We start from the raw sequence: 284,688 nt of genomic DNA, 5'->3' as shown, positions 1-284,688 counted from the left end.
GGGCCGGATATTATAGTTTTATATGCTGTTCAGAACAGGTAGTGGACCTAGTTGGATCTGCCTTCCCATCAGAACAAAATAAGAATAATTTCTAAGTTTTTAAAATTAGCTCCACACTTTTCATGAAGAAATAACAACACTAATTCCAAACTCCAGTGGGCAAAGAATTTGAAGTACAAGTTAACTCTCAATTTGCCCAACTTATATATTATAAAGATCAAAAAATAAATCAATCAGAAAAGAAAGAAACTTAAAGCAAGGTCCATTCTTTGCCACAGCTACTGTGAGAAAGACCACTGTCAGCAAAGCAATGAGACTGTCCGTGTTCCAGGAAATGTCTCCATGGCCCTAAAGGGACACACTCACGGTAACTGAGACTTCAGTCACATCCACGTAGGATCAGGCTCCTTGAAAAGAAAAAGAGGCTGCAGGCTGACGAGTGGCAGGCAAGGAGAAAGGCCCTGGCTACCTTGCGCGCTGTCTGGAGTCGAGGACCAAACACGATCAAGGGTGCTACACTGGCCTCTGTTACTGGATGAGGTCTGTGTGCACTCACTTCCCCCTCACTGCCTTCATCAGGAGAATGGGTCTCTTGCTGAAAGCCAGAATTTCTTGGGTGAAAAACGTATCTGCAAGGTTCGGTTGAGGCCAGGTGTTGGTTGTTCGGTATCTCAAGCTCAGAAAGATGAGCTAGCCCTTGAAGGGAATGACATTGACCTGGCTTCAAATTCAGCTGCATCGAAGCAGCAAGCCACAGAGCTTAGCAACAAGGATGTCAGCACGTGTGGATGGCACCTCTGGAGAAAGAACAGGTCAGCACGCTGACAAATGGAAGCTAAGCATTGTCCAGCTTCAGAAACCAGATCCCGGTAGGAGCTAAGCATTGTCCAGCTTCAGAAACCAGATCCCGGTAGGAGCTAAGCGTTGTCCAGCTACAGAAACCAGATCCCGGTAGGAGCTAAGCGTTGTCCAGCTACAGAAACCAGATCCCGGTAGGAGCCGATGTGTGGTATTACCATGATCCAATAAAAGACCTCTACTTTAAGAAAGAGAAACATCTGACGCCTCAAAAATAAAATGCTCATGGGCTGGTGTTGTGGCATAGTGTGTAAGGCCACTGCCTGTGACGACGGCATCCCTCATGGGCACCAGCTTAAGTCCTGGCTGTTCCTCTTCCCATCTAGCTCCCTGCTAATGGTCTGGGAAAAGCAGCGTAAGATGGTCCAAGTTCTTGGGTCCCTGTCACCCATATGGGAATACAGATGAAGCGCCTGGCTTCTGGCCCCTGGCTTCAGCCTGGCCCAGCCCTAGCCATGGCCATCTAGAGGATGAACCAGCCGATGGAAGATTCTGTGTGTGTGTGTGTGTGTGTGTGTGTGTTTCCCTCTCTGTCTGTAACTCTACCTCTCAAATAAATAAATTTTTCAGAGATTTCAGACAAATAAATAAACAAATGTTTAAGAGAGACAGAGAGAAAGACAGGGAGATCTTCCATCTGCTGGTTCACTCCCCAAATGGCCACAGTGGCCTCAGCTGGGCTGATCTGAAGCCAGGAGCCAGGAGCTTCTTCCAGGTCTCCCATGTGGGTACAGGGGCCCAAGCACATGGGCCATCTTCCATTGCTTTCCCAGGCCATAGCAAAGAACTGGATCAGAAGAGGAACAACCAGGACTTTAGCCAGCACTCGTATGTCATGCCAGTGCCACAGGCAAAAGCTTAACCTACTATGCCACAGTGCTGGTCCCAATAAATAAATATTTAAAAAATAAAAATAAAAAGCTCATATTTTACACCCCCAAAAACCCACATCCATGTGGATAAAGTTTAATGCCAAAGGCAAGCTAATAATGTCCCCAAATGGAAAAGAGAATTTATAGCTTAAAGACATCAGAGAGCTCCTAATGCATAGGTCTGTGGACTCAGTAGGCTGAACTTGGAAGAAATGGGCCGTTGTCCATCTTTACCATGAAAGAGACCATATCACTCCATTATTTGGCCCAATGCTTAGTCTACCTCCTTTTCCAATATTCTCCTCTTGGACATAGCAGGCAGGCTAAACACTAAATACAGCAACTGATCAGTTAGCTTTGAAGACTGCTTTTTTTTTTTTTTAAAGATTTATTTATTTGAAAGTCAGAGTTACAGAGAGGGGGAGAGAAAGAGAGAGAGGTCTTCCATCCACTGGTTCACTCCCCAAATGGCTGCAAAGGGCAGAGCTGATCCAAAGCCAGGAGCCAGGAGCTTCTTCCGGGTCTCCCATGCGGGTGCAGGAGCCCAAGCTCCTGGGCCATCTTCCACTGCTTTCCCAGGCCACAGCAGAGAGCTGGATGGGAATTCGAGCAGTTGGGACTCGAACCAGTGCTCATATGGGATGCCGGCATAGCAGGCAGCGGCTTTACACACTACACCACAGCGCTGGCCCCAAGGACTGCTGTTAAATCTTAGAGTCAGTCATTCAGTGACCTCCATATGGCAAGAAAACACCAGAGGGAAAAATCGCTAAAGGAAAATGAGGTAACGGCCGGCGCCACGGCTCACTAGGCTAATCCTCCGCCTAGCGGCGCCGGCACACCGGGTTCTAGTCCCGGTCAGGGCGCCGGATTCTGTCCCGGTTGCCCCTCTTCCAGGCCAGCCCTCTGCTGTGGCCAGGGAGTGCAGTGGAGGATGGCCCAAGTGCTTGGGCCCTGCACCCCATGGGAGACCAGGAAAAGCACCTGGCTCCTGGCTCCTGCCATCGGAACAGCGCGGTGCGCCGGCCGCAGCGCGCTGGCCGCGGCGGCCATTGGAGGGTGAACCAACGGCAAAGGAAGACCTTTCTCTCTGTCTCTCTCTCTCACTGTCCACTCTGCCTGTCCCAAAAAAAAAAAAAAGGAAAATGAGGTAACAAATAGTTGTGGCTGGCGCCACGGCTCACTAGGCTAATCCTCCGCCTTGCAGCGCCAGCACACGGGGTTCTAGTCCCGGTTGGGGCGCCAGATTCTGTCCTGGTTGTTCCTCTTCCAGGCCAGCTCTCTGCTGTGGCCAGGGAGTGCAGTGGAGGATGGCCCAAGTGCTTGGGCCCTGCACCTCATGGGAGACCAGGAGAAGCACCTGGCTCCTGGCTTCAGATCAGCGCAGTACCTGCCGTAGCAGCCGTTTGGGGGGTGAACCAACGGCAAAGGAAGACCTTTCTCTCTGTCTCTCTCTCTCTCTCTCTCACTGTCCACTCTGCCTGTCAAAAAAAAAAAAAAAAAAGTGAGTTGTGAAATTCTATGCAAGAAGTACAGCATCATCATTTAGGAAAAAAAAAGTAGGTTAAGGATATTTTAAGAAAGAATTTGATTTTAGTAACAGAATTTCCCCATCTTTCTTTCTGAAAATAGAAAGGAGTCTCACACTGAAATGGATATGTTCTTCCTCCAACATCAAGCTTTAGTCAAAATGTAAGTACCCTAACAAATTTGGAAGGTATATATTTAACTCACTGATTACGCAATTTTTAAAAAGATTTATTTCTTTGTATTATTTTGTATTTGAAACTCAGAGTTACAGAGAGGGTGAAGGGGGGAGGGAGGGGGTGAGAGCAGGAGGGGGTGAGGGGGAGAGGAGGAGAGGGAGAGGGAGGTCTTCCACTGCTCATTCACTCCCCAGGTGGCCACAAAGGCCAGCACTGGGCCAGGCTGAAGCTAGAAGCTTCTTTCAGATCTCCCATGTGGGTGCAGAGGCCCAAACACAGGCCAACTTCCACTGCTTTCCTAGGCTACTAGCAGGGAGCGGAATGGAAGTGGAGCAGCCATGGCACAAATCGGTGCCCATATGGGATGCCAATGTCACAGGTGGTGGCTTTACTCACTATGCCATAACGGCAGCCCCCGATTACACAATTCTCAAAGCTGTTGGCACTTTCAAAATACATGTTCCTGCCACAAGTAATATACCAGGGAACTTCAAAAAGCTTTTGCGAAATAAAATATAGGTTTATCTTTGGTGCAAAAATTTATGAAATCTATAAAGGCGTTTTTCATGATACACTTACTTTTAAATGGACTTTTGAAGACCCCTCATATGTATGGATTTCATGTTTTTGGCAAAAAAAAAAAAAAACCCTTTTCCTCTAATTCCATTTTTCGGTACTTTTTGAAATCCACTCATGCTAAACATAGTACTAGGTAGCAATAGGATCCCAAATAAAACTCCATTTCTCAATAACGTCATGATAAGCACATGAGCAATGAAACTGAGCAATAAACAGTGAACGGCTATCCAAAGAAGCTTACTGCTGAATTGATCTGACTTGCGCACCACTAAATGCAAGCAAGTCGGAAACATCTCTGAAACAGACGGGCCTTTTAATCAATGATCTTCCTCCCTCACTGGTAAACCTGGGGTTAAGACATTAGTGCAACTAATTGTTTCCATCTGTTTGACATTCTAATCTATTACAGCCCGTGAACCATCCCCACAGAAAACTGAACTCTGCAAGCTTCCTAGAACTTGTCAATAAGCACGTCATTAACTGGCTCATGTTTTAGCACATCCGAGCAGCCTAAAACACTGAGCGTATTCCTCAAGGAACTGCTAATCTCCAGGGGTCAAATAAACAATGGAAGAGGCTGGGCATGGTTATAAAAATAGATTCCTTTTCTCCAGAAGAAATGAGGAAAAAATAGAGAAGGAGGGAAAAGAAACCAAGAAACAGCCAAGAAAAACAAAAAATCGTTGCAAAAGAAATTACAATGTATAAAAGCATCATATTCTCTCCTCTCCTTCCTTCAGAATCATATCTTAAAACAACTAAATTAACATTTTAAAAATGAAGTCTTCATATTATTTTTAAGACTTTTATTTACTTGAAAGAGCTATAGAAAAAGAGTTCCCATCTGCTGGTTCATTTCCCAAACGCCAAAGCCAGGAGCTGAGACTCAATCCAGATCTCCCAGGTGTACGTCGGGGGTCCACCTACTCGAGCCATCACCTGCTGCCTCCCGGTATCTACACGAGCAGGAAGCTGAAAGTAACAGCAGAGCCTGGTGTTTAACCCAGACGCACTGCGTGGGACTCAGGCATCTTAACCACTAGGCCAGAGGCCAAGCCTGCATCTGATATTTTTTTTAATGGGCAGTCAAAATGGCATGCAGCACACAACGATTCTGCAGAGACATATTTCAGAATTATTTTTGAAAATTTTAATTTTAAATTAGCCACTTCTCTAAGTTAAATGTTCTCTAATAAATGACAATAAGATTATGATTGAAGAGATATCAAAAAAAAAAAAAAAACAAACAAACAAGAGTTCCAGCCTCACGAGTTTGTAAACAATTTGTCACAGTTCCACTATTCACAGAAACAGCTTCAATTTTTTTTAAACAAACTATTTGGAGCCTTTACAAAAAGTATGCTGGGAACTGACTACAAATACCCACACAGTGTGGTGTACACTGGCAAATGTTTAATAATCAGTTCTGATTCGCAGCACTGCCTGCTCCCATGGTGTGAATACTCGCACCATAGCCAAATTGGAACTGCCAACGTGAGGTCACTTGGCTCACACATTTCCTGAAAGTCAAGGACAGGTTCTGAAGTAAGCACTTGGCCTAGCAGTTAAGACGCTCACATTCCACACTGGAGGGCCTGGGTTCGAGTGCCTGCTCAGCTCCAGCGCTAATGCACGTCTTGGGAGGCAGCAGGTGTCGCCTGAAGTACTTGGGTGCTTGCCATCCATCCATGCTGGAGATCTGGAGTGAGCTCCCCGCGCCTGGCTTCGGCCTGGCTCAGCCCAGGCTGTTGTGGGCATCTGGGGAGTGAACCAGTGAATGGCAGCTTACTCTCCCTGTCTCTTTCTCTCTGTGTGTGTGTCTCTGCCTTTCAATTTAAATGAACAAACAAAAATAATTTAAAAGAAAAAATAGATTCTCACAAGCCAGCGCAAGTCTACTCCAACACACCACTGCACATGGAAACAATCTTTTGGGATAAATAGCTTTCAGTTTCACCACAGATTCTCCAAAAGGGGAAACTAAGTTCTCAAAAATCTGGGGAATTCTCAAACACAGAAATAGAGTTAGACTAGCCTTTACAATACCACTTTCTAAAAAATATTTCACTTGATGCTGAAAGAATTAAAAGAGGTTGGCTTGGTTGCGCTTTTACTTTTTTCTTGTGTAGTTATAAAGCTGTTTTTGTAGAGCATTGCACCATGATCAGTTCTACTGGGGGAAGCAAAGGTCAAAAGGACTTCAGAGATTTTTTTTGGTTTTAGCTAATTATTCTGGCAATTACTGATTTGCCAGATCATATCACCCTTTGCTCTAAAATCGGCTATAAAAATTCAATGAAGAAGTTTTACTTGAACCTATTAAGTGCTTTTTTCTGGAATGTTTATCAGCGATACTATCAGGTATTCAAAATTTCTTGTTTTCTCCACAATGTTGACCCAAAAGATCATCTTTGAGATGGAAAAGGCAATGTCATTTCTATGTCTATACACAAATTCATAATTAAAAATTCAAAGAAATTAGTTACTTAAGATTAGTAATGTGAAATGCATTGTTTTTACTATCCCAGGAGAAGCTGCCTATGAGCACCTTTAAATGCAAAAGAAAAATAAGATAAACTTTGACTTATTTAAGAAAATCTCAAGTGATCAGTTTTAATATATATATGTATTAGCTAAGATAGAGATTGTTTTAATAATAGTTTCATAACTTGAAATCTTTCTGTAGCTATTAGCCATCCAGAAAAACCAAGCATTATTTTTTTAAAAGTACTATAATAGCTACTGTCTACTTCAAATGCTTATCAGAACGCTTGCGGTAACAGAATATTTGTTTCTAGTTATTTTAGATAATTCTCTCAGCAGATTCTGCTGTCTTTAATTAATATTCTTATCGAGCAAAATAAGACAAAATGTAAAGATAGACTTATCTAAGGGGTGAAGAATAAGCAGAGCTAAATGAGCTGCCACTGGAAGGGGCGAAGGCAGCGTGAATGGACCCGGTTCATACACAGTGATTCCGGCTCGGGTCTCAGCTGATTCCGACATTAGCATATTTGGTTGTGAGTTGTGTTTCAGAGCCATTTCCATGAAGAGTTCATTGCACAGCTTGGGAAGGTTTGTGGGCAGCATCAAGCTCCTTAAGGTGGAAGGTTCTTCAGGTTGCTGAAGGTGGCTGTGCGGAAAAGGATTTGATTCATCCTGCAAAGCTCCAGAGGGCAAAACCAGCATCAGGAACTAGAAGGTCCAGAGAGGGAGCATGCAGGAGAGCCGAAGCACAGACTCTTTCAGTCAGAGCTGTTGAAGGACAGAGAGGCGGTGAGGGGGGCCAGCGCTGTGGCCTAGCAGGTAAAGCTGCCACATGCAGCAATGGCATCCCATATGGGCGCTGGTTCGAGTCCCGGCTGCTCCACTTCCAATCCAGCTCCCTGCTGTGGCCTGGGAAGGCAGTAGAAGATGGCCCTAGTCCTTGGGCCCCTGCACCCACGTGGGAGACCCGGAAGAAGCTCCTGGCTCCTGGCTCCTGGCTTTGGATCAGCCCAAGTCCAGCCACTGCAGCCATCTGGGGAGTGAACCAGCAGATGGAAGATCTCTCTTTCTCTCTCTCTCTCTGCTTCTGTCTCTCTGTAACTCTGCCTTTCAAATAAATAAATAAATAAATCCTTTAAAAAAAAAAAAAGAAGGAAAGAAAGACAGCTGCTGGGAAGCCTTTAGTTCCCCCACAAGCAGAAAGCTAAGAGGCACGCCCTAAAGTTGACAGGACAATCTCTGAAACATCTCATTAATTCTATCAGAACAGGGCCTACAACTCTTGTTTGACTGACTGTTGGAACTGAAGTTTCTAAGGTGGTCCTATATGTAATAGTTCTCAATAAAGGTCAGCTGACATTTTTTCCTTTTCTCTGAAACAGTGAGAAAACAGTTCATCAGTCACCTAAGACGTGATTACAAAAGTAGTGGAAAAACACTCGTCTATTGCTACCAACCAACTCTGTGCCCACGAATGAACAGCTCATCCATGCAAAACTAAGTACATAAGAGGATGAGTAAAAGTGATGTCATCAGAACCTGTGTGGGTGGAAAACGTCAGTTACAGCGTGGACAGATGCATTATAACAAGCAGATAAAGAGGTCACAGTGTTAACCACCTGCGACAAAACCAACAATGTAAACACTGTGAACCATCTCTTCCCAGCAGATCCTTGGAGCATTGTGTTTAAAGAGTTATTTGTTGGTTTGAAAGGTAGAGTTACAGAGAAGCAGAGAGAGAGAGAGAGAGAGAGAGAGAGAGAATATTACTCTTAAATAGATAGTAAAAAAAAAACACAAAGCCTTGAGTTCTTCTCCTATGGTTGGTTATTCCAACCAATTTAAGCACTCAGTGACACGGGATCATTTTCAGGGCAGTTAAATGGCCTCAGATCTGAGACTCATTCTGTGTGCCAAACTGCATGACCAAAACCAGTATCTGCTAATGCATATAAAATCCGAGGCAGGGAGAATATTATAGAGTTTCCTGAAATATAACCCTAAAATGCTCCAGACTATTCAGAATGCAGTGTTTTGCTCATCTCATTTCTAAATTCTATATTTAAATTTTAAATATACATTAAATAATTATGCATGGCTTTACATTTTAATGCACTTATGAATAAATTATGAGTAATCATGGATCCTCATAGAGTATCAGTATCATATTTTGTTTGTGGCTTCCTCATTAAAGTACTTTCAAGATTTTTACTGACTGCAATTATTCTAATTTTATCTGCCAATCAGTCTCATCCATTTTCTGCTACTCTTATTTATTTCTCTGGAGACTAAGATGAGACCTTTAGAGAAATTTGTTTCTATGAAGAGAAGAAAGTAGTAACGTGAAAGGCAAAATCTCCCACAAGGTCAAGTAGATAACTAAACAGATAAACTTAGCCCCTAACAAAGACCTGAGATTTCTGAACATACAATACTTTTTATTAGTTTCTACTGTGTTCCAACTGTCCCTCCCCTTAGGGGTCCACTAATGGATCTCTATTACTTAAACATTCTACAGCCATTCAAAATTTAAAATATTGAAATATTTTGCTAAATAAAATATAAGGCACCTGACTTCAATGAAGAAATAGAGAATTACGATATTACTAAATATTAACTAATATTTAATTTCATGTGCTTCCAAAGTAAACATTAACACCAACATAAAATTTTATGCTGAACATTGTCATTGTTTTTGCTAATAAGTTTGTGATTGTTTTTTAGAAAACTTTTATTTATTTATTTATTTTTGACAGGCAGAGTTAGACAGTGAGAGAGAGAGAAAGAGAGAGAAAGAAAGGTCTTCCTTTTTCCGTTGGTTCACCCCCCCAAATGGCTGCCATGGCCAGCACACTGCGCTGATCGGAAGCCAAGAGCCAGGTGCTTCTCCTGGTCTCCCATGTGGGTGCAGGGCCCAAGCACTTGGGCCATCCTCCACTGCACTCCAGGGCAACAACAGAGAGCTAGACTGGAAGAGGAGCAACTGGGACAGAATCCAGAGCCCCAACCGGGACTAGAACCTGGGGTGCTGGCACCGCAGGCAGAGGATTAGCCTAGTGAGCCTCGGCGCCAGCCTAGAAAACTTTTATTTAATGAATATAAATTTCATAGGTGCAGCTTTTGGATTATGGCGGTTGAGATTCTTTTAAAACCATATAAGATTCCAACCTGGATCGCTTAAGATACCTTGTCAAAAAGATCCTTACTGAAACATTTCTTTGTGAAAAAAACAAAAACAAAAACAAAACAAAACAAAACAAAAAAACAAAGAACTGTCTGCTTTCAAACTTGATGATAAAAATCATTGAAAATATCAGTCTTATTTGAAAAGATTTTCTAATGGCTTAACAACTCAGAAAAAGATAAATAACCATACCCAAAGCTTAGCAAGAGAAAAGAATTTATTTTCTGGGGAGGCCATTTGGTGCAGCAGGTAAGTCATCTCTTGGGACAGTCACAACTCATATCAGAGTACCAGGTTCATGTCCCACCCCCCTGCTGTCAATCTAACTTCCAGTTAATGTGAACTCTAGGAGGCAGTAGATGATGGTTTCGTTGGGTCCCTACTACCAACATAGGAAACCTGGATTGAGTTTTTGGCTCCTGGTTTCAGCCTGGCCCAGGCTGTTGCAGGCATTTGAGGAATGAACCAGCAGATGGAAGATCTCTCTCTCTCTCTGTTTATCTCTTTCTTTCAAATAAAATGGAGATAAATAAAACCTTTAAAAACAATGTATTTAAAATGATGAGAAAAATTCCACGTGAACTTGCATAAAGCCAAGCCAAACAAACATAAACAAAAGCCTATATAGTTCTATCTGTATAGATACTTTCACCATGTATTTCAATTTCAAGATTAAGAAATGCTGTATTTTCTTCCAACAATGTCCCTTCAAGAATTTCATGGAAAATTCATGTTATGAAAAATTATACAAGGATTTCAAAAATTTTTGCACCAAAATAATCTTTTTTTTTTTTTTTATTGACAGGCAGAGTTAGACAGTGAGAGAGAGAGACAGAGAGAAAGGTCTTCCTTCCATTGGTTCACCCCCCAAATGGCCGCCACGGCCAGCGCTGCACTGATCCAAAGCCAGGAGCCAGGTGCTTCTCCTGGTCTCCCTTGGGTGCAGGGCCCAAGCACTTGGGCCATCCTCCACTGCACTCCCTGGCCACAGCAGAGAGCTGGCCTGGAAGAGGGGCAACTGGGACAGAATCCGGCGCCCCAACCGGGACTAGAACCCAGGGTGCCAGCGCCGCAGGTGGAGGATTAGCCTAGTGAGCCGCGGCGCCGGCCTGACCCCCATCTCTTTCTATGTATAGTATATCCCATACTATAATCAACTCAAAATGAATCAAAGACTTAAATATCAGACCTGAAACTATGGAAATACTAGAAGAAAACAAGAGAAACATTTCAAAATGCCAAGCAATTTATTGAATGAGACCCCTAAAAGCAAAGGCAACAAAAGCGAAAAGTAGACAAACATGATTATATAAAACTAAGAAGTTGCACAGCAAGGTAAAAACAGACTGGGAGCCAGTGATGTGGCATAGCCAACAAAGCCTTTGCCTGCAATGCCGGCATCACATATGGGTACCAGTTCCTATCCCGGCTGCCTCCCTTCCAGTCCAGTTCCCTGCTAATGGCTTGGGAAAAGTAACAGAAGATGGCCCAAGTATTTGTGTTCCTGCCACCCAGGTGGGAGACCCTAAAGAAACTCCTGGCTCCTGAATTTGGTCTGGCTCAGTCCTGGCTGTTGCAGCCACCTGGGGAGTAAACCAGTGGATGGAAGATTTCTCTCTCTCTCTCTCTCTGTTCTCCCGTTCTATAATTCTTTCAAATAAATAAATAAATCTTTTTTAAAAATCAACAAAGAGACAACTGACAGAAAGAAAACAGTTGCAAATTAGTCATCTGACAAAGGATTGATATCCAGAATATATAATAAACTCAAATAACAACAAAAATAAAAAATCCAGTTCAGAAATGAGCAAAAGGAGACGGGCATTGAGAGCAGCAGGTTAAGCCATGGCTTGGGCCCTCTGAATCCCATATTGAGTGTCTGGGATGAAGTCGCACCTCTGCTTCCAATCCAGCTTCCTGACAATACTGTGCGCTGTGGGAGGCAGCAGGTAACGGTTCAAGTCCCTGCCACCCATGTGGGAGACCTGGATGGAGTTCCTGGGTCCTGGCTGTACCCTGCCCAGCCCTGGCTGTTGAAGACGATTGGGGAGGAGATTGAAGATCTATTTCCCTTCCTCTCTGTCTGCCATTCTGCCTTTCAAATAAATTTTAAAATAAGCAAATAAAATAAAAGAAGAAATGGGCAAAAGATATAAATATTTCCCAAAAGAAGAAATATCAGTGGCCTATAAATAGATGCAAAAATGCTTAATACCACTAGCCACAAGGAAATGCAGAACAAAGCTAGGTGTAATTTCGTTCCTGCTGGAATAGCTAATATCAGAAAAAGACAAAAACTAACAAGTGCTGGTGAGTGTGTGAGAAAAGTGGGCCTTTGTACACTGTGGGTAGGAATGTAAATTAGTAAATCATTATAGAAAACAGCATGGCATTCCCTAAAACAGCTTTACCTCTTCTGGTTATATATCTGAAGGAAATGAAGTTCGTGTAAGAAACAGGTACCAGCTGCAAACTGATGAAATCTTTGCTTAATATATACTGAATTGATCTTCTGTATATAAAGATAATTGAAAATGAATCTTGATGTGAATGGAATGGGAGAGGGAGTGAGAGATGGGAGGGGTGCGAGTGGGAGGGAAATTATGGGGGGGGAGCCAATGTAATCCATAAACTGTACTTTGGAAATTTATATTTACTAAATAAAAAAATAAATAAATAAATAGCCAAAAAAAAAAAAAAAGAAGAAGAAGAAGAAAGGAACCAGTACCAGCACAAGCACGTCCTCTGCAGTATGACTCACCACAGCCGAGATAAGGAGTCAACCTGGGTGTCTACCAGGGATGGGTGGGTAATGACAATGTGACAGACGCACACAGTAGAATATTGCTGAGCTATCAAAAAGAATGGGATTCTGACATCTGCAACAAAGTGGATGGAACTGGAGCTCACTGCATTAAGTGAAATAATACAGACACAGAAAGACAAGTACTGCATATTCGCCCTCCTATGCAGAAATCAAAACGTCAATCTGCACTTATTCTTTTAAGAAAGAGATATATTTATTTATTTGAAGGCAGAAATACACGGGGCGGGGCCGGGGTGGGGGTAGAATGAGTCTTCCATCTGCTGGTTCACTTCCCAAATGGCTACAATTGCAGGAGCTGGGCCAGTCCAAAGCCAGGAGCCAGGAGCTTCTTTGGGGTCTCCTACAGGGATGCAGGGGCCCAAGTGCTTGGGCCATCTTCCACTACTTTCCCAGGCACATTAGCAGGCAGCTGGATTAGAAGTGGAGCTGCTGGGACTTGAACCAACGCCTATATGGGATGCCAACAAGGCAGGTGGCAGCTTATTAACCTTCTACATCACAGCACCAGCCCTGAAATTAGATTTTCATAGCTGGTAGGACTAGTAATTCAATGTAAGAAATTTTTCTGTTATCTTCTCCATAATTCCTATATATTCGTTATTTCAAACAAAGATGAAATAATCTTTTTCATTTCAAAAACACATAAGCCTGTGGAATCTCATTAAATGAAAATATCAATTTTTGTAGAATTTCTGTTTTCACAAATTTTAAGTCTTCTGAATTCAATTTCCATTTATTCAAGTTCTCTCAATAACATACATCTTTCTTCACATAGGAGTTGCACCTTTTTTGTTAAGTCTATTTCTAGTTATACAATTGTGAAAGAACATTTTTCCACTTCTATATATAATTTATTGTTAGTACTATTTTTAAAAGCTGTTAACTTTTCTGTTGTGTCTTTTATTTTTTTCAAGTTCAAGGAAAATACCAAAATCAGCCAAAAGAAGATAGGAGCAAAGATTTAAAAAGCTAAAAGAAAAAAATTAATATTATTAAGAATTATGAAAAACAGTATAAAAGATAAATAACATCAATAATACAAAACAATAGAATAACTCTGTCATGCCTAAGAAAAAAAGAGAGAAATAAAATAAATTTATATACTATTAAAAAAGGAAACAGGACCATAGATACGGAAGTCAGGATACATTTTTCTTATCATTATTAAACAAGGACCCACAGTATGGAAAGCATTCAACTTTCAATTTTGAGGAATGCAGTTCTGCTACAAGAGAACCTCGCCACAGCACAGGATGCAGCCCCCCCTTGTGAGAAGTCTCCCTCTGCAGAGAAAACTGGGGGGACAAAGAGGCCAAGGAGAGAGGCTAAGCCTGGGGTAGCAGGAACTCTGAGGCTTAGGAGGGTCAAGTCCAAGGAAGGACAGTGGAACCAGGGGCAACAATGGCTGTCTCCATGCCCCATCTTGGCCATCGCCACCCCCAGTTTGCCACCTCAGTGTGGCTGTATCTGCTCCTAATTAGCTTCAAACCCAAAGGTGCTATCAACAGAAAGTCCAGTACCTCTCCTGGTGGTTAAAAATCCAAGTTCTGACATCAGGCAGGTCAGATTTCTAACTGCCTCCCAACACTTGCTGGCTGTGAGACTCTGGGCAAGCTATGCATCCTCAGCTTCTTCAACTCTAATGTGACTCAGGGTCATAGCTTCTTTACAGGTGTTATGAGTGGAGAGCCCACAGAATGTCCCAGCTGAAGACTCTCTGTGTCCAGCCAGGCTGCTATCACCATATACCATTTTTGGGGTAGCTTATAAACAGCACACATTCACTGCTCACGGCCCAGATCAAGGCACTAGCAGATTCGGTGTTGGCTGAGGGTCCCCCTTCTGGTTTACAATTGGTGCTCTCTAGCCATGTCACCACATCATGGTAGAGGCAAGGAAGCTCTCTGGGGTCTCCTTTGTAAGACCACTAACCCCACTCAAAAGGGCTCCACCCTCATGATCCAATCACTGCCCAAAGGTCCCTATGTTAGCAAGCTAGGTAATTAGCATGCTAATTTGTGTTGGGAGATGACAAGTGAGTATGATAGCAAAACCCTAACCCATAGTTCCTCAAAACGTGACTATATCCGGTGAGAAGGCTGTTAAAGATGTAATCAACATACAGTGATGCCATCCAGAGGGGTGTTAAACCAATCTGACTGGAGCTTTTAAAGGAGGAGGAAATTGGAACACAGAAAGTGATGCCCAGGCACAGAGAAAAGATGTAGGGACGCAGACAGAGGGCAGCTGTCCACAAACCAAAAAGAGAGTCCCCAGGAGAAACCAGACCTGCCAACTCCTTGACCTTAAACTCCAGAACTGTAAGAAAACAAACTCCTGTTGTTTAAGTCACCCAGTCAACAGCATTTCGTTATGGTAGCCTTAAGAAGTTAATAAAATAGAGTTTGGGGAAGATTTTTTTTAAACCTACTAAAAGAACTTAGAATAGTGGCTGGCATTTAATCAATCTTAAATTTATTTATTAAAGATTGAATTTTATTTACTAAATATTTATTGAAGTCATGTATTAAATAATAGATTTACTTAATAAATAAATGCCCAATAAAATTAGCTATTTGAAACGGCATTGGGATTGCAGGAGGGGAAGGGAGAGAAGAAGAGAGGAGCCACTGAGAATGGAATTTACTGTGTTCCTTGTGCCGGCTTTTCTGTTGACAACACCGCTAATTTCTATTGCTTGCTCCTTCTTATGATCCCCAAGGAGCCCCCAAAATGATCTAAACCCCAGGGATGTTCATGTTTTTCTAGCCAGGCCCTTTTAATTGGCCTTGAGTATCTTTGGTGGGCCAGGCCCCAGGGTTACAACAGGGCCAACCATGTCAACATAGACCTGGATCTTACTTTCTTGAAACAAAGCCTTCCAGTTCTTGGGCTCTGCATTCTGGGTTGGCTGCACAACTTCAAGGTTTCACTGTTCCTCCTCATGGTGACCCAAAGGACTCTCCCAGAGCTGTGATGACGATGACACAGCATCACAATTGGGGCACACTGAAGGTTGCCTCACTTGCATTTTCATCAGAATGATACAAGAATATTTTTACAAAGTCTGCCTGTTCTTCAACACTCATCACTGTCCATTAGAGCTTTGTTCAAGGGTGTCCATTTTCTGTATCTTTGACATTTGAGTACTTGCGATGCCGCCAGTGTGACCAAGGGACTGGATTTTTAGTTACATTTAACTTCAAGTAATTTAAACAGATGCATGTGGCTGCCGCAGTTCTAACCCTTTATGTTTATGCATTTTTTGGTTATAATCTGGAAATTTGGAATTTAGCACTTTTATACAAATTGTCTGTGTGAGAGTCAAGTTTGAGGAATTTCAGTAGGAAATTTGGAAGTAGCACTGTGGGCACACCAGCACGAGCTGCAATTACATTTTGGAAAGAAAACTCATTGTTTTGCTGTAAGAAACAACTTTCCTTAGGGGAAAAATCAGAAGAGACTGCCAAACTATAAATGCTATTTAATCAACAGGAATTACAAAATGAATGGTGTCTTTTATAGAAAATATGGAGTGCCTTCCTTACTCCCCATTATCAGTTGAAGAGATGACCAATTACGATGAGAAGCATTGACAGGGGTTACCTGAAAGGTATCTGCATTCACAATCTAGGGCCGCAACATTAAAACTGGAGCAACAGTGGTCATTTTGGTTTGGTCAAAATGCCCACACATCCTCAAACGATGGCCCAAAATTGTCAACGGCCTCAGAGAAAACGCAAAATAAGAGGAGTTATAAAGGAAAGCCCAGATATGATGGAATAAATCATTGGAAGAAACTCAAACTGAGATGGCATGGGAAAATGCCCCACTGTGAGAGTCATCATTATTGGTTCTAGAACACTACTAGGAAAATGGGTTACCTGGCCTACAGGCTGGCGTGAGAGAGTTCCAAAAACTCAAGGACTGCACCTGCTCCAGAGGCAGCTGCAGCAGAACATTCGATTCATGGCCCCCTCCTGTAGCAAAATGGAGCTACATCACAGGAGTGCCAAGGCCGCCAAGTGCTGCCAATCTGGCCTCTGCGTTAAGGAGATACATACGAGCCACCTCTTCTACATCCACAATCCCCAAAGTTTCTTTATGCTGAGTCATTGAAAACAACTTTACTATTCACCAGATTACCAAGCAAAGCAGGACTCTTGAGAGCATGAAGGGTCTCGGTGTTCTGAGATGCAGGAAATAGGTATAGCCTGGACCATCCTCTGCACAGAAGGACATGTGGTTACCTAGCAACACGGGGCATCTGGCAGCAAGGTTCAGGGGCACAGTCAGAGATGTCTCAGTCCCTTGTCCCCCTCTTTGTTACCCTTTGGATGTGTGTTTGCACTGATGAGTTCACCACCCAGTGACATCCTGCAGTAGCATTTTATTCTTTTATTATTGGAATGAGGTTGTCAGAGCTGAATGCATAAGATTTATGTCCTAATGAGATTTGCTGATGTCGTACATGAAAGAAGGAGCACACCCGTGTGTCCAGCCAACAGAGAAGGCCCAAGTCTTGGAGGGAACCTTCCAGTGCTCATCAGCCAGTGGCTGGCTGATGCCTCCCATCAGTGCCTCATATATCACGGAGGGAGACTCTGCAAGGAAAATATTTCCAGATCACAGACAGCAGCAGCAGTCGCATTTTCCAGCTGACTCCTTAGAGTTCTTGCAGCCTGGACGCTCACGTGTGGCTCAGCGGGGAGTGTATAGGGAGGAAGTCTTATGAAGTGGACACGGCTTAAAGACACACATTATTACAGGAGTTTACTCTTGTTTATTCCCACGATGCTCACAAGAATCATGACATCAAGTGGCATTTCTCCAAATCCTGAAAATCAGGACACTACTCTAGAAATCATAGCTTAAAAGTACGGATTGAATCATTGGGGGGATTCTGAAGCTTTTTTTTGGGTTAATTTCTGCTGCAAATGAATACCGCGTATACATTTCCACGTTGTGAACACCTATACTGATCTAACTTCTAGATTATTAAATAGACACAGTTATTTTCTGTGAAGATGAAGACAAACTTCAAAACCACCATTCTCCCTGCCTCCCAGTGATTCCCCACTGGCAGAACACTGGGAGCCTTTTGATTAAAGGCTTCACAGCATGTTGAAAACTTGGAGGAGATTCCTAGAGAGTGGAAACAGAAAACACACACACGTCCATGAGCAAGAATGGCTGGTATAAAAGTCTTATATGAAGCTGTGCAAGTATAACTGAATAACTGCATTATACAAATGACAGGCCTTGAGCAAGGTGTTAAAATTTTAAAAATCTGAAAATCAGAGAAGTAAACCCTATAAGCAAGTGACTTGCATTTTGCTCACTCGTTGGGTTAATGAGTTAATCTGGGGAGTGCTTTAGTCCCCCTCATATTTCCATAGGTTCCCCCATCACCTTCAACAATCTTTTATCTAGAAGATTTTCTTATTCTTTTTAAAAATGTTTGTTATTTGTTTTCATTTTATTTGAAAGGAAGAGAGACAGAGAGATCTTCCATCCTCTAGATCATTCCTCAAATGCAACAGTCAAGGCTCCGCCAGGCTGAAGACAGGAACCCAGAAGTCAGTTCAGCTCTCCCATGTGGATAGCAGAGACCCAAATACCCTGCTGCCTCCAAGGGCACACATTAGCAAGAAGCTGGAACCAAGCAGAGGAGCCAAGACCCAAACCAGGAACTTAGCTATGGGTTGTTGGTGTCCCAAGCAGCATATTAGTCACTGCACACAAAACATCTACCCCCTCTTACTCTTTCATCTATTGATACTACCTAGATTTGATGTCAGCCGCTCCTCTTTTCTGATCAAACTGCTGCCCCAATCTCAATCTTTTCAAATATAGAAATTTCTAGCAGCAATTGAAAACACACAGCATCTCCTTAGTAACGGTATCTTGCTTTTATCACTAGTCTTTCTGACATCTGATGTGTAAGAAACACAGAAAGAATCTCTTGTCACAGAGATGAAAGTTTGAAACTGCAGGAAATCTTTAAAGTGATATGAGTCACATTTTACAAAAATTGCTCCAACAGACTTCTGCCACAACATATTGTTTCTTTTATGTGGATAAATTAGCAGTAGAAAGCACAGATGGCTGTTCTATGAATAATTTATATCTAGCAATTTAACTAGGAAGTGAATTTCTGTTGATTTATAAGTCAAAATTATAAACAACCAAGACATGGTCTATTATCCGTCCCTCAGTTAATTCCACCCTTTGCCCCTCCTCTTCTACCTCCCATCTCCTTTCACATGAGCTTTTTGCTGCCTTACCAAATTTTACACTTGGTTCAACCTAAGGTCATTTTTTGGCAACTACCAAAAAATGTGGGGTTTGTTTGTTTGTACTATTGTTGTTGTTAATATTGGGTGGGTTGGTGGGTTGCCTGGTTGGTTTTTCCAAATAGGATGCTAGACCATTTATCCAAAAGCAACTTCAATGAGCAAAATCAAATATTTCTCATTATTCCCCTTTTTCTAAGTCAGAATTCTACGAGGCAGATTGTCTGAAGGCTTGAGCCTCTTCGTGACTACAAATCAGACACCTCTCAAAACAACACTTGGTTTTTGTTTTTTTAAGATTTATTTATGTGAAGGCAGAGTTAGAGAGAAAGAGAGAGAGAGCGCGCGTGCACTTCCATCCACTGCTTCACTCCCCAAATGACCTGCAACAGCCAGGTCTGGACCATGCTGAAGCCAGGAGTCAGGAGCTTCTTCTGGGTCTCCCACGTGGGTGCAGGGGCCCAAGCACTTGGGCCATTTCTGCTGCCTTCCCAGGCACATTAGCAGGGAGCTGGATGGGAAGTGGAGCAGCCGGGACTCAAACCAGTGCCCATGTGGGATGCCAGTACTGCAAAAAGCAGCTTAACCCACTACACCACAGCGTCTGTCCTAACACTCAGGCTTTTAAAATACAGGGGCCGGTGCTGTGACGCTGCAGGTTAACGCCCTGGCCTGAAGCGCCGGCATCCCATATGGGTGCCAGTTCTAGTCCCAGCTGATCCTCTTCTGATCCAGCTCTCTGCTATGGTCTGGGATAACAGTAGAAGATGGCCCAAGTCCTTGGGCCCCTGCACCCATGTGAGAGACCTGGAAGAAGCTCCTGGCTTCAGATTGGCGCAGCACCAGCTATTGCAGCCAATTGGGGAGTGAACCAGTAGATGGAAGACCTCTTTCTCTGTCTCTACTTCTCTCTCTGTAACTCTGTGTTTCAAATAATAAATAAATCTTTAAAAAAAAATACAAGGACTGGGAGATTGGATTAAGGTAGAGGAGTAAGGAGGGAGCCTACTGCTATAGTTTTTAAAAACATGGCGTGCAGTGTCAGGGAAAAGTTAGGGAGACAACAGGAGAGGAAATGACACAAATTGGAGTAACACAGTGGACCTACGTGGAGGGCATAGATACCCACAGCTCAGGACCCCAGCAGCCAAGAGCTTCCACACCAGCATTGGAAAGTGAGGTGAGACCAGACTGTAGCAGCCCAAACCACTGGCAATAAAGCTGCAGGAAGAGCATGGAGGGAATCCAGCTTGGAGCCCTGTGGGAGATAATGTAACTGCCAAACTAGAGGCGAAAAAAAGGGGGGACACGTTTCTCTCCACCTGATCACCCTGCAATGCTGTCCCCATAACAAGCTGATAGACAGTGGGTGCCATTTTGGACATACGTAACAGCTGTGCCAGCTTCTGTCTGTGCCCAGCAGCCAGACAAGTGGAAAACTCCTGAGTCTGGTGGGGCGAACTAACAAGGGACTGGGTGCTTGTGACTGTGGGAGGCTTGCGTGCCAGGACTGTGAAAACACTGAGGCTGCGTGGGAGGGCTCAGGGTGTGGCTGGGACTTTGGGCAGTCACTGTGGGAGGCTCCACATGCTCAGAGCTCCCTGGTTTCCTGGTGAGGGACATTGCTGCAGAATCTGTGCTCCCACCAAGGATTGCACAGCTCCTTTGTGTGGTCCTTGTGGCAGTGCAGATGAATATTCTACCCACTGGGGGTAGCATCCAGGCACTGGTCTCCTTTGAGGAGAGGCGGTGAGCAGAGTTTATGCCAACAGAGCAGAACAAACCTCCCCTCTGATAAAAGTTAGAAAAAAAGAGGAGATTTACCAGGCCCACTTGGGTGTGTCACCTTAGACACTGCCTTCACCCTGGAGCCCCAAACAGAGCTCCCTGGCCACACCCACCTCAAGCCTCTAGGTATTCACTATAAAAAAATAAAGAAAAACCACTCCACTAATTCACAGAGGCATAATCCAAAGATAAAACCTGTCACAGCGAAAAAAAAAAAAAAACAAAGAAGAAACCAACGAGTATCTCCACAAATGCCAAATAATAAATGCACCAATTCAAGAAACAAGAATATGGAAAACAACATGATGCCCCCAAAACAATACAACACTTCAATATCAGATTGTGAAGATGAAGATTGAAGAAACAGCAGCAATGGAATTCAAAACATTGATCATAGGATTACTTAGAAGTAATCAGAAGCAAATGCACAGACTAATGAAATCCTTACTTGATACGAAAGAAAATTTCTCCCACAAAATTCAGATTTTTTTAGACTGTGAGAGAGAGAGACAGAGGGAAAGGTCTTCCTTCCGTTGGTTCACCCCCCAAATGGCTGCTATGGCTGGCGCGCTGCTGCCGGAGTGCTGTGCCGATCCGAAGCCAGGAGCCAGGTACTTCTCCTGGTCTCCCATGCGGGTGCAGGGCCCAAGGACCTGGGCCATCCTCCACTGCCTTCCCAGGCCACAGCAGAGAGCTGGACTGGAAGAGGAGCAACCAGGACAGAATCCGGCGCCCCATCCAGGACTAGAACCTGGGGTGCCGGCACCACAGGCAGAGGATTAGCCTAGTGAGCCATGGCGCCAGCCCCAAAATTCAGATCTTTAAGAGAAATCAAGGGGCCGGAACCATGGCTCACTTGGTTAATCTTCTGCCTGCAGTGTTGGCATCCCATATGGGTGCCAGGTTCTAGTCAAGGTTGCTCCTCTTCCAGTCCAGCTCTCTGCTGTGGCACCGGGAGGGCAGGGGAGGATGGAGGGCAGTGGAGGATGGCCTAAGTGCTTGGGCCCCACACCCGCATGGGAGACCAGGAGGAAGCACCTGGCTCCTGGCTTTGGATCAGCACAGCTGCCACTTGGGGAGTGAACCAACGAAAGGAAGACCTTTCTCTCTGCCTCTCTCTTTCACTGTCTATAACTCTACCTGTCAAATAAATAAAAAGTTTTTTAAAAAAGGAGAAATCAAAATGAAATACTAGAAATGAAAAATTCAATAGAACCAATACAAAATGAAGTGGAAAGCCTTAACAACAGAATCAATGAAGCAGAAGAAAGAATTATCCAACACAGAAGACACACGCAGGAAATTATACAGTTACATGAAAAACATGAAGAAGAAACTAGAAAATAAACAACACTGTAGGAATCTAGAGGATACTATCAAATGACCCAATATACGGGTCCTAGGAGTTCCTGAAGGTGTAGAAAGTGAGAAATGATTAGAAGGCCTTTTTAGTGAAATAATAACAGAAAACTTCCCTAATTTGGAGAAATAAAGGGCATCCAAGTAAAGGAAGCACATAGAACTCCTAATAGACATGACCAGAAAAGATCTTCACCATGACACACTGTAATCAAACTCCCCACAGTAAAACAAATAAAAGATTCTAAAATGTGCACAAGAAAAATGCCATTCAACATGGATTAAAGATATAAATCTATGACCCGACACCATCAAATTATTAGAGAACATCAGAGAAACCCTGCAAGATATTGGCACAGGCAAAACACTTCTTGGAAAAGACCCCAGAGGCACAAGCAATCAAAGCCAAAATTAATAAATGGGATCATATCAATTTGAAAAGCTTCTGTATGCAAAAGAAACACTGAGGAGAGTGAAGAGGCAACCAAAAGATCGAGAGAAATTATTTGCAAACTATGCAGCTGATAAAGGATTAATAACCAGAATATATAAAGAGATCAAGAAACTCAACAACAATAAAACAAATAACCCAGTTAAGAAATGGGCAAAGGACTTAAACAGACAATTTTCAGAAGAGGAAATCCAAATGGCCAACAGACATATGAAGAGATCACTAGCCGTCAGGGAAATGCAAATCAAAACCACAATGAGGCTCACTAGGCTAATCCTCCGCCTTCCGGCGCCAGCACACCAGGTTCTAGTCCCGGTCAGGGCGCCGGATTCTGTCCCGGTTGCCCCTCTTCCAGGCCAGCTCTCTGCTGTGGCCAGGGAGTGCAGTGGAGGATGGCCCAAGTGCTTGGGCCCTGCACCCCATGGGAGACCAGGAGAAGCACCTGGCTCCTGCCATCGGATCAGCGCAGTGCGCCAGCCTCGGGGGCCATTGGAGGGTGAACCAACGGCAAAGGAAGACCTTTCTCTCTGTCTCTCTCTCTCTCACTGTCCACTCTGCCTGTCAAAAAAAAAAAATGAGGTTTCACATCACCCCAGTTAGAATGGCTCTCATACAGAAATCAACAAACAACAAATGCTCTCAAGGATGTGGGGAAAAAGGTACCCTAATCCACTGTTGGTGGGAATGTTAACTGGTAAAGCCATTGTGGAAGACAGTGTGGAGAAATACCTCAGAAATATGAATATAGACCTACCATATGACCCAGCCATCCATCTTCTTGGAATTTACCCAATGGAAATGAAATCGGCATATGAACAAGTTATCTGCACCCCCATGTTTATTGCAGCTCAATTTACAATAGCTAAGACATGGAATCAACCATAACGCCTGTCAACTGAAGACTAGATAAAGAAATTATGGAACAGGTACACCATAGAATACTACACAGTGGTAAAAAAAAAAAAAAAAAAAAGAAAAGAAATCCAGTCATTTGCAAAAAAAAAAAAAAAAAAAAGAATGAATCTGGAAAACATCATACTTAGTGATATAAGCCAGTCCCGAAGGGACAAATACCATATATTCTCCTTGACCTGTGATAACTAATAGAGCACTTAAAAGTCAATCTGTAGAAGTGAAACTGACACTTTGTAAAGCAGTAACTTGAACAGCCCTTGTTTTGACTGTTGATGAATAGTTTTTTTATACTATTTTTTGAACTATTTATTTAACATAGAGTTAAACATATATATATATATATATATATATAAAGTCAATTGAAAATAGATCTCAGTCAAAAATAAGAGTGGGAATAAGAGAGGGAGGAGGAAGAGAGGTGGGAATATGGGTGGAAGGGTGGGCAGAGTGGGAAGAATCACCATGTTCCTAAAGTTATGAGTATGAGGTTTATGAAGTTTGTAACTGTAAAGCTGTATAGTTCTGCATACATCCCTATGGACTTATTTCTAATGGTACAGTTTAAAAATTTGACCGAGACTCCAAATCCCCTTAAGCTGGGTAGTAAAAATACCATCCTAAGTTTTAAAGTTTTCATATTCATGGGATTAGGTGTTTAGTGATAATAACAGAATTAAAAAGGAGTGAATGCTCCAATGTGGAAGCAGTCCACACAGCATACTTATAGAATGACAATAGCTTTAAGTAGCACTCTGACCTCAGAATCGGCCCTTAAGGCATTCTGTTCTGGCTGAAAAGCCCATGAGAGCATTTCAGGAATGGAAAGCCAAGACAGTGTGGCAAAAAAAAATAAAATAAATAAAATAAAATAAAATCCTACATGAAGGATCTCTGTAAGTGAGACCCCAGTGGAAAGAAGTGGCCATCAAAGAAGAATGTACGTTTCTCTGAAGGGAGCAGAGAACTACCACTTTGCTTATGGCCCTGTCTAAATACTGATGGAGTTTGTGGATTCAAAAGGCTTCCATAGCCTAGGCAGCTCGTGTCAAAAGCCTCAGGTGATCACTGACATCATATGTGAAAGTGTCAATTGTTAAATTAACAACAAGACAAGTGCTTGGGCTCCTGCACCCTCATGGGAGACCAGGAGGAAGCACCTGGCTCCTGGCTTCGGATCATCGCAGTGCCGGCCGTAGTGGCCATTTGGGGGGTGAACCAACGGAAGAAAGACCTTTCTCTCTGTCTCTCTCTCACTGTCTAACTCTGCCTGTCAAATAAAAACTAATTTAAAAAATTAACAACAAGAGTCACTGTGCACTAACTTCCCATGTAGGACCTCTGTCCTCAAAGAGTTGTATTATAACTATGTCTAAGTGCTCCCAAAAGATGTATCATTCTTGGGTGCTTTGATAAAGTTAATTTTCTTAAAAAAAAAAAAAAAAAGAAGAAGAAGAAGAAGAACTGAAATTAACTTCAAGATACAATGACTTTGAACAGCCACTGTCTGGACTGTTGAGCAACAGTTTTTTTGTGTGTGTGTGCTAATTGTTGAACTCTTTACTTAGTGTAGAGTTGGTCTTCTGTGTACAAAGTTATACAAAAATGGATCTTAGTGGAGAATGGGACTGCAAATGGAAGAGGAAGAGGAAGGAGGAGGAGGGATGGGAGTGGGAGTGGGAGGGCGGCTCTGGTGGGAAGAATCACTCTATTCCTGAAGTTGTAGTCATGAAATGCATGAAGCTTGTATTCCTTAAATAAAAGGTTTATTGGAGGGGAAAACACACACAAGGACTCATCAGTCAGGATTGCTTTGCCTCATTCTGCATTTGCACCAGGCTGCTGGACTTCAACGACCAGCATTTACTAAGGATCTTTACCTCTGTTTTTGGCCACTGGTGCCCATCCTTTGAGAAAGCACTTCCTGAAAATCTCTCATAAACTCCACCATTCACGAATCCCAAGAAATCCAAAATCAATTCCACGTATTCTCCCAGTCACACATACTGGCATACACCTTAACAATTTTAATACATGTTACCCTTAAAGCCAGGATGAACCCACCGACCTCAATAGAATATACCATCTTTTTAAAACCAATTCCACAAGAGTACTTCCTGAGGAATCATGAGAAAATTCAATTAAAAAATAAGTTTATTTGGTGCAAAAATTTTGAAATCCCCAGATAGTTTTTTCATACTATGCATTTCCATGAACTGTCTGAAGATCCCTTTTATGTCTGGAGTTCAAAATTTTTGCACCAAAATCAGTATCTTTTAATTCAATTTTCTACAAGTTTTTTGAAATACCTTTTTATTTTAGCAATTTTGTGACACTTGCCATGTTTTAAATTACCCGTTTGACTTCCTCACCAATTTGCAGGCTCCATTGGCACAGGGGCTATAATTGCGTTGTTCATTATTAGTCTTGTTAGTCTCCTCACAGTGACAATGACACAGAAGACACTCAGTAAAAACCTACTGATGAACCGAATCGGTGGAAGGGGACATGATTCAGCATCATGGTGTCTCCAATGATGAACCGAATCAGTGGGAGGGGACATGATTCAGCACCATGGTGTCTCCAATGATGAACTGAATCGGTGGAAGGGGACATGATTCAGCATCATGGTGTCTCCAATGATGAACCGAATCAGTGGGAGGGGACATGATTCAGCACCATGGTGTCTCCAATGATGAACCAAATCAGTGGAAAGGGACATGATTCAGCACCATGGTGTCCCCAAGGAAGGACAAGTGTACAGTTATTTCCATGGCTCCTGCCTCAGAGGCTTCTTTGAACTCCCAATTAAACCTGTGCTTTTTCTAGGCCAAAACATGTGGGGTGGGGTATGGGAAGGGGTGAACAGGTATTTGTCACAGAGAGTAAGCCACCACTCAGGGACACCCACACTCCATTTCAGAGTGCCTGGGTTCGAGATCTGGTTCCACTCTCCATCCCAGCTTCCCACCAACGTGCACCCTGGGAGGCTTAAGTACGTAGGTCCCTGCCACCCACATGAGAGCCCTGGATTAAGTTCCTGGCCTCTGGATTTGGCTTTCCCTAGTAAACCAACAGGTGGGACATTTTCTCTCTCTCTCTCTCTCTCCTTCCCTCCCTCCCACTTTATCTCCCACCCCCAAACTGCAATAAGTATCTTAGAGTGATTCACAGCCCCCCAGCCTCTCCCTGGTTCACACTTCGCCCTCAAGCTGTAGCAAACCATTTGTCCCTTGTCATCCACACCTTGCTCTGTCTCACTTCCACTGCGCTGCATCATGTTCCTTCCCCGAGAGAGGCCCTGTTCCCCTTCTTCCCCCAGAAAAGGTTACTCGTCTTCCAGAGCTCAGCTCAGACATCAGCTCCTCCAGGAAACCTTCCCAGAATTCTCTCCATATTCCACTCTTTGCTCCCAGATGGTCCCATGTCTTTCCTCCACGATACCCAAGGCATGATGCTAACTATCATGGCAGATATTGGGTCGCTGTGAATCTGTATGTTGGCCTGTCCTTTTTCAGACAGAATGGCCTCATGAGTCAGAGCCATGCTCTCCCCTTTCATCTTTGTATCTCCAGGGTCCAACAGACAGCCTGAATTACTAACAAGTGCCTGGCCCGAAGGGTTTCTATTTAATGTTTTCCCTACCCCCAGGCCCTTAGAAAATTATAAACTCAGGTGAGATTCAGGACCTAGGTGCCAGCAGAATAGAGCTGACTCATCCAGGAGCCAGGTCCTAAATAAAGATGCCTGAAAATGGTACTTCAATGACATCTGAAGCAGACATGTGAAGCTTTTGCTGGACTGGAATCAATTTCCCCTTGTTGAGTGACTACATTGTGACTTCCTCACCCTTGGTCCATATGACCCAGGACTACCCGACCAATATTCTCCTCATCTCTGACCATAACAGCTGTTTCAGAACCAAGCATGTGATGCACACCACACCAATAAAACTCAACTAAGGATGTTCATGGGAACATATTCTTCTAGGAGAAATGCTTGCGTGAGAAAGGAGTTGGTAACACAGAGAACCGGAGTCCTCAAGGCCAAGGCCTTCAAGAACTCCACTCTGGATCTAGCCATGCCTTCAGCTAGTTCTTTCCCGGCAGTTTTCATTTCTGTAGAATGTCTGTCACTTGCTATAAGAATTCCAACACAATGTCCAACTTACATTATCACTTGAGCTATGAAACTCCATCACTAGTCCCACTTTGAACTCCAAAAGTAGTAGAGAGAGGCTGGCATTGTGGGCTAAGCCACCACTTGGATGCCCACATCCTGTATCAGAGTGCTGGTTCAAATCCTGTCTACCCACTCTGGAAAAAAAAAAAATCTAAATGAAAGATCTCTGTGAGTGACATCCCAGTGGAAAGAACAGGTCTTCAAAGAAGGAGGTACCTTTCTCTGAAGGGAGGAGAGAACTGCCACTTTGAATATGACCTTGTATAAATAAGATAAGAGTCAGTGAACTCAAAAGGCTTCCATAGCCTTGGAAACTCATGACTGGAGCACAGGGAGATTACTGATGCCATAAACAGGAGTGTCAATTTGTAAAGTCAACAACAGGAGTCACTGTGCACTTACTCCTCATGTAGGATCTCTGTCCTTAATGTGCTGTACATTGAGATTGAATGCTATAATGAGTACTCAAACAGTATTTTTCACTTTGTGTTTCTATGTGGGTGCAAACTGTTGAAATCTTTACTTAATGTATACTAAACTGATCTTCTGTATATAAAAAGAATTGAAAATGAATCTTGATAAGAATGGAAGGGGAGAGAGAGCGGGAAAGGGGAGGGTTGCAGGTGGGAGGGAAGTCATTGGTGGGGGGAGCCAATGTAATCCATAAGCTGTACTTTGGAAATCTATATTCATTAAATAAAAGTTAAAAAAAACCTATATGTATGAGATACATGATTTTGTTCCATTTATATAAATAAAAATTTGAATAAAAAAGTATGTATATTACAGTAAATAAATTTAAAAAGAAAAAAAAATCCTGTCTACTGATCTTCCAATACAGCTTCCTGCTAATGAACCTAGGAAAGCAGCAGAATATGGCCCAAGTACTTAGACCCCTGCCACCCACATGGGAGACCTGAATGAATTCTTGGTTCTTGGTTTCAGCCCAGCCCAGCCCTGGCTGTTGTAGCCATCTGTGGAGTGAACCAGCAGATGGAAGATCCCACTCTATCTCTCTCTATCACTCTGTCTTTCAAATAAATAAATGAATCTTATTTTTAAAAAGTAGTACTGAATAATAACTAGTGAAGGTTTCAATTTTTCCTGAAGTCTAAACAAACTGTATTTTTAATCCCTGAATTTCTCTAGAGAACTACTTCACTTGAAGTACAAAACAGGACCATTCTATAAATTTTTAAAATTATTTTACATTGGCAGTCTCTAAAACAGACTAAATAGGAAACTGGCCAGGCCCTGCACAAGTCTGGTCCAATACTACGTAATGTTATTCTCTAAACGTGTTATGATAAGAAACAGACGAAATGTCTGGGACATTTCAAGCAAAATAAAAGCATCAGACACTACCCTGAGGGATGAAGTTACAAAACTCCCAGATACAAGGTGGGACCTTTTGTGATGTGTGTAACTATAGGCACCTGTACCACAAAGTCTTCAGAACCCACTGGCTTAATATCTTTCCTCTTTGACATCCCTGTACAGAGGGATGGGGGCCTAGACTAGGGGCAGAGCAGGGTCTCTCATCTCAGGTTAGGAAAGCAGTCAGTAGTTGAATTGGTTTACTCAGAAAACAAGCTGGTAATGCTTAGGCTACTGGTAAACTGTAGAGAAATAAAGATAGTAATTCTGGTACACCACGCCTATAGCACACACAGGTTAAGGAAATCAAGTAGAAAAAATAACATATTTATATCGTGCTTTTCAAGTGTTTTCAATATGTTATTTTCTTATTTGATCATCACCGTCCTTCCACAGGCCTGTGATGGTACAGACCTGGAATTAATAATCGGACCAGAGAGACAAGAAAGGTAAAACCAAGGGGCATGACTTGTTCAAGATCACTTTGCTGGCAAGCTGCAGTACCAGAATCCAGATTTTGATCTTCCTGTCCCCAAAATAGATACTCTTGCTGTACCAGGTTGTTGTTCTGAAAATGCCAAGTGTCCACACAACTGGAAAGCAATTACTTTGGCTCTACACAAAGTGTCCTGTTTACTTGTGAGATACAAATACTAACTTCTACCATATGTTGCACTACATAACCAAGGCTACAAAACCAAAGAACACAGTGGAAACTTAGGTTTCAGAAAAAGTCACAGAGCTCATTTCACTTTGGAAGAAAGAATATCACATGAGAGAACACAACTGTTTTCTTTCGAGGACAAAAGCCAGGTGGCCAGCTTAATTCTTACGACAATTGGGGAAAAAAAAAAAAAAAAAACACGAAGTAGGTGATAAATAGATCTCTTCTGGACACACTGAAAGGGACAAAAAGAAGTGGGATGTTTTGTACTTGTGGATATAGGTTAGCAGTGTAGATAACCATAGGGCTTGCAAAATTAGGACAGATGGTCTGAAGCAGATTATTAAAGCTTTCTCTTTAGTCCAAAGATTTATTTGAAAACAGAGTTTTCTGTGTCTAAAATGATTCTGCAAACCACGGTCCATGGTTCAACCATCTGCTTTTCTGAATAAAGTTTTATTGGGTCACAACTACACCAGTACATAAGTTCTTAAGGTTTGAACAAAAAATTTAACAATCATAACTTTTCCCATTGATTATTAAGGTTACTCTGCACAGTTCCTATGTGACAAAGTTGTTTCTACGGTCGCACATTGTCATGCAGAGCAGAATTTGCTTATATAAATATATATAAGCATAAATCTGGCTTCTAAACCACTTACAAAAATGTTTTTTCAATTGCAATTGTGACCCACTAAGTGGATGAGGAAATCAATTTAGTGATGCAAAGAGGAATTTTTTAAAATAAATTAGGAAAAATAAGGAAAGGGGAGGGAAGGAGGAGAAGTAGAAGAAAAAAGAGACAAAGGGAAAGATCAAAGTGCAGCTTTGTGAGGACTTGTACCCAGTGTGTGTGTGTGTGTGTGTGTGTGTGTTGGGGAATGCTGTGAAATAAAATGTATTTTTTGCACAAAGGCACCAAAGTAAGTTTGAAAGTCACTGAGCTAAGAATTGTGTACACACAAAGAGGCTCAAGGACTGAGCCCTAGAGTCCCTAAAATCTTGAGTTTGGGTGGTGAGGAGAAACTATCAGAGAAAGCAGAGAACCAGCCAAGAGGTAGGAAGAGAACCTGGAAACCAAGTGAACCCCTGTTTCAAGAAGGAAGAATGACCAACAGGGTCCATTAGAACCCAGGTACTGTAGTGAGAACTGTAAGCACTCTCTTAGAATGACGATGATGCTAGTGATAAAAAAAGAAACCTGTAATATCCTAAATTCAATTATAACAGCAGGAGGACAGAGGAAGAAGAGTTAAGAGAGCACCTCTGGGCAATCCGGAAGGATGTATGAGTAAGCTGAAACCTTGATTTAAGTTCATCTGGGCCAACCAATGTCAATCTCAAGAGTTCTGGTTTAACAACACTCTTTAATGGAATAGTAAGAGCAAAAGCCCTGTTGGGATTGATTCAAGTCAGGAAGGAAAGTGCAAACTCAGAAACAAAGGATGCAGTAGTATAATGACACATCAGTACTTCACATGTATAAGATATATAACAAATTAAATAAATGTCAGAACACTTAGTGTAATTGGGCAGAAAACCTGAGGGTTCTTGTCTAGCAAAATATGTTACTATTACAAAATATGTTACTATTAAGGTGTAAATTATGTTCTGCTTCCTTTCTATACCTTTTTATGGAATCCCAGAACTAAAATGGTGCATAAGAGGTCACACAATTTATATCTAAGAATCACACTCAGTTACTATATGGAAACTTTTTCTATTTTCCAGAATTTTAGTACTGTTTTAAATCGTGTTTATAATGATTTTCCAATGTTTAAGTAACCTAGAACATGCTCCATTAATAAATTAATTTCACATCTGCTCTTATAAACCCCATTTCAAGCTTTCATTCTTTCCCCTGCTGCTTCTCTACACTCTTGTCCAAGATCTGCTTTCTTTTGCAGCCTGAGAGACATTAGTATTTCAACTCTCTCAAAAAAGCCACCATGTGCAAAATCATGATTCCCTTTCATTTCATTGAAGCTATAAAATTTACTGAAACTATTGCTTTTCTGCCTTTTTCCTATAGTTTTGGCGACCACCTGTGAAGATCCTTTGTTATCACACACTCAGCTACCAGGTGCTAATGCAGCTCCTGTTTCTGCTGATGGCCTGGCTCCTGGCTGATTCTCTCTTCCTTGCTTCCAGGATCTCACCTCCATTAAGAGTTTATTGAATGCAGTGTTGCACACAACATGTCCCAGGTGTCTGCTGTGTCCCATATTAGTGTTCAGCATTCCATCGAGCTGTTTGGATGCTAGAAGTCAGACAGCAAAAGGAAGAGATAACCTGACATTTGGTATTAGAATGAGGCACATGAAATGTGTAGGTCATGACGCATGGTCAAACACAAGGTGGTTTTCAAAAGACTCATGGAAAATGCATATTATGAAAAAAACTATACAAGGATCTCATTTTTTTTCAGCATCAAAATAAACATATATTTAAATTCCATTTTCCACGACCTTTTTGGAGTCCCTCATACAGGCAGTTTCATGTGGTTCAGCCATAAGTTCTTGAAAAATCTGCATGTCCTCCATGGCTGTTCATTGAACACTTTCTGTAATTCACCTCGATTTGCGAACTTCCAACAAACTGTTTCTTTAATACTGCCTTTCACATCACACATAAAATTTATAGCTTAAATGTGTGCTAAATGCTTACTATACAAGGCACTGGATTCAATATTGAAAATTCACAGTTGGAAACTCGGATGTGACCTTGGATCTTTACTACCTGGCAAGGGACTAAATGTTAGAACAATCCCAAAAATATTTATTTAATTAAAATTGAAATAAAAGTTATGAAAAACCATATGGAAGTACTGCAAAGAGTTTATGGAAAATGAAATTAGAAGAAATGCTTATTTTGATTCAAAATAATTTTGAGGGGCTGGCACTGTGGCATAATAGCTTAAGCCTCCTATTATGCCAGTATCCCATATTGGCGCCAGTTCAAGTCCTGGCTTCTCCATTTCCAATCCAGTTCCCTGTTGATGGCCTAGGAAAGCAGTGGAATATGGCCCAAGTGCTTGGGCCCTGTACCCATGTGGGAGACCTGGAAGAAGCTCCTGGCTCCTGGCTTCGAATCAGCCCAGCTCCTGTGTTACAGCCATTTGGGCAGTGAACCATCGGATGGAAGACCTCTCTCTCTGTCTCTGCCCCCTCCCCATAACTCTGCCTCACAAATAAAAAAATAAACCTTTAAAAAATAGTTTTTAAATCCACACATAGCTCTATCATAATTCATATTTTCCATGAACTTTTTGAAAACTTCTCATAAGCACGGATTTCAAAAAAATTTTGCACCCAAATAAGCTTATCTTTTAATACCATTTCTATGAACTTTTAAAAGTACCCTCACAACAGAAAGAACCTAAGTCAGTCTAAAAGGGTGGGGAAGGTTTCCCTAAGAAAGTGACTTTTAAGTTGAGAACAGAAGGTTGAGTGGGAGTTCAGAAAAGGAAATTTTCAGGAAGAAGAAAAAACAGCCGCAAGTCAGGTAGGAACTCTCGAAGAACTGAAGCACACAAGGCCACCAGGACAAGCGCAAAGTGAACAAGAAAGGAGGGCTCAAGAGAAGCAGGATGAGGGAGGCAGCCCTTACCAGTGTATGCCCTGCAGCCGTGAGAAGGAGCCACACAATTCGGCTTGAAGTAACAGCCTGATGGACTCACTGGCGTTTCGGAAGGTTCACTACCTACAATGCAGAGCAAGGACCCCCAGCAAACTATGGCCAGGGCAACAAACGCCTCTTTGGAAAATCAAGTTTCTCTGAAACCGCACCACACCTGTTTGTGAGACATTGGCCATGGCTGCTGTCTCCAGGTGGCAGGACTGTGTAGTTGATACTTACACAGCTAGAAGGATGGGGAGCCTTTAAAAAAAAATCAAGGGAATGCATATTATGAGAAAAGCACACATGGATTTCACACATTTTTGCACCACAGTGAGCTTGGCTTTTAATTCTATTTTCCATGAATGTGTTGAAGTCCCCTCGTGTCTGTGATTTGTTCCTTCACAGAAAATGTTTGGTGACCGCTGGTGAGGATAATGACTCAGAGAGCCCAACAAGGTGAGGAGGGGAAGTAGAGACATCTTGGGAGTCCAAGCAGGAAACACTGTCAGGAGAAGCAGCAGGCAGATGTGAGAAAATGCATGACATACAAGAGGACTTTTTAAAGTCCATAAGAAAAGAATGGAATGAAAGGGTGCAAAAACAATGAAAACCCATGCATGGTTTTTTTCATAACAACCGTTTTTCCATAAACATTTTAAAGAACCCTGTGGACTTGCCAGGCCTTGGTGATGGCTGGTGTGAGAAAGATGCGCCCAGAATAATGATCTGATGTTTTGGGAGAAGCATCTGGAGTTTTGGGGGGGACTTCTTAGGCAGTACAGAACCAAAGAATGAACAGGTTTAGGAGGACAGAGCAGGAACTGGTAATGAACTTTAGAAAAAGCCACCTGGAACATATTTATTACAAGGAGGCATAACTCGAATTCACATTCCATTCTCCAAAATTTGCCTATTGAAATTATTTTATTAAAAGGTTTTCCAAAATTTCTGCAGTTCATTTCAGCTCCTCCTGCTGTGTTTTCTTGCCCACACATCTGTTATCTAAGCCCAGCACAAATGGCCGGGCACATAGCTATGCTCACAAAACATTCCAAGGGTCAGAAGAGACCACACAAATCTTCCTCCACCACTCAGCTTTTTGGGTTTTCAGTACTTAAAGTATGTTTCGGGGGCAGACATGTGACCTAACAGGATGCCAGTTAGGGTGCCTGAACCTCATATAAAAGTGCCTGAGTTTGGAGCCAGCGATGTGGCACAGTGAGTTAGGCTGCCTCCTGCCACACCAACACCCTGCATGGGCCCCAGTTCGAGTCTCTGCTGTTCCATTTCCAGGTCAGCTGCCCGCTAACATGCCTGGGAAAGAAGCAGAGGATGGCCCAAGTGCTTGGGGCCCTACACTCACTCGGGTGACCTGGATGAAGCTCCTGGGACCTGGCTTCTGCTGGCACAGCCCTAACAACTGCAGACATTTAAGGAGTGAACCACGGGATGCTAGACCCCCCCATAACTCTCATTTTTAAATAAATTAAGTAAGTCTTTAAAAAAGTAAAAGTTCTTGAGTTTGAGTCCTGGTTCTAATCCCTGATTCCAGCCAGTGCAGGCCCTAGGAGGCAGGCTCATGAGGTACACAGAATCCTGGATAAGATGATCATAGATTTATCATCAAAAACTTTGGAGGACATAGGGGATGATGCATTTAAAGCAGGAGAAGAAAAAACTGTTAATCAAGAATCCTATAGACAGCAAAAAATACAACTTCCTCACCCTAAATTTCCCTCATAGTATGTACAGGTTAAGCATCCCTCAAAAATCTGAAAAATCCAAAATCCAGAATGCTCCAAAATCTAAAACATTCTGAGGCTAACATGACATCATAAGTGGAAAATTCCACACCGGACCGCATGTGACGGGTCACAGTTAAAAATGCAAGCCCAGGGCCCTGCATTGTGGTGCGGTGGGGTCAGGTGTTGTCTGTGATGCCAGTTCCCATCCTGGAGCGCCAGTTCAAGTGCCAGGTGTTCTGCTTCCAGTCCAGGTCCCTGCTAAGGCACCGTGGAAGGCAGCAGAAAATGGCCCAAGTGTTGGGCGCCTGCCACCCACATGGGAGACCCAGATGGGGCTCCTGGCTCCTGGCTTCAGCCTAGCCCAGCTCCGACCTTTGCAAGCAGTTAGGGTTGAACTAGAAGAAGGAAGATCTCTCTCTCTCTCTCCCCCTCTCTCTGTCACTCTGCTTTTCAAATAAATAAATAAATAAATATTTCTTAAATGCAAGTGCACCAAAAATATTATATCAAATTACCATTAGGCTATTTGTATAAGATGTAAATGAAGAATAAATGGATTTAGTGTTTAGATTTGGGTCCCATCCCTAAGATATCTCATTAGGTATACGCAAATATTCCAAAAGCAAAATTCCAAAATATTCTGGTCCTCAATATTTTTAAAAAGTGATACTCAACTTGTATCCTTAAATAACTTTTTTTACATTTCTTTTAAAGCATATTTCATAATAAATAAAAATCACATTCATATAGATTTACATTTTTTTTTAAATTCCAACACAGGATGAAAACTGTGTATTTTACTACCACACAGTTCCAACCATCAATCATATAATAAATTCCAGAAAGCCCTTCTCATCTTCCTTTTGGGATTTGTGCCAGAAAGAGTGAGGCTTAAATTTTAGCTGACAACACTTTGAGTGTGTTACCTTCAAAGTGTCACAGGATCCCGTGGAGTACATCCATGAACATCATTCTGAAATCCCACACAAGCATTTACATTTGGAAAATCAAGCCAAAAACACATTTTTATGTTACTTTGTCACATGTTGTTTGGCACAACTTTAAAAAAAAATGTGTGCGTACTCCCCAAAGTGACATTTTCCTCAGGGAACAAGAAGGTCTTGTAGTAAGTATGACTAACATTACTTCTTCCAAAAACAGTCGACACATGCTATCCATTTGGCCACATATGGTTACTTGCAAGAAGTGATTTAAAAAAAAAAAAAAATGAAAACTGCCTTCAGGCTACGTGATTTCTATAGCCATTAAAATTGGCCAAAAATAAACAAGATTACAATCAATCCACTTCACAGCACAGTAACAATAATGGCATTATTTTTATGTTTCTCAATATTTCCGTTCAGTTTTCAAACAATCAGACATTCTCTAGGTACATGGACATTACCTGCAAAAAAGACTCCCAACACCTTCATGGCTAGGCTCATGCCAACAGAGGACATGACACACCTGAGGATTACGCATTCATCATAAAGTTCTTCTTACCTAACAGTTAGTCATGTATACAGCATGGAAAAGTAGTCCAAACACACAGGAAAAACAAGCAGGACTTAAGATGTCTCCTGGCTAGGTGTGCTTGCTTGATATTCTGTATAGGTGCATTTAATCTTTCCTATAAATTTGAAGTATTTGCAACATGAAAGAAGCTTAATAATTCTGAGAACACTAGAGGTCTTCAAAAAGTTCATGAAAAATGCATTTGATAAAAAGAAAAAAAAAACTAAGCACAGATTTCAAAATGGGTTGTAACAAAATAAAGTGATCTTTTACTCCCACTTTCCTAGAACTCTTTGGACGCCCTTTCATATATTTAAAGAACGTGGGGAGAGTGCTGGTCTCGCAGGTAAGCTGCCAGCTGGCATCCCCACACCCTATGTCACCGTACCTAGGTTCAATACCCAGCCCCACTCCTGCCTCCAGCTTCCTGCTCATGCACACCCTGGGAGGCAGCCATGATGGCTCAAGTACTTGGGTCTCTGATGCACATGTTCGAGACCTGGATTGAGTTCTGGGCTCCTGGCTTTGGCATGGCCTAGCCTTGGCTGTTGAAGGCATTTGGAGAATGAACCAGCAGATGGGAGTTCCATCCCCCCATCCCAATAAATACATTAAAAATGTTAAAAGTATCTTCCTAATATACTTTCTCTGAAAATGCTGTTGTATAAACTTGGATTTCCAAAAATATTACAATAAGCGATTCTAGAAGTTATTAAACTAATTGCTCCCAAGGAACCATAACTCCCTGAGTGCACATCCTTGTGTAGTCCCCTCTGGCCCACTGGTAAGGCCACTAGCATCAACAGTGAAGCCCCCAAATCAGCCAGCTTCCAAATGAACTCAGGCAAGATTAGCAGAACTGGCCAGCTGAGCCAAGCCCAAATTGCTGACCAATGAATTATGACAAAAAAAATCAAAGTATTGTTCTTTTAAGCCACTGAGTATTTGGGGTTAATTTATTATGTAGCAATAGACAACTAATGCCTGATACAGGACAGAAGAGGTACAGGATTGGCTAGAAGAAAGAGTAAAGATTGATGTGATAGGCTGAGAAATGGCTCCTCGGCAGGTATCCACAGCCTCATCCTGAATACAGTGAACATTACACAGCAAAAACAAAAGGGTCTTCACAGATGTAATGAAGTTAAAGACCTTGAGATGAGGGGCTCTCCTGGGTTATCTGAGTGTGCCCTAACTAAACACATGTATCTGTTAAGAGGGAGATCACACAGGCAGAGAAGGCAACAGGACACAAAGACAAGAAATGACAGCAGCCACCAGCAGCTGGAAGAGCCGAGGGAGGAGCAGCCTTGACAACATCTGTAGAAGAGGACTTCAGGAAGTTTTGGAAAGTGGGATTAAGCCGGCGCCATGGCTCACTAGGCTAATCCTCCACCTGCAACGCCGCCACACCGGGTTCTAGTCCCAGTTGGGGCACTGGATTCTGTCCCGGTTGCCCCTCTTCCAGGCCAGCTCTCTGCTGTGGCCCGGGAGTGCAGTGGAGGATGGCCCAAGTCCTTGGGCCCTGCACCCCATGGAGACCAGGAGAAGCACCTGGCTCCTGCCATTGGATCAGCGCGGTGTGCCGGCCGCGGCAGCCATTGGAGCGTGAACCAACGGCAAAAGGAAGACCTTTCTCTCTGTCTCTCTCTCTCTCCCTGTCCACTCCGCCTGTCAAAAAAAAAAAAAAAAAAAAAAGAATAAGAAAAAAGACAAGTTAGAAACTCTCATTCTTAGTCGTGCCTACGTGGAGTAAGTGTTTATCATAAAATTCATTGGTATTTAATGATTCTGTGAATTTCATTAAATGCTGTTACTTGAAGTAAATATTACTTTATATTTTCAAAAATTACAACTTAAATCTGGAGGTGAACTAAGAAAAGAAGAAACTGTCAATAATAATCCTACTAAAGAGAAGGAGGCTTTATTACAGGCAAAATGTAAGAGTTTAAATGAAGATGGCGGCAGTGATAATGTGTAAGAGAGTGAATGTCATTAAAATTTCAGAAGAGATGATGGTGTTCATAATAAGGTGATGACAAAGATGGAGGTAAAAGAAGAAAGGGAATGATGGCAGTATTTTGATGTCATTAATAAAAATCACATTGAAAGAGAGAAGTCCAAAAACAGCCAATGATATTGAAGGAGAAGAACAAAGTCAGAGGACTGACTTTAAGGTTTACTGTAAGGATACAGTTGTAATTATAGCACGGTGTGAATGAACAAATAAGAAATAAATGAGTGGAAAAGAATGGACAACTCAGAAATACACACATGAAAACAATCAACTCATTTTCGGCCAAAGAGCAAAGGAATAGAGTGCAGGAAGCATAATATTTTCGATAAATTTGCTGCAACAACTGGAAATCTACATGTGAAAAAGTTAGTCTAGATACAGACCTTATAGCTTCCACAAAAATGGATCATAGATTAAAACATGAAATGCAAAACCCATTAATTTCTTCAGGATAATATGGGAAAAATTTATGCAATCTTGGGTTTGGCAATGACTATATAGATACAATACCAAATGCATGGCCCATGAGAAAAGAATCCGTAAGTTGAAATTCATTAGTTTTGCTCTGCATAAAGACACAGTTGAGAGAAAGAAAAGACAAACTAGCTACTGGAAGAAAATAATTGCAAAATATATATCTGATAAAAAAAACTACTATACAAAATACACAAAGAGTTCTTAACACCTAATAATAAAAAAGCAAAAAATATAATTTTAAAAATATGAAGATATGAACAGACAACTCCCGATATATATATATATATATATATATATATATATATAGCACATAAGCATGTGAAAAGATGTTTAATGTGCTATTTCATTAGGGAATTACAAATTAAAAAACAAAATACCACCACACACCTATTAGAATTACAAAACTAGAAAACAAAGACATCACCCAGTGCTATTAAGGATGTGGAGCAATAGTGACTCTCATTCATTGTTGGTGGGAATGTCAAATGGTTACAGTATGATGATTTCTTACAAAATAAATATAGTATACTATCCAGCAATCACTGCCATGGTATTACCAAAGTGGGCACCCAAAAACCTGCACACACATGTTTGTAGACGTGTTATACATAATTACAAAAACCTGAAACCAGCCAAAAAAGGCATTGAATAGGTGAATAGAAAAACAAACTATGGAACATGCAAATGACAGAGTCTTACTGTGTAGTAAAGAGAAATGAACCATCTACAAAAGACATGGATGAGATATTTATATATGTGTGTGTGTGTATACATATATATATATATAGTAAGATTCTCTCTCCCTCCAAATGAAAGAAATGATGTAAAAAGTCTACAGACTGTATGATTCCAACTATATGACATTCTGAAAAGGCAAAACTATGAAGACGGCAAAAAGATCAGTGATTGCTAGGGATTAATAGAAAGAGCACAGAGCATTTTGGGGGTGTGAAATTCTTTCATAATTCTCTAATGGTGTGTGTGTGCTGCTGTATACTTGTCCAGTCCATAAAAGGCACAACATAAAGAATTCTAATGTAAACCACAGACCCCAGTCAGTAGTATATCAATATTGTCTCATCAATTTTAACAAATGTAGTACATGAAGGCAAGATGTTAGTTGTAGGGGAAATCAGGGAGAGTTGAGAGGGAATATATAACTTTCTGCTCAACTTTTCTGTAAATGTAAAACTCCTAAAAAATAAAGTCATTAATTTCAGAGAAAAATTTTCAAGTATAACATAATGATCTTAGTGTGACATAAGTTGTGTAGGTACATGTGTTTTACTTGGAGGAAATATAGGATTGGTAGATATGTCTAAGAAACACAAGAAATGGATGTACCTGTAGAAGAAGAAAAATAGCAGTCTTTGTCAGGAGTCTAAGAAGCATCAGCAGTTAGGAACAGGTGGAGGAGCCAGCAAAGAAGCAAGGGGTGGGGATGAAGTTTAGTGGAAGTCAAGAAGAAACAGAACAGGTTGCTTTATAAAGCAACTTTCAATTCTGTTCTGTTCAAATGCTGCATAAATATAAATTAGTTTGTGACTATTGGGAAACAATGTGAAACACAGGCTATTTTTAGGAAAGCAGAAAGGATGTAAGCCAATTTTTAATTAGTTGAATAAAGCAAAGGGTTTGAGAAATAAAATTGCAAGTGCGGGATCATAATTGGAAATTATGATTAAGAGACAGAGGAAGGCCAATCACTGTTCTGTTGACTCATTCTGAAAATTGCAAGGCAACTTTTGCTTTGCAGGACCTAAAAGAGGGGATTCAGATTTTGAGATGAGCTTTGCTGTTTTTGTTGCTTTTGTTGACATACCATATATCTAGCTGATGGTATTCTGGGGAATGTTGAGATGGCCAATGTAATACTCCCCTTGCCGTGGAGATTTATCAGAAAGCAAACAGCGACAAAGGATATACTCTTTAAGAGGTAAGATGACCTGCTTACAATGTACCCATCCCCTCATATACTGAGATTTTCCTGCGGTGAGAACATTTGAAATTTACTCTTGAAGCAATTTTGAATTTATAATACTGTTATTAGTTCTATTCACCACATTGTACTATAGTCTCAAAAAATCTTCCCCTTGTCTAAGCCTTGGTTTTTCAGTCACAGTTGGAGACTTTATCAATACAAGAAAGCACACAATGTTTGGGTTAACAAATATTCAAACATGGACATATAGAATACAACTACATACATTTACATATATCTAGTAATTAATATTAAGGAAATATGTATTATATTCAAATACATATTGAACACCCACAAAATTTGATCTTATAGTAGGCCATAAAAAATCACCCCCAGTCATAATCTATGTAATATGAACCAAAGCTTTTTAAAAAGGGAAACTAAATATAAAAATAAATTCTCCATTTGCATGTTAAAAAGAAAATATTCAAATAACTCATTAAGTTAATAGAGAACTAATACAGAACTTAACATGACTGAGGGACAGGTAATTGGGGCAGTGGTGAAGACGCTCTGTGGGACACCAGCACCCCGTATCTGAGGGCCTGGGTTTAAGTTCCAGCTTCACCTCCAGTTCCAGCTTCCTGAATGCACACTCAGGGAAGCAGGGGGACAGGGCTCCAGTACGTGGGTCCCTGCTACATGAGAGAGCTGTGTGAGTTCTTTGCTGGGCTTTGGCCCAGCCTAGCTTCAGCTGTTGCGGGTATCTGTGGAGTGAACCAGCATACGGGCAATCTCTATGTCTCTCACTCTTCGCTCTATCTCTTTTACTTTATCTCTCCCACTTCCTATATTTTAAATGAATAAGAATAACTAAATAAAATATGTGTATATTTATGGAGCACATTGTGATTTTTATATATGTATGAATTAAGAAAAGAGTCATTCAGACTAATTAGCATATCCATTCATTGCATTTTGTGGTGAGAAGGTTAAAAACCTATTTTAGGAATTTTGGAACCTGCATCAGGTTATTATTAGCTGTGGTCACCAGACAGTGCAATAGATCACTAAAACTTCCTCCTCTAGGCTACCCTTTGGTCAGTATCTTCCCTTTTCTCACTCCCATTCCCAGCACCAGGAAACCATCAGCCTCCTTTCCACTCTCCGCTTCTAGGTATTTAGCTTTTCTAGATTCTATGTGTAAGTGAAATCATACAGTAATTTTTCAATTCAGATCATGTAAACATTTTATCCTTTTTGGTCAAATACTTATTTTCATTCCCTATAGTTGAGATAAACATATTTGTATTATTAACATGATTCTTTCAACAGGTCTTCAAAGAAGGAGGTATCTTTCTCTGAAGGGAGGAAAGAACTTCCACTTTGACTATGACCTCATCTAAATAAGATAAGAGTCAGTGAACTCAAAAGGCTTCCATAGCCTTGGAAACTCATGACTGGAGCATAGGGAGATTACTGATGCCATAAACAGGAGTGTCAATTTGTAAAGTCAACAACAGGAGTCACTGTGCACTTACTCCTCATGTAGGATCTCTGTCCTTAATGTCCTGTACATTGAGATTTACTGCTATAATGAGTACTCAAACAGTATTTTTCACTTTGTGTTTCTATGTGGGTGCAAACTGTTGAAATCTTTACTTAATGTATACTAAACTGATCTTCTGTATATAAAAAGAATTGAAAATGAATCTTGATAAGAATGGAAGGGGAGAGAGAGTGGGAAAGGGGAGGGTTGTGGGTGGGAGGGAAGTCATCAGGGGTGGGGGGAAGCCAATGTAGTCCATAAGCTGTACTTTGGAAATCTATATTCATTAAATAAAAGTTAAAAAAATGGTTCTTTCAAAATATGCAGTTATTTGTCTGATCATGGTCAAATTCGGGACATTCTTCTTTTTTTGTTTGTTTTTCTTAATTAGTTTACCTTGTAGTTCTTCATTTTATCTAAGCATATGTTAAAGCTACTTATCAGTTCCTTTCTTTCAAAATTAATATTTTTGGATTTTTCTGAATTGTTTCGGTGGGTTTTTGTTTCATTTTATTTTTAAATAATTTTTTCAAGATAAATCTTCAATGATTATAAACCATGTTTCACAAAGATATCTATTAAGATCAAGTGCCTCTCTCTCTTTCTTCTTTTTAAATATGTATTGAACAACTGCCCATTCTCTCCTCCCCAGCCCTCTAGAAACCATTAAGAAAGTCTCCACCTCCATGAATGTGACATGATAGATAACTCACATATAGTGGAGTCAAAGTAATTTATTCTGTTATTGGCTTATTTTGTTTTTCCTAATATCCTCCAGGTTCATGCACCATGTCATGAATGGTCAGATAACTTTTCTGTTTAAAAGCTGAATACCATTCTACTGTATATACACTATATGCATTTTTCAAAATTCACTTATCTGTCAATGGACATTTGCTTTTTTCCATATCTTGGCTCTCATGAATAATGCTATCAGGAGCAGAGGAGTCCAGATCTCTCTGTGAGATCCTGATTTCAATTCTTTTGGATGTGTGTCCAGTGAAAATATATTTCAACTTTGAATTTTCTTGAGGTATGTTCCATACCTGATGAATCATTTTGCATCTCTTTCAAGATTTATTTTTTATCTATCTCTCTATCTATGTATTTATGTATTTAAAAGGCAGAGTTACAGAGAGAAAGGGAGAGACAGAAATTTTCCATCCACTGGTTCTTACCCCAAAGAGCAACAATATCCGCAGCTGGGTTTGGCCAAAGCCAAGACCCAGGGACACCATCCGGACCTTCCCTATCAGTGGAAGGGCCTCAAGTACTTTAGTCACAGGTAACTTAGCAGGAAACTGCATTGGAAAGAGAGTAGCCAAGAAATGAATCAGTGCACTGATATGGGATGCCGGCACTGCAAGCTGCAGCTTAATCCACCAAGCCACAAGACTGGCTGGCCCTCCACCCCCCACCCATTGTACATCCACACCAACAATGTATAATGGTAAGGATTCCAATTTCTCCACATCCTTGTTAATACTTACTATTATTTTTCTTTTATAGTAGCCATAATAGATAGTGAACTATTAATTCATAGATGTTAATAGATGTGAGGTACTATCCCACTTTTTTTTTAATTTGAATTTCTCTGGTAATTAATAGTGTTGCGCACTTTTTCATATAACTGTTGGCCATTTATGTGTTCCAATCTTTCGTCCATTGTTAAAAGGGTTAGTTGTTTGGCTATTGAGTTGTGGGAGAAACAATATTTTAGAAATTAACTCTTTATCAGATAAATGATTTGCGAACATTCCAAGTTACCTTTTCATTTTGTTGATTGTTTTGTTTGTTGTACAATTTTGAATATGGGAAAACATAGATAGCCCAGAAATAAGCCTATGCATGTACAACCAACTGATCTTTGACAAGAGTTCCAAGAATATGCAACAGAGAAAGGATAGTTTCTTCAATAATGGTTTAGGAAAACTGTTAAACATGTTTTTAAAAAAGTAAATTGGGGCCCCAGCATCACACCAGGCACAGAAATCAACTCAAGATGGATCAAGGACTTAACTAAGAATTTAAAAGCCTGAAACTATAAAACTCTTAAAGGAAAACATTGGGGAAAACTTCTTGACATTGGTCTTGGAAATGATTTCTTGGATATGACATTAAAAGCACAGGTGATAAAAGCGAAAATTGACATGTGGGACTACCTCAAACTAAAAAGCTTTAGCACTGTGATAGATCTCTTCCTTTGACATACATTTTTACTTAGCTCTAAACATTTTGCAGATAGTTTAACAGCTTTGTGGACTTTGTTTGACAATCTAATTTTACTGAGATTCTAGTAATAGGGGAACCTCACAGATTTAAAAAGCTGGGAACCTCTAGTCCACAAAATGAAGTAATTACAAACTGCAATGCAGCTTCAGCCTTAGCAAAACTATGAACCATAACTCCATATGTTTATAAACTTTCTGGTAACAGTTCTCTGTCTATTTTTTTAAGATTTATTTATTTATTTGACAGGTAGAGTTACAGACAGTGAGAGAGAGAGAGACAGAGAGAAAGATCTTCCTTCCATTAGTTCACTCCCCAAATAGCCACTATGGCTGGCGCTGCACCGATCCGAAGCCAGGAGCCAGGAGCTTCTTTCTGGTCTCCCATGTGGGTGCAGGGGCCCAAGGACTTGGCCCATCCTCCACTGCCATCCTGGGTCACAGCAGAGAGCTGGACTGGAAGAGGAGCAACCAGGACTAGAACCCAGCGCCCATATGGGATGCCATGCCACAGGCGGAGGATTAACCAAGTGAGCCACGGCGCCGGCCCTCTCTGTCAATTGTAGGATCAAGCTGTTCTTGGAAGTTGTTGTGGCAGATGGTCTCAAGGTGCTGACCAATACTTGAAATAATAGGTAATAGGATACAAAAAAAAGCAATAAGTAATCAGAATTTTTAGGTTTCAGAGGAGGGGGATGGACAATAAACTGCTTGGCAGAGGAAAGCAACTTGGAGGATAATAAACAAGCCATTTTCTCCAAGGGAGAAGACAGTACTAGTCATCCTGACTAATGCAACCCTTCAGTCCTCTGGGGAAGAACTGGAGTGCTGGAATTCCTGATGGATGCATGCTGTTAAGCAGTAACCACTGTGTTTCCCTTTTGCAACTGGGAATTTGTATATATTCTGTTCCTCATTCATGACTGTAGACTGGATGTATTGAAGGCGGGCACAACATTTGCTAATTGATAGGCTATGAGCAACTATAAATAAGCTTGATGGAAATGATAGTGCATCACCCATAAAATGCAACTTAAAGTTGATGGAGCAAAAGGTGGGCTCATTTTTGAAGGGTTGTGTATTTTCTAAGCACGGAGAAACACACAACCAAGCGGGTACCCAGGGAATAATGGGTCATCAATCATACATACTGGTCAATATCCATTCTCACTATCTTCCTTCGTCAAAAATTATTAAGGACATGGTTAAAATTAAAGGAACACAATCCTGAGTTCTCCATACAGCTGAATGTGAGCACATGTCTAAATGTTGCCCAGTGACAGCTAACAAGAAATTTGAAGTGCAACTCCTAGGAAGGCGGGGTTTTGTGTTTGTTGTTTCAGAGTGAGAGGGAACGCCTGTCTTTGTTCTTCCCTCATTTCTATTGTTTGTCTATGGTGTCTGCAACTCCAACAGTCATCTTAGATATCACAAGAACCACTTCCTTGGAATGACTGAGAGAGCAGAAGGAAATTCAAGTTTCTGATTTATAAGGACCTCCTTAACAGACATGAGTATATCTGGTATCTATTATGTACTATTAAACCAGTTAGAAAAAGATGCTGTTACATTGATGTATATTGATATATGCTAACATTGATGTATGCTTAGTCAATTGTTTTAACTTTTGTTTTTGAACTGTTTCAGATTCTTTATTTGACCTCCTTGATTCACCATCAGCCAAGAAATATGAGCTAATACTTGAATATTATTAAAATAGTACTAATCTCCTATATACCGACTTTACTATTTAGTTTACAAGCTATTTCAATATTATATGATTTGATAAGATCATGCATATATTTATGGAAATAATTTTGATAATATTAAATATTGCCATCATCTTGATATGTGAACACTTTTAGCTTTATGTAAATGTTAAAAGCAAACACCCCATTGAATTTAATCTTATTTGATATTCGTATTTCATGCTTTCTTCTCTTTGGGTTTACCCAGTCTTAGTTCACATTTTAATTTCAACCTTTTTGAATCTCTTTCTTTTTGAAAGAGTTGATAATTTGGTCTAATTTATTGCTCAAATCTGAAGATATGTTCAAAGATGAGTTGATTCAATTTACAAGTATTTTATTTTGTATCCAATTTACTTGACATGTTATATAATTTCAGTAATATATTGTTTTATTTTCAAAACTTACTGGATTCTTCATTCCGTTTCTAAGTAATGATATAAAGAAAATCCCATTTTGAATTTTGCAGTCAGCAGGTTCAGTTGTCCTCCTACAGTTCAGATGAGACAGTCACAGTCAGGACAGGTGTGTCAGGATCCAGACACACCCTGATGCAACTGACGTCACTACTGAGGTAGGAATGAGGGATAGGGGCTTAAAACTATGCGTGACTCTCTCAGTCTTGATGTTATGCAGGGAATGACCGGGAGTAAGGGAGTAAGGGAAGGGGAGAGAGAGAGAAAGAGAGAGAGAGGTCTCCCAAATACTGGTTTGCTCCCCTACATGCCCACAAAAGCCAGAGCTGTGCCAACCCAAATCCAGGAGCCTGGAATTCAATTCAGGTCTTCCACATGGGTGGCAGGGGCCAAGTACTTGAGCATTCACTTGCTGCTTTTGAAAGAAATTAAATAAATAAAATTCTGAAATGTTTACATATGTGATATGTGGGTTCATCTGCCTCTGACCCCACAATTAGGGTCAAGTCTAAATTTTAAAAACCACCACAGAAAAATACAATTATGATGAAATATTTGGAGAGATGTTGAATATGTTCCAAAGCTTCCTCCACTCATAAATATTGAGATTATGTCAGCATATTCACTGTAACTGTGATCACTAATAAAATGACCATGAAAGTCACATGGTCTCTCTGTATCAGAAGCACAAAATCCCAAACCCCTACCATCATAGAGGCCTTCCATCTGAATCTACTAATTGGTTAAGTAATATTCACTTCACCATTTGAATATGTAAAATATTTTACATTTTCTTCACTTATTATAAATTCTTATGTAACTTGTATGTGTTGTTCTGGCTTTGGAAATATAATTGTGTATATACAGCTGCCAAAGTCATTGCTGATTGTTCTTCTACTCCTTTTATTCCAAGCAACAAATGTAATTTGCCCTCTTCTTCCATGAGTCCAGCATATGCTGATGCAGCCAACTGCACATAAAAAATATTCTTCTCCAAATTCCAGAAATTTCTGAAAAGCAGCAATTGAATGTGTCTCCCGCTGAGTGGTACACAGAATCTACATCAATGAAGTGCTGGGTAGGCACACCAGAGTGCAATCGTGCCCCTGTGCAGGCCCTTATTCTGTCTCCAGCACTTGCCACTTCAGCACTGTCTGCTTTGCATCTCATTTGTGTATTCTGGTTATACTGAGGATGGCTTGGTCTGTACTGAGCAGGTACAGAAGGTACAGAGTTTGTTTTTTTTTCTTCACATTATCCTTGAACAATACCATACAACAACTGTTCACATAGAATTCATATTGTATTAGATTTTGTAAGCAATCTGGAGATGAGTCAAAAAATACAGGAGTATATGCATGAGTTATATGAAAATACTATTTTATGTAAGCAACCTCAGGAATAAGTCTGGTGTCCATGGGAGGTCCTAGAACCAACCCCTGTGGATACTGAGACTTTCTTTTGTTTTGTTTTGATGTTTAGGGAAGAGAGACACAGAGTGAGAGAGACAGAGACAGACAAAAATGGATCTTCCATTTTCTGGTTCACTCTTCAAAAGACCATAACATCCAGGGCTGGGCAGGCCAGAAGCCAGAAGCCAAGAAGTCGATTCAGGTCTCCCATGTTGGTGACAGTGATTCAACTAACTGACCCATAAGTTGCTGCCTCCCAGGGTGCTTGTTAACAGGAAGTTGGTGTACCCTGTTTGAGACAGGACCCAAACCCTAGCACTTGGATGTGAGATGTGAGCATTCAAGAGGTATTTTAATCACTGCCCCAAATGCCCACTCCTTGTTTTAATTTAATGAACTATTTTGTTTTCTTGACCAACATGTGTGAACTCAAAGGACTCCCTGGATTTAATTGCTTTCTAGACCATTGTAGGAAAGAATCACAATGCCACAATGACAAAGAGCAGAAGAGTTATTTGTGAGAATGACAAAAATATTACAGAGCTCACCAGACAGTATCAGTAGGAAACAATATCTGCCCTGAGGTCTCACAAAGGGAACTTTTCTATTTCCTTACCTTATAGTTATAATGCTATTCAATGTTAATTGATCATTCATCTTTTCAACATGTCATAGTAAGGTATAAGGAGTTGTACAACGAATTTCAAAGGAGATGATTCTCCTTAATAGGAACAGATTTTTCCATTACATGTTTTGGGAAGACTTGTTTTACCACTGAAATAGTAATAAAAAGAGTTTGTCTTGCTCAATTGGCCCTGATGGACTATGGTGGTCTTGCCTTCCTCCCACATTGTGGTGGAAGTGCATTGACCCTAATTTTTTTTTTTTTTTTGACAGGCAGAGTGGACAGTGAGAGAGAGAGAGAGACAGGGAGAAAGGTCTTCCTTTACCATTGGCCGCTCCCATGGCCGCTGTGGCCGGTGCACCATGCTGATCCGAAGGCAGGAGCCAGGTGCTTCCTCCTGGTCTCCCATGTGGGTGCAGGGTCCAAGGACCTGGGCCATCCTCCACTGCACTCTCGGGCCACAGCAGAGAGCTGGCCTGGAAGAGGGGCAACCGGGACAGAATCTGGCACCCCAACCAGGACTAGAACCCCGTGTGCCGGTGCCACAGGCAGAGGATTAAGCCTACTGAGCTGCAGCACTGCCAGACTCTAATTTTTAAACGCAAACTTGAGATTACATTTTCAGTGTTGACAATTTGAAATACCAATCATATGAGAAGTATTTGTAAAGAATTGATACATCTTCTTCTCATAAGCAAATGCATGTTTGGAAACTAACCTAAAAATAGAGATGAGGTCCAAACCCAAAACTCTCCTACTGATTTATCTTATTAGATAAAGAGAAAATTTTATATTAAGAGAAAATTTCAGAAAAGATTATACATGGGATACACAAAGGAATTTTCACCTTATCTTGAAACCACGATAAAGATAAAGGGATTTTTAATGATACATCAACCAGCACAGGAAGACCAGGATGGATGACCTCAGCTACAAATACTAATGATGAAAGACTGTTAGGGAAAGGAATATGACTCTCAAGAATATAGAAACCAAAGAAGGTAAATAGGAAAGAGAAATTAACCATAATCACATTTTTAAAAGTCTCCAGAAGACTCTGAAATGATTGGTACCAGTTATGACTTCATGTGTAGGTCAAGAGAAGAAAATTAAAACAGAACTGGCTGAAAATCTACTAAGAATCAGCAAACTGGATACAGTCTTTCCTCTATTACAATTACTCACCTCTCACTCCTGCAAGAGGCAGTGTTCTGTTTTCTGGAGAGGATAAAACAGGTGCTCTCTGGAGGAGACATCACCCATCATAGATGAGGACAAGGTTGCCTTGCACATCCACGGTCCCACAGAAATGTGTGCCTACAGAGCTAACACCTTGCCTGCCACCACAGTCCCTCTCCCAGTGCGGCAAATAAGGCTTTCACTTTCCGTGCTTCCTGGGCAAACACCCTCATCAGAGTCTGAGCATTTGCAGAGGAAGTCCCAAAGACGATCACACAGTAAATGTCCAAGTCAAATGTGATCCCTCTGGACAGAGGAGGGGATAGGTAAGCCCAGGATACACACTCAGAATGCTCAGCTAGCATGTGAACAAAAAGTGTCACCTGACACATGACAAAGCATCCAATGTGAAAGGTCAAGAGTAAGAAAAATAGACAGAAGAAAGCTAACAGGGGCTAACAAAGTCTGTGCAAATACACAAAAAATTCCAAAACTATAACTAGCATCCTTGGATATATAGGGGAAAATATTGCAAAAGCATCAGTCCAGAACAGGGTATAATACAGTTTGGGACTGTAAGAAGAAACAGAGAGTTCTTGAAAACTATGTGAGTATAGCCAAAAGGAAAATGTCAACATAATGCTTGAACATCGACTTCTCAGAAAGAAAAGGAATTGCTTCCTCTGGGAATAGCGTAAAGATGCAGAGACCAATACAAACTGTCCAAAGACTTTAAAAAGGCTCAGGATGTTACAGACACAAATGAGCAGTTCTAGAAAGAATGAAGGAAGAGCGAGAAGTCGCTCAGGAAATACTGAAGATTGTTTACTTCCTTTGCACACTCATCAGGAAAGCTACAGGATGGTGTATTCCACCAAACACGGTAAGAAAAAGGAAGCCATGAGGTTTGCAACTTAAGCTGCATACTTAAGATACTTAAGCTGGCATAATGGGAGTGTGGTAAGAGAAGACAGAGAGTGGAGGCAGGACACACACAAAAAAAGAGCAGAAAGCAAAGGGAATCTATAAGAAATACCCACTGCTGGGAGATAAAAAGTAGTGACAGACATATAATGTAGAGACATGGAAGTGAGAAGCAAAATTTTAAAAAGGCAGAAAGAGACAAAATGAAAAACAGGTGCATTAGCAGGGAGCTGGATTAGAACTGGAGCAGCAGGGACTTGAACTGGCACCCACATGGGATACTGGCATTGCAGGCGGCAGCTTTACCTGCCGAGCCACAGCACTGGCCCCCTGTGGCATCTTTTGAACAAACTTCTGTTGGAGGGACTTTCTTGGGAGCCCTGTCTATCCAAAACAGAAGCCAGAGGCACACTTTCTAGCCTCCTTGAACTTGACTTTCCCTGTCAGACAGGTCTACTTCCACAATGTCACGCACCATGAAAGACTCCGAGTGTGTTTTTCGGATAAGGAAAATAAATGTGACAAGAGTGATCAAACCTCACAGGGCAGTCCTGGGTGGATCTATGTTTTGGGAAGCTGAGCATTTAAGGTAGATTTTCTGGCTCTTCTGGATACTTGCTCATTCTCTAAAATGTTTAAATAAAGTTCTGTCCTTTTCAATCTCACTTTTGTCGGAACCTGTTGTTTGCTACCCGCATGGGAGACCAGGAGAAGCACCTGGCTCCTGGCTTCGGATCAGCACAGTGCACCAGCCACAGCGGCCATTGGAGGGTGAACCAACGGTAAAGGAAGACCTTTCTCCCTGTCTCTCTCTCTCACTGTCCACTCTGCCTGTCAAAAAAAAAAAAAAATACTGGGAAAAGAGCCTCTGTAAAGGACAAAAGCGGGACTGCTGTTCTTTTCTATGTATGTTTCCCAAGTGTTCTTATGACACCATGACAAGCGGTCTGGAGCAAGACATCTGACAAGAAGGAAAGGGAAAGTCGACAGGAGCCAGAGCGCCAGGTGGGAGCACTGCTTTTTATTCTCCAGCCTCGGAAGTCACGTAGCTTTATTCCCGCCATATTCTATTTATAAGACATGAGTCACTCAATCCAAAGCATTTGCAGGTATATTTTAAAACCATCCCTCTTATATAAGTTTATTTCTTTCTAAGGGAAACAAGTGTACAATGTCATCAGGGACTCAGGTTGCTGTCTTGCTGTGCAGATCACAGGGGCTGCTGGAGCTCGAGCCTTGGAGGCCTTTATCCCCACAGCAGAGAGGAAGATACTTGGTGGAATTGTATGCCCCTTGGCTTTTAGACAAATTTCAAGGAAGTCTCAGTGAATGCTTCTATTTAAACTTCACTGGTTAGACCCATGTTGTCCCCTTAGCTACACAGGAGGCTGAGAAATAATGTCTTGTATTACTTGTGAAAATATACCCAGCTTAAACTTGGTAGTTCTATTTCAGATGGGGATGGCAAAAGAGGATTTTAGGTTAGGCACTCAGCATCCTCTTCCAAGACATAATTAGTTAATTCTTAAAATCAGTCAAGGTTCTTTCGGTTTTGGTAAACTTGGAGTAGGCCCATTCCTTCTTATTTCTCCCTCTTAAGACTGAAAAAACTCTAAATCTAATTTTAAAAATAAGCATATGAAGACTCAGAAACACAGAGAGAAGGAGCTAAACCCTCTTGGACCCTTAACCCTTGAAAATCAACATGAAGGTGAGTTTCCTGGGCTCCCAAGCATTGCTTATATATCTCAGAAAGGGCATTGCAGAAGAGTCCAACCAGCAGTGTTATCAGGAACAGGTAAAAGTCCCTAAACTGCATCTTGTTCTTTCCATCCAGAAGATCTAGAAAAACGGTCTAGGAAAAAAAAAAAAAAAAAATGCCTTAACAACGGAACATGTTTTAGCCAAAAACACCATACTCCAGTCCAGCAGTGGATAATGTGCAACCAATTGTCTCTTCCAATGTAAATCTGAACCTCCGCTCCACCAGACATCAGGAGATTGAACAAGGGGTGTGAGTCTGGATGAATCAGCACTCCAGTTTCTCTCCATCCCTGGTAAAAGTGGAGTCCAGTGACCGGGCATTAACAAAGATGACTGGGATACTGCGGGGAGAAGCTAGGTACCACTGCTGTCTCCACCTCCTCCCTTGTTTCAGAGATCTTTAGGGTATCTAAACTTTCTCCATAGGATTCAGCAACAAAGGATTGTAATCAGCCTTCCATTTCTCCCTTCCCCTAGATGCCACAGAAGAGCTTAGCTGCTGTGTTTGCAAGATAGTTGTTAGCAGTAGCTGAACTTAGATCTCTACAGTCTTCGTTAAGGTAGTGCAGATAATTTTCAAATTATGATGGCTTGATTTACTGTGACAGGTTTAGGATGACATAAAAGTCAGAGGCATTCAGTAAAAGCCATACTTTAAATTTTACTCTTTTCTCAGGCTAGTGATTTGCCATATAATACTCTCCTTTAGTACTGGGCAGCAGCAGTGAACTATGGCTCCAGTCAGCCAGGTAAGCACACAGATAAATAACTAATAAATGTTTGGTTGGTTAAGTGTATTATTAGGTGAATTTTTGAATTACAATATTCTCAGTTTATTATGATATACCTAGAAGTAATACCATCATAAACGAAGGAGCATAAGTATATGCATAAATAAATGCTCCACTTTTGCCAGCAAGGGGTTGGCAATACCAACTTGGGAAGTTGAACTCATACACTTGGCATTATAGATAATTCAATGAGGGGCCTACTTAAGAAAAGAAGAAAAAGAAGACTAAATAGGAACCAGTCAAATACAGAATGAGAAATGCAACCCACATCAATACCAAAATAAAGTGGTTGTTTTAATGAGCTGACAGAAATAATTAAAAGCATTAAAATATTTCAACAAGCAGTTACAAATTCTCTTGAAATAAAAGGAAAAATATAACATCTTAGCAAAGAAATAGGGGTTGTCAAAAGAATTAGATGAAAATGTGAATATTATAAATCCAAAAAACATAAGAACTTAAATAATAATTATTTAAAATTCACTGGATGGGTCCAGGAGTAAAGTGAAGATGGCAGAGGGTAGGTTCAGTGAAACTAAGAATTACAGAGAGAAGATAAATTGAAGAGTTTATGTTCATATTATTGGAATCAAAAGAAGAACTAAAAAGAACATGCTGACAGCTGAAGAGAATAAGGGATGAAAACTTCCCAAATAAGGTGAAAAGAAAACACTCCCCCAGAAGTCAGAGACTGAACTGACATCAGACAGACTGTATCCAAAGAAATCCACCCTATACACATTCTAAACTTCAGAAAAGTACAAAGAACAACAACAACAAAAAAATCTTCAACTTAACCAGGTAGAAGCCACATCCATGGCAATGGATTTCATATCTGAAGCCATGCAGGACACAAAGAAAGAGTACATCAGTTTTCAGCTACTAAATTGGCTGTCAACAACAAATTATACATCTGCTAAATGGCCCTTTAGAATGAAAAAGAAATAAAGGCATTCTAAGGGAAGCTAAAAAAGCAAAGATCACTGGCCAACTTGCCTTTGAAATCTGACTAAGGGAAGGTTTTCTAAAGATAAAGCAAATGATAGAAAAAGAAATCTTGGAACTTCAGAAATGAAATAAGAACATCAGAATGTGAAAGGAGAAGGATATAAAAAATAAAATATTCTCATGAATTTCTTAAATCACATTCAACAATTGAAACAAAAATTATAACATCATTTAACTTGGTGCCACATTAGACAGAGGAAATATTTAAGACATTATTTTTATAATGAACCTAAGTGGAAGTAACATAACCACATGTTGCTCAAAGAGAGAGCTTCAGCATTAATAGACTAAGTGTGTTTATTTTGGTATCTAAAGCAAGAAAAATAGATCATATCTTTGGTCATAAGATAAAGCTCAAAAAACTAAAAGGATCTGAAATCATCAAGAGTATATGCCCTGGCCATATGGAATAAGATCAAAATTAGTAACAGAAAAATGTAGGAAAATGTCCAAACATTTGGACTGACAAACATGCAGAGAAGATACAAATCAGCAGCATCAGGAATAAAACAGGAGCTGTTACTGTGGATCCTGCAGCCACTCAGAGGATAATAAGGGAGTATAACAATTAACTCCACACTCAGGAGTAAAAACTTAGAATACATGAATCAATTCCTTGAAAACCACCAACTGCCAATACTCAACCAAGATGAAATATACTTCCTGAGTAGTCCTATATCAAGTAAAGAAATTAAATTTGTTCTTACAAACCTCAACCCTCTCAAAAAAATGTTTAAAAAGAATCTGAATTCAGAGTAGAATCTGAGTTAAAGTGAGCTTTCAATGTTGATTGCAACTAGCACTTGATTAGTACAGTAAATCTTTTAAATTACTGTGGCTCATTTAAAAAGAGCAAAAGTAGTCTCTATACCAAAAAAAAAAAAAGTTTTCATTATTAATCTGTGTTACCCTTTATGTCTTTACGTTCTAAAAGTTGAGAAAGAGTCTGCTTGATTTACAGGGGAAAGCGAGCCCTGGAAAACATTTTACAGAGAAGAGTGAGGCATGTTAGGTTGAACTATGCTAAAAATAGATTTTAAGGGGCCAGTGTCTTGGCATAACAGGTTAAGCCCGTGCCTATGATGTTGGCAACACATATGGGTGCCGGTTGGAATCCCAACTGCTCCACTTCCAATCCAGCTCCTTGCTCAAACACCTGGGAAAGCAGTAGAAGTTGGCCTAATGTGAGAGACCCTGAAGAAGCTCCTGGCTCCTCCCTTTGGATGGGCCCAACTCCTGCCATTATGACCATCTGGGGAGTGAACCAGTGGATGGAAGATCTCTCTGTCTCTCTTTCTCCCCTTTCTCTCTGTAACTCTACCTTTCAAATAATTAAAATAAATCTTTTTAAAAAGAAGAGTATGTTTTAAGAGAAATGTGTCTTATTTTTCCCCCTGATACCGTTGTTCACTTTATTTATGTCTCCATATTGGTGAAGTCTGGATGACAGAAAATAGCTACATTATGTGTAGGAAGGGCAATGTGGTGTAGTGGTGAAAATATCTTTTGGGATCTCTGCATCCCAGATCAGCTCCCAGTTCCTGCTGCCTGCTAATGCATACTCTGGGAGACAGCAGGTGATAGCTCAACAACTTGGATCCCTGCCAACCGTGTGGGAGCCCCAGATAGAATGCTGGGCTCCTGGCTTCAGTCTGACCCAACCCTTGCTACTGCAAGCATCTGGGGAGCAAAACAACAGATGAAAGGTCTATCTGTTGCTCTGCCTTTAACAAATTAATATAATAAAGCCATTTAAAAATATTTGAACAACACTTTATTTCACAGCTTTCACATCACATCTATGCTCTTCCCTCTACAAGACATGCTACCCCTACCACATTCTTTATACTTCCCTGGTTAATAATTCTTCAAGGGCCACAGGCCATGTCTCTTTAATGACCTATTCCTTTGTTCATACAGATTCTGCTGCCTGTGTTTGGTGGGAATCTCTTTCATTTGCCAAGGGTAAAACAAGGCTCTGAGCTTCTGTCCTTCGGGAAGCAAGTTCCTCCCCCATATCAAATCCAAAGATTTGATCGGGGCTGCTGCCATCAGAGCTGCAGTGTTGGGTTATCACTGTCTGCTTATTTATGAAAGACTGGGGCTACAACCACATTAAAACCAGTGCGCTTCAGCAACAGAACAGCTGGAGCTTCTAGGGCAGAGGAAATCCCCTTTTTCTTGGGGGTGTGTGATAAGAAAAGAATCCCTGTCTGTTCCTGGATGTGAGATCTGTGAGTGCCGGGGCATTGTTTCAGGCACAACAGCTCATGGACTTCCTGGGGTGGAGCTTCATGTTGTAAAACTCTTTGAGTTGGCCAAGTGTTTGGCCCAGTGGTTAGGACACAGATGGAGACAGCTGTGTCCCATATAAGAGCTCCTGGGTTCAAAGCCCACCTCTTATTCCCGATTCCAGCTTCCCCTTGGAGCAGACCCTGGAAGGCAATACTGATGATTCAACTAGTTGGGTTGCCACCCCAACATGGGAGACCAGAATTCAGTTCCTGGCTCCTGCCTTAGGACAGGATTCATGGGTGTTTGGGGAGTAGGTTGGCACAAGGGTTCTCTCTTTGTATCTTAAATGTTTTTAAAATTGTGGTAAAAATGGATTAAAAATACATTTATTTTAATGAAATAAAAAACTGACTAAATGGGCTCATGATGGAGACATCCCTCAGCTTTGTTTGAGGTTTTTGTCTGAGGTCAACTTTTAGTTTACATATGTCAACTTACATTTTAATGTTCTTGCATTGGTTCATGAAGAAGCTTGCTCCATATGATTTCACCTTCATTCATTGTATTTTAATTATTAATTTATAGAATTGACAGAAACAAATGTCAGTTACTCTGATTTGATCAGTGCACGTTATATACATTTGTATTGAAATGTCACACAGTGCCCCATAATATAATCAATTAAAGGACAGATAAGTAAAATAGTTTAAATGTTTAAAATAATAAGAAATGCAAGAATGCTTCTTTCTGACTGCAACTGCCTCATGTGTAAGAAGCTCCACATTACCCAGGAGTATAGAAGTCAGAGAAAAAATTTCAGTGTCACTTGGGATAGCTTTTGCCCACTGAAAAACAACATTTCATAATTTCATAGAGAACCTCACATGAAGTCTGGGGACTCAGACAAAAATAAGCAAATAACAATTTTCAGAGATAAACAAAAATTTCTCTGTAGATCTTGATTTGGAAACTCTATTGCCATTTTAGAACATAACCATGCCAACCAGCATTCTGAGTAGAAGAATAAACTCATTCCACACACATTCTTAACAGAAGGAGGAGTGAGGAGTAAACTTTATGAGATTATGGAAAACCCCTCTGGTATTTAAAAAGCCATTTTAATATGCAGATTTTTTCAATAGTTTTTTGATATCAACTCTTCCAATCCATGAACATGGAAGGTGTTTTCATTTTTTGTGTCTTCTCTTTCTTTAATGTTTTATAAATTTCATTGTAGAGATCATTCACCTCCTTCATTAAATTTATTCCAGGGAATTTCAATTTTGTAGTTATTGTGAATGGTATTGATCTTAGAAGTTATTTCTCCACCATGGTATTGTCTGTCTACACAAAGTCTAGTGATTTTTGTGTGTTAATTTTATATCCTGCCACTTTATCAAACTCTTTTATGAGTTTCAGTAGTCTCTTAGTGGAGTGTTTTGGTTTCCCAATTTATAGAATCTTGTCACATGCATATAGGAATATTTTGATTTTTTTCCTTTCTAATCTGTACCCCTTTGATTTCTTTTTCTTGCCTAATGTTCTGGTAAAACTTCCAGGTCTATATTAAATAGCAATGGTGAAAAAGGGCATCCTTGTCTAGTTCCAGATACTAGTGAGAATGCTTCCAACTTTTCCCCACTCAATAAAATGTTGGTTGTAGATTTGTCATAAATTGCTTTGATTGTGTTGAGGAATGTTCCTTCTATATTCAATTTGCTTAAAGTTTTCATCATGGAAGGATGCATTTTATCAAATGCTTTCTGTGCATCTATTGAGATAATCATATGATTTTTATTCTTTAGTTTGTTAATGTGATGTATCACATGGACTGACTGGCGAATGTTGAAACATACATATATACCAGGGATAATCTCTACTTTGTTGCAGGTAAATTATCTTTCTGATGTGTTGTCTGATTGGATTAGCTAGTATTTCATTGAGGGTTTTTGCATCTATGTTCATCAAGGACATTGATCTATAGTTGTCTTTCTCTGTTGTATCTTTTTCTGGTTTAGGAATTAAGGTAATACTGTCCTCATAGAAAGAGTTTGTGAGGATTCCTGCCATTTTAATTGTCTTCAATAGCTTGAGAACTAACCCTAACCCTAACCTTAACCCTAACCCTGACCCTAACTGCGTAGGCAACAGTTGCTATAAACTTCCTTCTTAATACTGCCTTTGCTGTGTCCCATAATTTTTTTTTGTATTGTCATCCTCATTCACTTCCAGAAATTTTTTTATTTCTCTTTTGGTTTCTTCAATGACCCACTGTTCATTCAGGAGCTTGTTGTTCAGTCTCTATGTGTTTGCACGTGTTCTAGAGATTCTTGACTTGTTGATTATATCATAAAAGACGTGTAGTGTGATTTTGATTTTTTTTAATTTGATGAGATTTGCTTTATGGCCTAGCATATGGTCTATCTTAGAGAAAGTTCCATGCACTGATGGAAATAGTGTGTATTCTGCAACTGTGAGGTGAAAAGTTCTGTAGATATCAGTTGGGTCCATTTGGCCCATAGCGTTGACTAGCTCTGTTGTTTCTTTGTTGATTTTCTTTCTGGTTGATCTGTCCATTGATAAAAGTGGTTGATGAAGTCCCCCATTACTATATTGGAATCTATGTCTTATTTTAGGTCCATTAACATTTCTTTTAAATAGCCAGGCACCCTCACAGTAGGTGCATATATATTTACTATAATCACATTTTCCTGTTTAATTGTTCCCTTAATAATTACATAGTGCCCTTCTTTGTCTCTTTTAACACTTTTACATTAAATAACCTTAGTAAAAGTTTGTATATCTCTGAATAAAATTATTTTTAAAATATTCTTCAATTTTTTTGCCTTTTTCTAATCAGTACTTTTCACTCCTCAAGAAAATCTGCATAGTTATAATTGATGCTCATTATATTAAAAAGATTTTCCTTAAAAATATCTCAATTTAAAAAAATTAATTTGCTTATTGGCCACTGTCCACTATTTCTTAGTAACAATTAATTAGCCCTCTGGTTTAAATGTTAAGAATTACAGTAATTGAACTCATTGATGAAATTCTCATATTTCCTACAGCTTTTAGAGTCTGTTTACCAACTGGATGCTTTTGATGAAGCTAAATCACAGGAAGGCTAAATCAAATTAGGTATTTAACATCTTTTGAGTTTAAGTGGGGTCATTTGTAAAAATCAAAGATACATTAACACCACAAACAAAAGCATGTTAACATCCTATTCCAGTGATTCCTGTACGGTTTTTCGTTTGTATGTTTTTAAATTCTCCCAACATAAGTCTTAGTGATTACTGCTGCTTTCTACTAAGTTAAGAACAGATGACCTGTAAAACTTAAATGGGGGACAGCATTGTTACATAGCGTTAAAGCCGCCACCTGCAGTGCCAGCATCCATTATGCTCTCTCTGTGTAACCTTGCCTTTCAAATAAGTAAATAAATAAATATTTTATTTGAAAGGCAGGGTTACACAGAGAGAGAGGAGAGGCAGAGAGAGAGAGAAAGAGGGAGAGCGAGAGAGAGGGCTTTCATCTGCTGGTTCACTCCCCAGTTGGCTGCAAAGGCCAGAGCTGCATAGCTGTGGGTGTAGGAGCCCAAGAACTTGGGTCATTTTCTACTGCTTTCCCAGGCCATAGCAGAGAGGTGGATTAAAGTAGAGCAGCCAGGACTCAAGCGGGTGCCCATATGAGATGCTGGCACTGCAGGCGGCAGCTTTACCCGCTACACCACAGCACCGGCCCTTAAATAAATAAATCTTTAAAAAAAAAAAAAAAAAACTTAAATGATTTCAGCAAATTAAATTTCCAAATGAGGACACAGAATGTTCCTTCTTGATAGGTTTTTATGATGGGACTAGCAAATCTTTAATTTGATCCTGGATTTTTAATACTTGGTATTTTGCTTTATTTTTCCCTTTGTTTCATATGCTTAATTTAAGCTCATAGATGGAGTCTGTGTAAGACAACACTCTGGATAATTGACTTTTACAGATCAGATAATGTAAGTCTAGCCTTATAACAAAATGTTTCAAGTAGTGTTATTAATAAAGCTTATTTATCAAGTAGTGATGTTAGGACCCCTTATTTAGTATTAAACCACAGCTTGTGGTGATGTCAGACTCTCTGGAAGCCCCTTACTGTCCACCTCCCTTTACCTTCCAGGAGCTGGATGAAATGGGAAGATGGACATTTGCTTAACTAGCAAACATTTTTGCATGAGAATGAGGCAGCTTTAGTCAATTCCCTTCTCACAGGGCTCCTGGCTTGCTTCTGCTGACCTGGAAGGGCCTAGGGGACAGGATCATCAGTTGAGACAGGGACTAAACTGCTCAGCGTGGAAGTGGAGTGACTTCTGTTGTAGCTTAGGAAGCTCCCTGAATTGCCCACTTGCTCTTTTCCTGATTTTAATCATAGAATGGTTCTAGCCTTTACTGAAATAAAGACAAATAAACATGCAACAGGTGAGGAAAGAAAGATACAAGAACAGCAGAACTGAAGAATGTAAGCAGGGATTGATCCACAGCTTACAGGGTGAGAGAGAGGGAAAATCAAGAAGCAGTGTGGTATGGTCATTCTCAAGAACCCTACAGAGACTCAAAGCCACCCCTGTACTCTTACCAGCCATGGGATCATGGTGGAGACTAAAATAGGCCCTGTGTGCAAAGATCCCAGCTCTGCGCTGGTCCATAGGAGCTGCAGAACCACCTGGGTTTTTCCTACATATCCTCCTGGGAGCCGGGAAACACAAGACTAGTATGCTTTTACACTGGTGGAGAAGGTAATCTGGGAAAAACAGCTAAGTGTGTGTATGTGTGTGTGCATGTGCACATATGAATTTAAAGAAATGAAATTCTATTAAAATCTTCATAAATCCAATCTCAAGGGAATTATAAATGGACCCCATGCCATTATATGCTTAGTATTTCTCTTTTTAGAATTGTGGCAAGTCTGGGCCCGGCGCCAAGGCTCGCTTGGTTGATCCTCGGCCTGCGGCACCGGCATCCCATTTGTGCGCAGGTTCTAGTCCCAGTTGCTCCTCTTCCAGTCCAGCTCTCTGCTGTGGCCCGGGAAGGCAGTGGAGGATGGCCCAAGTCCTTGGGCCTCTGCACCCATATGAGAGACCAGGAAGAGTCTCCTGGCTCCTGACTTCGGATCAGTGCAACACCGGCCATGGCGGCCATTTGACGAGTGAACCAACGGAAGTAAGACCTTTCTCTTTGTCTCTCTTACTGTCTATAATTCTACCTGTCAAAAGAAAAAAAAAAAAAAGAATTGTGGCAAATCTGAAAATGAAGAGATGAAGAGCAAAAAATCTAGAGAAGAAATGGACTTAATTAAAAAGTTCCTACCAAAAGTGACTTGCACATATTCAAGAATAGATAGTTATGGACTGCCTAAATGTTTACCAGATTAAGAGTTAAAAGGATAAAGAAATAAATACAGAGGTAGAGTTCAAGCTCACAGTGGCCCCAGTATCCACTAGTTAAAATGTATACAAACCATGATTTCTGCATAAGATGATAGAAGTGACAGAGACGGGGCTGGGAACCTGAAGACTTGTGTCCTGCGGTGAGTTCTAATTTTGCTAAGCATGACAGGTACACAAGATCAAGGTCTAGACCCGCCACTTACTTTTATGGTGTCAGGATCTTAATCTACCCCCTTCCCCTGACATACCACATTCTACTTTCTGGGACTTTTTTTCTTACTATTTCTTTTCTTTTTACATTTTTTACATCTCCAGTTTCCTATAGGCTGCAAGTACAACTGGGAAGCACCTACAGAGATAACATTTCTAACCCTGCCAAGTTCTACCTCTCATGTTATTCCTCTCCTCCTATTGTGCCTTGCTGTGTTTTGCTGCTAGTAAGCTTTCAATCGATTCCCACAGAAGTGTTAACTCATAACCAAGGTGTTAACTATCCCAAGTGTCCATTATCTGAGCACCATTTAAATGTTCAAGACGGGGTCTTTGAAGACCCATTAGGTCACACAGAGAAACATGCAGAGAAGATTTCCCCATGATCAGTAGCATCCCAACACTACACTTCAGACTTTCACTCTCTACCCACATTCCCAGTCACTTTGCCTAGACAGCGGCAATGGCTTTGGTAGGAGAGGCCTGAGGATCAGTGGAGGATGACCTGGACCATCCCAGAGCCACAAAAACTCGAAGGAAATAGGCCCAGCCTACCTCTTATTGCTTCAGAATTTCATATTTGTGATTTGCTTGTACATCTTATCTACTACCAGATCTGGAGTTTAATGCTCTATGAGATGCTTCCCCACCCCCACAAGATTCAGAAAATAATTGTTATTTGTTCTTCAAAAACAAGTTTTTACACTTATCAGCAGTCCTCATGGAGCTGCCTTGTTGGAAGTTGTTAGCGAAAGTCAGATGTGAAAAGATTCAGAGAAAGCAATGAAATAAGAAGGGTCTTCTAAAAGCTTATGGAAAGTGCATAATGGAAAAACTATGCATCCTTCCAAAAAATTCTGCCTCCAAATAATTTGCATTTTCCATAAATTTTGGAAGTAAGCACATCAACGATTTGGTGGAGGAGAATATAAACATAAATATATGTGCTTCCATAATTCTCAAAGTGAATGTTAGTCTTAGATGGCATCATATATTTATGCTAAAATACATAATGGATGCTGAAGAGGGTGTGTGTGAAAGCATCGTTCCTCATCAAATATTTCATGGCAAATAGCATACCTCTTCTCGAAAGGTAGGTTATACAAGGTAGAGGCTTATTTTTAATTGAAGAAGTACTGACTTCCTCCATGCAGTAGGGCTTCACCTAAGGAACAATGTCTACGTTTTCCATGTTGGCTTCAAATGATAAAATAATAAGATTTTAAAATACAACGAACTATTCTTATTGAATTGAGAACAAAGGACTTTGTCAAATATTGGGGTGGAGAAGCAAGAGTGGGCTAAACAGGTAGGGCCAGGGCAGCAGTAGCAGTGATGGTGGAGGATGAACCTATTATTATCTTAATGAGGCACAAAGCAAGATCTCAAAGATGCTAACATACACAGCACAGCTCTGTGACCAAGCTAATATAAATGTCCTTGGAGAATTTACACATTAGTGTCCTGACAGTTATCTTGTGTGTATTTCTATCAACCAGGGATTCTGTGGGTTTCTGCTATAGATTGTGTGTGTGTGTGTGTGTGTGTGTGTTTTTCTTTCTCTAATTCATCAGAAGAGAAATAGGAAAGTTGAGGAAAACACTTCTTTTCTGAGTTGAATAGCCATTTCTTTCCTATCATGTATGCTACATTTTTAAACATCCTGGATGCGAAACTTGAAATTACTATTACTCATTGTGTTTGCTATTTTAACATATTTTGACAAATGTCACCTCACAGAACACGGGAGTAGATGGTATTGGTGCCATCCAAGTAGCTCCTGAAGTTGGGAAGCTACAGGAAACCTGTGCGGTTCTTAGCTTTGGGAGATGTAGTTTTGCCTGAAAAACCTATTAAGTCCACTCGAGATTCATAACATTATTGCAGTGTTTCAGCTTCCAGAAACCTCTGGATTTACATGGGCTATTCACTTTGCCCTAAAACTCTAAGTACCGGGAGAGTCTTGGTCGCGCTCCCCTTGCAGGGAACTGATGACTGGTTTCCTTCTGGCTTACTGGGAGATGTAGAGAAGGCAGGGAAAACTAATATGTTGTCAAAGATGGTGGTGGTGGTGGGGGGTCGTGTCGTGTCAAATGCGCGTTCAAGGGCTGCAAATGGTCTGCTTACCTCTCCCAGGGGGGACACGGGAGGCTTGTTCAGCCTTGAGTCAGGTTCTAGAACGTCCAACGCACTCGCCAAGGAACAAGAAAAAACAGCCAAACCCTAAAATCCCTCCAACCGTCTAGGCTCGTGCTCAGCCAGCTAGAAGTTCACGGCCAACTTTGTATTTCCTGAAATGAAGCAGGGCTCCCAAGCGCCTACATGTGGCCTAGCTTTCAGGGGCAGAGTCTGCCCAGGCTGGCAGGAGAGCGAGTCGCGGGGATCCTGGCTCGGCGATGCCAAGTTCGCCTCCGCTTTCCCACTCCCTGCCTTTTCTCGCTCGCACCTGCACGGTAGGGGCAACCATGGGGCGACGGGGCGCGCTCGGGGCGCCGCCGAGGACTCCGGAGCGGGAGCTCCCGCACCCGCGCGCGCCCGGCGCCGCCCGCCCGCCCGGAGGCCGGGGCTGCTGCGGGCGGGCGGGGAGGCGGGGGAGGGCGCGGGGGAAGCGCGGGGAGTCGGCGCGCGCGAGCGCGGCGCGCGGGGGGAGGCGGCTGCGGAGCGCGCGGGGCGCAGGGCGCGGAGTGGCCGGCAGGAGACGGCGGCGCGTGAGGCGGCTCCGGCAGCAGCGCCCGCCTGCATTTCCAGCGGGAGGCTGCGAGCGCAGTCCCGGCTCTCCGCAAGGTGAGGTGCGGGGAGGCGGCCGCCTGCCGGCGCGGGGCTGCTGCCCCCCGACCCCTGCGTGCTCGCGCGTGGGTGTGCGGTCTGCGGGGAGGGAGCCCCCCATGCCCCCCGCTCACCCCCAGACCCCGCTCGTCTCCTCCGCCGCGGCGCCCGCACCCCTCCGCTGACCCCGGCCCCCGCCCCCGGTTGTGTCTCCTCTCCCAGATGCTCAAGGTGTCCGCCGTGCTGTGCGTGTGTGCAGCGGCTTGGTGCAGTCAGGCTGCGGCCGGGGGGCGTTCGGACGGCGGTAATTTTCTGGATGATAAACAATGGCTCACCACCATCTCTCAGTATGACAAGGAAGTCGGACAGTGGAACAAATTCCGAGACGTGAGTGCTGCGCGCCCCCCTCACCCCACCGCCACGACCCCCGTCCCCGGGCACGGCTGGGGTGGGGGAGTGGGCTCGGGCGGAGCGGGGCCGCTCTCCGCCGCCCCGCCGGGGAGAACTTGGCGGCGCCGGGCCGGGCCGGGCCGGCTGGGAGGGTGGGTGGGCGCCCAGCGCCCCCGCAGCCCCCCGAGGCTTGCAAAGTGCGGGCTGCACCTTCCCAACTTTTGAGTGCGATTCCGGGGCCCGGCAAATGCAGCGGATGCGCCGAAAGTCACCGGGGTCCATCCCCGCCGTGCACTGAGTGGTTCAGTGAGGAATCCGCTGGGAGAGGGACAGATGTAGGGGTTGACGGACGCCCGGCTCCCCGGGGGTGGGAAGGTGGTCAGTCCGCACCGGTCGGTCGGCAGAAGTTGAACTGCCCCCTCACGCCGTAAAAATCGCCGATCCGGTCCGAGTGTCATCCAGAACCCGTTCGCCAGGCTCTGGAACCCGGGCTCATTCCGAAGGGGAAGCTGGCAGGTGGGGCGGGGGTCGGCCAGGAAAGGGTTAAACGGTGGGCTCCCCCCCCCCAGCCCCAGCACCGGGGCGCTCCGTCCGTCCGAGGTTGTGCGGACCCCTCCGGGAGGCCCGCGGTGCGAACCCGAGACCGCGACGTCGCAGCCCCTCGGTCTGCCCCTCAGCTTGGAGCCTGGCGGCCGGGGCGGGCGGCGCGGGTCCCCTGGACGCGCCCGGCTCCGAGGTCCCAGCCCCTCCGAGGGACACCCGCAGGCCCGACCCGGAGTCGGCCCGCGCCGCGGCACTGGGCACTGGCGGGGGTCTCCCGCGGGGTCCCGCTGCGGAGCCCCGCGCGCCTTAACTTCTCTCCTCCGCCCCGGCTCCCCCGCGACTTGGGGTCCCCCGGCCCCCCAGCCCTGCACTGGGCCAGGAAGTAGCCGACGAGCCCAGCCTGGGAGAGGGAATCCGCAGAAAATGGTCATTTTGACTTTAAGTGTAGGTGCAGCTGGTTGGTGCGTGGGCACCCAGGAGGAACAATGATGAAATACTGAATGAGGGCTCTGTCTTAGAAACAAAGCAGAGCCTAGTTTTATTGCTAACTGGATGCTCTTATAAAGAAAAAAAAACTCTTAGGCGTTTGTTTTGAATGTATATTAATATATATATTAGATATATGTATATATTTACAAAAAAGCTAGAGAGTGAGATATGTATAAACCTGGAGAGAATGTGTTCAGCATGCTCTCAGTGGGGGGAACATTGAAAATTTTGTCAGTATTAGAACAATATTTCAAATTTCAAGTTTTTTTTTTATTTCTTGGCTGTTGAAATGTTTTTTAAAAGGGAACTTTGGGCTTTCATCTTGAAAACATACTTTAAGATTTTAATGTGTTAGTGTTCTCTTACGTTGCTTCAGTTACTTTGTTGAATTATTAAGAGTGACCGGTCCACACTTGGGCAGTTTGTGAATTTGTTTGGTTTAAAGTATTGAGAAAAGTTGAGTTGTTTACTGCAGAACTTAGTACTCTACAGTTTGTGCAGCCAAACTGTATAGAGACAGACTAGTGGGTTGTTACAGCACTCATATTTTCAGATCTTCTTAAGTGATCTCTGGGGAAAATGGTATGCAAATGTAAATAAAGGACTTAGGAGATACTTGAAGCAAATACGTTTTGAAATATCTGCAATATATGTGACTATAAAAATGATTTATCTGAAACGCTTATCTCGGTTCTCAGCGTTGCCGTTTCAGTAAGACAATTTCATTTTTATGAAGATGACTTTGGAGGTGGTGGAGAAATGAAGTGCTATCATTTTCCCCCTTGAGCCACCTGTTGCTTATTATTAATATGATAGAAGGCATGCTGAGAGCCTGGCTTCTCAAATACCAACACCGAGTAATTGATACAGAATCTATCCCAGAGTCATTAGCTTCATAATTTTTTGTGTACCTTCCAGGATGTTGTTTATCTTTTAGTTCCTTTTTAGATCAAACCAAATGATTGAAAATAGACTGCATTGCCTGTGAAACTACCTTGAAATGTTAAACCTGAGCATTTACCTAAAATAATGGATTTATGTACTCCGTCTGTATAAAGGCAAAGAAACAAGGAAATCTGAACCTCTCTGAGAAACAGTTTAGCTGAAGTACTTTTGCTTGGTCTTGTTCCATTAAAAAAGAATAGCTACTTTCATTTAGCAATAAAAGCTTCGGAAGATGCTTCAGCATAATTAATTCTGAAATTAGTACTTACCTTTTGTTTTTTGATTACATGCAAGTTTGAGTTGTCCCTTCTTCTGAATTCTATTTGAAAAGTCTCTTGAATGTTACTTGTTAATGCAACTCATTCTTATTTTGATAGAATGATTTTTAAAAATATGGTATAATTTATATGTGATATAGATATATAAATCTGTTTATTTATAAGAAATCTTTAGGAACAAAGATAGAAAGTGTTAGGTGAGACATGGTGGATTTAGAAATTACTGCTGCTAATGTCTTATTTCTTCAGTTTCCTCAGAACAAATCACAGAGAAATAGTAAAATCAAACACAAGTCTACAATAAGTGTTGACATAGAAGAAACTTCAAACAATTTTCACCACTCCATACTAGAACCGTTCCTTGAATAAAAAGTTAACTTTAGTTTTTCTTCAAAATGCACAGTGTATAACTATATATATTACATAGACATAGTTTTTATCCTTAGGAAAATTACTAACATTCTTGGTTATTTGTGTAAAGATTGTAGTAAAGCTTTTCATCTCCCAAATTCTAGTTGAGATTTTAATCTCCATGTTTTAATAGAATTTGACTTAATCTAAAAATATAGAGAAATCAGCACATTGAAAAAGAAGTGCAGGAGGTAGAACCAGCATGGTATTTTCAAGCTATAAAGATATGATTTTTAAGATAAATCCAAAAAAGCCTTGTCAACAATTGGGATCTGTTGAGCAGATAACACTCGTTGTGTGCTACTTTCAATGATTCTAGCTCTTGTTAAGTTGTCTTAAAACCAAGAATTTGTGATTCCTCAGTGGGAGAAGTATGAGAGTACTACCGCCTTCTCCAAGGATAGGAGTGAAGGACTGTCTCGTCACATTCCTGCATACGTCTTAGAATTGGAAACCATCATCATTTTGAGGAACCTGATCATTACCTCAGACGGCTCATATATTACATATTTCCAACATTTATATTTTATAAAATCTATTAAACCATGTCCTTTATCATGTAATAAATGAGTAGAAAATTTGGAAGTCAGTGAATTAATTGGCACTGTCTGATGTAATGCTGTCATCAGTCTTATTCTTATATATTTTTTACTTTCCTGAGGTACAAGTAGTAATTAAGAGTAGCAGAATAAGTAGAACAGGAGACACCCTTAAACACTGTGTGTTGGAAGCAATACTGTCACATAAAATGCTAGCAAAAGGAGCGATGATGGTCAGGCTTATTTTTAATAAATCATGTAATAAAATCAGGATTGTGGCAGTAAGTTGAAATTCAAGTAGTTCTGCATTAGATTTTTTTTTTTCAATTAAAGTACCTGGCGCTCATTTGAACTTGGTTTTAAAAAATGGTTGCCATTATTGTTGCAAAACCCGCAATCAGCTTCAATTTACATTTATTCCCTAAGTGATTTTTAGTGCTCTTTAGATATATTGAAAGCACTAATAAAGCCCTACAATTTAACTTGCAAAATTTAACCTTAATGTAAGCTAAAGAATGTGTATAACATTGTAAAACTGAAAAAATACTGGTTGGCGTGTCTCAGAGAAAGTCAAGTTACTAGAGGCCTTTTCAAAAATCCTTGATTTGAGCAGTAGTGAGTAAACCTTTTTTAAACTGAATTGAATAGAAGTAAACCTTTCTTAACTTCCTTTTTTCGTTCTCTGTGCTGTTTTCATCTGAATTCAGGTTCCTGAGGGTACAGGTCATTTAAGGGATAATAATGGCTGATAGAGAGGGACATTACCCGTCACTCCACAGAGGGCTGAAGGCTGCTGAGAGTCTATTAACTTTTACTGTTGTTGGAAAGTAAATAAAACAATTGGTTTCCATGCCTACTGCAAGGACAGCACTCTACTGCTTCCTAAGACATTAAAATTCAAACCAGGAGAATCTTCAAAGAATGTCCTCAGTATTGTTTAAGGTTGATGATGCAGCCTGATCATGTTTCTTGAGTAGTAGGCATACCCTGAGCACTGTAGAATTCTCCCTTACGCTACCTCAACAGGTGGCAGCACAGTTCACTCTTCTACTTTGCAAAGAATATGTGCCAAATATAAAATTAGAGGATTATTAATAATTTGGATAAGTTTAACAAAGTAACTGCTATTTTCTATAGCAGTTTCTATTTTCTAATCCTAATAATGGATACTCGATTCTTAAGAAAATGCACACTATCAGCGTTTCTTGTCATGGAACTTTGCTAACCGTCGTAATTATGTTTTATCATAGTTGAGATCATAGGCTTTTCTTGTAAATTCTTAATATTTAATTCACTGCCTTAACATCAGTGTTTTTCTTTCTTTCTGTTGCTTTATTTATTTGTGAAACAGGGAGCTCCCATCTGCTGGTTCAGTTTTCAGATACCCACAAGGGCTGGGGCTGAGCTGAGGTTGAAGGTAGTAGCCACCAACTGAATCCAGGTCTCCTCTGTGGTTGATAGGAAGCCAGTTATTTGAGCTGTCATCTGCCTGCCAGGATCCGAAATGACAGGAAGCTGGAGTTGGGAGCCAGAGCCTGGAATTAAACCCAGACACTCTGATGTGGGCTGCCTGTGTCTAGGTGCTAGGGCAAATGCCTATTCCTCTTTTGCTTCGTTGATGATAATATACCATGTGCCTAGTACTTAACAAGCTGTTGACTATCCCAAGGTGCTTCAAAAAATTCATGGAAAAAAGAATTAGAAGATACATTGATTTTTGTGCAAAAATTGAAATCCATGCATACCATTTTCTTAATATTCATTTTACCTGAATAATTGAAAGTCCTTGATACTGTTTGTATTTGCAGGTCACAGCAAGTGAGAATATAGAATGAAATAGCATTTATATGGGACTGCTATTCATATTGTTTAAATCAGGACATTTAATCAAGTGAGAGACAGTTGACTTCTGAACTCAAGTAATAGTCTGACAGTTGTGGGACCAGTGAGTACCCACAGTGCCAAGGGCTAGCCATTTGCAGCAACCTGAAGCATACCTTGTTGTCTGGGTCCTACTTTAGCTCTGATTGCCATATAACTTCTGCATTCCTATTTCTTTACGCTGCCATTGTCACCACTGCCATGCTCACTTGTCAGAGTGAAGATTGGCTTTGTCACGTCAGGTATCACATCACAAAGGAAGCCAGGTCAGAGGATGTACCCTTATTTGATCGTTTCTGGAGAGGGAACCTTGAAAGTGGTGGTATCACATTATGAGACTCCACTAGGGTGTTTGAACTGAATACAAAGTGTAGGAAATTTGCTGTGGGCTCAGTATCACTGAAATGATAGGGAAGTAGACAATCTTTTTAACTCCCCAGCTCTCATAACTTCTAGTGAATTAGTAGAAAAGTGCAGTGAAGTATGTTATATATTAATGTTAGCCGTCGCAAAACACACCAGACACCGGAGTAAGGGAAAGGGTTTATTGGGGAATACCCTACAGACCAGAGTGAAGGGGCAGCAAAGGAAAAAGAAAGAGAATATAAGAGAGAAACAGAGAGGAGAGGAGCTAGCAAGGAGAGAAGATAGAGCAGAGAAGAGGAGAGAGGAGAGCAGAGCCAAGAGAGAAGAACCAAGAGCCTAGAGACCAGAGGAGGAGGCTAGAGAGAGGAACCCAGAGAGAAGAGTCAAGAGATCCCGTGTGCAGGAACAGACCCTTTTAAACTTTGCCTGAGGGCGGGCAGGGAAGCAGGAGCAGCAAATCCCATTAGGATGGGGGTGGAGCCTGGCTCAGGTAGCTGGGCCATGCGGCACCTGGCTACAACTGCGCCAGTTTCCTAACAAAGTATATTGAGAAATAAATTATTCTCTGCATGTTTATGTCATATATATGTACATTTCTGTATTTGTAGGTGTATGCATAAATGTATTTGCATGGGGATATTTTGAAATTCAGGAAAGATAAGTTTATTTTGGTAGAAAGAAATTGAGATCAACATATAGGTTTTTCATAGTAGGCAATTTCCATGAACTTCTTGAAGATCCCATAGATGCCTGTGTTTTAGAAGTTTTTGCACCAAAATAAACTTTTCAATTCATTTTCCATGAACATTCTGAAGTATGCTTGTATACATGTGTGTGTCTTCCAATAGCTAACAGGTGAAATAATCTGAATATCAAGACATGCATATGTTATACTAAAGATACTATATACCAGGGGCTTCAAAAGGGGTGTGAAAAATCTGACCAAAAATGATAAAGATTTTGCATCAACTTTCGAAAGTACCGCCCTTGTAATATGCTCCTATGTGTATTATAGTTATTAGACTTAATATACTAAGTAGAAAGCAAGTGCCGCACCATCACCTAGAACGTTATGATGTGTTAGGGTTCCCTCCCGCATCCCTCGTTGGGTTTTCTGCATCCTACTTTCTGTGAGTGTGGCCTGTGTGCTTTCCTGCTTCTTACAGGAAATCAGCTTGTCTGGGATTGGATTATATCCTTAAACTTTGCAGTTGGATGTTCAAAAGGAACACTGTGTACTGTGGTAAAGCATTTATGTTCCTACTCTGACTGCTGGGTAAGACTACTGGGTTGGAAGCTTTTAGATCTCATGGTTCTGACTCGGAGTGACATTTTACCTCTTATTTTTTCATGATTGCATACTCTGGGTCAGAACTGTATTGTGTGTACTTATTTTTATAGGCTCATCATTGAATCTTCAACACATACCATCTGACCCTTCTGAGTTCCTATAGTATTTACATGTCTTTTCCTGTTTATGAAATTCCTTTCATCTTTCTGTCTGCCGGTTTTTAGAGTTGGAGACCCCCATGCAACTGTGAGCTCGCTACAGCTATAGGTTGGCTATAGGTTGGCTATAGGTTGTGGTCTCCCTTTGCTCCATACGACAGTTTAGCTAGCATTAGCACAATAACTAGCTGGGAACTTGTATTAGAAAATAGGGGCCGGTGCTGTGGCGCAGCAGATTAAAGCACTGACCTGAAGTGCTGTCATCCATCCCATATGAGTGCCGGTTCGAGACCTGGCTGCTCCTCTTCTGACCCAGCTCTCTGCTATGGCATGGGAAAGCAGTAGAAGTCCTTGGGCCCCTGCACCCGCATGGGAGACCTGGAAGAAGCTTCTGGCTCCTGGCTTCGGATCGATGCAACTCCGGCTGTTGTGGCCATTTGGGGAGTGATCCAGTGGATGGAAGACCTCTCTGTCTCTATCTCTCTCTGTAACTCTTTCAAATAAATAAAATAAATCATTTTAAAAAATGAAAATATATGTATTAAATGAAGGAACGTGATATTCAGTGCTGCCTCTCCTGTTGTCAATATATTAGAGATAGAGGAAGATCCTGCAAAAGGGAGGCCTTGAACCAGAGTGCCTTCGTTAAGATAGAGGTCATTTCCCAACCATGCAACCGACAAGAGATGGCTGTCCAGGCCTGGGCTTTGAATGACTCCCTCAGCAGGGTTGTGCCTATATGGCCTTTCTATGAACAAGAAACATTTAAGAGAAAGTCCGGAGCAGGCAGCTCACCCTACAAGTGCCCTTGAACTGGTCACACAGGACTTCTACTTGTATCCCCCAGTCCTCAATTTAGTTCCATGTCTACACTTAACCACAAGGGGAAATAACAAAATTTAATCCCTGGTGGAGAAGGATTAATTTCTAAAGAAAGAAGTCAATACCTGGTACTGGGAAAGAAATATAAAGAATATATTATATTGTATATTATATATAGAGAGAGAGAATATAGAGAACTATAATGTAGTAGACAACTACTACTTTACAGGGGAACTTTAAAACATTTGCAGAAAAATGGAATTAAAAGAAAATTTTTGTGCAAATTGTTTTTGACATCCATGAAAATTTTTTTTGATAATACATATTTCCCAAAGACTTTCTGAAGACCGCCTTGTGCATATAGATTTCAAAATTTTGTATCAAAATGAATTTATCCTTTAATTCAGTTTTCTACACACATTTTAAAGTTCTGTCATATTTGATCGTGCTCCATCAGTCATCTAAATATCTCTTGAAGATGTTCTCAACCTCCATCCTGTGCCTACTGATAAAATTTTTTGTAGTCAGCAAATTGCCTTGCCTTCAGTTTTTTCCTCTTAATTTCATGTGAGCCCTCTGTCCTCAGCCCATGAGAGAGGCTGAACAGGCAGGCAGCCTGCATAAAATTGGAGTGCCTGGTACCTAAGGGGGTGAGTCTAGGGGTTCAGTATGGGTGCAAGTGGTGGTGTGCTGGTTTCTAAGAGGAAGTGTTGGTCAGAACCCAGAGGTATCCAACAGGTTATCACAGGAGAGAGCCTGCCTCTGCTGACCAGCCCTGTTTTCCTCCAGGGAAAGCATTTAGCGTATCTTCTGTGAAAGTTTTTTCAGCTTTCAATGTGGGGGTCAGAGTTTCCGAATGCCCTTGTGTGTCAGTAGTGATGCGTCGGGGGGAAGTAGAATTTACTTTTTACTTCCCTGAGGTGAAGGGACAGGATGCTGTCTTGCAGCCCAGGTTGTACTTCCTCTGAGAAAAGGAAAAGGGACAAATGTGCCAATTCCCATTCACTGAAATATTGCTAGAGATCATGCCATTGCCAGGTTCATGCAGCTCCTGGTATGGAAGCAAAGCAAACAGTCTGTTTAGCAGTCCCATCTCTGGGGCAGTTAGACTTGCTGAGTGGCCCTTGTGCTTTCTGTTTGTTTCTTGACATCAGAGACGGATGGCAGCTTGAATGCCGAGTCTCTGGCCTGGATCCCAGGCAGCGCTGGGGGATGACACTGGTTGACTCTTGTTGTTTTGGAGAGATCCTTGATTCCTTCCTCCTTCATACGTGTCAAAACTTTACTAATGAGCCGAGGTGCCGGCCCATTTGTGTTTTCTTACTCATTAACAGCTGTTAGGTTAGTCATTAACAGCTGTTAGGTTAGTCATTACTGGCCACTCAGAACGGTTTTCTATCTTTTGAAATGTGACATTTGGTCTTTCAAAATCATCACTTTGACTGTCTTTGTTATTTTTGAGACCAAGAGGTGGATAATGCTTTGGGATGTTTATTAGGATTTATTGTCTTTAATACAGAATCCCAGTAATTTGATGAGTTTATCTTGAAGTCAGAATAAAAGGCCTCCAGTTGACTGTCCTGGTTGACTGCCTTACTGGCCAGTAGTCACGAGGCACACTCTGCTCAAAGGGTAATGTTTGTTGTTGTAGGGACACCACTACTGGTAATAGCATGTTACTGCTATTTATACTAGTGAGCTTTCTGTGACATCTCAGCACAGTGCTAAATATCTTAGTTGGGCAGGAATGGCTGTTAGAAGGAATGTTAAAATATCCTTACACTAGCTATTGTTTGGTCAGGTGTCAGTGTGCCCATCTACAGTTGTGGTTGATTTCTTTTCTTTTTTTTTTTTCTTGATAGATTAAGCCCCTTCCACCCCCGCCCCAACTCACATGTGCACACATATTTTCAAAGCATGTAAAACCTGGAAATGGAAAAGAAATTATTTGCTTCAAATAAACATTAGGAATTCATAAATTATTATTGTATAGAATCACATGCACCTGTAATGTAAGTGAAATCCATGTGGAATGGGTTCTGAGAGTCTTCCAGTCTGTATCTAGCAGATCACTTACTCTTTCATGTTGAATATCAAAGCATGATATAATGCTATTGACTTAGAAAAATGAAGCCCTGTCATATATAAAGTAGGTTGGAATATAGCTAATGTTTTATATTTGGAAGGCCTTTCTATTCAGAATTTCATTTAAGAGATTAAATAGCATAATCATTGAACATGGATTCACTGCTTTGGAGTTTTGTAGCAAAAGAGCAAAACTAATTAGCTGCCAGACTAAGGAAAACACAGAATAAATTAAAATTCAATGATTTCTATATTTTATTCTTAGTGAAGCTAAATCATTTTGAACTTTTTAATGCTAAATTTTAAACTAAGTGCGATATGAAATAAGTGGGTATATGAAATATTCTCTGACAAAAATGAAAACCAGCATTTATATTGAGCGTTCCAGATGAATTTTGTGAGTTGATTCTCAGCATAAGGACAAACTTATTTAGCTGGACTGAAAGAAGAGGGAGCAAAAATGTAACAACTTAATCTCATTTTCTGCAAATACATAAAACGTTACTGGGCATGTCTTCCTGAATATGGTGATATACTTACTATAGAGAACTCCTAAAAATAGTAATTTGATGGCGCCTTAATCATAGCTCACTTTTATTTTCCGATCACCAAGCTACTTTGTGACTTTCAAAATATTTACACAGGGTGCTCTAGGCAGGGTATTCTGAAATATGAGCTCGCTAATTGCCTTGGCACATGGTATTAGCATCTGCTGAAGGATCCGTTTTGGAATATCAGGAGAATATTTATAGTCCTTTCATGGCATAGAGTAGGGAATTATAGGAAACCTTCTAGTCTTTAGCAAGGCTGTCTGAGGTGCCCTTGGCAACATCTGATATTCTCCTCAAATGTCCCTCAGGCAGCCAGAGTCATCTAAAGTGAACATTCCCTGAGGCAAAGCTTTCTAGAACATTGTTTCAACAGCATTCACCTAGTGTTACCTGAGAAACCTTTCTTGGACATAAAAATATAGGGCTGAGATCTTATACTCTTTATTGTTTTTGAAGAACTATTGTATTTACTGAAATTGAGTGAATTAAAAGCCCACTCCATGCTGATAACTTGGGAAGGTTCATTTGGAAGATGTAAAATTTGAAAGCAGTCCTAGGCAAAGGTACACATTTGTTTGTAGATCAATACATTGGTCATTTTGTCCCCAGAACTCCATGTTGATGAAAATGCTAACCCAGGACTGGAGTTTGGTGTAGCAGTGAAGTCACCTCTTGGGACGCCTACATCCCATTGTGGAGTGTCGGGTTTGTGTCCCAGCTACTCTGCTTCCCATCCAGTTTCCAGCTAATGTGTGCCCTGGGAGGCAGCAGATGATGTCTCAAAGTATTTGGATCTCTGTCATCCATATGTTAGCCCCAGATGTAGGTCCTGGTTCCTGGCTCAGCCCTGGCTGAGCCCAGACATTTGGGGACTGAACCAGGGAAATCTGTTTCTTTGCATTTTTTTTAAAGATTGATTTATTTGAAAGTCAGAGTTACACAGAGAGAGGAAAGGCAGATAAAGAGAGGTCTTCCATCCACTGTTCACTTCACAATTGGCCACAATGGCCTGAGCTGCACCGATCCGAGGCCAGGAGCCAGGAGCTTCCTCCAGGTCTCCCACACAGGTGCAGGGGCCCAAGGACTTGGGCCATTTTCCACTGCCTTTCCAGGCCACAGTAGAGAGCTGGGTCAGAAGTGGAGCAGCTGGGTCTTGAACTGGTGCCGATATGGGATGCAGGCACTACAGGTGGTGTCTTTACCTTCTATGCCACAGTGCCAGGCCCTCTGCATTTCAAATAAGATGAAAATGAATAAGCAAAAATGCTAATCCTACTTGTTAGTGTTATTGTTATTTATAATCAGAATCAAAAGAGTTCTCTTTTTAATCTACGCATTTCCTATGTAAAAGTTTTGAAAACATGTGAAAAATGCCAATAGAGAATGACATATTTAACTTACACAGCATATCAATATTGTAGGAGAAGACATCCCACCTAGTCTTTGGAGATTAAAATGTATTTGAGAAAAAGAAGTTATTGGATGCATACAGTGCTTCAAATCTTTAAAGTGACTGACAACCACAAGTAGTTTATAGGGCAATGAATGAGATCTGGAAATCTAATTGAGAACTGTTTTGTTTGCTCTGAGTATCTGGAAGCCGCCTGGCTTTTGCTGCCGGAAGTCTTGCATTTGTTCTTGGAAGGAGGCCCGTTTATTTACATGCACTGTGTGCACTGATGTTTGGCTCAGGAAAAAGATTTGCATCAGCCTCAGTGGTGACAAAAGCACCCATGGCCCAGGTGTCTTGTGTGGCTACTGCTCTGGTCCTGCAAGGAAAGTAGCATAAAGTGTCAGAACTGCACTGAAGGTTGCGTGTATTTGGCCTTGAACACAGGATCATTTTTGAGCTAACAGCGGTCCCTTGATCTCAGCTTCCTCTGCTCTGGGCTCCTGAATGACTTTCGAGTGTCCTTTGAACTCTAGTCTTGAATTCTCACAATAGGTTTTTTGTGTACAGTGCTCTTAATACGTGGTAAGTAGTTTATGATTTCTAAATGTACTTAAAATTGCTTTTAATTATTGGTCTTGGATGAAATCATTTCATTTTAACTTCTGTGCTGCACTTTTTATTTTACTTAAACAAAGTTGTATAAATACCTTTCTCCTAGATAGTGCAATAAAAATCTCAGCATCTCACTTTTCCAGAAATACAGCAATATTTGTATCACATTATAGGTCTGGAGTATGTGAAAATACCTATTTAGGACAGGCTTCTGAACTGGGCTTAAATTATCTTCATTCCCACATCCTTTCTTAAATAAACATTGGCTAAGCACTTAGAAGTCAAAATAAACTGTGTAAAGAACATATGCTAATAGAATGTGTATTATGCAAATTTGAAATAGCATGTTTTCCAAATTTTGTAATATTTTAATATATTACAATTTTTCTGAAATAGCTTTGTAAATTAAAGGAATGGCTAGTTTAGAAGTTTCAAATAGTCTCTCTCTTTTTTTTTTTTTTTTTTTTTTTTTTTTTTTTTTTGACAGGCAGAGTGGACAGAGAGAGAAAGAGACAGAGAGAAAGGTCTTCCTTTACCGTTGGTTCACCCTCCAATGGCTGCCACGGCTGGCGCATCGTGCTGATCCAAAGCCAGGAGCCAGGTGCTTTTCCTGGTCTTCCATGGGGTGCAGAGCCCAAGCACTTGGGCCATCCTCCACTGCACTCCCAGGCCATAGCAGAGAGCTGGCCTGGAATAGGGGCAACTGGGACAGAATCCGGTGCCCGACTGGGACTAGGACCCGGTGTGCCAGCGCCGCAGGTGGAGGATTAGCCTAGTGAGCCGCGGCGCCGGCCTCAAATAGTCTCTTTAAAAAATTTTATTTTCTTTTTGGAATTCAAATGCATTAATACAGTGCAAATAAAAACCAACATTAATTTCATCTTACATTGTTTAGTCAAGTTTTAAAAATACCGACACTGGAGTAAGGCAATTTGTATGTGTATGTTTAGTTTGACAAAATGTTTATTTCTACTCTCTGATCCTATTTAAATTTACTTTTAAGTTACCCCTAATGTTGTCATTCAATCAGGAGTATTAACTTCTGCAATATAATTAATAAAAAAGTTTCTATATTTATAAAACTGACTCTTTTCCAAAGCTAATCTTCTGAGCCAAAAGTCTTTAACATTGTGGGGTACAGAAACTCAGAACTCAAGGACAGCTACGATCACTTTATCCAGAAAATGTTTAGATACACAAAACATGTTTTAAAATTCAGGTGACTCAAGGCCGGCGCTGTGGCAAAGCGGGAAAAGCCGTCACCTGCAATGCCTGCATCTTCACTTCCCATCCAGCTTTCTGCTATGGCGTGGGAAAGCAGTGGAAGATGGTCCAGCTTCTTGGGTCCCTGCTCCCCTGTGGGAGACCTGGAGGACACTCTAGGCTACTGGCAGCCATTTGGGGGAGTGAACTAGTGGAAGGAAGACCTCTCTCTCTCTCTCTGCCTCTGTAACTCTGCCTTTCAAATAAAATAAATAAATCTTAAAAAAAAAAAAAACACATTCAGATGACTCATTGCTTCGCTGTGATAATCTGAAACATGGATATAGGTGCCTCTGCAAGGCAGCGATCACTGTGGAACAGAGGCTGTAGCTTGGAGCTGTGGGGATTTTTTGATGCTCTTGGGATTTTAGGAAATTTCTAATGGAAGTTGTCTTAGAGCCTTGCGTGCCTCCATTGTTCCCAGTCCAGGCCCTTGCCATTCTTGTCAGGATCTCCTCTGCAGTATGTTTCAAAGCAAGACCCTTTGCTCTTCCGAGCCGCTCACTTAGACTGTGAGAAGTTACCCTCATGCTCCTGGTGACCTTCATGTTTCTAGACGATCTTCCCGTTTTTCTGTGAGCGTCGTGCTTTCAGACTTTTACCTGCCAGTGAGATCTATAGTGCTTATTGATCAAGTACGTTCTCCTACAGTGTAGCTCTCCTGTGTTGCTCCTCTGTTCAAGGCTTCCCATTCAGCATTTAATTTATTACGGAGTAGTACTGATCCCATTGCTACTGTAAGCTGCCATCCAAAAATTCCAGAGTAGAATTGCCTTGAGTGGGATAAATTGTAACCTGCACATAGTGGGACTGTTCTTATATTTTGTATAGGCATACTGGAGGGAGATTATATTCTCCTAAATATGTTAGAGTTAGTGTAAGCCCCAAGGATATTGTAACACCTACTGGGAGGAGGGCTGTCAGAGGAGTCTGAAATGAGTCAGAGAAAATAGTTCTCAGAAAACTCTGATGGTGCCCCGGAAGGAGAATAATTCCTTCCAAGTTTGGTCTAGTGCTCTGTAACATGTAGAAGAAAAAAAATCCCTGTCTCCGAGTCTGTGTTCATGCAGCAAACATCTGATTTCCATGTAGCTCAGACTCGGGGAGATCATGCACCGGGCTTTCTGACATGCTGTTTCTGCTGTCAGAACCAGGTTTCTTCCTCAGGCTTCGGGGCCGGAGGCCAGGTCCTAGGTGGTGGTAAATTTATCAAGGTAACGCCACGGTGTGAGCTCCTTGGTTGGTAGCCAGGATCTTTCTGGTGCAGACAGAGATCTCCAGGAGATTTCTGTTCAAATGTCAGCACCAAATAGCATTCGGTTTTCCTGTCCTCAAATCCAAAACCCCTTATCTACCTCCTCCAAACCATATTTACTTCCCTCTGTCCTGCATTCTTTGCCAATCAAATTGAATTCTTACCTGTATTTTTGCTACATTTTCTGCTTTCTGTGTGTGGCTTACTCACTATGAGCCCTTCATCCAGAAGGGAAGAGACCAAGGCCCTACTATTTATAACTTCCCTAATATTTCTCATTTTTGATGGCCCATTTCATATTCTTTTTTTCCCAAGACTCCTGCCATGATTTCCATGGTCAAATGCAACATTTCTTTTCCTTGAACCCCTGAAGCTTTTTTGAAACATTTGTGTTTGCTCAGAGGATTATGCTCCTTTTTTTCTTCATCTTCTTTCTTTTCCCCAAGAAATCTTTTATCTACAGAATACACTTCATGCTTTTCATAATGTAACATTAGGAATTGAATGGATGTTACCACCATACCTGCCCTTCCACCCATACTCCCAGCCCTCTTCCTCTTCCCTCTGCTATTCCCATTCTTATTTTTTAATAAAACCTATTTTCAATTAACTTTATACACATATGATTAACTCTATACTAAGTAAAGAGTTCAACAAATTTTATGGAAAAAAAGCTATTCCTCAATTGTCAAGACATTTGCATCTTGAAGTGTTAATTTCACTTCTATAGATTATCTTTAAGGTGCATTATTAGTTATCACAGATGAGGGGGAGCATATGGTATTTGTGGTGTCTTTTGGATCCCCTATATATAGAATCATGTTACCAGCAAATAGGGATAGTTTGGCTTCCTCCTTTCCAATTTGTATCCCTTTGATTTCTTTTCTTGCCTAACGGCTCTGGCTAAAATTTCCAGGACTATATTGAGTAGCAGTGGTAAGAGTGGGCATCTTTGTCTGATTCCAGAAGTCAGTGGGGATGCTCCAACTTTTCCCCATTCAATAGGACTCTGGCTGTGGGTTTATCATAAATTGCCTTGATTCTATTTAGGATTGTTCCTTCTATACCCAATTTGCTTAGAGTTTTCATCATGAAAGGGTATTGTATTTTGTCAAATGCTTTCTCTGCATCTATTGGGATGATAATACATTTTTTTGTTCCTTAGTTAGTTCATGTGATGTATCATATTGATTGAGTTTTGAATGCTGAACCATCTCTTGCATACCAGAGATAAATCCAACTTGGTCCAGGTAAATGATCTTTCTGATATGTTGCTGGATTCGATTGGCTAGTATTTTGTTAAGGGCTTTTGCATCTATGTATTGCATCTAAGTATTCCCTCCCTTTCAATTGTTTTGAATAACTTGAGAAGAATTGGGATGGTGAGGCCATCTGGTCCTGGACTTTTCTTTGCTAGGAGGGTCTTTATTACTGATTCAATTTCTGTCTTTGTTATTGATCTGTTTTGGTTTTCTTTGTCTTCATGACTCAATTTAGGTGCGTTGTATGTGTCTGGGAATCTATCTATTTCTTCTAGGTTTCCTGATTTGTAGCATGCAGCTCTTTGTAGTAATTTCTAATGATTCTTTTTATTTCTGTGGTGTCTGTTGTTACATTTCCTTTTTCATCTTTAATTTTATTGATTTGGGTCTTTACCCTCTTTTTTTGGTTAGTTGGGACAATGGTGTGTCAATTTGTTTATTTTTTCAAAAAAATAGCTATTCATTTGGCTGATGTTTTGTATTTTTTTGTTTCAATTTTGTTTATTTCTTCTCTAATTTAATTATTTATTTTCTCCTACTAGTTATAGGTTTGGTTTTCTGTTGTTTTTCTAGGTCCTTGAGATGCATTGATAGCTTATTTATTTGGGTACCTTTCCGATTTCTTGATGTAGGCACCAGTTTCTATAAACTTCCCTCTTATTACTGCTTTTGCTGTATCCTGTAAGTTTTGATATGTTATATTGTCATCTTCATTTGTTTCCAGTAATTTTTTGTTTTCTCTTTTGATTTCTTCTATAATGCACTGTTCATTCAGGAGCATGTAGTTCAGTCTCCATGTGTTTGCATATGTTCTGGGGTTACTGAGTTGTTTCTAGCGTCTGAGTGCAGCAGGAACACCTACCAAGCAAGTTCATGTACAGATGAGTGAACAGGGATGTGACTGGTTCTTTTCTGATTACATGTGGCATAATTTTCCTGTTGCTTATTTTCATTTTATTTGAATGCTGGAGGAGGGAGGAAGAGACAGACTCACACACACACACACACACACACACTGCTTGACTCCCCAAATGCCCACATCAGCTAGGGTTGTGTCAGGTGGAAGGCAGGAGCCTAGAACTCAGTCTGAGTTTTTCAGGTGGGTACAGGGATCCCAGTACTTGAGCCATCACCTGTTGTCTCCCAAAGTGCACATGAGCAGGGAACTGGAATTGGGAAACAGAGGCCCTCCAGTGTGGGATGAAGGCTACGCAAGCAGCATCTAAACCACCAAGCCAAATGTCTATCCCTGGTGTTGACAGAGATATCAAAACTCTGGTTAACACTATTAGCTGATTGCACAACATTTAATCTTATTTTCCCTTAGGGTTTTCATTGAGCCTGTCAGTTAAGGAACATATGTTCATTTCCAATTTCAGACCATCTTTCTGAGATACCTGATTTTGCAATTAAATGCTCAGCTAATATACAAGAACATTGTTTCTTTTGCCACCAAGTTTGAACTGTACTGTGGGGTTAATATAAAAGAAAAAATATTAACAAAAATTTGCCATGTCATATGTGACACATTTTTGCTCTTCCAAGCAGCCAACTCCTGATCTATAATTACTATAAAAATGTCAACGGTAGGCTGCTGGATTTCTGCCACAAGTCATCACAGACATTAGCCACCCCCAGGCAATCTTTCACAGGCAGAGAAAGGGTTGTCACTGCCTGTCTTCTTCTACCTTCAAACTTTCTAAAAATGAGAGTCTTAAGTAAGAAGCACCATTGATGACCTACTGTTAAAACTCAAAAATGATTTATTTATTCTCTGATAATATTAGAGAAAAATGAAATTTATAGACTTTCTGAAAGATGATCTGCTGAAAGGTAACTCTTTAACTTGATTTCATAATAAAACATATTTAATGTCAAGAATAATCATTTGGGAAACACCTATTAAAAAGACACAGTTTGGGGCCAGCGTAGTGGCGCAGTAGGTTAATCCTCCGTCTGGAGTGCAGGCATCCCATATGGGTGCCGGTTCTAATCCCAGCTGCTCCACTTCAAATCCAGCTCCCTGTTGTGGCCTGGGAAAGCAGCAGAATATGGTCCAAGTCCTTGGGTCCCTGCGCCCATGTGGGAGACTGGAAAGAAGCACCTGGCTCCTGGCTTTCGGTTGGCACAGCTCCAGCCATTGCAGCCATTTGGGGAGTGAACCAAAGGAAGGAAGACCTTTCTCTCTGTCCTTCCCTCTCACTGTAACTCTACCTCTCAAATAAAATAAATAAAATCTTTCAATAAAGACACAGTTTATCCGAGATATATTACATAGCTTGAAGTTTTACCATATGAATTAAGCAAAATACAGGTTTTGATTACTACAAATGCCATTGAATTCATAATTCGCCACAAAACCTTTTTCTTCTTTTTTCCTTGTAATCTTATATTGTTATACACTCAGTTTGGAGAACTTGGAGTACTAGAGTCAGACAGATGGACTTATAATCCATGATATGGACTGAACTTATTTTTAAAGGGTAATGACAACTACTATTTGTTGACATTTTATTCAACTGTATAATGCAGTAGGAACAACAAATACAATACCAGAAATCTGCTATATATTGGATGATTTCATCCTGTTATACTTTCTATTTCTTAAGACATTTTCTAAAGTTACTTCTTGGAAGGGAGCCTTAGCCAATTTAATGGACGGTACATCTATACTCATAAAATCAAAAGCAGAAATGAGGCCTTTGAGAACATAATTTGAGATCAAATCATATACTCCAATTGCTTGAATTTTACCATAGCATTTTACAAGTGTAAGATTAGAGTGTTTCAATTTTCATCATAGTGAAAAATTAAGATATTTAAATCATACCATCTTGTTACAATGCAGAAGATGACCAAATCTACCATGGAATGCTACCTTGAAGTTTACCAATTTTTACAGTGACTGCTTATGAACATTGTCATATGACATTTTATACTTACTGCTCTTTTGTAGTACTTCAAAGATTCAAGAATTAAATGCATCATTTCTTATGATTTACGAATCTGACCTTAATAATGTAAGGTAGCTGAATTTAGTTATATGAAAGCAGTTATGTTTTGATTGTTACTGAAATTGATCATGAGGAAAACGAGATTTCTGTTCTTTCATTATGCTTAAATAAATATTTCTGGCAATAGTGTTTGCATTTCAAACTACAGCTCCGTTTTTTTGTTCAACACTTAGTATCAACTGATACTATAAAAAAGTCACAATAAAATAGAGATGTTCTGCTTAATATTTAATGTTTCTATGTTTTTGAGAGAGTTATTTAATAGTGTAACTTAGAATTTTTTTTCACAGCCTACCTTTAATGAACATGAATGAAACAGAATAAATATTTAATATCCTCATATAAATGACAGAAAATTTTATTAACATAATTACAATGCTTGAATAAATTATGGTAGGTCTTTATGACAATGACTCCGTATAACACAGAACTGCATTTAATTAATTTCACAAATGCAGTAATAAATCTAAGTTGTAAACTGATTTTTTTAAAAAAGATTTATTATTTATTTGAAAGTCAGAATTATAGAGAGAAATGGAGAGACAGACAGAGAAACCATCCATCCACTGGTTCACTCCCCAGATGCCCACAATGGCCAGGGTTGAGCCAGGGAAAAGCCAGGGGCCTCGGGTTTCTTCCAGGTATTCCATGTGGGCGGAAGACCCAAACACTGGCCCATCTTCTGCTGCTTTTTCAGGCACATTAGCAGGGAGCTAGATCGGAAGTGGAGCATCTGGACGTGAACCAGTGTCCCCATGGGATGCCAGAGTCCCAGGTGGCATCTTTACCTACTACTATGCCACAACATTTGCCCCCAAACAGTGAATTTTATGTCAAGGGTAAACTAAAGTATTGTCATGTTTTAGTGGCTGAGTATATTTTAAACCACTATAGGAGGACAGCACTATTTCCCGAGCAAGGAGCTGAGACCTGTGGGAGCAGCATCACTACTTACTTTGCCATCAGTGAGCACAGACTGACGCCAGGCCATCTATGCAAACACCTGAGTGACTGAAGTGCGTGCCGCTGAGAGCACTGAAGTGGTTGTTCTAGAACAGCTGAAAATGCTCAGGTATAGATTAGGCTGCGGCATCATTGCTTGTAGGCAGTGGTGATAGCCAAACCAAGCATTTTAAGATGGTTCTTGGATTTATCTGGGCTAATGCTCTGTGTTTTAATTTGTGTTGCATGTTGTCACATGTCTTAAAAATAAGTTACTCGTGTCATTAAATATCTTGAGTTTCTCAAGATTTCTATTACTCTAAAGATTTCTAATGAGTTTATGTAAACAAATGGGAAAAAGGTGTTTTATCAGTTTTGAAATGACTCTAGATGGATTTTGACTTGAGAGAGTTTGCTATTTTATACTGTGATCTGTTGCGTGAAGAAAGGAGTCCTTTGGTTGTTGACTGATTTACATCAAATAGTTTTCTAGGCAATGGTTGCTCTTTGTGGAAGCAATTGGGAGAGAAGAATGATTAGTTTAAGTTGAGATGGTTAAAGCTGCTTTAATACAGTTATATATCCATAGTTAAGAGGTAGTAGACTGTCTAGCTTTATTTTAAGTTAGATAAACAAAATAACAGCTTTAGTAAAAACTGGAAATAAGGATTACTCAGATTATAGTGCCTAGAAAAGGAGCAGAAAACACTTTGAACTTGCTTTTGTTGTGCATCACCAGTTTTTAAAAATGCTGTAATGTAGTATCATTGTCATTGCTTAACAAAGAAGGCAGAGTAACAGAAAATGGTGGTTGTAGATTAGTCTGATACTAGAGTAAGTGTGTTTATATTGGCTATTGTGTGGCAGCTTTAAGAACCTGTAAATAGTAATGAAACTATATGTTGAAGTCTCTGTGTTACAGAATGATCTGCATAGCCTAGCATGAGAAAGTTGTTTAATTAAACCACTGAGTCCAAGTATGCTATTGCCTGTTGTCAAAATGAAAAGGATTATATTTATTACATTTTAATGTGCGTATTTCATAATTTTATAAAGGTCATTTTTAAAATGAAATATGTTTTTTAAATGTTAGATAGACAATATGGTTTTTTGTTTGTTTTGTTTTCTGCAAACTGTCAATAAATAATTATAAAGATAAGAACAATCCTAATACGCTTTACAGAAGACAGAGCATTTAATCTATCTTAACTGTATGAAAAGCTGATTTGATTGACTGTACTAAGTTGCTTGTTAAGACTTAGTGTTAAACCTCTATTCATTAGTGGTCCATTAAAAATCCATTCAAAGCAGTCTCAAAATGCAGAGCGTATACTTGGTCTTTGACAAAAATCTAAGACAATATTAGTGGTTGGCTCATTAGATTAGATGAACAAATATTTACATTTATTTAGAGAAACATGATTTAAAATTAATTTAATTAAAAATTAAAGATAGAATTGGTCTCATTTCCTAAGATCATTATCCACATCAGACGAAGAGATGCTAAGCATCAAAGTATGGTGTCTTCATTATTGGAGGGGTTATATGTGAGGCCTGGCATGGCTCTTTAGCTCCTGAGCTACAAATAATGCTTACGTAAGAAAAACCTTCTTTTCATATAGTTTTAGAAAGAGAAACATAATAATTTCTAAGAAGCAGCAGTTTTACAGTTTGTACTATTTTCTGAGATACTGATCAAACATGAATGAATCTGGTTTTTTTTGGAGATTCTTAGAATCCGTTATTCCTGAAGAGATAGGTGCCTGGTTTTGAAAGTTCTTTTTTAAGTTCTGCATCATTAGCATCTTAAGAAAGTCAAAGCCTGAAGTTATTGATCTGATTGACTGCTGCGCTGGATTCCGTCAGCCCAAGTAAAACCAGAAAACGCTTCAACACACAGTAACAGCAAGGAACCCTATTACAGTTCATAAACATAGTGAGATGTCATTTATTTGGTTCAATACACTGTAATCTTCTGTTGAATATTGGGAGCTTAGATCTGGATGCTATAAAGAATGGCTTTTATGGTGTTATATTATCTTGGTGTAAGACCTCCTGAGTTTGAACACTGAAGAGATACTGCTGAATGAACCTGGGTGAGTTATAGTCTGTCCTAATTGTCTGACTTTGTAAAAGGGAGATGATGTTAACACCCCCGTCCTAGTATGCAGGAGTGTGATGTCTTAGTACATATGACGTTCCTAGTTCATGTTGTCATATATTAAGTGTATAATATATGTTAATAATATTTTGTTCAGATCATTACCCATAACTTATTATTTTGATTTATAATCTGTTGACCTTTTACAAAAATAATTGTTTTTTTGACAACTAAACCAAACTTAGATTAAGCATGTTGTCTGAAATTTGAAGATCTGGAATTTTTTTTAATACATTAGAAGTATATATTCAATGACTGAGAAGTATGATCAGATGTTAAGTTAAAGTAAATATATCTAAAAAAAACATTCTTTTTTATTTTTATTTTTTTTTGACAGGCAGAGTGGACAGTGAGAGAGAGAGACAGAGAGAAAGGTCTTCCTTTGCTGTTGGTTCACCCTCCAATGGCCGGCATGGCCGGCGCGCTGCAGCCAGTGCCCTGCACTGATCCGAAGCCAGGAGCCAGGGGCTTCCTCCTGGTCTCCCATGGAGGTGCCTGGAACCCGGTGTGCTGGCGCCGCTAGGCGGAGGATTAGCCTAGTGAGCCACGCCGCCGACTAAAAGAAGCATTCTTTACTAACCTATTTGCTTGGGAGATAATTACATAACTATAATACTCAGTTATTTAGCCATTAAAAGAGAACAATACTTGTTCTTTCTAAAAATGAGAGGCCATTTGGGGGGTGAACCAATGGAAGGAAGACCTTTCTCTCTGACTCTCTCTCACTGTCTAACTCTGCTTGTCAAAAATAAAATAAAATAAAAATGAGAGAATTATTATAAACTTCAGATGATTAGATGTACCTGAAAACTGGAAGATAAATTGTTAAAATATTGTATCTTTTCAAAAACAGATGTTCATTTGTTTATAAATCTGATCTCTTTGCTAAATACAAACATTTCTATTTATAAAATCTATAGTAATCATTTTCACTAAAATACATATCAAAATGAAGGATAAATGATGTTTTATCTTAATCACATGCACTATTTATTACCTTTGCCCAAGACATACCATCTTCTCTCTGAAGAATCCTTGGAATAGTTGTAAAGGTTGACATGATGACGAATGATGAGACTGCAATGTGACAAGGGAAGCAGATAAGTACATGCAAATTACATCTGCAGGGGGAGGTGATTCAGGGAAGGCCTGGCAGAGTCCATGACACTTAATCTGAGTTTTGATGGATGAGTAGAGTGTGCTGTTTGGACAACTGGAAGAAAGCAAACCTGAGAGGGATTTCCATGTGTGAAGGTAAGAGAAGTGTGCAAGGACACGGCGTGTTGAATAGCTGTACAGAAATTAAGTGTGGCATAAATGAAGATTAGATGATAGGGACTCATGGGAGATGGGACTGTAAAGTATAAGGTCTGGAATGGGAGGGCATCCTGATGCTCTCATTTGAAGGCTACAACCTGCTAAGCAGATTGTCCTTTGTAAACAGTGAAAGGTTCTTAGGATTACCGCTCATGACAGCTGCCCGAATAATTTTGATGGATGTCCATGAAATCAGAGGAGGCTCTCCCGTTCAGAACAGCTTGTGATTCCTGCTCCACTGCTCCATATGCAATATGAAATAAAAATAAGAGTGTGAAACTCCTATGAGGGATTTCAGCAAAGTTCTGTCTCCCTCCACCATGATGTCTGCTTTGCTTTGATTCTTCCAAAGTATAGAAAGTCTAAAAATCTCTATAATTTTTGTTTTCTTCTTTTAAAAAAAGATCCACTTACAAAGGGAGAAGCAGAGAAAGCTATCTTCCATCCACTGCTTCACTTCCTAGTTGGCAGATCAGACCAAAGTCAGCAGCTTCATCCAAGTCTCCCACATGGGCGGCAGGGGCCCAAGCACTTGGGCCATCTTCCACTGCTCTCCCAGGCCATTAGCAGGCAGCTGGATCAGAAGAGGAACAGCTGGGACATGAACTGGTGCCTCTGTGGGATATTGGCATCATAGGTGGTGACTTTATCCAGTGTGCCACAACACCACCTCCCTGTTTTCTTTTTTAAAAACTGTTTGGGGGTTTTTAGTTTGCTAGACTTCTCAGTTAATGTGCCATCTCAGGCCATTTGTTTCTAAATGATTGGTTTCCCAAGTAATGACTTGGGAACACATTCACATTTTGTACTCTGTCTACTTAAGGGAGAGAATGAGGACTGGAATGATGTCTTAATCCAGATAGCATTAACAGGAAATCTGCAAGAACACTGGGGTATTTTGAACATAAGGACTTGTAAAGACGTGAGAGTGTTCCTGCTAGCATCCAAAAAGAGATAACAAGATTAATTTCTATACTTAAGATTGCAAAACTTTTCAGTGTGTACACTGTGCAGTATCTTGGAAATATCATTTTTCTTTAAAATTCATAAGCCTTTTGTACAAATGCAAAGTCTACTCATCCATCAGACCCAGATTAAGCATAATAAAACTGTCTGCTTCTATGTAAAAGTTATATTTTCAAACAGTACATGGAGAACTGATGAGTTGGAAGTTTAGAAGATACTGCTACTTTTCCGGGGACATGAACTTTCCATGACTTGTCATCTGATGTGTGTTCCCCAGTCTGAGAGGCATGCTGTCAACACTAGCTGCTTCACCTTCCTCTTCGGTTATTGAAACTAAAGTGCTGACCTTCTTCTGGCTTCAGCTGTGACTGTGCTGTTTTATGGGAAGTGAGACAGTGATTAGGACACCTGTATAGCGCTTTCACTCATCCAGTTTCATCTGTATATTAAAATGTTAAAGGAGAAAGTTAACTTCTAGTAGTCTATATGCAGAATACAAATAAATAGTTAACTAGCATATTTAATTTTTGAAAGGAATTATTGCAAACTAATATAATGTGCAGACTATTGTGTTTGACAATAAGATTGTGATGTTTTCCTTGCTAGAATACTTTGAATCTTTTTAGTTATAGCCTCTCTGGGAAAGGAGAATTTTCTGTCAATATATAAATAAAAAATAATCACTTAATTTTAATAGATAGAAGTGTGTTAAATTTAGAAGAAATTTTTCTTGTATTTTCAGAAAGACCTACTTGTATAAACAGAATGTTAAATTGGAGGCAGGCAGGCATTTGGCACAGCCGTTGTTAAGTTGCCGATTTTGCTGTCCACATCCCTTATTGGGGTGCCTGGCTACAGTCCTGGCTGCTCTGCTTCCAACCCAGCTTCCTGCCAATGCACATGCTAGGAGGCAGTGGGTGATGATTCAAGTAATTGGATCCTTGCCATCTGCATGGGAGACCTTAACTGAGTTCCAGGCTCCTTGTTCCGGCCTGGCCAAGCTCTGGCTGTTGTGTGCATTTGGAGAATGAAACAGTGGATGGACGATCTTTCTCCATCTGTTTCTTTGCCTTTCAAATAAAATGAAAATAAATTTTAAAAAACTAAGAAAATATTGAATCTCACTCAGTTGCTACTGCTACGTGTAAATACATGCTTGCATTGCCAAAAATGTACTTGATTAAAAAATGTATAAGATTTAAAAAAAAGAAAAAATATATAAATACCAGTAAGTATGAGAATTTATTTGCCCAAGATGACTTAACCAGTAGTTCTGAGAGATGTCCTGTTTCACTCTGAAGCCCAACTTCTTACTCATGTTCTTCACTGATAACTCAAATCAGGATGGATTTTCAAGTCTACAGATCCTAAAAGTAAATGACCAGAGTCTAGTACCATTTGGAGTGAAATGATAGCTCTAAAAGACAACACCTACATTTCTTGTTGTACCTCATAGAGACAAAGAACTATAAATAACAAACTGCAAGAATTGAAAAAAAAAATGTTTCCTTAGTTTTGGTTGGTTGGACATTTTCATTCCACTTATGAATCAACCGATCTCTTTGAAACTGCCCCTTCATTGTTCTCCCTCACTGTGCCAGGCAGTGGTTATTCAAAGACAAATACCTCAAGAATCCTACCTTTTTTTTTTTTACCCTGGGTCAGGAAATTTCTCATAGAAGAGGATTCCTTGAAGCGAGTATTGAGGAATAAGTATTTGCCAAAGCTTAGCAACTGGGGAGTAGAGAAGTGTTGAGTCCTAGGGAGCCCTGAATAAGAGCTTGGAAGTAGGAAAGCTTGGGAGGCCATTCACAAATCAGGCTTCCTTCCTGAATGGGTTTTCAATTCTTGGGCACACACAGAATGAAAGCAGCATGACCCAATTTTGCTAGAGGCAATTTGGAATTTAATTTTTGTTGGATAATTAAAATATGAATAATCTAAAATTTACAATTAACTGTAGGAATACATTTACTTTTATGTTAACCATTACTCAGAACATGTGTAGTATGCTTCACAACATTTAAAATAACATGTTAAAATAAATATTTTAGACAGCACTCCAGTGGGTTTGTATAGAATAATAGAGTACTCAATAAGGTTTTACATTATGCTCATCATTGATTAAAATACTTAACTTTGACATTTAAAAATTATGTATAGCTGCGTGATTTTACATACTATATGGTATAGTAGTTAGAAAATATTATTTTAAAGGTATTTCCTACATTAATTTTATAGTCTTTATTAGAAGGTCAGTGTTCTGTTAACATACATTTCTACAACCCTTTCACAATGCTATGAATTTGATGATATCAGTATTTAAATGTTTACAGTTCTTAACTTCTTTTGAGAGAGTAGAAGTTGATTGTTTGAAGTTGTAAATAAATTACTATACAAGTATAAATAGTAAATCAACAAATCTGCTGAGCCTTATTACCCATGCATTCTTGTGTAGTTTTATATCAGACAAATAAAACAGCTTGAACACGAAATCCATGAAATATTTGCACAATGACAGCTGGCCTCCCAGTTATTTAAATTTGATAATTTTTAGTCATACAGCTTGCTTGTTAGACTAAAAAACCCACCAAGAAATCAAACACAAGGACAAAACAAAAGAAATTGTGACTCAAAAGAGAAAGTTGGTATTTGTTCATAAAAATGTTTGAATTTTAAGCTTCTTACTATGTTCAGTTTATATAATATTTTATGTATGTATATGCTTATTTACTTGAAAGGAAGAGAAAGAGAGTGAGAGAAGGAGAGACAGAATATGAATGAATATGAGATAGAGATCTATCCTCTGGCTTATTCCCCAAATGGCCACAGCAGCCAGGGCCTGGCTGAAGGTAGAAAGCCATAACTCCATCCTGGTGTCCCACACAGGTGGCAAGGGCCCTAGTACTTGGAGGCCACCTTCTGTTGCTTCCCAGGTGCATAGCAGGGAGGTGGATTGTAAGTAGAGCAGCTAGGACTCAATGCAACACTCATCCATTGTGTCACTGCCAGCACTCCATGCATGTCTATTTGTTGAAGAATAGCTACATCTCCTTCTCATTGATGAACGCTTTAAACAACATAGTAATTTATTATTTTATGTTATTATGTATTGTGATAAAAATAATACATTAAATTGTTTGCAGATACTTTTATCTATTAATGATTTATACATTCAATCTGCATATGTGACACATGTAAACATACTTCTAAAAAGTCTTTCCATAATAAGTGTGCTAATTACTCTGGCTTAGTCTAATCCAGATATACATACATGAATCAAAACATCACCTTCTACTTCATGGTATGTACAATTACAGGGTGTCAATCAAAAATATAAATTTCATAAAAAGCTTTCTAGAATCATATGTAATTAATGTAAATTTTTGATGGGTAATTACCTTGAACAAATTGAAAAATCAAGAAGTTCTTCTACAGCATTTAAACTCATCTAAACTGAAATAAATCATTTTCCCTATTGGGGAACATTTTTCTTTCAAGATTTGTTTATTTGAATAGCAGATTCACAGAGAGGGAGAAAAAGAGACACAGAAAGAGATAGAGAGATCATGGGTAAATTTTTTCATTAGGGTAAAGGCTAAGCTAATATTAAAATAAAAAAACTCTCAAAAATAACAGTGACAAAATTTTTCAAAGATGAATTCTCTATCATATAACAGTTCAAGCATAGTCAACCAAGGACAGTTGCAGCACAGAACGCAGGAGTCATGCCTTTCTTTCTTGCTCTGTTCTACTTCGTGGCTCCAGATGGTTGTTGTAACTCTGCCAGCACATCTGGATTCCAGCTCCTGGGAAGGGGAGGGAGGGACAGTGGAGGGCAGGATTTCTCTCTAGGCCTGGTTCCATTGGGGAAATCCTACACACCAATCTCACTGGTACCTGTTTGGCAAGGATTTCTTGGCATGCATTCACTCAGAGGGGCAGGGAGATGTATGTGTCTCTACAGCTAAAATCAGAAGTTCTGTTGCTAACACAAATGAAAAATGGATATTAGTTGAAAACAAGTAGTTTCTGCTATAGGAATGTCAGAATGTAGTTTAGAAGTCTTAGACAAAGATGTTTGCCTAAAATGTTAGTGCATCATTTAGAATAGTTTCTTTGAAAAAAAAAAAGATTTATTTATTTGAAAGTCAGAGTTACAGAGAGAGAAAGGAGAAAAGGAGATACAGAGATCCTCCATCCAGTGGTTTGCTCTCCAGATGGCTACAACAGCTGGAGCTGGGCCAGGCTGAGGCCAGGAGCAAAAACTCTGTCCAGGTCTCCCCTATAGGTTCAGGTGCCAAAGCACTTGAACCATCTGTGGCTGCTTTCCCAGGTGCATTTGCAGGTAGCTGGATGGGAAGTAGGAAGCAGAGCAGCTGGAACTCCAAACCATGTGGGATGCCCACAGTGCAGATGGCGGCTTTACCCGCTATGCCACAGTGCCAGCCCCAATTTAGAATTTTTTATACTGAAAACACCAAGTGATGTAATTGAAAGTGGTGTATACTGTAAGAACCTTTTTTTAGCTGAAACAAGGAGAGCTATGACATGATCAGTTATTAAAAATATTTATTTGTTTATTTGATAGGCAAAATGACAGAAAGGAAGATGGTAGGAGAAAGAGGGAGAGAGAAGAGAGAGGCAGGCGGTAGGGAGAGATCCATCTTCTCTATCTTCTATCTGTTGGTTCACTCCCCAAATAGTCACAACAGCCAGGGTTTGTCAAGGCCAAAGCCAGCAGCCAGAACTTCAACCAGGTCCCCCATGTGGGTGGAGGGTCTCAAGCACTTGGGCCACCATCTGCTGCCTTCCGAGGCGTAGTAAGAAGTTGGGTGGGAAGTGGAGCAAACTGGCTCTCCAGTGTGGGATGATGGAATTGAAAGTGGTGGCTTAACCCACTGCACCACTATGTCAACCCCCAAGATTGGCTACTTTGACTCAGGAATTTTATCAAGGATATACAGTTTTCCTTGATCTCCACTTGACATCCTCAGCAAGATTGTCACTTATAATTTTGTCTTCATGGTTACAAATGGCTACTGTAGCTCCAGGCAACACCTTTTCAGAAAGCCATGCCCAAATGTAGGAAGCCCATTCTTTATTTATTTACCTTTCTTTGCTCCCTTATTTTAAAATCAGATAGAAAAAATTGTTTCTGTTGTCTCCCAGATTCCTTATAGGACTGAATGAAAAACTATGAGTCACACATTTTTTGTCTTGGTTGCAGAAAGTGTTAATATATTCTAGAAAAGAAAATATTTAGGAAATTATGCTTGAATAACATTAAAAATCTCAACCACAATTAGGTTATGTAATTCATAAGCATATATATATAGAAATGCATTTGATGTTTACTTACATTTCAAAAACAGTTCTAATGTGGAAGCTATTATTAAAAAGAGAAATATTTTATTTCTTTTTTTTAAAGATTTGTTTATTTGAAAGGCAGAATTACAGAGAGAGAGAGAGAGAGAGAGATCTTCCACGTACTGATTCACTCCCTAAATGGTCACAACAGGCAAGGCTGGGCCAAGCTGAAGCCAGGAGTTAGGAGCCAGGAGCTTCACCCCGCTTTCCCAGGTGGATGCAAGGGTCCAAACAGCTGGGCCATCTTCTGTTGCTTTTTCCAGACCATTGGCAGAGAGCTATATTGAAAATAGAGCAACCAACAATTGAACTGGCACCTAGATGAGATTTTGATACTGCAGGTTAATGTCTTAACTCGCTGTGAGAGTCAAACATATGTTTATTAATTACCACAAATCAGGGAGAACATTGCATTTTGGGGACTGGCTTATTTCACTAAGTATAATGTTTTCAGTTGGATCCATGTTGTTGTAAATGACAGGATTTCATTTTTTTAAGCACTGTGTATAATTCCATGGCTTACATATACCATAATTTCTTTATCCAGTCTTAAGTTGACAGGTATCTGGGTTGATTCTGTACCTTAGCTATTGTGAATTGAGCTGCAGTAAATGGCCCCCAATTTGCTGCTTTAACATTGAATTCATTTTTTCAAAAACATTTTTATCTTTATTTCTATAGGGAACAAATTTCATGTTTTTCATAAAATTTTAAAATTTTCAGTTTTGATTTTCATTTTTAAGAGTGTAATGACTATTCCCACCCTAAACTCCCTCTCTCACTCTTTCCTTTCTTGTTTTTCATTTAAGTTTTACAATGACCTACTTTCTTTCCTTTTTTTTGAATAAAATAATGAATCTTATTTTGGTGCAGAAAAACTTTTGGAATCTATATAGCTTTTTTTTTTTTTTTTTTTTTTTTTTACCTAGAAACCTTTTATTTAAAGTATATAAACTTCATGCATTTCAGATATACAAATTTAGGAACATAGTGATTCTTCCCACCCTACCCTCTCTCCCACCCCACTGCCACCCTTCTTCCTCCTCCCTCTCCTATTCCCATTCTTACTATCTGCTACAATTCACTTTCGATTAACTTTATCCACTAAGATAAACCCTATACTAAGTAAAGAGTTCAATGAATAGTATGAAAAAAAAAAAAACTGTTCCTCAACAGTTGAGACTAGGGCTGTTCAAAGTCATTGCATCTCAACGTGTCAATTTCACTTCTCTAAATTGCCTTTTAGGTTGTTTATTAATTACCACAAATCAGGGAGAACATAATAAACATATATTTATTAATTACCACAAATCAGGGAGAACATTGCATTTTGGGGACTGGCTTATTTCACTAAGTATAATGTTTTCAGTTGGATCCATGTTGTTGTAAATGACAGGATTTCATTTTTTTAAGCACTGTGTATAATTCCATGGCTTACATATACCATAATTTCTTTATCCAGTCTTAAGTTGACAGGTATCTGGGTTGATTCTGTACCTTAGCTATTGTGAATTGAGCTGCAGTAAACATGGATGTACAGAGATCTCCTTCATATGCTGGTTTCATTTCCTTTGGGCATATTCCCAGGAGAGGGATGTCTGGGTCATATGGTAGGTCTGTATTCAGATTTCTAAGGTATCTCCATACTGACAATGACTTACTTTCAATTTACTTCATAATTAGAAGTTTACTACTACATTAAATAAAAAATTCAACAAAGAGTAAATAGAGAAACCACTGTTATTCAAATAGTATAGACAGGCACTATAAACAATAATCAAATCTCAAAATGTCACTTTTGCTATATACATCACTTCTTTTGTATTCTGTGTATTAGTAACCATAAGTCAGGGAAAATATATATTTGTCTTTTGGGGACAGGCTTCCAGTTGCAACCATTTTGTTACAAAAGGCAGGATTTCATTCTTTTTTATGACTGAGTAGAATTCCATCATGTATATATACCACATTTTTGTTATTCAGTAATCAGCTGCTGCTATAAACATAGGGGTATAGACAGCTCTTTCATATGCTGATTTCATCTCCTTTGATTCCCTCCAACAGTGTATTAGGGTACCTTTTTCATATATCCTCACCAGTATTTGTTATTTTTTGATTTTGTATGATAGTCATTCCAGCTGGGGTGAGGTGAAACCTCATTGTGGTTTTGATTTGCGTTTCCCTGATGGCTAGTGATCCTGAGCATATTTGTGTGTTTGTTGGACTCAGGCCCCTGAACCCAGAGTGCAGCACCGGATACAGTCCCCGGCTTCTGCTTGGGCCCGGCCTGGCCCCGGCCTTAGTAGCCACCTGGGGGTTGAACCCCCAGAGGGACGATCCGTGAGAGAGAGCAAGAGGCAAGAGGGCTCGCGATGCCCGGTGCTCTGCTTCTCTCCCCAAGCGGCTCCAACGGCCAGCGCCGGGCCAGGCAGAAGCCAGGAGGCTTGACCTCCATTCAGGGCGCCCAGGAGGCCGGGAGGCGTGGTCCCTGGGTCACAGCCTGGAGAGGCCGCCCCGCCTGCAGCCCTGGGGCTTCGGACGCTGGACGCGGCAGGCAGCGCGGAGGTGCGTCCCGCGGTGCCATGGCGGCCGCCCATGGGGAGTGCGCCTGCGCCCGGCGCTGTGACCCGGAAGTGGCCCCTTGTGCCCCGGAAGTGGCCCCTCGTGGCCCGCGGCGCTCAGGTAGGAGTCCTCGCGGGTCCCGTCCGCTGCTGCCGGAGAGCCCGCGCGAGCCGTCGGGAGCCGGGAGCCGTCCTGGACGCTGCCGGCGGAGCCTGCGGGAGACCCAGCGCCCCCCGGGGTCAGGCCGGGCTCAGAGAGGCTGCGGCCCGAGGCTGCCGCGCCGTTTCCCGGGCGCGGTTCTCTTCTTCGGCCCTTCGTGGAAGCAGCGGCCTTCGCGGGCCCCTGTGCCGCCAGCAGACCGGGCCCCCTTGGCGGTGAGTGATGCGGGGGCTGTTGGGGTTTCCCGCTGCGAGTCTTCGCTGCCGGCGTGCCTGTTGCTCTCGGGTCCCGAAGGCGCGGGTGGAGTCGTGGTCTTGCTGTGCGGACGGTCGGTCTGCAACTTTCCCCAGTGTGCGAGCAGCTGTGCCAGAGCAGAGGGGCTCCGTCTCCTCCTGGAGCGGCCCCGCGTTCCCGTCTGTTTGCGTTTTGATGGCCCAGCCGCCCTGCTCGAGACCCCCGAGACTGCTGACGGGGAGGAATAAGAGCGAAAATGCTCGTCTGTTTCCTGGTCTAGGAGGACAGTTTCCGGTTAACTGGCATTTGGTGTGATGTTAGCGCTCTGTGGGTTTTCAGTGAGAGGCCATTGTCAAGCCGAGGTTTACCTTCTGTTCCTGATTTGATGATTCCTTTTTTTTTTTTTTTTTTTTAATATCGCCAAAGCGGTGGGAGTTTTTGTGAAATAGGTTTTCTGTGTCTATAGGGATACTTTGTGGGCTTTCCCCATGTTTATTCTGTTCTGTGATATATTGATTGTGTATGGTAGCCATCCTTGCATTCCTGGAGTTGCACCCAGCGTGCTAAGCTTTGGTTGTGCTTCAGGAGCGCGTTTGGTAATATTTTGTTAAGGAATGTGACAGCGCAGTCATGACAGATACGTATGTGCCGTGTTCTTTATGATGCATTTGTTTTGGATGTTGGGAAAATGTTGGTCCGAAGGGATGAGATGGAAGATTTTTCCCCTTCGTCTCCTTTTTGGAAGGGTTTGCAAATCACGGGTTTTAACTATCCTTCCCACAGGAGTTCTGTGTTAATAGGCCAGGTGATGCATATAGTATCAAGTTCGATATAAACTCTAGTAGTTGGCCGTGATGTAGTATTTTATTTATAGCTATGTCTTCCCCCCCTTTTTTTTATATAAAGTTCTTATTTGTTTATTTGAAATTCAGAGTTATATGCAGAGTGAGAGAGAGAGAAAGAGAAAGTAAGTCTTCCATCTGCTGGTCCTCTGCAAATTGGCTCAATGATTGGGGCTGAGCAGATCCGGAGCCAGTATTCAGGAGCCAGGGGCCTGGTGGCAGGTTCTCAGAATGGGGCACCAGATAAAGTCCCTGGCTTCTGTTTCAGCCTGGCCCAGCCCTGGCCTTTGTAGCCACCTGGGAGGGGGGCGAACCACCAGATGGGCAATCACTGAGAGAGAGCAAGAGTGCTTGCGATGCCCCATGCACTGCTTCTCTCCCCAGGCGGCTTCAAAGGCCAGCGCCGGGCCAGGCAGAAGCCAGGAGGCAAGGACTCCATTCAGGACTCCCAGGAGGGAAGGAGGCAGGATCCAAGTACCTGGGCCATCAGCGGCTGCCTCCCTGGTTCCCAACCTGGAGTAGCGGGATTGGAATCGGCTCTTGGGCACCCCACACTGGACGTAGCAGCATGCAGATGTGTCCCATGGCGCCATGGCAGCTGCCTGTGGGGAGTGAATTTGCGCCCTGCGCTGTGACCAGGAATTGTACCCGTAGGTACATCTCCTGCTCAGCCATCCTCAGATGGAAGTCTGCTCCTCATCTGTTCCTGCCCAAAAGCCTGTTCAAGTCTTGAGGAGCCGTCCTCGATGCTGCTGGCGGAGCCTGAGTGAGACCCAGTGCCTCCGGGGTCAGGCCTGAATCAGAGACACTGCAGCCCGGGACAGCCGCATCAGTTACCTTGCCCTTCTGGAAATGTGTAGGCGCGGTCCTCTTCTTCGGCAGCTTCCGGAAGTCTACCCCTCGGGCCTCGGCTCCTGTTCCAGAGGAGCAGAAACGCTCTTTGGTGAGTTGGGCGCGATGGCCTTGCTGTCGTCACGGGGTAGGTGGGGCCTGGGGTGCAGATAGCAGGCAAGGGGTGTGCATGTGAGGGGTGGAGGGGAGAGGAGGAGGAGAGAGGCGGCCAAGGGAGATTCGGGAGGAGAGAGGAAGGGGGGAGAAGGAAAAGGTGGCGTGAAGGTGGGGTGGCGTGGAAGGAAGGGGAAGGAAGGCGTGTGGGGCAGCGTCGAGGGAGGGCGAGTGTGACAGGAGTGCTGGTTGGCTGGTGGAGGCGGGGGTTGGGAGAGGAAGAACTTTTCCCACGGCCCGGGTTCCGTTTTGGAGGTTTCCTGGCCCTGGCTGGAATCAGTCTTGGCCACGTCCGTGAGAAGCGGCCTTGACTCCCGGCCTCTCTTCTCTGGGTGGTTCTGAACTGTAATGTGTGTGCGGGAAAACTGGCCTGGGGCACTCGAATTAACTTGCACGTAATCCGGTGAATTTTCACAGACTGCACACAAGGACTAGAAAGCAGAAGCTTTGAGAAACCCCAGGAATCCCTTTGTGCTCTGTTCCAGCCTGTCCAAGGTTCTGACACCTCATGGTAAGTACTGGATTGTTTTTTCTTTTTAAAGACTGGTGTGAAAGGCAGAGTTACTGATGAGGCAGTGGTGGAGAGAGAGTCAGTGTATGGGTTCACACCCCAGGTGGCTACCATGTCCTGGGGCTGCGCCAGGCTGAAGCAGAAGCCAGGTACTTTATCCAGGACTCCAGTGTGGGTTCGGGTGCCCAAGTCCTTGGGCCTCTTGCTCTGCTTTCCTGGGCTTGTTAGCAGCCAGCTGGATCACGAGTGCAACAACCTGGGCATTTGGGGGTGGGGGCGGGCCGAGCCGTGGCAGAGTGGATGAAGCTGCTGCCTGAAGTAGCAGCATCCCATATGGGTGGTGGTTCAAGTCCCAGCACCTCCACTTCCGTCCCAGCACCTCCGCTTCCATTCCAGCTCTGCTGTGGCCCGGCCCAGCAGTAGAAGAGTACCCAAGTCCTTGGTCTCCTGCAACTGTTTGGGAATCCTGGAGGAAGCTGCAGGCTCCTGCTTCAAATCTGCTCAGGCTGAAAATGGAGAGAAGTGGAGAAAGTTTACAGGTGGCACTGATGGCTTGATGGAAATGAAGGCGTGAGAATGATGCTAGGGTTTGACTTGAGCTGCTGGTGAAATGGTGGGTCAGTTATTGCAGGGGAAGATAGGGGGCCAGAGCAAGAGGTTTCATGGGGAAATCAGCAGTTTGGTTTTGATACATTGAGTTTCCTGTGTGTGTGGTTGTGGTTGTGTAAGGACAGATGTTGATGGAATGGTATGACTTTTTATTTTAGACGATTGGGATAGATTTAAATCCAGAGTGAATTTCTGGGAGCAGCTATTGCAGTTATGTAGGTGACACGATGAGACTCTGAACTGGGACAGTGGCTGTGCAGGGGGAGGATGTGCAAGGTCTGTGTGAAATAGGACCAGTTGGCCTTAGTGACAGTTCAGTTGTAGCTACTGGTACAACTTAACCAATTGAACTTAGGTAACATTGGTGGTTCAGGATAACTCTTAGTTCTAATGCTTGGTGATTAGTGGTGCCGGCCTGTCAGGAGAAGGAAGAAGGGAGTGAGTGAGCTCAGCCCAGGAGGTGTGGAGTTTTCCGCCTGTGGGCTCTCGCAGGGAAGACACCTGGCAGCCTGCCTGGGCTGTGAGCATGGAAAGGGAGACTCACTGCTCCTAGGATGTCAGATGTGTGTATGATTGCTTTGGAACCTTAAGAGTTGCTGCTTTAGCTTCAGACTTAGTAATCTGGGGTTGCATTGAGAAAAACAGCATTGAAAGAAATGCTCCCAAAGGAAATTAGATATTGCATTCTAGGATCACAAAACAGTTAGTGCTTTATGATCCACTTGTTCTGCAATCTTCTACTCTAAAGAAATAAAAATGCAAACAAACATTCACGTGCAAAGATGTTTAAAGTCACCTTAGTTGTAATGAAGAATGGGATAAATGCACAGAAGGTAATCCTCCATGTTAGCATGGTCATTCTAGTGAAGGGGTTGTGGTGGCTTTTATCCTCTCCTTTTTGAATGATTGTGATTTACAGTTTTTCAAAACTGAGCATGTCTTCCTTTCTGATGAGGGAGGAAAAATGAAGTTAGGAATAATATATACATGGAAAAGAATAATATATAAGTAAGTAGCAAATTCTGCTGCATCCATAGAGTAAAATGTTAGAAAGCTATTTAGTTTTTTAAGATTGTATGGATGTAAGTAGGTATGTATGTATTTGAGAGGCAGAGTTACAGACAGTGAGAGGGAGAGACAGGGAGAAAGGCCTTCCGTCTGGTGGTTCACTCCCCAAATGGCCACAACGGCTGGAGCTGTGCCGATCCGAAGCCAGGAGCCAGGAGCTTCTTCCTGTCTCCGGCATGACTGCAGGGGCCCAAGGACTTGAGCCATCTTCCCCTGCTTTCCCAGGCCATAGCAGAGAGCTGGATTGGAAGAGGAGCAGCTGGGACTAGAACCGGCGCCCACATGGGATGCAGGCGCTGCAGGCAGAGGATTAACCCACCCACCCACAACGGCAGCCCCGAAAGCTATTTCTTTTGTTATGAAAAGTTTTTAAGTAGGTGGGTAAATGCTTATAAAGTGTTAAGGATCACCTCTTAGTTGAGCCTGTGATTATATGAGCATATACGTCTTCTGTTGGCAAGCTGGCATCAAAAGGGGTTTTCGTGGGATTGATTTTGAATACTTGTTTTCTTATTTTCCAAAATAGTTTTAAATACATTTATTTTCCTTTTTCTTTTTTAATAGATTTTTTGACCTCTCTTTTAACTTGAAAAATTTTGTTCTATTCCTGTTGATGCTACCATTTGAGAAACTACACATATGCTCTACTGTACCAACATACACACATACTTTAGTTTTTCAACTTCTATTTAATAACTATAAATTTCCAAAGCACAATGTTTGGATTATAGCGGCTTTTCCCCCAGTAACATCCATCCCACCCGCAACCATCCCATCCCCCACTCCTTCTCCCATCCCATTCTTCATCAAAATTCATTTGCAATTCTCTTCATGTATAGAAGATCAAATTAGTATATACTAAGTAAAGATTCCAACAGACTGCACCCACACAGACACACAAAGTATAGAGTACTGTTTGAGTAGTAGTTTTAGCATTCATTCACAGAGTACAACACATTAAGGACAGAGATGTTACATGGGGAGTAAGTGCACAGTGACTCCTGTTGTTGATTTAACAATGGACACTCTTATTGATGACGTCAGTAATCACCAGAGGTTCTTGTCATGAGCTGCCAAGGCTATGGAAGTTCCTCTGGAGTTCACCAACTCTGATCTTATTTAGACAAGGCCAGAGTCAAAGTGGAAGTTCTCTCCTCCCTTCAGAGAAAAGTACCTCCTTCTTTGCTGGCCTGTTCTTTCCTCTGGGATCTCACTCACAGCGTTCTTAAATTTAGGTCATTTTTTTCTTTTGCCAGAGTGTCTTGACTTCCCATGCCTGAAATACTCTCATGGGCTTTTTAGCCAGATCCGAATGCCTTAGGGGCTGATTCGGAGGCCAGAGTGCTGTTTAGGGCTTTGGCCATTCTATGAGTCTGCTGTGTATCCTGCTTCCCATGTTGGATTGTTTTCTCCTTTTTAATTCTATCAGTTAGTAGAAGCAGACAGTAGACTTGTTTATGTGATCCCTATGACATTTAATCCTCTCATTATGATCAATTATGAACTGAAACTGATCACTTTAGACTAGTAAGATGGCATTGGTACATGCCACATTGATGGGATTGAATTGGAATCCCCTGGCACGTTTCTAGCTCTACCATTAAGGGTAAGTCTGAGTGAGCATGTGCCGAACTGTACATCTCCTCCCTCTCTTATTCCCACTCTTATATTTAACAGGGATCACTTTTCAGTTGAATTTAAACACCTAAGAATAATTGTGTGTAAATTAAAGAGTTCAGCCAATGGTAATAAGTAGAACAAACAAATACTAAAAGGAATAAAGTAGTAAGGTGTTCCTGGACAGTCAGGACAAGGGCTGATCAAGTCATTGTTTCTCATCTGAGATATTTCTATCACCAAACATTTTCTACCAGTGATATTCAACCTTTTTTTTTTTTAAGATGTATTTATTTATTCATGTGAAAGGCAGAATTACAGAGAGGCAGAGGCAGACAGAGAGGTCTTCCATCTGCTGGTTCACTCCCCAGATGGCCACAATGGTCAGAGCTATGCCGATTCAAAGGCGGGAGCCAGGACCTTCTGGGTCTCCCATGTGGGTGCAGGGGACCAAGGACTTGAGCCATCTTTTGCTGCTTTCCCAGGCCACAGTAGAGAGCTGGATCGGAAGTGGGGCATATGGGATTCGAACCGGCACCCATATGGGATGCCGATGCTGCAGGTGGCAGCTGTATCTGCTACGCCACAGCTCCAGCCCCTCAACCTCTATCGTTTTTACCTTCAGCTTTTGGAACGTTTTCGGCCGTCATTACTTCCAATATTGCCCCTGTTCCTTCCTTTCTTCTAGTATTCCTGCTTTGTGTGTGTCATACCTTTGTAATTGTCCCATAATCTTAGGCATTCCATTAGCGTTTTCCCCATTTCTTTCTTTGGCTTTTAGTTGAGGAAGTTTTTATTGATACACACCCGCTCACAGATTGTCTTCTCTCTAGTGTCTAGTCTGATAATGAGCCCCTCCAAGACATTCTTCGTTTCTGTCTCAGTGGTTGTTTTGATCTGGCGGCCCCTTTTGATTCTTTGAGAGTTTCCATCTATCTGTTTGCATTATTCATGTGGTTCTGTATATCGTCCAATTTTTCTATTACAGTTGTTTTAATAACCCAGTCAGACAGCTCCAGAATCTTTGCCATGGTAGGGCCTGGTTTTGATGCTTGCTTTGTCTCTTCAGACTGCATTTTTCTTGCTTTAACTTTTTTTTTTTTTTCTGAAAGCTGGACACAATGTATCAGGTAATAGAAAGCAAAGTAAGCAGGTCACTTAGTGTGAGGTTTATGTTCCTCTGGGTGGGAGTTAGGCTATTTAATGTTTGCTTTGCTGTAGGTATCAGAGGTTTCATTTTCCTTTGGGGCCTTTATTTTGGTGTCTCACACTCTTTTTTGGGGTTTCCCTAGAAATTCCTTCTTAAATAGAACCTGTGTCTGGTATAGATCTGGAGCCCGGGTGATGTGCTAAAGTATTGAAGGAAGAAAGCATGTATAATCTTAGGATTGAATATTTGGTTTCATTGGCCTACACCCCTAGCCTGTAGCTTTCACAATACTTTTCTAGCCTTTTTCTTTGCTCTTTTATCCCCTGTGTAAGACAGCAAGTCTTCCAGGGGCAGGAGTTGGTTAATTGCCCTTCCCCAAGGTCGATTAGGCTCTAAGGTAGAGTGGTCTCCTTGTTCTCAAGTGGAGAACATATAGGCAGGGCTATTTCAAAATGATGGCCTTTCCTCTCCCCTGCGGTCTGTATATGTATGTGTGGTGTACATGGCCCGTAATTTCTTTCTTCAGTCTTCAGGAGAGCGGCATTTTGGTTGATTGCCTATCTTTGCTGTTGTGAAATGAGCTGCAGTAAATATGACTCTTCCATATGCTGATTTCCTTTCCCTTGCGTATATTCCCCGGGGTGGAACGGCTGGTTTGTCTATATTCAGGTTTCTGAGGTTTCTCATACTGTCTCCCACAGTGGCTATACCAGTTTACATTCCCACCAACAGCGGAGCAGGCCGCCTTTCCCCCCCTGACATCCTCAAGGCTGTTGTAGTATTGCTGTGCATTTCCATGATGGCTAGTGACCCTGAGCATTTTTGCATGTGTTTGTTGGCCATTTGGATTTCCTTTCTTGAACCATGCCTGCGGAAGTCCTTGGCCCGTTTCTTGAGTGGGTGGTTTGTTTTGCTGCTGTTGAGTTTCTTGAAAACCTCTGGTAGTGAATCCTTTACCAGCTGCATACTTTGCAGATAATTTCTCCCATTCTGTTAGTTGCCTCTGCGCTTTGCCGAGTGTTTTGCTTGCAGTGCAGAAGCTTCTCAATTTGGTTTTTTGCTTTTTGTCCTCTTCTATTCCTTTCTTTAATCTGTTGTGATTCTCAGATAGTGGACATCCTTGGTTGAAATGGTCCCCAGAGCCTGTATTTTCTTTGTAGCTATGTGGACGGGATTGGTCCTAGACGTTCTTTCTGAGCCACGGCACTGTCTGCGTATACAAAGGCTGTTGATTTTCTATCCTGCCACTTTACCAAACTCTACTCTGAGTTTCGATAGTCTCTCAGTGGAGTCGTGTGGATCTCCTCTGTATGGAATCATGTCCTCTGCCAATAGTGATAGTTTGACTTCCTCCCTCCCAATTTGTATCTAACGTTGAGAAAGGAGAGAAAAAGTACCAACGTGATAACGTGCACGTAGAAAATGCCAAGAGGGACCTCAGACGCTACATTTACGTATTCTATGGTGCTTTGTGGAAGACACGGTTTGTCCTAGTTCAAGCATGCTCCATCCATTAAATGCAGGCCTAGACTGTGGAGGGCGGAGGTTGGGGAGCAGACCTGTGTTCAGTGGAGAACTCTGTAGATCACAGGTGTCTCAAGTCCCTGTGCGAGTGGGTACCCAAGTGTCTGAATAAATAAACTACATTGATTTCCTCATGCGTAAGTCATAGATAATACCACACGGAACGTTTCTAAGGTAGAAGAGAAAGAATGGGTACCAACACCTTTTTTTTTTTTTTTTTTTTTTTGACAGGCAGAGTGGACAGTGAGAGAGAGAGACAGAGAGAAAGGTCTTCCTTTGCCATTGGTTCACCCTCCAGTGGCCGCCGCTGATCCAAAGGCAGGAGCCAGGTACTTATCCTGGTCTCCCATGCGGGTACAGGGCCCAAGGACTCGGGCCATCCTCTACTGCACTCCTGGGCCATAGCAGAGAGCTGGCCTGGAAGAGGGAGCAACCGGGACAGAATCCGGCACCCCGACCGGGACTAGAACCTGGTGTGCTGGCGCCACTAGGTGGAGGATTAGCCTAGTGAGCTGCGTTGCCTGCCACCAACACCTTTTCTAAGAGTGAGTTAAATTCCTTTTCAAATTCTATGTTAATAGGGTAGGTAATGTATATAATATCAAATTGTAATGAACTGTAATAGTTGGCCTTGATGTAGTATTTTATTTAAAGCTATGTCTTCCTTTTCTTAATTTTTTTATTTTTTTTGAAGATCTTATTTATATGAAATTCAGGGAGGGCTGGAGGGAGGGAGAGAGAGGGGGAGAGAGAGAGAGAGAGAGAGAATCGCTATCGAGAGGTCTTCCATCTGCTGGTCTGCTACCCAATTGGCTGCAATGGGCAGGCCTGAGCGGATCTGAAGCCAGGAGCCAGGAGCCTCCCCGGGGTGTACTGCATGGGTGCAGGGGCCCAAGGATTTGGGCCCTCTTCTGCAGAGAGCTGCACCGGAAGTGGAGCAGCCGGGACTCGAACCTGCGCCCATGTGGATGCAGGCGCTGCGGGCGGTGGCTTTACCCGCTCCCCCACAGCGCCGGCCCCTCCTGGGAGCCTTTCCCCGTGGGATCCAGCTGTCTGCTGCCATGCCTGGGAAAGCAGAGGGAGACGGCCCAAGGACTCAGGCCCCTGAACCCAGAGTGGAGCACCGGATACAGTCCCGGGCTTCTGCTTCGGCCTGGCCCGGTCCCGGCCTTAGTAGCCACCTGGGGGTTGAACCCCCAGAGGGACGATCCGTGAGAGAGAGCAAGAGGCAAGAGGGCTCGCGATGCCCGGTGCTCTGCTTCTCTCCCCAAGCGGCTCCAACGGCCAGCGCCGGGCCAGGCAGAAGCCAGGAGGCTTGACCTCCATTCAGGGCGCCCAGGAGGCCGGGAGGCGTGGTCCCTGGGTCACAGCCTGGAGAGGCCGCCCCGCCTGCAGCCCTGGGGCTTCGGACGCTGGACGCGGCAGGCAGCGCGGAGGTGCGTCCCGCGGTGCCATGGCGGCCGCCCATGGGGAGTGCGCCTGCGCCCGGCGCTGTGACCCGGAAGTGGCCCCTTGTGCCCCGGAAGTGGCCCCTCGTGGCCTGCGGCGCTCAGGTAGGAGTCCTCGCGGGTCCCGTCCGCTGCTGCCGGAGAGCCCGCGCGAGCCGTCGGGAGCCGGGAGCCGTCCTGGACGCTGCCGGCGGAGCCTGCGGGAGACCCAGCGCCCCCCGGGGTCAGGCCGGGCTCAGAGAGGCTGCGGCCCGAGGCTGCCGCGCCGTTTCCCGGGCGCGGTTCTCTTCTTCGGCCCTTCGTGGAAGCAGCGGCCTTCGCGGGCCCCTGTGCCGCCAGCAGACCGGGCCCCCTTGGCGGTGAGTGATGCGGGGGCTGTTGGGGTTTCCCGCTGCGAGTCTTCGCTGCCGGCGTGCCTGTTGCTCTCGGGTCCCGAAGGCGCGGGTGGAGTCGTGGTCTTGCTGTGCGGACGGTCGGTCTGCAACTTTCCCCAGTGTGCGAGCAGCTGTGCCAGAGCAGAGGGGCTCCGTCTCCTCCCGGAGCGGCCCCGCGTTCCCGTCTGTTTGCGTTTTGATGGCCCAGCCGCCCTGCTCGAGACCCCCGAGACTGCTGACGGGGAGGAATAAGAGCGAAAATGCTCGTCTGTTTCCTGGTCTAGGAGGACAGTTTCCGGTTAACTGGCATTTGGTGTGATGTTAGCGCTCTGTGGGTTTTCAGTGAGAGGCCATTGTCAAGCCGAGGTTTACCTTCTGTTCCTGATTTGATGATTCCTTTTTTTTTTTTTTTTTTTTAATATCGCCAAAGCGGTGGGAGTTTTTGTGAAATAGGTTTTCTGTGTCTATAGGGATACTTTGTGGGCTTTCCCCATGTTTATTCTGTTCTGTGATATATTGATTGTGTATGGTAGCCATCCTTGCATTCCTGGAGTTGCACCCAGCGTGCTAAGCTTTGGTTGTGCTTCAGGAGCGCGTTTGGTAATATTTTGTTAAGGAATGTGACAGCGCAGTCATGACAGATACGTATGTGCCGTGTTCTTTATGATGCATTTGTTTTGGATGTTGGGAAAATGTTGGTCCGAAGGGATGAGATGGAAGATTTTTCCCCTTCGTCTCCTTTTTGGAAGGGTTTGCAAATCACGGGTTTTAACTATCCTTCCCACAGGAGTTCTGTGTTAATAGGCCAGGTGATGCATATAGTATCAAGTTCGATATAAACTCTAGTAGTTGGCCGTGATGTAGTATTTTATTTATAGCTATGTCTTCCCCCCCTTTTTTTTATATAAAGTTCTTATTTGTTTATTTGAAATTCAGAGTTATATGCAGAGTGAGAGAGAGAGAAAGAGAAAGTAAGTCTTCCATCTGCTGGTCCTCTGCAAATTGGCTCAATGATTGGGGCTGAGCAGATCCGGAGCCAGTATTCAGGAGCCAGGGGCCTGGTGGCAGGTTCTCAGAATGGGGCACCAGATAAAGTCCCTGGCTTCTGTTTCAGCCTGGCCCAGCCCTGGCCTTTGTAGCCACCTGGGAGGGGGGCGAACCACCAGATGGGCAATCACTGAGAGAGAGCAAGAGTGCTTGCGATGCCCCATGCACTGCTTCTCTCCCCAGGCGGCTTCAAAGGCCAGCGCCGGGCCAGGCAGAAGCCAGGAGGCAAGGACTCCATTCAGGACTCCCAGGAGGGAAGGAGGCAGGATCCAAGTACCTGGGCCATCAGCGGCTGCCTCCCTGGTTCCCAACCTGGAGTAGCGGGATTGGAATCGGCTCTTGGGCACCCCACACTGGACGTAGCAGCATGCAGATGTGTCCCATGGCGCCATGGCAGCTGCCTGTGGGGAGTGAATTTGCGCCCTGCGCTGTGACCAGGAATTGTACCCGTAGGTACATCTCCTGCTCAGCCATCCTCAGATGGAAGTCTGCTCCTCATCTGTTCCTGCCCAAAAGCCTGTTCAAGTCTTGAGGAGCCGTCCTCGATGCTGCTGGCGGAGCCTGAGTGAGACCCAGTGCCTCCGGGGTCAGGCCTGAATCAGAGACACTGCAGCCCGGGACAGCCGCATCAGTTACCTTGCCCTTCTGGAAATGTGTAGGCGCGGTCCTCTTCTTCGGCAGCTTCCGGAAGTCTACCCCTCGGGCCTCGGCTCCTGTTCCAGAGGAGCAGAAACGCTCTTTGGTGAGTTGGGCGCGATGGCCTTGCTGTCGTCACGGGGTAGGTGGGGCCTGGGGTGCAGATAGCAGGCAAGGGGTGTGCATGTGAGGGGTGGAGGGGAGAGGAGGAGGAGAGAGGCGGCCAAGGGAGATTCGGGAGGAGAGAGGAAGGGGGGAGAAGGAAAAGGTGGCGTGAAGGTGGGGTGGCGTGGAAGGAAGGGGAAGGAAGGCGTGTGGGGCAGCGTTGAGGGAGGGCGAGTGTGACAGGAGTGCTGGTGGGCGGGTGGAGGCGGGGGTTGGGAGAGGAAGAACTTTTCCCACGGCCCGGGTTCCGTTTTGGGGGTTTCCTGGCCCTGGCCGGAATCAGTCTTGGCCGCGTCCGTGAGAAGCGGCCTTGACTCCCGGCCTCTCTTCTCTGGGTGGTTCTGAACCGTAATGTGTGTGCGGGAACACTGGCCTGGGGCACTCGAATCAACTCGAGGTGATCATACTGCTGTGGCTTGAACCGACGTCTCTATGAGACTACCTGCCAAAGCAGTGTCTCCATCCTCAGCCTCTACCGTGGGATCTACATCTCCGTTTGCATTGCCTCTTAGACACACACTTGAGTGTCCTGCAGGTACCGCAGACTTCCTGTTCCATTCAAACCTGCTCCACACATTGCACTGATCTCTGTATTGGCGGCTCCATCTGACTTGCCTTCCAAGTTGGCAAGCTTGGCAGCACCCTCTTTACCAGCATCTGTCTCCTAGTAGTCACCGAATCTATGTCAGTGGTGGCTCAGGTCCTACACAAGCCCTCAGGCCGAGGCTGCCTGCTGCCAAGTCTCATTGCTCTCCGGATTCTTTCTTCCAGGCTTTTCTGCTTCAGGCCTGCATACCACCTGCATTTCCCTAGAAAGCACAGGGGACTGTCTGATCTTTTCTCATCTCCTCTTGCATACTTTCAAAAGCCCTAATCCCTTAGGGGGGCATTCCAAGGCCTTGTTCTCAGGTCTGTTCACAGCTTCCTTTTCCAAGCTGCACAGCCCCTGCTTCTGTCATGCCAGACTTGCCACTGCTCTGCAGATAGGCAGCCACTACTTGATGTTCCTCAGTATTTTCAGCTTGAGAAAGTCGTAGCCATGTTTCAAAATATCCAACTCAAGGGTCTTCCTTCTCTGTGATACTTTTCTCTCATCCTCCCAGGCAAGGATACGTTTCCAGAACTTGCATAACACACTGCTTATCTTCGTAAAGCGCTTAACCCATTTTATCAGCATGTATTTGCTAAATACCTGTATCTCATAGAAGACTGTGAGCTTGTCCAGGGCAGGCCTTTTCTCTCTGCTTTCATTCCTGTAGTCCCTGGTACACAGTTGGTATTCAGCCTATGCAGGACTAACAATACACTCACTGGTGGGTGTTGGGACAGGAACTGATGGTTTATGAAGGGTCTGGTCTCAAGAACAAGGGCACGAGGGCCAAGGAAGGAGACAGCAACAGAATCAGCATTCTTGAAGCACTTTCACTTGTCAGGGTTCTTAGTGTACCATCGTCTCATTTCTAAATAACAGCACAAGGAGGGAAAGCAAGAGTTTTATTTAATTATACCACATTGTACTGTTTAATCCTCTTCAAAGCTCTGTGAGGAAGGCACTGCTGATCCCCTTTGAAATAGGAGGCTAAAGGAGGTGGGGACCTGCCCTAGGCCATATATCAAAAACAGTAAAGCCCCAGTTTAAAACCTGCTCTGCTGTGTCCCTCCTGGTGTTGGAACCCCAGGTTCCAGTAGTTCTAGAGGTGGCGTATCAGAGAGGTGTAGCTCATAAAAACCAGTGGTACTTTTCTTTTGGGCTTGTCTTTGTATGGAGCAGAACCACAGGGACTTGTCCTATGTTACTAAGGACCCTTCTTAATAACTCTGTGGCCTCATGCTGTGATTTGTTAATATAGGTCCTGTGTCCTGGTTCCCACCAGTGGTCATCTTTCTTTGAGCTATCGGAGGAGTCTGAGGTGGGCATCTTGCCACCCGGGGACTGGAACTGACTTTTGAGAGGGACCCTTAGGTATGAAAGGAGATTTGCTGGTAGGGTTAAGACCAGAGGGTTTGAGGGGTCCACAAGGTCCCTGGCGATTAGTCTTTGTTTCTTATTTCTTTATTTCAAAGGAAGAGAGAAATATTTCATCCCTTAGTTTCCTTCCCTAGTGCCCACAACAGCTGGAACTGTATCTGAAGCCAGGGCCTGGGAACTCAATCCAAGTCTCCTATGTGAGTGGCAGGGATGTAAGTACTTGAGCCTTCACCTGCTGCCTCCCAGGGTGGATTAGCAGGAAGCTGGAATCAGGACTTCAGCCAGGACTTGATCCTGGGCACTCTAACATGGGCTGTGGGGATTCCAGCAGTGGCTTAGCCACTATACCAGAAGCCATTCCTTGATTAGTCTTCCGTTCCCTCCTTCACAGGGTGGCTGGCTGCTTGGGAGGGGTTTGCATCACCACTGCTAACAGGACCTGCTGCATAATTTTGTGAGCGCCTTGTTCCTAAGGCAGGGATAAAGTGCCACTAAAGGTACTAAGTCATAAAGCTCTTTCCTTTCTCCCGCATACCTCCTTGGCTCAGCCTCATGTTCTTTGGACTCGCTTACAAACCGCAAATTCAAAGATAAAATTTTGAGGATTTTGAGTCACCACCAGCAGAGGTTTACACCCAGTGAAGGCCCTTCTGAGTACCAGCGCTGTGTGATGGCTCCTTTGTGACCATGTAGGCTGCGCCCGTGAGGTTGGCCTTGGCTGCTGAGTATAACCCATTGGCTGTGACTGTATAAGATTACATTGTATTCCAACATAAGCGGTTGCTATTTTGTATGATAATTCTGATATTTCACCATTAAAGCAATGCTGCAGGGAGCAACGTGGATTATCCATACCAGAGCATTCCTGGAACTGTTTTGATGACTTGTGTTAGTTCAGAATCACTAGGTCTTTGCTAGCATTCTGCAGTAGGCAATGGCATTGCAGGCCAGCTCTCTCCCTAGCACAAGGCTGACCGCGTTGAAATTTACACAGGTGTTGAACAGATCTCCGCACCTGCAGTGTGGAAAAGACTAGAGCAGTGCCCTCTTGTGCCTGACTGCCCTTCTTTCTGCCTCTTTGCTTTGTACATTATTAAATGTGCTCTCAAACCTCTAGGACTCACAGCTGAAAATAAAGTAGGTTGGTGGACAGTCACAGACAGCACTGTCCACTCACCAGGCCCAGGTTGTTTCTCCTTAAGCACTGTACCAGATGCCCTACTCCACCCATTAATAACTCTTGTCCTTTCCGAGTTGTTAGCTGTGTCATAAAATTTCTAGATTTCTGAGGGGTTTTGTAAATCTTAAAGTAGAAGATAAGAACTTTTGCTGCCAGTGTTTTGGCTTAGCTGGTAAAGCCGCCCCCCATGATACCAGCGTCCCATATGGACGCTGATTCAGATTCCCAGATCCACTTCCAATCCAGCTCTCTGCTAATGCACTTGGGAGGGCAGCACAAGATAGCCCCAGTGCTTGGGCTCCTGCACCCACGTGGGAAAGCCAGAAGAGGCTCCTGGCCATTGTGGCCATCTGGGGAGTGAACTAGTGTATGGAAGACCTCTCTCTTTCTCTTTTCTCTTTCTCTTTCTCTCCCTCTCTTTCTGTAACTGTGCCTTTAAAATAAATAAAATGTTTTTTTTTTTTTTTTTTAAAAAGAACCTTTAACCATTCAAAGAAAGCCTCAAGTAGAAAGAAGAAGAATCTTGCAGACCCACAGTACTCACTGACCTAAAATCTTGCCTGAAATTCTTGTTGAAGTTTGCTGATATTTATAATTTCTGATGATTATAATTTCTGATGATCATCAGAAATGACACATACTGACTTGTGTGAAGTGAGCTAGTAGATATTCTTGGCCTGTGTAAAAGTCACGTCTGCTAGTTTTACAAGATGTAACTGCTACGCTCCTGAGCTACTCGAGAGCTGTTGGGTAGAGATGTTATTACTGGCAGAGTCGTCACACTGCACAGCCCCCGTGGGCATCGTTACGCCCTGTGACTGGCATTTCCAGGGCTAGTGCTGTGCACACTGGGGAGGCCTTACCCACAGGTGGTGTGGTGTCTGCACAATGTCTGCATGATGGTTCTCCCTTCATTTGGATGGCTGGTAGGGTTCTGTTAGTACACAGCCCCTCAACTTGTGACTTTTCAAAATTGCTCAAGCACGCGTTTTTGAGTCACCTCGGAGGGGAACAGTTGGGGCCCTGGGGGATTGATTGCCCACTGTTCTGGAGACTAGAACAGACCTACCCTTGCCTCCTGGAACTTTCTCTGAGTTAGAAACCTCTTAGAGTTATTATAAATCCTTGAAATATTTTATTTCATGGTGTATCTTTAAGCAGAGGTATCTTACAATTAGTGCAGCAATCATAGACTTATTTTTATTATATTTTTATTAAGTAGGAGGGAGGAAAGCATTGTTGGTCAGCGCACATGGTGCTTAACGTGGAATCTGGAGGTGGAGATGGTGTTTTCTTACTTCAGAGTTTGTGATTTCCAACTCTTGCCAAGGGTAAACACTAGAATTAGGTCTAGGCTGTGGTTCTAGCTGGTATGCCTCTGTTTCAAATTTCATCTCGCTTCTGCTTGGCATCAAGATTTCCAGCTTTCCAAGGCTGGCCACAAATTCAAATCAAGTGTTTAAACCAGTAGTTAGAGGAAAAGATCCCGCAGTGGTAATGGTACTGCTAAATGAATTATTTGTTGTATATCAGACTCCTCATCACCTAGTTGAAATATCTTTGTGTTTTCTTGTTTTCTGCAATAAAAGTCATTCAGACTTACCGAAACTATACATTTGCATTCCTTCCACATGTGAGACAGTCTTTTTCTAAATCATTGGGCTTCTAAATTCCTGTGGGTAGGGGCTAGTGTTGTGCAGTGGGTCAAGCCACCACCCGTAATGCCAGCATCCCATACTTGTTTTCTTTCTGTAATCCAGTCGTTGAAAAACAAAACCACTCCCAATGCATGAGTCCTATAAAAGCAGTTTCACTTTATTTGAACACTCTAGGGAGAAAATCAGAGGAGTATGTACTGTACCTAAAGAGAAAAACTGTCAAATTTTAAATCGAATGGTGGAATAAATTCCATGGCAAAAGTGAAGCAAACAGCTGACCCGCGGCCCCACCGCACTGGAGCCTGGCCTCGCTGTCTACTTGGTACAGACAGCAGGAGCTCCGGAGAAGCCTGGAGCCACATCCCGTGTGCAAGCCTGTGTGGGCTTGGTCTTTGTTTTCTGATTGGTTGGTGCCTGAAGGGAATCCAATCAGAATTGACGCATGCTGTCGAATACCGAGTTTATAAAAAGGGTGCTCAGTGTTGCTGTTTCCCTTTTCTCTTCTTAGCATCCAGCGTCGTGGAGTTCTTTGTTGGAACATGTGCTGAGCACTGGCGCCAAGCCTTCGAACAAGGAGGTGAGCAGCCAAGAGCAACACCTGCAGGAAGGGCCGGGCTGCTGGTGTCGGAGGAGTGGCAGTAGGTTCAACAGGACCCTCAGGTTTGTCCCTCCTCGCCTGGTGAGTCTTCTTGAAATGTTTGTGCGTATCATATGCCGGCCCTGGCCACAGGCAGGGGACACTCGGGCCTTCAGGAGCCAGGGGAAAGGAAGGATAAATTGTGTATTATATTGTATGTTATAAATTGAATGCTGTATATTCAATTTGTATTATATATTATAAATTTCATGTCACATGTTCTAAATAGGCTTTACATTGTATATCGTAAAATGTGTATGTGCTCGGAGGTATCACATACGGTTCCAGAAGGAATGGGCCTACCTGGCTGAATTGTCATGCCAGGATGGGTGAACCAGCAGGTGAGTCATCTTCTGTCGGGTGGGCACTTACGATGCCCAGCGACTGCGTTAATTTCCAGGTTTCTTGTGTTATTTTCTGGATTTATAGTTCTGCTTGGTGGATAGGAGCTGAGAAAACGGATCTAGTCATCCAGAAAGGAAGTTCCTGCTCACAGGCTTTGACTCCTGTTTTTCCTAATTTGCTAAGCTAGTTTATCTCAGTTTACATGGAAGGTTCTGCAACACAGCAGTGATAGCATTGACTGGGAAACCCCCCAAAATGGTTGTATATCGATGTCATTGCCCCACTGAATTCTAATTCTGCCTCTGTGATATCCAGTGTTGCCCTAATTTTATGAAAAAGTTCTTTAGCAAGATATTGTTAGATTGTCTTAACGAATGCGGCTATATGGGGAGACATACGATGTAAACTTCACATATCCCAGTCATATTATTACATTAGCTAGGACTGTGGGGACTCTGTTTATCATCAGAGGCAAGTAGATCAGAGGATGGAACCGAAAGTTTGAGAAGGAAGCATTATTCCCTAAGTATATTTGTTGCAGGTATAAAACTATAAGGTTCTGAATAACTCAATACTGGTTCTTTTTATTTCTAAGTTAGATTTTGAAATATTGAAATCACTTGGATTATGATATTTTTCGGTCGGAGAGGAGAGGGGTATTGTTTCTGCACAGTATCCACAATGGTTGCCATGCCATTGGTTGTGAAACTTTGGTTGACGAAATGAAATCCCTGTTAGTCCGTGTGTTTAAACAACACAGAATTTCAGAATCCCTAGGTATTGTGTTTTGTGGTTTGGTTCTTATAGTATGTGGAGAATCGAGTCTTCCTTCCTGCTGGTTAGCATTCACTAGTGTTGACATCCAAGGATCATTCCTTGATTTTCATTTTAGGAGATGCTGAGCAGGGACTAATCGGTAACAACCCCTTGAGGCGAGTCATCATGGATGTTCCAGTTTCCTCATTATCCACTCTTGGTGTTCCTCTTAGTCCTGATTATTCAAATCCAGATGTTGAAATGACCCCATGTTCATTCTAAGTGTTTGTTCTCACTGGTCTTCTCATCCTAGACAGCCTCATCTCTGTACCGTGTTTCAGGAGGGTCTTGGCTTTTTCTCCCATCATTAGCTAGACCTGTTTATGTTGCCCACGGTTTTCTCATTTTGGCTATTTTCAAACTTGATTCCTTGATTCCATAATTCTTTTCCCTCACACACAACAAACCAGGAAAAATCTGTTCTCTTGTTTTCTCATGCTCCCAGTCCACACATGTTCTCTGATAACATTCACCAGGCATCTCAAAGGCTGGCTGGTCCCCACACCCTTCTGGAAGCCACATGAATATGTGATTCTTTGGCTTTTCGCTTTTGTGTCTCAATTCCGTCACCTTTTCCACACCTCTGCTCCTGTGACCACCATAAAACTTTATCATCTCCCATAAGCCTAGCCTCTCCCTAGGCTAGCAACTACTAGTGTACTACTAACAGGAAGTTAAAATTTAGAAACTTTCTGGGGAAGTTCCAAAATTAAAGTGGTTTACGCCAAACGTCTTAAGATGCTTTCCCTGTGTTTGACTAGAATCGTATCTATGGGGGGGGGGGAAACTAGATGGAGTGTTCACCTCACACAATGCCTTTGTTTTGTTTGTGAGTTATGTACACCTCAGTAATTATGAATGGGAAAACTAAAACTGACTTGCAGTTCAATGTTGCAAATATTTGGGAGTTCTGTAGTGAGAGAACAGGCATGGAGTCCAGGAAATCCTTCAATGAATTGGTATATCTGTGGTTTTCAGAGTGCTACTTTAAAGACATTTAAATTATGTTAACATTTTCTTGCAGTGTCACTGGTCGCCTACTGATGAAGCAGGCCCTGCATTTTCCATTCCATAGTTTAATTGGGCTAATTCACAACCTGCCTATAATAGTAGCTATGTTAAATGCACATAGGAATGTGCACACATTGGTGGGAGAATAGCACATAGTAATTTAGGATTCTCGTTTCACTTTTCACTTTCCTGGTTTCCTTCAGATACATTTCCTTTCATGTTGTATTTCTGAGTTTTCAGTTTGAGGGAGGTGGGGTGGGGCGACAATGCATTATGTTACTTGGATATTGTCTTAAATATTCTCTTGATGGAATTCCCGAATCTTTATTTTCAAGATATAAATCTCCTGAAATTTAGTTTAGTCAAGTTGTGAATGTTCTTTTTAAGGATTTATGTATTTGAAAGTCAGACTTCCACAGAGATAGAAGGAGAGGCAGAGAGAGAGAGAGGTCTTCCACCTGCTGGTTCACTCCCCAGTTGGCTGCAAGGGCCGGAACTGTGCCAGTGTGAAGCCAGGAGCCAGGAACCTCTTCTGGGTCTCCCACGTGGGTTCAGGGGCCCAAGGACTTGGGCCATCTTTCACTGCTTTCCCAGGCCATAGCAGAGAGCTGGATTGGAAGTGGAGCAGCCGGGACTTGAACTGGTGCCCGTGTAGGATGCCAGCACTGCATTTGGTGGCCTCACCCGCTATGCCACAGTGCCAGCCCCAATCATGAATGTTTTAGCATCATTTCTGTCCCATGAAGCCTACCAAAACCCCACAATATTAACCTAAGTTCCTTAACTTTTATGATGCATTTTAAGTATAGGAACCTATTTTTGAATGCTTTATTTTTTCCAGCCTTTTCACAGTGTAACTGAGAAACAAAAATTCTATCTATTCAAGGCACGTTCTCTGTGTTTCGATGTGAGTCTGATCTGCATATTGCATTTTCACACAAACCGTTCGACTCTCCTGGTACTTACAGTACACTATGAAAGGATTAGTACAATGAGGCCACTTAACAAATTTATCACTTTTACCGTGTTTTGTAACTTTTTCAAATTTTATTTCTTTATGTATTTTCCCAGACAACTTTTATTTAAGGTATACATACTTTATGCATTCAATAATTGCAGCTTTAGCAGCTGTATTTATTGGTAGCAGTAATTCTTCTACCGTACCTGCCCTCTCATTGACACTCCTATGCTTTTTTTTTTTTGGACAGGCAGAGTGGACAGTGACAGAGAGAGAGAGAGAGAGAGAAAGGTCTTCCTTTTGCCGTTGGTTCACCCTCCAATGGCCGCCGCGGCTGGCGTGCTGCGCTGATCCAATGGCAGGAGCCAGGTACTTCTCCTGGTCTCCCGTGGGGTGCAGGGCCCAAGCACTTGGGCCATCCTCCACTGCACTCCCTGGCCACAGCAGAGAGCTGGACTGGAAGAGGGGCAACCGGGACTAGAACCGGTGCCCATATGGGATGCCGGGCGTCGCAGGTGGAGGATTAACCTAGTGAGCCACGGTGCCGACCCCTGTACATTTCTTTTGAAAGGCAGGAAACAGAGAAAAGGGGAGAGAGGGATAAAGAGAGTAAGGCAGAGACAGACAGGGTGAGCGAGAGGATGAGGGATATCTCATCTCATGCATTATTTCCCTCCTCAGATGTCCTCAGTGGCAGGGCTCTGCCCCAGGTCTCCCACTTTGGCACTGGGGCCCACGTCCTTGGGTCATCTTCTAGTGCTTTCCCAGGCACGTTAGCGGGGAGGGGAATGGTAAGTGGAGCACTTGGGACCTGGTCTGGTGCTTACACGCGATGCTGGCAGTGCCGGTGGAGGCTCAGGCTTTTTTTTACACCCCAGCTCCAGCCCCATCACCATATGTTTGTATCGTTTGACTGCCCTCTCTTCAGTTTCATGCTCCCAGTTCATCACAGACACCATCCTGCTCTCTGACTGTGTTAGTTGGACTTTGTATATTCCACATGGAAGTGTGATCGTGTCGTAGTGCTTATTTCTGTGTGTCTTGTTTCCCTCATGGTCATGTCCTATAGTTCCATACTTTTAGATCCATCTGTGACAAGTAGTAATATTTCCTTTCTTTTTAAGGTTTGGCGAGGATGCCACTGTGTGTGTATCCCATTTTTCCTTATGGGTCCATCAGCAAACATTTGGATTATTTCCATATCGTGGAATTGTGAATGATGCTGAAGTGATGTGGGGATGCGGACAGTTCATTGAGATGGTGATTTTCTTTTGGATTCATGGTCAATAAAGGTTGTTCCTTTTTAAATTGTATTTGAGGAACTTCCATATTGTTTTTCATAATGGACGGTACAGTGTACATTCCCTCCAATAATGTGTGTTCGTTTTCTCTATGTTGTGCCCAATACTTGTTATCTTTTAGCTTTTTAACAGTAGCCATTTAACAGATAGGAGATAATAACCATTGTCATCTTGGTTTGCATTTTGCTGATGTTAGCAATGTTCAGAACTTTTTCACATACCCACTGGGTACATTGTATGTCTTTGCTGGAAAACATTGATTCAGTCCTTTGTCCCTTTTTAATTGTATTCTTTGCTTCTTAGTGGTGCACATTCCTTGTATTACTCCCTTGATCGCACATCTGGTTTGCTAACATTCTCTCCTATTCATTGGTTTGCCTTTTCATTTCATTGATCCTTGCTTTACTAGTTTGTTGTAGTTTCATTTCCTTATATTTGCTCATGTGCTTAATTGTTAACACATGAGCAACCACTCTTGAGGCTAATGTCAAGGATTTTTCTATTTTATAAGTTGTAAGGGTTCAGATCTTCTGTGTGGACTCTCAGTTCATTTTGAGTTGATTTTAATATGTGGTGTGACAGTGCCGTGCCACAGTTTCAGTTTTGTACATGTGGATAGCTAGGTTGCTTCTGCCTCAGATGTGGGCCCTTACGTCCAGTGACTGCATGTTTGGCAGCCCTGGTGGGCCAGGGTTCCCAGTGTCTTCCGTTGGATCCGTTTAACCAGATGCTGTGGCTGGAGTTGAGCAGGAGCTTGGCAGAAGCTGGCAGAAGCCAGGTTGGCCCTTACTGCTGGCTCGTGGTCCGAGTCCCGTGCCTCCATCCTAGCTTCAGTGCTCTGATGTTCTGTTCTATCTGTGGTACTAGGTCCCCAGGTGACACTGGGCCTCATTGCACACTGGGGTTGTTAAGTGTACACTCAGCAGACCCAGGTACCCATATCTCAGGCAGAACCAAACTGAATATCCACATACAGATATCTGAAGCTGTATTATGATGTGGCCCTTATGCCAGAGAAGACAGTGGGCTGGTTGAAGTTAGGGAGGTTGTGGGAGGCACACATGGGGGCATGTGTGGTGATTGGGGAGTAGGAGACCATGCAGTGATGGGGTCAAGACAGGGGACTGTGGCCTCCTCCTCTGGAAGCCAGGGCTATATGAGGCTATGTCAGAGTTTTTTGAAGGATGGATGTTTGGCCTAGTGGGAAAGACAATGCTCAGGATACCAGTGGCAGCAGTGATCGTTTAAGTAGTGGGATTCTTGCTACCACATTGGAGACCATCTCCCAGCTCAGCCTGGGTCACATCAGCCCTTGTGGGCATTTGGGTAATGAACTGCTAGACGGGTGGGTATCTTTCTCTCTTTGTCTCTCCCCCTCTCCCCTTTATTGTTTCTCTGTGTTTTGCTTTTGAAACCAGTTGCGATATTAAAACGAGGTGGAAAAAATGGTTTATGGATGATGCTGTATCCTAGTGGCAGTAGATCATTGAGTCATTTCCTAAAGTCACACAGTGGGCTGTGTGTAGCTCACAGTAATCTCTGTTAGATCTTTTATTAGCAAACCAAGTACACGAGCTCAAGGCTCTAAGCGTAAAATAATGTCCAAAAAGAAATGTAGATTTGATCAGTACAAATTTTATATAAGTATTGAAATGTCACACTAGCCCATACATATGTACAACTCTTGTGGATTAAATGTAAGTAAAAATACCAACATGTTACTTGGTGTATAAGGTTAAGGGGTTTTAAATGATTAATGTCACAACTAATATTATGGTATTTGAAAATGGTTAATTAATACAAAAACATAGCCTGTAAATGACTGAATGGTTCTTTCTTGACGTGCTCAGTCAAAAGGCTATTATGCTGCATTTTAAGTTGGTGATGCATATTTATTTTAGATTGTTTCCTTTAATTAAGAAAATGGTAGTATGTTTTCACGTGTATGTGAAATTGGATAGCATCAGAGCAATACAATGAATACGAGATAAGCTTTTTTTCATAATTGAGATTTTATTGGATTTTGAGAATCACTACAGAGACATTTCAGTTTGTATACTATTCTTAACAAACCAAAAATTTAGAAAGTAAGGGCTTGTCATTCTCTTTAAATCTTTTATTATTTTTGAAATAGTGTATTTTTTTTAACTTGCCTCCTAAGAGCTTTATATTTCACTCATAAAGAGTTCAGCTAGTAAGGAAGAATATAGGCAAGGGCCATAAAAATTATCAAACAGACGAAGTCCCATCTTTAGGATCAGTTGTATACTCGAATTGATCACTTTAACTAGTAAGATGGCATTAAGTGTCAAAGGGATCACATAAATAAGACCAAGTGTCTGCTACTAGTAATAGAATTAAAAAGGAGAGAATGATCCAACATGGGAAGCAGGCCACACAGCAGACTCATAGAATGACAAATACCCTGAACAGCACTCTAGCTCAGAGTCAGCCGTTAAGGCATTCGGATCTGGCTAAAAAGCCCATGAGAGCATTCCAGGCATGGAAAGCTGAGACACTGTGGCAAAAAGTCACCCACATGAAAGATCTCTGGGAGTAAGATCCCAGGGGAAAGGAAGGGCTGTCAGAGAGGTCAGTACCTATCTCTGAAGGAAGGAGAGAACTTGCACTTTGATTATGGCCTTGTCTAAATCATGTTGGAGTTTGTGGACTCAAGAGGCTTCCATAGCCTTGGCAGCTCATGACCAAGAGCCTAGGGTGCTCACTGATGTCAAATATAAGAGTGTCAGTTGTTACATCAACAACAGGTGTCGCTGTGTACGTGCTCCCCATGTAGGACCTGTGTCCTTAAAGTGTTGTACTATGAGAATTAACGGTAAAACTAGTCCTCAAACAGTACTTTCAACTTTGTGTGTCTGTGTGGGTGCAGTCTGTTGAAATCTTTACTTTGTATAGAGTTGATCTTCTGTATGTAAAGATAATTAAAAATGAATCTCAATGAAGAATGGGATGGAAGAGGGAGTAGGAGTTGGGATGGTTTGTGGGTGGGAGGGAGGGTATGGGGGGAAGAATGACTATAATCCAAAAGGTGTCCTTACGAGATTTATATTTATTAAATCAGAGGTTTGTATAAAAATGTCAACTACACTCATACACAGTAAATTTTAAAATGATCATGAATTATTAAAATTATAGTAGCATATCATTCTTTTCTGTCTCTCTCTCTCTCTCTTTTTTTTTTTTTTTTGACAGGCAGAGTGGATAGAGAGAGAGGAGAGAGAAAGGTCTTCCTTTTTGCTGTTGGTTCACCCTCCAATGGCCGCCACTGCCGGCGCGCTGTGGCCGGTGCATCACGCTGATCCAAAGCCAGGAGCCAGGTGCTTCTCCTGGTCTCCCATGCAGGTGCAGGGCCCAAGCACCCGGGCCATCCTCCACTGCACTCCTGGGCCATAGCAGAGAGCTGGCCTGGAAGAGGGGCAACCGGGACAGAATCCGGCGCCTGGACCGGGACTAGAACCCATGGTGTGCTGGCGCCTCAGGTGGAGGATTAGCCTATTGAGCCACGGCACCGGCCAGCATATCATTCTTAAGAATTTGTTTGACAAAGATATGAAAGAAAGTGTGACAAAACTGTATTTGCAGCAATACTGATACACACAGGCATTATTTTCTTTTTTGTATTTTTTGTTGTTTTCTCATTTTTTAAAAGAAAATTTTAGCTCCCATATATAAAGGAGAACATCTAATATTTGTCTTTCTGTGTCTGGATAATTTCACTGAGCGTGAAGTCCTTCAGTTGCAATGATTTTGATAGAAATAACAGCGTTTTAATTTTTTTATGGTTCTGCAATATTCAGTTCTACATATATGCATCCAGTTTTGCCAGCACCATTTACTGAATAGATTGTACTTTTTTCCAATGTATAGTCTGGGCACTTTCATGAAAAATCAGTTGGCTCTCCCTGTGTGGATTAATTAATTAATTAATTTTCCATGATCATGCTGCTTTGATTGCTATAGCTTTGTAGTAAGCTTTGAAGTCTGGTATTCTGACGTGTCCAAGTTGATTTTTTTATTTTGCTAAGGATCATTTTGGCTGTTATTGATATTTTGTGATTTCTTATGGAATTTAGGATTATTTTCTCATTCTGTAAAAAAAATGTCATTGGTGTTTGATAGGAATTTCATTTAACTTGTAGGTTGCTTTATAGGTATTTTAATTATACTAATTCTTGCAATCCATGAGCAAGTTCTATTTTTTTCCATTTTGGGAGTCCTTGATGATTTATTTCTTCAATGTTTTAGAATTTTCTTTGTAGATATCTTTTTACTTATTTGGGTACATTTATTCCTAAATGTTTTATTTTTGTCCCTATTATGTATGGGATTAATGTTTAAATTTCATTTTTGGCAAGTTGGTTATTAGAATATAAAGAAGCTACTGTATTTTGTATGTTGATTATGTAACCTGTGACTTTACTGAATTGGTTTTTCATCTTGAAGCATTTTTTGGTGGAGTGTTTAGATTTTTCCATGCATAACATCATGTATTCTACAATGTTGTTGAATTCAGTTATTGTTAATAGTTGTGTTGAGGAATATTTCATGTTATGAATATAAGAGCATGTCATAGAGGCTTAAAAGTTTACCTGTGGAAAATTTCTCTGTTGTTTTCCATGGGGGAATTAGAGTAGTACCTGGCAGACTTGTGGACTGACATTGCTGATGAAGTGCATGGGTTCACCCATTGGTTTATCACTGCTTTCTGTGCCCCCCCCCCCGACTCCCGGTGAGACAGTGAGGCTTCTTACAAGGTTGTGTGCTGAGTGTTGCTGTCCGCAGCATATAAGTAACATGATCTCATGGGATCATTTCAGACATTTGTACCTGCACCTGGGTGATGCAGAGTCTTGTGTGCTGTGAGATGGTGAGTCTGGCTGCACCAGATGACTGCCGGCTGCCCCTCACATGCTGCCAGGCACCACCCAGGACATGTAAGAAAGTAGTTGCCTCCTCTGCAACTGTCTCAGATGGTGAAGTGCCGTATCTCAGACACCAAGGAAGTCCACATAGAGGTACACACCTTGCTGTGGATGGAGACACAAAGCCTGCTCAAAGACTGGACAGGGACGCATTGAGAAGGGCAACCTTGCCGTGTTCCTGACAGGAAGTAGTCTATAAATCACCGGGCAACAGAGTTGGCAGCTGGCAGCTCTCACGGAACTACATCAAGATCCTGTCCGACTTGTCTGGAAAGCACAAACAGATGGCGTCATGTTTGCACAGAGGGTGACCATAAACTGTCCCTTTTTCTACTGCAGTGGGTGTCCAGAGCATGTTAAACACCACACTACAGAAGGAGCCTCTATATTTCCGTGTATGGCGTATAATTAAGAAAAAAAGAGAGCTACTGAGGCTGTTAGGCATTCTTCAGCGACTATGTGCAGCCCCCACTCCTGAATGGCAAAGCTGCCCGTAGGACAGTCCCATACAAGGTACCTTGGACCCAGTGGAATTATTCATTCACTTGCTTAAGCGTTATTCATTGTTTCATTGAAAGACAAGAAGACAAATTTCCCATTGGCTGGATCACTCCACTTGAGTGGCAAGGGCCCAAATATCTGAGCCATCCTCTGTTGTTTCCCAGGGTATGCATAAGCAGGAACCTGGATTTGAATGCACGACCAGGTGTTGATCCTCTGTAATTACTCTGTAATGGGATGCTGGCACCAAAGATGATGTCTTTAATTGCCATGCCAAATACAATGTATTGATGCGTTTATATTCTAATTTATTAGAATGGCAGTGTGAGATAGAGAAAAATGTTTCCATCTGTTGGCCTCAACCCCGGAGCCTGCAAACATTATGGAAGGGCTAGGCCAAAGTCGGAAGCCAAGAACTCCATCCACTTCTCTCACGGGGGTGGAAGAGACCTAAGTATCTGACCCAATGCCTGCTACCCATCAGAGTGTATATTAGCAGGAAACTGGACTGCAAGAAGATTGTACGGAAATCCAGGCACTCTGATATGGGGCGTTGATAACCCAAATGGCATCTTAACAACTCTGTCTCAGTTCCTTGGCTATTGTTATATTGTAATGATTTTTTATTTGGAAAAAAAAAAAACATTACGGAGGGAGAGATATCGGGATATTGTCCAATCCACTACCTCGCTCTCCAAATGGCTGCGTCAGCTACAGATTAGCCAAGGTGAAGCCAGGAGCAGGAACTCCATCTTCTTCTCCTACATGGGTTGCAGAGGCCTGAGATCTTCAGACAGGATCCACTGTCTTTCCTTGCACCTTAGGAGGAAGCTGGAGTGGAAGCATAGCAGCTGGGGCATGACCCAGCACTACAATATGAAATGGAAGCTTTGTTAGCTGACGCCTTACCTGCAGTTCCACAACGTCAGCATTCCCGTCGGTATTTGTAAGAGCGGTCCCACCACAGGACCAAGCAAAATTTCTGGCCCTGTTGGCGTCCACTTCAGAAGTTAATCAAGCTATGCAAACGCTACGCACCCTGGGAAATAGCAAGGTGGACACGTAGAGTGTTCACAGCCAGAGTTTCGTTCAACATCTCCCTGCAGTCCAGTGCTATGTAATCGAATGTGGTGCTCTCTGACTTGCTCTGATCCATTGTGTACATGATGGGACCTATTCTGAGCATCAACAACAAAGCCAATGGCTTTGCAGGCTGCACTGCTGCCTACTGGCTCACTTCAGGCAAGTCTCATGAGTTTCTCCAGACCCTCTGGACACCACGGATGCCTTCTAGACAGAAGACCACCAGAGATTCAACAATGGTAGGCTTCTTCTGCACACGAAGGTAAGCTGTCATCACCAGGCAACTTTATGGATGGCAACCACCGTGTAGTAGGGTCACATTATAGAGCCTTGTGGATCATTGGGCACTAACTCCTACGGCATTGTGATCTTTCCCAGTAGAGTGCATCTGCCCAGCAATATTCATTGACAGACTATGGAGAGGACATGCCCTTGGGTCGACTGCCATGGCCATCATTAAGACAGGACCCAACCTCTTCCCATGAGTCCTTGTGTTGCTTCTGCCCACTGCTCGGCTGTCATTTCTGTTCCTTGGTATGGACAGCCTAACACTTCTGTTCTTCACCTAGATCAAGCCCAAGTCTTTTGTACTGATGTGGCATGCTTGCCTAGAGCCTGGACATTTACCACACACCTCCCTATATTGTCAGCACCCTAAAATAGCCACTCAGGCAAGACAAGTGGGGAATTAGCATAGCTGTCCCTGATGTAGTAGAAGTATTGTCTGAAATACGCTGAGTCATCTATTAACCCACTCATCAAGCACCTTCTCAAAGCTGGAGGATAGGATTGGAGGCATCCTGCAGATTACCACGACCTCAAGAAGGTCATGCCTCGCTTTGAATTCGCCTTACTTGACATTACCAGGCTGCCCCTGAGAATTTTGCCATTATTGGTGTGGCAAGCATTTTATTGTGTCCGGTGGAGATTTGGGGCCATTTACTTTTTAACTTGAAGGCCAACACTGCACCTTTCTGAGACTTCTGTGGGCTGCCTCTGGTCCCCCAGGGCTCGTGGTCTGTGTTAACAGGCTCTGGCTGGCCTTCAGTTGTCATCTAGCATCCATGTTGAGGACATTGTTTCAACTGATAATCAAGAGGAGGAGGAAAAATGGGCCTCAAACATCAGCATCTGACGACTTGTGCCAGTCGGTGTGGACCTTAGTCCCATAGGAGGTGAGAGCTTGCAACCTCAAATTTTTGGTGTACGTTTTGAAAAAGGAATTCAGAAAAATTCCTCAGCAAATCCCCATATAACTCCTTCTCCTCAGTGACTCCATTTCAACCAAGGAAGCCCAGCACATTTTCACTTTGTGATAACACCAACATCCTCACCTCTGGTGAACCCTAAGACCCACCTATCTCACCAGTCACCCACAAGGCTGCACCTTGGCGGATAGTTTGTGGTTCTGAGGCTCACATGGGTAAAGGACTTGAACTTAGCTGTGAGCTTTTAGTGACACTACTGTTTGACTCACAGAGAGTTTGGACTACCTCACTCAGCATTATGAGCTGTGTCCTGGCCTCCAGCCACTGGGAATCTCAAGTTAGATGGAAGTGGGCAGAACGTGTGATCATCCTACTGGTCCTTGAGCAGCCCACCCTTACTCAAGGCCATCTTGAAATTCACATGTCCACCAATTCTTGGGACATCACCAATTGCTAGTGGCCTTTGTGTGGCCTCAAACTGGATAGTCCATACCCTTACATTGGAGTACCCCCTTTGGTGGGACACTGTTGATATCTGTGCTACGGGCCTAACCTCACTGACCAACTCTCAGCTATTTTGATTGCCAAAATTCTACTGCCTTTTAATGTAGCAAAACCGCACTATGTATTATCTGCATCCTTGCTTTCATAGTGGAGTCTCCCTGGCTTATATTATTTGGGACATCATAAGCCTGTCGACTTGGATTTCAGCTTGTAGCTTTCCTATTGTATCCAAGTCAGTTGTGGAAGTCCCCAAGGAATGCCTGCTGTGTAGACAAAACTGTCATTCCTCTTTGTTGCACGGTTGCACTTGGAGTGGTGATTATTCACATGCTACCTGGCCAGTGGATTTTATTGACCTGCTGTAGCAAATGGCACGTGCTTCCTGTTATGTAAGCCAACACCAGACTTCTCCTTGCTTCTTTCTTCATGGCTGAAAATGTCATCAGAGTCTAAGTACGTCATCCCTGGTGCATTACACATGGGACCAAAAGTATCTGAAATACTTAGTTCCTGTCCATTTGGTGTATACACAGCGATGGAGTTTCTAGTTCATGTGAAGGTTATGTTTTTTTTTTTTTTTAATTTTGAAGTTAACAATAATTGTACCTACTTAAGGGCTGCTGTATGATGTTTTGGTACATGTCTGTAATGTGTCCTGATTAAAAATGGGGTGATCAGTATTTCCCTTTGTTTGTCAGTACTTATGATTGAAGTCTTGGGATTTCTTCTGTATGTTCATACAACACATACTCCGTTATCGTGAGCTATCCTCTCCATTATTCTGTGTAACATTAGGAAGTTATTTCTTTGATCTTACTCTGACTTGGTACCCATCATCCAAACTCCTTGCATTTTCCCTCCAACCTCTTACATCCTTTATTAATTATTATATATTCAGATTGGTGTATTTTAAAGATTTATTTATTTTTATTTGAAAGGCAGAGCTGCAGAGAGAGGGAGAGACAGAGAGATGTTTTCCTTCTGCTCCTTCACTACCCAAATGGCTGCAACAGCTGCAGCAGAGCAAATTCAAAGCCAGGAGCCAGGAGCTTTTTGTGGGTCTCCCAAAGTGGATGTAGGGGCCCAAGCACTAGGGCCACCTTCCATTGCTTTCTCAACCCATAACCAGAGAGCTGGTTCAGAAGAGGAGCAGCAGGGGTAAGAACCAGTGCCCACATGGGATTCTGGCACCACAGGCAGAGCCTTAACCTACCATGCCACAGCACTGGCCCCCGATTGTTTTTAGCTTGTGTTTGTGAGGGAGTGGGTACAGTATTTGTCTTTCTGTGTCTGGATTGTTTTCACTTACTTCCAGTTCCATACTTCTTGCTTCAAGTGACAGGACTTCATTCTTTTCAAATGGGCTGGATAGTATTCCATTTTGCATATATACAACAAACTCCTGACCACTTAGTCTGATGAACTCTCCGCTCATTTTGTTTGCCAAGATACTATTCCCTTTTAGTGAGACAGAAATGCAGTCTACTTTATCTGCATCCTTGCCCTCCTAGTGGGGACTGTGGTATGAGAATGAGTTTCTGCTCCCGAGCATACCTGATTTGGGGACATCTTCTGCCTGTCAATTTGGATTTCTGATTGTGGTTTTCCTATTCCATCCAACCCAGTTGGAAAAGTCCCCCAGGAATGTCTGCTTTGCAGACAAAACTTAAATCATTCCTTTTTCTCCCACGGTGGCATTTGGAGAAGTGGTTACTCTCACATGCCGTTTGGCAGGTGGGTTTTATTGGTCTGCTGTTTCAAGAGGCAAGTGATTATCGTTGTTGATGGGCACACCAGATGCTCCTTGCTTTTTCCTTCATGGCTGAAAATGTGCTTCAGACATGGGACTGTAGATGTATGAACTGCTCCCTGGTGCTTCAGACACGGAGCTATAGATACACAGAACTACTTACACTTAGTTCCTTTCTGTGGGACATGTACCCAGTGGTGGTGTTGCTGGTGCACGGTATGGTTCTGTTTTCTGAAAATTTTGACATTAGCAATAATTTCACATACCTAGGGTCTACAGGATGATGTCTCGGTGCATGTCTGCACTGTGTCCTGTTGAAAAATGGGATAATCAGCATTTCCCTTTCTTTGTCACTATTTTATGACAGAAGGCCTGGAATTTCTTTTGTGTGTTCATGTAACATATACTAGGTTATTGTGAGCTAGTCTCCTCACTGTGCTGTGTAACGATAGGAACTTATTCCATTGATCCGACTCTGATATTGTGCCCCTCATCGAAACTCCCTTCATCCGCCGCAGTGCCTGCCATCCTTTATTCATCATTATGCAGTCAGGTTCTTAGCTTGCGTATGTGAAGCGTGCACGTGTTACTTGTCTTTCTGTGTCTGGCCTTTTTCACTTAACATGATATCCTCCAGTTGCATACATTTTGCTGCAAAGGACAGGATTTCATTTTTAAATGGCTGAATAGTATTCCATTTGGTAGATACACAACAAATTCTTGATCTCTTTATCAGATGATGGATTCGTTGGTTGATTCCATAATTTGGCCGTTGTTAACAGTGCTGCAGTAATCATGGTGGAGCAGGTGTCTCTTAGATCCAGTGATTTCATGTCTTTTGGATGTATACAGAGTATTGAGATTGTCGAGTCATATGGCAGTGCTATTCTTAGTTTTTAAGAGATCTCCACGGTGTTTTCCTCAGTGCTTGTACTCATTTGGATTCCCACACTCAGTATAGGAGAGTTCTCCTTTCTCCATATCCTTGCTAGAATTTTTTACTTTTTCTTTTTGATAGGCATTCTAGCGTTATGAGGTGATATCTTTTTGGGGTTTTGATTTGCATTTCTTCTTTTAAAAAAAAAAAAAGATTTACTTGAGAGGCAGAGTTACAGACAGAGAGGTAGGCACACAAAGGTCTTCCATACACTGGTTCAGTCCCCAGATGGCCACATTGGTGAGAGCTGAGCCCATCCAAAACCAGGAGCCAGGAGCTTCTTCCCAGGTGGTTGCAGGGACCCAAGCACTTTGGCCATCTTCCACTGCTTTCCCAGGCCATATGCAGAGAGCTGGATCAGAAGAACAGCCAGGACATGAACCAGTGCCCACATGGAACGCCAGCCCTGTGGGCGTAGGCTTAGCCTAGAATGCTGCAGTGTGGGCCCCTATTTTCATTTCTCTGATGGCTCGTAATAGTTTTTTTCATATATTTGTTGGTCATTTCCTTTTTTTTTTTTCTTTTGAGAATTGTCTTTTTAGGCCCCTTGTGCCCATTTCTTAACTGTATTGGATGCTTGATTTTGAATTTGTCGAGTTCCTGATATTCTGGCTATTAATCCTTTGTTGGATAAGTAAGTAGTTTGCAAGTATTTTATCCCTTTCCATTGGTGGTTTATTCACTCTGTTACTGTTTTCTTTGCTGTACAGAAGCTTCAGAGTTTGATCTAGTTTTACTTTTGCTACCTGAACTTCTGGGGTTTTAAACAAAAAGTCATTGCCTCTGCCTCTTTTAAGAGGTGTCTCCCTATGTTGTATTCCAGCAATTTCGTATTTTCGGGTCTTTGATCCATCTGAGTTGATTTTTATATGTTGTGAAAGACAGGCATTTAATTTCATTCTTCTATATATGTCTATCTAGTATTGTCAGCACCACTTATTGAAAAGACTTCGGGATTTTCATCAAAAAATCAGGTAGCTGTTATGTATGTATGTTTGTATTTATATATTTTTTTCTCTTTTCATTGATCTTTGTATCTATTTTCATGCCAGTTTCATCCTATTTTAGTTACTATAACTTTGTGAAATCAGGTATTGTTATGCCCCCAGGTGTGTATAGGATCACTTTGACTTCTCTGGGCCTTCTCTGGTTCCATATGAATGTTAGAAGCTTTTTTTCTGACGGTTTAAAGAATGTCATTGGTATTTGGATAGGACTTGCATTGAATCTGTAGATTTCCTAGGGAATATGAAGATTTAAATGTTAATTCTTCTAATTCATGAACAGGGGATGTCTTTACATTTTCATGTGTCTGACGATTTATTTCAGCAGTGCTTTATAATTTTATTGTGATCTTTCACTTATTTGGTTGTATTTATTACTAAATATTTAATTTTTGTAGCTGTTATAAATTTAGGTTTCTTTTTTCCTGTTTCCTATTTTTTATTTAAAATATACAAATTTCATATACTTCATATATAGAGGTTCAGGAAGATGGTGATACTTTCCATTCAACTCTCCATCCCACCTCCACCCTCCTTCCTTTTCCCTCTCCTCTTCCCATGCTTACTTTTTACAAAGATCTTAAACTAACCTTTTCAGAGGATCATTATTGGTGTGTAAGAATGCAACTTTTTTTTTTTTTTAACATTGATTTGGTATCCTGTGACTTATTGGTTTATCACTTCCAACATATTTTGACTGCGGTGTTTTAAGTTTTTCCGTCTAAAATCAGGTCTTCTGAAAAAACAGGTATTTTGATTTCCTCCTTCCCAATTTTCATCCTTTATTTCTTTACTTTACCTGAGTACTCTGGTGAGTACTTGAGATACTGTATTGACTAAGAATGGTCTATGTGGAGTTCTTATCTTGCTCCAAAACTCTGATGAAATATTTTCAGCTTTTTCCCATTCAGTATGATATTGGCTATTGTTTATCATTTAGCTTTGATAATTTTGAGCTATATTTCTCCTGTACCTTGTTAGTAGAATTTTTTTTTATCATTAAGGGATTTTGAATCTTGTGACGGGAGCATTCCCTGAATCTGTTGAGATGTTCATTTATTTTTTGTTGTTCGTTCTGCTGATGTGATTTCATTGATTTTTTTTTTATAGATGCTAAACCACACTTGCATTCCTGTGATAAAACATACTTCTTCATATTACATGTTGTGTGTGTGTTTGTATATATGCATATATCATACATATGTGTATATATGTATATATCATACATATGTGTATATATATATATCATACGTGTGTGTGTGTGTGTGTGTATATATATATATGGTATCTTTTTGATGCATTGTTGCATTCATCACGTTTGCAAAGCCTCACAGCCTAGAAAGTGGTTGAAATAAGAAAGCTTGAAATCACTACCCATGCTTTTTCAATCCCAGAAAATCCAAAACATTTTCCCTAGGCCACAGAGTGACGGACTATACTAAAGAAAATATTCAAAACCTAATTCCAGGGACTGGCACCGTGGTGTAGTAGGCTAAACCTCCACGTGCAGCATTGACATCCCATATGGGTACCAGTGCATGTCCTTCCTACTCCTATTCCAATCGAGCTCTCTGCTATGGCCTGGGAAAGCAGTAGAAGATGGCCCAAGTGCTTGAGCCCCTGCACCCATGTGGGAGACCTGGAGGAAGCTCCTGGATCCTGGATTCAATTTGGCCCACCTTTGGCAGTTGTGGCCATTTGGGGAGGGAAGCAGTGGATTTAAAACCTTTCTCTCTGTCTTTCCCACTCTTTGTCTATAACTCTCTCAATTAACTAAATAAATCTCCCCCCCCCAAAAAAAAATTGCTTCCAATGACAGTAAACCTTTCTGTATAGATAGAACAATGTGAAATTCCTTCTGTATGGATAAGAATAAGTTGCATGGTCTAGTTTTGTATTCATTCAATAAATGTTTCTTCATATATTTCAAACTGAACCATTAAAAATTCATAAATTGGGAATTTAAGTCAAATGAATACAGTCTCATATAAATTTCAGCCTGTCAATGGACTTCCTTGGATGCTGGAGACTGCCCCTCTGCACCTGGATTCTGGAATCCTTCGGGCGGGCACCCGTCCTTCTCTTCTCTGACTTCTCTTTCTATTTACACTCCCCAGATCATTGAGATGATAAATAGCATAGGACTCAGGGGAGATTCTCTATCTCCCTGAATTTCAGATGTCTCATCTGTAGAATTATTTTTAAGTTTTTTTTTTTAAGGTGGAAGTAATTTAAAGTATAATGCCATGATGTACACACTAGGTGCTCCAGAAATTAAAAAAAGTATGTTTACCTCAGGAAAATAAAATTAGGTTTAACTAGGAAACTGAACGTCAAAGAAGGAAAACAAATCATCACTGAACAACAGAACAGCCATTGTAGTTTTTTTGTTTATAAGCTGGGTCCCCTTTTTGTTTTTGAAATCCTTCTTGTGATTCAGCTGACCTTTCCTTTTTTTATTTTAAGGGTTTTATTTTATTTTCAGTTAGTCTTAACAGATTCAATATAGTTCATAGATACAGTTCTTGGGAATAATAGAGGAAGGAGGAGAATGGGTGGGAGAGTGGATGGGAAGAAGGGTAGGGTGGGAGGTATCACTATGTTCCTAAATTTGTATGTGTGAAATACATGAATTTTATTTACCTTAAATGAAATCTAATGAAAATGTTAAGTGAACAAATGTCATGTATTTAATATATATGCAGACTTAGGAGCATAGTAATGTTTCTTCCTGGTCTCCCACATGGTGGGCATAGGGGCCAAAAAACCTGGGCCATTCTTTTCTGCTTTCCAAGGCACATTAGGAAGGAGCTGGATCAGAAGTGGAACAACTGCTACTCGAACCAGCACTCATATGGGGTGCCAGTGCTGCAAGTGGCAGCTTAACTCCCTACACCACAAAGCCAGGCCCAGTTCCCCTTTCATAGCAGCTGTCACAGTTACAGTTTTACATTTTTAGTGGGGTGATTGCATGAATAACCATCTCCGGTGCTCTTCTCTAGCATCAGGGTGTTCATAATGCACCCGTCATCCAGTATTTTGTGTGGTATGAACACTGTGAGTTTTTTAAGAAAGATTTTGTTTAATGAATACAAATTTCATAGGTACATCTTTAGGAATATAGCAGTTCTTGCCCCCATACCCACCCTCCCACCCCCCAGTCTCATCCCACCTCCTGCTCCTTCGCCCATGCCATTCTTCATTAATACTAACTTTTACTTATCTTTATATACAGAAGCCCAACTCTATATTAAGTAAAGATTTCAACAGTTTACCCTAATGCACACACACGAAGTATAAAGTACTGTTTGAAGACAAGTTTTACAGTTAATTCTCATAGTACAACTCATTAAGGACAGAGGTCCTACATGGGGAGTAAGTGCACAGTGACTCCTGTAATGTTGATTTAACAGTTGACACTCGTATTGATGACATCAGTAATCACCCGAGGCTCTTGACATGAGCTGCCAAGGCTATGGAGGCATTTTGAGTCCACAAACTCTGGCAGTATTTAGACAAGGCCATAAGCAAAGTGGAAGTTCTCTCCTCCCTTCAAAGAAAAGCTCATCCTTCTTTGATGGCCTCTTCTTTACCCTGGAACCTCATTCACAGACATCCTTCATGGTGATCATTTTTTTTTTTTTTTTGCCACAGTATCTTGGTTTTCCATGCCTGAAATGCTCTCATGGGCCTTTCAGTCAGATCCAAATGCCTTAAGGGCTGATTCTGAGGTCAGAGTGCTGTTTAGGGCATTTGTCATTATGTGAGTCTGCTGTGTGGACTACTTTCCATGTTGGATCATTCTCTCCTTTTTAATTCTCTCTATTGTCATTAGCAGACACTTGGTCTTGTTTATGTGATTCCTTTGACACTTCATCCTATCTATATGATCAGTTACACACCTAATATGATCACTTTGATTAGTAAGGTGGCATTAGTACCACCCAGCTTCATGTGATTTGGAGTCCCATGGCAAGTTTTTAGCTTTACCCTTAGGGGTAAGTCCATGGGAACTTTTTGCTGAACTGTACATCTCTTCTCTTTCTTATTCCATTTCTTATTTTTTTTAACTGGGATCTATTTTCAAATGGATTTAAACATCTATGATTAATTCTATGTTAAGTAAAGAGCTCAACCAGTGGCATTAAGTAGAAAAAAGAGCATAGTGAAAACAATAAAAGCATAAACTATTTCTCGACAGTCAAGACAAGGGCTGTTCAAGTCATTGCTTCTCTTAGTGTCAATTTCACTTCTAGAGGTTTCCTTTTAGGTGTCCTGTTAGTTGTCACAGATCAGGGAGAAAGTGATATTTGTCCCTTTGGGACTGGCTTATTTCACTAAGTATGGTGTTTTCAAGATTCCTCCATTTTGTTTCAAATGATGGGATTTTTTTTTTTACTGCAATGTAGTATTCCATAGAGTACATATCCGTTAATTTCTCTATGCAGTTTTCCATTGATTGGCATTTAGGTTAATTCCATGTCTTAGCTATTGTGAATTGAGCTGCAATAAACATGGAGATACAGATAGCTCTTTTGTGTGATGATTTCATTTCTCTTTGGTAACTTACAAGGAGTGGGATGGCTGGGTCATATGGTAGGAATATATTCAGACTTCTGAGGTTTCTCCAAAGTGTCTTCTATAGTGGTTTTCACCAGTTTGCATTCCCACCAACAGTGGATTAGGGTACCTTTTCCCCTACATCCTCACCAGCATTTCTTGTTTGCTGATTTCTGTATGTGAGCCATTCTAACCGGGGTGAGGCAAAACCTCATTGTGGTTTTGATTTGCAGTTCCCTGATGGTTAGTGATCCTAAACATTTTTTCATGTGTCTGTTAGCCATTTGGATTTCCTCTTTTGCAAAATGTTTGTTTAAGTCCTTGGCCCATCTCTTAACTGGGTTGTTTTTTGTTGTTATGGAGTTTCTTGATCTCTTTGTAGATTCTGGTTATTAATCCTTCTTAAGTCATATAGTTTGCAAATAATTTCTCCCATTCCTTTGGTTGCCTCTACACTTTCCTGACTGTTTCTTTCGCCATACAGAAAGTTCTCAATTTGAAGTAATCTCATGTTTAATTTTGGCTTTGACTGCATGCACCTCTGGGGTATTTTCCAAGTACTCTTTGCTTGTGCCAATGTCTTGCAGGGTTTTTCCACTGTTCTCTAATAATTTGATGGTGTTGCGTCATAGATTTACATCTCCAATCCATGTTGAGTGGATTTTTGAGTAAGGGGATAAGGTAGGGGCCTTGCTTCATACTTCTGTGTATGGAAGTCGAGTTTTTCCAGCACCATTTCAGGAAGAGACTGTCCTTGCTCCTGGGATCGGTTTTTTGGCTCCTTAATCAAATATAAATTGGGTGTAGATGTGTAGATTGATTTCTGGTGTGTCTAGTCTGTGTGTTTCATTGTTCTATCCATCTGTTTTTGTACCAGTACCAGACTATTTTGATTATAACTGCCTTGGAGTATGTCTGGAAAACTGGTATTGTGATGCCTCTGGCTTTATTTTTGTTGTATAAGCTGACTTGAGCTATTTGAGGTCTCCTGTGTCTTCATATGCATTTCAGCATCATTTTTCTAGATCTGAGAAGATTGTCTTTGGTGTTTTGATCAGTATTGCATTGAATTTTTAAATTGATTTCAGAAGAATGGACATTTTGATGATATTGCCTCTACCAAACCATGAACATGGAAGGTTTTTCCATTTTTTGGTATCTTCTTCTATTTCTTTCTGTAATGTTTTGTTATTCTCATTGGAGAGATCTGTGACATCCTTGCTTATATTTATTCCAAAGTATTTGACTTTTTGTAGCTATTATGAATGGGTTCGATCTTAGAAGTTCTTTCTCAGCTGGAATTGTTTGTGTATACAAAGGCTGTTGATTTTTGTGTGTTGAATTTATATCCTGCTACTTTACCAAACTCTCCTATAAGTTCCGGTAGAGTCTTGGTGACATTTTTTTGAATCCCCTACGTATAGAATGATGTCATCTGTAGCTAGGAAATTTTGATTTCCTCTTTTCTAATTGGTATCCGTTTGATTTCTTTTTCTTGCCTTAAGGCTCTGGCTGAAACTTCCAGGACTATATTGAGTAGCAGTGGTGAGAGTGGCCATCCCTGTCTGGTACTGTATCTCAGTGGGAATGCTTCCAAGTTTTGCCCAATTTGCTTAGAGTTTTCGTCATGAATGGCTGTTGTATTTTATCAGATGCTTTCTCTGCATCTATTGAGATAGTCATATGGTTTTTGTCAGCATTTTTCTAATGTGATGTATCACATGGATTGATTTGTGAATGTTAAGCCATCCCTGCATACCAGGGATGAATCCCAGTTGGTCTGGGTGAGTGATCTTTCTGATGTTGGATTCAATTGGCTAGAAGTTGTTGAGGATTTTTGCATGTATGTTTTTCAGGGAAATTGGCCTGTAATTCTCTTTCTCTGTTGCATCTTTTTCAGGTTTAGGAATTAAGGTGGTGCTGGTTTTGTAGAATGAATTTGGGAGGATTCCCTCTCAACTGTTTTGAATAGCTTCAGAAGAATTGCAGTTAATTCTTCTTTAAATGTGTGGTAGAATTCAGCAGTGCAGCCATCCAGTCCTGGGCTTTTCTTTGTGGGGAGGGCCTTTATTAATGATTCAACTTCTGTCTTGGTTACGAGTCTGTTTAAGTTTCCTATGTCTTCATGCCTCAATTTAGGTAGCTTATATGTGTCTAGGAATTTCTTCTACATTTCCCAGTTTGTTGGTATACAGCTCTTTGTAGTCATTTCTGATGATTTTGTTTTATTTCTGTGGTGTGTGTTGTCCATTTCCTTTTTCATCTCTAATTTTATTGAATTGGGTCTTTTTTTTTTGGTTAGTTGGGCAATGGTGTGTCAGTTTTGTTTATTTTTTTAAAAAAATTAGCTCTTCGTTTTGCTGATCTTTTAAATTTTTTAATTCAATTTTGTTGATTTCTCCTCTAATTTTTTTCTTGTTTCCTACTAGTTTTGGGTTTGGTTTACTGTTGTTTTTTCCAGATCCTTGAGATGCACGTAGCTCATTTATTTGGTGCTTTTCCAGTTTTGTGATTTCGGCAGCTATTGCTATAAACTTTGTTTTTAACACTGCTTTGCTATATCCCATAAGTTTTGATATGGTATGTTGTTGTCTTCCTTTGTTTCCAGAAATTTTTTGATTTCTCTGTTGACTTGTTGTTTGACCCACTGTTCATTCGGGAGCATGTTGTTCAGTCTCCATGTTTGTATATGCTCTAGAGATTCCTGAGTTGCTGATTTCCAGCTTCATTCCATTGTGGTCTTAGAAGACGCATGGTATGATTTTGATTTTTTTGGAATTTGCTAAAACTTCCTTTATGGCCTCATATGTGGTCAGTCCTAGAGAAAGTTTCATGCACTGCTGATAAGAATGTGTATTCTGCGACTGTAGGGCGAAAAGTTTTCTAGATCTCTGTTAGGTCCATTTGGTGTATAGCGTCGATTAAATCTGCTCTTCTCCTGTTGATGTTCTTTCTGGTTGATCTGTCCATTGCTTAAAGTGGAGTAGTGAAGTTCCCCATTACTATTGCACTGGAGTCTAAGTCTCCCTTTAAATCCTTTAACATTTCTTTTAAATAGCCAGTTGCCCTGTGATTAGGTGCATATATATTTATAGTAGTTACATGTTCCTGTTGAATTGATCCCCTAATCATTACATAGTGCCCCCCCTCTTAAAGATTTATTTATTTGATAAAAGATCTGTCTGCACTTCAGTGTTTATTGCAGCTCAATTCACAATAGCTAAAACATGGAATCATCCTAAATGCCCATCAACAGTAGACTGGCTAAAGAAATATGGAATATGTACTCTATAGAATACTATACAGCAGTAAAAAATGAAATTTGGTCATTTGAAACAGAATGGAGGAATCTAGAAAACACCATACATAGTGAAATAAGCCAGTCCCAAAGGGACAAATATCATATGTTCTCCCTGATCAGTGACAACTAACTTAGCATCTAAAAGGAAATCTGTAGAAGTGAAATGGACACTATGAGAAACAATGACTCGATCAGTGCTTGTCCTGACTGTCAAGGAAAAACTTACTGTTTTATTCCCTTTAGTATTTTTTTTTCTACTTAATACTATTGGTTGAACTCTTTCATTTACACACAAATATTCTTAGGTGTTTAAATTTAACTGAAAAGTGATCCCTGTTAAATATAAGAGTGGGAATAAGAGAGGGAAGAGATGTATAGTTTGGCACATGTTCTCTCGGACTTACCCCAATGGTAGAGCTAGAAATGTTCCATGGGATTCCCAATCAGTGCCATCAAGGTGGCATGTACCAATGCCATCTTACTAGCCAAAGTGATCAGTTTCAGTTCATAATTGATCAAAAAGATAGGATTAAATGTCAAAGGGACCACATAAACAAGACTAGTGTCATAAATAAGAGTGTCAATTGTTATATCAACAACAGGAGTCACTGTACACTTGCTCCCCATGTAGGATCTCTGTCCCTAATATGTTGTACTATGCAAATTAATGGTAAAACTAATCTTCAAACAGTACTATATACATTGTGTATCTGTGTAGGTGCAAACTGTTGAAATCTTAGTATATACCAAGTTGACCTTCTGTACATAAAAATAATTGAAAATGAATCTTGATGAAGAATGGGATAGGAGAGGGAGTGGGAGATGGGAGGAAGGTTATGGGGGGGAAAGCCGCTATAATCCAAAAGTTGTGCTTTCAGAATTTATATTTATATTTAAAAATAAAAGTTTTTAAAAAAGAAAAAAGAAGATTGATTTATTTGAAAGAGTTACATAGAGATGGCAGAGGCAGAGAGAGAGAGATCGGGAGAGAGAGAGAGATCGGGAGAGAGTGGTCAGTCAGTCTTCCATCTGCTGGTTCACTCCCCAATTGGCTACAATGACTGGAGCTGTGCTGATGGACTTGGGCCACCTTTCTCCTGCTTTCCCAGGCCATAGCAGAGAGCTGGATTGGAAGTGGAGCAGCGAGGTTTCAAACCGGTGTCCATATGGGATGCTGGCGCTTCAGACCAGGGCGTTAACCCACTGTGCCACAGCACCAAGGCTATCCTTTGTCTCTTTCAACAGTTTTTGTGTTAAAGTCTATTTTGTCTAATATTAGGATGGCTACACTACCTCCTTTTGGATTCTGTTGGCATGGCATATCTTTTTCCACCCTTACACTTTCAGTCTGCATGCATCTTTCTTGATGAGATGTGAATCTTGTAGGCAGCAAATAGATGTTTTTTTAAATCCATTCAGCCAGTCTGTGCCTTTTAATGGGGGAGTTGAGGCCATTTATATTCAAAGTGACTATTGATATGTAATCACTTTTTCCTGCCGTTTTTCCAAAAATATTCCCATTTTTTAGTTTGAATTTTCTTTGAGCTTTCACTGATTGATTTTCTTCCTTCACCTTCTTCCATAGTGATGACAGTGTTTCTGTGTGCGACTCATCCTTAAGCATTTTTTGTTGGGCTGGACAGGTGGCAACAGATTGTTTTAATTTCTCTTTGTTAGGGAAGGTCTTTATTTCATTTTCATTCATAAATGAGATCTTTTTGCAGGGTATAATATTCTGGGATGACAGTTTTTTTCTCTTAAGACTTGGACTAAGTTTCACCATTCTCTCCTAGCTTGTAGGGTTTCTGATGAGATGTCTGCTGTGAGTCTAACTGGAGATTCTCTGAAAGTAATCTGGCGTTTCTCTCATGCATGTTTTAGAATCTTCTCTTTAGGTTTTACTGTGGTGAGTTTGATTACAGTGTGTTGTGGTGAGGGTATTTTTTGGCCATGTCTATTAGATTTCCTGTATGTTCCCTGTACTTGGATGTCTTTTTATCTCTCCAGACTGGGGAGGTTTCTGTTAATATTTCCCTAAAAAGGCTTTCTAATCCTTTCTCTCTCTCCATGCCTTCAGGAACTCCTAGAACCCAAATGTGTGTGTGTGTGTGTGTGTGTGTGTGTGTGTGTTTATAGTATCCTGTATATTCCCAACCGTGTTTTTTAGGTTTCTAATTTCCTCTTCTTGTCTTTGGTTTGACTGTATTCTTTCCTGTGCTTTGTCTTCTAAGTCTTATAGTCTTTCTTCTGCTTCACCAATTCTATTGTTAAGGCTCTCAGTTGCATTTTTGTATTTGTTCTGTTGAATTCTTCGTTTCGTTTGGATTTCTCCTTCTGATCTCAATTTCATGGGAGAAATTTCCTTTCATATGCTGTATGGATTTCAGTAGTTTGTGCGTTTGCTTCTGATTATTTCTGTGTAATCTTATGATCAATTTTTTGAGCTCCGTTTCTTGCATTTCTTCCATCTCATCATCTTCACAATCTAGCATGGAAGCATTGTGTTTTTTTGGGGACTTCATGTTGTCTTCCTCCTTCTTGTTTCTTGAATTGCTGCATTTGTTGTTTGGCATTTGTGGAGATACTCATTGTTCTTTTTTTTTTTTTTCCTTTTTTGCTCTGGTGTGTTTTATATTTGTACTGTGACTGTGTAGATAAGTGGAATGTCTGCTTTTGAATCTCTATAGAGGCTTGTAGTGGATGTGGCCTGAGAGCTCTGTTCAGTTCTCCAGGGTTAAGGGCATGCCTATGTTGACACACCCAGGTTGGGCATGATAAATCTCGCTCTCTCTTTTTTATCAGAAGGGAAAGTTTTTCTGCTCAGCTGAGCTCCTCTCCTTAATGGAGTCCAGTACCTCAGCGCTAGCCCCAGTGGCTATAATATTCATCCACTCTGTCCCAAGGAGCACACAAAGGATCTGTGCAGTCCTCAGTGTAAGTTCAGATTCTCCAGCGATGTCTCTCTCCAGGTAACCAGGAAGCCCTGAGCGTGTGGAGTCTCCCAGTGTGAGTGCCCAGAGTCCCAGCCATGCTCCCTCCCACACTCCCTCAGTTTTTTTCACAGTCCCAGTACAGAAGCCTCACATAGTCACAGGCTCCTATCCCCCTGTTAGTTCTCCCCACCAGTCAGGGTCTGCACTCAACTAGTTGCTGGGCATGGACACGAGCTGGCACAGCTGTTACATATGTCCAAAATGACACCTGCTCTATCGGCTTGTTACAGGATGCCATTGTAAAGTGATTGTCCTTTTTCATTTCCCTCCTCTAGTTTAGCTGGTACACTATCCCCCATGGGGTTCCAAGCTGGGTTCCCTCTAGGTTCTTCTTGCAGCTATTTTTGCCACTGGCTTGGGCTGCTGTAGTCTGGTCTCACCCCCCCCCCCCCTTTCCAATGCTGGTGTGTAGGCTCTGCTGCTGGAGACCTGAGCCTGGGCACCCACACCATCTATGTATGTCCACCATGTCCCTTTAATTTTGGTAGTGTTTCCTTTGCTGTTTTCTCCCTAACTCTTCTCTGAGACTATACTCTGTCCACTTTTTTTAAAGCTATCTTCTCCTGGGCTAGAGCAGTAGGCTCCCTCCCTACTCTGCCATCTTGGAACCCAAGACCAAGTACTGTGAATGTGAAAACCAGAGCTTGACCATGTATGGGGCAAGTTTTCTTGCTTTTGAAAGGAGATACAAAATAACAGTGGTGGAAATGTGCTGATGGTGGAATGTGGGGCATGAGAAGAGTGAACACAGAGTACCTGTGTTCAGTCCTGCCTCTGCCTCTGCTTCTAATGCAGTTTGCTGCTAATGCGCATTCTGAGAGGCATCCATTGTTGATTCAAATACTTGGACTCTGCCACCCTCCCAGGAGACTTGGCTGGAGATCCAGGCTTCTGAACTTGGCCAAGTGTAGCCACAGCTGCTGTGGGCATTTGGAGAGTGATCCTGCAGATGGAAAACCACTTTCTTTCCCTATAGATTTCAAAAATTAGAGATAATTGAACAATGTAAAGGAATATGTTGCTGTGTGTTATGGATTGGTTATCAAAGTATTCGGCTCAGGAACTGGTGGGAGTCACCTCATATATTAAAAGTGGTTGGGGTCAGGCTGGTGCCATGGCTCACTATCTAATCCTCTGCCTGCAGCACCAGCACCCGGGTTCTAGTCCTGGTTGGGGCGCCAGTCCAGTCCAGCTCTCTGCTGTGGCCCGGGAAGGCAGTGGAGGATGGCCCAAGTGCTTGGGCCCTGCACCCACGTGGGAGACCAGGAGGAAGCACCTGATCCTGGCTTCGGATCGACGCGGCGCATAGCCGTAGCAGCCATTTGGGGGGTGAACCAACAGTAAAGGAAGACCTTTCTCTGTGTCTCTTTGACTGTTTAACTCTGCCTGTCCAAAAAAAAAGTGGTTGGGGTCCTTGAAAGATGGCACTTTGATATTGAGTGTGATCAGACTGTGATGATGAACGGTTTGGCAGGAATAAGAGTATCCTACTTTGGTAATTTCCTCCTAAATTTCCTTTTATTACCACACGAGTCCTAATTATTTGGAATTAGATTCATATGAAGTACCATTTGTTTCTCAGGTATGTTTTATGAGATATGAATTTTCTTCTGTAAACATTGCTTTGTCTCCTTTAGACTGGCAGAGGACAGTGCAGCAGCCAACACACAAAACTACAATTTGCACATGGCTAAAGTCCGTGGTTATCTTACAGCATCCTGGGCACTTGACATCCGTGAAGTGGGAATTGGGTCTCTGCAGCAGGTGCTGCTTCTTGCATTTCCTGTTCATTTCTGTAGAGAGATGGAGGAGCTCCTTTGCTTGAGGTGAGTTCACCTGGAGAGTCATCATGGCTAGAAAGGCTAGTGAGTCTGTCATTTATTTATCTAGGTAGGATACTTTTAACATAATTGCTTTTAGTCTATAGCATTGGATTTTGAACTTAACTATTCATATACGCGTGGTATACTAGATGGCCCATTTAATCAATTGTTCAGACACATTTTTACCTATAAAGGATGATTGCAGATGCTTTCCTAGATTGACATGTATCGTTATGATACTCATACTTCATTTAAATGTATGAAATTCCCAATATATTGTGTAAACTTCTGAAGGTCTCAGTCACCCTGGGTGGAGAATGCTCATGCTTCTATGAACATTATACTGTTGAGCATCATTCTAGACATACTTTGCTATGAAATCAGAGCATTCCTCTTAGTTACTTCGGGAGTCTTTGAATAACTCCGAAGATACTTTCAGTTGATTAGATAAGTGTTAATTTACATCCCCCTTCCTCTCCTAACAACAGTTTTAAAGTATGCATTATTTTGAAATAAAAAATGTTATTTGGGTTTTGCTTAACAAATGTTGGATTGCAGTGCTATTATACACCTTTAGTCTTTATGTATTTAAACACCATGCTTAATACATTGCCTTCATCAATAGTGTCATAAGGTGTATTCTTTCTGTTATCACCTATTTTTTCCAAGGTCACTTTAAAATAAATTTTAGAATGTCTATTCTAATCTCTATTCTAAATCTTATCCATTTGATAATATTTTACTATAATTTTTTTTATATTTTATTTTTTCAATTTTTTTTTAACAGGCAGAGTGGACAGTGAGAGGGAGAGAGAGAGAGAGAGAGAAGGGTTTTCCTTTACTGTTGGTTCACCCTCCAGTGGCTGCTGCGGCCGCTGCACTGCGCTGATCCGAAGCCAGGAGCCAGGTGCTTCTCCTGGTCTCCCATGCGGGTGCAGGGCCCAAGCACCCGGGCCATCCTCCACTGCCTTCCTGGGCCACAGCAGAGAGCTGGCCTGGAAGAGGAGCAACCGGGACAGAATCCAGCGCCCAGACTGGGACTAGAACCTGGTGTGCCGGCGCCGCAGGCGGAGGATTAGCCTTTTGAGCCACAGCGCCGGCCAATATTTTACTATATTAATGTCTTAATAATAGATGTTGTCCTAAGGTCTTCATGTATGTAACTCATTTAATCTTCACCTTTATTAAGCAAATGCACATCCATTCATCAAAAATGACTTATTGAGCATCTGTGAGTGTGCAGAATACTGTGTGCCAAGTGCCAGGACGAATTCAGCAAGGTCCTGGCCTCTCTGGAACTTGAGATCTGAAAAGAGGAAAATACGTGACTGAGGATCATGCAGTAAGCAAACTGGTTCATTTAATTATGCATCTTTTTCTGTTTGTAATTATGCAAGATTGTGGTTTAACCGTAATTATAGCCAAATAATTATGGTATTAACCAAGATTACGGTTCTAATCCAATTGTGTGCTTTTTAAGAATAGAGGGGAATCTCTTGCATTCCTTCATCTCATAGTGCTAAACAAATAGATATCAATATGTAATGATGGTTACAGGAATGCTTTTATGAAACACCATAACCTGAGAGTTGTTGGAATTACCTAGTGGGATTTCAGGGGGCTAGAACAGATCACCCAACAAATGGAGTTTGCTGATAAGGGAATTACTCATACACAAATGGAAGTAGCGTTGATTAGGAGCAGTCAGACATCTAGGTTTCCAAATAGCCTCAGTGAGCTCTGTTAAGACTGAAACATTCAGTTGAACTCTAGGGCTGTTCAGTACCTCTAACACTTGAAACGTGGATTCAGAAGGAAAGCAGGCATGGTGTTTTAGTAAAACATGGAGATAAAAATTCTGGTAGTCTTTTTATGAAATATGTTAAAAAATTCTTCTAGAAAGCAGAGACTGCCTGAAACATTATATGTCAATTTGGTAAACAATGGCAATAATGAGATCTTCCCCAAAACACTCCATGACACTTTAAATGTCAGTCTTTCCTGTCTATATTTGGCAAAGCAATGATCTTATTATTACTACATATCTGATTAATTATAGTAGTGCATCTAGAAGTGAAGTCCAGAAAGTAATGCCCTAGAATGAAATGTTGGTCTCAGTAGTAGGAGATGGCAACCAGTCTGTTGTTTCCAGCTCCTTCTGTAGCACCGGTTTTGCTTTAGCTGAGCCATTCACCTTTAAAACAGCCCAAACTGGGTTCAGAAAGGTAGCAAAAGGAATGACAGGAAAGGCTGAAAACCTGAGAGCAAGGGCAGCTTCTGGGTTCTCATTGCAAATGTGTGGACCCTGAAAATCGTTATGAAGTAAGGGAGCTATTGACGTTAGTGAGCTTGATCATTTCAGGAAAAGTGGCAATGAAAGCTCTGTATGCCTTTTCACATCATGAGGTGTTTCACTAGGCATTCTGTGAAATGACATTTTTAAAGGTTGACATGCATTTTGTTCATTCCCTGTCAGCTAGCATCTTTAGCACAAATTCTTAGAGCTTTATATCATCTATGTGTTGCTGTACACTCTTGTGGGGTTTTCAATGTCCTATTTTATTTATTTAGTTGAAATTTAGAATGACTAAGGACAGAGGGAGAGAGAGGGATGGAGAGAGAGAGAGAGAGAGAGAGAGAGAGAGAGAGATATGTATACCTCAAAACCAGTGGTTCACTACCCAAATATCTACAATAGACAGCACTGGACCAAGTCAGATCAAGATCCTAGAACTACGGCAGGGCTTCCCACGTAAGTAGCTAGGGGCCCAAGTCCTTGGACCATAGTCCATTGCTTTTCTAGGTTCTCTAGTAAGGGGCTAGATAGAAGGGCAGCTGGATCTCAAATCAGCATTCCAATATGGAGTGTGGCATCACAAGTGGTGGTGGACTAATCCACTGCAACATCAAGCAAACTTGTCTCAACCTCCTGTGCTGGGAGGCTTCCCTTATGTAGAAGACATTTAAACCAAACGCTGAGGAGTCACGGCTGACATCCACACATTGCTCTACACAGAAAATGCAGCATTCTAAGAGTGTGGTGGGCCGCTGGTCTGGATTAGCTATCACTCAGTTTTTCTTATCATAGGTAGAGGAATGAACACCTGTTGCAGTTGAGCCCATCAACATCAGAAGTTGAGACTTAAACCACACCTGAACTTTGAGTGAGATGCTTTTCCTAGTGTTGTCAATCTGAGAAGCCAGCCTCTATGGGAAAGCTTAAGCAGAGTATACTCACCCATGAAATTTGGATTTTGCTACATTCAAACAGAGAATATCAACAGTAAGTATTTTTTGTTCTGTCTGTTTACTTTTTGAAAGTCCGAGTGATGCACATATGCATACATATACACATATATGCACACACGGAGGGGATAGAGAAAGAGAGGTAGGTAGATAGGTAGATAGATAGAGATATCAAAAATCTGTTCCCTCCTCCAAATGCCTGCAACAGCTAGGTCTGGGCCAGGCTGAAAAAAAGGATCATGGATCTACCCCCGGGTCTCCCACATGGGTAGCAATGAGCCCAAGAGCTTGGGGCATGATCCATCAGTCTCACAGGTACGTTTGCAGGGAGCTGGATTGGAAGCAGAGCAGCTGGGACTTGTACCACCATTTTGACTTGGGCATCACAAATGGTGGCTTAACCCACTGTGACACCAGGCTGACTCAATGAGTGTTTTGTTTCTCATGCAAATTTGTAGATAGCTAGAGTGGGTCTCTTTCACAGTTCTCATTCTGCCATTGGAGGGCTAGTGGCTACCCTGGACTCTTAAGATTAACTCAGAATCATTCACACTACCTTTCGCCAACGTTTCCATATTTGCCATGTCTCATGGCCAAGCCAGAGAGTACAGTTGTCTCTCTGGTCCTTGAGGATCGGTTGCACTCACCTGTGGATAATAAATTCCAAAGATACTCACATTCCTTATGTATAATGGTATATTACTTCCATTTCATCTGGTCATATATTCCTGCATACTCTAGACCAACTCTGGATGACATTATAATATCTAGTACAGTGTAAATCGTTAACTATTTTGGGGGGAGGACTGACAAGAAAAAGAATCTTTACATGTTGTTATCTTTCACTTTACTTGGGTAGCCCGAAACTTTACCTTGTAGCCTGAAACTGTCAGAGACAATATTGTGTGAGTGAATGACCATGGGTAACGTTAAGTATTTGACCTGTTTTTGACCCAGTAGTTGTCATTTGCCAGCCTTGTAACAGATCACAATTTACTCTTGGGCACCACTATTGAAGACTCCCCCAGCTCAGAGAGTTGTTGATTTCTTTCAAGTTTAAGCTCTCTTGAAAAATATCATGATTTGTTTTCATCCATACCATCTCACGTTGGAGATTTCTCCAAATTTATGTCAATTCCATATTTTTCTAAACCACAGCTTGCCATTTCTTTGAGGTATTATCTGGGAGAATTTTGATCTGAAAACTTGGGCAGGAAGGTTTTTAAAAATGTAGTATTTTGCTTAGAGTGTATAAAAAGGCTCATAGTAGAACAAGGGTTCTACACCTGTCTTGTTAATCATTTTCTCACTATATAAACATACGTGCTGAACGGAAGCTGCCTTTATAATTAGAATGCAGTGAAGCTTCTTCTGATCATTATCACGACCCTGTTTTAAAATATAGGCTCAGAGACCATTAGCATCATAGGGTACATATTCCCACAGAGACATTTTTCCCTTCTGCTTCCATTTGCAATTTCATTTCAATTGTAGTGTTTAATATTTTCCCCATGTCTTGTATGTGAAAGAACAGAATGGTGGTAGAATGCTACGCTGTAACGCCTAAATTCCCAACCAGGTGTGACTAATGCTGTCAGGTTTAAATTAAGATGAATTTCTTCAAGCTCACTAAGACTGTGATATTCAGCTTTTCGAGTAGGAAGTTCACATGGGGGATTTCTCAATTCAAGAATATTAACACACTGAGTAACACACTGCTTTGTTGTTTCTAGGTTCTTTATTTGAGTAATTTCATTTAATGTCATGCATTACTGAGGAAGCTGAACTGTGGGCTCGATGGGTGTCCCAGTTGTGCTGTAGTTTGACATTTCCATGGTCCCTCCCTTCATTCCCCAGCCAAGGAAGTTCATCTTGTGGCTTCCCAACAGCACATCCAATAAAGTGTTTCTGAACCATTTTCTTTTCACCTTTTGCATCCTTTGAGCAATTGAGTGTCCAGGACACAGGAGATTCCCTTCACATGCTTTCAAAATTTACCCATGTCTGATTGTGTGATTTCTATTTACACTTTCCTCAGGTGTTCCACTATTAGATGATTGACTAAAGAATGGAAGGAAACAGAAGACAGAAGCCTTTATCTTAATCTTTCTTTGCTTAAAGAATCCATCAGGTAAGATCTGTGACTGGTGTGAAACTGAATTTTCTATCTACTCAGAAAAGTATTCAAATGAGCATCAGATCCAGAGAGTCCTTGAGGAATTTGAGGAATTCTGTTTTGATTACTTGTAAATAATCTGTGAAATATCTGAAATTGTATTTCAAGTAATTTTGTTCACTATCACCATAATAAGCATTTATGTTGGAATAACTGTAGAATGGATACTCTCCTCTCTCTTTCAGATTTTTTATTTATATTTTGTAAAATTGGAACAGTAGGGATCCTTCCATTCTGCATCATTGAAAGCCAGCAGTATTTGCTGGTGCCTGTTTTTAAAGTGTACATAGAAAAGCTACCTTGTGTCTATGAGTGTTGACAATTGTGTTCCAGTCTGGCCAAAACCTTGTGACCCAGCAATAAGATCATAATAAACCATCTAGGTAGGAAAATGAGTTGACCTTCTGATAACCCAAGTCAACTTTTGTTACCATGTTACCTATTTTTGTCCTCTATCATTGGATCTATTTTTAAATAAGAGAAACATGGTGTATTTTCAGTTATTTGTATGAAATACATTTTCATCTATGTTTATTTGTGCCCTTTGCTATGCAACTTGTCTCCACAAAGGGACTTAACCAGATCAAAATCTTTTTTTTCAGTTGTCATTCATGTTCTGTGTTTGAAAGACAGAGAGGGTAACAAGTAGAGTTCTTCCATTTGCTGGTTCTTTGCTCAAGTTCCTGGAGTAGTGAGGGGGTAGATCAGGCTGATGCCAGGTTTAAAGAACTCAGCTCAGGTGTCCCACATTGGTGGCAGGGATCCAGGCACTTGAGCCAGCAGTCCTGCCTCCTAGAAGGAGTATATGTAGTAAGGTGGAATGGGCAGTTGATCTGGGACTTGATACTGGCACTGTGGTAGAAGATGCTGGCATCTTAACTGCTGAGCCAAACACCCGTTCTGAATCTATGTTGTCTTAGAATATTATCTGTGTACCCAAAACCCTGCAAGTATAAACTGGACAACCCCTAATCTAAGTCCATGCAAGAATACTATCTCAAACACCCTTGAAAACTGTCTGCATATGGATATACTTGCTGGAAGCCAAGAGGTAGGTGTGTATTTCTTTGTGATAAAGCAGCTCTTCTGATACCCAGCGAGCCCCAGAGGGGGAACCATCCAGCAGAGCGGCAGAGAAACCCTATCTAGACACTGAGAGAATACTTCCAGGGTTTCTGGAGTGCTGTTTGTGGGTCAGGCAGGCATCAGGGATTGAATTATCTTATTCCATGCTTTATCTCACACTTCATCACAACACTTTGAAAGTCATTATCTTCTTTTTACAGATATAAGAACTGAGATGCGGAAATATGAAGTAGTTTGCCAAAACTCAAACATCCATAATCTATCTCCAGTCCCAATTCCAAAGACCCTACTATTTTACCATCTGCCCTTGCCTCCCAGAGGTGAGGTGACAGGAGAGGGTCCCCTGCATAAGCACACAAGCTTAGCTGCAAGAAGAATAGAATGCTATGTACATCTCATTCCAAGTTGGAGAAGTGAAGACCAGGCAGTTACAATATTTGTGTATCCAATTGCCAGTCTACTCTATGAAGACATAAGGAATGGAGTAACTAACACCCTGCTCCCTCAGCACTGTTTCAATAGGCAGTATTGTGGCCGGCGCCGCGGCTCAATAGGCTAATCCTCCGCCTAGCGGCGCCGGCACACCGGGTTCTAGTCCCGGTCGGGGCGCCGGATTCTGTCCCGGTTGCCCCTCTTCCAGGCCAGCCCTCTGCTGTGGCCAGGGAGTGCAGTGGAGGATGGCCCAGGTGCTTGGGCCCTGCACCCGCATGGGAGACCAGGAAAAGCACCTGGCTCCTGGCTCCTGCCATCGGATCAGCGCGGTGCGCCGGCCGCAGCGCGCCGGCCGCGGCGGCCATTGGAGGGTGAACCAACGGCAAAGGAAGACCTTTCTCTCTGTCTCTCTCTCTCTCACTGTCCACTCTGCCTGTCAAAAAAAAAAAAAAAATAGGCAGTATTGTGAGAAAATCTTTTTCGTGAGACGTTGCCTTGAGTAGTTTATGAGCCCAGGGTATTATAGTCATAGCATCACTACATTTCTTCCATCATGATTTTCTTCTCTCATTCCTTTATGCATTTTTGTAGCCAAATAGTGTGTTTAATTTGTGTTTACCGTATTATCCTATCCCCCTCTACTCTGTTTCAATCAACTTGAGAAACAGACATGGGAACTAGGAGATCTGATTTAATGTGTATGTTATCATCACCATTATTCATTTCTTTAGGAAGGCTGAGTAGGATATGCTTTATCGCTTTATCCTCCATTTTGTGATTTCTTTTGCTCATTTCTATAAACTATGGGAATGATGATTAATATTGGGAGCCTGATTTTCCACTGTGATGTTGGAACTCTGCCTTGAATGAAAAGATAGAGGACAGATGCAGCTAGAAGCAGCATTTCAGGGTGCACTTAGATATTTTACAATGGTTTTGATTTGTTCAAAAATGTTCTCAAATAGTATTCATTTTATGGACTTAGTTTTGTGACAGCACTTCCAATTTGGTGTTCCAGAATTGACTCATCTCAATGAAGTACCTGCCCTGTGCCATGGTCCTGAGAGGTAAAATATGACTTCCTATTCTTGCCAGCAGAGGGCAGCAAGGAACACTGGAGCAGGTGCTTGATATCAGCTACTGAGGATGTTTCCCTTGGTGGAGGCAAAGATGAGGGTGTTCAGAGGACCAACATGAGAAAGGATAATTACAGGGATTCAGGAGGGAGACCAGAACATATGGGGAGTGTAAGGGTTCTCCCAAGGGCTCATAACTGCCAGCACAAGTAGACATCTGGAGAGTCATTGATTATAACCTTTTCTTGGTATTGACTGCTATTCCCAGCCTGTCTGATGCCAAGGTGTGGCTGGCTGCCTAAGGTAACAGGCAACTAAAAGCATATCTGGGCACTAATACAGACTGGCTGCCTGTGAGTTATCAACAAGCTGCCCACAGAGGCCGAGGGGTCCAGAAGCAGCCCTGTGAGGGTGAAGGATGAATGGGTGTGAGGGCTCACCAAATCCAGCTGCAGAAGATACTGAGGCCCCGGGTACATGCCAGGAAGATGATTCTGCAAAATATATATACATGCATATGTATATAATACCAAGGATATTTTCCCCTTGTCTTGGGGGTGGGGGGTACTGCTTAGCTATGGAAACACTGTGTGATTTAGGACTTAGAGAGTTCTCACTTTACCAACTGTTAGGTATCTGGCCCCCAGTCACACAACTTCACTGAGCTTCAGTTTCTCCACCTGTCAAATGGAATTACTAATTTTTACCCCAGAAGCTGATGTTGAGGCAAGGGGAGGCTATATATAAACTACCTTGCAAGAAGCTTGACGTTTTGTCGTTGCTCAGTGGATTTGATTGCGTGACATATTCTCCCTCCTTTCTCTTTGGCCATGGACAAACATCCATGATAGTGTTCACTATTTTGGAAAATAATGTCTCCCTGTCTTTTCTAAGCAGCCTTGGTATTAAGCAAGAATTATTCTGTGAGTTAGCTTGCTAAATTTTCTATACTGTTATCCCATTTTATAGTTGCAGCAATCCTTTGAGGTGCACTATCATCTCTGTTGTGCAGGTGGAGACACTGAGACTCTTCTAGAATAACTCCTTTTACCAGCACCCTCTACATGGCGAATGCTGAAGGAGGGGGGGTTCAAAAACTACTTAGTTTGGTTGCAGCCCTCCTGCCAGTGTTGCTACAAAACCTTCTTTCCTGTGTAGATAGTTCATCACCATTTACTTTTTTAGAGGTTTAATTTATATATGTATGTATGTATGTATATATATTTGAGAAAATCAACTTTGAAGAACCCAAGCATAGTGCATCCTTTGTGAGCACTTAGACATTACTATAGCTTATGAGACATAGATAACATCCTCCACTTAATACATTAAAATGAAGTAAATCTTTGCAAACAAGTTTTACTATTAACTCTCATAATCCAACAATTTGAGGACAGAGGTCCTGCATGGGAAGTTAATGCACAGTGACTCCTGTTGTTAATTTCACAATTAACACCCTTATGTGTGATGTGAGAGATCACCCATTTAAACACTTAAGGGGGGAAATTGAATAAAAGAATTTTGTGTTTGTGATATGTTAAAATAACCTTATAATTGACACAGCATCACATTGATACTATCTCTCCATTTGGTATGTAGGGCCGAAAGGTCAGTGTTCAATGACAGAAGTGAAAATAGACTGCTATGGTCAGAGTTCTTCCCCCACCCACCCAGTTCTCCTGTTGAAGCCCTTACCTCCTTCTCTTTGTGTGCCATGCAAGGACACAGTGTGAAGATGGTTGTCTATAAGCCAGGAAAAGAGGCTGAGTCAGTGGGGCCCCATGCTCTTGGACTTTTCAACCTCCAAAACCGTCAGACAAGTAAACTTCTTTCTTTGACACATTACCTAGCCTAAGGGGTTTTGCTACAAGAACAGAAAATGGGTGAATCATGTATTCATTTTAATGTTGTACATATTATTTTTGTATAAAGTATTATATAATTATACTAAAATATGCAAAGAAATAATATTGCACTATAGCTTTGAAATATATTGCCGCTTGGGCAAACTGGAGGGAAGGTTGCTGAAATCTCTCTGTGTTTCTTACAACTGCATGCAAATGAACCATCATCTCAGTTTAATTTTGAAGAATTGAATGATGGTGCCAAAATCTAGAAAACCACTATATCAGTTTGAGAGTTTGTCAGTTATGGCATGAGCCTTAGAACCTTGACATCACAATGATGGGTGATCTTGACTACTACGGAACCCACAGTCTTCAGGGACTTGTTCATGGTCTCTGTTGAATAGTGTCGACAGAGTCTAGAGTTGTAACACATGGAAAGTAATGTTGTCAGAGCTTCTGGAAGTCATCCGCCAGTCCCCAGCGCAAGGTAGCCTTTTCCTGTACTACTTGTGATCATTTAAGCAGACTGGTCACCCCAGGAGGAGTTCTGTCCTGTTTTCCTTAAAACAGAGGAAGTAATTCCTGACTTTGGTGCTGGTTTCATGAGAAGCTACTTTTGTTCTTTGGTTTAGTGCTACTGAGCTCAAAAGAGCAGGCTTTGTACTGTCAGGGGAGACACTTCCTTGGCTTCATGGCAAAGAGTTTTCTCTGAAAAGATCTCGAAAGAGGCTGTCCTGTTTATGAAAGAGTTTTGTGTTCTGCTCAGTCTAACTGGTTTTACCTATTATGGCCACAGAGCCCCATTGGTACATGGTCCCAACTCAACCAGTTATATCTAAGCCTGGGTGATGTTAAGAAATGTTTGTGGATGTGTCCAGCATTATTTCATGTTGTCTAGCACTTCTCTCCCCTCGCCTCCCAATTTGAACACTAATTTAGATAAGATAGGAAGCATTTTACTAAGTGGGAATCAATGTATCCCTATTATGTAAATTGTCATGCTAACAGGGGACCACGTTACAATGACTTCTTTACCAATCGCTGTGTCATTTTGTTTTACATGTGATAGGCTGAAAATTGCCTTGTGTTCCCTCTTCTGAAACCATGTTTTAGGAGCTTGGTGAGTGACAGCTGTGGTGTCCATCTTAGTGTTCTTTACAGAGGGCAGTGTGGTAGTTGAATGGAAATACTCTTTAGAGATGTAAACTGCTTTAGAATATCAGGGGTATGTGATTTAATTTTCCTTTGAAAAGGCAGAAGACATGCCTGTTGCTTTTACTTAGAATGAATTAGCAGCAGATATGTATGGAGAACTTCACAGTTGAATATTGCTTTCGATATTTTACTTTAAGTTGCACTAAAACCAGGCAGATTGATACTATTGTTCCAGATTACATGTTCTCTTTTATGATACATGCTCCCTTTCATACACAGCCAGTTAGAAACAGTCAGACTCTGAAATTTTCAATAATCTTCAGTACTTTCTTTTTTTATTCTTAAAATCTATCTATTAAGGGATACAAATTTTCATAAGTGCAACTTTAGGAGTATAGTTATTCTTCTCACTATATCAGTCCTCCCACCCACACTCCCATGCCTCATCCCCCTCAGTCTCCCCTTCCCAGTTCTATTCTCCATTAAGATTCATTTTCAATTAACTTTGTACATAGAAGACCAACTCTATATTAAGGAAAGATGTCAACAATTTTCACACATACACACACGCACACATATGCACATACACAAACTGTTTGAAAACTGGTTTTACAGTTAACTCTCAATACAACTCATTGAGGACAGAGGTCCTGCATGGGGAGTCAGTGCACAGTGACTTCTGCTGTTAATTTTTTTTTTAACTTTTATTTAATGAATATAAATTTCCAAAGTACGATTTATGGATTACAATGGCTTCCCCCACATACCGTCCCTCCCACCCACTACCCTCCCCTTTCCCACTCCCTCTCCCCTTCCATTCACATCAAGATTCATTTTCGATTATCTTAATATACAGAAGATCAGCTTAGTATACATTAAGTAAGGATTTCAACAGTTTGCTCTCACACAGAAACATAAAGTGAAAAATAATAGATGATATTTTTTAAATGATGATGAAATCAGATCAGACCTATTGTCATGTTTAATCCCAGTGAGAGTCAAGTTGGGAGTTGATAATTTTTTTTTTTTTTTTTTACAGAGGATCAGTTTAGTATACATTAAGTAAAGATTTCAACAGTTTGCACCCCCATAAAAACACAAAGTGAAATATATTGTTTGAGTACTCGTACCAGGGGATTCCAATTCTGCTGTTAATTTAACAATGAACACTCTCATGGATGACGTCAGTGACCACCCGAGGCTCTTGAAATGAGCTGTCTAGGCTATGGAAGCCTTTTTTAATAGAAAACGTTTATTTCATAAATACAGATTTCAAAAGGAAAACTTTTGGATTATAGCGGTTTTTTCCCCTATGGACAAGGTCATAAGCAAAGTGGAAGTTCTCTCTTCCCTTTAGAGATAAGTGCACTCTTCTTTGATTGCCACTTTTTTTCCACTGGGGTCTACAGAGATCGTTCGTGTAGACTATGTTTTTGCCACAGTGTCTTGGCTTTCCATGCCTGAAATGCTCTCACAGACTTTTGATCCTCAATACTGCCAAGTGCACACCAGCAGAATCTTTCGTATGCACATTTCTGCTAACTGTGTATTCCACAGAATTTCAGCTTTTTCTTTCTCATGCTCCTCAGACGTGTTGCAGCCTTCGCTTATTGCTGATTGCAAATCCGCATTCCAATTTTTAGATGCTTATGGCAATGGCACCTAGTCTCAGGAAGCAACATTCTTTTTGTTAAAATAATAGAGGTACAACAATGACCAGAAACGGAGAGATTGAAAACCACAGGAATTCCTTGTTACGGACCTGTAGGGCACAGGTTTATTTGGGATTCTCTGGGTCCACTTCATAGGGTCCTCTAAGCTTGGTCCACATGTTGGGAGATTGCTCTGGGCTAGGATCTGCTTCTGAGCTAATTCAGAACATTGTTTGAATCCCCTTACTTGTAGTTGAGGTACCTTCCTCCTCCAGCTGTCACCTGGGGGCTGACTACATCTAGTCTCATGTTTCTGTGTAGCTCCTGCCCATATGACAGATTCATTCTCCCTTGCCCTTCAACTCTTTCTGGCTTCCCCTTCTGTGCCATGTCCTGAGTCAGTGTAGATGATAATCTCTGATTTGGGGACCTCTTGGGGGTTAGTTTAGGCCTCCTAAACTAGGGAATGTACTCTCCCTATTTGAAGGTTCATCACATTCATTCTGTCTTCACAGTCTCTTTTTGCAGATAGCACAGTCATAGGCTGCAATCATTAGGGTGTGTGGCTTTTGGATGGGTTGTTTTAGAACCCTCTGTGTACCACAGACTTTGTGGAAAACATCCCTTCCATCATTCCACCAGCAGTTGTCCATGGTTACCAAGACCTCCGTGTTAGTAAGTCCAATGATGAGTCCTCAGTAACCACCTGCCTTACCTTCCATAGCGTTTGATGGGAGCGATGGCTCCCTTCTTGTTATCCTCTCAGTTCTCCACTTACCTGACACCTCTTGGTCTGAGCGGCTGTCTTCTTTGGCACTCCTGTAAGACGATACTTGCCCTAGGTTCTCCCTTGGATGTGTTCCCTGTCCAACTCTCTCAGTGCCACCTGCTCTTTGAGACCTGTAAAACCTGAAACCCCATTGGCATCTGTAGTTGGAGAGCCTTGTCTGAGGAATTGAGATGACAGTTTTATCATGTGTCACTCCTAATGACCGGCATCAAACTAGTCTGTGACCATTGACTAGCTACTCTTTGGTGTTTGCTGTTGAGCAGGGACGATGATTTTCAAGAGGCTGGGACTTCAGAGGATGCAAGTGCTTCAAAGGGACGTGAACGAAGACTACTGGTGCACGGTCCGATAAAGTTAAGAACGGGTAATAAGAAAACAAAGCATCAGGCTTTTTTGTACAAGGATGTACTGAAAATCTCGAACATTCGGTAGGTGCATATGCTGCATGCTGTCCTGATCATCGTGAAATATATTGTCTCTAACAAAATTCATTTTCATGCACTCTTTCTCAGCAAGTAGCATGTTTTTACTTTGTTTTTGCCAGTGATTTCATTCTTCACTTATTAAACAAGTAGTCATGGAAGTTTTATTCTGTATTGTGCCCCTGTAGACAGTGGAATCAAGAATGGGAGAGACAGGGTTCCTCTCTCTCTCTCTCTCTCTCTCTCTCTCTCTCTCTCTTTGAACATTTATTTATTTATTTTAAAGGAAGAGTTAGAGAGAGGTAGAGGCAGTGAGAGAAAGAGAAGGGCGGGGGAGAAAGAGACACAGAGAGAGACAGAGACAGTCTTCCATCCGCTGGTTCACTCTCCAGATGGCAGCAAATGCCGAAGCTGCACCAGTTTGAAGCCAGGATCCAGGATCCAGGATGCAGGATCCAGGAGCTTCTTCCAGATCTTCCACATGGGTACAGGCGCCCAAGGACTTGGGCCATCTTCTAATGCTTTCCCAGGCCATAGCAGAGAGCTGTATTGGATGTTGAGCAGCCGGGACTGGAACTGGCACCCACATGGCATGCTGGCACTGCAGGCAGTGGCTCTACCTGCTACGCCACAGTGCTGGTCCCAGGATTCTTCTTTCTTGAGTCTTGCCTAGAGATGATCAAACTAAGAAAGAGACAATTGAAGATTGTAGTAATGTGCATCTGATAGTAGGAAATAAACAGTGCCATGTGGAGAGTGTCAGAGAAGAGTCCCACTAGGGTGCCTCTGTGAGATGCAACATTGAAACCATTCCTCTGGTGTGAGAAGCAGCCACCTGTTCTATAGACTGGGTGTCCCGATTTGCCTGGCTGAGGGGACTGCAGGCCATCGTGTATGCAGCTTGACCCTTTGGGAGCAGGGCTTCAGCAAGGCTGATGTTTCTGGAGCTCACTGTAATTGACCAGGTCAGAGGTGAGACTGAATAAGTGCTCAGGGTTCTGGTCACAGAGGATCTTGACAGATCCCAGTAAGGGGTTGAGAAATGCCTTTGAAGGGGTTTCCTTATGGAAATGGCCATATCAGGTAAATATTGTAGTATATCATTGTGGCTGCTGGGAGATAATGGATTGGAGAGCTGGCAGCAATATAGGAGGGAGACTATGTCCTGGAGATGATAACCCAGATCACTGATACCAAGGGCCCCAACTTGGGAGGGACAGTGAAAGCAAAAGGTACAGGAGGCAGATTTGGTGTGCCGGTTGGAGATAGACACAAGTGGTCACTCCCACTGTCAGCCTTGAACACAAATGCAACCAGTACACAGCCTGGAATAAGGCAACTGCTTAATACACGTGTGCAGGGAAGGAGTAGGCAGGAATAGACTGATCTGGACATCTGCTTATCTGCTCCACCTGTGTTTTCATAATTTATGAAATATTATATAAGACAAAGACTAGTTCCACAAACAAAATCTCACCAGGAAGTGAGTAAAGAAAAATAAAAGTTGCCAGTGCTGCCCTCCCCTTGGCTTCCAGTTCTGCCCTGTCCTAGAGCAGAGAAGCAAGACTCAGGCCCAGTTTTATAAAATGCAGTCTCATCTTAGTGACAATCATATGAGGTATGTTGGATCAGGGGTGTGTTAAGCGCAATCTGTGTGTTCAGGATATCTTGTACCTCCTCTTGCCTAATCCTTGCTTTCACTATCTGAGATGGGTCTGTATTCTTGTTTTCCAACAGGCTCTGATGCTAAGAGAGCCCCAGTGGCTGCCTCAAGGTCACCACAGTAGTCGTGGGTCCATGATTTTTTTTTTTTGTTTAAGATTTATTTTATTTATTTGAAAGTCAGTTAGAGAGAGATGTAGAGACAGAGAGAGAGGTCTTCCCTCCATTGGTTCACTCCGTAGATGGCCGCAACAGCCAGAGTTGTGCCGATCTGAAGCCAGGAGCCAGGAGCTTCTTCCGGGTCTCCCACATGGGTGCAGGGGCCCAAGGACTTGGGCCATCTTCTACTGCTATCTCAGGCCATAGCAGAGAGCTGGATTGGAAGAGTAGCAGCCGGAAGTAGAACTGGCGTCCATATGGGATTCCGGTGCTTCAGCAGGCCAGGGCTTTACCCACTGTGCCACAGCGCTGGTCCTGTGAGCCCATGTTTAAAACTAGATCTCTTTATTATAGTACCGGCTCTCACCCAGCTGCCTCAACACTTTGTATTCTTTTGGATCCCATGGCAGATTTTATGACAGTTTCATTTCAATCGCTTTAAATCATAGGGAGCCCTGTGGCCAAATCCCTGAACATCCTCCTTAAGGCTTAGAGCTCTTCACGTCTACCACTCACCTGAGAGTTAGATTTGTAAATGAACAAGGCAGCATGCCAGAGGGCGAAAGTGGGGTGGACCAAACCAGTACTGAGCAATATCACTGCTGAAGCTGCGATATTGTCACCTTGTGCTCTCTGCAGAAAAAAATGGGAGGTGTTTTCTTCCCTTATGGATAAGACGTTGAGCACTTGGACTAAGGTACATTTTGTTTTGTGCTTTTATTTTGGCTGCAGTCTGTAGGACACAGTATTTTTTTAAGCCAGAATCTGTGGGGCAGATGATCTGAACCAAATCTTAAGAAGGAAATTTGAGCTGGTGTCATGGCTCATCTGGCTAATCCTCCGCCGGCGGCGCCGGCACCCCGGGTTCTAGTCCCGGTTGGGGCACCCAATTCTGTCCTGGTTGCTCCTCTTCCAGTCCAGCTCTCTGCTGTGGCCCGGGAAGGCAGTGGAGGACGGCCCGGGTGCTTGGGCCCTGCACCCGCATGGGAGACCAGGAAGAAGCACCTGCTCCTGGCTTCGGATTGGCAGAGCACCGGCCATAGCAGCCATTTTGGGGATGAACCAACGGAAGGAAGACCTTTTTCTCTCTCTCACTGTCTAACTCTGCCTTAAAAAAAAAAAAAAAAAAAAAAAAAAGGAAATTTGAAAGAAGCTGTCTTTAGAGAAGGAGTGGAGAGGGTCCCCCCACCCCGCCAGGATCATTTTGAATATTTATAGCACCTTTCACGGGCTGGAGAAAATCATCAACTTAAAAATTTAGCCTGTTACGGATTTATTGAATTTTGAATCCAGCTTGCAGTTAGTTGCCTTGGCAGTGCCAGCCTCAGTGACTTCACAGGCTTTGTACAGCCCAGGGACCAGACATTCACCATCCCAGCTTTCAAGATGCAAAATTTGTATAAGAATTAAGATTCAAAGGTATTTGTAATATCTGAAACTAAGGTTATTCCGAGATTATGTATGTATAGTCTATCTCTGTGAAGAAGAAAATTTTATAAATAATACATCCATGATTTAATCTTTGTTCAACCCCTCAGCCACTCTGTTGAAGTCAATCAGATGTGCATGACCAGAGAGTGAGTGATTCTCTTAAGATGTAACACCTTTAAAATACAGAGTATGGCCTCAAGTCCATAGTCAGCATTCAGAAACAGACCAGTCCACCTGTTGCCACTGGCTGCCGTTAATCTTGTGTGTGTGGGCCCCTTGTGGGCCAGCCTTCACTGAGCACATGATTTTGTCCAGGTCCACCTGACTCTTGCCTGTGCTGTGCACTGAGAGGGAATAGATGGATGTGAGCTTTTCTTGGTTATGGAACATGGAGGATTGGGGTTTGCTCAGGAGAGGATGTGCTCTCATTACATTTAAGAAAAAAACATCTTGCTTGATGATCTTTTTAGGTACAGCAAAAATATTTACTACAAATATGTCATCCCTGTCAATGAAATATGGATTTCCAAATGCATTGTTGAGGAAGGTGATACCAGTGCCTCCAGGTGCCTGAATATTGGCTGGCCCATGGCGAATTATAGGGCCAAGTTCTTGTAAGTATCACTGCTGAGTCTTGTAATTTTACTTTGATATAGAAGGATATAACCCTTATTGCCTTTTCTAGCAAAGATAGAGAAATGCACCTAAATTTTCTTCCAAACTTGTTTTTTTTTGGGGGGGGGGGATTGGTAAGCATTTTAATTTGACCCTATAATAATCTGCTGCCTCATGCTTTGACTTCCAGCCATGGCACTTGTATGACACATATTTTCCCCAAGAGGTTTTTATGTGCCAATATGTGTGGAGAGAATGAAATGGGAACTGTTGGAATGATTTGCTTTGGTCTGAAGCAATGGTTTTCCAAGGGCTCCATGAGCTACTTGGGGAGTGGGTATTTTGGATTAATAAAAATAGATTTGAGAGAGCAAGGCTCTGGGGCCCCTCTCCAATATCCTCCAGCCTCTAGGTCTAGGCTTTTGTGTGTTTCAACTAGTAGAGTAGATCAATTCAGCTTGAAAAAGTCCTTTTATTCTCCCAAAGTAATGACCTAAAGAAATAATACTTGATATACAAATTAAATTATATCCTGGGTTGCTAGAATTGCTATTTGGTGTCTTCAGTGATACGGCCACCTGAAACAAAGATTTGATTCATGCGATGTGGGTGAGTTTTCCAAGGCCCACTTTGAGGCTGGTATGAGGAAAGGAAACGGGGCTCCATTTCCTAGACATCTTGTGTGTCTGTTTTTGTGTACGCAGGTACCTTGCAACCTCTGCCTGCTGCTCTGAACAGGCACAAACCGAATGTCCTGTGTGTTTTTCACATAGACAGTTCATCCCAGGTGCTTGGTGCTCTTTTTTGCTCTCCTCCTCTCCTCACTCCCTCCAGGTCTGTCAGGTCATATTGAAGTTGATACAATGGAGATATATCCAAACTGTTAATCAACTCAGTTCTGTGATGGAACTGCTTGCAAATATTACTGAGAACAAAGCCATGCTTGTACCACTGTCTGCATGTCTTCTTTGCCATGACAAATTTTCTCCCTAGGTTCTCAGATTCTATTGCTTAATGTCTTCTTAATCTTGCAGGTGATAGGAAGCTGCCTATTTGTGGTGCCTTTGATGAGGAGTTCCACTAGACAGTTTTTTGAATGAGGGAGAAGCGTGGGCACGAGGTGGACATAGGCTATATTGGCTGTGAAGCTATGTAAACACATACAACACATTTACAACAATGCCCAGCACCGAGTACATTTGCTGTTGGCTGTTATCACTCTTATGCAAATTGGCATAAGTAACCCGTGGTGTTCAAGTCCATATGAAGGTGGAAAGCCAAGGAAATGTCCACTTTGCTGTGGAAGCATGTCCTGAGAAGGCATAGAAATGCCGCGTGGGTGAGCTCTCGCTGGTAGAAATAGGAAATGTGGCAGCCCCTGCAGAAAAACCTGTTGCTTCCGTGAGTTCAATGTAGGACGACTGAGCAGGACTGAGCAATTCCACTGTGGAATATAGGTCCAAGAAAAGTGTAAACATACATACACTCTGTTTGTTCCTAACTCTGACTTTTGGGCACAAATGTTCCTAGCAGTGTTGTTCATTAGAGCCAGAAGTTAGCAACAAATTACATGTTCATGACCTGATGAATGGATAGTTATGACATGGTGTAGGATCTGGGGGTGGTGGAGAATAGCGTGTGGCTGCTTACTAGAGATTAGGGTTTACTCTCGGGATAATGAAAATATTCATGAGCAAGGTATTACAGGTGCTGCCGGCACAGGACCCAGTCATATAAATGGTCAGTTTTATTTTCCATGTAGTCAATCACTCCCCAGCTGTTTTGAATGCTAGTAAATTATAAGCCCATGTATGTTTGCGACTGCAGATCTTTTTCACTTTGGATTTCAAATACATTAATGATGTAGCAGAAAGGATATAAAACATTAGTCACCAAACACTAGGTGCTTTGACATCCTTCAGCACATCATAGCACTAAAATTATTTTCTAGGTATTTATTTGACATCTGACAATTCTGCAGCCTCTGTGAAGTACAGTGGTATGGATTTCCCCCCTAAAGTGAGCCCAGAGCATTCCATTCACATGCCCAGTCTCTTCAGTGTGACATAATCTGATCATAATGCTTTTTCCATTTGAATAGCACTTCAAGCTACAGGAGCACTCTGAGGTTTAATGACCTCCACTTTCGATGGTGGATACTGAGACTCCTGTCAGTTCAGTGACTCCTGTGATCACTGAGCTAGCATCCCATAGTTGCAATCCAGGGTTTCATTTCAAGTCAGCTTCTCCTTCCCTTGAAGAACTCTTTCCCATCGCTGTAATGTTGCTGTACAAGAGCAGACTCCACCCAGAGCCCTTGTGTGAGAGGGCACTACTTACGCCTGAGTCCCCGTCACCCACACTTGCCTGCTGGTGTGTTTGTCTGCAATGGTAGTCTTAATCAGATGGAATTAGTCTTTTATGTAGCTTACTATTTTCTCTGACTTCTCTGCTTGCAGTTCGAAGACATTTATGGAAAAATGGGAACGTCTGCTGGACAGGTATTTCTCTAGCATACACATTTTGAATCTTTCGTTTGTGATAGCAGGCATAAATCTCTGCAAGCAGTGCCCCTACATGATTCCCACTTAAAAATGCTCTTCCCACTTGAAAATACTCTTAGATGATCTTGCAATCCTTGGTTTCTCTACATGTGCTGTAAGTCATGTTCCCTCATTCACATGAATGTTCTATTCACTGTTGAAGAAGTTCAAGATGTATCTTTCATCTTTCCCTCCATACAGCCTATGGATCAGAGCTAACAATATTCCCAATATGTATTAAATGTCTATAAATGTAGCTAGTACTGAGCTACTCAGTAGCTGAGTGGATCTACTCAGTGCTCTACTGAGTGAGTCTGAAAGCACCTGTTGCTTCCTACACTTGAAGCCATGAAGGCGGTCCAGATAGGAAAACGTTGAGGGGTGGATCTGCTGCCCAAACCACACATCAAGACACTCCCTGTTATTTTCCAGGCCATGCCGTCTTTCCCAGAATTATTTTCCTACTCATCTGGTTTTGTTGTTGTTCTTGTTTTGGCTTTTTAAAGATTTATTTATTTATCTGTTTGAGAGGTAGAGTTACAGAAAGAAGGAAAGGTGGAGGGTAAGCTCTTCCATCCACTGGTTCACTCCCCAAGTGGCCGCAATGGCTAGAGCTGGGCTGATCTGAAGCTAGGAGCCAGGAGCTTTTTCCTGGTCTACTGTGGAGCTACAGGGGCCCAGGCCTTGGGCCATCTTCTACTGCTTTCGCAGGCCATAGCCAGGAGCTGGATTGGAAGAGGAGCAGCCGGGCCTGGAACCGGTGCCCATATGGGCTGCCGGTGCCACAGGCGGTGATGTTACCTCGTATGCCACAGCGATGCCACTCCTCATCTTTTGACCTTGCTGAGAAGTTCTACAAATCTAAATCTAAATAATATAAAAGTTATTTATAGATGAATATAAATATTTATATCCTGTAAGTATGCTATAGATATCTGTGCACAGAAATGCATATGTATGTCTCTGTATCAGTATATGTATTAGCTACCTCAAACAAGAGTTTCGTGTGTGTGTGTGTGTGTGTGTGTATATGTGTATATATAGGTACATATCAATGATGAGAAATATATAGAACATTTTGCCACATGAATTGATTTGAAGAGAAACATTAGCTAATTCATTAATTTTTGTTTCTTAATGATTTTGATTAGGTGTATAACTGAGTCGAAAGAGAAAGATCAAAAGCAGACGACAGTTCTACAGATAGAGTCAGATACCGTTAGCAACGTTCCTTATGTAAGTGTGTTTTGGACTCAACATTTTAAATTCCAATTTCCTGACTTTGACTGAAAGAGAGGTAGAGACAATGGGGATAGAGGTTTTAGGTAGAGAAACAGATAGAGATCAAGAAGTATGGGAAGAGGAACAATATAATGGAACAGAGGAGAGGAGAGAGGAGGGGATGAGAAGAAGAGGGAGGAGAGAGTGAGATTGGAGTGACAGAGAGAGATGGGAGAGTGAGAGTATTCCGAAGGGAACATGGAGAAATATATCTTCACCTACACATGCAATTTTTTTGTGTACATAAAAAAGTAAATGTTAGGTTATATGAAGCATTGGGAATCCACGATAACTCAGTGCTTATGCTTAGAAAGACTATTTCGTGTTAAATATCCACAGAGTTTCACATTTTCATAAAGTGTTTTTCCCAAGCCAGTATTCTGGGAATTAAATATTTCTCTTCATTTGTCACTACTTTCAAACAGTGTTTTTGTTTGTTCCCAGTTTTTCAATATTTATTTCATGTTAAAATATTTTTATTTATTTGGAAGGAATTTTAAAACCCTGAAATGTGTGAAAGAGTGATAGGACTATCACATCCAAATGTGCTGATTTGATGACATCTTGTCCTATTTTTGTTCCATAATTTATTTTCTCTGTCTGTCTCTTGATATGTGTCTGGATATGCTTCTTTCTGAAGGCAGTTACATATGCTGCATGCCTTTATCTTTGAATACCTGTGTATTGCCAAGATCAAGATATAGTTTAGATAAACACCATACAGTCCTCACCTGGAAATGGAACATTGGTATAAATACTATTGCCACCTGTTGTTCATTTCATGTTCCAATTGATTGTTTGCTCTAGTAATGCTCCCTTTGTGGAACAGAATCCACTCTCTGAGTTAGGTGTTGCATTGAGCTGGTTACGTCCCACACCAAAGTCTGTCAGGATTGAATTAAACTTGGAGGGGTGAACCTTTGGAGAGATCGGTGTGTGTCTTCCTCATTTTTGTATGTTGTAGGGAAGAATATCTTCAGTTGGATCACATTTGATTTCTAAAATCATGACACACTAGCGCAGATCTTCATAACGGTGACCACGATAACACTGATACACTATTTGACTTTTTTCTTTACAGCAGCTTCAGATCACAAAACATGGTATTCACAGTGGAAAAAGCCTAGTCCAGCACAGCCATTTCCCAGCAGCTAATCAGAGCCAGGCATCTTTTATGAGCTGTTTTCCATAACCAGAGGAATTGCTTGAAGAAGTTGAAATGGAGTTCTCCTGTAGGGAGGAGCACCCTTGTCTCAAGCTGCTTTGGTTTTAGTTATGGCAAATGGTTGCTCATCCTGGAATTTTTCAAAATCAATTTCATTTATGTATGGTTTTCATAAAATAATCATACCTAATGCTATTCATTCACACTTGAAAATCAGTTTTCTCTAATTTTCTCTTGATTTTATCTTACGGAAACTTGCCATTTCCTGTAGTAAAGTTCTGGTGCCAACCAATTTTCTAATTTGCTTTCATCCAAAAATGTGTAGATTTCAGCTTCACTTTAAAAAAAAAAAAAGATTTATTTATTTTATTTATTTGAAAATCAGACTTACACAGAGAGAGGAAATGCAGAGAGAGAGAGAGAGAGAGAGAGAGAGAGAGAGAGGTCTTACATCCGATGGTTCACCCCCCAATTGGCTGCAATGGCCAGAGCTGCACGGATCCGAAGCCAGGAGCCAGGAACTTTTTCCAGGTCTCCCACACAGGTGCAGGGGCCTAGGGACTTGGGCCATCCCACTGCTTTCCCAGGCCACAGAGGAGAGCTGGACTGGAAGCGGAGCAGCCAAGTCTGGAACCAGCGCCCATATGGGATGCCAGTACTTCAGGCCAGGGCATTCACCCACTGCACCACAGCGCCAGCCCCTCAGCTTCACTCTTGAAAGGCACTTTTGCTGAACCTGGAAAGAATATCCTAGCTAATATTTCTCTCTCTACGCCTTGCAGATATTCCACTGTGTTCTGGTCACGATGCTTTCTGATAGCTTGAGTGATCCATGGTGACTGTCTTATTTGCCTATTTTTGTGTCCCTGCTTTCAGGATCTGTGCTCCTTCTCTGACTTACAGTAATATGACCACAATGTGCCAAAACATGGCTTTCTTTGAATCTATTTTGTTTGATATTTTCTGAGTTCCTTTAATTTGTAACTTTTTAAAAAAGATTTATTTATTTACTTGAAAGTCAAATTACACAGAGGGAGAAGGAGAGGCGCGGAGAGAGAGAGAGAGGTCTTCCATCCACTGGTTCACTCCCCAGATGGCCGCAACGCCTGGAGGCACTGCAATCCGAAGCCAGGAGCCAGGAGCTTCCTCCGGGTCTCCCACGTGGGTACAGGGGCCCAAGGACTTGGGCCATCTTCTACTGCTTTCCCAGGCCACAGCAGAGAGCTGGATGGGAAGTGGAGCAGCCAGGACTTGAACTGGCACCCATATGGGATGCCGGCATACAGGCAGCGACCTTACCCGCTATGCCACAGCACCAGCCGCTAATTTGTAACTTTTTATTTTTGTCAAATTTGGGGAAATTTCACAGTGACTGCAAACATTTTTTCCTTCCTGTAGGCAGCAAATAGATGGGTTTTGTTTGTTAATCCATTCAGCCAGTCTGTGTCTTTTAACGGGGGATTTGAAGGCATTTAGATTGAAGATGACTATTAATAAGTAACTACTTTTCCCTGCCATTTTCCCAAAAATATTCCTGTTTTTTACGTTGAATTTCCTTTGAACTTTTACTGAGGGATTTTCTTCCTTTACCTTCTTTTGTAGTGATGACCATGTTTCTGTGTGCAACAAATCCTTAAGCATCTTTTGTGGGGCTGGACGGGTGGTGATAAATTCTTTGAATTTCTGTTTGTTATGGAAGGTCTTCATTTCACCTTCGTTCATAAATGAGATCTTTGCAGGTATAATATTGTTGGATGACATTTTTTTTCTTTTAAGCCTTGGAGTATATCTGGACATTCTCTCCTAGCTTGTAGGGTTTCTGATGAGATGTCTGCTGTGAGTCTAACTGGAGATCCTCTAAAAGTACCATGACATTTCTCACATGCACATTTTAGAATCTTCTCCTTCTGTTTTACTGTGGTGAGTTTGATTACAATGTGGCATGATGAGGATATTTTCTGGTTATGTCTATTAGGAGTTTCATGTGCTTCCTTACTTGGATGTCCCTTTCTTTCTCCAAATTAGGAAAGTTTTCCGTTACTATTTCATTCAAAAGGCCTTCTAATCTTTTCTCTCTTTCCATGCCTTCAGGAACTTCTAGAACTTGTATGTTGGGTCACTTTATAGTATCTTGTAGATTTCCAACAGTGTTTTTTAGGTTTCTAATTTCCTCTTCTTGTGTTTGGTTTGACTGTATTCTTCCCTGTGCTTTGTCTCCTAAGTCTTATATTCTTTCTTCTTTTTTTTTTTTTCTACAGGCAGAGTGGGCAGTGAGACAGACAGAGAGAAAGGTCTTCCTTTGCCATTGGTTCACCCTCCAATGGCCGTTGCGGCCGGCACGCTGCAGCCAGTGCACCGCGCCGATCCGAAGGCTGGAGCCAGGTGCTTCTCCTGGTCTCCCTTGGGGTGCAGGGCCCAAGAACTTGGGCCATCCTCTACTGCACTCCCAGGCCACAGCAGAGAGCTGGCCTGGAAGAGGGGCAACCGGGACAGAATCCGGTGCCCCGACCAGGACTAGAACCTGGTGTGCTGGCGCCGCTAGGTGGAGGATTATCCTATTGAGCCGTGGTGCCGGCCCGTATTCTTTCTTCTTCACTGATTATGTTGTTAAGGCTCCCCACTGCATTTTTAATTCATTTTATTATATTCTTCATTTCATTTTGATTTCTCTTTAAGGTCTCAATTTCATGGAGGAAATTTTATTTCATGTCCTGTACAGATTTCAGTAGTTTGTGCATTTGTGTCCGATAACTTCTGTGTAATCTTACGATCAATTTTTAAACTTCCATTTCCTACATTTCTTCTGCCTCAGTGTATTCACAATCTACTATTGAAGGGTTTTACTCTTTTCAGGGTGTCATGTCGTGTTCCTTATTCTTGTTTCTTGAATTGGTGGGTTTGTTGTTTGGCATGTGTGGAGATACTTGTTGGTTTCTTCCTTTTCTTCTTCTTCTTCTTCTTCTTCTTTTTTTTTTTTTTTTTTTTTTTTTTGGTCTAGTGGATTTTATCTGTGTACTGTGGCTCTGTAGATAAGTGGAATGTCTACTTTAAGTGAATATCTAGCTTGTAGTGGGTGTGATCAGGGAGCTCTGTTCAGTTCTCCAGGGTTAAGGGCATGTCTGAGGTGATACACCCAGGTTTGGCACAGTAAATCTCTCTCTCTGTTTTTTATCAGAAGGGAAATTTTTTCTGCTCAGCTGAGCTCCTCTCCTTAATGGAGACCAGTGCCTTAGCGCTAGCCCCAGTGGCTATAATATTCATCCACTCTGTCCCAGGGAGCACACAAAGGATCTGTGCAGTCCTCAGTGTAAGTTCAGATTCTCCAGCGATGTCTCTCACCAGGTAACCAGGAAGCCCTGAGCATGTGGAGTCTCCCAGTGTGAGTGCCCAAAGTCCCAGCCTCACAGTGGATCCTGCCTCACACCCTCAGTTTTTTTCACAGTCCCAGTAGAGAAGCCTCACATAGTCACAGGCTCCTATCCCCCTGTTAGTTCTTCCCACTAGTCAGGGGTCTCCACTCAACTAGTTGCTGGGCATGGACACGAGCTGGCACAGCTGTTACATATGTCCAAAATGGCACCTGCTCTATCGGCTTGTTACAGAATGGCATTGTAAAGTGATTGGGGAAAGAGAAATTGTGTCCATATTTTTTTTTCTCTTCTAGTTTGGAAAGTACACTTTCCTCGTTGGGGCTGCAAGCCAAGTTTTCTCTAGGCTCTCTTTGCAGCTTAATCACCAGTGCCTTGGACTACTACTGGTACTGTCTGGTCTCACCTCACTTTCCAATGCCAGTGCGTAGGCTCTCGGCTGCTGGGCAGGCTCTCGGCTATTGGAGTCCCAAGTTGTGGGCATCCGTGCCATCCACAGGAGGTCCACCATGTCCCTCTAATTTTGGTAGAGTTTCCTCTGGCATTTTCTCCCCAACTCTTCCCTGAGACTACACTCTTTCCACTTTTTAAATACTATCTTCTCCTGGACGAGGGCAGTAAGCTCTAATTTTTTCAATCATACCTTTCTTCCTTTTTCAGACTGACTGTTTCCAATTGATGTATTTTCAAATTCATTGTCTTCCATTTGCCATCTCACTTGTGCTTTTTAGTCCACCCACTGCATTGTTCTTTCAGATATTTTTCACAGCTAAAGTTCCCATTTTGAAATATCTTCTGTTTTTGTGCTGGGACAGCCTCTACTTTTTTTAATTTTTTTTTTTCATTTTCAGCACATTTGTTTTAATGTCTTGGAGCACATAGCTGCTTTTGTTGCATAATTTTCATATGAAACTCTTAGAGATCTGGTCACATTTCCCTGGCCGTTATATATGGAGTAACATCTCATATGGAAAAGAAATGAAACTCATTTCCATATTTTCTAATTATTGAATAGTTTAAATTACATGCTTATAAGCAGTTCCATCTATGTGTTCATAGAGAGAACAGGATCAGAAAAGAAGGCCCATACCCTTGTACTGCTTATTTTGAATTTAATGATTTCCATATACCATGAAAATCCATTATGTTACAAACCAGATAAATTGGAAAAAGATGAGTAATCCTTCAAAAGAGTTTTTTTCCTTAAAAAATTCTGTGAAAGTGTTCATGTACAGTTTTAAAATTCTATGGGTATCTCAAAAAAGAACTAGATGTCTAGAATTTTCAGCCTTGAATTCTGGGTTCATGGTCTCAATACATTTTGACAATGAAAATCTAAAAAGGGTGATCTGACTAGGAGAAGGTATTCCCTACATAGTGGTTTATGGAGCAAGAATGCCTGTGAGAGCCAGTTCTTACTCTCATTTGACGAGGACTGAATATATGGTATGCAAAGAAATCAATCTAAACATAAAAACACAACTCATCAAGAGAAGGAGAGAGACTGACTCCTTGTTGAACTATTCCCTGCATGATGGAAATAGTCTTTGGGTGTTGGGCTCTTTCTGAATTGAGGTTCTTTCTGTTTGGGCCTAAGCAGTTATATTTTTAGTATCATAACTCCTCTATTAGAAACATGTTAATTAATTGAAATTCTTTCTTCTGGCTTTGTGTTACGTAAAGTAATAAAAATCAGTTATCATTAAGGTTTGGTGCTTCATATGTATTTTGCTTTGTCATTACTCAAACTTTACCCTGAAACCAAGAGTTTCATAATTATGTAACCATATACTTTAACATTCTCCTGTATCAGCAGTTTTTTCTTCTTTTCCCTTTTACAGTCTGGAATTATAACAGTTACCAATTTAGACACAGTGAGTGACGTTATCCATATGGCACTACCAGTGCTAGGATTAAGTGTAAGTAATCTGAAAGATACTTTGAGTTAAATAACAACTTTGGTTTTTGAGATGAATATATTTTCCCTTTGATCCAGATACATGCACACATGCTTACAGTGTATATTTGTAAAATACAGTTCCGGGCAAAGAGACCAATTGTAGGCAGCAATATATTTTGTCCCCAGAACCATGTGCACATGTGGGAATGGAAAACGTCGGAGATGTATTTGTCTATGTATGGGTATTGCTCTTCTGTTCTGATTTTAAATTTCATGTGAACTGAAAGCCATAATTTAATGAAATTGGAGTATAATTTCAGATTGCTATTGTCATGTATTTTATTTTTTGTGTGTATATATATAAGTGTATATATATATATACACACAAAAATATCTTACATGCTTCCTAATACGAAGGTTATAACCTTGTCTGTTGGATTGCTATTTCTGTATATTCTGGTTTCTCCAATCCCACACCTATCATCTCAGTGTACACAAACCTAATAGACATGTCTAGTTGAATTTTTTTTTTTAATTTTTGAGGGTCGGAGAGGACAGAGATAGCAAGAGGGATGAAGACAGACACAGAGAGAGGAAGACACAGAAATACATAGAGAGGGTGCTCGCCTCTGTTGGTTCAATCTCTGGATGCCCACAGCACCTAAGGGTGGTCTGAAGCTAAGGTCTGGATCCAGGAGTACGATTCAGGTACCCCACGTGGGTGGCAGGAACCCAGTTACTTGAGAATTCATAGCTGCTTCCCAGAATGCACATTAGCAGGGAGCTGGAATCAGGACCTAGAACTTGGATTGGAACCCAGCTATTGTGGCGTGAGTCTCAGGCATCTTCAAACCACCATGCTAAAATCTCACTCCTTATAAATTTGGACATGAAGAACACCTGCATAAAAGCTGTATGCCTTAGATGCTGATTCAGGGAATGATATATCTGGTGCCTCTAATAAATTATTAAAGAGCAAGATAAGAGTTGAATGAAAGCTTGCTCTTTGGGGAATGTGTGTGCACACCACATACATGTCTTTTTTAAAAACTTGTTTTATTTGAGAGACATAGACAGACAGAAGAGTTTATGTCTATGGTTTCACTCGACAAGTGCCTACAGCAGCAGTAGAGCTGATGCCTGGAGCTGAGAACTTAATCCAGGTCTCTTGTGTAGATGATAGAAAGCCAGCTAAGTCCAGTAAAACACAGCATTCTTCAAAGAGACTGGAGATAGCTGAGAGTGGAATGATCAGGATTAGACTTACCTTTACTAGTGAAGTGGCATAAATATGATTCTTTATTCCTTAGGTCACTTGGGATAATAGCATTGTGATCCTTGTCAAAAGTCATATGGCATGAATCTGGGGTGTAGTCTTGGAGGCTCAGAAAGGGACCGAAGTTATTTCGGTCAGTCCTGTTAACTCGAATAGCATTGGCACTGGTCCCAATTATTTTCTTGTTTGGAAATGTAGAAATGCTAAAGAAATACATCCTTGATCTGGCTAAAAAGCCCATGAGAGTTTCTCAGGCATGGAAAGCCAAGACACTGTGGCAAAAAAATGACCTAAATGGAAGATCTCTGTGAGTGCGATCCCAGTGGAAAGAACAGGCCATCAAAGAAGGAGGCACCTTTCTCTGAAGGGAGGAGAGAACTTTCACTTTGACTCTGGCCTTGTCTAATAAGGCCGGAGTTTGTGAACCCGAGAGGTTTCCATAGCCTTGGCAGCTCATGACAAGAGCCTCGGGTGATTACTGACGTCATAAATAAGAGTGTCAATTGTTAAATCAATAATAGGAGTCACTGTGCACTTGCTGCCCATGTAGGATCTGTGTTTTTAATGTGTCGTACTATGTGAATGAATGGTAAGACTTATCTTCAAACAGTACTTTATGCTTTGTATGTCTGTGTGGGTACAAAGTGTTGAAATCTTTACTTAGTATATACTAAGTTGATCTTCTGTATATAAAGAGAATTAAAAATGAATCTTACTGAAGAGTTGGTTGGGAGAGGGAGTAGGAGATGGGATGGTTTGCGAGTGGGAGGGTGGTTATGGGGGGAAAATGCTTTCAAAATTTATATTTATTAAAGTTTTCTAAAAAACAAAAGAAATACATCCTTGAAGTATGCCCTGACAAAGACTTGTGATACTTAGTTCTTTTTGTCTCTAAGGGCTCAGAAATGGACTACCAATTGTGGGTCTATTCAAACCAGAGAAAGACCTCTTACCCGCTCATCGGTAAGTGTCCAGCAAAATAAAAAATGAAATGTATTGCTTCAAAATGGTAACTATTAATTTCCAGACTATGCATTGTTTGTTCTTAAGCTTAAATATCTTTACAAGGGAGAAAACAACCTCATGTAGTCAGTACTCATTTATAAAAGGAATTGCCAAGTGTATACTCTACCCTGGGTGCCTGACAACATATCTTCATACAGCAATTTAAGTTGTAGTTGGAAAAGAAACTGAAGTTTTATTCTCTGCTTTTCCATGTGGATAGCACAACTGTCTTGGAATAGTCCTTTTTTTTTTTTCTTTTTTTGTAATGAAATGAAAATGGGGTCGAATTTCATCTCTCCAAACATTTGATTGATGCCCATATACTGGTTTGTATTCCCCTTTCCATTTCTAGTCTCATAGGTAATCTCTATTTTTAAGTCTTGCAAAATCTGTCAGGTCTATGTCCAAGTATACCACTCTCCCTCCTCCTTCCTTTCTTATTCTTTCTTTTAAGTTTTATAATAACATACTTTCAGTTTACTTTAAAATCATATGCTTAACCCTCCACTAAGTAAAAAATTTACCAGTAGTAAGAAAGAACAACAACACTGTTCTAAATAGTAGAGGAACAGGTTATTATTTACAGACAAGGGCTTTAAACAATAATCACATCTCAAAATGTGAATTTTACTCATATACATTAAATTTTTGTACTCTATTTGGTACCACAGATCAAGGAAAGCATATGATATTTGTCTTTTGGGGACTGGCTTATTTAACTAAATATAATGGTTTTCCGATGCATCCATTTTCTTGCAAAAGACAGAATGTTGTTCTTTTTTGTGGTTGAATAGTATGTATATAGCACATTTTCTTTATCCAGTCATTGGTTGATGGACAGTTGGGTTGATTTTATATCCTAGCTATTGTGCAATTGAGCGACAATAAACATGGGGGTACAGATAACTCTTTCGTGCACTGATTTCCTTTCCCTTGGTAAATTCCCAGGTGTGGGATGGCTGGGTCACATGATAGGTGTATTTTCCTGTTTTTGAGGAATCTTCATACTGTGTTCCATAATGGCTGTATTAATCTACATTTCCACAGATGTGTATTAGGGTACCTTTTTCCTACGTCCTCACCAACATTTATTGTTTGTTGATTTCTGCATGAAAGCCAATTTAATTAAGGTAAGGTGAAACCTCATGGTGGTTTTGTTTGCATGTCTCTGGTAGCTAGTGATCCTGAGGATTTTTCTTGTGTCTCTTGGCCACGTGAATGTCCTCTTTTGAAAAATGCCTGTTCAAGTCCTTTGAGCATTTTGTAGCTGGGTTGCTTGTTTTGTTGTTGTTGAGTTTCTTGAGCTCTTTATAGATTCTGGATCTTAATCCTTTATCTGTTGTATAGTTTGCCAGTGTTTTATTCCATTCTGTCGGTTGCTTCTTCACTTTGTTGAGTGTTTCCTTTGTAGAAGCTTCTTACTTTGATGTAATCCCATTTGTGTATTTTTGCTTTGATCTCCTTGCTTCCAGGGTCTTTTTCAAGAGGTGTTTGCCTATGCCAGTGTCTTGCAGAGGTTCTCCAATGTTCTCTAGCAGTTTGATGGTATCATGTCATAGATTGAGATTCTTGATCCATTTTGAGTGGACTTTTGTATAGGGTATATAGGTATATAGGTAGGGTTCTTACCTCATACTTCTGCACATGTATATACAACTTTCCAGCACCATTTGTTGAAGATACTGACCATTCTGTAGGTATTGATTTTAGCTCATTTGTCCAAAGATTAGTTGGTTGTACATGTTGGATTGGTTTATGAAGATTCTATTCTGTTTCATTGATCTATGTATTTATTTTAGTGTCAGATCCAAGCTGTTTTGATTATCAATGCCTTGTAGTATGCTTTTTTAAAAAAAGATTTATTTATTTACTTATTTGAAAGTCAGAGTTTCACAGAGAGAGGAGGGGCAGAGAAAGAGAGAGATCTTCCATCCGATGGTTCACTCCCCAGTTGGCCACAACGGCCGGCGCTGTGCTGATCCAAAGCCAGGAGCCAGTAGCTTCTTCCAGGTCTCCTACGTGGGTGCAGGAGCCCAAGGACTTGGGCCATCTTCTGCTGCTTCTCCAGGCCATAGCAGAGAGCTGGATTGGAAGTGCAGCAGCGGGGTCTTGAACCGGCATCCATATGGGATTCCGGCACTTTAGGCCAGGGTGTTAACCCACTGCACCACAGTGCTGGCCCCTGTAGTATGCTTTTAAATCTAGTATTGTAATGCTCCCAGTTTTGCTTTTGTTGTTTAGTATTGTTTGAGCTTGTTGGGCTCTCTTGTTTTTCTGTATGAATTTTAGCATCATAGTCTCTAGATCTGAGGAGAATGCCTTTGGTATTTTCATTGGATCACATTGAATCTGTAAATTTCTTTCTGTCATATGGACATTATGATGATAAGTCTTCTGATCCATGAACATGGAAGATTTTTCCATTTTTCTCTGTTTTCTATTTCTTTAATGCTCAATAATTTTCATTGTAGAGATCTTTCACCTTCTTGGTTCAGTTTATTTCAAGGTGTTGACATTTTTGTAGCTATTGTGAATGGGACTGATCTTACCAGTTCTTTGTCAGGCTTGGCATTGTCTGGGTACACAAAGTCTATTACTTTTTTGCATTGATTTTATATCCTGCAACTTTACCAAGCTCTCTTATGAGTTCCAGTAGTCTTTTAGTGGAGTTTCTGGTTCCCCTGTGTTTATGAATGTATGTGTGTGTGTGTGTGTGTGTGTGTGTGTATACATGCATGCATGTCATCTGCAAACACATATATATTTATTGTGAAATTATGTCAAGAAGTTATTTGAGCATGATTAAAAATTAAGATAATCACATTCAAACTCCTAAAAGGTTTTTTGATTAACAAACATGTACAGTTCAGCCATTCTTTTTGTTGAATTTTCTAGCACTTGATCTTGAGGTTGTTGATAAAAACATTATACTTCTCCTAAAATAGTTGTTGAATTAACCTATATAAAGAAGAGACCATTCATGAATCATCATGTGTTTCAGTGTCTCTCACAGAAACAAGCCCTGGAAAGGAAGGGAGGCATACTATTTGTCATAGACTTTGTAATATAATGCTGGTGATTTCTATGAAAACCAAACAGTATTACCTACCTGGGCAATCTTCCTATTCTTCTTTCAACAGTCATGTAAAGGAACTAATGTGTAATTTATAATGCAAGTCACTTACAAAATTTGAAAATAAAGTTTCTGTTCTTTCTGAATGTACTTTGTCAGTCTCAAAATTCAGGAATTGCTAAATACATCTGAGGACAAAAGCCAACCACCTATTTTATGATGTTTCTCCTTAATTTTGACATCTTTGTAACAAGATAGCAATAGAGGCCGGCGCCATGGCTCACTAGGCTAATCCTCCGCCTTGCGGCGCCGGCACAGCGGGTTCTAGTCCTGGTCAGGGCGCCGGATTCTGTCCCGGTTGCCCCTCTTCCAGGCCAGCTCTCTGCTGTGGCCAGGGAGTGCAGTGGAGGATGGCCCAAGTTCTTGGGCCCCGCACCCCATGGGAGACCAGGATAAGTACCTGGCTCCTGCCATCGGATCAGTGCGGTGCGCCAGCCGCAGCGCGCTGGCCACGGCGGCCATTGGAGGGTGAACCAATGGCAAAAAGGAAGACCTTCCTCTCTGTCTCTCTCTCTCTCTCTCACTGTCCACTCCGTCTGTCAAAAAATAAAAAAAAATTAAAATAAAGATAGCAGTAGAGTTAGTGTGCAAATCAAATACTGTAAATGAATTTATTGAGTAGATGGCATTTGTTTATGTAAAATGTTTTTTCTGGAGGATGATTTGGACCCGAACAATGGCATGCACTGTGACTGGCTCCAAGAAATCCTAAGAGTGTATCTGTCGTTGGTGACTCCTAGCGGTCCTTATGGATGTGTGTTTAATATGCTCTCAGTTCCTGATCATCTTTTTCTGTCCTGGTTATGCCGATGGTTTGGTTTTGTTAATATTGCAGTTGTAGAAGCTTCTTTTACCATGAAAGAGACAAGTTGCTATAATTCTTGCTCTGAACAGGGTATTAATGTCCCATGAAATGGAAAATTTAACTAATATGTCAGAAATTGAATAAAGGGAGCTTTCACTTTGTTGTTGAAAAGAAAATCCCTTTGACAGCACAGAATCGTGAAAACATGTTCGAAGTTTAGTTTTTGAGAGGCAAAAATAGACACAGAATGTTAAATTGCTAGTTCTATCCTTAAAGGTCCACGAAGATTGGAGGTGTCCTAGGGCAAGGGCCAGGAGCCAGAAGGCAGGTCATCAGTCCAGTCTTGCACGTGAGTGGCAGGAACATCAGTGTTCAAGACAACAGCTCTGCATCTTAGGGTCTGATCTGCATTTGCAGAGAGCTTCAGTCAGGATCCATGATCAAGGACCAAACCAGGTGGTCCAATGTGGGACAGGGGTGTCTTCATGGACATCCCAATTGCTAATACCCACCAGGAGCAGAGGATCTTGAGAATTTCTTGGGTTGCCAGCAATTTAAAAATGAGAGAGGAAAGCAATGACATTACATGTACTCCGTGAACATCAGTTGGTAGGATGGCTCTGGGTCTCTAACACTCTGCAGCACTCCCTCAGCTAGTGAGCTGTGAGGGGCTCCCGAGAGGGCCAAAGTAGGAGGGAAGTGTAACAGCAGACCATGGCCCCAGTGCTCTTGAGAATCACAGGCTATAAAACTGACAGAGAAATGAAGTCTCTTTTCATGATCTAACATCGTGGGAGAGAGATTCTAGATTACAGCAACTCATGACATATATGGCCCAATCATTTAAAAAATGCAGACCACTGATGTTTACTCATGTTTACTCATATGAGGACGTTAAAAATCTAGTTGGAGTCAAGGCAGATTTTAGCAGGCCTTCTACTTTACAACGGAAATAACAAGTCATCAGTGTGCAGTGCACTGAGGGATCTTGGTCTTCTAAGCTAGGCAATGGGCTACTACTTCTGTTTGCGTTGGAAAGGTCCTCTGCCTGGGTGCCTGCTTTATGCAGTGCCTCCCCAGAGAGAGCACACCTGATGCTCACTCCCAAGACACAGCTCTCTTCCTTGCAGAAGCCCCAGGAGAACTTGAGCTGTCCCCGGTGCTGTACCCACACTGACAACAAGGCATGTTTGATCATACCTGTCACCATCAGCCTGATGTGTATTGAGATTTTTCTCTGCCTAGGGCATGAGTGTCCATATGCTATCCAAGCAAGCTACCATCGAGCTGCCTTTCATAATCAGGAACCGGGGAAGTCCACCTCCGCCCTGAGCATGGAGGATCCCGTTCTGGAGATCTTGTCTGATGGAGGGATCCAGTTCGTGTTGAAGCCCAGGCACACGGCTAAAAGGCAGCGCCGGTGCGGTAAGTCTAATTTCCAGCAGGGTTCTGCTCTCTGCTCATCCATGCATTCCTGAGAAAAAAATTCATGACAGAGAGCTGTTCTCCATGAGGGAGGAGGTGTGCATAAGTACAGGGACCCAGTACTCACCAAGAACCAGGCTTAGAGAAACTGTTCAAAGTCAGAACCCATCTCACTTCCAGGAGGATTGTGGTGGTTCTTCTACATTAGAACTTTTGTCTCCTCTGGATACCCTGAGCATTTGCTCCATAAAATAATGCATGCACAAACTTATGTGTCTGTAGAGAGAAGTTTCTTGTGGCCTGGCATCATGGTACAGTGGGTTAAGCTGCATCCTGCAATCCACATCAGAGCATTGGCTTGAGTCCTGGCTCTCCCAGTTCGGATGAAGCTCGCTGGCTTTATCAGAATGTGCCCGGGAAGGAAGCAGAAAATGACCCAAATACCTGGGTCCTTTGTCTCGCATGTGGGAGACCCAGGTGGAGTTCTAATCTCCAGCCCTGTCCCTGGTTGTTGTGGCCATTTGGGAAAAAAACAAAGTGATGAAAGATGTCTTTCTCTGTGTGTTATTCTGTATTACAAATAAATCTTTACAATGAAGAGCATCATGTGTGAAGGCCTGGAAATGAAGACTAAGCATTCCAGAGGGTAACCCTGAACCTGGAGTGAGAGCAGGAAGTAATCAATGTACTGCATGCCTTAGACTTACCTTATATGGAAGATCTCCAGGATGGTGAGAAACTGTGGCATTGAATTTGGATCTCTTCTGGCTTGGGCTGAAGTGGCTAGGGGGTTGCTTCCTGAATTGATCTCTTCATTATGCCCACAGCATGCTGACTTCCTCCTGGCTTCAGATGCATATCTAGACCAGACATGGACTGAACAGTTACGATCAGGGATGTTTCAGCTTTTTGCTTTCCAGTCTCTCCCTACTTGTCAATATTCTTTTGAGAGACCTTTCTCTGAAGAACAGTTTTTAGTAAGGTGGGAAATATTGTGGCAAGAATATAATGATTTCCACTGTGAATGGTGTTCGTACTTTTCTTGTGAGGATATTCTGTGATTTATATAGCTTATAAATGTGTTTTTGGTCGTAATTTTGAGCATATAGCAATATTCTATAAATGTTGCTCCTATGCAAGATTGTGAATCTGAACTTTGTAAACATCCACAACCCCCATTTGGGCAAGAGAATGCCACCACCAGAAGTATCGCCAGGAGTGTCAGAAAGGCTCAGTGTTTTTGAAGTGAGCTTGTTGAATTATGCAACGTGTCTCATGGAAAATGGCTGCTGTTTCCATTGGTCACAGAAGCAGCATGCGCTCTCAGTAAATAATGTACCTTATGAAAGCCTCAGCTAAGCACCGAAAGTATTTTTGTTTGAGAAAGATTGTAATGGCACTCATCTCTCTCTGTTCCCATATGTTCTGAATGTATAGATTCATATCAAGGTATGGAGCATGATGCTTCATTGCTTAGCTGTGTGACAACTAAGTAGTGGATTATGTCCCAATAGATTTTTAAATAATGAAATCAGGTGAGTCCTAGGTGTACCAGGTTGCGCACGAGTTAAACCATGTATTCTTGCCTGTTTTAAACAAAGAGTTGGATATGGTAGTATGTATGAGCAGCCTCCTGCATTTGAGATGGCATTTGCTTTTTTCTTGTCTCCTTTTAAAAGGTGGAATTTTGAATGCTTGGTGTTGGATTACTTTGTGACTGCATGCTATCTGGAGAGTACTAACTAACCAGAAAGAGAATGGAGATAAAGTTTACTTTAGGGTGAGGAAACTGATGTGTGGGATCCCTTACACCATTTGATTGTAAATGATTACAGAAGAAAGTAATTCTCTTCACGGTTGTGATGAGTTGTGTGCCATGCTGAGTAATACATTATATTAGTGCAATGAGGTGTAGATAGCATCATTCTTAAACAAGTTGAGTCAAAGGAAAGTCCAAAGAATTGAGTAACTGGACTGGCTGATGAAGTGGCACATCTTGGAGCCTATCCTGGCTTCCTCAGTGATATAGCACCATGAGGATTGCCCTCCCTTGTTTGTCTGATGGTGATGCATTCAGGGGCCCAGAAATGCCAAGAAGATGGCTGATGAATGATATTTGGGGAGGGGGCCGGTGCTGTGGCACAGCGGGTTAAAGCCCTGGCCTGAAGCGCAGCTGTCCCATATGGGCACCAGTTCTTGTCCCGGCTGCTCCTCTTCCGATCCAGCTCTGTGCTATGGCCTGGGAAAGCAGAAGAAGATGACCCAAGTCCTTGGGCCCCTGCACCCATGTGGGAGACCCAGAAAAAGCTCCTGGCTCCTGGCTTCGGGTCAGCATAGCTCTAGCCGTTGTGGCCATCTGGGGAGTGAACCAGTGGATGGAAGTCCTTTCTCTGTCTCTACCTCTCTCTGTAATTCTGTCAAAATTAATCTTAAAAAAAAAAAAAACAAAAAAAAACAAAAAAACAAAACCAGATTGTTTTTGGCAACTTCACCCATCTGTCTATCACACTGCACCTTGACTCCTCTGGTGCCTTTTATGATATTCAGCATAAATCGGTCATTTAAGAAGAAAAGTTTAGGTGCCTTCTTAAGAAAACGTGCACAGCTGAGCAGTAGATACTCCAAACTCATGTTTTCCTTGGTGATCCTCTTTTCTGTGGAAAATTCCTCTTCAGCGTTCAGTTGGCAGAGCTTGATGGGTAGCTAAAATATAGGCTGTATAGCTTGGCAGGGTGGCACAAGGAACAAGGCCCCACGGGATCCTGCCACTCATTTGGGAACCAAGTGAAGAAGGTGAAATCAAATCACCTGGGGAACAGGTTAAGCTTTGTAACCCTGAAGAGTGAGGGAGGTAGAGGCTGGTTGAGTGATATCAGGGAGCTTGTGTCATGAAGTGCAGATCTCTTTGATGGGAGTGAGTTGCTGGTGGTTGGGCATTCAGACTACCAAACAGGAAATCTCATAGGGAAAGGTGACTTAGCATGAAGTAGATTATGAGACTCCACTTAGTTTGAATGTCAACTGTATTTTTTTGCTTTTCAAATGAGTTCTGACACCTGACTCCACTGGGTAAACTTAAGAGGATGTGTATAACTCAATGTGAGGTGTCTCATTATGCAAAAAAATAAAAAGCAAAAACTGTAGGTAGCACTGCCAGAATTGAACCTGAGCAGCTTCCTCAAGTCTTTATATTTCATTTCTGGTTGATGAATTGATTGTTTGATTTGAGAGACCATCACACACATGCACAAGAGAAGGAGAGAGAGAGAGAGAAAAGAAGAGAAGAGTTGAGTTGAGTTTCCTATCCTCTGATTCACTCCCTAAATGTCAGCCGTGGCCATGGGCCAGGGACAGAACCGGAATCTGGTATTTACATCATGTCTCCTTTGTGACAGGCAGGACTAGAGCTGGAATTTGGGAACTTATTCCATGTTGTGCTTGTGAGAGGTAGGAACCCAAATTTGTTAGCCATGCATACTGCCTCAGAGGGCCTGCATTTGCAAGAAGCTGGAATTGGGAGCCAAAGATGGACATCAGGTCCAGATGCTCTGATATGAGCCTAGGGCATCTTAACAATTAGGCTAAACACCTGATTCTAACTGCCAGCTTATAGGAAATTGGGAAGAAAAGTTCATGAACGTCACGTGGATGGTACTAGCCAATTTCAGATCGTAAGCTCTTGTACACCACAAATGGATCAGTTTCTGTCTTTTCTAAGGCTGGAAACAGTCACCTGTCAAATGGAAAGGGTGGAAACAGAATCTGTCAATGATCCTCTACAGCTAATGGTCTCACTTTCTCCTCAGGCTTTCCCACAAACTGTCTGTCTTGCTGGGGCATTACCAGAAGCCATAATGACCTGCCCCAGGACTCCCCTCCTGCTATTTCGGTGCCAACACTCCTGAGAGTGTCTGGTGTTGAGGACCTGACCCTCACACTCTGGGTAGGTATCATTTTGATCTTCTGAAGCCCTCCTCAGGAGTGAGCGTTCTGAGGGCTTGGTGTCATCATCCAAAAGTGTTTCAAATGAGGCCATCATTTGTCAGTCCCTGGCTTTGGCTGACATGCCTTCTTAATGTGACCTCAAAGAAGAACAGTCAGCTCAGTTATCGTGGTCTTACTTCAAAGGCAACAGGAGAAAGAACCGTTCCGTTTATTCTGCTGGTTTCAGCGATGTTACCCAGTCACCTGCTCACACACAGCAAAAGGAATGTTTCTGAATCTCTTGGAGTCGACATCCCCCCATGTTCCCCTTTTAGCCTCTTCCTTGAAGTGTTCCTTCATTTCCTTTTTGTCTAGATGACTCAAACTTAGAACTCAACGTCCCTCACTGTGGGCGTGGTTTGTATTTCAGATGATTAGATGGATCACCTGCCATTTATGTATCCTTCTATCATAAGAGAATGTGTCAGAGGAAAGCCACAGAACGTGGCCTATGTTATTTCCCAGGAGGGCATTTAAGAGTTGGCACATTGATTGTCCAGCACATCTACATACACTATGCTAGATGTAGGGCATTTTTTGCGAGGTGGGGAGGAATGTATCAAGTTAGTTCCATGCTAGATGGTGCCCCAGCCCTTGCAGCATTCACAAGTTGAAGGAGTTGCTAGGATCCTCATCACTGTGACATCATTCATGGATAAAAGGAAAGCATGAGTAAGGTGATGTCCTATGCCCAAGGTCTCATGAAAAGTAAGGGACCTAATAGATGACAGATTCCTGGAGATACCTGACTGTGACACTCCTGTTCCCCTCTTGGCATGAAGATGAGGCAGAAGGACATGAAAGTCAACAAGTTTGGCAACAAGTGTGGCAACGAGATTTTCCTAGTTGGGAAAGGCCATCAGTACTAGGAAATAATGAGAACAGCATGGTAAAACAGGAGAGAGTGATTCACTAAAAGCTTGAAGCAGAGAAGTTTGGTGTACAAGTTTCATTCCTTGAAAAGGAAACTAGGTTAAAGCCAGCATTCAAAACAATTTAGTGGGTGGACACAGATCAGATGGATGGGTTGAACATATATTTAGAGACACTGAACAAAATTTTCTTCCCTCACTTCAGCTGCTGCTGTGTCAGTTCCCATACTCTTCTCTACAGGGGGCTAGCTTTTGTTCTGGGCTTGTGGATATGAAATGTCCTTTAATTAGTTTTCCTTTTTCTTTTCCACAGGAAGTGATTCGTATTATCAAGCAGAAAGGGCCAAAGACAGAGAATATTTTTCAAAAAGTTGGTGACATAAAGTCATTTATAGCCCTAAAGGAAAGATTTAACACAGGAGATAGAGGCGACTGGGGCAATGAATCGCCACTTGTGTTAGCAACACTGTTAAAGGTAGGGGGATTCTGGCATCATCTATGCACAATATGGAAGCTGTGTGATGGGTTTCATTCCTCGTGACATCTCAAGAAGAGCAGTAGGCCTAATCAGTTAAGCGTCTGAGAAACTGAAAAACACATCAGAAACTCCAGGTTGTAGGCAGCTACTCCCTTCATTGGACAGACTCTGCTTGTTAGATAGCTTTCCCAGTCTTCAGACTCCATGCTTGCTGTCCTCATCTGAATGCTCCATGTAGAATTATGCTAGCATAGTTATAATTGCCCAAGCATCTTCCAAATAAACCCTGGTTATTCATATAGAATTTTGGCCAGTACAAATCTCCTGCATTTGCCAGATTTGACAGTGTCTTCCTAATGACATCAGAGTTTCCCAAAGAAACTTTATTTGAAATTTTGAAAACCATTCTAGGTGTTTTCCACAATAAGCAAACATTGCTCTTAAAGTGAATTAAAAATACATACAAATGCCAAGAAAATTCCATTCTTTTCATTGCCATTCTTTCCCCTGTCTCTTATGCCTTTGCTTCACACGTGGTGTCAGGACTCTGCTATTTGGAGCTGCCTTCATTTTGACTACTGTTGGCATCTTATGTTCATTTCCATTGTACTTAAGCCAATACTCCTAGTTATAGTTACATAGTAACGAGCCCCAGCACAAAGCTCAGCTTGTGAATCTGACTTTGAAAGTGTTGCAGCAGGCAAAGCTAGGTTAGAAGTTTTAAAATGTTGGGCCTGTGTTTGGCATAGCAGGGTATGCTGGGGGTTGGAATGCTGGCGTCGTATATCAGAGCCCCAATTCAAGTCCTGGCTGCTGTGCTGCTGATCCAGCATCCTGTTAATGCATCTGGGAAGGCAGTGGAAGATGGCCAAGGTACTGAGGTTCTTGCCTCCCATGTGAGAGGCAAGGATGATGCTCTTGGCTTCAACCAGGGTCTGAACTGGATATTGCAGCCATTCATTTATGTAGGATCTCTCTCTGTCTCTCTTCCTCATTCATGAACAGTGTGCGTGTATGTGCATGTGTGTCTCGCTCTCTGTGCCTCTGCCCATTGAGCACAGAATTCTCTTTTTTTATTTATTTGAAAGTCAGAATTACAGAGAGAGGAGAGGCAGAGAGAGAGAGAGAGAGAAGTCCTCCATGCGATGGTTCACTCCCCAATTGGCCGCAATGGCCAGAGCTGCAGCGATCTGAAGCCAGGAGCCAGGAGCCTCCTCTGGGTCTCCCACGTGGGTGCAGGGGCCCAAGGACTTGGGCCATCTTCCACTGCTTTCCCAGGCCATAGCAGAGAACCTGGCCGGAAGAGGAGCAGCTGGGCCTTGAACCGGCACCCATACCATATGGGATTCTGGCACTTCAGGCCAAGGCGTTAACCTGCTGCGAAACAGTGCCATCCCTGAGCAAAGAATTCTAAAATCCAAGGTGATGCAAAATACACATGTATTTCAAAATTGTATGGTAAAATCACAAGTATCCAGGTACATTTCTGTAAGGGAAAATTGAATTGTTGGTCATTTCAGCAGCTGTGAAACAAAAATCTGGCAATGCCGTAATCACTACAAAAAATATCCTTACATTCTTTGAAACGCTCAGTACACTTGCTCTTTCCTTACCCTCCATCAATGCTTGGCCACATGTTAAATGGTTACACTTCTGTAATGACTTCCGGGCCCACACGTACATCACTCAGATCATAAAAATATACACTAGGTTAGACAGTCACATGTTTGTGTTGTTTCTGTTGTACATGAAGTTGATGTCATTTTTCAACAAGATATAGTGGTTACCCCTCTGAGGACTTTGGAGTCTGATTTTTGATAAATACCATGGGAATCACCTGGAGAGTTGGTCCAGGCTAAACATAAATACAGTCATGGAGTTGGATTTGCCATTGAGCTCCCTAGAAGCAGAGGTGCAACAGCAAATCGTCTTCACATGATCTCCTTGGCTCACAGTGTGACTTCCACAACATGCCCCGTCTAGTCATCCTGCAGCACAGGGAAAGCCAAGAGAGGACACATACCCCACGTGCATGGAAGTAAGTACCCAGCAGACAAAGCTGCTCCTGAGCCATCCCAGACTTCCCCATCATTCAGAGCTCCACACATACTGGACATACTCCTTGGGAAACAGTCAAAGGCTGTAACTACAGTGGGAGAGTATTGGACGCCAGTGACATAGTCAGGGTATAAGAGGGCTTGGATTTTGTCCGTTTTCTTCACTGTTCTATCCCCAGTAGTCCAAACTGGATATGACATAAATGACTACTCAAGAACTACTAGAATGAGTGAGCAATGTCTGGATTATGAACACAACACTTACTGAGAGGCATTTCCTACACTCACTGCTATTGAAAAGTGTCATGGGCCATATAGTGAGACCAGTGGAAAGAAAGCTAGCAAGGGGATATGAACTGGAAATATAAATCCCACCATCTTCTGGTTATATTTGTAAAGAGTTGATCAATGAGCTAGTGAAAAGGAAAGTAGAATGAGGCTATTAGGAGAGTATTTTGCCCCAGGGAACAGACATAGTCAAAATGTCCAGTCCTTACTTCCTATTTTCTGTGAGTACATGTGTGTATATTTAGTTCATTTGGTTCGGAACCTTTGCTGCTAAGACTTAAAAGGATTAGTCTGAAATCAAAATGTGAAGTATGTATGTTTACATGTCCACAGTGCATAATATGATTTAGGATGACCCATAAGCAGATTTGTCAGTTTGTACTATTTTGCTAAAATATAGGCAAAGAAGACTATATAGATTTGTTTTATATATTTGAATGGCAGAGTGAAAGAGAGAGACACGTATGGGTCTGGCAATGTAGCGCAGTGCATTTACCTACTACCTGCAACACAGACAACCTGTATGTGCACTGATTTGAGTCCCAGCTGCTTGGTTCTGGTTGAACTTACCACGAATGGACATGGGAAGGCAGCCAAAGATGGCCCAAATTCTGTGGTCCCTGCCACTCACATAGCAGAGCTGGGTGGAGTTCCTGGCTTCCGGATTCAATGTGGACATTTGCAGAGTAAATTCGTGTATGGAAGATTCCTCTCTGTCTCTGTTTCCCTCACGGTCTCTCTGTTTCTTTCTCTCTCTCCTCTCTCCCTCTCTCCCTCTCTCCCTCTGTGTGTGTGTGTTTCAACTCCATCTTTTACATAAATAAATAAGCTTACAATGACACAAACACACACACATGCTCATACAGAGATGTCAATCTTCCACATGTTTTCTGAGTGGCCCAGGTTGGGCTGGGCCAACCTGAAGCCAGAACCGAAAACTTGTTTCAGGTCTCTGAAGTAGGGCAGAGCCCCAAGTACTTGGGCAGTTACCCACTGCTTTCTTGGGCACTTTAGCAATGTGCTGGATCAGAAGTAGAGCAGCCAGGAATTGAAGTGACCCTCTGATAAGAGTTGATGGCATCCCTGGCAGCAGATTAATCCACTATGCCATAATAACTACCCTCCAAAAGATGATTGAGACAATAAGATGAGGTTTTTCTTCCCTTCCAAAACTTCTCAGACTGTGTACACCTCTAGAGTAAGTCAGAAGAAATGGAAGCACCCGTTTCTGCATGTACACAATGGTGGGAATTAGAGGCCAAACTCTATGGAGGTCACAGTTTGAACGTCTAGAGAAAAAGCGGAGATTAAATGAAATATTGCAATTAAATGTTTTCTTTGTAATTTCTCAAGTCTATATTTGCCAACAAATTGATATAACTTCTTTTTTAATCTCTATAAGGAGTGTCTTCGAGCCTTTCCTGGCACTCTCTTTTCAACCGACCTCTATGATCAGTGGCTGGATGTTCTTGATAAAGGGAATGACGAGGAGGCCAGAGACATCCAGAGGTGATTCTATATAATTGGTACTGCATTCCAGACATGCCTCAGAAGGCAACCGACATAGTCTGAGAAAAAGATTTTCTGCTCTCGAGCATGAACCACTAGAAGAGTGCACATTGTGAAGAGGGTTCTTGTAGTCCCACACACCACAGCCAGAATCAGAAGACATGTAGACTCTACCATTGTCATTGAGTTCTTATTTCTCCCCAAATGTTATTATGGAGTTGTTGATATTGTACACATTCTGAATGTATGACATCGGTGGGGAGGAAGTCCGCTGGTGTCAGAGACATGCTACAAGAACAGTTGACCACTGGTCTGACCGTCATATTGTCAGAAGCAACTAAGTGCAGATCTCTGTGTGTGCTTATAGAATTGAAGTCAGTCAAGCGCTTTTGTATGTATTCATGCCCGGGATGTGTTTGTTCCATCACTGCTTTAGACTCTTGTCTTGAGGCAGCATTCTTGTACTATTACCTTTCAAAGAAGGGCAATGCTTTCAATTAATTGCTGTTGAATTTCCTCAGTAAGCTCTCACCTGAGAACATTCTGTAACACAACATCTGTTTTTAATATACCTGTGTTCAATTAGATATTTACGAAGTTATCCCAAATGAAAACACATTGTGATTTCAGCAAAAAAATCATAGGAATTTTTTTTAAGACTTACAGCTCCTTTTGTCTGTATTTTCATTGGATTATGTCAATGGCATTAAAACTACTGTATTTCCTTTTTTTTATCTACAAATTCCTGAGGAAAATGACTTGCTATAAGACTGCATTTTTTTGTGTTTAGGCTTTTAGCCCATCTGCCCAGAACTAACACAGCTCTCATAAGACACTTGTTTTCATCATTATATGCAATCTCATGTAATGCATCATACAATCAGATGACTACATCAAAGTTAGCTTTGTGCATCACCCCGAGCCTTCTGTGTGTCTGGCGATCTACTTCAAGAAGCCCAGCCCTCGAAGATGAAATAAGGAGAAAGGTAATGAGTACCCTGTTTGTTTGTGTTGGAAAAGTGAAAGTCAGGATTTGCATTCTTGCCAAAGAAGCGAGTGATATCAAAATATTAGCCATTCAACTAGGCCACAAAATATGTTGGTCTTCTAATGAGAAATGTTTTTGGACAAGTTACATAGTATTCTTGGAAGTGTAACTGTCATTTATGAGATAAAACTGGTTCGTATGTGTTACCGTCAAGTGCAAATTTTTGTTAGAATCCAGAATTTCACATTTTTGTGATGTTCACGGTTCACATAGGACTTGTGACTCCTAAATAGGCCAAGTGGAAAAGAGCACCCCATGTTCATCCTTTTGTGTCACAGCTTTCCCTCGTGGAGTTTCTGATTGCAAGTTATCCCAGAATATTTGCAGTTGACCAGAAGTCTAAGAAGAGCTGTATGAAATCCAAAAGAAACATTGGAGAGAGTACCCGGCAAGTCATCGCCACTGCGGGGCAGAGTGCTGCCAGCCCAGGTGAGAGTTCCCTGAGGTGGGATCTTAGGGCCAGCGTGCCAGGTTCTCTGGGAGAATTTCACTCCTTTGCTAAGAACCAGACCGCAAGCCTGCCAGGTGTCACAGGAGAAGCTTGAGTGATGTCCTGTAGCTCAGGGCTAACCCCAAGAGTAATGCCACCCCTCCCATGACTCCACCTGCTCTGTCTTCACAAGGGTAGCACAGATCAGGAGGTTTTATGGTGTCCTGAGACCAAAGCACAGATAAGATGATGTACTTGACTTACCACGCCACTCTTGCAAATGATGTGTGCATCAGAGAGATCGTGTGTTGATCTAGTCTATGGAACCATTTTCTAACCAAATGTAAGTGTAGCCCTTACAAATGAGAGTGCCTCATGTGCTGAGGAAACGTGGACTTAAAGTAGTATGTGACTTCGCTGCTAAACATATTCAGATGAATGCACACTTTTTCATTATAGGTATTTATGATACAACTAGAAACAGTGTGTGCATAGACAAGTTCATTCTTTGAAATGCATTTCCACATACACTTCTGAATTACTCTCTCCCATATAATCAGTGTGTTCCTGTTGAAGCATCGGCGAGGCTTGGTACTCTGTGGTAGCTGACACATCCCAAGTCCCAGTGCTCTTTGAAACCCTTTGAAAGGGAATAGTGTTAGGGATGAACAGAAAAGACCTCATGTCATAGAGGCTTCTTGCCAGTGTTCCAAATTTGGTGCCTTCATGTACCAACGTGTCACCTTTGTATGTTGTGTACATAAATAGTACTCAAAGTTAAAAATAAAAACCTTAGAATAAATGAAAGATAGGGATTTGTTTTGCTCAAGAAAGTAGTACATCTATAAATCATTTTTTCATTAATTGTTCTTTCATAAACTTGTCTTCATGATGTCTCAGAAACTGCAAGACAATCTCCAATATGAGTCAATGATGTTATTCTATCCTTGGCTCCCTGTGGAAAACTAATGGGTACTTTTCCAAAGTACAAGATTCTTCATTTAAATGATTTCAAGGATTAAACCTCAAACTTTCAATTCAAAACAAGAATTGGTTTGATTCACAATGAGTATTCAACTTGGGCATCATTTTCTCAGAGACATACTTCGATATACTTAGTTTGATGATGTCTCAGAACTTAAAGAAACCCACATTGGGAGCAAATGATATTTACATTCCAAACAAATTCTTCTCCTGCAATCAGATACTGAAAAGTGACTGAAAATAGACTAACACTACTTTTGTTTTCTCGTCAATGGAAAAGATGACACTGTCACCGGAGTCTGAACCCATTAAAGGTATGGTGTCTGGCCAGAACTTTCCAAAGGAAAAAGAAGTCAAGCTTGAGCTTGTAAAGGGACCACCTGCGTCTTCTGTCCTCGCAATCTGAGTTACTGAAGAGTACCAAGAGCGTGCTTCCTTTAAATGTCCCTAAAATTCCTTTCACCTAACGCCAAAGGATAGTTTATAAAAGGTTTGCGCCTTGTTATCGATGTGCTTGAAATCTTCAGTTTCTTTCCTGGAAGGATAGAATTCCTTGGTAGAAAATTGCCCACGAGGCACCTACCCTAAGACAAACGTTTTGAATCCAGTTATTCTGTAACTGTCTCACAGTTGCAAAATTCAATCATTGATTTTCAAGATAGATTTTCAGTATTTCTGTCCTTATCCTTTTTGCGCCTCTTAAAGTAATTCTCATGTTTTGTATATAAGTGGAATTTAAATAAAAATAAAACACCTGAAATGAATTTAGAAAGGAATTTTCCTGCTCAAAATATTGAAATGGCCAATAGACAGGTGAACAGATGCTCAGGATCACTAGTCTGCAGGGAGATGCAAATCAAAGCCACAATGATTTTTCACTTCAGCCCAGTTAGATGGCTATCATCCAAAACTCAAAAAGCAATCAATGCTGGTGATGATGTGGGGAAAAGGTACCCTAACCCACTGCTTGTGGGAATGTAAACTAGTAGAACCATTATGGAAGACAGTATGGAGATTCCTCAGAAATCTGAAAATAGATCTACCATATGACTGATCCATTCCACTCCTGGGAATGAACCCAAAGAAAATGAAATCAGCATGTGAAGTGTCATCTGTACCCCCATGTTTATTGCAGCTGAATTCACAACAGCTAAGATGTGGAGTCAACCCAGATATCCATCAACTGATAATGGAATTAAGAAAATGTGGTATATACACACTGTGGAATACTCCTCAGCCATAAAAAGAAAAGAATGAAATCCTGTCTTTTGTATAGAAATGGATACAAGTGGGGACCATTAAGCCTAATGATACAAGCCAGTCCCTAAAAGACAAATATATTTATTTTCTCTGCTGTGTGGCAGGTGATGTAGAATACAAAAAATACTTAGGAATAAAATGGATACTTTGTGATATGATTGCTCTTCTTAGGCCTTGTGTATACTTGTGTGGAACTGTAGTCTTCCGACTTTGTTACTTGTTGAATATATGGTTAGTGATAAATTAAGCCTGTGACTATAGAGTGGACTGAAAGCTTTTCTTTGTAAAACTTAAAGGAAAAGTAGGGAAGAAAAGAGGGGGTTGAGAGAGTGAGAGGGGGAGGGGGGAATTATGATTCTCTTCTTAGAACTGTAGCTGTGAAATACACGAAATCTGTTCTCTTTATTTTAGTAACAATTCTAAAAAATGATTCAATTTGTGCAGTGGGTTCTCATCGTATCTATTTTCCTTTTCTTCAGTCTAACACTCTCCCAACTGAGCTATTTTGGCTGCCCCCAGTACGTTTTCTTTTTCTTTTCTTCATGAGGTCTCTGAAACCTCAGGAAAATCCCCTTTATGAGTACATGAAGTTGAGATTTCAGAGTTGATTTTACTTGTATCTTACACTGAGATGAGTCTGTTTTCTGAACATATTCTAAGACAGCTTTAGATTTTTCCACAGTGGAATCAATAAAACCAACACGAGAATCGGATCCAATGTCAAAGAATGTGACTGACCCAAACCCTCCACTTGGCAAAAAGGCTAGGCCCGAGTTTCAGATTGGCCTGTGCGTGCCTTCTGAACCTTGTCTTCTGAGTTACTGAAGAGAACAATTGGTGTGGTTCCTAAGCATGTACTTGAATCTTCCTTGCACTGCCTTGAACGCCTGCTACAAACCAACTTGCCAAAATGTATAATTTTCCTAACTGGAATTGAACTCCTCCATTAATAACTCTCTTGCTAGAGAATGACCAGTGTGACTACCAAACTAAGGCAATGGTTTTGACTTCATATTTTTCTTGACTTGGCTTCCACGGGAACACTGACTATGCCGTTTGCCTTTATTTTTCTTGTGCTTATATTTTCTGGAAGGAAAATTACAGTTCAAAATGATATCCAAGGACAAACAGGAAACATGTAAGAGAATTTAGAATAGGAATCTTTTTTTCTTGAGCAAAAGGAAGTTCACACAGCATTTTCCCATAATGCATGTTTGCATGTATCTCCTTTCATGTGCTTGTATCGTATTTGGATTCAGAATAACTTCATTACCAGTTATCTGATGTTGAGAAGGGTCTGCTGTTGGAAAATGTACTATGATAGGTTTTGTTTTTCCTTCAACATGAAAGTTCACACTTCACTTGGAGTGTGGCACAGTGTAAGATGTGGTGACTGAACAAAATCGTCTACTGGCAAATAATGCCAAGCCCGAGCTGGCCAGGGCCCACATCTGTCTTTTGACCTCTGCATTCTGAACACTGGATGTGTTCAGTTAGCAGAATTACTTAGGATTTCATTTTATGTTCTCTGCCCATCTTTTAATGTGACATTAAGAGCTTCTTTTTCACAAATGTTTGAATGTGTGTTTCCTAACTAGCTTGACATCTTCAGTTTCTGCCTTGGAAGGGCAGATTCCCTTGAAAGAAAATTGCTGATGAGGCACAAACACTGAGACAACCATTTGCTTCTGCTGGAATCATGACTGCTTCACAATCGTACACCAAATCAGCACTCAATTTGCCGAGACTTTCATTTTCTGTATCCTCACACGTTTGCTACCTCAAATCGTAACTCCAAAGTTTGGTAGACTAGTGCTACTCAAATAAAAATAATATATCTGCAATGAATTTAGAAAATCTTTTGTTTAGCTCCAAAAGAATTCCGTCTTTGCATCTTGTACTCATGATATGTATTTCCCTCTCCTTTCCTTCACGAGGTCTCAGAAACCTCAAGGAAATCTCCATGATGATTGCCTGATGCTGGGGTGTTAAATCGTTGCCTTGACCTCTCATAGGGTCTGTTTTCCAAAGTTATCCCAAGACAACTGTAGATTTTTCTTCAATGGATTAAATAAAATCTACCTGAGAATTGGACCCAGTGTCTGGGAGTGTGACTGGCATAAACACTTCCTTCACTGGGCAAGGAGACCAAGACTAAGCATGGAATGAGCCCACCTATGTCATTTGTCCTCTGTCTTCTGAGTTACTGAAAATAACAGTTGTCAGGGTTTTTGAGGATTTTATCCCATCTTTCCTAAAATTCCTTGAAACCTCCTCAAGAACTAACTTGCCGAAATGGTTGAGCAACTTTCCTAACTTGGATTGAAGTCGTCTTTTGCTGTGCAGGAGGGATAAAATGCCTAGAGAGTGAGTCACCCTTGTTGTCTCTATGCCAAGACAGTGGGTTAGCAAAGTGGCACATTTTCCTTGGCTCTCACCGGGATACTGGCCATTTCCCTAATTACTGGATCTTTTCATTTCATCTATGCCTATCCTCTTATTTTTCTGAAAGGGGAAGGGCAATTCTTAGCACAGAAATGACCTGAGGAAGGGCCCATCTGTATAGAGTCACAGGAATTGGTTCCATAATCACTGGAATCATCAAGGCTTGCCAGTAGGACAAGGGGGAGGTCAACTTTGTCTCTCTCAGCACCAAGAACAAGGTCCTGGCTGTCACACTCTCTGGCAAGACTGAAATTGAACTCTCGGTGCACCAAAGATATACAGATAAAGAAACCCATATTCAGCTCAAGCCCAACTTCTATCCTTATGAACTGCAGCAGACTATACCACTGCAACACTCATAGACACAGTTACCATTGATGAACGTTGATGAACGCTGAGAGCCTAGACTCCTAGAGCAGCTTCACTCCAACACAAAGCAAAAATCCAAGTGCTAACCCTGCATTTGGCTAAACCATGAACTCTTTTCAATAAAAACTAATTCATAAAGAGGAGAAATGAAGAAACATTTCTATGCCCAGACATGCTGCTTTTCTCTGACAACTGAGATACTGAATTAGAGAGATGGCATGGTGGTTTTGCATTTTCACCTTTCATCCCTAAATGCTTGGAGCCATCCACCAAATACTGAATTTACCAATTATATGAGGGCAAGGCTAATGGCACTTGAGGTTTTCAGTTGCAGTGAAGGAGGGAAAAGATTAATTCACAGAGACTGTCACCAGGATCCCTACTAAGAAAGTGAACTGGGCATCATATTGTACTTTGTTGGCTCCCTAGCACAACAAATAGACTAATGATAGTTAAAAGAAATTTCATTACATCTGTGACTTACAGTGTTACCGCCTGAAAAGAGATGCACTAATTGAAACATGGAACGAGTGGGTTCCCCAATCCTGCCTAAGACATTTATATTTGTTTTCTATGGAGTTTGAAACCCAACATGACAATCATTTTTTTTTTTTGCTTCGGCTGGTCTCAGAACCCCGGGAAACGTGTCCACGAAGCATGGCTGTTGCCTGACGTGAAGTCATGGATTTGATCTCTGCTGCTGGAATGAGTGTGTTCTTAAAGCATGCCTAAACACTCTGAGATTTGTCTGACATGGAGTACATGAACCCAACATGAGCCTCAAAGAGTGCCCTGAATGGGACAGGCCCCAATCCTCCACTAGGGAAAAAGACCGGACCAAACAGAGGTGCGGCCACGCTTGCCTTCTGCCCTGTGAGTGAACACAGAGGAGATTGTGCAGCTGCATAAGAATTTCTCCCACATGGCGGGAGCGTCAACGAGGGAGTGACATGACTAAGCATGTGCTGAACATGGTTCATGAGAACTGGGGTTGGCAGTAGTGTCCTGCAGGGACCAGAGAATTCCTAGAGGTATACTCACGTAGCCCCTCAGAGGGGACTGTGGTCTGGGTGAAATAAGGTTCTTTGCTCCCACTGGAACACCAAGGTGGCACTTGCAAGTTCCTGCATCCTTTCACTTCACATGCTCTTTAACGTTCCGATTTGTTGCAAAGTGATTCCTTCTCAAGAAATAAGTGCCTCTGCTCTCAAGCTGTGAAGGAACCTTGGATATGTGCCCAGGAAGGACGTGTCTTCTGGGAAAAGAGTGCCAGAATGCTAGTCAGGTTAACTGAGATTACAAATTGTACTTCCCATTACACACAGAGCGTACATACACCACTGGTGCATGAGGGTCTCCACATGGCTTGAGCCCTTTAGACACTGTACAGGTGGCCAAACAAAATGGAGAGTAGGGTGAAATCAAACCATCAGCGAACCAACTACTCGACCCTGACACAGGCCCAAACCCACCCCCAATCCCGCTAGTTTCCCTGGGAAGAGAACCGTCCAGCAGGCCATGGCTGGACTGAGCCCGTGCAGGACATGGTGCTCAGTTGCCATCCTGGAGGGCCCAGAGGATTGCTCTGCCTGGTTTCCTAGGCAGAGGCAGGTGTGTTGTCGGCAAAGACCCTCACTCAGGCCAAGTGTGTGATGTCTCTTCTTCTTCCGCAGACGCCGAGCCCGGCACCCGGGAACCTGTTCCGGACGTGCCGCTCCCAACCATGACTCCCAGCACCGAGGCTGACCACGACCACGGTAGGGGCCCGTGTGCCTTGTGTCCTCTGCCCCTGGGAGCCCGCTGGGCTGCCGGGGCTCCTTGAGCGAGAACGGGCTTTCCTATTGCCTCCGGGACCGGGAAGGTGTCGCCATGCGATTCCTTGTCCCGAAACGCTGGCCTGTGCTCTGGAGCTGCGGGGACGTCCTCGGGGCTCTGCCCGGGAAGGATGTGCTCCCTGGGGAGAGAGGGGCCGCGGTGCGAGTCAGGCGCTCCGAGACGGGGCCGTGTGTCCTCCCGGGTGCTCTGGTTGGCTGCACGCTGCCTGGGCCTGTCCGCAGGTTGTCCGTTTCTCTGCGTGGTGGTCTGCTAAGCCGTGCGGGAGGGGCGTAGGCTTCCCCGCCCCCCACGTCTGCTCCCGCCATGACCCCGGGGGTCTGGTGCAGCACGCCCAGCCCGCATGCCTGGCGTTGCCACGGAGGCTGCGAGTGCAGAAGCCTCATGGGACCCGGCGTGGAGTGCCCCACTGCCCCTGGTGGCCCAGTGTGCGCAGCGGACTTAGGCGCGGGCACGCTGGGCTCCGCGAGGATGGTGCTCTGTGCCTCTGCCTCTCCTGAGACGTCCTTGCCTTCCTCTTGGCGTTGGCTGGTCTCCGAGCTCCCGGGACAGCGTCCAGGAGGCGTGGCCGCTGCCTGAGGACAAGTCCTCGATGTGCCCTCTGACGCTGGCACGAGCGTGTTCTGGACCCGTGCCGTGCCCCCAGGCAGCTGGGGAGTTGTCTGCCGTGTAGTCCGGCGGGCCACCAGGAGAATCTGACCCAGTGTCCTGGATGGGCCAGTTCCCAGTCGTGCGCTCGTGGCCCAGACCAGACCCGGGCTGGTGTGTGGAGCCAGCCACGCGGGCCCGTCTGTCCTCCGTGCCCTGAGTGGGCGCAGATGAGAGAGGGCGCGGTTGCTCCGTCCGCTTTTCTCCCCTCTCGCCCCCGTGCGGGGAGCCGTCCAGCGGGGCCTGGCTGGACTGAGCCCGTGCCGGACACGGTGCTCAGTTGCCGTCCTGGAGGGCCCAGAGGATTGCTCGAGGTGTGCCCACCAGGCCCCTCCCCTGAGACAGGGGGCTGGCTGGGTGCCGTCAGGCTCTTTCTTGGCTGCCCCTGGAACCCGGAGGTGGCCCTTGCCTGGTTCCTGGATCCTTTCACTTCCCCTTCCTCGTCGCCTTGCCGTGTGGAAGGGAAGGGCCGCTCTTAGCCCGCCAGCCCTGGCCAAGGAGGGGAACCCACTTGGAGGGTGGGGTGGCACCAAGGCCTTGCGCGGCCCAACGCACAAGGGGGGACGGCGCGCCCTCGCCCTGGCCCCGGTGCCACCCGTTTCCCTTGGTCGGGATTCTTTGTGGCCTAGGCAGGCAGGCGCCCATGCTGTCTCCGCACTGACCTAGGCACCCACCCACATGAGGCGTCGGGAGGTGTGGGGCCGGGAGAACATTTCTCTGCCTGGTTTCCTAGGCGGAGGCAGGTGTGTTGTCGGCAAAGACCCTCACTCAGGCCAAGTGTGTGATGTCTCTTCTTCTTCCGCAGACGCCGAGCCCGGCACCCGGGAACCTGTTCCGGACGTGCCGCTCCCAACCATGACTCCCAGCACCGAGGCTGACCACGACCACGACCACGACCACGACCACGACCACGGTAGGGGCCCGTGTGCCTTGTGTCCTCTGCCCCTGGGAGCCCGCTGGGCTGCCGGGGCTCCTTGAGCGAGAACGGGCTTTCCTATTGCCTCCGGGACCGGGAAGGTGTCGCCATGCGATTCCTTGTCCCGAAACGCTGGCCTGTGCTCTGGAGCTGCGGGGACGTCCTCGGGGCTCTGCCCGGGAAGGATGTGCTCCCTGGGGAGAGAGGGGCCGCGGTGCGAGTCAGGCGCTCCGAGACGGGGCCGTGTGTCCTCCCGGGTGCTCTGGTTGGCTGCACGCTGCCTGGGCCTGTCCGCAGGTTGTCCGTTTCTCTGCGTGGTGGTCTGCTAAGCCGTGCGGGAGGGGCGTAGGCTTCCCCGCCCCCCACGTCTGCTCCCGCCATGACCCCGGGGGTCTGGTGCAGCACGCCCAGCCCGCATGCCTGGCGTTGCCACGGAGGCTGCGAGTGCAGAAGCCTCATGGGACCCGGCGTGGAGTGCCCCACTGCCCCTGGTGGCCCAGTGTGCGCAGCGGACTTAGGCGCGGGCACGCTGGGCTCCGCGAGGATGGTGCTCTGTGCCTCTGCCTCTCCTGAGACGTCCTTGCCTTCCTCTTGGCGTTGGCTGGTCTCCGAGCTCCCGGGACAGCGTCCAGGAGGCGTGGCCGCTGCCTGAGGACAAGTCCTCGATGTGCCCTCTGACGCTGGCACGAGCGTGTTCTGGACCCGTGCCGTGTCCCCAGGCAGCTGGGGAGTTGTCTGCCGTGTAGTCCGGCGGGCCACCAGGAGAATCTGACCCAGTGTCCTGGATGGGCCAGTTCCCAGTCGTGCGCTCGTGGCCCAGACCGGACCCGGGCTGGTGTGTGGAGCCAGCCACGCGGGCCCGTCTGTCCTCCGTGCCCTGAGTGGGCGCAGATGAGAGAGGGCGCGGTTGCTCCGTCCGCTTTTCTCCCCTCTCGCCCCCGTGCGGGGAGCCGTCCAGCGGGGCCTGGCTGGACTGAGCCCGTGCCGGACACGGTGCTCAGTTGCCGTCCTGGAGGGCCCAGAGGATTGCTCGAGGTGTGCCCACCAGGCCCCTCCCCTGAGACAGGGGGCTGGCTGGGTGCCGTCAGGCTCTTTCTTGGCTGCCCCTGGAACCCGGAGGTGGCCCTTGCCTGGTTCCTGGATCCTTTCACTTCCCCTTCCTCGTCGCCTTGCCGTGTGGAAGGGAAGGGCCGCTCTTAGCCCGCCAGCCCTGGCCAAGGAGGGGAACCCACTTGGAGGGTGGGGTGGCACCAAGGCCTTGCGCGGCCCAACGCACAAGGGGGGACGGCGGGCCCTCGCCCTGGCCCCGGTGCCACCCGTTTCCCTTGGTCGGGATTCTTTGTGGCCTAGGCAGGCAGGCGCCCATGCTGTCTCCGCACTGACCTAGGCACCCACCCACATGAGGCGTCGGGAGGTGTGGGGCCGGGAGAACATTTCTCTGCCTGGTTTCCTAGGCGGAGGCAGGTGTGTTGTCGGCAAAGACCCTCACTCAGGCCAAGTGTGTGATGTCTCTTCTTCTTCCGCAGACGCCGAGCCCGGCACCCGGGAACCTGTTCCGGACGTGCCGCTCCCAACCATGACTCCCAGCACCGAGGCTGACCACGACCACGACCACGACCACGACCACGACCACGGTAGGGGCCCGTGTGCCTTGTGTCCTCTGCCCCTGGGAGCCCGCTGGGCTGCCGGGGCTCCTTGAGCGAGAACGGGCTTTCCTATTGCCTCCGGGACCGGGAAGGTGTCGCCATGCGATTCCTTGTCCCGAAACGCTGGCCTGTGCTCTGGAGCTGCGGGGACGTCCTCGGGGCTCTGCCCGGGAAGGATGTGCTCCCTGGGGAGAGAGGGGCCGCGGTGCGAGTCAGGCGCTCCGAGACGGGGCCGTGTGTCCTCCCGGGTGCTCTGGTTGGCTGCACGCTGCCTGGGCCTGTCCGCAGGTTGTCCGTTTCTCTGCATGGTGGTCTGCTAAGCCGTGCGGGAGGGGCGTAGGCTTCCCCGCCCCCCACGTCTGCTCCCGCCATGACCCCGGGGGTCTGGTGCAGCACGCCCAGCCCGCATGCCTGGCGTTGCCACGGAGGCTGCGAGTGCAGAAGCCTCATGGGACCCGGCGTGGAGTGCCCCACTGCCCCTGGTGGCCCAGTGTGCGCAGCGGACTTAGGCGCGGGCACGCTGGGCTCCGCGAGGATGGTGCTCTGTGCCTCTGCCTCTCCTGAGACGTCCTTGCCTTCCTCTTGGCGTTGGCTGGTCTCCGAGCTCCCGGGACAGCGTCCAGGAGGCGTGGCCGCTGCCTGAGGACAAGTCCTCGATGTGCCCTCTGACGCTGGCACGAGCGTGTTCTGGACCCGTGCCGTGTCCCCAGGCAGCTGGGGAGTTGTCTGCCGTGTAGTCCGGCGGGCCACCAGGAGAATCTGACCCAGTGTCCTGGATGGGCCAGTTCCCAGTCGTGCGCTCGTGGCCCAGACCAGACCCGGGCTGGTGTGTGGAGCCAGCCACGCGGGCCCGTCTGTCCTCCGTGCCCTGAGTGGGCGCAGATGAGAGAGGGCGCGGTTGCTCCGTCCGCTTTTCTCCCCTCTCGCCCCCGTGCGGGGAGCCGTCCAGCGGGGCCTGGCTGGACTGAGCCCGTGCCGGACACGGTGCTCAGTTGCCGTCCTGGAGGGCCCAGAGGATTGCTCGAGGTGTGCCCACCAGGCCCCTCCCCTGAGACAGGGGGCTGGCTGGGTGCCGTCAGGCTCTTTCTTGGCTGCCCCTGGAACCCGGAGGTGGCCCTTGCCTGGTTCCTGGATCCTTTCACTTCCCCTTCCTCGTCGCCTTGCCGTGTGGAAGGGAAGGGCCGCTCTTAGCCCGCCAGCCCTGGCCAAGGAGGGGAACCCACTTGGAGGGTGGGGTGGCACCAAGGCCTTGCGCAGCCCAACGCACAAGGGGGGACGGCGGGCCCTCGCCCTGGCCCCGGTGCCACCCGTTTCCCTTGGTCGGGATTCTTTGTGGCCTAGGCAGGCAGGCGCCCATGCTGTCTCCGCACTGACCTAGGCACCCACCCACATGAGGCGTCGGGAGGTGTGGGGCCGGGAGAACATTTCTCTGCCTGGTTTCCTAGGCGGAGGCAGGTGTGTTGTCGGCAAAGACCCTCACTCAGGCCAAGTGTGTGATGTCTCTTCTTCTTCCGCAGACGCCGAGCCCGGCACCCGGGAACCTGTTCCGGACGTGCCGCTCCCAACCATGACTCCCAGCACCGAGGCTGACCACGACCACGACCACGACCACGACCACGACCACGGTAGGGGCCCGTGTGCCTTGTGTCCTCTGCCCCTGGGAGCCCGCTGGGCTGCCGGGGCTCCTTGAGCGAGAACGGGCTTTCCTATTGCCTCCGGGACCGGGAAGGTGTCGCCATGCGATTCCTTGTCCCGAAACGCTGGCCTGTGCTCTGGAGCTGCGGGGACGTCCTCGGGGCTCTGCCCGGGAAGGATGTGCTCCCTGGGGAGAGAGGGGCCGCGGTGCGAGTCAGGCGCTCCGAGACGGGGCCGTGTGTCCTCCCGGGTTCTCTGGTTGGCTGCACGCTGCCTGGGCCTGTGCGCAGGTTGTCCGTTTCTCTGCGTGGTGGTCTGCTAAGCCGTGCGGGAGGGGCGTAGGCTTCCCCGCCCCCCACGTCTGCTCCCGCCATGACCCCGGGGGTCTGGTGCAGCACGCCCAGCCCGCATGCCTGGCGTCGCCACGGAGGCTGCGAGTGCAGAAGCCTCATGGGACCCGGCGTGGAGTGCCCCACTGCCCCTGGTGGCCCAGTGTGCGCAGCGGACTTAGGCGCGGGCACGCTGGGCTCCGCGAGGATGGTGCTCTGTGCCTCTGCCTCTCCTGAGATGTCCTTGCCTTCCTCTTGGCGTTGGCTGGTCTCTGAGCTCCCGGGACAGCGTCCAGGAGGCGTGGCCGCTGCCTGAGGACAAGTCCTCGATGTGCCCTCTGACGCTGGCACGAGCGTGTTCTGGACCCGTGCCGTGCCCCCAGGCAGCTGGGGAGTTGTCTGCCGTGTAGTCCGGCGGGCCACCAGGAGAATCTGACCCAGTGTCCTGGATGGGCCAGTTCGCAGTCGTGCGCTCGTGGCCCAGACCGGACCCGTGCTGGTGTGTGGAGCCAGCCACGCGGGCCCGTCTGTCCTCCGTGCCCTGAGTGGGCGCAGATGAGAGAGGGCGCGGTTGCTCCGTCCGCTTTTCTCCCCTCTCGCCCCCGTGCGGGGAGCCGTCCAGCGGGGCCTGGCTGGACTGAGCCCGTGCCGGACACGGTGCTCAGTTGCCGTCCTGGAGGGCCCAGAGGATTGCTCGAGGTGTGCCCACCAGGCCCCTCCCCTGAGACAGGGGCCTGGCTGGGTGCCGTCAGGCTCTTTCTTGGCTGCCCCTGGAACCCGGAGGTGGCCCTTGCCTGGTTCCTGGATCCTTTCACTTCCCCTTCCTCGTCGCCTTGCCGTGTGGAAGGGAAGGGCCGCTCTTAGCCCGCCAGCCCTGGCCAAGGAGGGGAACCCACTTGGAGGGTGGGGTGGCACCAAGGCCTTGCGCGGCCCAACGCACAAGGGGGGACGGCGGGCCCTCGCCCTGGCCCCGGTGCCACCAGTTTCCCTTGGTCGGGATTCTTTGTGGCCTAGGCAGGCAGGCGCCCATGCTGTCTCCGCACTGACCTAGGCACCCACCCACATGAGGCGTCGGGAGGTGTGGGGCCGGGAGAACATTTCTCTGCCTGGTTTCCTAGGCGGAGGCAGGTGTGTTGTCGGCAAAGACCCTCACTCAGGCCAAGTGTGTGATGTCTCTTCTTCTTCCGCAGACGCCGAGCCCGGCACCCGGGAACCTGTTCCGGACGTGCCGCTCCCAACCATGACTCCCAGCACCGAGGCTGACCACGACCACGACCACGACCACGACCACGACCACGACCACGGTAGGGGCCCGTGTGCCTTGTGTCCTCTGCCCCTGGGAGCCCGCTGGGCTGCCGGGGCTCCTTGAGCGAGAACGGGCTTTCCTATTGCCTCCGGGACCGGGAAGGTGTCGCCATGCGATTCCTTGTCCCGAAACGCTGGCCTGTGCTCTGGAGCTGCGGGGACGTCCTCGGGGCTCTGCCCGGGAAGGATGTGCTCCCTGGGGAGAGAGGGGCCGCGGTGCGAGTCAGGCGCTCCGAGACGGGGCCGTGTGTCCTCCCGGGTGCTCTGGTTGGCTGCACGCTGCCTGGGCCTGTCCGCAGGTTGTCCGTTTCTCTGCGTGGTGGTCTGCTAAGCCGTGCGGGAGGGGCGTAGGCTTCCCCGCCCCCCACGTCTGCTCCCGCCATGACCCCGGGGGTCTGGTGCAGCACGCCCAGCCCGCATGCCTGGCGTCGCCACGGAGGCTGCGAGTGCAGAAGCCTCATGGGACCCGGCGTGGAGTGCCCCACTGCCCCTGGTGGCCCAGTGTGCGCAGCGGACTTAGGCGCGGGCACGCTGGGCTCCGCGAGGATGGTGCTCTGTGCCTCTGCCTCTCCTGAGACGTCCTTGCCTTCCTCTTGGCGTTGGCTGGTCTCCGAGCTCCCGGGACAGCGTCCAGGAGGCGTGGCCGCTGCCTGAGGACAAGTCCTCGATGTGCCCTCTGACGCTGGCACGAGCGTGTTCTGGACCCGTGCCGTGCCCCCAGGCAGCTGGGGAGTTGTCTGCCGTGTAGTCCGGCGGGCCACCAGGAGAATCTGACCCAGTGTCCTGGATGGGCCAGTTCCCAGTCGTGCGCTCGTGGCCCAGACCAGACCCGGGCTGGTGTGTGGAGCCAGCCACGCGGGCCCGTCTGTCCTCCGTGCCCTGAGTGGGCGCAGATGAGAGAGGGCGCGGTTGCTCCGTCCGCTTTTCTCCCCTCTCGCCCCCGTGCGGGGAGCCGTCCAGCGGGGCCTGGCTGGACTGAGCCCGTGCCGGACACGGTGCTCAGTTGCCGTCCTGGAGGGCCCAGAGGATTGCTCGAGGTGTGCCCACCAGGCCCCTCCCCTGAGACAGGGGGCTGGCTGGGTGCCGTCAGGCTCTTTCTTGGCTGCCCCTGGAACCCGGAGGTGGCCCTTGCCTGGTTCCTGGATCCTTTCACTTCCCCTTCCTCGTCGCCTTGCCGTGTGGAAGGGAAGGGCCGCTCTTAGCCCGCCAGCCCTGGCCAAGGAGGGGAACCCACTTGGAGGGTGGGGTGGCACCAAGGCCTTGCGCGGCCCAACGCACAAGGGGGGACGGCGGGCCCTCGCCCTGGCCCCGGTGCCACCAGTTTCCCTTGGTCGGGATTCTTTGTGGCCTAGGCAGGCAGGGGCCCATGCTGTCTCCGCACTGACCTAGGCACCCACCCACATGAGGCGTCGGGAGGTGTGGGGCCGGGAGAACATTTCTCTGCCTGGTTTCCTAGGCGGAGGCAGGTGTGTTGTCGGCAAAGACCCTCACTCAGGCCAAGTGTATGATGTCTCTTCTTCTTCCGCAGACGCCGAGCCCGGCACCCGGGAACCTGTTCCGGACGTGCCGCTCCCAACCATGACTCCCAGCACCGAGGCTGACCACGACCACGACCACGACCATGACCACGACCACGACCACGGTAGGGGCCCGTGTGCCTTGTGTCCTCTGCCCCTGGGAGCCCGCTGGGCTGCCGGGGCTCCTTGAGCGAGAACGGGCTTTCCTATTGCCTCCGGGACCGGGAAGGTGTCGCCATGCGATTCCTTGTCCCGAAACGCTGGCCTGTGCTCTGGAGCTGCGGGGACGTCCTCGGGGCTCTGCCCGGGAAGGATGTGCTCCCTGGGGAGAGAGGGGCCGCGGTGCGAGTCAGGCGCTCCGAGACGGGGCCGTGTGTCCTCCCGGGTTCTCTGGTTGGCTGCACGCTGCCTGGGCCTGTCCGCAGGTTGTCCGTTTCTCTGCGTGGTGGTCTGCTAAGCCGTGCGGGAGGGGCGTAGGCTTCCCCGCCCCCCACGTCTGCTCCCGCCATGACCCCGGGGGTCTGGTGCAGCACGCCCAGCCTGCATGGCTGGCGTTGCCACGGAGGCTGCGAGTGCAGAAGCCTCATGGGACACGGCGTGGAGTGCCCCACTGCCCCTGGTGGCCCAGTGTGCGCAGCGGACTTAGGCGCGGGCACGCTGGGCTCCGCGAGGGTGGTGCTCTGTGCCTCTGCCTCTCCTGAGACGTCCTTGCCTTCCTCTTGGCGTTGGCTGGTCTCCGAGCTCCCGGGACAGCGTCCAGGAGGCGTGGCCGCTGCCTGAGGACAAGTCCTCGATGTGCCCTCTGACGCTGGCACGAGCGTGTTCTGGACCCGTGCCGTGCCCCCAGGCAGCTGGGGAGTTGTCTGCCGTGTAGTCCGGCGGGCCACCAGGAGAATCTGACCCAGTGTCCTGGATGGGCCAGTTCCCAGTCGTGCGCTCGTGGCCCAGACCAGACCCGGGCTGGTGTGTGGAGCCAGCCACGCGGGCCCGTCTGTCCTCCGTGCCCTGAGTGGGCGCAGATGAGAGAGGGCGCGGTTGCTCCGTCCGCTTTTCTCCCCTCTCGCCCCCGTGCGGGGAGCCGTCCAGCGGGGCCTGGCTGGACTGAGCCCGTGCCGGACACGGTGCTCAGTTGCCGTCCTGGAGGGCCCAGAGGATTGCTCGAGGTGTGCCCACCAGGCCCCTCCCCTGAGACAGGGGGCTGGCTGGGTGCCGTCAGGCTCTTTCTTGGCTGCCCCTGGAACCCGGAGGTGGCCCTTGCCTGGTTCCTGGATCCTTTCACTTCCCCTTCCTCGTCGCCTTGCCGTGTGGAAGGGAAGGGCCGCTCTTAGCCCGCCAGCCCTGGCCAAGGAGGGGAACCCACTTGGAGGGTGGGGTGGCACCAAGGCCTTGCGCGGCCCAACGCACAAGGGGGGACGGCGGGCCCTCGCCCTGGCCCCGGTGCCACCAGTTTCCCTTGGTCGGGATTCTTTGTGGCCTAGGCAGGCAGGCGCCCATGCTGTCTCCGCACTGACCTAGGCACCCACCCACATGAGGCGTCGGGAGGTGTGGGGCCGGGAGAACATTTCTCTGCCTGGTTTCCTAGGCGGAGGCAGGTGTGTTGTCGGCAAAGACCCTCACTCAGGCCAAGTGTGTGATGTCTCTTCTTCTTCCGCAGACGCCGAGCCCGGCACCCGGGAACCTGTTCCGGACGTGCCGCTCCCAACCATGACTCCCAGCACCGAGGCTGACCACGACCACGACCACGACCACGACCACGACCACGACCACGGTAGGGGCCCGTGTGCCTTGTGTCCTCTGCCCCTGGGAGCCCGCTGGGCTGCCGGGGCTCCTTGAGCGAGAACGGGCTTTCCTATTGCCTCCGGGACCGGGAAGGTGTCGCCATGCGATTCCTTGTCCCGAAACGCTGGCCTGTGCTCTGGAGCTGCGGGGACGTCCTCGGGGCTCTGCCCGGGAAGGATGTGCTCCCTGGGGAGAGAGGGGCCGCGGTGCGAGTCAGGCGCTCCGAGACGGGGCCGTGTGTCCTCCCGGGTGCTCTGGTTGGCTGCACGCTGCCTGGGCCTGTCCGCAGGTTGTCCGTTTCTCTGCGTGGTGGTCTGCTAAGCCGTGCGGGAGGGGCGTAGGCTTCCCCGCCCCCCACGTCTGCTCCCGCCATGACCCCGGGGGTCTGGTGCAGCACGCCCAGCCCGCATGCCTGGCGTTGCCACGGAGGCTGCGAGTGCAGAAGCCTCATGGGACCCGGCGTGGAGTGCCCCACTGCCCCTGGTGGCCCAGTGTGCGCAGCGGACTTAGGCGCGGGCACGCTGGGCTCCGCGAGGATGGTGCTCTGTGCCTCTGCCTCTCCTGAGACGTCCTTGCCTTCCTCTTGGCGTTGGCTGGTCTCCGAGCTCCCGGGACAGCGTCCAGGAGGCGTGGCCGCTGCCTGAGGACAAGTCCTCGATGTGCCCTCTGACGCTGGCACGAGCGTGTTCTGGACCCGTGCCGTGCCCCCAGGCAGCTGGGGAGTTGTCTGCCGTGTAGTCCGGCGGGCCACCAGGAGAATCTGACCCAGTGTCCTGGATGGGCCAGTTCCCAGTCGTGCGCTCGTGGCCCAGACCAGACCCGGGCTGGTGTGTGGAGCCAGCCACGCGGGCCCGTCTGTCCTCCGTGCCCTGAGTGGGCGCAGATGAGAGAGGGCGCGGTTGCTCCGTCCGCTTTTCTCCCCTCTCGCCCCCGTGCGGGGAGCCGTCCAGCGGGGCCTGGCTGGACTGAGCCCGTGCCGGACACGGTGCTCAGTTGCCGTCCTGGAGGGCCCAGAGGATTGCTCGAGGTGTGCCCACCAGGCCCCTCCCCTGAGACAGGGGGCTGGCTGGGTGCCGTCAGGCTCTTTCTTGGCTGCCCCTGGAACCCGGAGGTGGCCCTTGCCTGGTTCCTGGATCCTTTCCCTCCCCTTTCCTCGTCGCCTTGCCGTGTGGAAGGGAAGGGCCGCTCTTAGCCCGCCAGCCCTGGCCAAGGAGGGGAACCCACTTGGAGGGTGGGGTGGCACCAAGGCCTTGCGCGGCCCAACGCACAAGGGGGGACGGCGGGCCCTCGCCCTGGCCCCGGTGCCACCAGTTTCCCTTGGTCGGGATTCTTTGTGGCCTAGGCAGGCAGGCGCCCATGCTGTCTCCGCACTGACCTAGGCACCCACCCACATGAGGCGTCGGGAGGTGTGGGGCCGGGAGAACATTTCTCTGCCTGGTTTCCTAGGCGGAGGCAGGTGTGTTGTCGGCAAAGACCCTCACTCAGGCCAAGTGTGTGATGTCTCTTCTTCTTCCGCAGACGCCGAGCCCGGCACCCGGGAACCTGTTCCGGACGTGCCGCTCCCAACCATGACTCCCAGCACCGAGGCTGACCACGACCACGACCACGACCACGACCACGACCACGACCACGGTAGGGGCCCGTGTGCCTTGTGTCCTCTGCCCCTGGGAGCCCGCTGGGCTGCCGGGGCTCCTTGAGCGAGAACGGGCTTTCCTATTGCCTCCGGGACCGGGAAGGTGTCGCCATGCGATTCCTTGTCCCGAAACGCTGGCCTGTGCTCTGGAGCTGCGGGGACGTCCTCGGGGCTCTGCCCGGGAAGGATGTGCTCCCTGGGGAGAGAGGGGCCGCGGTGCGAGTCAGGCGCTCCGAGACGGGGCCGTGTGTCCTCCCGGGTGCTCTGGTTGGCTGCACGCTGCCTGGGCCTGTCCGCAGGTTGTCCGTTTCTCTGCGTGGTGGTCTGCTAAGCCGTGCGGGAGGGGCGTAGGCTTCCCCGCCCCCCACGTCTGCTCCCGCCATGACCCCGGGGGTCTGGTGCAGCACGCCCAGCCCGCATGCCTGGCGTCGCCACGGAGGCTGCGAGTGCAGAAGCCTCATGGGACCCGGCGTGGAGTGCCCCACTGCCCCTGGTGGCCCAGTGTGCGCAGCGGACTTAGGCGCGGGCACGCTGGGCTCCGCGAGGATGGTGCTCTGTGCCTCTGCCTCTCCTGAGACGTCCTTGCCTTCCTCTTGGCGTTGGCTGGTCTCCGAGCTCCCGGGACAGCGTCCAGGAGGCGTGGCCGCTGCCTGAGGACAAGTCCTCGATGTGCCCTCTGACGCTGGCACGAGCGTGTTCTGGACCCGTGCCGTGCCCCCAGGCAGCTGGGGAGTTGTCTGCCGTGTAGTCCGGCGGGCCACCAGGAGAATCTGACCCAGTGTCCTGGATGGGCCAGTTCCCAGTCGTGCGCTCGTGGCCCAGACCAGACCCGGGCTGGTGTGTGGAGCCAGCCACGCGGGCCCGTCTGTCCTCCGTGCCCTGAGTGGGCGCAGATGAGAGAGGGCGCGGTTGCTCCGTCCGCTTTTCTCCCCTCTCGCCCCCGTGCGGGGAGCCGTCCAGCGGGGCCTGGCTGGACTGAGCCCGTGCCGGACACGGTGCTCAGTTGCCGTCCTGGAGGGCCCAGAGGATTGCTCGAGGTGTGCCCACCAGGCCCCTCCCCTGAGACAGGGGGCTGGCTGGGTGCCGTCAGGCTCTTTCTTGGCTGCCCCTGGAACCCGGAGGTGGCCCTTGCCTGGTTCCTGGATCCTTTCACTTCCCCTTCCTCGTCGCCTTGCCGTGTGGAAGGGAAGGGCCGCTCTTAGCCCGCCAGCCCTGGCCAAGGAGGGGAACCCACTTGGAGGGTGGGGTGGCACCAAGGCCTTGCGCGGCCCAACGCACAAGGGGGGACGGCGGGCCCTCGCCCTGGCCCCGGTGCCACCCGTTTCCCTTGGTCGGGATTCTTTGTGGCCTAGGCAGGCAGGCGCCCATGCTGTCTCCGCACTGACCTAGGCACCCACCCACATGAGGCGTCGGGAGGTGTGGGGCCGGGAGAACATTTCTCTGCCTGGTTTCCTAGGCGGAGGCAGGTGTGTTGTCGGCAAAGACCCTCACTCAGGCCAAGTGTGTGATGTCTCTTCTACTTCTGCAGACGCCGAGCCCGGCACCCGGGAACCTGTTCCGGACGTGCCGCTCCCAACCATGACTCCCAGCACCAAGGCTGACCACGACCACGACCACGACCACGACCACGGTAGGGGCCCGTGTGCCTTGTGTCCTCTGCCCCTGGGAGCCCGCTGGGCTGCCGGGGCTCCTTGAGCGAGAACGGGCTTTCCTATTGCCTCCGGGACCGGGAAGGTGTCGCCATGCGATTCCTTGTCCCGAAATGCTGGCCTGTGCTCTGGAGCTGCGGGGACGTCCTCGGGGCTCTGCCCGGGAAGGATGTGCTCCCTGGGGAGAGAGGGGCCGCGGTGCGAGTCAGGCGCTCCGAGACGGGGCCGTGTGTCCTCCCGGGTTCTCTGGTTGGCTGCACGCTGCCTGGGCCTGTGCGCAGGTTGTCCGTTTCTCTGCGTGGTGGTCTGCTAAGCCATGCGGGAGGGGCGTAGGCTTCCCCGCCCCCCACGTCTGCTCCCGCCATGACCCCGGGGGTCTGGTGCAGCACGCCCAGCCCGCATGCCTGGCGTTGCCACGGAGGCTGCGAGTGCAGAAGCCTCATGGGACCCGGCGTGGAGTGCCCCACTGCCCCTGGTGGCCCAGTGTGCGCAGCGGACTTAGGCGCGGGCACGCTGGGCTCCGCGAGGATGGTGCTCTGTGCCTCTGCCTCTCCTGAGACGTCCTTGCCTTCCTCTTGGCGTTGGCTGGTCTCCGAGCTCCCGGGACAGCGTCCAGGAGGCGTGGCCGCTGCCTGAGGACAAGTCCTCGATGTGCCCTCTGACGCTGGCACGAGCGTGTTCTGGACCCGTGCCGTGCCCCCAGGCAGCTGGGGAGTTGTCTGCCGTGTAGTCCGGCGGGCCACCAGGAGAATCTGACCCAGTGTCCTGGATGGGCCAGTTCCCAGTCGTGCGCTCGTGGCCCAGACCAGACCCGGGCTGGTGTGTGGAGCCAGCCACGTGGGCCCGTCTGTCCTCCGTGCCCTGAGTGGGCGCAGATGAGAGAGGGCGCGGTTGCTCCGTCCGCTTTTCTCCCCTCTCGCCCCCGTGCGGGGAGCCGTCCAGCGGGGCCTGGCTGGACTGAGCCCGTGCCGGACACGGTGCTCAGTTGCCGTCCTGGAGGGCCCAGAGGATTGCTCGAGGTGTGCCCACCAGGCCCCTCCCCTGAGACAGGGGCCTGGCTGGGTGCCGTCAGGCTCTTTCTTGGCTGCCCCTGGAACCCGGAGGTGGCCCTTGCCTGGTTCCTGGATCCTTTCACTTCCCCTTCCTCGTCGCCTTGCCGTGTGGAAGGGAAGGGCCGCTCTTAGCCCGCCAGCCCTGGCCAAGGAGGGGAACCCACTTGGAGGGTGGGGTGGCACCAAGGCCTTGCGCGGCCCAACGCACAAGGGGGGACGGCGGGCCCTCGCCCTGGCCCCGGTGCCACCAGTTTCCCTTGGTCGGGATTCTTTGTGGCCTAGGCAGGCAGGGGCCCATGCTGTCTCCGCACTGACCTAGGCACCCACCCACATGAGGCGTCGGGAGGTGTGGGGCCGGGAGAACATTTCTCTGCCTGGTTTCCTAGGCGGAGGCAGGTGTGTTGTCGGCAAAGACCCTCACTCAGGCCAAGTGTGTGATGTCTCTTCTTCTTCCGCAGACGCCGAGCCCGGCACCCGGGAACCTGTTCCGGACGTGCCGCTCCCAACCATGACTCCCAGCACCGAGGCTGACCACGACCACGACCACGACCACGACCATGACCACGACCACGGTAGGGGCCCGTGTGCCTTGTGTCCTCTGCCCCTGGGAGCCCGCTGGGCTGCCGGGGCTCCTTGAGCGAGAACGGGCTTTCCTATTGCCTCCGGGACCGGGAAGGTGTCGCCATGCGATTCCTTGTCCCGAAACGCTGGCCTGTGCTCTGGAGCTGCGGGGACGTCCTCGGGGCTCTGCCCGGGAAGGATGTGCTCCCTGGGGAGAGAGGGGCCGCGGTGCGAGTCAGGCGCTCCGAGACGGGGCCGTGTGTCCTCCCGGGTTCTCTGGTTGGCTGCACGCTGCCTGGGCCTGTCCGCAGGTTGTCCGTTTCTCTGCGTGGTGGTCTGCTAAGCCGTGCGGGAGGGGCGTAGGCTTCCCCGCCCCCCACGTCTGCTCCCGCCATGACCCCGGGGGTCTGGTGCAGCACGCCCAGCCCGCATGCCTGGCGTTGCCACGGAGGCTGCGAGTGCAGAAGCCTCATGGGACCCGGCGTGGAGTGCCCCACTGCCCCTGGTGGCCCAGTGTGCGCAGCGGACTTAGGCGCGGGCACGCTGGGCTCCGCGAGGATGGTGCTCTGTGCCTCTGCCTCTCCTGAGACGTCCTTGCCTTCCTCTTGGCGTTGGCTGGTCTCCGAGCTCCCGGGACAGCGTCCAGGAGGCGTGGCCGCTGCCTGAGGACAAGTCCTCGATGTGCCCTCTGACGCTGGCACGAGCGTGTTCTGGACCCGTGCCGTGCCCCCAGGCAGCTGGGGAGTTGTCTGCCGTGTAGTCCGGCGGGCCACCAGGAGAATCTGACCCAGTGTCCTGGATGGGCCAGTTCCCAGTCGTGCGCTCGTGGCCCAGACCGGACCCGGGCTGGTGTGTGGAGCCAGCCACGCGGGCCCGTCTGTCCTCCGTGCCCTGAGTGGGCGCAGATGAGAGAGGGCGCGGTTGCTCCGTCCGCTTTTCTCCCCTCTCGCCCCCGTGCGGGGAGCCGTCCAGCGGGGCCTGGCTGGACTGAGCCCGTGCCGGACACGGTGCTCAGTTGCCGTCCTGGAGGGCCCAGAGGATTGCTCGAGGTGTGCCCACCAGGCCCCTCCCCTGAGACAGGGGCCTGGCTGGGTGCCGTCAGGCTCTTTCTTGGCTGCCCCTGGAACCCGGAGGTGGCCCTTGCCTGGTTCCTGGATCCTTTCACTTCCCCTTCCTCGTCGCCTTGCCGTGTGGAAGGGAAGGGCCGCTCTTAGCCCGCCAGCCCTGGCCAAGGAGGGGAACCCACTTGGAGGGTGGGGTGGCACCAAGGCCTTGCGCGGCCCAACGCACAAGGGGGGACGGCGGGCCCTCGCCCTGGCCCCGGTGCCACCCGTTTCCCTTGGTCGGGATTCTTTGTGGCCTAGGCAGGCAGGCGCCCATGCTGTCTCCGCACTGACCTAGGCACCCACCCACATGAGGCGTCGGGAGGTGTGGGGCCGGGAGAACATTTCTCTGCCTGGTTTCCTAGGCGGAGGCAGGTGTGTTGTCGGCAAAGACCCTCACTCAGGCCAAGTGTGTGATGTCTCTTCTTCTTCCGCAGACGCCGAGCCCGGCACCCGGGAACCTGTTCCGGACGTGCCGCTCCCAACCATGACTCCCAGCACCGAGGCTGACCACGACCACAACCACGACCACGACCACGACCACGGTAGGGGCCCGTGTGCCTTGTGTCCTCTGCCCCTGGGAGCCCGCTGGGCTGCCGGGGCTCCTTGAGCGAGAACGGGCTTTCCTATTGCCTCCGGGACCGGGAAGGTGTCGCCATGCGATTCCTTGTCCCGAAACGCTGGCCTGTGCTCTGGAGCTGCGGGGACGTCCTCGGGGCTCTGCCCGGGAAGGATGTGCTCCCTGGGGAGAGAGGGGCCGCGGTGCGAGTCAGGCGCTCCGAGACGGGGCCGTGTGTCCTCCCGGGTTCTCTGGTTGGCTGCACGCTGCCTGGGCCTGTCCGCAGGTTGTCCGTTTCTCTGCGTGGTGGTCTGCTAAGCCGTGCGGGAGGGGCGTAGGCTTCCCCGCCCCCCACGTCTGCTCCCGCCATGACCCCGGGGGTCTGGTGCAGCACGCCCAGCCCGCATGCCTGGCGTTGCCACGGAGGCTGCGAGTGCAGAAGCCTCATGGGACCCGGCGTGGAGTGCCCCACTGCCCCTGGTGGCCCAGTGTGCGCAGCGGACTTAGGCGCGGGCACGCTGGGCTCCGCGAGGATGGTGCTCTGTGCCTCTGCCTCTCCTGAGACGTCCTTGCCTTCCTCTTGGCGTTGGCTGGTCTCCGAGCTCCCGGGACAGCGTCCAGGAGGCGTGGCCGCTGCCTGAGGACAAGTCCTCGATGTGCCCTCTGACGCTGGCACGAGCGTGTTCTGGACCCGTGCCGTGCCCCCAGGCAGCTGGGGAGTTGTCTGCCGTGTAGTCCGGCGGGCCACCAGGAGAATCTGACCCAGTGTCCTGGATGGGCCAGTTCGCAGTCGTGCGCTCGTGGCCCAGACCGGACCCGTGCTGGTGTGTGGAGCCAGCCACGCGGGCCCGTCTGTCCTCCGTGCCCTGAGTGGGCGCAGATGAGAGAGGGCGCGGTTGCTCCGTCCGCTTTTCTCCCCTCTCGCCCCCGTGCGGGGAGCCGTCCAGCGGGGCCTGGCTGGACTGAGCCCGTGCCGGACACGGTGCTCAGTTGCCGTCCTGGAGGGCCCAGAGGATTGCTCGAGGTGTGCCCACCAGGCCCCTCCCCTGAGACAGGGGCCTGGCTGGGTGCCGTCAGGCTCTTTCTTGGCTGCCCCTGGAACCCGGAGGTGACCCTTGCCTGGTTCCTGGATCCTTTCACTTCCCCTTCCTCGTCGCCTTGCCGTGTGGAAGGGAAGGGCCGCTCTTAGCCCGCCAGCCCTGGCCAAGGAGGGGAACCCACTTGGAGGGTGGGGTGGCACCAAGGCCTTGCGCGGCCCAACGCACAAGGGGGGACGGCGGGCCCTCGCCCTGGCCCCGGTGCCACCCGTTTCCCTTGGTCGGGATTCTTTGTGGCCTAGGCAGGCAGGCGCCCATGCTGTCTCCGCACTGACCTAGGCACCCACCCACATGAGGCGTCGGGAGGTGTGGGGCCGGGAGAACATTTCTCTGCCTGGTTTCCTAGGCGGAGGCAGGTGTGTTGTCGGCAAAGACCCTCACTCAGGCCAAGTGTGTGATGTCTCTTCTTCTTCCGCAGACGCCGAGCCCGGCACCCGGGAACCTGTTCCGGACGTGCCGCTCCCAACCATGACTCCCAGCACCGAGGCTGACCACGACCACGACCACGACCACGACCACGACCACGGTAGGGGCCCGTGTGCCTTGTGTCCTCTGCCCCTGGGAGCCCGCTGGGCTGCCGGGGCTCCTTGAGCGAGAACGGGCTTTCCTATTGCCTCCGGGACCGGGAAGGTGTCGCCATGCGATTCCTTGTCCCGAAACGCTGGCCTGTGCTCTGGAGCTGCGGGGACGTCCTCGGGGCTCTGCCCGGGAAGGATGTGCTCCCTGGGGAGAGAGGGGCCGCGGTGCGAGTCAGGCGCTCCGAGACGGGGCCGTGTGTCCTCCCGGGTGCTCTGGTTGGCTGCACGCTGCCTGGGCCTGTCCGCAGGTTGTCCGTTTCTCTGCGTGGTGGTCTGCTAAGCCGTGCGGGAGGGGCGTAGGCTTCCCCGCCCCCCACGTCTGCTCCCGCCATGACCCCGGGGGTCTGGTGCAGCACGCCCAGCCCGCATGCCTGGCGTCGCCACGGAGGCTGCGAGTGCAGAAGCCTCATGGGACCCGGCGTGGAGTGCCCCACTGCCCCTGGTGGCCCAGTGTGCGCAGCGGACTTAGGCGCGGGCACGCTGGGCTCCGCGAGGATGGTGCTCTGTGCCTCTGCCTCTCCTGAGACGTCCTTGCCTTCCTCTTGGCGTTGGCTGGTCTCCGAGCTCCCGGGACAGCGTCCAGGAGGCGTGGCCGCTGCCTGAGGACAAGTCCTCGATGTGCCCTCTGACGCTGGCACGAGCGTGTTCTGGACCCGTGCCGTGCCCCCAGGCAGCTGGGGAGTTGTCTGCCGTGTAGTCCGGCGGGCCACCAGGAGAATCTGACCCAGTGTCCTGGATGGGCCAGTTCCCAGTCGTGCGCTCGTGGCCCAGACCAGACCCGGGCTGGTGTGTGGAGCCAGCCACGCGGGCCCGTCTGTCCTCCGTGCCCTGAGTGGGCGCAGATGAGAGAGGGCGCGGTTGCTCCGTCCGCTTTTCTCCCCTCTCGCCCCCGTGCGGGGAGCCGTCCAGCGGGGCCTGGCTGGACTGAGCCCGTGCCGGACACGGTGCTCAGTTGCCGTCCTGGAGGGCCCAGAGGATTGCTCGAGGTGTGCCCACCAGGCCCCTCCCCTGAGACAGGGGGCTGGCTGGGTGCCGTCAGGCTCTTTCTTGGCTGCCCCTGGAACCCGGAGGTGGCCCTTGCCTGGTTCCTGGATCCTTTCACTTCCCCTTCCTCGTCGCCTTGCCGTGTGGAAGGGAAGGGCCGCTCTTAGCCCGCCAGCCCTGGCCAAGGAGGGGAACCCACTTGGAGGGTGGGGTGGCACCAAGGCCTTGCGCGGCCCAACGCACAAGGGGGGACGGCGGGCCCTCGCCCTGGCCCCGGTGCCACCAGTTTCCCTTGGTCGGGATTCTTTGTGGCCTAGGCAGGCAGGCGCCCATGCTGTCTCCGCACTGACCTAGGCACCCACCCACATGAGGCGTCGGGAGGTGTGGGGCCGGGAGAACATTTCTCTGCCTGGTTTCCTAGGCGGAGGCAGGTGTGTTGTCGGCAAAGACCCTCACTCAGGCCAAGTGTGTGATGTCTCTTCTTCTTCCGCAGACGCCGAGCCCGGCACCCGGGAACCTGTTCCGGACGTGCCGCTCCCAACCATGACTCCCAGCACCGAGGCTGACCACGACCACGACCACGACCACGACCACGACCACGACCACGGTAGGGGCCCGTGTGCCTTGTGTCCTCTGCCCCTGGGAGCCCGCTGGGCCGCCGGGGCTCCTTGAGCGAGAACGGGCTTTCCTATTGCCTCCGGGACCGGGAAGGTGTCGCCATGCGATTCCTTGTCCCGAAACGCTGGCCTGTGCTCTGGAGCTGCGGGGACGTCCTCGGGGCTCTGCCCGGGAAGGATGTGCTCCCTGGGGAGAGAGGGGCCGCGGTGCGAGTCAGGCGCTCCGAGACGGGGCCGTGTGTCCTCCCGGGTTCTCTGGTTGGCTGCACGCTGCCTGGGCCTGTCCGCAGGTTGTCCGTTTCTCTGCGTGGTGGTCTGCTAAGCCGTGCGGGAGGGGCGTAGGCTTCCCCGCCCCCCACGTCTGCTCCCGCCATGACCCCGGGGGTCTGGTGCAGCACGCCCAGCCCGCATGCCTGGCGTCGCCACGGAGGCTGCGAGTGCAGAAGCCTCATGGGACCCGGCGTGGAGTGCCCCACTGCCCCTGGTGGCCCAGTGTGCGCAGCGGACTTAGGCGCGGGCACGCTGGGCTCCGCGAGGATGGTGCTCTGTGCCTCTGCCTCTCCTGAGACGTCCTTGCCTTCCTCTTGGCGTTGGCTGGTCTCCGAGCTCCCGGGACAGCGTCCAGGAGGCGTGGCCGCTGCCTGAGGACAAGTCCTCGATGTGCCCTCTGACGCTGGCACGAGCGTGTTCTGGACCCGTGCCGTGCCCCCAGGCAGCTGGGGAGTTGTCTGCCGTGTAGTCCGGCGGGCCACCAGGAGAATCTGACCCAGTGTCCTGGATGGGCCAGTTCCCAGTCGTGCGCTCGTGGCCCAGACCAGACCCGGGCTGGTGTGTGGAGCCAGCCACGCGGGCCCGTCTGTCCTCCGTGCCCTGAGTGGGCGCAGATGAGAGAGGGCGCGGTTGCTCCGTCCGCTTTTCTCCCCTCTCGCCCCCGTGCGGGGAGCCGTCCAGCGGGGCCTGGCTGGACTGAGCCCGTGCCGGACACGGTGCTCAGTTGCCGTCCTGGAGGGCCCAGAGGATTGCTCGAGGTGTGCCCACCAGGCCCCTCCCCTGAGACAGGGGGCTGGCTGGGTGCCGTCAGGCTCTTTCTTGGCTGCCCCTGGAACCCGGAGGTGGCCCTTGCCTGGTTCCTGGATCCTTTCACTTCCCCTTCCTCGTCGCCTTGCCGTGTGGAAGGGAAGGGCCGCTCTTAGCCCGCCAGCCCTGGCCAAGGAGGGGAACCCACTTGGAGGGTGGGGTGGCACCAAGGCCTTGCGCGGCCCAACGCACAAGGGGGGACGGCGGGCCCTCGCCCTGGCCCCGGTGCCACCCGTTTCCCTTGGTCGGGATTCTTTGTGGCCTAGGCAGGCAGGCGCCCATGCTGTCTCCGCACTGACCTAGGCACCCACCCACATGAGGCGTCGGGAGGTGTGGGGCCGGGAGAACATTTCTCTGCCTGGTTTCCTAGGCGGAGGCAGGTGTGTTGTCGGCAAAGACCCTCACTCAGGCCAAGTGTGTGATGTCTCTTCTACTTCTGCAGACGCCGAGCCCGGCACCCGGGAACCTGTTCCGGACGTGCCGCTCCCAACCATGACTCCCAGCACCAAGGCTGACCACGACCACGACCACGACCACGACCACGGTAGGGGCCCGTGTGCCTTGTGTCCTCTGCCCCTGGGAGCCCGCTGGGCTGCCGGGGCTCCTTGAGCGAGAACGGGCTTTCCTATTGCCTCCGGGACCGGGAAGGTGTCGCCATGCGATTCCTTGTCCCGAAATGCTGGCCTGTGCTCTGGAGCTGCGGGGACGTCCTCGGGGCTCTGCCCGGGAAGGATGTGCTCCCTGGGGAGAGAGGGGCCGCGGTGCGAGTCAGGCGCTCCGAGACGGGGCCGTGTGTCCTCCCGGGTTCTCTGGTTGGCTGCACGCTGCCTGGGCCTGTGCGCAGGTTGTCCGTTTCTCTGCGTGGTGGTCTGCTAAGCCATGCGGGAGGGGCGTAGGCTTCCCCGCCCCCCACGTCTGCTCCCGCCATGACCCCGGGGGTCTGGTGCAGCACGCCCAGCCCGCATGCCTGGCGTTGCCACGGAGGCTGCGAGTGCAGAAGCCTCATGGGACCCGGCGTGGAGTGCCCCACTGCCCCTGGTGGCCCAGTGTGCGCAGCGGACTTAGGCGCGGGCACGCTGGGCTCCGCGAGGATGGTGCTCTGTGCCTCTGCCTCTCCTGAGACGTCCTTGCCTTCCTCTTGGCGTTGGCTGGTCTCCGAGCTCCCGGGACAGCGTCCAGGAGGCGTGGCCGCTGCCTGAGGACAAGTCCTCGATGTGCCCTCTGACGCTGGCACGAGCGTGTTCTGGACCCGTGCCGTGCCCCCAGGCAGCTGGGGAGTTGTCTGCCGTGTAGTCCGGCGGGCCACCAGGAGAATCTGACCCAGTGTCCTGGATGGGCCAGTTCCCAGTCGTGCGCTCGTGGCCCAGACCAGACCCGGGCTGGTGTGTGGAGCCAGCCACGCGGGCCCGTCTGTCCTCCGTGCCCTGAGTGGGCGCAGATGAGAGAGGGCGCGGTTGCTCCGTCCGCTTTTCTCCCCTCTCGCCCCCGTGCGGGGAGCCGTCCAGCGGGGCCTGGCTGGACTGAGCCCGTGCCGGACACGGTGCTCAGTTGCCGTCCTGGAGGGCCCAGAGGATTGCTCGAGGTGTGCCCACCAGGCCCCTCCCCTGAGACAGGGGGCTGGCTGGGTGCCGTCAGGCTCTTTCTTGGCTGCCCCTGGAACCCGGAGGTGGCCCTTGCCTGGTTCCTGGATCCTTTCCCTCCCCTTTCCTCGTCGCCTTGCCGTGTGGAAGGGAAGGGCCGCTCTTAGCCCGCCAGCCCTGGCCAAGGAGGGGAACCCACTTGGAGGGTGGGGTGGCACCAAGGCCTTGCGCGGCCCAACGCACAAGGGGGGACGGCGGGCCCTCGCCCTGGCCCCGGTGCCACCAGTTTCCCTTGGTCGGGATTCTTTGTGGCCTAGGCAGGCAGGCGCCCATGCTGTCTCCGCACTGACCTAGGCACCCACCCACATGAGGCGTCGGGAGGTGTGGGGCCGGGAGAACATTTCTCTGCCTGGTTTCCTAGGCGGAGGCAGGTGTGTTGTCGGCAAAGACCCTCACTCAGGCCAAGTGTGTGATGTCTCTTCTTCTTCCGCAGACGCCGAGCCCGGCACCCGGGAACCTGTTCCGGACGTGCCGCTCCCAACCATGACTCCCAGCACCGAGGCTGACCACGACCACGACCACGACCACGACCACAACCACGACCACGGTAGGGGCCCGTGTGCCTTGTGTCCTCTGCCCCTGGGAGCCCGCTGGGCTGCCGGGGCTCCTTGAGCGAGAACGGGCTTTCCTATTGCCTCCGGGACCGGGAAGGTGTCGCCATGCGATTCCTTGTCCCGAAACGCTGGCCTGTGCTCTGGAGCTGCGGGGACGTCCTCGGGGCTCTGCCCGGGAAGGATGTGCTCCCTGGGGAGAGAGGGGCCGCGGTGCGAGTCAGGCGCTCCGAGACGGGGCCGTGTGTCCTCCCGGGTGCTCTGGTTGGCTGCACGCTGCCTGGGCCTGTCCGCAGGTTGTCCGTTTCTCTGCGTGGTGGTCTGCTAAGCCGTGCGGGAGGGGCGTAGGCTTCCCCGCCCCCCACGTCTGCTCCCGCCATGACCCCGGGGGTCTGGTGCAGCACGCCCAGCCCGCATGCCTGGCGTCGCCACGGAGGCTGCGAGTGCAGAAGCCTCATGGGACCCGGCGTGGAGTGCCCCACTGCCCCTGGTGGCCCAGTGTGCGCAGCGGACTTAGGCGCGGGCACGCTGGGCTCCGCGAGGATGGTGCTCTGTGCCTCTGCCTCTCCTGAGACGTCCTTGCCTTCCTCTTGGCGTTGGCTGGTCTCCGAGCTCCCGGGACAGCGTCCAGGAGGCGTGGCCGCTGCCTGAGGACAAGTCCTCGATGTGCCCTCTGACGCTGGCACGAGCGTGTTCTGGACCCGTGCCGTGCCCCCAGGCAGCTGGGGAGTTGTCTGCCGTGTAGTCCGGCGGGCCACCAGGAGAATCTGACCCAGTGTCCTGGATGGGCCAGTTCCCAGTCGTGCGCTCGTGGCCCAGACCAGACCCGGGCTGGTGTGTGGAGCCAGCCACGCGGGCCCGTCTGTCCTCCGTGCCCTGAGTGGGCGCAGATGAGAGAGGGCGCGGTTGCTCCGTCCGCTTTTCTCCCCTCTCGCCCCCGTGCGGGGAGCCGTCCAGCGGGGCCTGGCTGGACTGAGCCCGTGCCGGACACGGTGCTCAGTTGCCGTCCTGGAGGGCCCAGAGGATTGCTCGAGGTGTGCCCACCAGGCCCCTCCCCTGAGACAGGGGGCTGGCTGGGTGCCGTCAGGCTCTTTCTTGGCTGCCCCTGGAACCCGGAGGTGGCCCTTGCCTGGTTCCTGGATCCTTTCACTTCCCCTTCCTCGTCGCCTTGCCGTGTGGAAGGGAAGGGCCGCTCTTAGCCCGCCAGCCCTGGCCAAGGAGGGGAACCCACTTGGAGGGTGGGGTGGCACCAAGGCCTTGCGCGGCCCAACGCACAAGGGGGGACGGCGGGCCCTCGCCCTGGCCCCGGTGCCACCCGTTTCCCTTGGTCGGGATTCTTTGTGGCCTAGGCAGGCAGGCGCCCATGCTGTCTCCGCACTGACCTAGGCACCCACCCACATGAGGCGTCGGGAGGTGTGGGGCCGGGAGAACATTTCTCTGCCTGGTTTCCTAGGCGGAGGCAGGTGTGTTGTCGGCAAAGACCCTCACTCAGGCCAAGTGTGTGATGTCTCTTCTACTTCTGCAGACGCCGAGCCCGGCACCCGGGAACCTGTTCCGGACGTGCCGCTCCCAACCATGACTCCCAGCACCAAGGCTGACCACGACCACGACCACGACCACGACCACGGTAGGGGCCCGTGTGCCTTGTGTCCTCTGCCCCTGGGAGCCCGCTGGGCTGCCGGGGCTCCTTGAGCGAGAACGGGCTTTCCTATTGCCTCCGGGACCGGGAAGGTGTCGCCATGCGATTCCTTGTCCCGAAATGCTGGCCTGTGCTCTGGAGCTGCGGGGACGTCCTCGGGGCTCTGCCCGGGAAGGATGTGCTCCCTGGGGAGAGAGGGGCCGCGGTGCGAGTCAGGCGCTCCGAGACGGGGCCGTGTGTCCTCCCGGGTTCTCTGGTTGGCTGCACGCTGCCTGGGCCTGTGCGCAGGTTGTCCGTTTCTCTGCGTGGTGGTCTGCTAAGCCATGCGGGAGGGGCGTAGGCTTCCCCGCCCCCCACGTCTGCTCCCGCCATGACCCCGGGGGTCTGGTGCAGCACGCCCAGCCCGCATGCCTGGCGTTGCCACGGAGGCTGCGAGTGCAGAAGCCTCATGGGACCCGGCGTGGAGTGCCCCACTGCCCCTGGTGGCCCAGTGTGCGCAGCGGACTTAGGCGCGGGCACGCTGGGCTCCGCGAGGATGGTGCTCTGTGCCTCTGCCTCTCCTGAGACGTCCTTGCCTTCCTCTTGGCGTTGGCTGGTCTCCGAGCTCCCGGGACAGCGTCCAGGAGGCGTGGCCGCTGCCTGAGGACAAGTCCTCGATGTGCCCTCTGACGCTGGCACGAGCGTGTTCTGGACCCGTGCCGTGCCCCCAGGCAGCTGGGGAGTTGTCTGCCGTGTAGTCCGGCGGGCCACCAGGAGAATCTGACCCAGTGTCCTGGATGGGCCAGTTCCCAGTCGTGCGCTCGTGGCCCAGACCAGACCCGGGCTGGTGTGTGGAGCCAGCCACGTGGGCCCGTCTGTCCTCCGTGCCCTGAGTGGGCGCAGATGAGAGAGGGCGCGGTTGCTCCGTCCGCTTTTCTCCCCTCTCGCCCCCGTGCGGGGAGCCGTCCAGCGGGGCCTGGCTGGACTGAGCCCGTGCCGGACACGGTGCTCAGTTGCCGTCCTGGAGGGCCCAGAGGATTGCTCGAGGTGTGCCCACCAGGCCCCTCCCCTGAGACAGGGGCCTGGCTGGGTGCCGTCAGGCTCTTTCTTGGCTGCCCCTGGAACCCGGAGGTGGCCCTTGCCTGGTTCCTGGATCCTTTCACTTCCCCTTCCTCGTCGCCTTGCCGTGTGGAAGGGAAGGGCCGCTCTTAGCCCGCCAGCCCTGGCCAAGGAGGGGAACCCACTTGGAGGGTGGGGTGGCACCAAGGCCTTGCGCGGCCCAACGCACAAGGGGGGACGGCGGGCCCTCGCCCTGGCCCCGGTGCCACCAGTTTCCCTTGGTCGGGATTCTTTGTGGCCTAGGCAGGCAGGGGCCCATGCTGTCTCCGCACTGACCTAGGCACCCACCCACATGAGGCGTCGGGAGGTGTGGGGCCGGGAGAACATTTCTCTGCCTGGTTTCCTAGGCGGAGGCAGGTGTGTTGTCGGCAAAGACCCTCACTCAGGCCAAGTGTGTGATGTCTCTTCTTCTTCCGCAGACGCCGAGCCCGGCACCCGGGAACCTGTTCCGGACGTGCCGCTCCCAACCATGACTCCCAGCACCGAGGCTGACCACGACCACGACCACGACCACGACCATGACCACGACCACGGTAGGGGCCCGTGTGCCTTGTGTCCTCTGCCCCTGGGAGCCCGCTGGGCTGCCGGGGCTCCTTGAGCGAGAACGGGCTTTCCTATTGCCTCCGGGACCGGGAAGGTGTCGCCATGCGATTCCTTGTCCCGAAACGCTGGCCTGTGCTCTGGAGCTGCGGGGACGTCCTCGGGGCTCTGCCCGGGAAGGATGTGCTCCCTGGGGAGAGAGGGGCCGCGGTGCGAGTCAGGCGCTCCGAGACGGGGCCGTGTGTCCTCCCGGGTTCTCTGGTTGGCTGCACGCTGCCTGGGCCTGTCCGCAGGTTGTCCGTTTCTCTGCGTGGTGGTCTGCTAAGCCATGCGGGAGGGGCGTAGGCTTCCCCGCCCCCCACGTCTGCTCCCGCCATGACCCCGGGGGTCTGGTGCAGCACGCCCAGCCCGCATGCCTGGCGTTGCCACGGAGGCTGCGAGTGCAGAAGCCTCATGGGACCCGGCGTGGAGTGCCCCACTGCCCCTGGTGGCCCAGTGTGCGCAGCGGACTTAGGCGCGGGCACGCTGGGCTCCGCGAGGATGGTGCTCTGTGCCTCTGCCTCTCCTGAGACGTCCTTGCCTTCCTCTTGGCGTTGGCTGGTCTCCGAGCTCCCGGGACAGCGTCCAGGAGGCGTGGCCGCTGCCTGAGGACAAGTCCTCGATGTGCCCTCTGACGCTGGCACGAGCGTGTTCTGGACCCGTGCCGTGCCCCCAGGCAGCTGGGGAGTTGTCTGCCGTGTAGTCCGGCGGGCCACCAGGAGAATCTGACCCAGTGTCCTGGATGGGCCAGTTCCCAGTCGTGCGCTCGTGGCCCAGACCGGACCCGGGCTGGTGTGTGGAGCCAGCCACGCGGGCCCGTCTGTCCTCCGTGCCCTGAGTGGGCGCAGATGAGAGAGGGCGCGGTTGCTCCGTCCGCTTTTCTCCCCTCTCGCCCCCGTGCGGGGAGCCGTCCAGCGGGGCCTGGCTGGACTGAGCCCGTGCCGGACACGGTGCTCAGTTGCCGTCCTGGAGGGCCCAGAGGATTGCTCGAGGTGTGCCCACCAGGCCCCTCCCCTGAGACAGGGGCCTGGCTGGGTGCCGTCAGGCTCTTTCTTGGCTGCCCCTGGAACCCGGAGGTGGCCCTTGCCTGGTTCCTGGATCCTTTCACTTCCCCTTCCTCGTCGCCTTGCCGTGTGGAAGGGAAGGGCCGCTCTTAGCCCGCCAGCCCTGGCCAAGGAGGGGAACCCACTTGGAGGGTGGGGTGGCACCAAGGCCTTGCGCGGCCCAACGCACAAGGGGGGACGGCGGGCCCTCGCCCTGGCCCCGGTGCCACCCGTTTCCCTTGGTCGGGATTCTTTGTGGCCTAGGCAGGCAGGCGCCCATGCTGTCTCCGCACTGACCTAGGCACCCACCCACATGAGGCGTCGGGAGGTGTGGGGCCGGGAGAACATTTCTCTGCCTGGTTTCCTAGGCGGAGGCAGGTGTGTTGTCGGCAAAGACCCTCACTCAGGCCAAGTGTGTGATGTCTCTTCTTCTTCCGCAGACGCCGAGCCCGGCACCCGGGAACCTGTTCCGGACGTGCCGCTCCCAACCATGACTCCCAGCACCGAGGCTGACCACGACCACAACCACGACCACGACCACGACCACGGTAGGGGCCCGTGTGCCTTGTGTCCTCTGCCCCTGGGAGCCCGCTGGGCTGCCGGGGCTCCTTGAGCGAGAACGGGCTTTCCTATTGCCTCCGGGACCGGGAAGGTGTCGCCATGCGATTCCTTGTCCCGAAACGCTGGCCTGTGCTCTGGAGCTGCGGGGACGTCCTCGGGGCTCTGCCCGGGAAGGATGTGCTCCCTGGGGAGAGAGGGGCCGCGGTGCGAGTCAGGCGCTCCGAGACGGGGCCGTGTGTCCTCCCGGGTTCTCTGGTTGGCTGCACGCTGCCTGGGCCTGTCCGCAGGTTGTCCGTTTCTCTGCGTGGTGGTCTGCTAAGCCGTGCGGGAGGGGCGTAGGCTTCCCCGCCCCCCACGTCTGCTCCCGCCATGACCCCGGGGGTCTGGTGCAGCACGCCCAGCCCGCATGCCTGGCGTTGCCACGGAGGCTGCGAGTGCAGAAGCCTCATGGGACCCGGCGTGGAGTGCCCCACTGCCCCTGGTGGCCCAGTGTGCGCAGCGGACTTAGGCGCGGGCACGCTGGGCTCCGCGAGGATGGTGCTCTGTGCCTCTGCCTCTCCTGAGACGTCCTTGCCTTCCTCTTGGCGTTGGCTGGTCTCCGAGCTCCCGGGACAGCGTCCAGGAGGCGTGGCCGCTGCCTGAGGACAAGTCCTCGATGTGCCCTCTGACGCTGGCACGAGCGTGTTCTGGACCCGTGCCGTGCCCCCAGGCAGCTGGGGAGTTGTCTGCCGTGTAGTCCGGCGGGCCACCAGGAGAATCTGACCCAGTGTCCTGGATGGGCCAGTTCGCAGTCGTGCGCTCGTGGCCCAGACCGGACCCGTGCTGGTGTGTGGAGCCAGCCACGCGGGCCCGTCTGTCCTCCGTGCCCTGAGTGGGCGCAGATGAGAGAGGGCGCGGTTGCTCCGTCCGCTTTTCTCCCCTCTCGCCCCCGTGCGGGGAGCCGTCCAGCGGGGCCTGGCTGGACTGAGCCCGTGCCGGACACGGTGCTCAGTTGCCGTCCTGGAGGGCCCAGAGGATTGCTCGAGGTGTGCCCACCAGGCCCCTCCCCTGAGACAGGGGCCTGGCTGGGTGCCGTCAGGCTCTTTCTTGGCTGCCCCTGGAACCCGGAGGTGACCCTTGCCTGGTTCCTGGATCCTTTCACTTCCCCTTCCTCGTCGCCTTGCCGTGTGGAAGGGAAGGGCCGCTCTTAGCCCGCCAGCCCTGGCCAAGGAGGGGAACCCACTTGGAGGGTGGGGTGGCACCAAGGCCTTGCGCGGCCCAACGCACAAGGGGGGACGGCGGGCCCTCGCCCTGGCCCCGGTGCCACCCGTTTCCCTTGGTCGGGATTCTTTGTGGCCTAGGCAGGCAGGCGCCCATGCTGTCTCCGCACTGACCTAGGCACCCACCCACATGAGGCGTCGGGAGGTGTGGGGCCGGGAGAACATTTCTCTGCCTGGTTTCCTAGGCGGAGGCAGGTGTGTTGTCGGCAAAGACCCTCACTCAGGCCAAGTGTGTGATGTCTCTTCTTCTTCCGCAGACGCCGAGCCCGGCACCCGGGAACCTGTTCCGGACGTGCCGCTCCCAACCATGACTCCCAGCACCGAGGCTGACCACGACCACGACCACGACCATGACCACGACCACGGTAGGGGCCCGTGTGCCTTGTGTCCTCTGCCCCTGGGAGCCCGCTGGGCTGCCGGGGCTCCTTGAGCGAGAACGGGCTTTCCTATTGCCTCCGGGACCGGGAAGGTGTCGCCATGCGATTCCTTGTCCCGAAACGCTGGCCTGTGCTCTGGAGCTGCGGGGACGTCCTCGGGGCTCTGCCCGGGAAGGATGTGCTCCCTGGGGAGAGAGGGGCCGCGGTGCGAGTCAGGCGCTCCGAGACGGGGCCGTGTGTCCTCCCGGGTTCTCTGGTTGGCTGCACGCTGCCTGGGCCTGTCCGCAGGTTGTCCGTTTCTCTGCGTGGTGGTCTGCTAAGCCGTGCGGGAGGGGCGTAGGCTTCCCCGCCCCCCACGTCTGCTCCCGCCATGACCCCGGGGGTCTGGTGCAGCACGCCCAGCCCGCATGCCTGGCGTTGCCACGGAGGCTGCGAGTGCAGAAGCCTCATGGGACCCGGCGTGGAGTGCCCCACTGCCCCTGGTGGCCCAGTGTGCGCAGCGGACTTAGGCGCGGGCACGCTGGGCTCCGCGAGGATGGTGCTCTGTGCCTCTGCCTCTCCTGAGACGTCCTTGCCTTCCTCTTGGCGTTGGCTGGTCTCCGAGCTCCCGGGACAGCGTCCAGGAGGCGTGGCCGCTGCCTGAGGACAAGTCCTCGATGTGCCCTCTGACGCTGGCACGAGCGTGTTCTGGACCCGTGCCGTGCCCCCAGGCAGCTGGGGAGTTGTCTGCCGTGTAGTCCGGCGGGCCACCAGGAGAATCTGACCCAGTGTCCTGGATGGGCCAGTTCCCAGTCGTGCGCTCGTGGCCCAGACCGGACCCGGGCTGGTGTGTGGAGCCAGCCACGCGGGCCCGTCTGTCCTCCGTGCCCTGAGTGGGCGCAGATGAGAGAGGGCGCGGTTGCTCCGTCCGCTTTTCTCCCCTCTCGCCCCCGTGCGGGGAGCCGTCCAGCGGGGCCTGGCTGGACTGAGCCCGTGCCGGACACGGTGCTCAGTTGCCGTCCTGGAGGGCCCAGAGGATTGCTCGAGGTGTGCCCACCAGGCCCCTCCCCTGAGACAGGGGGCTGGCTGGGTGCCGTCAGGCTCTTTCTTGGCTGCCCCTGGAACCCGGAGGTGGCCCTTGCCTGGTTCCTGGATCCTTTCACTTCCCCTTCCTCGTCGCCTTGCCGTGTGGAAGGGAAGGGCCGCTCTTAGCCCGCCAGCCCTGGCCAAGGAGGGGAACCCACTTGGAGGGTGGGGTGGCACCAAGGCCTTGCGCGGCCCAACGCACAAGGGGGGACGGCGGGCCCTCGCCCTGGCCCCGGTGCCACCCGTTTCCCTTGGTCGGGATTCTTTGTGGCCTAGGCAGGCAGGCGCCCATGCTGTCTCCGCACTGACCTAGGCACCCACCCACATGAGGCGTCGGGAGGTGTGGGGCCGGGAGAACATTTCTCTGCCTGGTTTCCTAGGCGGAGGCAGGTGTGTTGTCGGCAAAGACCCTCACTCAGGCCAAGTGTGTGATGTCTCTTCTTCTTCCGCAGACGCCGAGCCCGGCACCCGGGAACCTGTTCCGGACGTGCCGCTCCCAACCATGACTCCCAGCACCGAGGCTGACCACGACCACAACCACGACCACGACCACGACCACGGTAGGGGCCCGTGTGCCTTGTGTCCTCTGCCCCTGGGAGCCCGCTGGGCTGCCGGGGCTCCTTGAGCGAGAACGGGCTTTCCTATTGCCTCCGGGACCGGGAAGGTGTCGCCATGCGATTCCTTGTCCCGAAACGCTGGCCTGTGCTCTGGAGCTGCGGGGACGTCCTCGGGGCTCTGCCCGGGAAGGATGTGCTCCCTGGGGAGAGAGGGGCCGCGGTGCGAGTCAGGCGCTCCGAGACGGGGCCGTGTGTCCTCCCGGGTTCTCTGGTTGGCTGCACGCTGCCTGGGCCTGTCCGCAGGTTGTCCGTTTCTCTGCGTGGTGGTCTGCTAAGCCGTGCGGGAGGGGCGTAGGCTTCCCCGCCCCCCACGTCTGCTCCCGCCATGACCCCGGGGGTCTGGTGCAGCACGCCCAGCCCGCATGCCTGGCGTTGCCACGGAGGCTGCGAGTGCAGAAGCCTCATGGGACCCGGCGTGGAGTGCCCCACTGCCCCTGGTGGCCCAGTGTGCGCAGCGGACTTAGGCGCGGGCACGCTGGGCTCCGCGAGGATGGTGCTCTGTGCCTCTGCCTCTCCTGAGACGTCCTTGCCTTCCTCTTGGCGTTGGCTGGTCTCCGAGCTCCCGGGACAGCGTCCAGGAGGCGTGGCCGCTGCCTGAGGACAAGTCCTCGATGTGCCCTCTGACGCTGGCACGAGCGTGTTCTGGACCCGTGCCGTGCCCCCAGGCAGCTGGGGAGTTGTCTGCCGTGTAGTCCGGCGGGCCACCAGGAGAATCTGACCCAGTGTCCTGGATGGGCCAGTTCGCAGTCGTGCGCTCGTGGCCCAGACCGGACCCGTGCTGGTGTGTGGAGCCAGCCACGCGGGCCCGTCTGTCCTCCGTGCCCTGAGTGGGCGCAGATGAGAGAGGGCGCGGTTGCTCCGTCCGCTTTTCTCCCCTCTCGCCCCCGTGCGGGGAGCCGTCCAGCGGGGCCTGGCTGGACTGAGCCCGTGCCGGACACGGTGCTCAGTTGCCGTCCTGGAGGGCCCAGAGGATTGCTCGAGGTGTGCCCACCAGGCCCCTCCCCTGAGACAGGGGCCTGGCTGGGTGCCGTCAGGCTCTTTCTTGGCTGCCCCTGGAACCCGGAGGTGACCCTTGCCTGGTTCCTGGATCCTTTCACTTCCCCTTCCTCGTCGCCTTGCCGTGTGGAAGGGAAGGGCCGCTCTTAGCCCGCCAGCCCTGGCCAAGGAGGGGAACCCACTTGGAGGGTGGGGTGGCACCAAGGCCTTGCGCGGCCCAACGCACAAGGGGGGACGGCGGGCCCTCGCCCTGGCCCCGGTGCCACCCGTTTCCCTTGGTCGGGATTCTTTGTGGCCTAGGCAGGCAGGCGCCCATGCTGTCTCCGCACTGACCTAGGCACCCACCCACATGAGGCGTCGGGAGGTGTGGGGCCGGGAGAACATTTCTCTGCCTGGTTTCCTAGGCGGAGGCAGGTGTGTTGTCGGCAAAGACCCTCACTCAGGCCAAGTGTGTGATGTCTCTTCTTCTTCCGCAGACGCCGAGCCCGGCACCCGGGAACCTGTTCCGGACGTGCCGCTCCCAACCATGACTCCCAGCACCGAGGCTGACCACGACCACGACCACGACCACGACCACGGTAGGGGCCCGTGTGCCTTGTGTCCTCTGCCCCTGGGAGCCCGCTGGGCTGCCGGGGCTCCTTGAGCGAGAACGGGCTTTCCTATTGCCTCCGGGACCGGGAAGGTGTCGCCATGCGATTCCTTGTCCCGAAACGCTGGCCTGTGCTCTGGAGCTGCGGGGACGTCCTCGGGGCTCTGCCCGGGAAGGATGTGCTCCCTGGGGAGAGAGGGGCCGCGGTGCGAGTCAGGCGCTCCGAGACGGGGCCGTGTGTCCTCCCGGGTGCTCTGGTTGGCTGCACGCTGCCTGGGCCTGTCCGCAGGTTGTCCGTTTCTCTGCGTGGTGGTCTGCTAAGCCGTGCGGGAGGGGCGTAGGCTTCCCCGCCCCCCACGTCTGCTCCCGCCATGACCCCGGGGGTCTGGTGCAGCACGCCCAGCCCGCATGCCTGGCGTCGCCACGGAGGCTGCGAGTGCAGAAGCCTCATGGGACCCGGCGTGGAGTGCCCCACTGCCCCTGGTGGCCCAGTGTGCGCAGCGGACTTAGGCGCGGGCACGCTGGGCTCCGCGAGGATGGTGCTCTGTGCCTCTGCCTCTCCTGAGACGTCCTTGCCTTCCTCTTGGCGTTGGCTGGTCTCCGAGCTCCCGGGACAGCGTCCAGGAGGCGTGGCCGCTGCCTGAGGACAAGTCCTCGATGTGCCCTCTGACGCTGGCACGAGCGTGTTCTGGACCCGTGCCGTGCCCCCAGGCAGCTGGGGAGTTGTCTGCCGTGTAGTCCGGCGGGCCACCAGGAGAATCTGACCCAGTGTCCTGGATGGGCCAGTTCCCAGTCGTGCGCTCGTGGCCCAGACCAGACCCGGGCTGGTGTGTGGAGCCAGCCACGCGGGCCCGTCTGTCCTCCGTGCCCTGAGTGGGCGCAGATGAGAGAGGGCGCGGTTGCTCCGTCCGCTTTTCTCCCCTCTCGCCCCCGTGCGGGGAGCCGTCCAGCGGGGCCTGGCTGGACTGAGCCCGTGCCGGACACGGTGCTCAGTTGCCGTCCTGGAGGGCCCAGAGGATTGCTCGAGGTGTGCCCACCAGGCCCCTCCCCTGAGACAGGGGGCTGGCTGGGTGCCGTCAGGCTCTTTCTTGGCTGCCCCTGGAACCCGGAGGTGGCCCTTGCCTGGTTCCTGGATCCTTTCACTTCCCCTTCCTCGTCGCCTTGCCGTGTGGAAGGGAAGGGCCGCTCTTAGCCCGCCAGCCCTGGCCAAGGAGGGGAACCCACTTGGAGGGTGGGGTGGCACCAAGGCCTTGCGCGGCCCAACGCACAAGGGGGGACGGCGGGCCCTCGCCCTGGCCCCGGTGCCACCCGTTTCCCTTGGTCGGGATTCTTTGTGGCCTAGGCAGGCAGGCGCCCATGCTGTCTCCGCACTGACCTAGGCACCCACCCACATGAGGCGTCGGGAGGTGTGGGGCCGGGAGAACATTTCTCTGCCTGGTTTCCTAGGCGGAGGCAGGTGTGTTGTCGGCAAAGACCCTCACTCAGGCCAAGTGTGTGATGTCTCTTCTTCTTCCGCAGACGCCGAGCCCGGCACCCGGGAACCTGTTCCGGACGTGCCGCTCCCAACCATGACTCCCAGCACCGAGGCTGACCACGACCACAACCACGACCACGACCACGACCACGGTAGGGGCCCGTGTGCCTTGTGTCCTCTGCCCCTGGGAGCCCGCTGGGCTGCCGGGGCTCCTTGAGCGAGAACGGGCTTTCCTATTGCCTCCGGGACCGGGAAGGTGTCGCCATGCGATTCCTTGTCCCGAAACGCTGGCCTGTGCTCTGGAGCTGCGGGGACGTCCTCGGGGCTCTGCCCGGGAAGGATGTGCTCCCTGGGGAGAGAGGGGCCGCGGTGCGAGTCAGGCGCTCCGAGACGGGGCCGTGTGTCCTCCCGGGTTCTCTGGTTGGCTGCACGCTGCCTGGGCCTGTCCGCAGGTTGTCCGTTTCTCTGCGTGGTGGTCTGCTAAGCCGTGCGGGAGGGGCGTAGGCTTCCCCGCCCCCCACGTCTGCTCCCGCCATGACCCCGGGGGTCTGGTGCAGCACGCCCAGCCCGCATGCCTGGCGTTGCCACGGAGGCTGCGAGTGCAGAAGCCTCATGGGACCCCGGCGGGAGTGCCCCACTGCCCCTGGTGGCCCAGTGTGCGCAGCGGACTTAGGCGCGGGCACGCTGGGCTCCGCGAGGATGGTGCTCTGTGCCTCTGCCTCTCCTGAGACGTCCTTGCCTTCCTCTTGGCGTTGGCTGGTCTCCGAGCTCCCGGGACAGCGTCCAGGAGGCGTGGCCGCTGCCTGAGGACAAGTCCTCGATGTGCCCTCTGACGCTGGCACGAGCGTGTTCTGGACCCGTGCCGTGCCCCCAGGCAGCTGGGGAGTTGTCTGCCGTGTAGTCCGGCGGGCCACCAGGAGAATCTGACCCAGTGTCCTGGATGGGCCAGTTCGCAGTCGTGCGCTCGTGGCCCAGACCGGACCCGTGCTGGTGTGTGGAGCCAGCCACGCGGGCCCGTCTGTCCTCCGTGCCCTGAGTGGGCGCAGATGAGAGAGGGCGCGGTTGCTCCGTCCGCTTTTCTCCCCTCTCGCCCCCGTGCGGGGAGCCGTCCAGCGGGGCCTGGCTGGACTGAGCCCGTGCCGGACACGGTGCTCAGTTGCCGTCCTGGAGGGCCCAGAGGATTGCTCGAGGTGTGCCCACCAGGCCCCTCCCCTGAGACAGGGGCCTGGCTGGGTGCCGTCAGGCTCTTTCTTGGCTGCCCCTGGAACCCGGAGGTGACCCTTGCCTGGTTCCTGGATCCTTTCACTTCCCCTTCCTCGTCGCCTTGCCGTGTGGAAGGGAAGGGCCGCTCTTAGCCCGCCAGCCCTGGCCAAGGAGGGGAACCCACTTGGAGGGTGGGGTGGCACCAAGGCCTTGCGCGGCCCAACGCACAAGGGGGGACGGCGGGCCCTCGCCCTGGCCCCGGTGCCACCCGTTTCCCTTGGTCGGGATTCTTTGTGGCCTAGGCAGGCAGGCGCCCATGCTGTCTCCGCACTGACCTAGGCACCCACCCACATGAGGCGTCGGGAGGTGTGGGGCCGGGAGAACATTTCTCTGCCTGGTTTCCTAGGCGGAGGCAGGTGTGTTGTCGGCAAAGACCCTCACTCAGGCCAAGTGTGTGATGTCTCTTCTTCTTCCGCAGACGCCGAGCCCGGCACCCGGGAACCTGTTCCGGACGTGCCGCTCCCAACCATGACTCCCAGCACCGAGGCTGACCACGACCACGACCACGACCACGACCACGACCACGGTAGGGGCCCGTGTGCCTTGTGTCCTCTGCCCCTGGGAGCCCGCTGGGCTGCCGGGGCTCCTTGAGCGAGAACGGGCTTTCCTATTGCCTCCGGGACCGGGAAGGTGTCGCCATGCGATTCCTTGTCCCGAAACGCTGGCCTGTGCTCTGGAGCTGCGGGGACGTCCTCGGGGCTCTGCCCGGGAAGGATGTGCTCCCTGGGGAGAGAGGGGCCGCGGTGCGAGTCAGGCGCTCCGAGACGGGGCCGTGTGTCCTCCCGGGTGCTCTGGTTGGCTGCACGCTGCCTGGGCCTGTCCGCAGGTTGTCCGTTTCTCTGCGTGGTGGTCTGCTAAGCCGTGCGGGAGGGGCGTAGGCTTCCCCGCCCCCCACGTCTGCTCCCGCCATGACCCCGGGGGTCTGGTGCAGCACGCCCAGCCCGCATGCCTGGCGTCGCCACGGAGGCTGCGAGTGCAGAAGCCTCATGGGACCCGGCGTGGAGTGCCCCACTGCCCCTGGTGGCCCAGTGTGCGCAGCGGACTTAGGCGCGGGCACGCTGGGCTCCGCGAGGATGGTGCTCTGTGCCTCTGCCTCTCCTGAGACGTCCTTGCCTTCCTCTTGGCATTGGCTGGTCTCCGAGCTCCCGGGACAGCGTCCAGGAGGCGTGGCCGCTGCCTGAGGACAAGTCCTCGATGTGCCCTCTGACGCTGGCACGAGCGTGTTCTGGACCCGTGCCGTGCCCCCAGGCAGCTGGGGAGTTGTCTGCCGTGTAGTCCGGCGGGCCACCAGGAGAATCTGACCCAGTGTCCTGGATGGGCCAGTTCCCAGTCGTGCGCTCGTGGCCCAGACCAGACCCGGGCTGGTGTGTGGAGCCAGCCACGCGGGCCCGTCTGTCCTCCGTGCCCTGAGTGGGCGCAGATGAGAGAGGGCGCGGTTGCTCCGTCCGCTTTTCTCCCCTCTCGCCCCCGTGCGGGGAGCCGTCCAGCGGGGCCTGGCTGGACTGAGCCCGTGCCGGACACGGTGCTCAGTTGCCGTCCTGGAGGGCCCAGAGGATTGCTCGAGGTGTGCCCACCAGGCCCCTCCCCTGAGACAGGGGGCTGGCTGGGTGCCGTCAGGCTCTTTCTTGGCTGCCCCTGGAACCCGGAGGTGGCCCTTGCCTGGTTCCTGGATCCTTTCACTTCCCCTTCCTCGTCGCCTTGCCGTGTGGAAGGGAAGGGCCGCTCTTAGCCCGCCAGCCCTGGCCAAGGAGGGGAACCCACTTGGAGGGTGGGGTGGCACCAAGGCCTTGCGCGGCCCAACGCACAAGGGGGGACGGCGGGCCCTCGCCCTGGCCCCGGTGCCACCCGTTTCCCTTGGTCGGGATTCTTTGTGGCCTAGGCAGGCAGGCGCCCATGCTGTCTCCGCACTGACCTAGGCACCCACCCACATGAGGCGTCGGGAGGTGTGGGGCCGGGAGAACATTTCTCTGCCTGGTTTCCTAGGCGGAGGCAGGTGTGTTGTCGGCAAAGACCCTCACTCAGGCCAAGTGTGTGATGTCTCTTCTTCTTCCGCAGACGCCGAGCCCGGCACCCGGGAACCTGTTCCGGACGTGCCGCTCCCAACCATGACTCCCAGCACCGAGGCTGACCACGACCACGACCACGACCACGACCACGACCACGACCACGGTAGGGGCCCGTGTGCCTTGTGTCCTCTGCCCCTGGGAGCCCGCTGGGCTGCCGGGGCTCCTTGAGCGAGAACGGGCTTTCCTATTGCCTCCGGGACCGGGAAGGTGTCGCCATGCGATTCCTTGTCCCGAAACGCTGGCCTGTGCTCTGGAGCTGCGGGGACGTCCTCGGGGCTCTGCCCGGGAAGGATGTGCTCCCTGGGGAGAGAGGGGCCGCGGTGCGAGTCAGGCGCTCCGAGACGGGGCCGTGTGTCCTCCCGGGTTCTCTGGTTGGCTGCACGCTGCCTGGGCCTGTCCGCAGGTTGTCCGTTTCTCTGCGTGGTGGTCTGCTAAGCCGTGCGGGAGGGGCGTAGGCTTCCCCGCCCCCCACGTCTGCTCCCGCCATGACCCCGGGGGTCTGGTGCAGCACGCCCAGCCCGCATGCCTGGCGTCGCCACGGAGGCTGCGAGTGCAGAAGCCTCATGGGACCCGGCGTGGAGTGCCCCACTGCCCCTGGTGGCCCAGTGTGCGCAGCGGACTTAGGCGCGGGCACGCTGGGCTCCGCGAGGATGGTGCTCTGTGCCTCTGCCTCTCCTGAGACGTCCTTGCCTTCCTCTTGGCGTTGGCTGGTCTCCGAGCTCCCGGGACAGCGTCCAGGAGGCGTGGCCGCTGCCTGAGGACAAGTCCTCGATGTGCCCTCTGACGCTGGCACGAGCGTGTTCTGGACCCGTGCCGTGCCCCCAGGCAGCTGGGGAGTTGTCTGCCGTGTAGTCCGGCGGGCCACCAGGAGAATCTGACCCAGTGTCCTGGATGGGCCAGTTCCCAGTCGTGCGCTCGTGGCCCAGACCAGACCCGGGCTGGTGTGTGGAGCCAGCCACGCGGGCCCGTCTGTCCTCCGTGCCCTGAGTGGGCGCAGATGAGAGAGGGCGCGGTTGCTCCGTCCGCTTTTCTCCCCTCTCGCCCCCGTGCGGGGAGCCGTCCAGCGGGGCCTGGCTGGACTGAGCCCGTGCCGGACACGGTGCTCAGTTGCCGTCCTGGAGGGCCCAGAGGATTGCTCGAGGTGTGCCCACCAGGCCCCTCCCCTGAGACAGGGGGCTGGCTGGGTGCCGTCAGGCTCTTTCTTGGCTGCCCCTGGAACCCGGAGGTGGCCCTTGCCTGGTTCCTGGATCCTTTCACTTCCCCTTCCTCGTCGCCTTGCCGTGTGGAAGGGAAGGGCCGCTCTTAGCCCGCCAGCCCTGGCCAAGGAGGGGAACCCACTTGGAGGGTGGGGTGGCACCAAGGCCTTGCGCGGCCCAACGCACAAGGGGGGACGGCGGGCCCTCGCCCTGGCCCCGGTGCCACCCGTTTCCCTTGGTCGGGATTCTTTGTGGCCTAGGCAGGCAGGCGCCCATGCTGTCTCCGCACTGACCTAGGCACCCACCCACATGAGGCGTCGGGAGGTGTGGGGCCGGGAGAACATTTCTCTGCCTGGTTTCCTAGGCGGAGGCAGGTGTGTTGTCGGCAAAGACCCTCACTCAGGCCAAGTGTGTGATGTCTCTTCTTCTTCCGCAGACGCCGAGCCCGGCACCCGGGAACCTGTTCCGGACGTGCCGCTCCCAACCATGACTCCCAGCACCGAGGCTGACCACGACCACGACCACGACCACGACCACGACCACGGTAGGGGCCCGTGTGCCTTGTGTCCTCTGCCCCTGGGAGCCCGCTGGGCTGCCGGGGCTCCTTGAGCGAGAACGGGCTTTCCTATTGCCTCCGGGACCGGGAAGGTGTCGCCATGCGATTCCTTGTCCCGAAACGCTGGCCTGTGCTCTGGAGCTGCGGGGACGTCCTCGGGGCTCTGCCCGGGAAGGATGTGCTCCCTGGGGAGAGAGGGGCCGCGGTGCGAGTCAGGCGCTCCGAGACGGGGCCGTGTGTCCTCCCGGGTGCTCTGGTTGGCTGCACGCTGCCTGGGCCTGTCCGCAGGTTGTCCGTTTCTCTGCGTGGTGGTCTGCTAAGCCGTGCGGGAGGGGCGTAGGCTTCCCCGCCCCCCACGTCTGCTCCCGCCATGACCCCGGGGGTCTGGTGCAGCACGCCCAGCCCGCATGCCTGGCGTCGCCACGGAGGCTGCGAGTGCAGAAGCCTCATGGGACCCGGCGTGGAGTGCCCCACTGCCCCTGGTGGCCCAGTGTGCGCAGCGGACTTAGGCGCGGGCACGCTGGGCTCCGCGAGGATGGTGCTCTGTGCCTCTGCCTCTCCTGAGACGTCCTTGCCTTCCTCTTGGCGTTGGCTGGTCTCCGAGCTCCCGGGACAGCGTCCAGGAGGCGTGGCCGCTGCCTGAGGACAAGTCCTCGATGTGCCCTCTGACGCTGGCACGAGCGTGTTCTGGACCCGTGCCGTGCCCCCAGGCAGCTGGGGAGTTGTCTGCCGTGTAGTCCGGCGGGCCACCAGGAGAATCTGACCCAGTGTCCTGGATGGGCCAGTTCCCAGTCGTGCGCTCGTGGCCCAGACCAGACCCGGGCTGGTGTGTGGAGCCAGCCACGCGGGCCCGTCTGTCCTCCGTGCCCTGAGTGGGCGCAGATGAGAGAGGGCGCGGTTGCTCCGTCCGCTTTTCTCCCCTCTCGCCCCCGTGCGGGGAGCCGTCCAGCGGGGCCTGGCTGGACTGAGCCCGTGCCGGACACGGTGCTCAGTTGCCGTCCTGGAGGGCCCAGAGGATTGCTCGAGGTGTGCCCACCAGGCCCCTCCCCTGAGACAGGGGGCTGGCTGGGTGCCGTCAGGCTCTTTCTTGGCTGCCCCTGGAACCCGGAGGTGGCCCTTGCCTGGTTCCTGGATCCTTTCACTTCCCCTTCCTCGTCGCCTTGCCGTGTGGAAGGGAAGGGCCGCTCTTAGCCCGCCAGCCCTGGCCAAGGAGGGGAACCCACTTGGAGGGTGGGGTGGCACCAAGGCCTTGCGCGGCCCAACGCACAAGGGGGGACGGCGGGCCCTCGCCCTGGCCCCGGTGCCACCCGTTTCCCTTGGTCGGGATTCTTTGTGGCCTAGGCAGGCAGGCGCCCATGCTGTCTCCGCACTGACCTAGGCACCCACCCACATGAGGCGTCGGGAGGTGTGGGGCCGGGAGAACATTTCTCTGCCTGGTTTCCTAGGCGGAGGCAGGTGTGTTGTCGGCAAAGACCCTCACTCAGGCCAAGTGTGTGATGTCTCTTCTTCTTCCGCAGACGCCGAGCCCGGCACCCGGGAACCTGTTCCGGACGTGCCGCTCCCAACCATGACTCCCAGCACCGAGGCTGACCACGACCACGACCACGACCACGACCACGACCACGGTAGGGGCCCGTGTGCCTTGTGTCCTCTGCCCCTGGGAGCCCGCTGGGCTGCCGGGGCTCCTTGAGCGAGAACGGGCTTTCCTATTGCCTCCGGGACCGGGAAGGTGTCGCCATGCGATTCCTTGTCCCGAAACGCTGGCCTGTGCTCTGGAGCTGCGGGGACGTCCTCGGGGCTCTGCCCGGGAAGGATGTGCTCCCTGGGGAGAGAGGGGCCGCGGTGCGAGTCAGGCGCTCCGAGACGGGGCCGTGTGTCCTCCCGGGTGCTCTGGTTGGCTGCACGCTGCCTGGGCCTGTCCGCAGGTTGTCCGTTTCTCTGCGTGGTGGTCTGCTAAGCCGTGCGGGAGGGGCGTAGGCTTCCCCGCCCCCCACGTCTGCTCCCGCCATGACCCCGGGGGTCTGGTGCAGCACGCCCAGCCCGCATGCCTGGCGTCGCCACGGAGGCTGCAAGTGCAGAAGCCTCATGGGACCCGGCGTGGAGTGCCCCACTGCCCCTGGTGGCCCAGTGTGCGCAGCGGACTTAGGCGCGGGCACGCTGGGCTCCGCGAGGATGGTGCTCTGTGCCTCTGCCTCTCCTGAGACGTCCTTGCCTTCCTCTTGGCGTTGGCTGGTCTCCGAGCTCCCGGGACAGCGTCCAGGAGGCGTGGCCGCTGCCTGAGGACAAGTCCTCGATGTGCCCTCTGACGCTGGCACGAGCGTGTTCTGGACCCGTGCCGTGCCCCCAGGCAGCTGGGGAGTTGTCTGCCGTGTAGTCCGGCGGGCCACCAGGAGAATCTGACCCAGTGTCCTGGATGGGCCAGTTCCCAGTCGTGCGCTCGTGGCCCAGACCAGACCCGGGCTGGTGTGTGGAGCCAGCCACGCGGGCCCGTCTGTCCTCCGTGCCCTGAGTGGGCGCAGATGAGAGAGGGCGCGGTTGCTCCGTCCGCTTTTCTCCCCTCTCGCCCCCGTGCGGGGAGCCGTCCAGCGGGGCCTGGCTGGACTGAGCCCGTGCCGGACACGGTGCTCAGTTGCCGTCCTGGAGGGCCCAGAGGATTGCTCGAGGTGTGCCCACCAGGCCCCTCCCCTGAGACAGGGGGCTGGCTGGGTGCCGTCAGGCTCTTTCTTGGCTGCCCCTGGAACCCGGAGGTGGCCCTTGCCTGGTTCCTGGATCCTTTCACTTCCCCTTCCTCGTCGCCTTGCCGTGTGGAAGGGAAGGGCCGCTCTTAGCCCGCCAGCCCTGGCCAAGGAGGGGAACCCACTTGGAGGGTGGGGTGGCACCAAGGCCTTGCGCGGCCCAACGCACAAGGGGGGACGGCGGGCCCTCGCCCTGGCCCCGGTGCCACCAGTTTCCCTTGGTCGGGATTCTTTGTGGCCTAGGCAGGCAGGCGCCCATGCTGTCTCCGCACTGACCTAGGCACCCACCCACATGAGGCGTCGGGAGGTGTGGGGCCGGGAGAACATTTCTCTGCCTGGTTTCCTAGGCGGAGGCAGGTGTGTTGTCGGCAAAGACCCTCACTCAGGCCAAGTGTGTGATGTCTCTTCTTCTTCCGCAGACGCCGAGCCCGGCACCCGGGAACCTGTTCCGGACGTGCCGCTCCCAACCATGACTCCCAGCACCGAGGCTGACCACGACCACGACCACGACCACGACCACGACCACGGTAGGGGCCCGTGTGCCTTGTGTCCTCTGCCCCTGGGAGCCCGCTGGGCTGCCGGGGCTCCTTGAGCGAGAACGGGCTTTCCTATTGCCTCCGGGACCGGGAAGGTGTCGCCATGCGATTCCTTGTCCCGAAACGCTGGCCTGTGCTCTGGAGCTGCGGGGACGTCCTCGGGGCTCTGCCCGGGAAGGATGTGCTCCCTGGGGAGAGAGGGGCCGCGGTGCGAGTCAGGCGCTCCGAGACGGGGCCGTGTGTCCTCCCGGGTGCTCTGGTTGGCTGCACGCTGCCTGGGCCTGTCCGCAGGTTGTCCGTTTCTCTGCGTGGTGGTCTGCTAAGCCGTGCGGGAGGGGCGTAGGCTTCCCCGCCCCCCACGTCTGCTCCCGCCATGACCCCGGGGGTCTGGTGCAGCACGCCCAGCCCGCATGCCTGGCGTCGCCACGGAGGCTGCGAGTGCAGAAGCCTCATGGGACCCGGCGTGGAGTGCCCCACTGCCCCTGGTGGCCCAGTGTGCGCAGCGGACTTAGGCGCGGGCACGCTGGGCTCCGCGAGGATGGTGCTCTGTGCCTCTGCCTCTCCTGAGACGTCCTTGCCTTCCTCTTGGCGTTGGCTGGTCTCCGAGCTCCCGGGACAGCGTCCAGGAGGCGTGGCCGCTGCCTGAGGACAAGTCCTCGATGTGCCCTCTGACGCTGGCACGAGCGTGTTCTGGACCCGTGCCGTGCCCCCAGGCAGCTGGGGAGTTGTCTGCCGTGTAGTCCGGCGGGCCACCAGGAGAATCTGACCCAGTGTCCTGGATGGGCCAGTTCCCAGTCGTGCGCTCGTGGCCCAGACCAGACCCGGGCTGGTGTGTGGAGCCAGCCACGCGGGCCCGTCTGTCCTCCGTGCCCTGAGTGGGCGCAGATGAGAGAGGGCGCGGTTGCTCCGTCCGCTTTTCTCCCCTCTCGCCCCCGTGCGGGGAGCCGTCCAGCGGGGCCTGGCTGGACTGAGCCCGTGCCGGACACGGTGCTCAGTTGCCGTCCTGGAGGGCCCAGAGGATTGCTCGAGGTGTGCCCACCAGGCCCCTCCCCTGAGACAGGGGGCTGGCTGGGTGCCGTCAGGCTCTTTCTTGGCTGCCCCTGGAACCCGGAGGTGGCCCTTGCCTGGTTCCTGGATCCTTTCACTTCCCCTTCCTCGTCGCCTTGCCGTGTGGAAGGGAAGGGCCGCTCTTAGCCCGCCAGCCCTGGCCAAGGAGGGGAACCCACTTGGAGGGTGGGGTGGCACCAAGGCCTTGCGCGGCCCAACGCACAAGGGGGGACGGCGGGCCCTCGCCCTGGCCCCGGTGCCACCCGTTTCCCTTGGTCGGGATTCTTTGTGGCCTAGGCAGGCAGGCGCCCATGCTGTCTCCGCACTGACCTAGGCACCCACCCACATGAGGCGTCGGGAGGTGTGGGGCCGGGAGAACATTTCTCTGCCTGGTTTCCTAGGCGGAGGCAGGTGTGTTGTCGGCAAAGACCCTCACTCAGGCCAAGTGTGTGATGTCTCTTCTTCTTCCGCAGACGCCGAGCCCGGCACCCGGGAACCTGTTCCGGACGTGCCGCTCCCAACCATGACTCCCAGCACCGAGGCTGACCACGACCACGACCACGACCACGACCACGACCACGGTAGGGGCCCGTGTGCCTTGTGTCCTCTGCCCCTGGGAGCCCGCTGGGCTGCCGGGGCTCCTTGAGCGAGAACGGGCTTTCCTATTGCCTCCGGGACCGGGAAGGTGTCGCCATGCGATTCCTTGTCCCGAAACGCTGGCCTGTGCTCTGGAGCTGCGGGGACGTCCTCGGGGCTCTGCCCGGGAAGGATGTGCTCCCTGGGGAGAGAGGGGCCGCGGTGCGAGTCAGGCGCTCCGAGACGGGGCCGTGTGTCCTCCCGGGTGCTCTGGTTGGCTGCACGCTGCCTGGGCCTGTCCGCAGGTTGTCCGTTTCTCTGCGTGGTGGTCTGCTAAGCCGTGCGGGAGGGGCGTAGGCTTCCCCGCCCCCCACGTCTGCTCCCGCCATGACCCCGGGGGTCTGGTGCAGCACGCCCAGCCCGCATGCCTGGCGTCGCCACGGAGGCTGCGAGTGCAGAAGCCTCATGGGACCCGGCGTGGAGTGCCCCACTGCCCCTGGTGGCCCAGTGTGCGCAGCGGACTTAGGCGCGGGCACGCTGGGCTCCGCGAGGATGGTGCTCTGTGCCTCTGCCTCTCCTGAGACGTCCTTGCCTTCCTCTTGGCGTTGGCTGGTCTCCGAGCTCCCGGGACAGCGTCCAGGAGGCGTGGCCGCTGCCTGAGGACAAGTCCTCGATGTGCCCTCTGACGCTGGCACGAGCGTGTTCTGGACCCGTGCCGTGCCCCCAGGCAGCTGGGGAGTTGTCTGCCGTGTAGTCCGGCGGGCCACCAGGAGAATCTGACCCAGTGTCCTGGATGGGCCAGTTCCCAGTCGTGCGCTCGTGGCCCAGACCAGACCCGGGCTGGTGTGTGGAGCCAGCCACGCGGGCCCGTCTGTCCTCCGTGCCCTGAGTGGGCGCAGATGAGAGAGGGCGCGGTTGCTCCGTCCGCTTTTCTCCCCTCTCGCCCCCGTGCGGGGAGCCGTCCAGCGGGGCCTGGCTGGACTGAGCCCGTGCCGGACACGGTGCTCAGTTGCCGTCCTGGAGGGCCCAGAGGATTGCTCGAGGTGTGCCCACCAGGCCCCTCCCCTGAGACAGGGGGCTGGCTGGGTGCCGTCAGGCTCTTTCTTGGCTGCCCCTGGAACCCGGAGGTGGCCCTTGCCTGGTTCCTGGATCCTTTCACTTCCCCTTCCTCGTCGCCTTGCCGTGTGGAAGGGAAGGGCCGCTCTTAGCCCGCCAGCCCTGGCCAAGGAGGGGAACCCACTTGGAGGGTGGGGTGGCACCAAGGCCTTGCGCGGCCCAACGCACAAGGGGGGACGGCGGGCCCTCGCCCTGGCCCCGGTGCCACCAGTTTCCCTTGGTCGGGATTCTTTGTGGCCTAGGCAGGCAGGCGCCCATGCTGTCTCCGCACTGACCTAGGCACCCACCCACATGAGGCGTCGGGAGGTGTGGGGCCGGGAGAACATTTCTCTGCCTGGTTTCCTAGGCGGAGGCAGGTGTGTTGTCGGCAAAGACCCTCACTCAGGCCAAGTGTGTGATGTCTCTTCTTCTTCCGCAGACGCCGAGCCCGGCACCCGGGAACCTGTTCCGGACGTGCCGCTCCCAACCATGACTCCCAGCACCGAGGCTGACCACGACCACGACCACGACCACGACCACGACCACGACCACGGTAGGGGCCCGTGTGCCTTGTGTCCTCTGCCCCTGGGAGCCCGCTGGGCTGCCGGGGCTCCTTGAGCGAGAACGGGCTTTCCTATTGCCTCCGGGACCGGGAAGGTGTCGCCATGCGATTCCTTGTCCCAAAACGCTGGCCTGTGCTCTGGAGCTGCGGGGACGTCCTCGGGGCTCTGCCCGGGAAGGATGTGCTCCCTGGGGAGAGAGGGGCCGCGGTGCGAGTCAGGCGCTCCGAGACGGGGCCGTGTGTCCTCCCGGGTGCTCTGGTTGGCTGCACGCTGCCTGGGCCTGTCCGCAGGTTGTCCGTTTCTCTGCGTGGTGGTCTGCTAAGCCGTGCGGGAGGGGCGTAGGCTTCCCCGCCCCCCACGTCTGCTCCCGCCATGACCCCGGGGGTCTGGTGCAGCACGCCCAGCCCGCATGCCTGGCGTCGCCACGGAGGCTGCGAGTGCAGAAGCCTCATGGGACCCGGCGTGGAGTGCCCCACTGCCCCTGGTGGCCCAGTGTGCGCAGCGGACTTAGGCGCGGGCACGCTGGGCTCCGCGAGGATGGTGCTCTGTGCCTCTGCCTCTCCTGAGACGTCCTTGCCTTCCTCTTGGCGTTGGCTGGTCTCCGAGCTCCCGGGACAGCGTCCAGGAGGCGTGGCCGCTGCCTGAGGACAAGTCCTCGATGTGCCCTCTGACGCTGGCACGAGCGTGTTCTGGACCCGTGCCGTGCCCCCAGGCAGCTGGGGAGTTGTCTGCCGTGTAGTCCGGCGGGCCACCAGGAGAATCTGACCCAGTGTCCTGGATGGGCCAGTTCCCAGTCGTGCGCTCGTGGCCCAGACCAGACCCGGGCTGGTGTGTGGAGCCAGCCACGCGGGCCCGTCTGTCCTCCGTGCCCTGAGTGGGCGCAGATGAGAGAGGGCGCGGTTGCTCCGTCCGCTTTTCTCCCCTCTCGCCCCCGTGCGGGGAGCCGTCCAGCGGGGCCTGGCTGGACTGAGCCCGTGCCGGACACGGTGCTCAGTTGCCGTCCTGGAGGGCCCAGAGGATTGCTCGAGGTGTGCCCACCAGGCCCCTCCCCTGAGACAGGGGGCTGGCTGGGTGCCGTCAGGCTCTTTCTTGGCTGCCCCTGGAACCCGGAGGTGGCCCTTGCCTGGTTCCTGGATCCTTTCACTTCCCCTTCCTCGTCGCCTTGCCGTGTGGAAGGGAAGGGCCGCTCTTAGCCCGCCAGCCCTGGCCAAGGAGGGGAACCCACTTGGAGGGTGGGGTGGCACCAAGGCCTTGCGCGGCCCAACGCACAAGGGGGGACGGCGGGCCCTCGCCCTGGCCCCGGTGCCACCAGTTTCCCTTGGTCGGGATTCTTTGTGGCCTAGGCAGGCAGGCGCCCATGCTGTCTCCGCACTGACCTAGGCACCCACCCACATGAGGCGTCGGGAGGTGTGGGGCCGGGAGAACATTTCTCTGCCTGGTTTCCTAGGCGGAGGCAGGTGTGTTGTCGGCAAAGACCCTCACTCAGGCCAAGTGTGTGATGTCTCTTCTTCTTCCGCAGACGCCGAGCCCGGCACCCGGGAACCTGTTCCGGACGTGCCGCTCCCAACCATGACTCCCAGCACCGAGGCTGACCACGACCACGACCACGACCACGACCACGACCACGGTAGGGGCCCGTGTGCCTTGTGTCCTCTGCCCCTGGGAGCCCGCTGGGCTGCCGGGGCTCCTTGAGCGAGAACGGGCTTTCCTATTGCCTCCGGGACCGGGAAGGTGTCGCCATGCGATTCCTTGTCCCGAAACGCTGGCCTGTGCTCTGGAGCTGCGGGGACGTCCTCGGGGCTCTGCCCGGGAAGGATGTGCTCCCTGGGGAGAGAGGGGCCGCGGTGCGAGTCAGGCGCTCCGAGACGGGGCCGTGTGTCCTCCCGGGTGCTCTGGTTGGCTGCACGCTGCCTGGGCCTGTCCGCAGGTTGTCCGTTTCTCTGCGTGGTGGTCTGCTAAGCCGTGCGGGAGGGGCGTAGGCTTCCCCGCCCCCCACGTCTGCTCCCGCCATGACCCCGGGGGTCTGGTGCAGCACGCCCAGCCCGCATGCCTGGCGTCGCCACGGAGGCTGCGAGTGCAGAAGCCTCATGGGACCCGGCGTGGAGTGCCCCACTGCCCCTGGTGGCCCAGTGTGCGCAGCGGACTTAGGCGCGGGCACGCTGGGCTCCGCGAGGATGGTGCTCTGTGCCTCTGCCTCTCCTGAGACGTCCTTGCCTTCCTCTTGGCGTTGGCTGGTCTCCGAGCTCCCGGGACAGCGTCCAGGAGGCGTGGCCGCTGCCTGAGGACAAGTCCTCGATGTGCCCTCTGACGCTGGCACGAGCGTGTTCTGGACCCGTGCCGTGCCCCCAGGCAGCTGGGGAGTTGTCTGCCGTGTAGTCCGGCGGGCCACCAGGAGAATCTGACCCAGTGTCCTGGATGGGCCAGTTCCCAGTCGTGCGCTCGTGGCCCAGACCGGACCCGGGCTGGTGTGTGGAGCCAGCCACGCGGGCCCGTCTGTCCTCCGTGCCCTGAGTGGGCGCAGATGAGAGAGGGCGCGGTTGCTCCGTCCGCTTTTCTCCCCTCTCGCCCCCGTGCGGGGAGCCGTCCAGCGGGGCCTGGCTGGACTGAGCCCGTGCCGGACACGGTGCTCAGTTGCCGTCCTGGAGGGCCCAGAGGATTGCTCGAGGTGTGCCCACCAGGCCCCTCCCCTGAGACAGGGGGCTGGCTGGGTGCCGTCAGGCTCTTTCTTGGCTGCCCCTGGAACCCGGAGGTGGCCCTTGCCTGGTTCCTGGATCCTTTCACTTCCCCTTCCTCGTCGCCTTGCCGTGTGGAAGGGAAGGGCCGCTCTTAGCCCGCCAGCCCTGGCCAAGGAGGGGAACCCACTTGGAGGGTGGGGTGGCACCAAGGCCTTGCGCGGCCCAACGCACAAGGGGGGACGGCGGGCCCTCGCCCTGGCCCCGGTGCCACCAGTTTCCCTTGGTCGGGATTCTTTGTGGCCTAGGCAGGCAGGGGCCCATGCTGTCTCCGCACTGACCTAGGCACCCACCCACATGAGGCGTCGGGAGGTGTGGGGCCGGGAGAACATTTCTCTGCCTGGTTTCCTAGGCGGAGGCAGGTGTGTTGTCGGCAAAGACCCTCACTCAGGCCAAGTGTGTGATGTCTCTTCTTCTTCCGCAGACGCCGAGCCCGGCACCCGGGAACCTGTTCCGGACGTGCCGCTCCCAACCATGACTCCCAGCACCGAGGCTGACCACGACCACGACCACGACCACGACCATGACCACGACCACGGTAGGGGCCCGTGTGCCTTGTGTCCTCTGCCCCTGGGAGCCCGCTGGGCTGCCGGGGCTCCTTGAGCGAGAACGGGCTTTCCTATTGCCTCCGGGACCGGGAAGGTGTCGCCATGCGATTCCTTGTCCCGAAACGCTGGCCTGTGCTCTGGAGCTGCGGGGACGTCCTCGGGGCTCTGCCCGGGAAGGATGTGCTCCCTGGGGAGAGAGGGGCCGCGGTGCGAGTCAGGCGCTCCGAGACGGGGCCGTGTGTCCTCCCGGGTTCTCTGGTTGGCTGCACGCTGCCTGGGCCTGTCCGCAGGTTGTCCGTTTCTCTGCGTGGTGGTCTGCTAAGCCGTGCGGGAGGGGCGTAGGCTTCCCCGCCCCCCACGTCTGCTCCCGCCATGACCCCGGGGGTCTGGTGCAGCACGCCCAGCCCGCATGCCTGGCGTTGCCACGGAGGCTGCGAGTGCAGAAGCCTCATGGGACCCGGCGTGGAGTGCCCCACTGCCCCTGGTGGCCCAGTGTGCGCAGCGGACTTAGGCGCGGGCACGCTGGGCTCCGCGAGGATGGTGCTCTGTGCCTCTGCCTCTCCTGAGACGTCCTTGCCTTCCTCTTGGCGTTGGCTGGTCTCCGAGCTCCCGGGACAGCGTCCAGGAGGCGTGGCCGCTGCCTGAGGACAAGTCCTCGATGTGCCCTCTGACGCTGGCACGAGCGTGTTCTGGACCCGTGCCGTGCCCCCAGGCAGCTGGGGAGTTGTCTGCCGTGTAGTCCGGCGGGCCACCAGGAGAATCTGACCCAGTGTCCTGGATGGGCCAGTTCCCAGTCGTGCGCTCGTGGCCCAGACCGGACCCGGGCTGGTGTGTGGAGCCAGCCACGCGGGCCCGTCTGTCCTCCGTGCCCTGAGTGGGCGCAGATGAGAGAGGGCGCGGTTGCTCCGTCCGCTTTTCTCCCCTCTCGCCCCCGTGCGGGGAGCCGTCCAGCGGGGCCTGGCTGGACTGAGCCCGTGCCGGACACGGTGCTCAGTTGCCGTCCTGGAGGGCCCAGAGGATTGCTCGAGGTGTGCCCACCAGGCCCCTCCCCTGAGACAGGGGCCTGGCTGGGTGCCGTCAGGCTCTTTCTTGGCTGCCCCTGGAACCCGGAGGTGGCCCTTGCCTGGTTCCTGGATCCTTTCACTTCCCCTTCCTCGTCGCCTTGCCGTGTGGAAGGGAAGGGCCGCTCTTAGCCCGCCAGCCCTGGCCAAGGAGGGGAACCCACTTGGAGGGTGGGGTGGCACCAAGGCCTTGCGCGGCCCAACGCACAAGGGGGGACGGCGGGCCCTCGCCCTGGCCCCGGTGCCACCCGTTTCCCTTGGTCGGGATTCTTTGTGGCCTAGGCAGGCAGGCGCCCATGCTGTCTCCGCACTGACCTAGGCACCCACCCACATGAGGCGTCGGGAGGTGTGGGGCCGGGAGAACATTTCTCTGCCTGGTTTCCTAGGCGGAGGCAGGTGTGTTGTCGGCAAAGACCCTCACTCAGGCCAAGTGTGTGATGTCTCTTCTTCTTCCGCAGACGCCGAGCCCGGCACCCGGGAACCTGTTCCGGACGTGCCGCTCCCAACCATGACTCCCAGCACCGAGGCTGACCACGACCACAACCACGACCACGACCACGACCACGGTAGGGGCCCGTGTGCCTTGTGTCCTCTGCCCCTGGGAGCCCGCTGGGCTGCCGGGGCTCCTTGAGCGAGAACGGGCTTTCCTATTGCCTCCGGGACCGGGAAGGTGTCGCCATGCGATTCCTTGTCCCGAAACGCTGGCCTGTGCTCTGGAGCTGCGGGGACGTCCTCGGGGCTCTGCCCGGGAAGGATGTGCTCCCTGGGGAGAGAGGGGCCGCGGTGCGAGTCAGGCGCTCCGAGACGGGGCCGTGTGTCCTCCCGGGTTCTCTGGTTGGCTGCACGCTGCCTGGGCCTGTCCGCAGGTTGTCCGTTTCTCTGCGTGGTGGTCTGCTAAGCCGTGCGGGAGGGGCGTAGGCTTCCCCGCCCCCCACGTCTGCTCCCGCCATGACCCCGGGGGTCTGGTGCAGCACGCCCAGCCCGCATGCCTGGCGTTGCCACGGAGGCTGCGAGTGCAGAAGCCTCATGGGACCCGGCGTGGAGTGCCCCACTGCCCCTGGTGGCCCAGTGTGCGCAGCGGACTTAGGCGCGGGCACGCTGGGCTCCGCGAGGATGGTGCTCTGTGCCTCTGCCTCTCCTGAGACGTCCTTGCCTTCCTCTTGGCGTTGGCTGGTCTCCGAGCTCCCGGGACAGCGTCCAGGAGGCGTGGCCGCTGCCTGAGGACAAGTCCTCGATGTGCCCTCTGACGCTGGCACGAGCGTGTTCTGGACCCGTGCCGTGCCCCCAGGCAGCTGGGGAGTTGTCTGCCGTGTAGTCCGGCGGGCCACCAGGAGAATCTGACCCAGTGTCCTGGATGGGCCAGTTCCCAGTCGTGCGCTCGTGGCCCAGACCGGACCCGGGCTGGTGTGTGGAGCCAGCCACGCGGGCCCGTCTGTCCTCCGTGCCCTGAGTGGGCGCAGATGAGAGAGGGCGCGGTTGCTCCGTCCGCTTTTCTCCCCTCTCGCCCCCGTGCGGGGAGCCGTCCAGCGGGGCCTGGCTGGACTGAGCCCGTGCCGGACACGGTGCTCAGTTGCCGTCCTGGAGGGCCCAGAGGATTGCTCGAGGTGTGCCCACCAGGCCCCTCCCCTGAGACAGGGGCCTGGCTGGGTGCCGTCAGGCTCTTTCTTGGCTGCCCCTGGAACCCGGAGGTGGCCCTTGCCTGGTTCCTGGATCCTTTCACTTCCCCTTCCTCGTCGCCTTGCCGTGTGGAAGGGAAGGGCCGCTCTTAGCCCGCCAGCCCTGGCCAAGGAGGGGAACCCACTTGGAGGGTGGGGTGGCACCAAGGCCTTGCGCGGCCCAACGCACAAGGGGGGACGGCGGGCCCTCGCCCTGGCCCCGGTGCCACCCGTTTCCCTTGGTCGGGATTCTTTGTGGCCTAGGCAGGCAGGCGCCCATGCTGTCTCCGCACTGACCTAGGCACCCACCCACATGAGGCGTCGGGAGGTGTGGGGCCGGGAGAACATTTCTCTGCCTGGTTTCCTAGGCGGAGGCAGGTGTGTTGTCGGCAAAGACCCTCACTCAGGCCAAGTGTGTGATGTCTCTTCTTCTTCCGCAGACGCCGAGCCCGGCACCCGGGAACCTGTTCCGGACGTGCCGCTCCCAACCATGACTCCCAGCACCGAGGCTGACCACGACCACGACCACGACCACGACCACGACCACGACCACGGTAGGGGCCCGTGTGCCTTGTGTCCTCTGCCCCTGGGAGCCCGCTGGGCTGCCGGGGCTCCTTGAGCGAGAACGGGCTTTCCTATTGCCTCCGGGACCGGGAAGGTGTCGCCATGCGATTCCTTGTCCCGAAACGCTGGCCTGTGCTCTGGAGCTGCGGGGACGTCCTCGGGGCTCTGCCCGGGAAGGATGTGCTCCCTGGGGAGAGAGGGGCCGCGGTGCGAGTCAGGCGCTCCGAGACGGGGCCGTGTGTCCTCCCGGGTGCTCTGGTTGGCTGCACGCTGCCTGGGCCTGTCCGCAGGTTGTCCGTTTCTCTGCGTGGTGGTCTGCTAAGCCGTGCGGGAGGGGCGTAGGCTTCCCCGCCCCCCACGTCTGCTCCCGCCATGACCCCGGGGGTCTGGTGCAGCACGCCCAGCCCGCATGCCTGGCGTCGCCACGGAGGCTGCGAGTGCAGAAGCCTCATGGGACCCGGCGTGGAGTGCCCCACTGCCCCTGGTGGCCCAGTGTGCGCAGCGGACTTAGGCGCGGGCACGCTGGGCTCCGCGAGGATGGTGCTCTGTGCCTCTGCCTCTCCTGAGACGTCCTTGCCTTCCTCTTGGCGTTGGCTGGTCTCCGAGCTCCCGGGACAGCGTCCAGGAGGCGTGGCCGCTGCCTGAGGACAAGTCCTCGATGTGCCCTCTGACGCTGGCACGAGCGTGTTCTGGACCCGTGCCGTGCCCCCAGGCAGCTGGGGAGTTGTCTGCCGTGTAGTCCGGCGGGCCACCAGGAGAATCTGACCCAGTGTCCTGGATGGGCCAGTTCCCAGTCGTGCGCTCGTGGCCCAGACCAGACCCGGGCTGGTGTGTGGAGCCAGCCACGCGGGCCCGTCTGTCCTCCGTGCCCTGAGTGGGCGCAGATGAGAGAGGGCGCGGTTGCTCCGTCCGCTTTTCTCCCCTCTCGCCCCCGTGCGGGGAGCCGTCCAGCGGGGCCTGGCTGGACTGAGCCCGTGCCGGACACGGTGCTCAGTTGCCGTCCTGGAGGGCCCAGAGGATTGCTCGAGGTGTGCCCACCAGGCCCCTCCCCTGAGACAGGGGGCTGGCTGGGTGCCGTCAGGCTCTTTCTTGGCTGCCCCTGGAACCCGGAGGTGGCCCTTGCCTGGTTCCTGGATCCTTTCACTTCCCCTTCCTCGTCGCCTTGCCGTGTGGAAGGGAAGGGCCGCTCTTAGCCCGCCAGCCCTGGCCAAGGAGGGGAACCCACTTGGAGGGTGGGGTGGCACCAAGGCCTTGCGCGGCCCAACGCACAAGGGGGGACGGCGGGCCCTCGCCCTGGCCCCGGTGCCACCCGTTTCCCTTGGTCGGGATTCTTTGTGGCCTAGGCAGGCAGGCGCCCATGCTGTCTCCGCACTGACCTAGGCACCCACCCACATGAGGCGTCGGGAGGTGTGGGGCCGGGAGAACATTTCTCTGCCTGGTTTCCTAGGCGGAGGCAGGTGTGTTGTCGGCAAAGACCCTCACTCAGGCCAAGTGTGTGATGTCTCTTCTTCTTCCGCAGACGCCGAGCCCGGCACCCGGGAACCTGTTCCGGACGTGCCGCTCCCAACCATGACTCCCAGCACCGAGGCTGACCACGACCACGACCACGACCACGACCACGACCACGACCACGACCACGGTAGGGGCCCGTGTGCCTTGTGTCCTCTGCCCCTGGGAGCCCGCTGGGCTGCCGGGGCTCCTTGAGCGAGAACGGGCTTTCCTATTGCCTCCGGGACCGGGAAGGTGTCGCCATGCGATTCCTTGTCCCGAAACGCTGGCCTGTGCTCTGGAGCTGCGGGGACGTCCTCGGGGCTCTGCCCGGGAAGGATGTGCTCCCTGGGGAGAGAGGGGCCGCGGTGCGAGTCAGGCGCTCCGAGACGGGGCCGTGTGTCCTCCCGGGTTCTCTGGTTGGCTGCACGCTGCCTGGGCCTGTCCGCAGGTTGTCCGTTTCTCTGCGTGGTGGTCTGCTAAGCCGTGCGGGAGGGGCGTAGGCTTCCCCGCCCCCCACGTCTGCTCCCGCCATGACCCCGGGGGTCTGGTGCAGCACGCCCAGCCCGCATGCCTGGCGTCGCCACGGAGGCTGCGAGTGCAGAAGCCTCATGGGACCCGGCGTGGAGTGCCCCACTGCCCCTGGTGGCCCAGTGTGCGCAGCGGACTTAGGCGCGGGCACGCTGGGCTCCGCGAGGATGGTGCTCTGTGCCTCTGCCTCTCCTGAGACGTCCTTGCCTTCCTCTTGGCGTTGGCTGGTCTCCGAGCTCCCGGGACAGCGTCCAGGAGGCGTGGCCGCTGCCTGAGGACAAGTCCTCGATGTGCCCTCTGACGCTGGCACGAGCGTGTTCTGGACCCGTGCCGTGCCCCCAGGCAGCTGGGGAGTTGTCTGCCGTGTAGTCCGGCGGGCCACCAGGAGAATCTGACCCAGTGTCCTGGATGGGCCAGTTCCCAGTCGTGCGCTCGTGGCCCAGACCAGACCCGGGCTGGTGTGTGGAGCCAGCCACGCGGGCCCGTCTGTCCTCCGTGCCCTGAGTGGGCGCAGATGAGAGAGGGCGCGGTTGCTCCGTCCGCTTTTCTCCCCTCTCGCCCCCGTGCGGGGAGCCGTCCAGCGGGGCCTGGCTGGACTGAGCCCGTGCCGGACACGGTGCTCAGTTGCCGTCCTGGAGGGCCCAGAGGATTGCTCGAGGTGTGCCCACCAGGCCCCTCCCCTGAGACAGGGGCCTGGCTGGGTGCCGTCAGGCTCTTTCTTGGCTGCCCCTGGAACCCGGAGGTGGCCCTTGCCTGGTTCCTGGATCCTTTCACTTCCCCTTCCTCGTCGCCTTGCCGTGTGGAAGGGAAGGGCCGCTCTTAGCCCGCCAGCCCTGGCCAAGGAGGGGAACCCACTTGGAGGGTGGGGTGGCACCAAGGCCTTGCGCGGCCCAACGCACAAGGGGGGACGGCGGGCCCTCGCCCTGGCCCCGGTGCCACCCGTTTCCCTTGGTCGGGATTCTTTGTGGCCTAGGCAGGCAGGCGCCCATGCTGTCTCTGCACTGACCTAGGCACCCACCCACATGAGGCGTCGGGAGGTGTGGGGCCGGGAGAACATTTCTCTGCCTGGTTTCCTAGGCGGAGGCAGGTGTGTTGTCGGCAAAGACCCTCACTCAGGCCAAGTGTGTGATGTCTCTTCTTCTTCCGCAGACGCCGAGCCCGGCACCCGGGAACCTGTTCCGGACGTGCCGCTCCCAACCATGACTCCCAGCACCGAGGCTGACCACGACCACGACCACGACCACGACCACGACCACGGTAGGGGCCCGTGTGCCTTGTGTCCTCTGCCCCTGGGAGCCCGCTGGGCTGCCGGGGCTCCTTGAGCGAGAACGGGCTTTCCTATTGCCTCCGGGACCGGGAAGGTGTCGCCATGCGATTCCTTGTCCCGAAACGCTGGCCTGTGCTCTGGAGCTGCGGGGACGTCCTCGGGGCTCTGCCCGGGAAGGATGTGCTCCCTGGGGAGAGAGGGGCCGCGGTGCGAGTCAGGCGCTCCGAGACGGGGCCGTGTGTCCTCCCGGGTGCTCTGGTTGGCTGCACGCTGCCTGGGCCTGTCCGCAGGTTGTCCGTTTCTCTGCGTGGTGGTCTGCTAAGCCGTGCGGGAGGGGCGTAGGCTTCCCCGCCCCCCACGTCTGCTCCCGCCATGACCCCGGGGGTCTGGTGCAGCACGCCCAGCCCGCATGCCTGGCGTCGCCACGGAGGCTGCGAGTGCAGAAGCCTCATGGGACCCGGCGTGGAGTGCCCCACTGCCCCTGGTGGCCCAGTGTGCGCAGCGGACTTAGGCGCGGGCACGCTGGGCTCCGCGAGGATGGTGCTCTGTGCCTCTGCCTCTCCTGAGACGTCCTTGCCTTCCTCTTGGCGTTGGCTGGTCTCCGAGCTCCCGGGACAGCGTCCAGGAGGCGTGGCCGCTGCCTGAGGACAAGTCCTCGATGTGCCCTCTGACGCTGGCACGAGCGTGTTCTGGACCCGTGCCGTGCCCCCAGGCAGCTGGGGAGTTGTCTGCCGTGTAGTCCGGCGGGCCACCAGGAGAATCTGACCCAGTGTCCTGGATGGGCCAGTTCCCAGTCGTGCGCTCGTGGCCCAGACCAGACCCGGGCTGGTGTGTGGAGCCAGCCACGCGGGCCCGTCTGTCCTCCGTGCCCTGAGTGGGCGCAGATGAGAGAGGGCGCGGTTGCTCCGTCCGCTTTTCTCCCCTCTCGCCCCCGTGCGGGGAGCCGTCCAGCGGGGCCTGGCTGGACTGAGCCCGTGCCGGACACGGTGCTCAGTTGCCGTCCTGGAGGGCCCAGAGGATTGCTCGAGGTGTGCCCACCAGGCCCCTCCCCTGAGACAGGGGGCTGGCTGGGTGCCGTCAGGCTCTTTCTTGGCTGCCCCTGGAACCCGGAGGTGGCCCTTGCCTGGTTCCTGGATCCTTTCACTTCCCCTTCCTCGTCGCCTTGCCGTGTGGAAGGGAAGGGCCGCTCTTAGCCCGCCAGCCCTGGCCAAGGAGGGGAACCCACTTGGAGGGTGGGGTGGCACCAAGGCCTTGCGCGGCCCAACGCACAAGGGGGGACTGCGGGCCCTCGCCCTGGCCCCGGTGCCACCAGTTTCCCTTGGTCGGGATTCTTTGTGGCCTAGGCAGGCAGGCGCCCATGCTGTCTCCGCACTGACCTAGGCACCCACCCACATGAGGCGTCGGGAGGTGTGGGGCCGGGAGAACATTTCTCTGCCTGGTTTCCTAGGCGGAGGCAGGTGTGTTGTCGGCAAAGACCCTCACTCAGGCCAAGTGTGTGATGTCTCTTCTTCTTCCGCAGACGCCGAGCCCGGCACCCGGGAACCTGTTCCGGACGTGCCGCTCCCAACCATGACTCCCAGCACCGAGGCTGACCACGACCACGACCACGACCACGACCACGACCACGGTAGGGGCCCGTGTGCCTTGTGTCCTCTGCCCCTGGGAGCCCGCTGGGCTGCCGGGGCTCCTTGAGCGAGAACGGGCTTTCCTATTGCCTCCGGGACCGGGAAGGTGTCGCCATGCGATTCCTTGTCCCGAAACGCTGGCCTGTGCTCTGGAGCTGCGGGGACGTCCTCGGGGCTCTGCCCGGGAAGGATGTGCTCCCTGGGGAGAGAGGGGCCGCGGTGCGAGTCAGGCGCTCCGAGACGGGGCCGTGTGTCCTCCCGGGTGCTCTGGTTGGCTGCACGCTGCCTGGGCCTGTCCGCAGGTTGTCCGTTTCTCTGCGTGGTGGTCTGCTAAGCCGTGCGGGAGGGGCGTAGGCTTCCCCGCCCCCCACGTCTGCTCCCGCCATGACCCCGGGGGTCTGGTGCAGCACGCCCAGCCCGCATGCCTGGCGTCGCCACGGAGGCTGCAAGTGCAGAAGCCTCATGGGACCCGGCGTGGAGTGCCCCACTGCCCCTGGTGGCCCAGTGTGCGCAGCGGACTTAGGCGCGGGCACGCTGGGCTCCGCGAGGATGGTGCTCTGTGCCTCTGCCTCTCCTGAGACGTCCTTGCCTTCCTCTTGGCGTTGGCTGGTCTCCGAGCTCCCGGGACAGCGTCCAGGAGGCGTGGCCGCTGCCTGAGGACAAGTCCTCGATGTGCCCTCTGACGCTGGCACGAGCGTGTTCTGGACCCGTGCCGTGCCCCCAGGCAGCTGGGGAGTTGTCTGCCGTGTAGTCCGGCGGGCCACCAGGAGAATCTGACCCAGTGTCCTGGATGGGCCAGTTCCCAGTCGTGCGCTCGTGGCCCAGACCAGACCCGGGCTGGTGTGTGGAGCCAGCCACGCGGGCCCGTCTGTCCTCCGTGCCCTGAGTGGGCGCAGATGAGAGAGGGCGCGGTTGCTCCGTCCGCTTTTCTCCCCTCTCGCCCCCGTGCGGGGAGCCGTCCAGCGGGGCCTGGCTGGACTGAGCCCGTGCCGGACACGGTGCTCAGTTGCCGTCCTGGAGGGCCCAGAGGATTGCTCGAGGTGTGCCCACCAGGCCCCTCCCCTGAGACAGGGGGCTGGCTGGGTGCCGTCAGGCTCTTTCTTGGCTGCCCCTGGAACCCGGAGGTGGCCCTTGCCTGGTTCCTGGATCCTTTCACTTCCCCTTCCTCGTCGCCTTGCCGTGTGGAAGGGAAGGGCCGCTCTTAGCCCGCCAGCCCTGGCCAAGGAGGGGAACCCACTTGGAGGGTGGGGTGGCACCAAGGCCTTGCGCGGCCCAACGCACAAGGGGGGACGGCGGGCCCTCGCCCTGGCCCCGGTGCCACCAGTTTCCCTTGGTCGGGATTCTTTGTGGCCTAGGCAGGCAGGCGCCCATGCTGTCTCCGCACTGACCTAGGCACCCACCCACATGAGGCGTCGGGAGGTGTGGGGCCGGGAGAACATTTCTCTGCCTGGTTTCCTAGGCGGAGGCAGGTGTGTTGTCGGCAAAGACCCTCACTCAGGCCAAGTGTGTGATGTCTCTTCTTCTTCCGCAGACGCCGAGCCCGGCACCCGGGAACCTGTTCCGGACGTGCCGCTCCCAACCATGACTCCCAGCACCGAGGCTGACCACGACCACGACCACGACCACGACCACGACCACGACCACGACCACGGTAGGGGCCCGTGTGCCTTGTGTCCTCTGCCCCTGGGAGCCCGCTGGGCTGCCGGGGCTCCTTGAGCGAGAACGGGCTTTCCTATTGCCTCCGGGACCGGGAAGGTGTCGCCATGCGATTCCTTGTCCCGAAACACTGGCCTGTGCTCTGGAGCTGCGGGGACGTCCTCGGGGCTCTGCCCGGGAAGGATGTGCTCCCTGGGGAGAGAGGGGCCGCGGTGCGAGTCAGGCGCTCCGAGACGGGGCCGTGTGTCCTCCCGGGTTCTCTGGTTGGCTGCACGCTGCCTGGGCCTGTCCGCAGGTTGTCCGTTTCTCTGCGTGGTGGTCTGCTAAGCCGTGCGGGAGGGGCGTAGGCTTCCCCGCCCCCCACGTCTGCTCCCGCCATGACCCCGGGGGTCTGGTGCAGCACGCCCAGCCCGCATGCCTGGCGTTGCCACGGAGGCTGCGAGTGCAGAAGCCTCATGGGACCCGGCGTGGAGTGCCCCACTGCCCCTGGTGGCCCAGTGTGCGCAGCGGACTTAGGCGCGGGCACGCTGGGCTCCGCGAGGATGGTGCTCTGTGCCTCTGCCTCTCCTGAGACGTCCTTGCCTTCCTCTTGGCGTTGGCTGGTCTCCGAGCTCCCGGGACAGCGTCCAGGAGGCGTGGCCGCTGCCTGAGGACAAGTCCTCGATGTGCCCTCTGACGCTGGCACGAGCGTGTTCTGGACCCGTGCCGTGCCCCCAGGCAGCTGGGGAGTTGTCTGCCGTGTAGTCCGGCGGGCCACCAGGAGAATCTGACCCAGTGTCCTGGATGGGCCAGTTCCCAGTCGTGCGCTCGTGGCCCAGACCAGACCCGGGCTGGTGTGTGGAGCCAGCCACGCGGGCCCGTCTGTCCTCCGTGCCCTGAGTGGGCGCAGATGAGAGAGGGCGCGGTTGCTCCGTCCGCTTTTCTCCCCTCTCGCCCCCGTGCGGGGAGCCGTCCAGCGGGGCCTGGCTGGACTGAGCCCGTGCCGGACACGGTGCTCAGTTGCCGTCCTGGAGGGCCCAGAGGATTGCTCGAGGTGTGCCCACCAGGCCCCTCCCCTGAGACAGGGGGCTGGCTGGGTGCCGTCAGGCTCTTTCTTGGCTGCCCCTGGAACCCGGAGGTGGCCCTTGCCTGGTTCCTGGATCCTTTCACTTCCCCTTCCTCGTCGCCTTGCCGTGTGGAAGGGAAGGGCCGCTCTTAGCCCGCCAGCCCTGGCCAAGGAGGGGAACCCACTTGGAGGGTGGGGTGGCACCAAGGCCTTGCGCGGCCCAACGCACAAGGGGGGACGGCGGGCCCTCGCCCTGGCCCCGGTGCCACCCGTTTCCCTTGGTCGGGATTCTTTGTGGCCTAGGCAGGCAGGCGCCCATGCTGTCTCCGCACTGACCTAGGCACCCACCCACATGAGGCGTCGGGAGGTGTGGGGCCGGGAGAACATTTCTCTGCCTGGTTTCCTAGGCGGAGGCAGGTGTGTTGTCGGCAAAGACCCTCACTCAGGCCAAGTGTGTGATGTCTCTTCTTCTTCCGCAGACGCCGAGCCCGGCACCCGGGAACCTGTTCCGGACGTGCCGCTCCCAACCATGACTCCCAGCACCGAGGCTGACCACGACCACGACCACGACCACGACCACGACCACGGTAGGGGCCCGTGTGCCTTGTGTCCTCTGCCCCTGGGAGCCCGCTGGGCTGCCGGGGCTCCTTGAGCGAGAACGGGCTTTCCTATTGCCTCCGGGACCGGGAAGGTGTCGCCATGCGATTCCTTGTCCCGAAACGCTGGCCTGTGCTCTGGAGCTGCGGGGACGTCCTCGGGGCTCTGCCCGGGAAGGATGTGCTCCCTGGGGAGAGAGGGGCCGCGGTGCGAGTCAGGCGCTCCGAGACGGGGCCGTGTGTCCTCCCGGGTGCTCTGGTTGGCTGCACGCTGCCTGGGCCTGTCCGCAGGTTGTCCGTTTCTCTGCGTGGTGGTCTGCTAAGCCGTGCGGGAGGGGCGTAGGCTTCCCCGCCCCCCACGTCTGCTCCCGCCATGACCCCGGGGGTCTGGTGCAGCACGCCCAGCCCGCATGCCTGGCGTCGCCACGGAGGCTGCGAGTGCAGAAGCCTCATGGGACCCGGCGTGGAGTGCCCCACTGCCCCTGGTGGCCCAGTGTGCGCAGCGGACTTAGGCGCGGGCACGCTGGGCTCCGCGAGGATGGTGCTCTGTGCCTCTGCCTCTCCTGAGACGTCCTTGCCTTCCTCTTGGCGTTGGCTGGTCTCCGAGCTCCCGGGACAGCGTCCAGGAGGCGTGGCCGCTGCCTGAGGACAAGTCCTCGATGTGCCCTCTGACGCTGGCACGAGCGTGTTCTGGACCCGTGCCGTGCCCCCAGGCAGCTGGGGAGTTGTCTGCCGTGTAGTCCGGCGGGCCACCAGGAGAATCTGACCCAGTGTCCTGGATGGGCCAGTTCCCAGTCGTGCGCTCGTGGCCCAGACCAGACCCGGGCTGGTGTGTGGAGCCAGCCACGCGGGCCCGTCTGTCCTCCGTGCCCTGAGTGGGCGCAGATGAGAGAGGGCGCGGTTGCTCCGTCCGCTTTTCTCCCCTCTCGCCCCCGTGCGGGGAGCCGTCCAGCGGGGCCTGGCTGGACTGAGCCCGTGCCGGACACGGTGCTCAGTTGCCGTCCTGGAGGGCCCAGAGGATTGCTCGAGGTGTGCCCACCAGGCCCCTCCCCTGAGACAGGGGGCTGGCTGGGTGCCGTCAGGCTCTTTCTTGGCTGCCCCTGGAACCCGGAGGTGGCCCTTGCCTGGTTCCTGGATCCTTTCACTTCCCCTTCCTCGTCGCCTTGCCGTGTGGAAGGGAAGGGCCGCTCTTAGCCCGCCAGCCCTGGCCAAGGAGGGGAACCCACTTGGAGGGTGGGGTGGCACCAAGGCCTTGCGCGGCCCAACGCACAAGGGGGGACGGCGGGCCCTCGCCCTGGCCCCGGTGCCACCAGTTTCCCTTGGTCGGGATTCTTTGTGGCCTAGGCAGGCAGGCGCCCATGCTGTCTCCGCACTGACCTAGGCACCCACCCACATGAGGCGTCGGGAGGTGTGGGGCCGGGAGAACATTTCTCTGCCTGGTTTCCTAGGCGGAGGCAGGTGTGTTGTCGGCAAAGACCCTCACTCAGGCCAAGTGTGTGATGTCTCTTCTTCTTCCGCAGACGCCGAGCCCGGCACCCGGGAACCTGTTCCGGACGTGCCGCTCCCAACCATGACTCCCAGCACCGAGGCTGACCACGACCACGACCACGACCACGACCACGACCACGGTAGGGGCCCGTGTGCCTTGTGTCCTCTGCCCCTGGGAGCCCGCTGGGCTGCCGGGGCTCCTTGAGCGAGAACGGGCTTTCCTATTGCCTCCGGGACCGGGAAGGTGTCGCCATGCGATTCCTTGTCCCGAAACGCTGGCCTGTGCTCTGGAGCTGCGGGGACGTCCTCGGGGCTCTGCCCGGGAAGGATGTGCTCCCTGGGGAGAGAGGGGCCGCGGTGCGAGTCAGGCGCTCCGAGACGGGGCCGTGTGTCCTCCCGGGTGCTCTGGTTGGCTGCACGCTGCCTGGGCCTGTCCGCAGGTTGTCCGTTTCTCTGCGTGGTGGTCTGCTAAGCCGTGCGGGAGGGGCGTAGGCTTCCCCGCCCCCCACGTCTGCTCCCGCCATGACCCCGGGGGTCTGGTGCAGCACGCCCAGCCCGCATGCCTGGCGTTGCCACGGAGGCTGCGAGTGCAGAAGCCTCATGGGACCCGGCGTGGAGTGCCCCACTGCCCCTGGTGGCCCAGTGTGCGCAGCGGACTTAGGCGCGGGCACGCTGGGCTCCGCGAGGATGGTGCTCTGTGCCTCTGCCTCTCCTGAGACGTCCTTGCCTTCCTCTTGGCGTTGGCTGGTCTCCGAGCTCCCGGGACAGCGTCCAGGAGGCGTGGCCGCTGCCTGAGGACAAGTCCTCGATGTGCCCTCTGACGCTGGCACGAGCGTGTTCTGGACCTGTGCCGTGCCCCCAGGCAGCTGGGGAGTTGTCTGCCGTGTAGTCCGGCGGGCCACCAGGAGAATCTGACCCAGTGTCCTGGATGGGCCAGTTCCCAGTCGTGCGCTCGTGGCCCAGACCAGACCCGGGCTGGTGTGTGGAGCCAGCCACGCGGGCCCGTCTGTCCTCCGTGCCCTGAGTGGGCGCAGATGAGAGAGGGCGCGGTTGCTCCGTCCGCTTTTCTCCCCTCTCGCCCCCGTGCGGGGAGCCGTCCAGTGGGGCCTGGCTGGACTGAGCCCGTGCCGGACACGGTGCTCAGTTGCCGTCCTGGAGGGCCCAGAGGATTGCTCGAGGTGTGCCCACCAGGCCCCTCCCCTGAGACAGGGGGCTGGCTGGGTGCCGTCAGGCTCTTTCTTGGCTGCCCCTGGAACCCGGAGGTGGCCCTTGCCTGGTTCCTGGATCCTTTCACTTCCCCTTCCTCGTCGCCTTGCCGTGTGGAAGGGAAGGGCCGCTCTTAGCCCGCCAGCCCTGGCCAAGGAGGGGAACCCACTTGGAGGGTGGGGTGGCACCAAGGCCTTGCGCGGCCCAACGCACAAGGGGGGACGGCGGGCCCTCGCCCTGGCCCCGGTGCCACCAGTTTCCCTTGGTCGGGATTCTTTGTGGCCTAGGCAGGCAGGCGCCCATGCTGTCTCCGCACTGACCTAGGCACCCACCCACATGAGGCGTCGGGAGGTGTGGGGCCGGGAGAACATTTCTCTGCCTGGTTTCCTAGGCGGAGGCAGGTGTGTTGTCGGCAAAGACCCTCACTCAGGCCAAGTGTGTGATGTCTCTTCTTCTTCCGCAGACGCCGAGCCCGGCACCCGGGAACCTGTTCCGGACGTGCCGCTCCCAACCATGACTCCCAGCACCGAGGCTGACCACGACCACGACCACGACCACGACCACGACCACGGTAGGGGCCCGTGTGCCTTGTGTCCTCTGCCCCTGGGAGCCCGCTGGGCTGCCGGGGCTCCTTGAGCGAGAACGGGCTTTCCTATTGCCTCCGGGACCGGGAAGGTGTCGCCATGCGATTCCTTGTCCCGAAACGCTGGCCTGTGCTCTGGAGCTGCGGGGACGTCCTCGGGGCTCTGCCCGGGAAGGATGTGCTCCCTGGGGAGAGAGGGGCCGCGGTGCGAGTCAGGCGCTCCGAGACGGGGCCGTGTGTCCTCCCGGGTGCTCTGGTTGGCTGCACGCTGCCTGGGCCTGTCCGCAGGTTGTCCGTTTCTCTGCGTGGTGGTCTGCTAAGCCGTGCGGGAGGGGCGTAGGCTTCCCCGCCCCCCACGTCTGCTCCCGCCATGACCCCGGGGGTCTGGTGCAGCACGCCCAGCCCGCATGCCTGGCGTCGCCACGGAGGCTGCGAGTGCAGAAGCCTCATGGGACCCGGCGTGGAGTGCCCCACTGCCCCTGGTGGCCCAGTGTGCGCAGCGGACTTAGGCGCGGGCACGCTGGGCTCCGCGAGGATGGTGCTCTGTGCCTCTGCCTCTCCTGAGACGTCCTTGCCTTCCTCTTGGCGTTGGCTGGTCTCCGAGCTCCCGGGACAGCGTCCAGGAGGCGTGGCCGCTGCCTGAGGACAAGTCCTCGATGTGCCCTCTGACGCTGGCACGAGCGTGTTCTGGACCCGTGCCGTGCCCCCAGGCAGCTGGGGAGTTGTCTGCCGTGTAGTCCGGCGGGCCACCAGGAGAATCTGACCCAGTGTCCTGGATGGGCCAGTTCCCAGTCGTGCGCTCGTGGCCCAGACCAGACCCGGGCTGGTGTGTGGAGCCAGCCACGCGGGCCCGTCTGTCCTCCGTGCCCTGAGTGGGCGCAGATGAGAGAGGGCGCGGTTGCTCCGTCCGCTTTTCTCCCCTCTCGCCCCCGTGCGGGGAGCCGTCCAGCGGGGCCTGGCTGGACTGAGCCCGTGCCGGACACGGTGCTCAGTTGCCGTCCTGGAGGGCCCAGAGGATTGCTCGAGGTGTGCCCACCAGGCCCCTCCCCTGAGACAGGGGGCTGGCTGGGTGCCGTCAGGCTCTTTCTTGGCTGCCCCTGGAACCCGGAGGTGGCCCTTGCCTGGTTCCTGGATCCTTTCACTTCCCCTTCCTCGTCGCCTTGCCGTGTGGAAGGGAAGGGCCGCTCTTAGCCCGCCAGCCCTGGCCAAGGAGGGGAACCCACTTGGAGGGTGGGGTGGCACCAAGGCCTTGCGCGGCCCAACGCACAAGGGGGGACGGCGGGCCCTCGCCCTGGCCCCGGTGCCACCAGTTTCCCTTGGTCGGGATTCTTTGTGGCCTAGGCAGGCAGGCGCCCATGCTGTCTCCGCACTGACCTAGGCACCCACCCACATGAGGCGTCGGGAGGTGTGGGGCCGGGAGAACATTTCTCTGCCTGGTTTCCTAGGCGGAGGCAGGTGTGTTGTCGGCAAAGACCCTCACTCAGGCCAAGTGTGTGATGTCTCTTCTTCTTCCGCAGACGCCGAGCCCGGCACCCGGGAACCTGTTCCGGACGTGCCGCTCCCAACCATGACTCCCAGCACCGAGGCTGACCACGACCACGACCACGACCACGACCACGACCACGACCACGGTAGGGGCCCGTGTGCCTTGTGTCCTCTGCCCCTGGGAGCCCGCTGGGCTGCCGGGGCTCCTTGAGCGAGAACGGGCTTTCCTATTGCCTCCGGGACCGGGAAGGTGTCGCCATGCGATTCCTTGTCCCGAAACGCTGGCCTGTGCTCTGGAGCTGCGGGGACGTCCTCGGGGCTCTGCCCGGGAAGGATGTGCTCCCTGGGGAGAGAGGGGCCGCGGTGCGAGTCAGGCGCTCCGAGACGGGGCCGTGTGTCCTCCCGGGTGCTCTGGTTGGCTGCACGCTGCCTGGGCCTGTCCGCAGGTTGTCCGTTTCTCTGCGTGGTGGTCTGCTAAGCCGTGCGGGAGGGGCGTAGGCTTCCCCGCCCCCCACGTCTGCTCCCGCCATGACCCCGGGGGTCTGGTGCAGCACGCCCAGCCCGCATGCCTGGCGTCGCCACGGAGGCTGCGAGTGCAGAAGCCTCATGGGACCCGGCGTGGAGTGCCCCACTGCCCCTGGTGGCCCAGTGTGCGCAGCGGACTTAGGCGCGGGCACGCTGGGCTCCGCGAGGATGGTGCTCTGTGCCTCTGCCTCTCCTGAGACGTCCTTGCCTTCCTCTTGGCGTTGGCTGGTCTCCGAGCTCCCGGGACAGCGTCCAGGAGGCGTGGCCGCTGCCTGAGGACAAGTCCTCGATGTGCCCTCTGACGCTGGCACGAGCGTGTTCTGGACCCGTGCCGTGCCCCCAGGCAGCTGGGGAGTTGTCTGCCGTGTAGTCCGGCGGGCCACCAGGAGAATCTGACCCAGTGTCCTGGATGGGCCAGTTCCCAGTCGTGCGCTCGTGGCCCAGACCAGACCCGGGCTGGTGTGTGGAGCCAGCCACGCGGGCCCGTCTGTCCTCCGTGCCCTGAGTGGGCGCAGATGAGAGAGGGCGCGGTTGCTCCGTCCGCTTTTCTCCCCTCTCGCCCCCGTGCGGGGAGCCGTCCAGCGGGGCCTGGCTGGACTGAGCCCGTGCCGGACACGGTGCTCAGTTGCCGTCCTGGAGGGCCCAGAGGATTGCTCGAGGTGTGCCCACCAGGCCCCTCCCCTGAGACAGGGGGCTGGCTGGGTGCCGTCAGGCTCTTTCTTGGCTGCCCCTGGAACCCGGAGGTGGCCCTTGCCTGGTTCCTGGATCCTTTCACTTCCCCTTCCTCGTCGCCGTGCCGTGTGGAAGGGAAGGGCCGCTCTTAGCCCGCCAGCCCTGGCCAAGGAGGGGAACCCACTTGGAGGGTGGGGTGGCACCAAGGCCTTGCGCGGCCCAACGCACAAGGGGGGACGGCGGGCCCTCGCCCTGGCCCCGGTGCCACCAGTTTCCCTTGGTCGGGATTCTTTGTGGCCTAGGCAGGCAGGCGCCCATGCTGTCTCCGCACTGACCTAGGCACCCACCCACATGAGGCGTCGGGAGGTGTGGGGCCGGGAGAACATTTCTCTGCCTGGTTTCCTAGGCGGAGGCAGGTGTGTTGTCGGCAAAGACCCTCACTCAGGCCAAGTGTGTGATGTCTCTTCTTCTTCCGCAGACGCCGAGCCCGGCACCCGGGAACCTGTTCCGGACGTGCCGCTCCCAACCATGACTCCCAGCACCGAGGCTGACCACGACCACGACCACGACCACGACCACGACCACGACCACGACCACGACCACGACCACGGTAGGGGCCCGTGTGCCTTGTGTCCTCTGCCCCTGGGAGCCCGCTGGGCTGCCGGGGCTCCTTGAGCGAGAACGGGCTTTCCTATTGCCTCCGGGACCGGGAAGGTGTCGCCATGCGATTCCTTGTCCCGAAACGCTGGCCTGTGCTCTGGAGCTGCGGGGACGTCCTCGGGGCTCTGCCCGGGAAGGATGTGCTCCCTGGGGAGAGAGGGGCCGCGGTGCGAGTCAGGCGCTCCGAGACGGGGCCGTGTGTCCTCCCGGGTGCTCTGGTTGGCTGCACGCTGCCTGGGCCTGTCCGCAGGTTGTCCGTTTCTCTGCGTGGTGGTCTGCTAAGCCGTGCGGGAGGGGCGTAGGCTTCCCCGCCCCCCACGTCTGCTCCCGCCATGACCCCGGGGGTCTGGTGCAGCACGCCCAGCCCGCATGCCTGGCGTCGCCACGGAGGCTGCGAGTGCAGAAGCCTCATGGGACCCGGCGTGGAGTGCCCCACTGCCCCTGGTGGCCCAGTGTGCGCAGCGGACTTAGGCGCGGGCACGCTGGGCTCCGCGAGGATGGTGCTCTGTGCCTCTGCCTCTCCTGAGACGTCCTTGCCTTCCTCTTGGCGTTGGCTGGTCTCCGAGCTCCCGGGACAGCGTCCAGGAGGCGTGGCCGCTGCCTGAGGACAAGTCCTCGATGTGCCCTCTGACGCTGGCACGAGCGTGTTCTGGACCCGTGCCGTGCCCCCAGGCAGCTGGGGAGTTGTCTGCCGTGTAGTCCGGCGGGCCACCAGGAGAATCTGACCCAGTGTCCTGGATGGGCCAGTTCCCAGTCGTGCGCTCGTGGCCCAGACCAGACCCGGGCTGGTGTGTGGAGCCAGCCACGCGGGCCCGTCTGTCCTCCGTGCCCTGAGTGGGCGCAGATGAGAGAGGGCGCGCTTGCTCCGTCCGCTTTTCTCCCCTCTCGCCCCCGTGCGGGGAGCCGTCCAGCGGGGCCTGGCTGGACTGAGCCCGTGCCGGACACGGTGCTCAGTTGCCGTCCTGGAGGGCCCAGAGGATTGCTCGAGGTGTGCCCACCAGGCCCCTCCCCTGAGACAGGGGGCTGGCTGGGTGCCGTCAGGCTCTTTCTTGGCTGCCCCTGGAACCCGGAGGTGGCCCTTGCCTGGTTCCTGGATCCTTTCACTTCCCCTTCCTCGTCGCCTTGCCGTGTGGAAGGGAAGGGCCGCTCTTAGCCCGCCAGCCCTGGCCAAGGAGGGGAACCCACTTGGAGGGTGGGGTGGCACCAAGGCCTTGCGCGGCCCAACGCACAAGGGGGGACGGCGGGCCCTCGCCCTGGCCCCGGTGCCACCAGTTTCCCTTGGTCGGGATTCTTTGTGGCCTAGGCAGGCAGGCGCCCATGCTGTCTCCGCACTGACCTAGGCACCCACCCACATGAGGCGTCGGGAGGTGTGGGGCCGGGAGAACATTTCTCTGCCTGGTTTCCTAGGCGGAGGCAGGTGTGTTGTCGGCAAAGACCCTCACTCAGGCCAAGTGTGTGATGTCTCTTCTTCTTCCGCAGACGCCGAGCCCGGCACCCGGGAACCTGTTCCGGACGTGCCGCTCCCAACCATGACTCCCAGCACCGAGGCTGACCACGACCACGACCACGACCACGACCACGACCACGACCACGGTAGGGGCCCGTGTGCCTTGTGTCCTCTGCCCCTGGGAGCCCGCTGGGCTGCCGGGGCTCCTTGAGCGAGAACGGGCTTTCCTATTGCCTCCGGGACCGGGAAGGTGTCGCCATGCGATTCCTTGTCCCGAAACGCTGGCCTGTGCTCTGGAGCTGCGGGGACGTCCTCGGGGCTCTGCCCGGGAAGGATGTGCTCCCTGGGGAGAGAGGGGCCGCGGTGCGAGTCAGGCGCTCCGAGACGGGGCCGTGTGTCCTCCCGGGTTCTCTGGTTGGCTGCACGCTGCCTGGGCCTGTCCGCAGGTTGTCCGTTTCTCTGCGTGGTGGTCTGCTAAGCCGTGCGGGAGGGGCGTAGGCTTCCCCGCCCCCCACGTCTGCTCCCGCCATGACCCCGGGGGTCTGGTGCAGCACGCCCAGCCCGCATGCCTGGCGTCGCCACGGAGGCTGCGAGTGCAGAAGCCTCATGGGACCCGGCGTGGAGTGCCCCACTGCCCCTGGTGGCCCAGTGTGCGCAGCGGACTTAGGCGCGGGCACGCTGGGCTCCGCGAGGATGGTGCTCTGTGCCTCTGCCTCTCCTGAGACGTCCTTGCCTTCCTCTTGGCGTTGGCTGGTCTCCGAGCTCCCGGGACAGCGTCCAGGAGGCGTGGCCGCTGCCTGAGGACAAGTCCTCGATGTGCCCTCTGACGCTGGCACGAGCGTGTTCTGGACCCGTGCCGTGCCCCCAGGCAGCTGGGGAGTTGTCTGCCGTGTAGTCCGGCGGGCCACCAGGAGAATCTGACCCAGTGTCCTGGATGGGCCAGTTCCCAGTCGTGCGCTCGTGGCCCAGACCAGACCCGGGCTGGTGTGTGGAGCCAGCCACGCGGGCCCGTCTGTCCTCCGTGCCCTGAGTGGGCGCAGATGAGAGAGGGCGCGGTTGCTCCGTCCGCTTTTCTCCCCTCTCGCCCCCGTGCGGGGAGCCGTCCAGCGGGGCCTGGCTGGACTGAGCCCGTGCCGGACACGGTGCTCAGTTGCCGTCCTGGAGGGCCCAGAGGATTGCTCGAGGTGTGCCCACCAGGCCCCTCCCCTGAGACAGGGGGCTGGCTGGGTGCCGTCAGGCTCTTTCTTGGCTGCCCCTGGAACCCGGAGGTGGCCCTTGCCTGGTTCCTGGATCCTTTCACTTCCCCTTCCTCGTCGCCTTGCCGTGTGGAAGGGAAGGGCCGCTCTTAGCCCGCCAGCCCTGGCCAAGGAGGGGAACCCACTTGGAGGGTGGGGTGGCACCAAGGCCTTGCGCGGCCCAACGCACAAGGGGGGACGGCGGGCCCTCGCCCTGGCCCCGGTGCCACCAGTTTCCCTTGGTCGGGATTCTTTGTGGCCTAGGCAGGCAGGCGCCCATGCTGTCTCCGCACTGACCTAGGCACCCACCCACATGAGGCGTCGGGAGGTGTGGGGCCGGGAGAACATTTCTCTGCCTGGTTTCCTAGGCGGAGGCAGGTGTGTTGTCGGCAAAGACCCTCACTCAGGCCAAGTGTGTGATGTCTCTTCTTCTTCCGCAGACGCCGAGCCCGGCACCCGGGAACCTGTTCCGGACGTGCCGCTCCCAACCATGACTCCCAGCACCGAGGCTGACCACGACCACGACCACGACCACGACCACGACCACGACCACGACCACGACCACGGTAGGGGCCCGTGTGCCTTGTGTCCTCTGCCCCTGGGAGCCCGCTGGGCTGCCGGGGCTCCTTGAGCGAGAACGGGCTTTCCTATTGCCTCCGGGACCGGGAAGGTGTCGCCATGCGATTCCTTGTCCCGAAACGCTGGCCTGTGCTCTGGAGCTGCGGGGACGTCCTCGGGGCTCTGCCCGGGAAGGATGTGCTCCCTGGGGAGAGAGGGGCCGCGGTGCGAGTCAGGCGCTCCGAGACGGGGCCGTGTGTCCTCCCGGGTGCTCTGGTTGGCTGCACGCTGCCTGGGCCTGTCCGCAGGTTGTCCGTTTCTCTGCGTGGTGGTCTGCTAAGCCGTGCGGGAGGGGCGTAGGCTTCCCCGCCCCCCACGTCTGCTCCCGCCATGACCCCGGGGGTCTGGTGCAGCACGCCCAGCCCGCATGCCTGGCGTCGCCACGGAGGCTGCGAGTGCAGAAGCCTCATGGGACCCGGCGTGGAGTGCCCCACTGCCCCTGGTGGCCCAGTGTGCGCAGCGGACTTAGGCGCGGGCACGCTGGGCTCCGCGAGGATGGTGCTCTGTGCCTCTGCCTCTCCTGAGACGTCCTTGCCTTCCTCTTGGCGTTGGCTGGTCTCCGAGCTCCCGGGACAGCGTCCAGGAGGCGTGGCCGCTGCCTGAGGACAAGTCCTCGATGTGCCCTCTGACGCTGGCACGAGCGTGTTCTGGACCCGTGCCGTGCCCCCAGGCAGCTGGGGAGTTGTCTGCCGTGTAGTCCGGCGGGCCACCAGGAGAATCTGACCCAGTGTCCTGGATGGGCCAGTTCCCAGTCGTGCGCTCGTGGCCCAGACCAGACCCGGGCTGGTGTGTGGAGCCAGCCACGCGGGCCCGTCTGTCCTCCGTGCCCTGAGTGGGCGCAGATGAGAGAGGGCGCGGTTGCTCCGTCCGCTTTTCTCCCCTCTCGCCCCCGTGCGGGGAGCCGTCCAGCGGGGCCTGGCTGGACTGAGCCCGTGCCGGACACGGTGCTCAGTTGCCGTCCTGGAGGGCCCAGAGGATTGCTCGAGGTGTGCCCACCAGGCCCCTCCCCTGAGACAGGGGGCTGGCTGGGTGCCGTCAGGCTCTTTCTTGGCTGCCCCTGGAACCCGGAGGTGGCCCTTGCCTGGTTCCTGGATCCTTTCACTTCCCCTTCCTCGTCGCCTTGCCGTGTGGAAGGGAAGGGCCGCTCTTAGCCCGCCAGCCCTGGCCAAGGAGGGGAACCCACTTGGAGGGTGGGGTGGCACCAAGGCCTTGCGCGGCCCAACGCACAAGGGGGGACGGCGGGCCCTCGCCCTGGCCCCGGTGCCACCAGTTTCCCTTGGTCGGGATTCTTTGTGGCCTAGGCAGGCAGGCGCCCATGCTGTCTCCGCACTGACCTAGGCACCCACCCACATGAGGCGTCGGGAGGTGTGGGGCCGGGAGAACATTTCTCTGCCTGGTTTCCTAGGCGGAGGCAGGTGTGTTGTCGGCAAAGACCCTCACTCAGGCCAAGTGTGTGATGTCTCTTCTTCTTCCGCAGACGCCGAGCCCGGCACCCGGGAACCTGTTCCGGACGTGCCGCTCCCAACCATGACTCCCAGCACCGAGGCTGACCACGACCACGACCACGACCACGACCACGACCACGACCACGGTAGGGGCCCGTGTGCCTTGTGTCCTCTGCCCCTGGGAGCCCGCTGGGCTGCCGGGGCTCCTTGAGCGAGAACGGGCTTTCCTATTGCCTCCGGGACCGGGAAGGTGTCGCCATGCGATTCCTTGTCCCGAAACGCTGGCCTGTGCTCTGGAGCTGCGGGGACGTCCTCGGGGCTCTGCCCGGGAAGGATGTGCTCCCTGGGGAGAGAGGGGCCGCGGTGCGAGTCAGGCGCTCCGAGACGGGGCCGTGTGTCCTCCCGGGTTCTCTGGTTGGCTGCACGCTGCCTGGGCCTGTCCGCAGGTTGTCCGTTTCTCTGCGTGGTGGTCTGCTAAGCCGTGCGGGAGGGGCGTAGGCTTCCCCGCCCCCCACGTCTGCTCCCGCCATGACCCCGGGGGTCTGGTGCAGCACGCCCAGCCCGCATGCCTGGCGTCGCCACGGAGGCTGCGAGTGCAGAAGCCTCATGGGACCCGGCGTGGAGTGCCCCACTGCCCCTGGTGGCCCAGTGTGCGCAGCGGACTTAGGCGCGGGCACGCTGGGCTCCGCGAGGATGGTGCTCTGTGCCTCTGCCTCTCCTGAGACGTCCTTGCCTTCCTCTTGGCGTTGGCTGGTCTCCGAGCTCCCGGGACAGCGTCCAGGAGGCGTGGCCGCTGCCTGAGGACAAGTCCTCGATGTGCCCTCTGACGCTGGCACGAGCGTGTTCTGGACCCGTGCCGTGCCCCCAGGCAGCTGGGGAGTTGTCTGCCGTGTAGTCCGGCGGGCCACCAGGAGAATCTGACCCAGTGTCCTGGATGGGCCAGTTCCCAGTCGTGCGCTCGTGGCCCAGACCAGACCCGGGCTGGTGTGTGGAGCCAGCCACGCGGGCCCGTCTGTCCTCCGTGCCCTGAGTGGGCGCAGATGAGAGAGGGCGCGGTTGCTCCGTCCGCTTTTCTCCCCTCTCGCCCCCGTGCGGGGAGCCGTCCAGCGGGGCCTGGCTGGACTGAGCCCGTGCCGGACACGGTGCTCAGTTGCCGTCCTGGAGGGCCCAGAGGATTGCTCGAGGTGTGCCCACCAGGCCCCTCCCCTGAGACAGGGGGCTGGCTGGGTGCCGTCAGGCTCTTTCTTGGCTGCCCCTGGAACCCGGAGGTGGCCCTTGCCTGGTTCCTGGATCCTTTCACTTCCCCTTCCTCGTCGCCTTGCCGTGTGGAAGGGAAGGGCCGCTCTTAGCCCGCCAGCCCTGGCCAAGGAGGGGAACCCACTTGGAGGGTGGGGTGGCACCAAGGCCTTGCGCGGCCCAACGCACAAGGGGGGACGGCGGGCCCTCGCCCTGGCCCCGGTGCCACCAGTTTCCCTTGGTCGGGATTCTTTGTGGCCTAGGCAGGCAGGCGCCCATGCTGTCTCCGCACTGACCTAGGCACCCACCCACATGAGGCGTCGGGAGGTGTGGGGCCGGGAGAACATTTCTCTGCCTGGTTTCCTAGGCGGAGGCAGGTGTGTTGTCGGCAAAGACCCTCACTCAGGCCAAGTGTGTGATGTCTCTTCTTCTTCCGCAGACGCCGAGCCCGGCACCCGGGAACCTGTTCCGGACGTGCCGCTCCCAACCATGACTCCCAGCACCGAGGCTGACCACGACCACGACCACGACCACGACCACGACCACGACCACGACCACGACCACGACCACGGTAGGGGCCCGTGTGCCTTGTGTCCTCTGCCCCTGGGAGCCCGCTGGGCTGCCGGGGCTCCTTGAGCGAGAACGGGCTTTCCTATTGCCTCCGGGACCGGGAAGGTGTCGCCATGCGATTCCTTGTCCCGAAACGCTGGCCTGTGCTCTGGAGCTGCGGGGACGTCCTCGGGGCTCTGCCCGGGAAGGATGTGCTCCCTGGGGAGAGAGGGGCCGCGGTGCGAGTCAGGCGCTCCGAGACGGGGCCGTGTGTCCTCCCGGGTGCTCTGGTTGGCTGCACGCTGCCTGGGCCTGTCCGCAGGTTGTCCGTTTCTCTGCGTGGTGGTCTGCTAAGCCGTGCGGGAGGGGCGTAGGCTTCCCCGCCCCCCACGTCTGCTCCCGCCATGACCCCGGGGGTCTGGTGCAGCACGCCCAGCCCGCATGCCTGGCGTCGCCACGGAGGCTGCGAGTGCAGAAGCCTCATGGGACCCGGCGTGGAGTGCCCCACTGCCCCTGGTGGCCCAGTGTGCGCAGCGGACTTAGGCGCGGGCACGCTGGGCTCCGCGAGGATGGTGCTCTGTGCCTCTGCCTCTCCTGAGACGTCCTTGCCTTCCTCTTGGCGTTGGCTGGTCTCCGAGCTCCCGGGACAGCGTCCAGGAGGCGTGGCCGCTGCCTGAGGACAAGTCCTCGATGTGCCCTCTGACGCTGGCACGAGCGTGTTCTGGACCCGTGCCGTGCCCCCAGGCAGCTGGGGAGTTGTCTGCCGTGTAGTCCGGCGGGCCACCAGGAGAATCTGACCCAGTGTCCTGGATGGGCCAGTTCCCAGTCGTGCGCTCGTGGCCCAGACCAGACCCGGGCTGGTGTGTGGAGCCAGCCACGCGGGCCCGTCTGTCCTCCGTGCCCTGAGTGGGCGCAGATGAGAGAGGGCGCGGTTGCTCCGTCCGCTTTTCTCCCCTCTCGCCCCCGTGCGGGGAGCCGTCCAGCGGGGCCTGGCTGGACTGAGCCCGTGCCGGACACGGTGCTCAGTTGCCGTCCTGGAGGGCCCAGAGGATTGCTCGAGGTGTGCCCACCAGGCCCCTCCCCTGAGACAGGGGGCTGGCTGGGTGCCGTCAGGCTCTTTCTTGGCTGCCCCTGGAACCCGGAGGTGGCCCTTGCCTGGTTCCTGGATCCTTTCACTTCCCCTTCCTCGTCGCCTTGCCGTGTGGAAGGGAAGGGCCGCTCTTAGCCCGCCAGCCCTGGCCAAGGAGGGGAACCCACTTGGAGGGTGGGGTGGCACCAAGGCCTTGCGCGGCCCAACGCACAAGGGGGGACGGCGGGCCCTCGCCCTGGCCCCGGTGCCACCAGTTTCCCTTGGTCGGGATTCTTTGTGGCCTAGGCAGGCAGGCGCCCATGCTGTCTCCGCACTGACCTAGGCACCCACCTACATGAGGCGTCGGGAGGTGTGGGGCCGGGAGAACATTTCTCTGCCTGGTTTCCTAGGCGGAGGCAGGTGTGTTGTCGGCAAAGACCCTCACTCAGGCCAAGTGTGTGATGTCTCTTCTTCTTCCGCAGACGCCGAGCCCGGCACCCGGGAACCTGTTCCGGACGTGCCGCTCCCAACCATGACTCCCAGCACCGAGGCTGACCACGACCACGACCACGACCACGACCACGACCACGGTAGGGGCCCGTGTGCCTTGTGTCCTCTGCCCCTGGGAGCCCGCTGGGCTGCCGGGGCTCCTTGAGCGAGAACGGGCTTTCCTATTGCCTCCGGGACCGGGAAGGTGTCGCCATGCGATTCCTTGTCCCGAAACGCTGGCCTGTGCTCTGGAGCTGCGGGGACGTCCTCGGGGCTCTGCCCGGGAAGGATGTGCTCCCTGGGGAGAGAGGGGCCGCGGTGCGAGTCAGGCGCTCCGAGACGGGGCCGTGTGTCCTCCCGGGTGCTCTGGTTGGCTGCACGCTGCCTGGGCCTGTGCGCAGGTTGTCCGTTTCTCTGCGTGGTGGTCTGCTAAGCCGTGCGGGAGGGGCGTAGGCTTCCCCGCCCCCCACGTCTGCTCCCGCCATGACCCCGGGGGTCTGGTGCAGCACGCCCAGCCCGCATGCCTGGCGTCGCCACGGAGGCTGCGAGTGCAGAAGCCTCATGGGACCCGGCGTGGAGTGCCCCACTGCCCCTGGTGGCCCAGTGTGCGCAGCGGACTTAGGCGCGGGCACGCTGGGCTCCGCGAGGATGGTGCTCTGTGCCTCTGCCTCTCCTGAGACGTCCTTGCCTTCCTCTTGGCGTTGGCTGGTCTCCGAGCTCCCGGGACAGCGTCCAGGAGGCGTGGCCGCTGCCTGAGGACAAGTCCTCGATGTGCCCTCTGACGCTGGCACGAGCGTGTTCTGGACCCGTGCCGTGCCCCCAGGCAGCTGGGGAGTTGTCTGCCGTGTAGTCCGGCGGGCCACCAGGAGAATCTGACCCAGTGTCCTGGATGGGCCAGTTCCCAGTCGTGCGCTCGTGGCCCAGACCAGACCCGGGCTGGTGTGTGGAGCCAGCCACGCGGGCCCGTCTGTCCTCCGTGCCCTGAGTGGGCGCAGATGAGAGAGGGCGCGGTTGCTCCGTCCGCTTTTCTCCCCTCTCGCCCCCGTGCGGGGAGCCGTCCAGCGGGGCCTGGCTGGACTGAGCCCGTGCCGGACACGGTGCTCAGTTGCCGTCCTGGAGGGCCCAGAGGATTGCTCGAGGTGTGCCCACCAGGCCCCTCCCCTGAGACAGGGGGCTGGCTGGGTGCCGTCAGGCTCTTTCTTGGCTGCCCCTGGAACCCGGAGGTGGCCCTTGCCTGGTTCCTGGATCCTTTCACTTCCCCTTCCTCGTCGCCTTGCCGTGTGGAAGGGAAGGGCCGCTCTTAGCCCGCCAGCCCTGGCCAAGGAGGGGAACCCACTTGGAGGGTGGGGTGGCACCAAGGCCTTGCGCGGCCCAACGCACAAGGGGGGACGGCGGGCCCTCGCCCTGGCCCCGGTGCCACCAGTTTCCCTTGGTCGGGATTCTTTGTGGCCTAGGCAGGCAGGCGCCCATGCTGTCTCCGCACTGACCTAGGCACCCACCCACATGAGGCGTCGGGAGGTGTGGGGCCGGGAGAACATTTCTCTGCCTGGTTTCCTAGGCGGAGGCAGGTGTGTTGTCGGCAAAGACCCTCACTCAGGCCAAGTGTGTGATGTCTCTTCTTCTTCCGCAGACGCCGAGCCCGGCACCCGGGAACCTGTTCCGGACGTGCCGCTCCCAACCATGACTCCCAGCACCGAGGCTGACCACGACCACGACCACGACCACAACCACGACCACGACCACGACCACGGTAGGGGCCCGTGTGCCTTGTGTCCTCTGCCCCTGGGAGCCCGCTGGGCTGCCGGGGCTCCTTGAGCGAGAACGGGCTTTCCTATTGCCTCCGGGACCGGGAAGGTGTCGCCATGCGATTCCTTGTCCCGAAACGCTGGCCTGTGCTCTGGAGCTGCGGGGACGTCCTCGGGGCTCTGCCCGGGAAGGATGTGCTCCCTGGGGAGAGAGGGGCCGCGGTGCGAGTCAGGCGCTCCGAGACGGGGCCGTGTGTCCTCCCGGGTGCTCTGGTTGGCTGCACGCTGCCTGGGCCTGTCCGCAGGTTGTCCGTTTCTCTGCGTGGTGGTCTGCTAAGCCGTGCGGGAGGGGCGTAGGCTTCCCCGCCCCCCACGTCTGCTCCCGCCATGACCCCGGGGGTCTGGTGCAGCACGCCCAGCCCGCATGCCTGGCGTCGCCACGGAGGCTGCGAGTGCAGAAGCCTCATGGGACCCGGCGTGGAGTGCCCCACTGCCCCTGGTGGCCCAGTGTGCGCAGCGGACTTAGGCGCGGGCACGCTGGGCTCCGCGAGGATGGTGCTCTGTGCCTCTGCCTCTCCTGAGACGTCCTTGCCTTCCTCTTGGCGTTGGCTGGTCTCCGAGCTCCCGGGACAGCGTCCAGGAGGCGTGGCCGCTGCCTGAGGACAAGTCCTCGATGTGCCCTCTGACGCTGGCACGAGCGTGTTCTGGACCCGTGCCGTGCCCCCAGGCAGCTGGGGAGTTGTCTGCCGTGTAGTCCGGCGGGCCACCAGGAGAATCTGACCCAGTGTCCTGGATGGGCCAGTTCCCAGTCGTGCGCTCGTGGCCCAGACCAGACCCGGGCTGGTGTGTGGAGCCAGCCACGCGGGCCCGTCTGTCCTCCGTGCCCTGAGTGGGCGCAGATGAGAGAGGGCGCGGTTGCTCCGTCCGCTTTTCTCCCCTCTCGCCCCCGTGCGGGGAGCCGTCCAGCGGGGCCTGGCTGGACTGAGCCCGTGCCGGACACGGTGCTCAGTTGCCGTCCTGGAGGGCCCAGAGGATTGCTCGAGGTGTGCCCACCAGGCCCCTCCCCTGAGACAGGGGGCTGGCTGGGTGCCGTCAGGCTCTTTCTTGGCTGCCCCTGGAACCCGGAGGTGGCCCTTGCCTGGTTCCTGGATCCTTTCACTTCCCCTTCCTCGTCGCCTTGCCGTGTGGAAGGGAAGGGCCGCTCTTAGCCCGCCAGCCCTGGCCAAGGAGGGGAACCCACTTGGAGGGTGGGGTGGCACCAAGGCCTTGCGCGGCCCAACGCACAAGGGGGGACGGCGGGCCCTCGCCCTGGCCCCGGTGCCACCAGTTTCCCTTGGTCGGGATTCTTTGTGGCCTAGGCAGGCAGGCGCCCATGCTGTCTCCGCACTGACCTAGGCACCCACCCGCATGAGGCGTCGGGAGGTGTGGGGCCGGGAGAACATTTCTCTGCCTGGTTTCCTAGGCGGAGGCAGGTGTGTTGTCGGCAAAGACCCTCACTCAGGCCAAGTGTGTGATGTCTCTTCTTCTTCCGCAGACGCCGAGCCCGGCACCCGGGAACCTGTTCCGGACGTGCCGCTCCCAACCATGACTCCCAGCACCGAGGCTGACCACGACCACGACCACGACCACGACCACGACCACGACCACGGTAGGGGCCCGTGTGCCTTGTGTCCTCTGCCCCTGGGAGCCCGCTGGGCTGCCGGGGCTCCTTGAGCGAGAACGGGCTTTCCTATTGCCTCCGGGACCGGGAAGGTGTCGCCATGCGATTCCTTGTCCCGAAACGCTGGCCTGTGCTCTGGAGCTGCGGGGACGTCCTCGGGGCTCTGCCCGGGAAGGATGTGCTCCCTGGGGAGAGAGGGGCCGCGGTGCGAGTCAGGCGCTCCGAGACGGGGCCGTGTGTCCTCCCGGGTGCTCTGGTTGGCTGCACGCTGCCTGGGCCTGTGCGCAGGTTGTCCGTTTCTCTGCGTGGTGGTCTGCTAAGCCGTGCGGGAGGGGCGTAGGCTTCCCCGCCCCCCACGTCTGCTCCCGCCATGACCCCGGGGGTCTGGTGCAGCACGCCCAGCCCGCATGCCTGGCGTCGCCACGGAGGCTGCGAGTGCAGAAGCCTCATGGGACCCGGCGTGGAGTGCCCCACTGCCCCTGGTGGCCCAGTGTGCGCAGCGGACTTAGGCGCGGGCACGCTGGGCTCCGCGAGGATGGTGCTCTGTGCCTCTGCCTCTCCTGAGACGTCCTTGCCTTCCTCTTGGCGTTGGCTGGTCTCCGAGCTCCCGGGACAGCGTCCAGGAGGCGTGGCCGCTGCCTGAGGACAAGTCCTCGATGTGCCCTCTGACGCTGGCACGAGCGTGTTCTGGACCCGTGCCGTGCCCCCAGGCAGCTGGGGAGTTGTCTGCCGTGTAGTCCGGCGGGCCACCAGGAGAATCTGACCCAGTGTCCTGGATGGGCCAGTTCCCAGTCGTGCGCTCGTGGCCCAGACCAGACCCGGGCTGGTGTGTGGAGCCAGCCACGCGGGCCCGTCTGTCCTCCGTGCCCTGAGTGGGCGCAGATGAGAGAGGGCGCGGTTGCTCCGTCCGCTTTTCTCCCCTCTCGCCCCCGTGCGGGGAGCCGTCCAGCGGGGCCTGGCTGGACTGAGCCCGTGCCGGACACGGTGCTCAGTTGCCGTCCTGGAGGGCCCAGAGGATTGCTCGAGGTGTGCCCACCAGGCCCCTCCCCTGAGACAGGGGGCTGGCTGGGTGCCGTCAGGCTCTTTCTTGGCTGCCCCTGGAACCCGGAGGTGGCCCTTGCCTGGTTCCTGGATCCTTTCACTTCCCCTTCCTCGTCGCCTTGCCGTGTGGAAGGGAAGGGCCGCTCTTAGCCCGCCAGCCCTGGCCAAGGAGGGGAACCCACTTGGAGGGTGGGGTGGCACCAAGGCCTTGCGCGGCCCAACGCACAAGGGGGGACGGCGGGCCCTCGCCCTGGCCCCGGTGCCACCAGTTTCCCTTGGTCGGGATTCTTTGTGGCCTAGGCAGGCAGGCGCCCATGCTGTCTCCGCACTGACCTAGGCACCCACCCACATGAGGCGTCGGGAGGTGTGGGGCCGGGAGAACATTTCTCTGCCTGGTTTCCTAGGCGGAGGCAGGTGTGTTGTCGGCAAAGACCCTCACTCAGGCCAAGTGTGTGATGTCTCTTCTTCTTCCGCAGACGCCGAGCCCGGCACCCGGGAACCTGTTCCGGACGTGCCGCTCCCAACCATGACTCCCAGCACCGAGGCTGACCACGACCACGACCACGACCACAACCACGACCACGACCACGACCACGGTAGGGGCCCGTGTGCCTTGTGTCCTCTGCCCCTGGGAGCCCGCTGGGCTGCCGGGGCTCCTTGAGCGAGAACGGGCTTTCCTATTGCCTCCGGGACCGGGAAGGTGTCGCCATGCGATTCCTTGTCCCGAAACGCTGGCCTGTGCTCTGGAGCTGCGGGGACGTCCTCGGGGCTCTGCCCGGGAAGGATGTGCTCCCTGGGGAGAGAGGGGCCGCGGTGCGAGTCAGGCGCTCCGAGACGGGGCCGTGTGTCCTCCCGGGTGCTCTGGTTGGCTGCACGCTGCCTGGGCCTGTCCGCAGGTTGTCCGTTTCTCTGCGTGGTGGTCTGCTAAGCCGTGCGGGAGGGGCGTAGGCTTCCCCGCCCCCCACGTCTGCTCCCGCCATGACCCCGGGGGTCTGGTGCAGCACGCCCAGCCCGCATGCCTGGCGTCGCCACGGAGGCTGCGAGTGCAGAAGCCTCATGGGACCCGGCGTGGAGTGCCCCACTGCCCCTGGTGGCCCAGTGTGCGCAGCGGACTTAGGCGCGGGCACGCTGGGCTCCGCGAGGATGGTGCTCTGTGCCTCTGCCTCTCCTGAGACGTCCTTGCCTTCCTCTTGGCGTTGGCTGGTCTCCGAGCTCCCGGGACAGCGTCCAGGAGGCGTGGCCGCTGCCTGAGGACAAGTCCTCGATGTGCCCTCTGACGCTGGCACGAGCGTGTTCTGGACCCGTGCCGTGCCCCCAGGCAGCTGGGGAGTTGTCTGCCGTGTAGTCCGGCGGGCCACCAGGAGAATCTGACCCAGTGTCCTGGATGGGCCAGTTCCCAGTCGTGCGCTCGTGGCCCAGACCAGACCCGGGCTGGTGTGTGGAGCCAGCCACGCGGGCCCGTCTGTCCTCCGTGCCCTGAGTGGGCGCAGATGAGAGAGGGCGCGGTTGCTCCGTCCGCTTTTCTCCCCTCTCGCCCCCGTGCGGGGAGCCGTCCAGCGGGGCCTGGCTGGACTGAGCCCGTGCCGGACACGGTGCTCAGTTGCCGTCCTGGAGGGCCCAGAGGATTGCTCGAGGTGTGCCCACCAGGCCCCTCCCCTGAGACAGGGGGCTGGCTGGGTGCCGTCAGGCTCTTTCTTGGCTGCCCCTGGAACCCGGAGGTGGCCCTTGCCTGGTTCCTGGATCCTTTCACTTCCCCTTCCTCGTCGCCTTGCCGTGTGGAAGGGAAGGGCCGCTCTTAGCCCGCCAGCCCTGGCCAAGGAGGGGAACCCACTTGGAGGGTGGGGTGGCACCAAGGCCTTGCGCGGCCCAACGCACAAGGGGGGACGGCGGGCCCTCGCCCTGGCCCCGGTGCCACCAGTTTCCCTTGGTCGGGATTCTTTGTGGCCTAGGCAGGCAGGCGCCCATGCTGTCTCCGCACTGACCTAGGCACCCACCCGCATGAGGCGTCGGGAGGTGTGGGGCCGGGAGAACATTTCTCTGCCTGGTTTCCTAGGCGGAGGCAGGTGTGTTGTCGGCAAAGACCCTCACTCAGGCCAAGTGTGTGATGTCTCTTCTTCTTCCGCAGACGCCGAGCCCGGCACCCGGGAACCTGTTCCGGACGTGCCGCTCCCAACCATGACTCCCAGCACCGAGGCTGACCACGACCACGACCACGACCACGACCACGACCACGACCACGGTAGGGGCCCGTGTGCCTTGTGTCCTCTGCCCCTGGGAGCCCGCTGGGCTGCCGGGGCTCCTTGAGCGAGAACGGGCTTTCCTATTGCCTCCGGGACCGGGAAGGTGTCGCCATGCGATTCCTTGTCCCGAAACGCTGGCCTGTGCTCTGGAGCTGCGGGGACGTCCTCGGGGCTCTGCCCGGGAAGGATGTGCTCCCTGGGGAGAGAGGGGCCGCGGTGCGAGTCAGGCGCTCCGAGACGGGGCCGTGTGTCCTCCCGGGTGCTCTGGTTGGCTGCACGCTGCCTGGGCCTGTGCGCAGGTTGTCCGTTTCTCTGCGTGGTGGTCTGCTAAGCCGTGCGGGAGGGGCGTAGGCTTCCCCGCCCCCCACGTCTGCTCCCGCCATGACCCCGGGGGTCTGGTGCAGCACGCCCAGCCCGCATGCCTGGCGTCGCCACGGAGGCTGCGAGTGCAGAAGCCTCATGGGACCCGGCGTGGAGTGCCCCACTGCCCCTGGTGGCCCAGTGTGCGCAGCGGACTTAGGCGCGGGCACGCTGGGCTCCGCGAGGATGGTGCTCTGTGCCTCTGCCTCTCCTGAGACGTCCTTGCCTTCCTCTTGGCGTTGGCTGGTCTCCGAGCTCCCGGGACAGCGTCCAGGAGGCGTGGCCGCTGCCTGAGGACAAGTCCTCGATGTGCCCTCTGACGCTGGCACGAGCGTGTTCTGGACCCGTGCCGTGCCCCCAGGCAGCTGGGGAGTTGTCTGCCGTGTAGTCCGGCGGGCCACCAGGAGAATCTGACCCAGTGTCCTGGATGGGCCAGTTCCCAGTCGTGCGCTCGTGGCCCAGACCAGACCCGGGCTGGTGTGTGGAGCCAGCCACGCGGGCCCGTCTGTCCTCCGTGCCCTGAGTGGGCGCAGATGAGAGAGGGCGCGGTTGCTCCGTCCGCTTTTCTCCCCTCTCGCCCCCGTGCGGGGAGCCGTCCAGCGGGGCCTGGCTGGACTGAGCCCGTGCCGGACACGGTGCTCAGTTGCCGTCCTGGAGGGCCCAGAGGATTGCTCGAGGTGTGCCCACCAGGCCCCTCCCCTGAGACAGGGGGCTGGCTGGGTGCCGTCAGGCTCTTTCTTGGCTGCCCCTGGAACCCGGAGGTGGCCCTTGCCTGGTTCCTGGATCCTTTCACTTCCCCTTCCTCGTCGCCTTGCCGTGTGGAAGGGAAGGGCCGCTCTTAGCCCGCCAGCCCTGGCCAAGGAGGGGAACCCACTTGGAGGGTGGGGTGGCACCAAGGCCTTGCGCGGCCCAACGCACAAGGGGGGACGGCGGGCCCTCGCCCTGGCCCCGGTGCCACCAGTTTCCCTTGGTCGGGATTCTTTGTGGCCTAGGCAGGCAGGCGCCCATGCTGTCTCCGCACTGACCTAGGCACCCACCCACATGAGGCGTCGGGAGGTGTGGGGCCGGGAGAACATTTCTCTGCCTGGTTTCCTAGGCGGAGGCAGGTGTGTTGTCGGCAAAGACCCTCACTCAGGCCAAGTGTGTGATGTCTCTTCTTCTTCCGCAGACGCCGAGCCCGGCACCCGGGAACCTGTTCCGGACGTGCCGCTCCCAACCATGACTCCCAGCACCGAGGCTGACCACGACCACGACCACGACCACGACCACGACCACGACCACGGTAGGGGCCCGTGTGCCTTGTGTCCTCTGCCCCTGGGAGCCCGCTGGGCTGCCGGGGCTCCTTGAGCGAGAACGGGCTTTCCTATTGCCTCCGGGACCGGGAAGGTGTCGCCATGCGATTCCTTGTCCCGAAACGCTGGCCTGTGCTCTGGAGCTGCGGGGACGTCCTCGGGGCTCTGCCCGGGAAGGATGTGCTCCCTGGGGAGAGAGGGGCCGCGGTGCGAGTCAGGCGCTCCGAGACGGGGCCGTGTGTCCTCCCGGGTTCTCTGGTTGGCTGCACGCTGCCTGGGCCTGTCCGCAGGTTGTCCGTTTCTCTGCGTGGTGGTCTGCTAAGCCGTGCGGGAGGGGCGTAGGCTTCCCCGCCCCCCACGTCTGCTCCCGCCATGACCCCGGGGGTCTGGTGCAGCACGCCCAGCCCGCATGCCTGGCGTTGCCACGGAGGCTGCGAGTGCAGAAGCCTCATGGGACCCGGCGTGGAGTGCCCCACTGCCCCTGGTGGCCCAGTGTGCGCAGCGGACTTAGGCGCGGGCACGCTGGGCTCCGCGAGGATGGTGCTCTGTGCCTCTGCCTCTCCTGAGACGTCCTTGCCTTCCTCTTGGCGTTGGCTGGTCTCCGAGCTCCCGGGACAGCGTCCAGGAGGCGTGGCCGCTGCCTGAGGACAAGTCCTCGATGTGCCCTCTGACGCTGGCACGAGCGTGTTCTGGACCCGTGCCGTGCCCCCAGGCAGCTGGGGAGTTGTCTGCCGTGTAGTCCGGCGGGCCACCAGGAGAATCTGACCCAGTGTCCTGGATGGGCCAGTTCCCAGTCGTGCGCTCGTGGCCCAGACCAGACCCGGGCTGGTGTGTGGAGCCAGCCACGCGGGCCCGTCTGTCCTCCGTGCCCTGAGTGGGCGCAGATGAGAGAGGGCGCGGTTGCTCCGTCCGCTTTTCTCCCCTCTCGCCCCCGTGCGGGGAGCCGTCCAGCGGGGCCTGGCTGGACTGAGCCCGTGCCGGACACGGTGCTCAGTTGCCGTCCTGGAGGGCCCAGAGGATTGCTCGAGGTGTGCCCACCAGGCCCCTCCCCTGAGACAGGGGGCTGGCTGGGTGCCGTCAGGCTCTTTCTTGGCTGCCCCTGGAACCCGGAGGTGGCCCTTGCCTGGTTCCTGGATCCTTTCACTTCCCCTTCCTCGTCGCCTTGCCGTGTGGAAGGGAAGGGCCGCTCTTAGCCCGCCAGCCCTGGCCAAGGAGGGGAACCCACTTGGAGGGTGGGGTGGCACCAAGGCCTTGCGCGGCCCAACGCACAAGGGGGGACGGCGGGCCCTCGCCCTGGCCCCGGTGCCACCAGTTTCCCTTGGTCGGGATTCTTTGTGGCCTAGGCAGGCAGGCGCCCATGCTGTCTCCGCACTGACCTAGGCACCCACCCACATGAGGCGTCGGGAGGTGTGGGGCCGGGAGAACATTTCTCTGCCTGGTTTCCTAGGCGGAGGCAGGTGTGTTGTCGGCAAAGACCCTCACTCAGGCCAAGTGTGTGATGTCTCTTCTTCTTCCGCAGACGCCGAGCCCGGCACCCGGGAACCTGTTCCGGACGTGCCGCTCCCAACCATGACTCCCAGCACCGAGGCTGACCACGACCACGACCACGACCACGACCACGACCACGACCACGGTAGGGGCCCGTGTGCCTTGTGTCCTCTGCCCCTGGGAGCCCGCTGGGCTGCCGGGGCTCCTTGAGCGAGAACGGGCTTTCCTATTGCCTCCGGGACCGGGAAGGTGTCGCCATGCGATTCCTTGTCCCGAAACGCTGGCCTGTGCTCTGGAGCTGCGGGGACGTCCTCGGGGCTCTGCCCGGGAAGGATGTGCTCCCTGGGGAGAGAGGGGCCGCGGTGCGAGTCAGGCGCTCCGAGACGGGGCCGTGTGTCCTCCCGGGTTCTCTGGTTGGCTGCACGCTGCCTGGGCCTGTCCGCAGGTTGTCCGTTTCTCTGCGTGGTGGTCTGCTAAGCCGTGCGGGAGGGGCGTAGGCTTCCCCGCCCCCCACGTCTGCTCCCGCCATGACCCCGGGGGTCTGGTGCAGCACGCCCAGCCCGCATGCCTGGCGTCGCCACGGAGGCTGCGAGTGCAGAAGCCTCATGGGACCCGGCGTGGAGTGCCCCACTGCCCCTGGTGGCCCAGTGTGCGCAGCGGACTTAGGCGCGGGCACGCTGGGCTCCGCGAGGATGGTGCTCTGTGCCTCTGCCTCTCCTGAGACGTCCTTGCCTTCCTCTTGGCGTTGGCTGGTCTCCGAGCTCCCGGGACAGCGTCCAGGAGGCGTGGCCGCTGCCTGAGGACAAGTCCTCGATGTGCCCTCTGACGCTGGCACGAGCGTGTTCTGGACCCGTGCCGTGCCCCCAGGCAGCTGGGGAGTTGTCTGCCGTGTAGTCCGGCGGGCCACCAGGAGAATCTGACCCAGTGTCCTGGATGGGCCAGTTCCCAGTCGTGCGCTCGTGGCCCAGACCAGACCCGGGCTGGTGTGTGGAGCCAGCCACGCGGGCCCGTCTGTCCTCCGTGCCCTGAGTGGGCGCAGATGAGAGAGGGCGCGGTTGCTCCGTCCGCTTTTCTCCCCTCTCGCCCCCGTGCGGGGAGCCGTCCAGCGGGGCCTGGCTGGACTGAGCCCGTGCCGGACACGGTGCTCAGTTGCCGTCCTGGAGGGCCCAGAGGATTGCTCGAGGTGTGCCCACCAGGCCCCTCCCCTGAGACAGGGGGCTGGCTGGGTGCCGTCAGGCTCTTTCTTGGCTGCCCCTGGAACCCGGAGGTGGCCCTTGCCTGGTTCCTGGATCCTTTCACTTCCCCTTCCTCGTCGCCTTGCCGTGTGGAAGGGAAGGGCCGCTCTTAGCCCGCCAGCCCTGGCCAAGGAGGGGAACCCACTTGGAGGGTGGGGTGGCACCAAGGCCTTGCGCGGCCCAACGCACAAGGGGGGACGGCGGGCCCTCGCCCTGGCCCCGGTGCCACCAGTTTCCCTTGGTCGGGATTCTTTGTGGCCTAGGCAGGCAGGCGC

The 284,688-nt window shown here is 50.0% G+C and overlaps 2 protein-coding genes across 18 annotated transcripts; both read left to right on the top strand.

The window, feature by feature from the left end:
• Window positions 1–65,023: 65,023 nt before the first annotated feature.
• LOC103347526 (rho GTPase-activating protein 20-like) lies at window positions 65,024–193,762 on the top strand. Of its 17 annotated transcripts, XM_070048194.1 has the most exons (25): window positions 65,029–65,145; window positions 65,350–65,514; window positions 99,613–100,171; window positions 100,651–100,744; window positions 110,035–110,323; window positions 115,698–115,868; window positions 144,679–144,867; window positions 146,054–146,206; window positions 147,953–148,147; window positions 150,149–150,241; window positions 151,573–151,692; window positions 152,823–152,871; window positions 158,588–158,752; window positions 162,469–162,612; window positions 165,073–165,114; window positions 166,308–166,392; window positions 172,812–172,889; window positions 175,043–175,109; window positions 180,335–180,514; window positions 184,321–184,457; window positions 185,684–185,845; window positions 189,596–189,702; window positions 190,493–190,688; window positions 191,029–191,179; window positions 192,081–193,758. In XM_070048194.1, the coding sequence occupies exons 11-25, from the start codon at window positions 151,587–151,589 to the stop codon at window positions 192,104–192,106; spliced, it is 1,695 nt and encodes a 564-aa protein (XP_069904295.1). In that variant the 5' UTR covers window positions 65,029–65,145; window positions 65,350–65,514; window positions 99,613–100,171; window positions 100,651–100,744; window positions 110,035–110,323; window positions 115,698–115,868; window positions 144,679–144,867; window positions 146,054–146,206; window positions 147,953–148,147; window positions 150,149–150,241; window positions 151,573–151,586; the 3' UTR covers window positions 192,107–193,758. The 17 variants fall into 17 exon arrangements, with proteins under 17 accessions (XP_069904297.1, XP_069904295.1, XP_069904284.1 ...); XM_070048196.1 differs by lacking the exon at window positions 180,335–180,514 and having other exon boundaries at window positions 65,024–65,145; window positions 191,029–193,762; XM_070048183.1 differs by lacking the exons at window positions 65,029–65,145; window positions 65,350–65,514 and adding an exon at window positions 106,944–107,257 and having other exon boundaries at window positions 191,029–193,760.
• A 30,346-nt stretch (window positions 193,763–224,108) lies between these two features.
• LOC138843583 (urease accessory protein UreE-like) lies at window positions 224,109–227,585 on the top strand. Its single transcript, XM_070048207.1, has 2 exons — window positions 224,109–224,217; window positions 227,384–227,585. The coding sequence occupies exons 1-2, from the start codon at window positions 224,154–224,156 to the stop codon at window positions 227,554–227,556; spliced, it is 237 nt and encodes a 78-aa protein (XP_069904308.1). The 5' UTR covers window positions 224,109–224,153; the 3' UTR covers window positions 227,557–227,585.
• Window positions 227,586–284,688: the final 57,103 nt, after the last annotated feature.

The sequence above is a fragment of the Oryctolagus cuniculus genome, chromosome 8 (assembly GCF_964237555.1).
Source record: "Oryctolagus cuniculus chromosome 8, mOryCun1.1, whole genome shotgun sequence".
Lineage (NCBI taxonomy): Eukaryota > Metazoa > Chordata > Mammalia > Lagomorpha > Leporidae > Oryctolagus > Oryctolagus cuniculus.
The sequence above is the reverse complement of the archived record's forward strand: the minus strand, read 5'-3'. Positions and strand labels throughout refer to the sequence as shown.

What these genes read in the sequence shown, in the direction of transcription:
- LOC103347526 (XM_070048192.1), top strand. Translation starts at nt 151,587, where the DNA reads ATGCGGAAATATGAAGTAGTTTGCCAAAACTCAAACATCCATAATCTA. An exon ending in TACCAGTGCTAGGATTAAGT is followed by an intron (nt 172,890 to 175,042) that starts GTAAGTAATCTG and finishes TTTGTCTCTAAG; the next exon opens with GGCTCAGAAATGGACTACCA. An exon ending in GAGGCCAGAGACATCCAGAG is followed by an intron (nt 189,703 to 190,492) that starts GTGATTCTATAT and finishes TTTTGTGTTTAG; the next exon opens with GCTTTTAGCCCATCTGCCCA.
- LOC138843583 (XM_070048207.1), top strand. Translation starts at nt 224,154, where the DNA reads ATGACTCCCAGCACCGAGGCTGACCACGACCACGACCACGACCACGAC. An exon ending in CGACCATGACCACGACCACG is followed by an intron (nt 224,218 to 227,383) that starts GTAGGGGCCCGT and finishes CTTCTTCCGCAG; the next exon opens with ACGCCGAGCCCGGCACCCGG.